At 42.9% G+C, this 288358-nt stretch overlaps 4 long non-coding RNA genes and 2 pseudogenes across 5 annotated transcripts; all 6 read left to right on the plus strand.

Moving 5' to 3' along the window:
- The first annotated feature begins 45131 nt into the window (after window positions 1-45131).
- LOC137218231 (uncharacterized) lies at window positions 45132-88028 on the plus strand. Of its 2 annotated transcripts, XR_010940549.1 has the most exons (3): window positions 45132-45318; window positions 65334-65470; window positions 84647-88028. It is a non-coding gene; the product is annotated as an uncharacterized lncRNA (long non-coding RNA). The 2 variants fall into 2 exon arrangements; XR_010940548.1 differs by lacking the exons at window positions 65334-65470; window positions 84647-88028 and adding an exon at window positions 46058-46538.
- LOC137218225 (NOP protein chaperone 1 pseudogene) lies at window positions 67827-69266 on the plus strand (annotated as a pseudogene).
- A 2968-nt stretch (window positions 88029-90996) lies between the features above and the next one.
- On the plus strand, window positions 90997-238536 carry LOC137218234 (uncharacterized). Its single transcript, XR_010940554.1, has 4 exons — window positions 90997-94215; window positions 95028-95114; window positions 234030-234164; window positions 236935-238536. It is a non-coding gene; the product is annotated as an uncharacterized lncRNA (long non-coding RNA).
- On the plus strand, window positions 95130-98676 carry LOC137218237 (uncharacterized). The gene is made up of 2 exons (XR_010940559.1): window positions 95130-95512; window positions 98213-98676. It is a non-coding gene; the product is annotated as an uncharacterized lncRNA (long non-coding RNA).
- Window positions 201872-213114, plus strand: LOC137218236 (uncharacterized). Its single transcript, XR_010940558.1, has 3 exons — window positions 201872-204610; window positions 210763-211220; window positions 212874-213114. It is a non-coding gene; the product is annotated as an uncharacterized lncRNA (long non-coding RNA).
- On the plus strand, window positions 206981-207831 carry LOC137218224 (NOP protein chaperone 1 pseudogene; annotated as a pseudogene).
- Window positions 238537-288358: the final 49822 nt, after the last annotated feature.

Consider the following 288358-nt stretch of genomic DNA (forward strand, 5'->3'; position numbering starts at 1 on the left):
CAGCAGAGCGAGAAGTGTAAGCACACCTGCCCCTCAACCTTAGCCCAGAGCCCAGGGCGGCACCTCTGGCTGCTCCAGCAGGCAAAGAGCTAGCCGGGAGCAGAGAAAGGGGGTGGGGCCAGATGGCAGGAAACCATACATCTCCTAAACAACAGGGGTCTGTAGGCAGACAAAGAAAAGCAGGAACTTCTGGACATACAGAAAACCATACATTTTGGGGTGAAAAGTGTCCTGGAGGCAAAGGAAGGTGGGAAAACTGGAATCTCAGGCCTCTAAATGTAACATTTTGCTCATTATGCCCTCATTACAATAAAATTAGCTTTGGAGATGAGAAGTTCCCATCATGCACCAGGGCCGGGAAACTTCCCACCAAAGCTAAATAAGGAGGAAACTCCCTTCTCCCCTCAGAAAGATGGAGCTGGGGTGAAAATCAGGAAGTGCGACCCCAAGCTCCAACCTCCCCAATCAATACTCCACCCCTTCAATTTCACGCCCCGTCCCGTCCCGTGTAAGCAGCCTGTCCAAGAGGCTCAGCGCCGCTGCTCACCCCCGTCGGCCCTCTGTGCCCCAGAAGTCCTCGCTGTGCCTTCTCCTTCTCCCTGTTGTCTCTGAATTCTTCCTGCGACAAGATGAGAACCTCCGGTGGTGAGAAGGCGGCTGTGGATCCACCGGCTCTTCCTGCAGCTGGGCCGGCGGGTCTGGGAGGAGCCCCTCGGTGCGTTCGGAGCCCAGGGCTCCCGGCCGTGGCCTCTCTACTCCGCTCCCCGGGCTTCCGGGCGGGGTAAGCGCTTCAGGTACTAGGAGCTCCGTTGCAGGGGCCCGGCCGGGAGCTGGAGAAGCGGCGGGAAAGGAGGGCCCGGCTCCCTGTCCGGAGCTTCCCGGAGGCCTCTGCCCACAGGCAGGGTGGCAGTGGTGGGGAGCGGGCGGGCGGCACCGCGCTCCTCGTCGAAGGCCTTCCGGCCCCAGGCTCGTCCCTCACGGGATCAAACCCGTACCAGCTTCCTGTACTCGGACCGTTGCTGAGCTGGGCTCCTCTTCCACCCTCTGGCCACTCGCTCCCCCCTGGGCCTCCGCCTCCGCCTCCGCTCCTGAGGGAACTCGGAGCCCTGAGATGGGCCAGAGGAGAGAGGGGCTCAGTGTCCGCTGTCCCAGCAGCTCCTACTTTCCCAAGAGGGGTCTCTTCAGTGGCAGGGGTCCGTCCAGGAGCTGATGGGGCCAGGCACCAGAAGTGAGGTGCTGTCCTCCCACATCCTGCAGGGTGAATCCAAGTCCCCCTAAAACAGAGTTCCCTCACTGAGTTTACAGATGATCTCTCTATCCAAAACTTTCTTCCTTTTCTTTGTCACCTCTGACCTCAATCCTGTGCTAACTGAACACTCATCAAGCAGAGTCAGGTGACTACACTTCTGTTGTGAACATCATCAGTGTACCAGTTGCTGTTGTAGATGTCATCTTTCACTCCAAACTCAGGTTGTTTCTCCAGGGCAAGATGAGCTCAAAGACCCCTGAGCCGGGGAACACCTGGCCTGAGAATCATAAACCAGAGACACCCTGACTTCTGAAGTTATGATGAACAAATGTCACATATAGTATGGGATTAACAGTTACACAATTCTGTTCATAAAAAAGGTAACAAACAAGGATTTACTGCATAGCACAGGAAACTATATTCAATATATTGTAATAACATATAATGGAAAATAATATATATATATATATATATATATATATATATATATATATATATATATATATATATATATATATATATATAACTGAATCAATTTGGTATACACCAGAAAGTAACACAATATTGTATCAATAAGTCAACTATACTTCGATTTGTTAAAAAAGGAAAAAAAAAAGAGTCACAGACATGTCAAATGATGATGATTAATGGCAGCCTCTTTTTTCTTCCCTTTAAAAAAGCCGCTAACTCAAAAGCCAAATTGGAGTGTATCTGTGGCTTGTCTCCCACTCCCTTGCTTGGAGATCTCTAAATAAACCCTTACTTTGATTACAACACCTGCTGTCACAGTTGGGCTTTCTGCACCTCAGTCACATGATCACTTACTCCATAAGAAGAGGACCTCAGGTTGGCAGTTCCAGGGCATGGAGTGTCATCGACGGAGATGGTCTCTGAAGGGTGCAGGTCTGGGGACCTCCCGACTCATAGTCATGTCCCCAGGGTCTCCATGATGTTTGAACTGCTGTCCCCACCCCCAGCAGGGCGGCGCAATGGGCTTCGGAGCGCCTGGGAGGAGCAGAGAGCTGTCGAGGCCCTCCTTGCTGTGCCCAGAGCATGTCCCTGTCCCCCGCCTTTGTAGCAGCCTCCGTGCACTAAATGAAAGCGGGCTTTAGTATCTGTAACTCATATTTTAGCTGTTCATTATATTCTGAAATGTTATAAAGAAACTCTTTAATTCTGCTGTCAATATAAATATTCACTAAATCAATGTATACTAGGAATAGAAAATAATTTTATTTGAACCAAACTGAGGTCTATAGCTGAGGAGAGATACATTCTAGAAGGACCTGAAATGTGTTCAGTCAGACAAGATTGGGGAGGCTTATAAAGGCAAAAACCTCAAAATGACATAAGTTGATTGTCAAGAATTATATGTATATATATATATATATATATATATATATATATATATGTATGTATTTTGATGTGATGTTAAATGGATTTGTTTCTTTCATTTCGCTTTCTGACCTTTCATTGTTAGTGTATAGTGTATAGAAACGCAGATTTCCATGTTTCAATTTTGTATCCTGCAAATTTACAGAATTCATTGATGAGCTCTAGTGGTTTTCTTGTAGCGTCTTTAGGCTTTTCTAGGAATAAACCTACCTAAGGACCCAAAAGCCCTGTACTCCAAAAACTATAAGACAGTGATGAAAGAAATCGAAGGTGACACAAACAGATGGAAAGATATACCATGGTCTTCGATTGGAAGAATCAACGTTGTTAAAATGACTATACTACCCAAGGCAATCTACAGCTTCAATACAATCCCTATCAAGTTATCAGTGGCATTTTTCACAGAACTAGAGCAAAAAATCTTAAAATTTGTATAGAAATAGAAAAGACCCTGAATAGTGAAAGCAATCTTGAGAAAGAAAAACAGAGCTCGAGGAATCAGGCTCCTTGACTTCACTGTATGCTACAATCATCAAAACAGTATGGTACTGGCACAAAAACAGAAATAGAGAACAGTGGAACAGGCTAGAAAGCCCAGAAATAAACCCACCCACCTATGGTCAATTAATCTATGACAAAGGAGGCAAGATTATAAGATGAAGGAAAGACAGTCTCTTCAATAAATTGGTACTTAGAGAACTGAATAGCTACATGTAAAAAAATATGAAATTACAATGTTCTCTAACACCATACACAAAAATAAACTAAAAATGGATTAAAGACCTAAATGTAAGATTGGATACTATAAAACTCTTAGAGGAAAATATAGACAGAACACTCTGACATAAATCAAAGCAATATCTTTTACTATCCATCTCCTAGTGTAATAGAAATAAAAACAAAAATAAACAAAAGGGAGCTAATTAAACAGAAAAGCTTGTGCACAGCAAAGGAAACCATAAACAAAATGAAAAGACAACCCACAGAATGGGAGAAAATATTTGCAAATGATGTAACTGACTAGGGATTAGCCTCCAAAATTTATAAACAGCTCATACGGCTCAATATCAAAAAAAAACAAACCACCTAATGAAAAGATGGGCAGAACACCTAAATAGACATTTCTCCAAAGAAGACATACAGGTGACAAAGAGACACCTGAAAAGATGTTCAACATGGTTAATTATTAGTGAAATGTAAATCAAAACTGCAATGAGACATCACCTCACACCAGTCAGAATGGCCAGCATCAAAATATGTTCAAACAATAAATACAGGAGACTGTGTGAAGAAAAGGGAATCCTCCTACACTCTTGGTGGGAATGTAAATTGGTACAGCCAAAAATGATACAAATAAATGTATTTACAAAACAGAAACAGACTCACAAACTTAGAAAATGAACTTATGGTTACCAGAGGGGAAGGGTTGGGGGGTACAGATTGGGAAGTTGGGATAGATACATACACACTGTTATATTTAAAAAGATCACCAACAAGGACCTACTGCATAGCACAGGGAACTCTGCTCAATATTCTGTAATAAGCTAAATGGGGAAAGAAATGTGAAAAAAATAGATACATGTATATGCATAACAGAATCACTTTGCTGTCCATCTGAAAGTAATACAATATTTTTAATCAACTATAAGGCAATATAAAATAAAAATTTATGAAAACGATTATAACTGGAGCTGGCAAGAGGTAAGGGTGCCTATTAAGAAAGGATTGATTGGTGTTTGAAATTGTTACATAGTTACAAGGGGAGACCTGGAGACATTAAAGTTGCACGTGGCAGCTGCCAGCAGATACAGTTTTGAGAATGGCTGTTGATGTCCTTGAGTCTGATACTGTAACAGGGAAGAACAACCTGACTTCATATTAGATCTGTTTTTTTTTTTTTTTTTTACTTTAAACTATATAACCTATTGTTTTTGCTTCAAGTTAAAAAAGTTGCCTATAGCCTGAAATATACAGGATAGCCCATCTCAATGCTCTGACCTTTAAGAGTATAACACTTTCCCATTCATAAAAAGATAAAAAGTTGCAGAACAGAGAATAACATTTCTTTTGTTGGAGGTTTACAAGAACATCGTGACCTGACCTTCGTGGACAAAGGATTCCTGCGCCAACAACCAACCTCACCCCTCCTTAAGCTTGCCCTTACACATGCTTAACTGAAACCCTTCAGGGAGTTTGGAGTGTTTTGAGCATGAGCCCTCCCATTCTCCTTTGCATGGCTCTGCAATAAACCCTGGTCTCACTCTGCATCAGGCACATGAACTTGTGTTCGCTAACAATACAGGTCAGAAAACTCAAGTTTTCACTAATAAAAGAATGTGTTTGAAACGTTGTCTACAGTGGCCGCCCGGTCCATTTCGAAAGCCTAAACCATAGTTGTTCCATTTGATTTTTAAATGCATTTTTATCTTTAATGCTTAATAGCAGATGTGCAGTGCATGTTGAATAGGCTACAAACAGGCTTTTTAGGATAGAATAAAGTTCAAGTCATGTATAAGCCAGAATGACTCCCCCATACCTTAATATATGAAAATTTCATCCATCAGTGTAAAACAATTTTTTTCAAGTTGTGCAGAAAGGGTAGTTTGGTCAACAGAATAATGGCTCCTCAGAAAGCCTATGGTCTAATTCCCCAACATACAAATATATTACCTCACACAGCTAAAGGAACTTGTGTGGGTGTGATTAAGTTAAGAATCTTGACTTGGAGAGGGTCTCCTGGATAAGTTTTGTGGGTGCAAAGCAATCACAAAGGTCTTCAGCTATGAAAGAGGAAGGACAGAGAGTCACAGCCAGAGAAGGAGGTGTGAGGACTGGGGCAGAGGTGGAAGTGCTGTGATTGCCGGCGGGGCCAGAAAGCGAGGAAATCATGTGGCCTCTACAAGCCGGTGAAGGCAGGGAACAGACACTGCAACAGATCCTCCAGAAGGAAGAGACCTGCTGACACTTTAAAGCTAGCACAGTCAGATCTATTTTGGATTGCTAACCTCCAGAAATGTAAGAGAAGGAACTTTTGGTAATTTGTTACATCAACAACAGAAAACTAATACAGGTATTTAAGTGTATCATTTTTATTTTTATAATTTTATTTATTTATTTATTTATTTATTTATTTATTTATTTATTTATTTATTTATTTATTTATTTTACTTTTGGTTGTGCCGGGTCTTCGTTGCTGCATGCGGGCTTCTCATTGCGGTGGCTTCTCTTGCTACGGAGCACAGATTATAGGCGCATGGGCTTCAGTAGTTGTGTCACGCGGGCTTTGTTGCTCTGTGGCATGTGAGATCTTCTCGGACAAGGGCTCGAGCCCATGTCCCCTTCATTGGCAGGTGGATTCTTAACCACTGCACCACCAGGGAAGCCCTAAGTGGATCTTTTTAAAAACAATGTATAACTCTGTTAGCGGAATGTCCTTGTATCTGGGTGTTAGAATGAGGAAGTGTCCCGCTGATAATGTTGCTCAGGAAATCAATGTAGGAGCCACCCTCCTAAGAGGGAGGGGGAGATGTGGGCAGATGTTGTGGATCCTCCTGATGGCAGGGGGCCTGTGAGAAGAGGAAGTTCAAGGGGCCAAACAGGGAGGGACTGTGGGCCTTGCTTAGAGCCTCTGTGGGCATCTCTGCTGAAAAACGAGGCCTTCCTGAGGTCTGTGCATTCGCACCTTAACCAGCAGCTGAGAACAGCCCCCAGAAGCTGATGGGTGAATAGAAGTGAACCAGGACTTCCCTGGTGGCCCAGTGGTTGGGAGTCCACCTGCCAGTGCAGGGGACGTGGGTTCGATCCCTGGTCCGGGAGGATCTCACATGCTGAAGAGCAGCTGAGCCCGTGAGCCACAGCTGTGGAGACCGGTGCACCTAGAGCCAGAGCACCGCAACGGGAGAAGCTGCTGCAGTGAGAGGCACACGTGCTGCAGAGAGGACCCAATGCAGACAAAAAAAAAAAAAAAAAAAAAAAAAAAAAAAATATATATATATATATATATAGAGAGAGAGAGAGAGAGAGAGAGAGAGAGAGAACCATGGGAATTAGCTAATTAACTAATTAATTATTAAAATGTTTCAGTTTTGTTTCTTCCTCTTCCTCATTACACTTGATAGAAAGTGACAGCTGTGTTTTATTTAATGCTATAACAATCTTTTATATATATATTTTATTATTATTATTTATTTTCTTATTTATTTTATTTTTGGCTGCATTGGGTCTTTGTTGTGGTACGCGGGCTTCTCATTGAGGCGGCTTCTCCTGTTGCAGAGCAAGGGCTCTAGGCTCTCACGCTTCAGCACTTGTGGCTCACGAGCTCAGTAGTTATGGTGCACGGGCTCAGTAGGTGTGGTCCACGGGCTTAGTTGCTCCACGGCACATGGGATCTTCCCAGACCAGAGCTGGATCCCATGTCCCCTGCATTGGCAGGCAGATTCTTAACCACTGAGCCACCAAGGAAGCCCTATATATTCTTTTCTTTTTCAAAAGATTAAGCAAAATATGTGGGAGACTTTTCACAGTTCCTACCCCAAACCTGAATTAAAGGTGCTTGTGTGAGTTGTGGCTCATCCATTTAGACATGAGGATGCTGCTAGGAAATGCACAAGCTGGTCCTGAATTACACAAACATTCCCGCCCTAGCTCTACCCCTTCCTATTTGTGTGACGTTGGACAGGCCACCTAACCAACTCTAGCCTCACTTTCCTTACTTCTAAAGCAGAGATGACCATACTACTATGTCATAGAGCTGTTTGGAGAGTTACATGAGATGATGTATTTATTAGCACTTATCTAAGATCATGCGGCAAACACAGTAACCCCAATGAATGATTGGAGATAATTGTGTCAATTGTCTAAATAGGCCCCAGGGTGGTCACTCTTAGTGCTGGATTCTGGTCCTGCTTTGGACCCTTTTCATCTCTCACGGTCTGTTTCTACCTCTCCATCCCCCTCGATCCACAATGGCCTAATGACTTCCAGCTGAAACTCTGTGTTCCCTTGTCTGTGGTTAGAGTGGTGGGTGGGAAGCAGCCTTCTGTGCCCACCTGAGCCCTTACATGCAAGATCTTGTTTAATTCGCTTAACATAATTGGTAATATTTTTATTATTTTCATATTTAATGAACGTGTTTTGTTGGGCAGAATATCTTGGTAAATTTTCCATGTTTACTAGAAAAAAATATTTTATTCTGCAATTATTAAGTGGAAAACTATAAATGTTCATTACTTCAAGATGAATAGTGTCACTCAGATCTTCTATATACTTACTGATTTCTTTTTTTCCTCTCGTCTAGATGCTATAACAACAAAGTTGAATTTTCATTATATATTTTCATTTTTTCAACCTCTTTGTGCACCATACACTTTTCTATTCTATCTTACAAGTTGACTGAAAGTATATAACTTCATTTATAGGATGTCACAGGCAATTATAAATTATGCTCATTAAAGTAGAATGAATATATTAAAAAGATAAACCAGTTTATTAACTGATTTATTAACAATTTTATTAACTAATTTATAATGTGGTTATTATTTGTCGTTTTAACATTAAAAACCCTAATTCTCTTCTGGGTGTCATTATTTATAAATGAGGGTAACCCAAGCCTTTATAAGAAGTTTATGAGATTTCTCTTCCTCATCTTGTCAATCAATGTTCCCAAGGAGAATTTTCAATTACTATAAAGAAAGAACAGAACATCAATTAGTGGCCAACTTCTGTTTTCCATTCAAAATATTGCTTGTACTTCAATCATAAATATTGACAATATTTACTTTGGTTGTTTCCTTTTGATTATTGATATACCTGAAAATTATATTGAGGGGTGACAGAACTCCTTATGTTTGAGATTTTTAGAAGTCTAAGGATAATACAAAAAAGTTAAAACTTACACTTTCACTGTGTTCCTCTGTTCATAGCCTGTGTGCCTGTAGGCACCAATATCCTCACACAGTGCTTGCATGTCTTTTCTTTAATCCCTTCAACTGACATCAATTTATAATCCAAACATTGTCAGAAAACAGTCATTAAATATAAATGAATAAATAAATAAATAACAGCTGTCAGACACTGAGGTGGAGGGAGGATCTGCACAGCTGTCACCTCATAGGCCAGAGAGGATTTCTGAGCTTCATCTTCAGGTAATTAGCCTCCCTTCCCCATGAGAAGGTGTCGGTAAGGTCCCCTCTAGGGAATGAGATCAGTGTGAGACTTGTAGAATGTGCAGGTGATGAGCAGGATAAAGAGTATTCCAGGCAGAAACGACAGGAGCAGGAGTTGGAAAGAGGCCGGTGTGTTCTAGGGTCTGAGAGGAGGTTGGCATCATCAGATGCAGGGAGAGATGGGGAGAGAGTCACAATGTGCGCGGCAGAGATGAGCAGGAGCCCCATGGGGCGGGGTGTTATCAAGGATCTGTGGATAATGGGTCCTCTGATTTTCATGATATTATTCTCATGTGTCTGTTTGAATGCTTATTTTCTATTGCTAAAAAAGAGAGACAGAGAAACAAAATTAAGGAAAAGAATATGGAAGATATATCTGCCCATACGCAAGAACACACAACACTCCGAGCCTGAAACCTGGGGGGTTGGTGAAAGAGCGAATCAGAAAATGAGAACCTTGCCCTCCCAGCATGCAGAAAAAGCAGCTAGTAAGACACCACAAATAGCCTCAATTCAACTAGTATTTAAGATCTTATCTGGGCAGGTCCCACGTTAGACACGGAGTGGCATTCCGAGTAGAGTGGCCACAATCCTGGTCTCTGGTAGAAATTGGGAGGGGACACCAGGGGAGGAACCTAGCAGAGGATGAGAGGAGAGAGAAGTAAGAGAAAACCTTCGGAATCTAGCATTGTTGTTGGAATGCAGATGCTCAAATACAGTAAAGTCTGAAGAAAGGATGCTTGGTGGGGACCAGGGAGGTGTGTGGACCTGTGCGTTTATGTTTAGGAGATGGGAACGTGCAGAGCACAGGTGAGAAATGTAGTTTCTAAAATTGAGATCCTCTGCACTTTTCTTACCCTGTGGCCCCCAAGCTTAGTGATAATTGTCTTTGTCTTCCCATTAGAATCACCAAGGGAGACGAAAAACATACGTCACAGAGGACTCCACCTCACAGACATAGAATGTAGAGCAGAATCTGCGGCAGTGGGACTGGATGGCCACATATGTAAAAATTTGCCTGAGATTTTTAAATTGCACGTCGAGCTGAGAACCACAGCCCTTGCCTGTGCATTGGAAGAAAGTCTAAATTGGTGGAGCTTAAATACTAAGTACTTTTTTAGATGTTCTAATTTCTCCCAAAATTTTAATAAAGAGACTCAAAATATACATTGTTGTCACTAACTGAAAGAACACCTTGGAGACTCAGGCTAAAAGTAGAAAGATCAGTTTGCATGTTTTAATGCCAATTGTATGAGAAAAAAACAACTTTAATAAATATATTTATTTTTGATGCATTAATTGAATTACCCAGAGGAAATGTGTAAAACTAGACAAATTTTATTCAAAAATATTTTGTTTATGATTGTAATCTGAAGATTGTCTGGGCCTTACCTCTGCAATAATAAAGTAATAAAAAACTAAGTTTTTATTGATCCTCCCAGCTCTCAAGTGCACTGGCCATGCCCAGCAGAGGCTCTCAGCTCTCATGGTGCGTGGGTCCTTACCCTCGCCAGCATCCCTTAGGATTCTCGGAGATGGGCTCTTACACCACACCTTAACCACTTTCATTGTCTACCCACGACCTGCTCTGACTTGACTGTCCCTCCAGCCTTGGTCGATGCTCGTTTCCGCTTTGTCAGCGCCATGCTTCTCCCGTCCGGAGCAATCTTCCAGGGAGCCCTTGCCTGGGGGCTGAACTCTGCCCTGACACTTGAGGTCCCCTCTCCTTTCCGGACATTGTTCTCACTGCTCCTGTCACGCTGCTCCAGACCCACCTCCCCAGCAATTCCTCCTGCTGCCTCACGTGCCTCTGGGGCTGGTGAGCCTGTCACACAGGGAGGCTGCTCAGAGCTGCTGGTTCAGCTCCTGCTGCTTCGTTTACCACCGACATCATCTATATCTGGAACTCCAGTTTCTGCACTGACCACACGGGCCACCGCGTCCTCTAAATCGCTCCCTAGTTTCTTCCCGGCTCTTATTTGAACATCACGCTCACTTCCACATTGTCACTAGGTCCACGATGTTTCTCTGTGTCGTGTCTCACAAAATGACAAGGCTCCAGGACTTTCCTTTTCCTGCTGAACTAAAAATATTTCCCCTTGCCTTTTTTTGCCTTTATTAGAGGGTCCCCTGGCATTACTGATAGCTTTATTCCCACTTCACATTTAGATTGTTTGGGTCAGCCTCATGTCAATTAACTGCCATCAGGTTTGTCTAGAGCCACTGAACACCTCTGGGCTTTGGCCTTGTTCCCAGGACTGTTCCATGAAATCGCACTCATTTCCTATGGGGGACTCTATCAGAGTCTCAGCAACCATGCTTCTTTTGTTCAGTTCCTGTCTACAGAGTCATCAACTATGCAAGGACAGTCTGAATCCTCATTGTGGACACAGGGCTAGGATGTGGCGTTTAGGCAAAACTTAATTCAGAGCCGCCATTCACCCCACTTGAGAGCCCCTGTCCCCTGGAAAGCGTTCTGCTACATCTATAGTAACTAGCTTTGAATTATTTTACTTTGCCTTTTTTTATCCCTAAAATCATTTCACAATTTATAATGCTTGGGACATTATTTATTTAGAATATCTTTTAATTTCAAAGTGAAATTAGATCAACATCTTCACTTTATGGTTTGGGGAAAAAAAATCTGAATTCCACGGAGGTTAAGTTTCAATTCAAGTAATTTTTGCCTGAGCATAAGCAAGAATTTTATGTTGGTCACTGATAAATTCTAAGGTCAATATAATATAAAATGGTTTTGATTCTGAAGGAATTCACACCCTAGTAGGGGAAAGACAAATACCAGTAACACAATGTAGAATAGGCTATGAAATGAAGCACAGAGGACAGTGATTAATTTTGTCAAGGGTCAAGGGAGGTGATGAAAGTGTTGGAAGAAGTGATAGTTTTTTAAAAAAAGAAGTTATAGTTTAATTGAGACTTGATGAGTAAGGGACACTGTAGAGGAATGGAGGGAGTGTGAAAAGCAGAATGAATCTCTTGAGAAGAGAGTCATTGTGGAAAGAATTCTGCACAATGGAATAATTGGTCACAGTGAGTCCCCGGGTAAGCAGGGTGGTCATGAGAAGCCTGAGAGACAGGGAGCCCTAGACAGCCAACGAGCATCAGACTGTTCTCTGGGCCTCAGTGTCTGCAATAGGGGGGCAGTATGGTCAACCTCGTGGTTCAGAAGAGCAGCCTCATAACCATGTGAGGGGTATATTGAATCAGGATAGAGAGGAAGAAAGCAGAGTGGTTATGAGTGTGTTGGAATATTATTAGGAAAAATAATGCAGTTTTGCAGGAGGGAATTAAATGATATTTTGAAGGAAAAATTCTTAAGAATTATCTGTGGTCCTAGAATCCAGGTCTGAAACTATCTCTCCAAAATTCCACCATTTTGCCTCTTCCTAATGTTTTTTTTTTTCTATAATGATAGTGGTCTGTGTGTGTAGAGAAATTACCCTTCTAGGCCACATGGTAAATATCTCATATCCATGATCTCCTCTAATCTTCTCTATAGCCCTGTGGATTAGGTCATACCACCATTGCTTTAAAATGAGGAAATTCAGACTTTGAGAGGTTAAGTTAATGTGTCCTGTGTCACAGAAGAAGAGAAAGTCAGAGCTGGGGGCGACGAGATAGCCTACAATAACCTGGGTAGCTACTATTATTATGTAACAAACAATATAAGTGAAGTAAAACTACCTCAAAAATGATATTCTTATATACCTTACAGCTCTGCCTTGGTAAAACCCTGCCACTCAAGCAAAATATACAGCTTTATTTATCAAAAATGTCCAGTGTGGACAATAAATATTGACTTTCTTGTTTACGCATCTGGTAAGTGACCATTCACCAGCTCTGCGAGTGGTCTTTCATGGTCCCTTTGCACAGATGACTTGCCCCAGGAGCATGTAAAGATTTCCAACAAAAGGGATTTCGCTCACTGACCCTCCTGCCCTCAGGAGGGTTTGGGTCATTCTCCAGGTCCTCTTTCTCTACTTCCATGCCATCTCCTTAACCCACTTCCTCTGATTCCAGTGATGCAGGTTGGTGCATGATCCAGTATTTCTTATCTTCATCTCTCAGCTGAACTGGCCTTAGAAATTCCTCTTCCTGTTTGTGCATATGGTGAAGTTCCAACCCAGATAACATGAGGAACGCAAAGATGATACATATCCATGTGCCCACAAAGAGCTTGCAGTACAGTGGGGACGAGAGCCACGTGGCTGCTAACATTGCAGAGTCAAGAGACTTCCTATCACAGGAGGCTTATAAGTAAAGGTGTAAATATACACAAAACCGACCGTTGTTAATTCCCCTTCAGAACAAATTTGGTTATGAATAGATTAAAACATGATTGTTTACTCTAGAGCAGAAAAATCCATGTGTGTGAAACTACATCATTTATATTATTATATCACTACGGCTCCTGCTAGGAGAGAGCCTGAAGCAGGAAATCTATGGCAGAACAATGGAAAGGGTGATCACGATTAATGAGTCTAGTTTTGCTTCAGCCCATTTTTAGGCTCAGCAATAAATTTTGCTTTGGGGATGTGTGTGATATCCAGGGATGTGTAAAATAATTTTTCATATTCTCTTACTTCCAACAAATAATCAGTATTCAAGAAAGGGAAGAACTCGAAATTTTAAATCTATGATTCAGACACTTGCCATTACCATGAATTCCAGGGAAACGTCCACCCTGGTAGAATCTGCCTAATTGAGCAGAAAAGCTACAAGGCTCCTGTCTCCTCTCTGCCTTCAAGTCTGTGTGAAATATCAAGTGAACTGTCCATGGGTACCTTTATATTATGCTCACCTTAGATCGTGTCCCCATATGTCCCAGTGCTCTGAGGCAAGGAGTGCAGAGAGATGAATCTAGGGAAGCAATCGAGTCTCCCCTCAGCCACCAGGATGACCTAGGCTGTCCACACAATCACACCTGTCCTCTGCCCCTCGAACATCTGGCCAGGAGTTTTAGGTGCAGGGATCCTGTTCATCATGTCAGCCCTGAGTGACACCAAAGATCAGGGAAAACAAAAGACTGAAAGGGAAGCAATCCAAGTGAGGGGAATCACACCATGATGAGCTTATTACAGTTTGTCTTCACTTGCTAGAAAAGGATTAAAACTGAGCCCTGTGTGGTTAACAGAAACTGGCGCCCAGCAGATTTCTTGATCTTGTGTCACCCCTCTGCTTGTAGCCTGCCTTCACTGAGCAAGCTCACTTTAACTATTTTGTGGCAATTTGCATACCCTCCAAGATGCACACCGAGATGAAAGATGTGGCCCCAGTTATTTTCAGGAACTTGGAGTCAGCTTTGTCTAACTCAAGTTTGAGCTGGATAAGACTTGTTGGGACCACTGCCCCCAAACCTGGGCATGTGCAGGTGTCCCATGAATGACCGTTTCAGGTCAGAGGACGAGAAATTCCACCCTCAGACCATGCTAAGTGCCTCCACATTTGAACGTACCTCCCACAAGGAAGCACGTTGCTCAGATATATCTCTGCAGAACACTAATTACCTCACTTTTCCCTACTTCCAGTCGCCTTTCTCCAGGCCTAAGGCCACCCAGGTCCTTTATCCCGCAAATATCTCAAGTCCCTGGCCTTCAAGGAGGGGGATCTGAGACTTGTTCTCTCGTTGTCTCTCTTGGCTGGCTTGTGAACAAAGCCTTTCATTGCTGCAAATATCAGTGTCTCATGCTTTGCTTTGCTGTGCATCAGATGCACAGACATTTTTTGGTAAAGGAACAAGAGTGTTCTTGTCTTGATTTTGATCAAAACATCTTTAATCTGGGAGTGGATTGGAAAGGGGTACCACTTAACTTCCCTTTTGGATTAAGCTGTACCACTGATGTAGATTTACTTTGAAGAAGTCTGAAATTCTGTATATGAAGATGTATAGTGGCTAGTTATTAGAATCACTCCATATTACATTTTTTTAAATCCAAAAGGGAAGCATGTACCCTCCCAGTGTCTATGCACAAACAGTGCACTTCCCTGCTCAACATCCGGAGCCCCCAGCAGATCTGAGTGTCAGGTAGAGACCGGAAGGAAAGGAAGCCAGTGTGCTGGGTGCTGATGGTGGTTATTGACAGACACCATCAGAGGGCTTCCCACTCAGCAGCTGTAGGCTGTCATGAGTGGGAAATAGTGAGAAGAGGTCTCTTATGTGATGGTCAGAGAATTAACCATGAGAGAGTGAGAAAAAGTGACATTTGCAGGTCTGAGCATGAGCTGTGAAAGCGCCAAAAGGAAAGTGCTTGGAAAGGGCCATGCGACAAGGGACAGTCTCAGAGCAGCAGCAATGGTGCAGAAGCAGGAGGTCCCTCTGAAAGAGGTGATCTTTGGAGGCTTGTGGTAAAACACCGTATGCTGCGAAATATTAGGCTTGTGGAAACCAGTATAGTAAAAAGGAATCAGAAGACATATTAGGAAGAAAAATGATCTGTACTGCGTAGCTGCACCTAACCATGGCAGCCATACAGGCCACTCTCTAAATAACAATTGAAGTCACCACCCACATGCCTCTTACCACCTCCTCACTTATAAATGCCAAGATATGAGGGTGGGTGAAGCTGGGTTTAAAGTCAGGGGAGCAGCCCTAATATATCAGGCATCCAAGTGGCTAATACAGGCTTCTGAAAGAGTCTGAAATATCTGGTTTCTTTCCTGGATCTGTACATAAATGATACTTCTGTTAGAGTTGCCCTTGAACTTGTCTTTCACATGTCCACTCACCCATCCATAAACTACAGTTCACACTATCTCTCAGGCCAGCAATGGCAATCAAAATGGAACCTATTCACAAAGTCCTCGGAGGTTCATGGTGTTGGAACAAAAAGACCCACGTGGTCATCCACTCTCATGATTCCATTCCTGCTCTTCCTGTTGCCGTTACCTGGGTCACACACGAGCCAGACCACCAGCCATAACGTGCACATGTGGGATGGAGGTCACTTTCAGTTCATGGAAGCTACATATTTAATGGTGGTTATAACAGGTATTCCAAATGTCATCTCAGGCACTGGCCTAGTTTGATTTCTTTTTTCAGAAAGTGGAGCATGGACCAACTGTACCTACCCCACTTATCCCTGTTTTTCTTTAATCTCCATATTTCTGTTTAACAAAAACTAAAATCTAAAGAAAGAAGTTAAGATAGAGTACAGTACAGAGAAGCGACACCAAAGTACTGTGTCACAGGATGTACGTATTTGCACTTGGATGAGTGTCACCACTGTCCTCTCTCAGCCAAAGACAGGCACTGGGGGCTCTTCCTTCATTAACCTGATGCCTCCTGAGTGTCAAGTGTCCCCCTGCCTGTTTGCAGGCACATTGCATGTGTTGTGCCGGGTTAATAAGGGATTGTCCACACAGGGCGATCCCCACAGGCTCAGCAGCAACTCAAGCACAAACCTGGACCCCAAGTGACTCATATCTGGGGCTCTTTCTCAGACCCAACAACCCAGACACTCCCGTTTAGTTTAAAGACTAAACATAAAAATTATTTTCATGACATCCTTCCCGAGTAAACTTGTGAGCCCATCCAGATGCATTCTGTCCCTTAGGTGACCCTCTCCCCGTCCCAAAGGGTGTGGAATAGAATCATTTCTTCATTCCCCGCCTATCCCCAGTTTTCTTAGTTTCCCAGAAGGGTCTGCTTCTTCCCAGCACAGACCAGCCCTCTCCCCAGTCTCCATAAGAGGGCTCAGGCCTCAGCCATCAGTTCAGGCAGAATGTCCCTCCTGCAGAAGCACCACAGGTGACCTGACAGGATTAGGACATGAGCAGCTGCCACTAATGCTGGGAGAAACCCGTGGAACCCCTCCCCGGCTACACCTACTGCCAAGCCTCGCTACCCCAACAGTCTTTATCCTGAAGCCCGACGTCTGTGCACAGCAGCTGCCTGGAAGGGAAGAGGTGCCCAGAGGGGAGCAGAGCCCTATCCTGTCCCAGCAGCTCTCACTTCTCTCTTTCACTTCCCACCGTCAGCCATGGACTCTATTTCCTGTCTTCATATGGATCCCATGCCCTCCTTCAGAGAGTCCTTCTGCTGAGTGCCCAGCCGCCATTGAGCCTCACCTGCCACAGTGGACTTCCCGTCCCCTCAGAAAACAGATTCTGTTCTTTAAAACAATTTGAGTTCAAAAAAATTGTTAATGACATTTTATTCCAGTTTTTTCCTTCTTCTTCCATCTTGTGTCTGACTTTGCAAACCACTGGAATGTTTATAACACTCCAGGTCACTGAAAAGGGAGAATTTTCAGTTAGGGTTCAAAGAGGATCAGGGAAGGGATGGTCAGGGCTTCTGCTGGATGGTCCAGGAGACACGAGCAGAGAAGTTACCCAGCACCACCGGAAACCTCAAAGACCAGGACAGCCAATGTGCCCCTGAGCAATGGTGGCCGGTGCTCAGTCATTGGCAGCAGAGGGTCTACGGGTCTCAGTGGGGTTTCCTGATGCCCACACCCTGCTGATGAGGGATGATTTCTCGCCACGACGATTCTCATCCCCCATCAGTAAACCAGCCAGGTCCCCTCATCCCTGAAACCACAAACCCTCCAAGAGCAGCCCTCTGTCCACCCTATTTTCCTCTCTCAGCCAGAATGAATCTTGTCTCCTCTCCTGAGACAGGGTGCTCTGTGTCATTCTCCTCCTCTTTCCTCCTATTGCTGGGCAGGTTATCACTGTGCTGCTCTTCTATCAGAGTGTCCTCATTCTTATTTTCTAGGGCCTTGTCTTCATTCAGTGAATTTCACCTCTTCCAAATGAAAGGGATTACTTTTCAAAACAACTATTTCCAGTCTGGACTTAAATAGCTTACTTTGAAAATATAAAAGCGGAACATCGGACCATTCTTTCTCTTTGCATTCTTGTGATAAAAACCTAATCATTTTTGAGGCAACATGGGTACCTCTTACTAACTAAAGAGAGGGTTATATTGAAGAAAATAATAAAAGGAAAAATAGAGAAAATTATTTCATGATATCTCTCTATGTCTGTTTAAAATCTAATATACAAAAAATCAAAGGAGTCCCCACAAAGGGTAATCTCCAAATGCAGCATTTTACTTTGGGAGAATAGGATCAAACGCTCTAGGAAGTTTCCAGTGTGCAGCTCTTTGTAACTCATGCATTAAGCCAACAATGCAGGTAAACATGGTAATTCAGAAATGAGTAATAACTAAAGCTTGCTCCGATACTGTCAGCAAGGCAGACTTTTTGTATCGTGTGATGTTTGACTGAGTTCCTATAATCCTAAGTGTTATGGAGCTAGACACTATCAACCTTCCATTTTTCCTGGATGTAATACTGAAACCATGTCCCTTTCTGGGTTAACAGAAAGTAGTGACTAAGAGAAATCCTTGAGCTTGTGTTACAGAACAACGGATAAGGGAATAGCGTGTTGAAGAACTGCCTCTGCTGATTGAACACACTTTAGTTGTATTTTCCCTGTCTCTCTTTAATTCCATACACTCCAAGCTTCACGTAACCTAGGTAATATACAACAAAACACTTTAACCACCGCTGTAGATAACGCCTCCAACTATGGGTCATTATAGTAACTGGGAGGTTTAAGTTGTTTTCCAGGAATTTCGAGTTGGTTCCTGTTCAGTGCAATCCAAAATAGATTGGTTGGGACCCACCACCCCTACAACTGGGTCTGCCCAGGGGTCTGATGAGTGACCATTTGATGTCAGAGGGCCTAAACCTCCAATCTCAGATTATGCTGACTGCCTCCATTTATGAACATGCATCTCATAGAAGCCTGTGATCCAGATATACCTGGGGAGAACACTGATGACCTCACATTTTCCCCACCGCCAATCACCTTTCCTCATGCCTAAAGTCGCCCTGCTTCTTTATCCTGTAAATATCCTGAGCCCTCACCTTCGGGGAGGTGGATCTGAGATTTGTTCTCCTATCTCCTCACTTGGCTGCTTCATGAATAAACCCTTCCCTGCTGCAAACTTGGCGTCTCAGTGTTTGGCTTGCTGTGCGTCAGGCAAGTGAACCTGGTTCGGCAACAATATCTATTTTAAAATTTCAGATTTAGGGCTTCCCTTGTGGCGCAATGGTTGAGAGTCCACCTGCAGATGCAGGGGACGCGGGCTCGTACTCTGGTCCAGGAAGATCCCACATGGCACGGAGCGGCTGGGCCCGTGAGCCATGGCCGCTGAGCCTGCGCCTCCGGAGACTGTAGTCCGCAACGGGAGAGGTCACAGCAGTGAGAGGCCCGTGTACCGCAAAATAAATAAATAAAATAAAATAAAATAAAATTCAGATTTATTGAGGTGGAATTGACATAAAATTGACATAAAATTGTAAGATATTCAAACTGTAAGATATTCAAACTGTAAGATATTCGAACTGTACTTTAGACAAACTGTATTTATCTAAAATATGTATAAATGTGAAAAGATGTCCCCCCCCGCCTAGTGAATTAACACATCCGTCGCCTCACATATTTATTTTTGTGTGTGTGTCAGAGAACATTTAGGTTTCAACCTCTTGCAAATTTCACTTCCAAAAACAGTGTTATTGACCATAGTCACCGTGGTTTACATTAGATCCTCAGACGTTAGCCATCTTATGGTTGAATTCTTGTTCCCTTTTACCACTCCCTCCCTCTTTACCCTAACCTGGAAACCACCATTCTTTTCTCTATTTCTATGAGTTTGGCTTCTCATGGTTGTAATATCTGAGGGATGTAAGCAAATACAAAGTTGCTTTCACAAGGTCATCCCTTCAATTGTGCATTATCTTCCATGTTATGTAAAAACATCCTCAACCAACAATGGATCAGGTCATGTCCTGAGAGCACTTACAGAGTGGAAAGCATTACTTTGGGAATTGATCAAGGGATTAATCAGTTTCACAATTTAGAGCAACCTAATTTGACATCACACAAAAATGGATTTATTTATTGTTAGAAGGTTGATGTTAAACCAAACCCATACAACTGGTGTATAAACCTAGTCACCAAGGGAAATCAGATATTTACAGGTACAGATGGGATACAATTTTTCAGGATAACATGGGTGTCTTTTGAGACTGTGATCAAAAAGACTAGCCTCCAGCCATGACCCTTCTGGTATAAACAGCCAAAGCAGCCCATCACCATGGTAATAAACATTCCAAATACGGCAACTATAGATGAAAGAAGGCTCTGATGACAAGATTTATTTTTAAGTATAGAACTACAAGAACAGTGATGCCAGAGCTGTGGTTTTATTTCGCTGTGTTTGTTTTCAGTTATGTGGCTGAGATATAATAAGAAAACTTGTATAGAATCAATCTTTAATAAATCAGGCAGGCTTGTTTAATCTTCTCATCTCTTGATCATTAGGACAAGACCAAAGTGAAAATCCTGCACATGGTGAAGTATATGGAACACTTAATAATCAATTCATCACAGAAGAAAACATTTTAAACCAGGAAGCACAAATGTGCAAAATCAACAATAGTAAGCAGATTTAGCTAAGGATGAGACTACCAAGGATTCACCATCAGTAAGTGGATGAGCTTTTTATTCTGATCTCTCTGGTGAGAATATGGATTCCTCCTGCAAATGTCTGGCAGTTGTGCAAGAGGTGGGCTCAACCTAGGCATGTCACTCACGCTGCTAAATGGGTAGAGATGAGCAATTTCAGAGAGCTTATGGATGGAAGTAGGGACACTTCACTGCAATGAGAAGAGAGAGAGAGTATGTGTATCAATTATGTGACTTATAGGTCAACCAGGAAGAGATTTTTTGTCTCCCAGAAATGGAAGCTTGAACCATCCAATTAGGAATCTCCTGATCAGCACTAGTTAGGTCATCTGCCCAAAAGGCCCCTCCCATCCACTACAAGAAAGGAACCTTGCAATTAGGAACCACCTAGCTGCCTAGTGTAACTTTCTTGTCTCTGCTCCCTTCCACCTGTAAAACCTCTTGTCTTCTTTAGCTCTTGGAACTCCTTTTTGTCTGCTAGACCGGATGGTGCCAGATTCAAGAATCACTGAATAAAGACAATAGGATGTTTAACATTTGCTCTGTTGAATTTTGTTTTTTAACCCTTTGAAAAGTTGTCAACTGATTTGCCAAGATATAGAGCATCAAATTACATAAGTATAAGTATGTGTAAGAAAAGATCTGTAAAATAGCTACATGTTAAGGGTAAATTGATCCGCTGAAGCACGTTTTCATCAATGAAGGGTCAGCATAGGTCCTGGGAAGAAACGGAGTGTGAAATTTGGCCTCGTGGGGAATGATGACAAAGACACAGGAAGCAGAGAGAAAAGCAACCCTGTGTTGACCGCAAATTCCCAGAACAGTGTCCTGCTTGAAACAAAGAGGCTTTTATTTGGGGTTTGTTAGGACTGCAGCCCAGAAGACACACATCCAAGGAACACTTGAACTGTGTTCCCGCAGACTACAGAATGGGGAAAGTGTATAAATCCAAAATCCTGCAAGGTTACATAAATGCTTTGTCCAGAAGTAGGACTGAAGTTGCCAAGAATTAAGAGGCTTGTTAAGCAAGGATTGGTTTGGGTTCAAAATAAATATATAGTTTTGAAGGAGGGTAATTTTGAAATTCCAGGGTTGCAACTGGCAGCTGCTGGCAGACATTGTTTGGAAAATGGATAGTGGTGGCCTTGAGTTTGATACACCTCCAAAAATTCAAGTTCTCAGTGATGCAGGGATGTATGTAAAGCCACATCGACAATGGCCACTCAACTCTATATGGATGCCTGAAGCATAGTTACTCTATTCTGATTTTTAAATGGTCTTAGGCATGTCATTAACTACAAGTAAGCACTGAAACCCCCCTGTTTACAAGACAGCTAGCATGCATCTGTGTTCATCTTCGTCAGGTGTTCCTCTGGTAGATGACTGCCATTTCACTCTGGCCACAACTGGAAACAAAACTCAACACTGAAGAGAGAACAACATTGACAACGTCTGAAAGAGGGAAGGAGAGGGGAACTAGGCAAGACCAAGAGTGCAGGCCAAGATGGAGAAAAATGAAGACCCAGTGAAGCTACTGTTGTAGGTATTCTTCCCGTGAGATAAAGAAAATCCATCTCTGTACCCAGTCTAGTCATCAGGATGCCCTTTGTAAAGTGTCTCTAATTTCACACTGGAAATATAAAATCCATAATAAGATGACACTGTAAGCCTACCATGGCCAAGACACTGTGGACTTTTACAGGCAATTTCTTATTTAATCATCAAGACAATATTATCATGTCAATTTTACACATAAGGGCACTGAGGCGTGGGTGTGTGTGTGTGTGAGAGACATGCCCTGAGTCACAGCTCCCACGAGGCAGAGCTGAGAGACACCCCAGGTCTGTCTGTAATTTTATGATGAGTTATCAGGTGGAGCACGAGTTCAGTCAAAACTTAGGTCTTTATACAAAAAAAGTCAAAAAACAAAGTAAAAGTAAGTATTTATGTGAGATTTTTGAAGCAATGGCATTAGTTGCGGATTTCATTCACAAGGGCTGTAGTATTACTAAGTCATATGCTGTCCTGCTGCACAAGTGCTTTCCCCTTCGTGACTGGTGGGCGGCAGGCGGGCTGAGGCTGCAGCGTCCCCTGCGGGACCCTGGCCTGACCTCTGCTGTCCGAGGGCCCCTCTCCCGTCCTCTCCACTTCTCACCTCTTCTGCTGTGACTCCTTCAACCACCCCATCCCCAGGTGGTCTGTACTCCGCCCCTTCTGCCTGTTGCTTCTCTTTCTTCACTTGCTTTCCTCTTGCGGTGCCATCGCTGCCTTTGGTCCCCACTCGAGACCCAGTTTTCAAATTTTCTTTCTATCTGCGCTGAAGGCTGTTCTTCTCCTGGGGTCTGGTCTTCTCTTGGCATCCTGGGCCTCTAGGGAACCAATTCTCACTAAGGGAACACAGCAGGAGGCTGTGACCTGATATTCATTTACCAGACCCTTCATCATGGTGAAAAGCAGAAGTAGCCATTACTAGACTTTGTTTAGCAGTAGCTCTAAACCTATTACACCAGCTTCCTACCAGGCCAAGATGAGGTCAGAAGAAATTGATTCCATCACCCCTTTGCACTCATTTGTTCATTATTCAATATTTACTGAGGACTGACCATTCTTATAACTAAGAATACCAAATCAAACCAAACCAACCAACAAACAAACACCCTTCCATCCCAAATTTTCTCTGTAACAAACTCATCCTTTCATGGTGTGATAGAAAGTAAAGGACCATCACAATGCAGTGGAGGTCCTTGCTTTGTGTAGGAGTCACAAGGACGTTCCAGTTTTTCCCTGAAAAACAGGAAGGTTCCCCATCAGGTAGGGGATGGGGTAACCTGAAGGGCAGAGCTTGTGAAAATGAACCAGGATTCTGGCGTCCTCTCCTCCTCATGCACATGCACACGCTCTGACCACACCGGCCACCGCACCATCTTAGAAACCTCTGAGCACCCTCTGTCGCAGAGAATTTTCCATTTTCTTCTGTGGCTTGATGAAACTTGCTACTACTCCAGCAATAAATGGCTCTTTCCTTCTCTGTCTTCATAGCCTTTACTCAAATGTCCCCTCTTTAGAGAAAGATTCCACACCACCCATGGAAAATATCAGTCCCATTCTCTCTGTCCCCTTGTCCTGTTCTACCTTTTCTTGTAGCTCCTACAGCCTCCAGAGATGGGATCTTAATCCCAAGTGCGGGCTGTAGGTGAAGGGAGATGGGAAGAGAGGGTGGGGTGGCATCTTCTCCCCACAGGCTTCGTTGCAGGATGAGCTACTTTCCTTCAGAAACAATGCAGACATATCAACTCCAGGTAAATTGAAATTCAAAGTGAAAGACAAAAACCAAAATCTTTAGGCACCTACATAAGGAATATTCTTATGATATCAGGGAAATGAAGAACTTCTTAAAAATTCACACAAAGTGGAAGACATTAAAGAAGAAGATTGATAAATACTATCATGTTATGATTAAGAACTGATCATTAAAATGCAACATAAAAAGAAGGAAGACATGAGTTAAGTGACAGGTGCAATCATTATAAACAACTTTTAGAAATCAACAATAAATGATGTCAAAAAGACATTGACAGGAATTTCAGAGAAGGTAAAATATGGATGTCCAGTGAAGATTTTCAGAGATGGTCACTCTCATTGGTAATAAATTAAATGCATACTAAAATCACAGTTAAACACTTTTCCACATTCCACAGTTGGGCAAAGGTTTATAAATGGCAATAACAACATTGTCTCACATGTGGCATAACAGGAAGTGTCATTCTAGTTTAATAGGAATATCAGCTGTGATTATATTGTACAGCTAGTTGAGTACATTTCTGAAGTCTTATCAATTGTTACCCAAGACACACAGCAGACACATGTGAACCAGTTCCATAATAGTAATATTAGGAAATATTCAAATATTCATTCCAAATAGATTAGATAGATTTTGGTATATTTAAAGTATAGACTATTAAATAACAGAAATAAATCACGTGCATGCAGCAACATGGATAAATCTCAGAAAACAACACTGGAAACAAAATAAAAATTACTTTCCAAACAGATAATCACTGTGATTTTACTTATATAAAGGACCAAAGGAGGAAAAGCCAAAGAGTTGTTTAGGAATTCATATGCATGTGAGTCTCTCTAATGAAAGCCAGGGAATGTCAGAGAGTTGAGAGGCACAGAAGAATTAGAATGTTTTATTTTTTATAAGTGGGTGGGGAGACTATGAGTACTTTTTACTATACATTATATTACTTATGCAGTTTCTTTACATATTTCTCAATAAATAATATATCACATGACAAAATAAATTACAAGTGGCATTTATATACAAAATTTGATATAGTAAACTCCAAGAAGAAAATAAAAATATTTCTATGATCTTGAGGCAAGGAAGACATTTATAAACTGTTATGAACTGAACTGTGTCCCCCAAATTCATAGGTTGAAGCTCTAACACCCAGTATGTCAGAATGTGGATGGACTTGCAGATGGGCCTTTAAAGAGGTGAACCAATTAAAATAAGGCTGTTAGGGTGACCCTAATCCAATCTGTCTCCGTCCCTGGTCCCTGTAAGAAGAGGAAATTCGTCCCAACAAAGGACACAGGGCTGTGTGCACCACAGGAAAACAATGTGAGGACACACTGCGGAGGCCACCATCTGCAAAGCTAGAGGAGAGGACTCAGGAGAAACCACAACGCATGACATTTTGACCTTGGACATCCAGCCTCCAGAACTTTGAGGAAATATATTTCTGTTCTTTAAGGGCCTCCACCCCCAGCAGGCTGTGGTACCTGATATGGCAACTGCAAGAAAATGATACATAAGCATTATCCTGATTGCCAAACTATGTAGAAACACCTTAAAGGGTTTTACTACACAACATTGTTCAAGTCTTATAGGTCAAGAAATAAGAGGAGAACTACAAAGTCAAAATGTTATTTATAACATGGTTAACGGATGTCTGATAGTCCTGATAAATAATTCCTACAAATATATAATGGTATAAACATTGTAGGAGAAAAATTGGCAAGATACATAAGTGGGAAAATTCAAATGAAGAAATACAAAAGGTTACTAGAAAACAGGAAAGGAAAACAACCTATCTGTATAAATTTAGACTGAAATATTTTCCTTTCTCTGAAGAGAAAAGAATCTTTTTATATAATATCTTACCCGCTAACAAAGATTCTAGCTTTCATCCATTACGATCTGCATCTCTTCGATTTTTTTCTGCTTGGCCCTTTTGCAGTATATGCAAATCAAAAGCCTTTAAAATGGTTTCTGTTTGACATAGAAATTTCTGTGCTCATTTCTGGGAAATTATAACAAACACATAATTAGGTATAATATTTTAACTATCAGAATGCTTACTCTAAAATGAGAAATAATCTTAAATGCTGAACAATAAGAATTTTCGTGAAGCAAATCTAGTAACTTCTATATCAGGCAAATATTTAAAATGGAAAGAAAATGGAAAATGAGAGATCCTCTCTTACAGGTAGATTTTTTGGGTTGTGAGTTACAGGTGAATTTAAATAGCTCGTTTCGTGATTCTCAATATTTTTAAAGGTTGCTACAATAAATATAAAGTATTTTGGTAATAAGAGAAATCTGTTACCAGAATTTGAAGACTACTTCAAAAGAAACACCAGTACAATCACTGAGCTCTGAGTAGCACAGGAGGTGAATTTCCTGTGGTTGTGAGGGCCCAGGAATCACACTTGCCTGGAGTTAAATCTTGGTCACTCACTCATTCACTCTGTGATCCTGGCCAAGTTAGTAGAGCACCAAATTTCAGTTCTGTGTTCTCGAAAATCAGGAGAATATTTGTGTTGCCTCAGTGCTTTGTTATGGGGATTAAATAAGATCCTGAAATTAAGGGTTCAGGTAGGCACAGAAGAAGGGTGCTTCCTGCCCACCCTCCAACCACATACAAGGGAAAGTGGAGTTTCAGCTGGAAGTCATTATGTCCGTGAGGATCAAGGGGGATGGAGAAGTAGAAACAAGTCAGGAGCAAGGAGAAGGGTCCAAAGCAGGACCAGAATCCAATGCTAAGACTGACCACCCTTTGGCCCATTTAGACAAGTAACATATTTATCTCAAATCATTCATAGGGCTTATCGGGGATTGCTACAAGCCCTGAGATATGTGCTAATACACACATTACTTCATGTAATTCTCCACACAGCTATATGACGTGATAGTATTGTCATCACTGCTTTAGAAGTAAGGACAGTAAGCCATCGTCCCTGCTTCCATATGGACACCGGTGCTCAGCTTCTGGTTAGGTGCAGATGCAGAGACCTCAGGAAAGCCTCTCCGCATCTCCCTGTCCCACTCAGAGGCCCTCAGACCTCTTCAGTCAGGTGCTGGGCACACAGCTGCTCCCCTTGGTGCCCTGAGGCTCCCCTGGCCATGATCCACTCTTTCCTCACAGTAGAGGGACTTCTGAAATGATTTTCTTGAGGACACATTTTCAGTGTCACCCCTCCTCATTCAAACCGGCAATACAAGGAAATTTCACTAACCAGTGTTATAATAAACCTGCTTAAAAAAAAAAAAGATACACTTCCCTACCTGTATTTGTTTCTTATTGCTGATATAACAAATTACACAAGTACCTTCTCTTACAGTCCTGGAATCAGATGTCCAAAATGGGTGTCACTGTGCGGACATCAGGTGTGAACGGTGCTGTGTTCCTTCTGGAGGCTCTGGGGGAATGTCTGTTCCTTCACCAGGTTCTAGAAGCCGCCACACTCCTTGCTTGTGGCCCCAGCACCCACTTCACTCCTGCCTCAGTCACGTCCTCCCATCTCCTGCACCTGTGACCCTCTTAACTCTCTCTTTCACTTCCGGGGACCTATGTGATCACAGTGCACCCAAACAAATAACCCAGGAGGTTCTCCGCAGCTCAAGATGCTTAACTTAACCACCCTACACAAGTCCCTTTTGCCAGGTGACTTTACATCTTCATACTGGGGATTAGGGCCTGGACAACTTGAGGGGCCATGTTTCTGTTGGCCACACTACCCTTCTTCATCACTTGAAAGAACATTATTTTACATAATTGAAAATTTTCTTCACAACATTTTAGAATACAACTAAGTACTAAAATATGAGTTACAGATAATCAAACAATGAGGGTAATCAGCGTGGGTCATAATAGATGGATACAGAATAATGCTTTGTTAGTTTATCACCAGCAAGAAGCAAGGCGTGCACACTATACGGGTGACAGCCTGTTAGGGCAGCTTCGTGGAGGACGAGGTGGTGGAGGCCAGGTGGGGTGTGCACAGCCATGGGTGAGCCAGGAGTGGACCCTGGGAAACACAGGTACAGAATCCAATGCACAGCTAGGCCCGCTGGGAAGTTTAGGCAGGAGGAACCCAAGATATTGGGGTGGGGGCTGGGTGGGCAGGGTGCAGCTGTGGGTGTGGGTGCCCCTGAGATGCTGACGCTGCTCACTTCAGTTTTTTGCGCAAGTAACCCACCCTCTTTAAAACCTAGTCTCACCCTGGTGTCCTGATGTAGAGTCCATTCAACACAAAACACAACGCAACATAGTATTTGGACCACAGAGTGACTTCCCGACCATTGAGCTCAAGGAGAAGTACAGGAAAAAACAAAGGCCTTGAGTGAAGAACGGTGAACCCACTTTGATTTGAGGGCACACAGGGTGGAACAAGGGCAGAGAGCAGGGACGCGCTCCTGGCAGGTGCCCATGGCCTAGAGCATGTGTCCCCAGGTGGCCTTCACTTCTCAGACCAGAATTCACCCAGACCCTCCGGAGCTCACGTCTCTGCCCCGACGGTTGGCGGAGAGCGCGGGGGACCTCCTTCCAAAAGCATCTCAGGACCCGAGCATGGGGTCTGGTGGGGTACCTGGAATGGGAGTCCGTGCCCCCCGAGTTTGGGGGAGGAAGGAAGGATGAGAGGGAGGGCTCCACGCTCTGGGGCCACGGGGCGGACAGTTTGACTGCTTCCTCGGGCGGAGAAACAGTCGGTGTCGCGCGGGGTCCCTTCAACGCCCCACAAGCTCCGACCCAGAGGGGTCGGTGCCTGGCTGCGCTGTCCCCACATGTCCAGGTCCGGGGGCGTAAGGGGACCCTGGGGTGCAGCCGCGAGTCTGGAAGCCCCGGGACCTGCCCTTCGGAGACTCCGCGGACACCTGACACCAGGCGCCCTGGAGTTGCCTCCCCGGGTCCCCTGCGCGGAGGCCAGCGAGGCCAGCGAATCACATCCAAGGCCCCAAACCCACGGTAGATCCCCGTCCCGGGAAGGCGCGGCCTCAGCCGGGTCAGAAGGAGCTGCTTCCCGAGCTCTTACCGCGCTCCTTCCATGACCTGCCGGCCCAGCGACAGCACGAGCCTTTGATCCCGGCCTCCCGTCTAAGTCTGGGGGCGCAGGGACGCTGCCACTTCCCGCTCCACCTGCCTGCGGACCAGTTGCCCAGGGAGCAGGAGGATGGGACGATCTGGCCCCTCCGCTGTCTGGGGCACCAAGTCCACGCCGCATCCCGCGTGTCCCTTCTCTGACCTTTGTCTCTGGTGTGAACGGGCCCAGGTTTCCATCCTGGTAATAACGGTTCTATAAAATTATTTTGTAGAAGGCGTTCGGTCCCCTGCCAAAACAAGGCGGTTCATGAATCGAAATGCCAGTCATCCTTAAGCTTTGGCTGTTAGTCTCAAGAGCTGGTCACAGCCTCAACCACCTTTGGGTGCACAGAGCGCAAAACAGCTGCCACGCTCCACTGGCCATTAGCCGTCAGAGAAGCAGGACTCAGTGGCCGGACTCCACGTCCAGGGGTGGGGCGGGAAAGGCAGCTTTATGTCCCTCTGGGAGACACTGTACGTACTGGTGACTTGACGGATGAGGAACTGTACCCAGCAAGTAGCTACTGCTCGGAACTATTGGGGGCTCTGCATGCAGCAGGCCATGGGGCACAGGGACAGGAGAGTTTCACTCACTGCCGGTGGCTGGGTATGCCGAGATGAGGAGGCCATGCATGGGGGGCTGGGGCATCTTCAGGAGGATTCGATGGGGAGCCTTTGGTAATTTGGTATTTGTTTTGTTTTAATATTTTTTGGCCTGTGTCAAATGCAATCAGTTTATTTTGGAATGTTGACCTCTAAAAATTGTCAGTTCCACTGTGGCTCTATAGATCAGGTCATGGCATCCTGCATCCCGTTCGCCAAATTCTGCCCAAGCCTGTGCTGATAGAACCTGCAAGTTAAGAAATGTTTTTATAACTTAAATGTTAAGATATTAAAACAAAAAATTGTGAGACATGAGAATTATATGACCGTCAAATTTCAGTTTCTATAAATAAATAAAGTTTTTTTGGAGCACAGCCACGCTCACTCATTTACCTTATATCTGTGACTGCTTTCCTGCTGCAATAACAGAATTGAGTAGATGCAACACAGGTCATGTGACAAAGCCTAAAAGATTTACTATCTGCCCTTTAGAACATTGTGCCAGACCTGGGTTAGGAAAGTAGTATTTTTTAACACTACATGTTGGAGTTTTACCTAAAGAGCCCATAAACGTAGGAAATTTTGCCATGTGAAATAAACCTTTTTTTTTGGTAAATATAAAACTGGTTATATTATTCTCAGTAATCTTGGTTAGAATAAACACTAAGACACAAAAGGTACAATTTTTACTGCTCTGTGGAGGGAATCCACTTGCTGCTTTCCCTGATCCAAGAATAAAATCACAAACCCCTTTTACTGAAATAGAGCTTCCATCTGGATGAGCTTCAACTATAAAAACTACCAGGTATTTTCTGAGTATCAAAAACGGGGCATCAAAACCCACAAATCTATTTAGTTTGAACTTTAGTTTGGAGACATCTCTTTGGACTGTGGCAGTGTTTGCCAGAGTTCATTGAATATGTACATATTTTAAAAGAATAAGGGGGAGGATTCAAGATGGCAGTGTGGGAAGATGCAGAGTTAGTGTCTCCCCACAACTAAGGTGACTTCCAGCCGCTGGTGGGGAACTCAGAACCCCAAGGAGACGAGAGGAACCCCAGAGTGAACTGGTAGGACATACAGGAACTTAAGGGGGAGGAGAAGTGTAAGCCAGATAAGATCGGTGCCCCTGAGGATGGGGATATCAGGAGAGGCAGGTGGGAGGGACTCTCCGGGAAAAGCAAGAGAGGAGTGGAGGGCGATCACCTGACCCACTTGGGCAAGAGAGCTTGCTGAGCTCCTAAGCCTGTTTCCCCCCTTCCAAAGCCCCATCCAGGCTGTATGGGTCCTGGGGGCATAAGAGGGAGGCCAGGGATATCAGGAGAGGTAGGCCGTAGGTGCCCTCCAGGAATGGGGGAGGAGAGGTGAGGAGAGGATGGCGTTTGCCCTACCCAATCGAGCACTGGAAGCCTGATGGACCCCCAGGTGAGGTCCCCTGACCTCTGAGAGTAGGGATGGGAAGCACGAGTGGGTCCCTTCCATTCCTTCAGTGTAAGCCCCAGCATATTTATATTAAAAAAATCTTCCAACAAGCAAAAGTCAAGGACCAGCTGGCTTCACAGGGAAATTCTATCAAATTCTATTGAATTCTATCGAATACTATTTAAAGGAGAGCTAACACCGATCTTTCTCAAACTCTTCCAAAAAATTGCAGAGGGAGAAACACTCCCAAATTCACTGTATGAAGCCACCATCACCCTGATACCAAACAAAACCAGAAAAGATATCACAAAGAAAGAAAATACAGGGCAATATCACTGATGAACATAGATGCAAAAATCCTCAACAAAATACTAGCATACAGAATCCAACAGCATGTTAAAAGGATCAGACACCATGATCAAGTGGGATTTGTCCCAGGGATTCTTCAATATACGCAAATAAAACAATCTGATACACCACATTAAGAAATTAAGGAATAAATACCATACAATCATCTCAATCGATGCAGAAAAAGCTTTTGAAAAAATTCAAAACTGATTTATGATAAAAACTCTCCAGGAAATGAGCATAGAGGGAAGCTACCTCACCATAATAAAGGCCATATATGACAAACCCACCACAAGCCTCATACTCAATGGTGAAATACTGAAAGCATTTCTACCAGGATCAGGAATAAGACAAGGATGTCCACTCTCACCACTCTTATTCAACATAGTTTTGGGAGTCCTAACTATGGCAATGAGAGAAGAAAAAGAAATAAAATGAATCCAAATTGGAAAAGAAGAAGTAGAATTTTCACTATTTGCCTATAACATGATACTACACATAGAAAATCCTAAAGATGTCACCAGAAAACTACTAGAACTAATCATTGTATTTGGTATGGTTGCAGGATACAAAATTAATGCACAGAAATCTCTGGCAATCCTATACATCAACAACAAAAAATCAGAAATGAAAATTCAGGAAACACTCCCATTTACCATTGCAACAAAAAGAATAAAATACCTAGGAATAAACCTGCCTAAGAAGGTGAAAGACTTGTACTCAGAAAACTATAAAACACTGATGAAAGAAATCAAAGGTGACATAAACAGATGGAAAATATACCATATTATTGGATTGGAAGAATCAATACTGTGAAAATGACTATACTACCCAAAGCAATGTACAGATTCAATGCAATCCCTATCAAAGTACCAATGGCATTCTTCACAGAATTAGAACAAAAAAAATTGCAATTCGTATAGAAAGAAAAAAAGACCCTGAATAGCCAAAGCAATCTTGAGAAAGAAAAACAGAGCTGGAGGAATCATGCTCCCTGACCTCAAACTATACCACAAAGCTACAATAATCAAGACAGTATGGTATTTGCACAAAAACAGAAATATAGATCCATGGTACAGGATGGTACAGATACCCACAAACATATGGGCACCTAATTTATGACAAAGGGAGCAAGAACATACAATGGGGAAAAGACAGCCTCTTCAATAATTGGTGCTGGGAAAACTAGACAGGCAAATGTAAAAGAATGAAATTAGAATACTCCCTAACAACATACACAAAAATAAACTCCAAATGGTTTAAAGACTTAAAAATGTAAGACCAGACACTATAAAACACTTAGAGGAAAATGTAGGAAAAACACTCTTTGACATAAACCACAGCAACATCTTTTTTGACCCACCTACTAGAGTAACAGAAATAAAAACAAAAATAAACAAATCGGATTTAATTAAACTTAAAACTTTTGCACAGCAAATGAAACCATAAACAAGACAAAAAGACAATCCGCAGAATGGGAGAAAATATTTGCAAATGAAGCAACAGACAAAGGGTTAGTCTCCAAAATATACAAACAGCTCATGGAGCTCAATATCAAAAAAAGCAAACAATGCAATTAAAAAATGGGCAGAAGACCTAAACAGACATTTCACCAAGGAAGACATACAGATGGCCAAGAGGCAAATGAAAAGATGTTCAACATCACAAATTATTAGAGAAATGCAAATCAAAACTACAATGAGGTATCACCTTATGCCAATCAGAATGGCCATTATCAAAAAAGCTAGAAACAATAAATTCTGGAAAGGGTGTGGTGAAAAGGGAACCCTCCCACACTGTTGGTGGGAATGTAAATTGATACAACCACTATGGAAAACAGTATAGAGGTTCCTTAAAAAAATAAAAATAGAACTACCATATGATCCAGCAATCCCACTACTGAACATATACCCTGAGAAAACCATAATTCAAAAAGAGACATGCACCACAATGTTAATTGCAGCGATATTTACAATAGCCAGGACATGTAAGCAATCTAAATGTCCATCGACAGATGAGTGGATATGGCAGATGTGGCATATATATACAATGGAATATTACTCAGCCATAAAAAGAAATGAAATTGAGTTATTTGTAGTGAGGTGGATGCACATAGTCTGTCATATAGACTGAAGTAAGTCAGAGAGAGGAAAAAAAATACCGTATGCTAACGCATATATATGGAATCTGAAAAAACAAAAAAGGTACTGATGAACATAGTTGCAGGGCATGAATAAATAGGTAGATATAGAGAATGGACTTGATGACACAGGCTGGGGGGCAAAGTGAACGTAGCATCGACGTATTTACACTACCAAATGTAAAACAGTTGGCTGGTGGGATGCAGCAGCATAGCACACGGAGATCGGCTAGATGTTTGTGATGACCTAGAGGGGTGGGATAGGGAGGATGGGAGGGAGCCTCAAGAGGGAGGGGAAATGGGGATATGTGTATGCATATGGCTGACTCGCTTTGTTGTGCAACAGAAACTAGCACAGTATTGCGAAGTAAGTATACTCTAATAAAGATGTATTTTTTTAAAAAAGATATGACTTTAAGTGTGATCACAGATTTAATTTTCCAGGTATACTGAAAAAAACCTGAGTAGTGAAATTGCACTAAGGATGACAATAGCAACGAACTTCATTTTTATTTTATCTGCACATTGCACAAGAACTCTTAACCCTGTACATCACTGCTTTTTAGAAGAGAAATTTCTTTCATTATAGGATCCTTTTTTTAAAATAAATAAATTTATTTATATTTTTTAGAAAAGAATACTTTATTGATAGAAAACTATCAGGAGTTAATGAGTTCTAATTTACACTTGGGAGTAAAGCAAACTCTAAAAATGGTCACATTGATGAAATAATGAATACATAATTTAATATGCTACTGAAAACTTAAGAAAAATAACCAAAGTCTAGAACTACATAATTTTCGGTTATTAAATACAAAAGCATTTTCATGCAACTTCCAGAGATTCTTGCATGTCGTATAACATTTCTTTCTTAAAAGTGCATTCTTGCATAATAATAACAGAAACAAAATACATTTTGTTTTTTTATTATGTATTTATCAATACATTTCATTTCAAATTTATCAATAATGTATATAGCTTATAGCACATTTCAGGATATGTCTATATGACAATACTGTGTTATTTGGAGTGTTTTGGATTCTCTAAAATTAAGCTAAGAGAAAATTAGGAGCCCAAAATAATGATTTAAATAGAGATCCTCTTGTACAGTATTCTTGAAAATGGTGCCCCATGGATGTTCAAATAAAATGGCAGATAAATGAATTTTAAGGCACATGTGCAGCAGATTTTCTATTCTAATAAAAGCCATTATTGATTTTCAAAACTTTATTTTCGAATCCAAACAATTAATTTTAAAAAATACTTATTTCATGATCCAGTAAACAGGAAACCTGGCTCTTAGGAAAAGAAATCTAGCTTTACTCTTTCTAAATCTTGCAGTGCAACTTTACAGAAGTTCAGAATATTAGACAATATTTTTAATAACCCAGCCTTTCTGAAAATATACAGCCTAGTCAAGGATCCAGAACTGACAATGTTTTAAATGTCAACTTTATTTTTTAAAGTGCCAACTTTTCTTTGTAAACTAGTAGCAAAATTTTGGAATTATACAATGGGCAAACCCTTATTTACATTTAGTTTTTAATATCAGTAGTTTTATTTTGCAGGGTAATTTAATTTACTGTATTAAGAAGAAGAAGTCTATGAAAGTAAGGCCATAGTATTATTTACCCTTCAGTCCTCATACCAGTTCAAATTCTGAAATATTGGGGTTCTCAGAAAATAGTTGTTAATAAATGAAAATTTGATTAAGGAATGAATAAGGTGATTTAGATGATCTTTCTCCTGAATGACACATTTATGTGGTTGATTCCAGAGTCACATTTTCCCGTAGGATCACATGGATGCTATAGTCTCTCCTGTGTGTTTGTGTGTGTATGCCTTAATTTTTATTTTTAGCACCAGTGGAAGTCCTACAACTTGCTATTTCCATTGAACAGTCCATCATCAACACCTTTCCAAGTCAACACCTTTACACCTATAGATTTACTTCATTTAAAAATATCAAAAACTAAATACAAATTAATAATATTGCATTGTGTAGACATACTAGAATTTCCTTACCTGATCCCTCTTAATGGCTATGTTTACTGAATGTTCCGTTTTTATATTAAATATTTCTGATATCAGTAATCTTATTACACATGTATTTGCACAAATGTTGCTCACACACCGGTTTCTTATCATTGGACTTTTCTTGTGGAATATGTAAAGATGAATTTGTGGTCAAGTTTATCATTCATTTCTTGGATGATTTTTGCACTTCTAAAAAACATGCAAAAAAAAATGCTTTACAAGGACTCCATTTTGAAACCACAGAATAAAAATCATTCATACATGTTTTCTACGTGTACTTTCATGGCTTCAGTTTTAGAGTCCACGCAGCCCAAGTCCCCGCAAAATCCCTAAGTGCTCCCAGGAGCAGGGACCCGCCCGAGCGCTGTGGGCCGCTAGTACGCCCGCCCGGCCGGGAATCGCGTGGGGAGCGCTTCTCCGCGGCAGCCTCCCGGCGACCTCTTCCCAGTCCCCCGCCCTCTTCTTCTGTGGCCGGGGTCGCTTCCCGCGGTACTGATACAGGAGCTAGCGCCGAGACGGACGCCCCGGGACGAAATCGGGCATTTGGGCGGCCCGCGCTGTACCCTCGCCGGCCGGCAATCGGGATCCATGCCTCAGACTTTCCCGGACGCTTTGCGACCGTCCCTTCCATCCGGAGCTTCAGTGCCCATTGCGAGGGCTGGGACTCAGCCGCCGTGCCCGAGGCAGAGTTCCGGGAGACCGGCGACGCTGGCGGCGACTGTTTCGGTGGCGCCGGGAGGTGGGCAGTTCATGTTGTCGCCAGAGATTGGCCGAGCAGGTCTATAGCTTCTGAGGCTGGCGCTGAGCTCTGGGAAGGTTTGGGTATACTGGATGGGTCGACCAGCACGCCGTGGTTCCCCTCGGGTAACGGGGACCACGGGGCTGTTTTGTGTGAACAGGAGAGTGTGTCCGTGCCTGGCCTCCTCCTCCGTGTGTCCCGTTGGTCGTACATTCTCATATTTTCCAACTCTCCTGGAGGTTGGGAGCAACACGGATGTACGCAGACATCACAAACCCTAACCCTAACCCTAACCCTAACCCTAACCCTAACCCTCACCCTCCCTTTTTGACCTTCAATGAGCCTTTCTGCATGTGTGTATTTGGGAAGGTTTCCTTGACTTCGAGAATGAGGAATATGTGCTCTTTTATCTCTTATCTGGGCAGGGCCCAGCCTCCTCTCTCACTCCTGATATTTTGGAGTATCTGTCCACAGGGCAGAAACTCCAGCTGTTCACCCTGGGACCCATCTATCCCCTGCCTCATAGGGATGATGCAGGGGTTTAGACCACAGACTTCAATCCTAAAATCTCTTACATTGGAAGTGGCAGTTCCAGGACTCTGGAGAGCTACTCTGCTGGACCTCCAATGGCAGACCCTGGCCACTTTCATACAGTGCTTCACCACCCAGGCCCTCTCCTGGGCCATCATGCCCAGATCTCCGAGGCAGGTGGTGATGACGCACTTGGCCACACTGTTGAACTGGGTGACAGTGGCATGGATGGTTGGTGCCATGTGCTCATTTCCAAATGTGTTTTCTGGGACCAGATGGAGCCCAGGCACTGAGCGGGAGCCACCTTCTTGAACACGTCCTGGGGAGCAGGGGGAACGTCACATGGGTCTGCCACACACCATCTTTGCATACCAGACAGGGGCGTCACTGACAGTGGGAGCTCAGAAGTGGAGGATGTAGCCCAGCCTGCCCATCTCCACTAACTGCCAGCTCCACAAGGCAGCTCAATTCTGCCCAAACCAAGGGAGCATCTTCCACCCACCCCGGTCACCCTTCTGCTCTAATTCCTTGTTCAAATGCACATTCCTCTGTACAGCTACAACCAGGGGCTTTGTCTGTTTCTGTCCCTTGAGGTTAAGTGCACTTCAGGTGTGTAATAGGTGTTGAGGCTGCTGAGTCTCTGGGAAGATTGGGGGCTGACCCGGGTACCTGGCTGCACACAGTGAGCTCTCCTCCCCCAAGCAATGGACCAGGCTCTGCCTGATGTTCTGCCTGTTCTACCTCTTTTAATCTGCACAGCCACTGTGTGGGAAGTCCTCTCATCGTCCATCTCTACTGATCTCAGGTGGAAAGTGAATTTGCCCAGGTTACGTGGTTGATAAGTGGTGGAGCTGGGGATCTGCACCCTGATCATAGGAGTCCAGACCATGGAAAGGCAGGTGTGGGGCCCCAGGCCCACCATGAGCGCCCACCTACTCCGCACGCCCATCAGAGCCAATGGTCCTGGTGCAGCTGTCTCTAGCACTGCGTTGACCCATCTTCTGACCCTTCAGCAAGCAAGAACCTTGGAGCTGGCACTAGAGCAGGATAAAGAGAAAGGTTCACCCACGTAACTGACTCCCTGTGCCTTCCCCCAAACAGAAACATCTACTGTCTTTAAAAGGAATACCCAGCCCCTAAACCCTAACGCAGAGAATCTTCCCTGCCTGCAGTCCCTCTTACCCTCTGGCTTTGTCTCTGTGGACTCTAAAATCTCCTTCTGGACCAGGAAAATGGGGCATTGTGTTTCATGTCTGAGGCAGGCAAACTGACCTGCATATAGGCCAACTTTAGCCTAAAAAAGGGGCAGAGCAGGGGCTGCCAGGTGAGCTGCAGGTACTAACACAACCAGGTGCCTAAGATGAGAGACAGAGCGTGGGGGGTCACGTGTGGAACAGAGCCGGATGCCTGCCTCACTCAATGCTGTGCAACGGAAGCACCCTCCTTTGGCTCTTGGACCCAGATGATGGCCTCAGCCCACTTCCAACCCCACTGTGGTTATCCTTGTACTGGAAGGCCTGAGCCCGACAGAGATTGTGTGAGTCTGGTCTTCTTACTGACACTCTTCTCTCCAAGGTCATGGGCACAGCATACTCCACCCTTCATGCACATGAGCATCAGGACTGAGCTTGAGAGAGCTTTGTGAACATGTTGCTCACCTCACCTCTTCTGGTCCCCAGTTATGTGTGCCAGAGGAGGTAGATGTAGGGAGGGCAGGTGGCGTGAGATGGGGCTATGGAGGGGATGAATCTCTCGGGGACCAACTCAACCCCTCTGATTCCCAGGGAGGTTGGGACCCTATCCACAGCTTTCTGACTCATTTGCTTCTTTGGGGTAAACCTCCAGACATAAGCATTCCTATGGGAACTGAAAGGTGTGTGAGCTCCAGTGTTCTGCCTGTCCTTGCCTAGCACAGCCTCCAGACTCCCACTCTGTGCTGAGGCCTAGCACAGTGGTATTTGGGTCGACAGAGGAGCCTGTGAGTCCAAGACCACTCAGAGTTTTAGTTGGTCCTGTGGTTCATATTTGTGTTGTAATATGGGAGGAGCACCCATATCCAGAGGCAGCCATGAGGGCATCACTTCTAATGCAGTCTGGACATGACTACTTAAGATGTCTAGAGAGATGATCTGAAACTCAGTTTATAATTTAGCCCCAGGGATTGTGTCTGTTTTATTCTTTAAATTTAGTGTCTAGGAAAATGCCTGCATGTACTGGGTACTTAATCTATATTGCTGAATGAGTGAATGCCAACCAGAACCATCCCAGGTATCTGGGTGGACCTTGAGCTCCTCTGCCTGCTACCAGAAATTCCTAATCTGTCCACACCAAGGACTAGGTCCAGAACAAGATGGATGCAAACACAAAGTTTCTTTGCAAATAGGAAATCAGGGTGATTTTCATGTGCTTTTCCAAACTCACAAAGACCACAGGCCGGTGCTGGATGAGGCAGAGAGTTTCTTCACTGGGGAGAGAGAAATATATATGTGAAGACACACAGCATGGCCAGCAGCCTTCTCTTCAGAGCCAGCCACCAGGCAAGCATCTACCGTGACTTGCTACAGTAACACTAGGAGGTTCATACTTTTATCCACGTACTTGTGAGAAGAGCAAAGTGAAGCTCAGAGAGGTGCGGTGACATTCCAAAGACACACAGAAAAAGGTGGGGCACTCCCCACCATGCTGTGGCTGGGGCAGCCCTCACCTATGAAACTGATCATGCAGGACCTGCTGGGCAGTAGTGAAGGCCTGATTGGAGTACAGGAACAGCGTGGTGTAGGTGATGTTTCTACCTGGGAAAACTGGCACCAGGGAATCTCTCTGATTCTTCCTTGTGCCTGTTTTGAGGGGCAGCATTATTCAGGCATCTTCTGGGGACAGGGTTGTCTCTTTTCACACCGTGTAGACAAGGAAGGACATATACACAATGGCAACACCATAAATCACCAGTAGGATCAGGATCTGGAGTTCAGACCAGAAACTCCTAGTATCTCACGAACTGGTGCAAGAGGAGGACCTGAGTGTCCACCCCGAAAATGTTTCTATGTTTAAAAGTACAATTTAAGCAGAGGGGGGTAATAGACCGTTGACGCCTTCAAAGCATTCTGTTATCTGAGGAACACCAGCACCTCCCTGTTTTAAGTGCATCATCCCATTTAGTCATCAGTAAACACCACTGTAGACATGAGAAAATAGACGGTTGGGAATTACAAACAAGTACTCAAGATCATGCAGGTCAAACAGGGAACTGCCCAAAGCACGGGCTGCATGACATTCCCTCTAAGCTGCCTGAGGCTTGGTCTGCTCTTCATGTGGAGCAGAAGGCCCTGGAAAACCACATTCCTCAGAGGACCCCAGGCACTTACCAGATTCATGTTTGGGTTCTAGGCCAACTCTGATCACCTGTAAGTCTTGGGATTTGAGACTCCTCTGCAGCTGTTCTGACTGAAGACCAGAATTTGATGTTGTTGGCGGCCTGCCCCTTGCCTCGAAACGTGGAAGAGTTGAACCCATTGACCAGCTCCACAAAGATCTCTGGATGGAACTGTGCAAAGAACTGTCTGGTAGGTGGGCCAGGAGTGATCAGGAGTCTACCTGAACATTGCCACAGCGAGAGTCCCCATGAGAATTTCTATTCCTCAGTTCAGGAACAGAGAGGCATCTGTCAAATCCCCCAGTCCCCCAGCCAGGGGAGAGAGCAGATGAAAGCTCTAGGGATCAGGTTTAACATGTGTGCAGATGATCTTGGTCTCGAGCCCTCACCTCTCATCAGGCCAGCCACGAACTGGGGTTTGGGCATGACAGACCCCCCAGGCTGCTGACACCTGACAACCTGCTCCTGCCCTGGAAGGATGTACCCCTCATCCCCTGGCCCCACCACACCCTTCACACACAAACAATGCTGGACTGCCCTCTGTTACCTTTCAGTGCCTCCTGCCAAATGGCCAGCGGTATCGGTGATGAGGGCTGAGCAATGTCCACAGCAACCAAAAAGTCCCTCAGCCCAGAGCCTCTGAAAAGTGGGGAACAACAGGAGAATAGATTATTCTCTTGAGAGTCTCCCGTCAAGTGAGCTCTTGGGGGGCTCTCCCTATAATGTGGTTGCCTTGTTACCAGTGTTTAAGTTCTGTTGGGACCTCTCACCAAGGAAGTGAGGTCACTTATTCAAGATTTTATTACCTGGGATCCTCCTTTCAATCAAATCTACCCAAATCCGCTTCTATGCTGTTAACTGCTCCACCCCCCCATGTCATCCTCTTTTTTGTACACAATGAGGTGACACAACCCTGGCCACAGCTGTCTGGAAATGTAACTAGGGTCCTAAATTTCAGGAGATAGAACTGAAAGCAGTCCCTTTTCTCACCAGTTCTGTGTCCTGGAAAACACCCTGCTCCTCTCAGCTGTTCCTCAGTCTTCCAACCTGCACAGTGGAGATAGGGCTAGAATGTCCTTTCTCGGAGCATCACCATGTGCATTGAGATAATATCTATAACAGCTGTGGCTAGTGTCACGTGTGTCTAAGGCACAAAGGAGAGACTGGAAAATTACAAGAAGGGGTGGGACACAGCATAAAATAACTCAAAAGACGTCTGAGTCTCAGGAAGGTGATATTGGAACTGTCACTTCCCCTTTTGGCCTCATTTTTAGGTCAGCAGCATGAGGGAGTTGAAATTAATGGAAATTCACACATTGTCACCCTTTGGAGTAAAACTGTTGAGTTTCCTGTTATAACTTGAATGAGACTCAAGTGACTCAAATTGGCCTGTGTGGTGGGCAGCCTCCACATGGCACCCAGTGACCCCTTCTTTGCTATACATACCCCTGTGTAACTACTAAGTGGTTAGCAAATACCCCAATCAGTAGATTTTAGCCGAAGTGATGGAATGTGATGCGTACGCTTTAATTTCAAAAATCGCTCACCTTCCTTTTATTCCCTCTCTAATTTTCCACTTCTCTCTCTCTTATCCGTGAATTGAGGAATCAAGCATAGATGTTTTGAGCTGTCATATAAAGAGCCTCACAAAGGAGAGAATCGAGGCATTGCCCAAGTCAACACATAGAACGGAACTCAAACTCCAAATCCAACCTGCATCCTGAAACCTGTGAGTAAAGTTGGGACCAAATCCTCTGTCACTTGAGTCTCAGTTGAGGCTGCAGCCCCAGCCTGTGAGACACCTTGATGCAGAGGAGTCCATTAAGCTCTGCCCGTATTTATTACCCACAAAAATTGCGAGCTATTAAATATATGTAATTTTAAATGCAAGGTTTGGGGTAAATTTTAGAAAGAAACAGAAACCTAACAGTCTAGCAGACCCCAGGATATGGCCCTGACTTCCTGACTCCCCCTAACCCCCGCAGTTTTTTCTCCAGTTCTACTCATCACTTTCTAACATCTCTGGTCCACTCACCTCTGCCTACAGGTTTCTGCAGCAGTGGTGACTTCTCCCTGACATGCTGCTCCCAGATGTGTGAGGGTTGGTTTGCTGTTGTCATTCTGGTCCCCGTAACTGTCACTCCAGTGAGGCCTCTGAGACCCTCCTACCCAGGGACTCCCCAAACCTCCCTCAGAGCACAGTCTTCATTTCCAGTCTCACATTGGCTCTTTTCTTTCATATGTCTTGCTCCTGTACTTTTGGCCATCTCTGCTCCAGGCTGTGACCTCCTGGAAACTAGGGAACTCTTGGTCACTTTGTGCCCCACACAAGGACACCTGGCAGAGAAGGAGTGCATGGTGCATAGTTGCTGAAGGAATATGTGTGACTATCTTGGCGCCCTCCTCCTTTTTAAGCAGTTGGACTGTGGAGGTGAATGCTACTGACAAGAGTTTAAAGTTGTATGTGTAACAGGGGGGACCACAAAGCCCTCTATGTGGCCCTCAGTGGGCATCAGTGATGCAAAAGCCCGTCTGCTCCTAGGTGACCAGCACTACAACTGTGGTCCTGGGCCTGTACACCCCTCAAAAACTGGTACCTTTATTTGGGTGTCCTCAACACAGAAGCTCTTCAGAGTCACAGGGGCATAGAGTAGAACATACAGGCTCCAGGGCAGTGCAGTGAAAGTGGCCCCAGAAGCTTCCTTTTCCCCACCGTTTTGTCCATCACTGTGGTGTCTCTTTGCTCGTCAGGGATGACTTCAGCCAAAACAATGATATCCCCCCATCCAAATGAGGACCACGAGGCCCCAACTAAGACTGGTCTTCTTCCTAGAACCCTGTCTCTGGGTCTGAGGCTGTGCCTCCTTGTGCTCACAAGGCCTCGTTTCCCAGCTAATCCCTCCTCTGCAGGACCTCCGTGAAGTGGAAAGCATTTTGCCAAACTCTCAGAACACAGTGGTCAGTGGTGGAGAACCAAGTTTCTCAGCAGTCTTTCCAAGCATGCAGAACACTTGCAATCCGCCACGGCAAGCACACAATTTGTAGAGAAAGAAAGCCCTTCTCCCCTGCAGCACTGTCTACACTGGGGAATGGGGTGTGTGCTCAGCCGGGTTCTAGAAGATCAGAATGGTGGACTGTAAGACCCCAGGCCCTGTCCGCTGGAGAACACTAGGGAGATGGCCCACGCCCAGGCAGGACTATGGGAACTTGGAGAATCCCCCTCATTCTTTCGACCTCTGGACACACTGCCAGAGGGGTGGACGCCCCTGATCCATGGCAGAGCTGTCTCCAACATTTTCTTGCTCTCTTCAACACTTACATATTGTTTTCTCTTCCTTAACCACCCTCGCATCATCCCCAGATGTTAACCCTATTTCTATTTGTACATATATATGTCTGCATGGAGATGCGGAGAGAGTAATGGCCCAAACTGAGCCGAGTTGGCAGGAATTCACCAGGATCTTAAGGGCTCTTTTTCAAACCAAGCATGATGGGAGGGACTGAGTATTGGCTTAGGGAGCTGGATTCCTCACTTTTATTCCGGTCTCTGCTCACATATGGTGTCCTAGACAAGTCCCTGACTCTTTCTGGGCTTCGGTTTTCAAATTATATAAAGAGGGTTTCGATGCAGAGATGCATAGGCACGTGCACAGCCAGACAGGTCCTCAGGCTCCAGCAACAGTACATGGGTTGTTGGCGTGAGTGAGCTCAGGCAGGCACAGGTACACAGGCCTCCTAACATGGGCAGATGCAGGCGGACATGTAGCAGGAGTGACCAGAATACCTGTCTATGTCCTAGCACAAGCAAGAGACAGGGCGCCTGTACCCCACCTCCCTGCACCAGCATGAACACTGGAAGAAGGGCTCTCCTCAAAGGTGAGCTCTGTCTGATGCCCCCACCTGCTGTGTCTAAAAGGTCCACATTCTCTGGAGCCCTAAGCACAAATATCATTCACAGTGGAGTGGTTCCCAGCCAGTAAATTGGGGATGGAAGTGATATTTTCTTTGTAGAGGCTCAGGCCCTGGAAACACGCTCCCTGATTTGCCATACATTTTCCCTTTACAACTGAGTGGAATAAACCCAAGGAACATACCCGTAGTTGAAAGCACATGTTGTTGTTGGACAATCCACAAATCGAAGGTTGCTGGGTCCCTGAATCTCTTATTGGAAGAAAATCAACAAGCAGAATCATTTGCTATTTCAAAGCCTTTGTTGAGCTGTTATATGATGTGAGTGTAAGTTTATGAAAGGTTCAAACAACTGATATTTTCATGTATATCTGTTAAGCAGCTAATTTTAAAGTCTGTAACAAAAGTATGTTCTGAAGAAATTTTTAAAGGAAAAATTACTTTCCAAAGTCTGAAAACAGAAAATCCCACGTGAAGTTCTGAAAGGATAAGTTTTAAAATGTAATTCATGAGTTTGTTTATTTAAGGAACTGATTTTGAATTTTGTAAATTATTTTGGATATTAGAAATGTGTATCTTAAATACATTATCATTTTGTTTTCTGATATTTTATATTTAACGTATTTTACATTACTTTCTTGTGCATAAAAATATAATTGAATAAAGGTGGTCATAAGCAGAATGTTTTTTCTTGTTTCCTTATTTTTTGAGGATTTGCTAAATGAGGGAAAACACAGTTTGATTCCCTCCCTGACAAGCTCCAAGGTATGTCAGCTGTATTCCACTGCTTCAGATAGCTAACGATTTCTTGGAATTAACTGTGGACTCCTATTCTCAAATGAGGAAAAGTTCATAGATTTTCTACTCTCATCTTCTGTTTCAGTTATTTGTGATTGTGATCAACCCTGTATATTACTATAGAGAATTTTATTCCAAGCAGAGCAGCTGTCCTCTGTGTCTAACAGGTTGAAGATCCAGTGGAGAATCTGATGGTGGAAATTGGTGGCTCTTTTCTAGGGACCTGAAATGGATACTGTCATTGTAGTATAGAATAGAGGTTATTATCATTTTTGGGGGGATGACCTAAAAACCAGATGACATGACTCCAAAGAGTGGGGCACATCCCAGGCAAGAGAGAGGGCATGGCTGGATCAGAGCATCACCAGTGCCATCAGCAGAGAGGCTGGGGCACTGAGATTTTGAGTAACTTAGCATCCTGGCTGGGAGGGGCCCCATGTTCTCCAATTATTTTGAGCATCCTACACTTCCCCCAAGGGCCTGCAGGGGGGGCATGAAGCCACTATTTCACAGGCGATGGGGCGCATGCTCAACTGCACCCGGACTTGAGGGGCGGTCTTCCCTGAGGACGGAGTGGAGGCGCCATGGCGGTTGCGGCCCCGCGTGTGGGGCTGGCTGGTCTGCGGGAGGAAAACGTTCCCCGCCCGTGCCCCGGCCGGTGCAAAGGGGCTGTGCCCGTTCCTCGACGCTCCGCGTCTTCTTTCCGGCCGCCCCTCGCGGTGTATCCCCACCTTCTCAGGTAACGTTCGATGTCGCTTGTTGTCCCTCGGATCCGGTCTCCGAGGGGCCGGCGGCGTGGAGGCTGTTCCCGGCGGGGCGTCTGTTCCGGACGCGGGGCGGTTGGCGGGAGGAGCTCCGCCCAAGGCGTGTCCTCGCGGGCGGCGCGGCTGAGCCCCGGACCCTCGGGCCGCGGGGAAGGAGCTGGGGCGCCGGCGACCAGGAGAGTTCACCCTCGCGGACAGACTCTGCTGCGTTTCCTCAGACGCCCCCGGATGGTTGTAAAAATGTCCCTATTTTTTAGCGGCCAAGAGAAATGTTTCCGCCCCTTGTTCTCAACCGCACGGAATTATCCACTTATTCCTTTGTTCAAAGACCTTAACTAACAGACTATACACGGATGATGTGCAGGTAACGTGGATCTAATTGAAAACGTATTGAAAGAGTAAAAAATCAGGGCTTCCCTGGTGGCGCGGTGGTTGAGAGTCCGCCTGCCGACGCAGGGGACACGGGTTCGTGCCCCAGTCCGGGAAGATCCCACATGCCGCGGAGCGGCTGGGCCCGTGAGCCATGGCCCTAAACCTGCGCGTCCGGAGCCTGTGCTCCGCAACGGGAGAGGCCACAAACGTGAGAGTCCCGCGTAGCGCGAAAAAAAAAAAAAAAAGTAAAAACAACAGTGTAGTAAAACACACTATGTTAAGTTTTATAGTTTAAACATGGCAGAATCAGAATTTATTGTATTTTACTTTTCCGTCTTAAAGGAATAAAATTATTTGGAGCGTATTGTCACCTATGGATCGGCACTTGCCGTCTACCTCGACAAGGATTAAATCAGGTGCTGGTGCAGCTGCTGCAGCCGCTGACCTTCAACACCCCCTGAAAGGAGTTCAGGGTGGAGAGCGGAAATGACGTGCTCTGTGCTCGGGGGAAGCTGGCAGGACAGCTCTTCAGAGAGTTAGATACTTTCAGGAGCTGATTTTATGAGCCCAGTTCTTGTATCTCCTCGTGTCTAGAGAAGCATGAAATCCTTCATGGTGACGTCACTAGCCGGAGCCTGCATGAGATGAGCAGAAACCTTCTGCAAAAATTATATGTGCTCGATTGCGTGTACTCCCCCTTCACCAAAATTACATATACACAGACCTTCCCCCTGCCTCTTTGGAACAGTTTCTTGGAGCTATCTGAGATTCTGTCTCCCAGGATATAGTCTTTATTTTTCCCCCAATAAAACTTAACTCACAAGTTTCATGTTGTGCTATTTTCTTTACGTCACCAATATTTATTATTTATTTATTTTTACAAATAATTCTTTTTAAAATTTATTTAACTTATTTTATTTTTGAGTGCATTGGGTCTTCGTTGTTGCATGGGCTTTCTCTAGTTGTGGCGAGCGGAGGCCACTCTTTGTTGTGGCGCGCGGCTTCTCATTGCGGTGGCTTCTCTTGTTGCAGAGCACAGACTCTAGGTGCGTGGGCTTCAATAGTTGTGGCTCGCAGGCTCTAGAGCGCAGGCTCAGTAGTTGTGGCTCACGGACATAGTTGTTCCGCTGTATGTAGGATCTACCCTGACCCGGGCTCAAACCCGTGTCCTCTGCATTGGGGGGTGGATTCTTAACCACTGCACCACCAGGGAAGCCCCACAATGAGCAATATTTAAGATGTAGTTCTTAGCTTTTTTCTCATTTTCAAGTCAAAATATTGTTGTGTTTGTAATTTTCTCATAATACAGTGACAGTCTTAAATATTTATACACATAAGCTCATTGAAAAATCTTCTGCAATATTCCAATGTGACTAGTATTATTAAAAGTCATAATATTCATGTCAATACCAAATTTTTATAAGAATGTAATTTAAAAAATCGTGAATCACTTTTAGAAGTTCCAGGCACAGTGACGATTTTTAAAATACCAACCATTGCATACTTCATAAGATCATTTAAGATGAAATATATTAAAACTTAAAACTTCAACAGAATACTTAAAAGGTAAGACAGGGGCTGCTTTTTGTAAATTAAATACATTCATAGCAAATAAATTTTCTGCTAATAGAGAATATGAAGGTTTTTAGCTTAATGTTGTATAGCTCCATTCAAAAGATGAAATTAGGATATCTATAATCTTATTTATTTTCAGCCTCTTTACCATAAGAATTGATATTTCTATCTGTAGAATCTTCGTAGCTTATTCATTTACTTTTTATTTTGGTTTATTTTCTACAACAGAAAGAGTATTCCTATGTCTTGTTAAAGTTTTTATTCTCCTAACCTAGTTCAAGGTTACTTTCTGACATTGGTTGTAAACAAGGGGAGAGGCCTTATAATAAGCATGCGATTTTTCCTATAGTCAAGATGTTTTTCTTGGACGACTTTCTTTACAATTTCCACTTTGCTCACAATATTATCCCATTGTGACAACTGCATAAAAATTTGTAATCTATTTATACCTAGATGCTTCTTATTTCACCACAGTGTATTTGCTAATATGATTTTACATTCAATATTAATATAACTTAGTTGCTTTTATTCATATATGCTAACATGTTTTATATAGGTGCACACATATATGAATATTTGCTACATGCCATTCATTTGCATAGAATGATAGCTGATTGTATCTGATCTTTCTGACTGACAATTGGATAGACTTATGTGTGTTTAAAGTACTACTTAGAACAGACATTAAATATCACATCGTCTCATTATACAGTATTTTAAAGGTCATATGTTAAATTGTGGGAGCAGAAATTTTGTCCATTAAGGTTAAGAAATGATCAGGTCACAATTTTGGCATCGTCATACTCAGTGGAGGAACATGGCTTCTACGTCTTCGTACATGTGCCACAGTTACACCTGTATAATATCTGTGAGCATGAGCATTTTTATGTCAACATTATCTTTTCCCAATATACTCGTAATTAGCTGAGGTATATCATATCTAGTTTTTCCTTTTACTTCAGTACAATCAATAAAGCTTTCTTTTGCAGTGATGGCATTTTTTTCTTTTTTAACATGAAGGTACATTGTCATCTGACATATTTGTACATGATGGGCTACTGCTCGTGTACAAAGCAAAGTACTTTCATTTCATATTTTCATCTGTATTCCAGATCTAACCTGATTTCTTAGGAGCATTAGATACTTTTTTAAACTGTATTAAACACATAAGAACAGATCACTTTTTATCTTTACCTACCTCATGAGCTAAATGGATATAGACATTATAATAACATGTAAGTCTGACAAAATTGGGAAGCATTCCAGGGTTTGAGCTTCAAGTAATTTTATGTAATTTCTAAGAGGTAATTTATTTCTGGCACATTATATGACAACATCTACAATCACTTACAAGTTTGTGTGCTATTTGGGCTTTCTGATATTGTCACTTTCAGCTATCCCCTAGGAACTGAGTTTGAATTTCTTTTTTTTCTTTTTGCGGTACGCGGGCCTCCCACTGCTGTGGCCTCTCCCGTTGCGGAGCACAGCCTCCGGAAGAGCATGCTCAGCGGCCATGGCTCTCGGGTCCAGCCGCTCCGTGGCATGTGGGATCCTCCCGGACCGGGGCACGAACACGCGTCCCCTGCATCGGCAGGCAGACTCCCAACCACTGTGCCACAAGGGAAGCCCTGAATATTTTAAAAAACACTTCTGATTAGAAAATATCAGGATGAAACATTGAATTTTTGTGGTCACAACTCAGTTCTCATTATTCTAATGTAATATTTGAGTTGGCACATAATTTGATTTTTTGTTCCATTAGTATGAAATGTAAGCATGGAAACAAAATTTTTTAAAAGCATTCTTGGAATAAATGAACCAGTCACAATGAATTATTAGTTATTTTATTTTTATTTTATAAATGGGCTGTTTGAATATGTTCAGCCATGAAGTGACATGTAGACTCACTTCTGAGTCCTGACAGACATCTCTGGTGAGTGACTTCTTAGAAAGTGACTCAGGATACAGCCATACCAGTAAAATGACAGCAGCCAAAAGAAAAAAAAACTCCCAAATAACATAATATATAATAAATGATTATACACATGTGCATTCTTAATTTAACATAAAATATGTAAAATTGGTGTTATTGGAAATTTTCTACTATCATGGGTAATTTCCTACTCTGTGTTATAAATTCTATTTAACAAGATGAAACAGTACAACTAGGTGACGGGAAATTAATAGTAATTACTGGTAGGACAATTTAAAAATAATATGTGTTAGAAAAAAATAAAAATTTGTTTAATACATTTTCATTTAAAAATTGTTTCAGATTTATAGAAAATTTGCAAGAATAGTGCAGGATTTCACAAGTAGCCCAGACTCAGTTTCCTCTCTTATTACACTTTCATGTCATTAGGGTACATTTTTACAATTAATGAACTAGTGTTGACACCTGATTATTAACTATAACCCACACTTTTTTCAAATTTTCGTAGACTTACCTTTTTCTCTTCTAGGATTGCATTCAGGATATCTCACCCTCATTCCATTTAGCTGCCATTTCTCTTTAGGACACTGTTAGTTGTTATAGTTTCTGAGACATTTCTTGCTTTTGATGACCTTGACAGTCTCGAATTGGGATTTACCTGTTGTTTCCCTCGTGATTAGCCTGGGGTTATGTGTTTCACTTCATATCAAGGGCACATGCTCTGCAGATGACTTACTACTGTTGATGTTGCCCTTGATCACCTGGCTGAGGTAGAGTTTGTCAAGTTCCTCACTGTAACATCAATCTTTACTCCCTTCCATTCAGTGTGTACCGTTTGGAAGGATGTCACTCCGTGCAGGACACATTTAGGGAGTTGGGAAGTTATGCTCCACCTTTCTGATAGTTAAACATCTGTATCTATTATTTGGGATTTTGCCTGAGCGATTCCTACACTCCCATATTTATGTATCTGTTTTTTCCAGAAAAAATAGCCAGTAAGTTTATGAAATGATGCTCCATCTCAGAAGGATCAGAGAGATGCTGGGTCCAAACACCTGTGCCTTGAATACTGTCCAGCACATAGTCTTGCTCAGTAAATACCTGTGAATAAGACTTAAAAGATATGAGGGAGGGCATACATAGTGTGCATAGGTGGCAAAAGCAGATTCCAGGCAGAGGGGAAAGCAAGGTAAAATGCTGTAAAGAAGGAACATGGCTGGCTTGTTTGAGGAAAGTTGGGAATGCTGGGTGGTTGAAGTTAAGTGAGCAAGGGATAGAGCCCTTGGTGTTGTCAACAGATTGTCGGCCATTTAAAGGGCATTGGCTTTTACTCTGTGTGAAATAAAGGACCAGTGAATGGTTGTAAGCAGAGGAGGGCTATCATCTGACTTCCTCTGGCTGCTGTCCTACCAACTGACTGAAGGGGCAAAAGCAGAATTGGGGCGCCAATTAGGAGACTGCTGTAGTAACCAAGGTGGGAGCTCAGGCACGTTGTTAGCCCTGGTGATGGGGACCAGTGGTCAGATTTTCGTTGTGGTTTTGCAGGTAGACCTGGGGCCAGCTACATGGATATGACACAAGGTTCTTCACTCAGAAATGCCCATGTTCTTGTATCCATCTTGAAATTCTTTTTTTTTTCTCCTCCAGACTTATTGAGACATAATTGATATACAGCACTGTATAAGTTTAAGATGTACAGTGTGATGATTTGATACAGATATATAGTGTGAAATGATTACCACAATAAGGATTCTTCCATAAACTCACATCATTAACTTTTTTGTGTGGTAAAATTTTTGAGATCTACTCCCTTAGCAACTTTCAAATATATAATACAGCATTGTTAGTTATGGCCACCATAATGTATGTTAAAGTTCCCAGAACTTACTCATCTTAAAACTGAAAGTTTATACTCTTTGATGCAACGTATGATTTGCAGATATTCTCTCCTAATCTCTATGTAGACTATATATATATATATATATATATATATATATATATATAAAGCTTTTTAGTTTGATATAATCCCATCTGTTGGTTTTTACTTTTCTGGCTTATGCTTTTGGGATCATATCCCAAAATTATTGCCCAAACCAGTGTTAAGTAGATTCTTCTTTGTGTTTTCTTTTGGACTTTTATAGTGTCTGGTCTTATGTTTCAGTCTTCAAATTAATATTTGTGAGTGGTATAAGATACGTGTCCAGTTTCATTTTTCTGTATGTGGTTTTCCAGTTTTCCCAACAGAATTTGGTGAAGACACTATCCTTTCCCCATTCAAAATTGCATTAAAACGAATAAATATTTAGAAATAAACTTAACGAAGGAAATGAGAAATTTGTCCTTTGAAAACTACAAGACTTTGATCAAAAAAAATTGAAGAAGACAAAACAAGTGGAAAGATATACAGTACTGTGTTCTGTGATCAGAAGAATTATTGTTGTTAAAATGTCCATACTACCCAAAGGCTTCTATAGGTTTGACGCAATCTCTATCAGAATTCCAACAGCATCGTTTACAGATATAGAGAAATCAATTTTAATATTTTGTACGTGACTGCAGAGACCGCAAATAACCAGAGCAATCCTGAGAAAGAACAAATTGGGAGTCATCACACTTCCTGATTTAAAATTATATTACAGGGGCTTCCTTGGTGGTGCAGTGGTTAGGAATCCGCCTGCCAATACAGGGGACACAATTTCAAGCCCTGGTCTGGGAGGATCCCACATACCACGGAGCAACTAAGCCAGTGCACCACAATTACTGAGACTGTGCTCTAGACACCACGAACCACAACTACTTAACCCACGTGCCACAACTACTGAAGCCCACGTGCCTAAACCACATGCTCTGCAACAAGAGAAGCCACAACAATGAGAAGCCCGTACACCACACAGAAGAGTAGTACCCGCTCGCTGAAACTAGAGAAAGCCCACGCGCAACAACAAAGACCCAGTACAACCAAAAATAAGTGAATAAATAAATAAATTTATTTTAAACAAAAAGAAACAATATTACAATCCTTTAGTTACACGACACTATGATATTGGCACTAAAATACACACATAGACTAAAGGAACAGAATAGAGAGCCCAGAAGTAAACCCCAGTGTATAAGTAAATAATATTTGAGATGGCAATAAAGCACACTCACTGGGCAGGATAGTCTCTTCAACAAATGGTACTGGGAAAACTGGATACTACTTATAATTTTGGGGGGAACCTCCATACTGTTTTTCATAGTGGCTGTTTTAATTTACATCTCTACCAACAATGCACAAGGATTTTCTTTCCTCCATGTTCTTTCAAACACTTGTAATCTGTTGTGTTTTGGCTGTAGGCATTCTAACAAGAGTGAGATGATCTCGTGATTTTGATTTTCATTTCCCTGATGATTAAAGACATTGAACACTTTTTCATATATCTGTTGGACATTTGTATGTCTTCTTTGGAAAATATATCTATTCAGATCCTTTCTCCATTTTTAACCAGTTGTTTTTTGTTTTGTTTTGCTTTTGTGTGTGGTTTTATTTTTTTCTGTGCAGAAGGTTTTTTAGGTTTTCTTAGTCCCAGTCTATTTTTGCTTTTGCTTTGTTGCCTGTCCTTTGGGGTCATAACCAGAAAATCACTATTCCCAAGACCAAGGTCAAGGAGATTTTCCCCCAGGAATTTTTTAGGTGTTTTATGGTTTCAAGTCATACATGTTTGTCTTTAATCTCTTTTGAGTTAATTTTTGTGAGTAGTGTGAGATAGGGGTCCAATTGAATTCTTTTACATTCATTAGACTGTACCAGTTTACATTTCCACCAAATATGCACACAAGTTGCCTTTTCTTCACATTCTCACAAACATTTGTTTTTTCTTCTCATTTTTAGAATAGCCATTCTAACAGGTGTGAGCTGATGTATCATTGTGGTTTTGATGATTATTGATGTTGAGCATCTGTTCATGTACCTGTTGGCCATCTGTATGTCTTTTTTGGGGAAAAATGTCTTTTCAAGTCCTTTAGCCCATTTTTTATTTAATTTTTGGCTGCTATTATTTTATGTTACTTCTTATATATTTTGAATATTAGCCCCTTATCAAAAAAATGGTTTGCACATATGTTCTCCAGTTCTATAGATGCTTTTTAGTTTGCTGATTGTTCATTTTGCTATGCAAAGTTTTTCGTTTGTTTGTTTGCTGTTCCACTTTTTTTTTTTTTTTGCTTTTGTGGCTCCCATATTTGGTATTATATCCGAAAAATATTTGCCAAAACTATATTGAGGAACTTGTTCTTTATGCTTTCTTCAAGTAGTTTTACAGCTTTAGGTCTTATATTTAAGCCTTCAGTCCAATTTGAGTTAATTTTTGTGAGTGGTACAAGAAAGGGGTCCAATTGTATTCTTCTGTAGGTTGTTATCCAGTTTATTTCCAACACCATTTATCGAAGAGACTGTATTTCCCCTACTGCATCTCCTTGGCTCCCTTGTCAAATATTTGTTAACAGTAAATGACTGGTTTTATTTCAGTGCTCTTGATTCTGTTTCATTGGATTAAGTCTCTATTTTTTGCCAGAATCTATTGTTTTGATTACTATAGCTTTGTAATAAAGTTTGAAGTTAGGAATTGTGATGCCATTAGATTTGTTCTTCTTTGACCAGGTTGATTTGGCTATTAGTGGTGTTTTGTGGTTCCATACAAATTTTAGGGTTGTTTTCTCTTTCTGTGAAAAAATCATTGGAATATTGATAGAGATTGCACTGAATGTATAGACAGCTTTGGGTAGTATAGATATTTTTACAATATTCTTCTGTTTCATAACCATGGAAATGTTCTTCATTTATTTGTATCTTCAGTTTTTTCACCAGTGTTTTGTCATTTTCAGTGTATGGATATTTTACTTACTTGGTTTAATTTATTCCTAAATGTTTTATTTATTTCTGAAGCCATTTTAAATATGATTGCTTTTTACATTTCTTTTTCAAATTGTTGTTAGTATATAGAAGTACAATTGCTCTTCACATGTTGATTTTGTATCTTGCAACTTGACTGAATTTGTCTATAATTAGTAATAAATTTTTTTGGAATCTTTGGGATTTTCTCTATATAAGATTATATTAAATGCAAACAGAAATAGCTTTACTTCATCCTTTTCAATTTGTATTTCTTTTATTTAGTTTTCTTGCCTAACCGCTCTGGCTATGACTTCCAGTATTATGCTGAAAAGGAGTGGTGAGAGTGCACAAAACTTATTTTGTTTATATTTTTAGCAGAAAACCTTTCAAGCTTTCACCATTGATTTTAATGTCTGCTGTGAATTTGTTCAATATGACTTTTATTGTGTTGAGGTACGTTCTACGTATAGCAATTTGTTGAGTATTTTTTATCATGGAAGGTTCTTTAATTATTTCATATTCTCTTTCTGTATCTATTGAGATAACCATCTGATTTTCATATTTCATTCTCAATGTGGTGCATCACATGTTTGAATTACATAGGTTGAATTACCCTTGCATTCTGGGGATAAATTCCACTTGATCATGGTGTATGATCCTTTCAATATACTGTTGAATTTTGTTTGCTAGTATTTCACTGAGAATTTTTGCATCTATATTAGTAATATTTGACAGTTTTTTTTTCTTGTAATGTTCTTATCTAGCTTTGGTATCAGGATAATGCTGGACTCATCAAACGAGTTTGGGAATGTACCTCAAAGTTTTTTTTAGAAAACTTTGACATGGAGTTGTTTTAATTCGATTTAAATGTTTGGTTGAATTTCCCAATGGAAATTGGAAAATTTCCATCTGGTCCTAGCCTGTTCTTTTGTTTGTTTGTTTGTTTGTTTTTTGTAAATCTTTTATTACTGATACAATCTTTTCACTCATCATTGGTCTGTTTGGTTTGTCTATTTCCTCATGATTCAGTTTTGGTATTTTTTATGTTGCTAGGAATTCATTTCTTCTAGGGTATCAAACTTGACGGTATATATGTGTTGATGGTCACCTCTCATGAGCTGTGGTATTTTTGTTGCATCAGTTGTAATGTCTCCTTTTTCATTTCTGATTTTATTTGAGTATTCTCTTTTATTCTTCATTAGTATAGCTAAAAGGTTAATTTTGTTTTCATTTCAAAAACCACCTCTTGCATTGATGTTTTCTATTGTTTGCATGGTCTCTGTTTTATTTCTGTTCTCATATTATTTCATTGCTCTGCTACTTGTGAGCTTAGTGGTTTTTCCTTTGTTTGCTAGTCCCATGAGAAGTAAGGTTGTTTACTTGTGATCTTTCTTTTTCTTATTGTAGGCATTTGTTTCAATAAACTCTCTTATTACTGTTTTTCTTGCAGCCCATAAGTTTTAGCAAGTTGTGTTTCAATTTCCTTTTAAGATTGTTTTTAAATTTCAAAGACATTATCGTAAAGCTGTTGTAATTTTCCCTCCAGTTTTATTGAGATATAATTGAACACAGTACTATTTAAGTTGAAAATGCACATTATAATGATTTCACTTCCATATATTGTGAAATTGTTATTGCAGTAAGATTAGTTAACATACATCATCTTATATAGATGCAAAAAAAGAAAAATAAGGAAAATATATTTTCCTGTGATGAGAACTGTTAAGATCTACTTGCTTAACAGCTTTCAAATATACCATATGGCAGTGTTAACTCTATTCATCATGTTGTATATAATATTCTCAATACTTATTTATCCTATAACTGCAAGTTGGTACTTTTGGACTTCATCAAATTCTGCCTCTTCTCACCTCCCTCCTCTGGTAACCAAAAATCTGATATTTTTCTATGAGTTTTGTGTGTGTGTGTGTGTGTGTGTGTGTTTTTCACATATAAGCTTGGTCTGACTTCTCTCACTTAAGATAACGCCCTCAAGGTCCATCCATATTGTCACCAATGGCAAGATTTCCTTCTTTCTTATGGCTGAATGTTACTCCATTTTCTAAATATACCACAAGGTTTTATATCCACTCATTTGTTGATAGACACACGTTTTTCCAATGTCTTGGCTATTGTAAACACTGTTGCTATGAACATGGAAGTGCAGATATCTCTTCAACATAGTGTTTTTAATTCTTTCAATATATTCCTATAGATGAAAATGCTGGACCATATGGTAGTCATATTAAATTTTGAGGGCCTCCTCTAGTGTTTTCCATAGAGGCTGAACTAATTTATAAGACAACCAAAAGCACACAAATCATCCATTTTCTCCACATCTTTGCTAGCATTTGCTAGCAGATATCTTGTCTCTTTGATGAATTCCATTCTAACAATCCTGAGGTGATATCTCATTGTGGTTTAGATTTAATTTCCCTGATGTGTAATGACGTTGAACACATTTTCATGTATTTGTTGTACATTCACATATCTTCTTTGAAAAAATGTCCGTTGGGGTCTTTGCAACAGGTTTTAATTGGCTTAATTTATTTTGTGCTACTGAGTTCTATGATGTATTTTGGATATCAACCCCTTATTTGGTGTAAGGTTTGCAAATATTATTTTTGATTACATAGGCTCTTTTCGTTATTTATTTATTTTATCTTGTTTTGTAGCAGATTTTTAGTTTGATATTGTTCCACGTGTTAGTTTTTTAAATTGTTGCTTGTGCTTAAGGTATCATCAAAAATAATATTAAAGACCTGTGTTAAAAAGATTTTTACTGTTTTCCTCCAGGAAGAAAAGCCTCCCGTCTTACAGTTGTCTTTACCTTATCTTATTTCTATTTAATTGTCATGAGTGGTGTTAGACAGGAGTCTAGTTTTATTCTTTTGCATATAACTATGCAGTTTTTCAAGCACTGTTTAATGAAGAGACTGTCTCTCCACCGAGTGTTCCTGACTGTCTTATCAAATATTAGTTGACCTTATATGCATGGGTTTATATCTGGATTCTCAGTTCTATTCCATTGTTGTGTATGCCTTTCTACATGACAGTACCATACTATTTACATTACTATAGCTTTATAATACAGTTTGATATCATGCAATGTGATACCTCCAGGTTTGCTGTTCTTTTTCATGGTCACATTGCATATGCAAGTTCTTTTGTGATTCCTCATATATTTCTCTGTTGTTTTTTTCTACTTTAAAAAATGCTATTGGATTTTGATAGGAATTGCATTATATCCATAGATGGCTTTGGGTGGTATGGACATTTTAAAAATATTAATTCTTCCAATCATGAACAAGGGATAACTTTACGTTTATTTCTGTCTTTTCCAAATTTTTTCATCAGTGTATTGTAGCTTGTATTGTAGATATCTTTCATCTCCTTAGATAAATTTATTCCTTATTGTTTTATTAGTTTGGATGCTCTTATAAATAGAATGGTTTCCTTTTTTCAGATCATTGTTAGTATATAGAAATATGACTGATTTTTGCATTTTATGTTTTTATTCTGCAACTTTACTGATTATGTTGATTAGTTTTAACAGGTTTTTGGTGAAGTTTTTCAGAGTTTCTATATATAAAATCATGTTATCTTAATATAGACACATTTTTACCTCTTAATTTCCAATTTTGATGCCTTTTATTTCTCTTCCTTGACTGATTGCCCTGGCTAGGACTTCCATTTCTATGCTGAATGAGTGGTGAGAGTGGACTCCCTTGTTTTGTTTCTGATATTAGAGAAAAAGTTTCACACTTTCACTCTTGAGTGTGCTTTGAACTGTGACCTTGTCATATTTGGCCTTTTAAAAAAATTATTTACTTTTGGCTGCATTGGGTTTTTGTTGCTGCATGCAGGCTTTCTCTAGTTGCAGTAGGTGGTGGCTACTCTTCGTTGTGGTGTGTGGGTTTCTCATTGCAGTGGCTTCTCTTGTTGCAGAGCATGCGCTCTAGGCATATGGGCTTCAGTAGTTGTGGCAAACAGCCTCAGTAGTTGTGGTTCACGGGCTCTAGAGCACAGGCTTAGTAGTTGTGGTGCATGGGCTTAGTTGCTCCTAGGCATGTGGGATCTTCCCGGACCAGGGATTGAACCCACGTCCCCTGCATTTCCTGGCAGATTCTTAACCACTGCACCACCAGGGAAGTCCCGATATTTAGCCTTTATTATGTTGAGTTACATTCATTTTATACCTAACTTAACAAATGCTTTTTCTGTGCCTATTGATATTATATTTTCCCTTTGTTCTATTAATATGATGCATCCCATTTATTTGATTTGCTAGTATTTATTCAGAATTTTTAAACCTATATTCATCAGTGTTATTGGCCTGTAATTGGCAGTGTCCATTTCAGATTATTATATCAAAGTAATGTTGGCCTCATAAAATGAGTGGGAGATTTCCCTCCTCATCCATTTTTTTTCTTTCTTTTTTGAAGACTTTTAGGATTGGCATTAATGCATTAAATATTTGGTAAAATTTACCAGTGAAGCCATTTGATCTTGAGTTTTTCTTCATTTGAAGAGTTTTGATTACTGATTTAATTTCCATACTATTAATTGCTTCATTTAGATTTTCTCTTTCTTCCTAATTCACTTTTGGTAGGTTGTATGTTTCTAAGATTTTTTCCCATTTATCTAGGTTTCCCAGTTTGTTAGCATGTAGTTGTTCAAAGTAACATGTTATCCTTCTTATCGCTGTAGTAGAGTTGTAATGTCTTCTCTTTTATTTAAAATTTTGTTGATTTGGGTCTTCTCTCCTTTTCCTTGGTTAGTCTAGCAAAAGGTTCAAAATTTTATCTTTTAATGAACCAACTCTTAGTATCACTTATCTTTTCTGTTGTTTTCCTCTTCTCTATGACATTGATTTCTGCTGTAATCTTTATAATTTTCTTGCTTCGCTAATTTTGGGCTCAGTTTGTTGTTTGTCCAGGTCCTTGAACAGAAGAGTTAGGTTTTTGATTCGAGATATTTCTTAATTCGTAAGGTAGGCATTTGTTGCAATAAACCTCTCTCTTAACGCTCCTTTAGCTGCATCCCATAGCTTTTAGTATACTGTGTTTCCATTTCAGTTTGTCTCAAAATGCTGTCTTATTTCTTCTTAAATTTATTCTTTGATAAATTAGTTGGTCAGGAGAGTGTTGATCAATTTTTTTGTATTCATTAGTGTTCCAGTTTTCATCCTGTTATTGATTTCTAGTTTAATAATATGCTCAGACAACATACTTGGTATAATTTAAGTCTTCCTGAGTTTACTAAGATTTGATATGTGGTCGATCATGTGATCTTTTCTAGAAAATATTTTTTCTGCACTTGAGAAGACTGTGTATTCAGCCTATGTTGGATAGAATGCTCTGTATATGACTCTTAGGATCATTTGGCCTTTAGTGTTGTTCACATCAATTGATTTTTTTTTGTTTAATTGAAATATAGTTGAGTTACAATGTTGTATTAATTTTTGCTGTATAGCAAAGTGTCTCAGTTATACACATATATACATCTGTTTTATATTCTTTTCCATTATGGTTGATCTCAGGATATTGAATATCCTGTTCCCTGTGCTATACAGTAGGACATTGATTTTTATCCATTCTATATGCAATAGTTTGCAGCTACTATCCCCAAACTCTCAGTCCATCCTTCCCCAACCCCCTCCCACTTGGTAACCACAAGTCTGTTCTCTATGTCTGTGAGTCTGTTTTGTGTCGTAGATAGGTTCATTTGTGTCATATTTTAGATTTCACATATAAGTAATACCATATAGCATTTGTCTTTCTCTTTATGGCTTACTTCACTTAGTATGCTAATCTCTAGTTGCATCCATGTTTCTGCAAATGGCATTATTTCATTCTTTTATGGCTGAGTAATATTCCATTGTATATATGTACCACATCTTCTGTATCCATTCATCTGTTGATGGACATTTAAGTTGCTTCCATGTCTTAGCTATTAGAAACAGTGTTTCTATGAACATTGGGGTGCATGTATCTTTTCGAATTATGGTTCTCTCTGGATATATGCCCAGGAGTGGGATTGCAGGATCATATGGCAACTCTATTTTTAGGAACCTCCATACTGTTCTCCATAGTGGCTGTGTCATTTTATATTCCCACCAACAGTGTAGGAGGGTTCCCTTTTCTCCACACACCCTCCTGCGTTTGTTATTTGCAGAGTTTTGATGATGGCCATTCTGACTGGTGTGAGGTGGTACCTCATTGTAGTTTTAATTTGCATTTCTCTAATAATTAGTGATGATGGGCAACCTTTCGTGTGCCTATTGGCCATCTGTATGCCTTCTTGGGAGAAATGTCTGTTTCAGTCTTCTGCCCATTTTTTGATTGGTTTGTTCAGTTTTTTGTTATTGAGTTGTATGAGCTGTTTGTATATTTTGGAAATTAAGCCCTTGTTTGTCGCATCATTTGGAAATATTTTCTCCTAGTCAGTATGTTGTCTTTTCATTTTGTTTATGGTTTCTTTTGCTGTGAGTAAAGTTATAAGTTTGAGTGGGTCCCATTTGTTTATTTTTGCTTTTATTTCTATTGCCTTGGGAGACTGACCTAAGAAAACACTGGTACACTTTATATCAGAGAATGTTTTGCCTATGTTCCCTTTTAGGAGTTTTATGGTGTTATGTGTTATATTTAAGCCTTTAAGCCATTTTGAGTTTATTTTTGTGTATGGTGGGAGAGTGTTCTAACTTTATTGATTTGCATGAACCAACTTTTCCAACACCTCTTGCTGAAGAGACTGTCTTTTCCCCCATTGTCTATACTTCATCAGAGATGAATTGACCACGGGTCTGTGGGTTTATTTCTGGGCTCTTTATTCTGTTCCATTGACCCATATGTCTGTTTTTGTTCCAATACCAGGCTATTTTGATTAGCATTGTAGCATTGTCTGAAGTCTGGGAAGGTTATGCCTCCTGCTTTGTGCTTTTTCCTCAGGATTGCTTTGGCAATTCTGGGTCTTTTATGGTTCCATATACATTTTAGGTTTATTTGTTCTAGTTCTGTGAAAAAATGTCATGTGTAATTTGATAGTGATCACATTAAACCTGTAGACTGCTTTGGGTAGTATGGACACTGTCATTTTAAACAGCTGCAGCCTGTTCTCACTGTCAGTGGAACCAGCTCCCCTCTGGAAGCAGGTGTCCATGCAGGGCTCTTAGAAATAAGACAGACAACACCACCTACGTGGACTCTTCATACACACCACTGACCACTGCACCTTTGTTTTCTAGAAGTAACCTCCTTAATCAAGTGGGTGGCATCTGGGGATGTGGCAGCCATCATCCTCCAGGAAGAGTCGGTGCCCCTCCTACCACTGAGGAATGAGTGGTCCTGTGTCTCATTCACACCAAGTGTTCAAGCTTCAGGAGTTTGGGGAGCTTTTGTTTTGCTGCTTTAGTGGATGAGAAATGACACGTAACCCATTGTCTTCTTTTCACTTCTCTTCTGATGAGTGAGGCTGGACTTTCATCACTTTCCGTTATTTCCAGAATGCAGCCACTTTTCCCAGTTCTGGGGGAGACCACTGAACATGCCTTCCTGGGTGTTCCCAGCCACAGACTGTGATCCACATGCAGCGAGGAAACTCTTTGTGCAAGTACTAAGTAGCTAGTGACTGGCTTCTGACCAACAGAATATAGCAAATCAGGGGAGGTCAGTGTTAAGATTCATTGACAGAACCTCTGTCACTTACATCTCACTTGCTGCATCCTGTGTTCTTTCTCTGTTTCTGTCTGTCTCTCTCTCTTATCCCTGGACCTGGGGAAACCTGCATGGGTGTTACTATCTGCCATATGGAGAGGCCCACATAGGAGAGAACACAGGGAAGTCCCAGGCCTCCAGACAGAGGCACTAGGCTCTCAGCTCAGACTGCATCCTGCCAGTACCCATCTCAGTGAGTCTGGGAGCAAATCCTCCCCTGTAGAGCGACAGCTGAGACCTCAGCCTCAGCTTCATAGAGACCTTGTGTCGAGGGCACCCAGCTAAGTGCTCTGGGAGCTCAGGAGTAACTAGGTGTATGTATTTTGTATGTTGGGAAACCCTCCATAGTGATCTGCAGTAAATCAGACAATCTTTAGCATAGAGCAGGTCTACTCAATGTTATGTAGAAACAACCACAAGATAATGCATATTAATAAAGGTAATAAAATGGACTAAAAACAATAATAGTGAGAATTATGATGATATTACCATTACTACTGTTAAAGAGAAAAGTAAACATAGAAAGATTGCAGATTTGCGTACAGACTCCTCTAAGTGAATTTCAGGGTACCTATATCAGATGTCCTCTGGGATATTTTAGAGTCAGAATGCTAGGTTTGCACAAAGAAATTTGTTCTGAGAGGAGAAAACAAGCAGGTGATCCTGGGTCAGCAGGGAGGATGATATATTGGCACAAACAGTGCAGGGGCTCCCTGGGAGACTTAGAAAAAGAAATGGTTACTTGAGCAGGCACGTCCCCATCTCTATGTCTGCCAGTGCTGCACCAGCTTTTCCTGGACCCCTGAGTGAATTTGAAACATGTCCCCAGGTTCAGGCATGCCAAAGATACTCTCCTTACTCCTCACTTGTCACAATGTCAGCCCCTTTGCTGACTTTTCTAATTTGGAGGACTGGACTCCAGGAGCGACACCTTCTCCAGCCTTCCCAGGAGACATGATAGTCGTTCCTGGCACAGAGTTGAGGTGGAAAATCCTGTGCTGAGTCTGGCAGGACAAGGGTGTTTTCCAGGGCTCTTGCACTGGCACCACTTTCTGGTCACTTAAGAGGACTTAAACATTGTTCTAGAGGCTCAAGAAAGTCAAGTGTCCTCCCTGGGGTTCACTTACCAGTAACAGCTGTCTCTTCCTCCACTGGGTATGTCTGAATATGTCAGGAGGCTCTCTGACCCACAAGTACCCATAAGTACAGCAGGAACCAGGAAGCACCATGTGTATGTAAGTCTGTTGAAAACCCTCCTCAATACTCTTCAGTAAATTAGATACATTCATGAGCAGAGAAACTTAAGAAATGCAATAACAACAATAGTGATAAATAATAATATCAATAGTGATTACAATCTTAAAGATATTAGTTGTACTACTACCAATCATAATACTAATAAACTTAAGGGCTGAAGGATTATAGACTTCCCTAATTGAATGACAAGTTTCCTGGGGTATTTTGGAGTCAGAGTCCTAGGTTAGCAGCCAAAGTTGTAGGTTTGCATAGTGAAGGTATAAATAGAGCAAAACTAAACAGCAGCAGGTAAAAGAAATCCATGGGAGGGCGTGGGCTGACTTAAGTCTCATATTCCAAGCCCAGAGGAGAGAACTATGTAGAAGAGAAAAGATGATCCTGGGCTTTCCCGACACATGGAGCCAGCAAATCTCATGAGTTCTGACGACTGGTGTCTGCAGCTCTAACCCGGGAAAGAAAAGCAGGACTCCAGGTACACGTTCAATACGTGAAAAAAGCAGGTAAAATGTACATGGAGCTTCAGCTCTATCTCTACTCCCACTGCCTGTCAGTTGACAAAGTGGCAGATCAGGGCTATTGATTGCCTTTTGGTGAACCTACAAACTTACTTGGAATTGGGAGGAGAATATTACTTATGAATTTGCACGAAAAATTTTTATAATAACCTATCTGGAAGTTGGATTACCACTATCTTGGGAAATTGATAGGTTATTTTACACAACACCTCATACGTTTCCTTTAGTAACATTTGTTCACAGTATATATATTTCTGAATATGTATGAAAGGCACATGTCATATCAGCACAGAGAAGCCATTGACGGGGCTTTAGAGATCAGTGACGTTTGAGGACGTGTTTGTAGAACTCACTCATAAAGAGTAGGAACTGCTGGACATATTGCAGACAAAGATGTACACAGATGTGATCCTGGAGGACGCCCGTTGTTTCATCTTCTGGGTGCGTCTCTCAATATTTATTTACTTCTTTATGCATGTCTTATTGAGAAAGGCGCTGCAGCTTCCACATATGCTGCTGCACTCTTGCCCTTGACTCATGCTTCTGTAGCACTTAGAGTAACCTGGAACGAATGTGTTCCTTTACTTATCACAGCACATTTGTCCCTGCATGGAGATACAGTCTCCATTACCACAATCGCACGTACTCCTTACTAGTCTGCCACCAACACGCAGAATAATGCTGGACACAGATATGGGCTATTTTATCTAACAGACAAGTGACTTTATGTTGCTAAGTAATTCTTCTGCTCGGGGGACTACTATGAGGTTTGAACACAGCAAAAAACACATAACAGCTTGTATCCCCCTTTCTACATGAACTCCAAGTAATAATCTCATGGGTTTTATGTTTATTGGATTCTGTTAGAAAACAGTGTTAACCATATTATGAAAACGTTGCTTCCTTCCTGGCTGAGACATCTAGGCAGCCTGCAGCCTGTCTTTCTTCTTGGACAAGAACAGCAGCAACCAGAGACTTTTACTGTCTTTGAGTGAAGTGTCGGGTGACAACCTTCAGTGTTTCCCCCCTTCAGGGTGCTCGAACCTGGGCTGCCATTGATGCCCCCACACTTGAGCCTTGGCATGTTGTCCTGCGCTTGCATTGCATGCACGTGTTCTCAGCACAGAACTTTAAATCCATCTAGCATTTCCCACATGTATCAGGGCATCCGCTCTGCAAAACAGATATAATTTCCCAGTTGGAGCAAGAAGAGTAGGTGTGGAGGGAAGAGGAGGGTTTCCCCAGGCTGGGGTCCAAGTCAGCTCCAGACACATGTGCTCTGTGTGGGGAGGGAGCAGGACACTTGGAATGTCAACTGGAGGTTGGCTCGACTAAAGGATATTTTTAGAAATGTATGTGAAGCCATTGAGTCAAATTATCCAGATTCTGTCATTATGCATCACACATCAATTTCTCTTCACGTTTCCCCCTGTACTTTTCACCTCAGAGAAGCAAAATTCCTGTCCACGTGGGAGTTAAAATTTCATGTTTTTGTCTTTGCCACGGTCTCTTTAATAATTTTTCCTCTCATATTCCCTGTAGCGTCTGAATTTATTTTATTTTTCTTTTACCTAAACACTGAACATCTATTAACATTTTTCTAAACCATGTTTCTATTCACTGGTGTATTCCTCAAATTCATGTTGTTTCCCCATGTAATGTACTTTTCAACAATTTAATCCCCAAATGTCACATGTGTCGTTTCTTATTTATTTATTTAATTTAATTATTATTTTTGTCTAATTTCAAGCAAAAACTGTGACCATGAAAAGCAAGAAATGATATCCAGGCAAGTTATTTTCCTGGTGGAACAATGTAGCTGTAAGAAAATAGTAAATTTCTTCAGGTGTGAACCCTGGTCATCCACATGTGAAACCTGGGAATGAGGTAAGTTAGGAATTCAGCAGACTCATAGAACTCAGTTACAGTGCAGTGTAAACACTAGACCAGCATAAAGTGTTCACTTTATGGATTAAATTAGACTGAATTTTGATGATAGCTAGTAGAAATGCTACAAAGGGGGGATGTCCATTGCAGAAGATTTACATACTATGTGTATGTAACTGACATGGAGATCATTTTAACTGGAGAATATCATTCAATAGACTTACATACACATGAGTTTTCACAGCATAGAACACACTTTTACTGTAATGAATGAAGGAGAGCCCTGAGGGATTTTTAATTCCTTAGTCAACATTGAATTCTCACACTGGATCTATCAATGCTAAAATCAAACTGAAAACCTGAGTTCATATCAAAATTCTCAGACATGGAAAAATGCTTATCAAGAATGTTTTACCACACATTTCAGCTATAAATTCATAATTTTGGCTAATAACCTCTTATTTTATAAATAAGTAGAATAAAAATATAGATTTGTTAAGTAATCTTAGAATGATAAATACAAAATTTTGAAACAATAAGTACTTTTGTAAATAGGTTAGCATTAAGAAATATATATAAACAAAGTTATATGTGACAATTATTATGATCCACTTAATTGTGATTGTCAGTAAGATTATCAGTTGCTTTCTCATCAGAAATTTTGCAGGCCAGAAGAGAGTGAAATGATATGCTTAAAGCATGGCTGGAACTACCTACCAACAATTCTATATCTTACAATATTATTCTTCAAAAATGAGGAAAATGAGAGACAGTCTCAGACAAAAGCTGAAGGAGTTCAGTACCATAATACCGATCTTTCAAGAAATGCTAAAGTGAGTACTTCAAGTTCAAATGAAAGGACACCAGTAACTTGAGGCCATATGAAAATATATATGTCTCTGATAAAGGTAAATAAATGGACAAATAGAGAAAACACTATAATTTTGACTTTTGGCTATACTTTTTATCATTCTAGGATATTTTTTAAACCAAAATATTAAAATAATTATCAATTTATTGCTATTGCATGATTGTTTCCCCCAAAATTCATATGTTAAAAATACAACCTCCAAATGTGTTGGTATTAGGATATAGGGTCTTTGGGGGGTGCTTAGGTTATGAGGGCAGAGCCACCATGAATATAATGTGTGTGCTTTTATTTTAAAATATGTATTTATTTACTTATTTGGCTACATTCGCTCTTAGTTGCAGCATGTGGGATCTTTGTTGTGACGCACAGGCTTCATATCTAGCTGTGATATGGGGGCTCAGTAGTTGCAGCACACAGGCTCTCTAGTTGTGGCAGACAGGCTGTAGAGCCAGCATACAGGCTCAATAGTTGTGGTGCATGGGCTTAGTTGCCCATTGGCATGTGTGATCTTAGTTCTCTGACCAAAGTTCGAACTCATGTCCCCTGCATTGGAAGATGGATTCTTAACCACTGGCCTATCAGGGAAGTCTCTTGTGTGCTTTTAAAAGAGACCTCAGAGAGCTCTCTAGCCCCTTCCTCCAGGTGATGATATAATGAAAAGTCTATGACTCAGAAAAAGACCTTTACCTAACCACCTTGATCTCACACTTCAGCCTCCAGAACCATGAGAAATAAACTTCTGTTTATAAGCTACCCAAGCTGTGGCATTTTGTCATAGTATCCCCAAATAACGAATTCGTACATCTACATTAACAGAAAACAATGTATACATATGTGACTTGTGACATTAATAACATGTAATTAATGTGTAATGTAATTGGAGATGTAATAGAGATTTTGCATGTGATTAAAATGTTGATATCAGTTTAAGCTAGTTTGATAGGATTTTATATGTAACCTCCATGGTATCCACAAATTGATTATCTATGGAATATACACAGAAGGAAATTAAAAGTAAGTCAAGTCAGTGGACTACCCTGGTGGTCCAGTGGCGAAGACTCCGCGCTGTCAATGCAGAGGGCCTGGGCTCAATCCCTGGTCAGGGAACTAAATCCCACATGCCACAACTAAGAGTTTGCATGCTGCAAAGAAGATCAAAGGTCCCCCATGCCACAACTAAGACGTGGCACAGCCAAAGAAATTAATTTTGAAAATGAGTACAAAAAGTAAGAACAAAGGACGTCAGTATGTGAGAAAATGTGGGACAGAAAAGCTATATGACATTACAGAAAACAAATTGGCAATTAAATGTCATTCCATATCAGTAATTTATATATATATATATATATATATATATATATATATATATATATATATATATATATATATATATATATGTCTTAAACTCATCAGTTAAAAAACAGAGATGTCCCCAGCCTTTTTCTGGCATCTGGGCCTGGAGGGGCTGCTCTGAAGACAGGCGAGCAGCAGGGAGGCCCACGGCAAATCCCAGCCCGTTGCGAGCTGTTCGTCATTTTCCCGGGACAGCTCCAGGGTCTTGGTGTCCAGAGAGCTGCTGATGGAGGGCAGGGGCGGCCGCGGAGGTATATGGGACAGGTTGCTCATCAACTCCAAGCGTAATTCCAGAAAGAATTCCACTCTTCAAACAGTTCGGATAGAGAGGAGTCCCCTATTGGACCAGGTACAGAGCTTTCTCCCACAGATGGCTCAGGCAAACAAAAAACTAAGGAAAGGAATATCAACTGCACCACCTGGTCATTTCAATATTGAAAATATTGACACTCTTGGAAAAGTTATGCAAATGTATATGATCTTGTTTGAGATGAATCAGTCTGATTCAAAAGAAGATGACAGTTCACAAGAGAATTCACAAGACAGTTCAGAGGACAGTTCAGAATTTGAGGATGAAGATGATAGCACCTCTTCTGAAGGTGAAGTCACCATCGATACAATTAAGCTTCCTCATTCAAAAGATGGAAAAGGCAAAATAGAGGTTCTGGACCGTCCTGCCAGTGAAAAAAAGAAAACAGGGACATAAACAATCTGAGAAACAGGTGATAGTTCCCGCTAATTCTGTGGAAAAGAATGTGGCTTGCTGGTTATTTTGCATTTCGGATACCTATGGTGTTTGTTTGCAAAAATGAATGTATTTTGCTTCTTGGAGAAACAGAAGCTAGCTTTTAAAGAGTTGGAAGAGATAGCATTTGGGGACTCTTCTAAGAGCAGACTGTTTTTGATCTCATGCTAAAGAGGTTTAGTTTAGAAAGCTTAACTTTATGTATGGTGATGAGTGAATTTGTTGGCATCCTCTTTCATCAGCATAGACTTCAGAAATCTCAAACTTATTTTAAAGTAAAAATACAAGTTACCCATTTGTTTTTGTTTTAAATTGGCCTCTTGGGGCTTCCCTGGTGGTGCAGTGGTTGAGAGTCCGCCTGCCAATGCAGGGGACACGGGTTCATGCTCCGGTCCAGGAGGATCCCATATGCACGGAGCGGCTGGGCCCGTGAGCCATGGCCGCTGAGCCTGCGCATCCGGAGCCTGTGCTCCGCAACGGGAGAGGCCACAGCAGTGAGAGGCCCGCGTACTGAAAAAACAAAACAAAACAAAAACTTAGGTTGGGTTTCTTTTTAGGTTATTATAAAGTCATATTTATTTTTTACCATCAAAATGGGTTCATTGAGGGAGAACTTTTTTTTTTAAACATCTTTATTGGAGTATAGTTTCTTCACAATGTTGTGTTGGTTTCTGGTCTGTAACAGAGTGAATCAGCTATATGTATACATGTGTGCCCATGTCCCCTCCCTCTTGCGTCTCCCTTCCACCCTCCCTATCCCACCCCAAGGAAAAACTTTTTTACAAAGAAAAGAATTATATTTAGATGCCCTCAGACATATCTACTTTTTTTTTTTTTTTTTTTTGCGGTACGCGGGCCTCTCACTGCTGTGGCCTCTCCCGTTGCGGAGCACAGGCTCCGGACGCGCAGGCTCAGCAGCCATGGCCCACAGGCCCAGCCGCTCCGCGGCATGTGGGATCCTCCCGGACCAGGGCACGAACCCGTGTCCCCTGCATCGGCAGGCGGACTCTCAATCACTGCGCCACCAGGGAAGCCCAGACATATCTACTTTAATTAAAAAAAAACAAATCCTTTCCACTTTGAGCTGGAAAACTGGTGCTCTGTGGTTTAATCGCTGTCAGTGACTCTGTAGCCTCTCAATGCATGTAAAATTTGCTGGCTGGAAAATTTTGTGTTTTTTTTGGTTTTCTTTTTCTCATAAAGGAATTTTTTGTTTGTTTCAGCTAATACAATTATTCCTTCCAGTTGCCCAAAGTTTTGAAACCTATTAATTGTAGAGAATAGGAACACCCCAGGAAAATAGGGCACAGTACATAAAGAGGTAGTAACAGGTTTTCCCTTTCAAACGGCAAAATGATCCTGCATTGGAGTTGCCTTTCTGCCACATTCTTGATCTTATTTAACTTGTTTGGGACCTCATCTGCCATGGGCCTGGCTTTGCTCAGGATATAGACCTGAGAGTTTAAAGGACTGTCTCCAAGTGAATTGAGCTCATGAGACTTTGTTGCCTAATATTTTAGGGGTTTGTTTTAATTATTTTTTCCTACTCCTCTCATTAGCTTATAACATCTTGTAAATACTCTGAAGATAATTCTCCAAGTTCCTTCTGGTATTTTTCATTGGGAATTGGAAATCGGCTGTGCACTCAAAGTATGCAGAAGTGAACAGATCTGGAAACGAGACTTCTCAGCTGCAAAGGGTATACTTTGTAGCACCAAACACAGCTGTGATGGATTATTGGTGTGACTATTTAAGGATTGTCTTCTACCAGATAATATTCGTGCCACATTGTGGGAAGAGTTGTATTTGTCTGGTTCACTCCTTAGCTTGGTGCATGGTACACAGTAGGCACTGAATGATGTCAATAAATGAATTTACAGGTATATTGAGGATGTACAGGGCATTTTAAGCCATGCTATCCATGCAGATATGAAAGTGTAACTTCACTGGAAATACAAAGCCAAGTAGAAATAGTCTGATGGTCAGTGAAAGAGACTAGTCAGTCTAGAATACATACTAGTGTGTAGAATTATATTTCTCTCCTGCTATGGCCTTCTCATATAATACGCCTACGTAGTCTATACAGTTAAAGAAGTCAACTAAATTCAGTTCCTCTGGACATTCTTATGACATAGGAGGAAAAGGAAAAACAAAAATTTAATATGTGATAGGGATGTCGTTTTAAGTGTAAAATGGTTGAATTATTTAATATACAGAGTCAGGGGTGGCTGTTTTTAAACCAATTTGGATATTAAGATAAATTATGTAGGTCTTAAAGATTTAAATATAAAGAAATAAAATTATGTTTCATACTAAAATATAGGTGAATATTTAATAACATTAAAAAAACAAAGATGGACAAGCTAGACATAAAAATGGTCAAACTATATGTTGTCTACAAGAGCCTCACTCAGAAGTAAGGACATTCATATGCTGAAAGTGAAAATATTGGAAGAGATATTGCATGAGAACACTAAGCAAAAAGAGGAGTGGCTTTTCTGCTTCTGCAGCTGAGGATGTGGCCCCTACATTTCAGGGAGTAACCAGAGGCAGGGAGCAGGGGCAGGGGCTGGGGCACCCCTCCCACCCTCTGCACCCTGAGCCAGGGAAGTCAGAGGGACTTGGTTCCCCTCCCGAGTTCCATTCTTCCTCCAATGAGAATCGTGCTGATCAATAAGGACCAGGCTATAGAGCTGATTCACTTTGTTATAAAAGCAGAAATTAACACACCAGTGTAAAGCAATAATACTCCAATAAAGATGTTAAAAATAAAAATAAAGACCTGGGGAAAAGAGATGGTCCCCGTGAAGAATGCCTATGTCCTAAGTTTATCTGCTGTCGGATTGGCTTGAGAGAGGGCAGGAGTTACATGATGTGTTCTCTCCCTTCAAATCCATTAACTTTTTCTTTCTTGATGTATGCACACACCCACACACACAAAACGAGTATAAAGCCCATATATATAGAATGCTAAAGGGTTGGTCTATGAGCTTGAAAAGAGGGAAATAGAACACTTGAGGCCGACTGCAGCAATGTGTTTGTGTCTGTGCATGTGCATTACTAGGTGGAGGGTCCACAGTATCCATCAGATACTTAAGGGAGAACATATCTCCCAAGTGTTCTGGATTTTGTAAATTATCATAGGACAAGAGTCTTCAAGAAAAAGCAGGTAGCTCTCTCACACACCACTCATTAAAGTAACAAATATTTATTGAGAGTCTCCAGGATTCCAGCATGTGGAATTTTCTGGAGACTAAGAGGTGGAACGTAAAACATAACCACCTTCACCAAGTTTATAGCTCAGTGGAGGCAATAAGAATTAATATCTCACAGTTTTTCTATTTAAGTATGACTCAGGGTTTAAGGTAATTTTTCTGCATCGTGTCCACAGTGTCCCAGGACTGACACCTTCCTCAAGCTCAGCACCTAGAACACAGATCTGATTGAGCTAAACTGGTGATGCACCTGCTTCCCAGCAAGGCTGTGGCCTCTAATGGCTGTCTCCTGCTCCTGTGTCCGTGGCCTGATCAGGATATGGGAGACACTTAGGCTGATTCCTCAGTGTGTTGTGTACTTCCAAGGCCGAAACTTGCTGAGCAGAACATAACTTCTTTACTTTTGTGAACATCTGGCCTCCAAAAGGCAGAAATATTTAGTGACAATGTACTGAGGACATAATTCCTTATTCATTCCCTGACCTCCACTCTCTGTCACAGAGACATGCAAAACCACGGAATCAGGCTTATGGGTCATGACTTGGCTGTGTCAAGAAGTTCTAGGCCATGTGGGAAGACTCCTCTCTCCTCTGAGATTTCTGCTTCAACCAACGGGGAGCAGCTTCCCTTAAGGTCTGAACTGAAACCCTATAAGTTCACATATTGAAGTCCAGACTCTTGTATCTCAGAATGTGACTGCATTTGGGAATAGGGCCTTAGGAGAGATGATGAAGTTAAAATGGGTCACAAGGGTGAGCCCTAACCCAGAGCTGTGCCCCTATGAGAAGATTAAGACACAGCCATGCACACTCAGCTCATAGAGTTAAGTCCATCTGAGGATGCAGCAAGAATGCAGCCACCTGCAAGCAAGGGAGAGAGGCCTCAGAAGAAACTGAACCTGTAGACACCTTGATCTTGAACTCAAAGCCTCCAGAGCTGTGAGAAAATTAAGCCTCCCAGTCTGCACTATCTTGTTCTGGCAACCCTAGGAAAACCCTAATACAGCTTTATTTCTCCTCTATCTTGCAAATAAAACTTATGAAAATAGCACCAAAAAACACAGTGTATAAACTATTTGAAAGAAAAACGCAGGGGAGCCACTGCACGGGCTGATGAACTACACATCCGTTGATTCCCCTGGTTTTCTTTGTCTGCTTCCAAAGTAAGGGAAAATAGTCAAAATCACCATGGAAGGCTTGAGTAGACACTTTAGAGAAGGCATAGCTCCATGGTGAAACAAACTTGACATGTACTCAGTTGGTAGAAATAGTAAATGCATTTTAATCCTTGGAGGTTTAAAAAATTCATTTTCTTGGCTTTCTAGAGAGGTTGTAATACATGTACATGGTTGAAGGTCCTGAAAATTGCATTACATTGTGCCCTGCACCGCCTCCCCCTCTTTGCCCAGGAGCCCCTGCCCTCCACAGGTAGCCATGCATCTGGTTTCCCACTGCAAACTTCCAGAGTGTCTTTATGTGCATACAAGCAAATATGAATATACATTTCTCCTTGGCACCCTAATTAAAAACACAAATAGTAGAACACTAGGCACGGTGTTGTTATAGCTTGCTTTTATTCATTTGACAGTATCTTGCAAATTATCCTCTATCAAGACATCGTTTCCTGCACGACAGTGCACTGAATGGATGACATACTATAATGCACTTTGCCAATCCACGTTGGGATGCACGCTGATATTCAATAATCTGTTTATATTACAAACAATGCAGCAATGCATAATTCTGCTGCTAGCAAATGTGTAAGGTATGTTTCTAAAGGATTTATAAACTGCAGTGTTTTTAACAGAGCATTTGATAAGATACTCTGTTGCTGAATCCTTCTGTGGAGACTAGCAATGAGCCTTTCTCTTTCTGTAAACTGCAACTTATCAGATCTATCCCCCCACATATCTTTAAGAATGCTTTCCAGCCTCTTGTACCATTCAGAAACCCTCCATAATCTGCTCAGCACCTCTCTTTATTCTCACACACGTTACAACCTTACCTGGCACAGCCTTAGCTGGCACATACCTGCTGTCTCCACCTTGCTCTCTGCCCATTTAGCAGGATTTAGAAATACTGAAAACCCCTCTTTGATCATCCCGAATTAGTCAGCTTCTGTGTGACTCAACTTTACTGTTTTATCACTAATTACAAACAATGGTAATTACAATGCTGTTGAGTAACAATAGTAATTTTCAGTTCTGTAGATCTCGGAATTTCTCACTTCACCAGTGTCTACACTAGTGGATCTCAAAACAAATTCTCAAGTCACTGAAATTGTTTCTTGCCACGACAACGCTGTATGGTCATCTAGTTTTCCTTGCAGCAGCAGACGCCAGGTAACAACCAAATGGAGGAAAAACCACCGGGATAGATCTGGATGGCACGGAAGAGAAGATGCGCCTCCACCCGTCCGAACTCATCCCCTCTGGCCCACCACAGGTCCCATTTCTCTCTCCGGGTTGTCTCCTCGTCCACACGCGCGTTCAGAGGCAATTCCGGTACGAGATTCTCACGAGGAGCCTCTGACAACCGCGCCCACGCAGGACCGCGCATCGCCTCATGCCTCCTCACGACCATCACCAGACGCCCCAGGCACCTTCCCATTTCCCCATTTGTTAGGCTTCTCCAACCACGAAGCCACAGGCGGAACCGTGGCTGCGCCTGGAGCGCCCTCCCCTCTCGCCGCGACTGTCCTTGCTTTCACCTGTGGTGAGAGGACCTGATGCACACAAGCGCTTCGCCGACGAGGCCAACAGAAGTGGGGACGCCGGGCGCTCCCCCGTAGACGCAGCTCGGCTTGCAGGGGAATACCGTCTGCGGAGCCCCATGACCGCTTCTTGCGGTTTTCGGAGAAAGTGGCCGCAGGGGAGGAGCTCCACCACGGCGACGGCACCGGGACGCACCGTTTTCCCAAGGCGGCCAAGAAGCAGCACTGGGCGTCCTATTGGACGGGGCGTGGCGGTCCCGTGGGAAGGAGGACGTGAAGGCCGAGGTCGAACTTCCAGTGCCTCCTCCTTACGCCATTCGGGTCCTACACACTGCGGAGAAAAACATATTTGGGAAAAAGGGCGAACGGGATCAAGAGAGAAGGCCGGGGGAAACTTGGCGGCGTCCACGTCCGTAGGAGACTTAGAATCACTCTCAGGCGACACTTTGAAAGCGGAAGTACGACCACCGGGCCACACGGACGACTCCGGCGATGGATACCCCCTCTTGACCACGTGCTTCAATGTGGGCGTTTCACGCGCAAGGGACACAAGGGAGTGCCGGTCGAACCGCCCAAACCCACCACTCAAGAACTTCTAGGGAGCACAGCGCCGTCCTCACACTACGAATGTCTGCACCTCCAAATCCCGCGAGAGCAGCAAGCGCCCATGCGCCGGAGACCGGGACCCAAGCGCGCCATCCAACATGCTCATCGGGCCCTCCAGCAGCCTCAGCGCCCGTGCCCGGTGCGTTCACCACGTCCGGAGTGGGACGCTGGTGGACCGAAGTGGTAGAAAATGAACGCTCCTAAAGGGACTCAGAAGGACGGACCATCAAGACTCAGGCGCTCCGGAGGGCTCGCAAGACCTCTCCCTACACAACGCGGCGGGCGGCACAGGTAGAGTCGAGTCCGCTTAATTCTCGTGGCTGGAGGAGCACGGGCGGTTGCTGGTCGACCAAGCTAGGCAACCCTCACAGCCCACTAGGGAGCGAGACAACGATCACACCCTCATAAACCTACACACCCAATCTCCAGCGAACGCAGGAGGAGCCCATGCCCCGGGACCACCGGGACAGTCGCCACACGCATAGACGGGCTCCCGGAACGCTGCCTCGCGCCCGGCGTCCGAATGTCAGCCCTCGCGAAGATCGCCGAAGCTCCGGAGACAAGGGACGATATAAAAGCGGCCGCCAGGTGGCGCCCGACCACCGGCTCGAACGTCCCCGGGCCGGATCGCCGAAAGGCGAGGGTGCAGTGCCGGCCGCCCAAAAGCCCGAGCTCGTCTCGGGGAGTCCGCCTCGGAGCTAGCGCCCGGCTCGGCACCACACGGCGCGACCCCGGCAGCAGACGGGAGACGAGGAGCTGGGAGGATGGTGCCGGGAGGCTGCCGCGAAGGAGACGCGCTCTTCACGCTATTCCTGGGCCGCCGGCCGCTGTAAACAAGGAAAATTCTGCAGGGGGATGGACTGCGTGAACTGTAAGCTGAAACCATGAACGTACCAATAGAAAACACGGACGACATTTTATTCTGTAATTGCAGAGTGGAGATGTTACTAAAACATCAAAAGCAGGGCCCAGAAGCCATAAAGGAAACGATTGATAACTTGACCACCTAATTGATCTTTACATATTCCACAAGCAAAGTCAAATGACAAGAAGTGGGTAGGTGGGAATATTTGTGCAAATACATGTGTACTAAGAATATTGATATCAGTATTACTTAAGAACAGAACATTTAGAAAACAGCCAATGAGAGGGACCAGGTAAGTAAATTTCAAGTACACTCAGACAATACAGTAATATCACTTTGTGCTTTGGTTTATTGATTTTTTTTTAAATGAGCTGGATGTATAGGTATTGACTTGGAAAAAATGTTGATGACCAGCTGTTTAATGAAAATAGCGAGTTTATATATATCTTTTGAAAAGAGTAAATGGAAAAGTAGAGGATTGGAATAGGTAAAGCAACTTTGCAAAACAAGAGTAAATTCCTCCTTACAGCCTGGAGTCACGAACCAGAAGGATGAGTGTGTCAGAAACAAATATGAGCCACACTTCCTGCTTTTCTGCCCCCTCCTTCTGCAGTCCTGGGACAGGCAGCTGGCATCTCAGCCCCTCAATGTCTCTCCTCCACCCACACCCAGAGCTACCTACAGGCAAGAAGAACTTACACTCTGCAGGCCTGGCCTCCCTATGTCCTCAGCCTCTTTCCTCATATCAGGAACTCTTAGTAATTCACTTGGTTTGCCCAGTCGTCCATGCCAAGGGTTGCTGGTCCCAACCTACACCTGTGCAGCCTTTCTCTCCAAAAGCTTTGAGCTGATTTCCCAAGGGAAGGACATTCCCCTGACATAGCAGGTATGAGCCAAGAGGACAACTGGAAGTTCGCGCCTGGATCCATCATACAAATTTTGTGTGCACTCAACTCCCAAAGACACAAGAGCGACGGAGGGTCCACTGTATTGTTAGCGCAACATGGCCATTGCTTTCTTAAAACACGCAGGCTCAATCAGCAAGTCCAGCTGTGGCACCAAGAAAAAAGAAACGCACACGCACACACACATATCGGCAGGTAATCTGTACTCCTGCCAGGTCAGAGAGTGGTGGGAGCAGAAAAGAAATCATTGTTGCCACTTCTTGGGTCCCCTGTGCTGACAAACCCTGGTGGCTGTATTGATGTTACTGGTGGGGAGTGAGGGCTTCGAGCTCCCTAATCTGTCATTTGCTGTCCAGTGCCCTACATTTCATTCTGTCTATCATACACTTTCTCCTCAATACACACTTACAATAAAGAAAATAATCTGCATATGTTACATTCAATTTTCAAGTTTGAGCAAAGGTGAAGAACACATAGGGAGTGACCTCCCTGGTGGCACAGTGGTTGAGAGTCCACCTGCCAATGCAGGAAACATGGGTTTGATCTCTGGTCTGGGAGGATCCCACGTGCCGCGGAATGGCCAAGCCCGTGAGCCACAACTACTGAGCATGCGCGCCTGGAGCCCGTGCTCAGCAATAAGAGAAGACACGGCAATGAGGAATCCGTGCCCCTCAAAGAAGAGTAGCCCCCACTCACTGCAAGTAGAGAAAGCCCGTGCTCAGCAACAAAGACCCAACACAGCCAAAAATAAATAATAAATAAATAAATAGGAAACTCTTTAAAAAGAAAAGTAGACATAGGATAATTGAATTATTGTGAAGGAAGGAAATTTTATTTATCTTCTTTCGTAGACTTAAAAATGTTCAAATATAGTCTATAAAAAGCTTAATATTTAAAAAATTAGAAATAGTAAACAATTCCTCATTACTCTTTATTGTCCAGCATCCACCTCCACCCCAGCACCTTTCATATCTGCTCCACCCCCCACTCCCCCACCCCCACCCTTGGTCTGCAAACTTGTTTCTCTCATTACTATCACCTGTGTTCACCACACACCTAAGGCTGTTGTCATTCACATAGTAATTAGGGAATTTTTCTTTACTGAGCCTAAGGGCTGTATTTATTGTTTTTAGTGAAAATCTCTCCCATGTGTTCTGTGAAGTCACAGCCTTAATGGAGTCTGGAACAAGTGGGTGTGAATGACGGAAGGAGATTATTTCCACATCAGTCTCCCTAACAGGGTGGTGAACATAACTGGCATTAGTATTTCATGGGTGCACTTAGAAGATCCAGGCCAAAAGGAGAAACCTGACCATTTAGCAAAAGTGGGACCAATTCAAGAATAAAAATAAGTCTCTTCTCACCTGTTGTTTCATTGTAAGGAACTCAGCCAACACTTGTCCGCCTCTGCATACTTATGCAGGGTCAGATGAAAAACTGAGCAGGTAAAGATGAGGAAAGGGAAAGCAACCAAGAGAATCCAGGCATTTAAAGCATTGTTAGGCATTCCAGGCATGAATCCCCAGCCACTCACCTGGGAATGAGCTCTACCACCTAACCCCCAGGCATGTGTAGATATGGTGAACCTCCCTCTCTCCAGGGTCAACAATAAGGCAGTGTAGGCTACTGCACATAATCAAGACAGTAATATTTTCATTTACACATAAAACATGAAAATTCTTGGGTGTTGTACTTTTATTAGAGCTACTTTTTCAGAGTTATTTCATTAATGTTCAGTTCCTAGGAGTTACACCAAACTGCAGGAAACCCGCAAAATGATCAGTTGGGGAATGTTGACTCCACAGAAAGAACACCACTCTCAAATGTTTCATGAAATAATTCTTGATCAAACGCACCAGGATTTTTTCTCCAACACCGGCCCCAGTGCTTCAGAGGCCCCACCCTCCCTGCTGTGCCCTCTCCCCACACCCCGGATGCCCTTGCCCTCAGTCACCTTGGTTCCTCCCCATGTGGGAATCAGGCAACATGAGAGCCTCAACACTATTGCTGCCCTACATGGCCTTGGACCATGTGGCCAGGCCACTTTGGATCTACTTCATGGTGGGGAAAACAATCCAGGGACTCATGTCTTGTTGGAAGTTCTTGTCACACAAATCAGGGCTAAAAACCCCTTGCACAGGAAAGCAGCAGGAGTACGTACATCATAAGCCCACTGTTGGGTACCACAATCCACACAGGGCAGACACGCTCATCAAATATAGAGTGAAGTTTAATTTGGGGTGAAATTTAGTCGACACCTTCAGATACATTAGTGAAAGAGTAGGTGGAGTTCTGTCCTACTAAATGTCATGGGGAGAAACATTCTTCACTTCATAATTTTTCTATAGGAAAGTATGTGTCAACTGTCAAGTGCTACCTAAGTCAATGTTAATCATTAACTACTGCATAGACAAATACTGATAATGTGTCAGGAAGAGGGGTGGATCACAACCCTTTGATCCTGAGATCCTGAAAAGAGAAAACATTCCTTTTGAGACCCTGTGATTGAGATTTACCTACGTTTGCTCATTTATCTTTCGTACAACCCTGTTACTTATAGATTAGTTACCTTTTAACAAGTAACATAAGCTAGGTTCTGAAATTTTGCTTATGTGAGAAGATCATGCAGCTAGAAAATGACAGAGCTAGAATTCAAACGTAGCTCAGGCTGTTTCTGAATCTCAAATTCCTAAATATGCTGGTGTTGAGGTGTGGATCCCAGATTCAAATTTCACCTGGATATGTCACCTATCAAATCAGTGGTTGGAATCCTCCCTGTTATCATAACACTTCCCCTCCAGTCTGTTCACACAATGACTACCGTGCTTAGGTTCTCCCAACACAGGAATCCTCCAGTGCATTGACCCAGCCTCCCGATCATTCCCATATCTCCTGAGTTTTATGGAACAATTCTCAGGTCCCTCTGACCTCTCAGCACAGCTGATGATCAAGACCCCAATGAGAGATGACAAAAAACTCCTCTTCCTATGGCTGCATCTATCATACGTATCTCCCAATGAGTTTTATAAATATCTGCATCCGACCAGGACGTGATCATAAACCATTCTCCCATGCTTTGCACGCACTTCGAATGTTCCCCTTGTTTTTTTGAATCCCTGAAATTCTCACCTTCCCTCACTTTCAACAGTGTGCTCACCTCCTACCATACAGATGAGGTAGAATATTCGAAGAAATGTGTCAGCTCACTGACACATGAAGTCATGAAGTCAACACCTATTCCTGAATCTTCACCCATTGGCGATGCCGCTCCTGTTTAAACTGAAAGTCATTTCTACTCCTGGATAAGCCCATTTTTCTCAAATGTATCCCCTTCCCTCCTGCTCTCTGGAGGATATTTTATTATTAATTGTAAACTGAAGCTCTTCTACCAGCTAACACCCATCTCTTCCCAGTCCATTCCCTTTCATCTTTTTCAGTTTCTTCATTCTTTTTTTGTTTTTGTTTTTGTTTTTTTTGCGGTACACGGGCCTCTAACTGCTGTGGCCTCTCCCGTTGCGGAGCACAGGCTCCGGATGCGCAGGCTCAGTGGCCATGGCTCACGGGCCCAGCCGCTCCGCGGCATGTGGGATCTTCTCGGACCGGGGCACGAACCTGTGTCCCCTGCATCAGCAGGCGGACTCTCAACCACTGAGCCACCAGGGAAGCCCCTCAGTTTCTTCATTCTTGAAACAAAATCTCTGAACCAATTTATCTCTACTTCCTGCCCAATGAATTTCCTCTTTCCAAAGTAAACTGAAAGAGCAGTACAGGATTAGTGACAATCTCTGGGCGCCCCTCCCACAGTTTGATTTACTAGGGTTGATCTCCCTGTTACTGTTGACTTGCGTATACATAAACCTTTATAACATTATAGTTATCTCTCCGTGATTAAATCCAATGAATGTTTCTCAGTATTTTACTTGAACCCAAGCAGAATTAGACTATGACCTCCGTCAGGAAATTTATATTTCCAAGGTCCTCTGACATCACAAACTCCCCACTGCCTTTAAACTAGTCAGTTCCTGCCAGTGTACTGTGCACCGTTCTCCTCAAACAATACTATTTCAACATCTCAAGACTCCATTGTAACCCTCTTCTCTCTTTTTACTATATACACCATCTTCGAAAACTGTTATAATTATTCAGTCTATGGCTGTTACCACTATGATAATAATGCGTAAAAACGAATGCTAGATTTCATTTATGAGGTCTCATCCATAATTGCATGGGAAGCAGACACCTACAATGAAATGTATATCAGACAGAAGCCAGGACTTCCTCCCCAAATAGAAACTATTACTCCTCTCTTCTGCAGTTTCAGATAGCGGCTCCACTAATTATTTGGGGCTCAGTCATTGACACAACGTCCCAGAACAACACAAACAGAACCAAGCATCGATTTTATCTCTACAATGAGCGCTCTCGTCTCTGTTCATCTCCTCCCTGATATACACATATATAGTTCCAGCTACACTTATACTGCTTCACTTTCAGGTTAAATGTCAGTGCCTCAGAGATTCCTTCTTTAAATTACTAGCTAAGTAACTCTCCTCTCTCTGTTGTCTTGAATAGAACGTACAGGCAACACACGTAATATTTCGCGATATCTCTACTCATCTTTATTTTTTCTTTTCTTTTTTTCCTGTTTTCCTCTCTGCACCAATTGCAGAAAAGTAAACCGTAGAGTCATAAAGCAAGTTTCTCTTGACTATTACATAAGGATTGTAAATGCACAGAAATTCCATGTACACAGTAACCTAATCTACTCTCAGATGGCCTGTGACCAATGTTCTTTAATCAAATTAAATAACTATCTTTAAATTAATAATTCTTTGAATAATAAATGACTTTGATTCGTCCTGGGGAAAATTTTATTTAGTAATCACCAGAAACAAAATGTGTGGGAAAACTGTGTTTGTGTCTTTACTTAAGTATGCAACAACCACACTCCTGAGTTCAAAGTTTTAGTCTCTTTCTATAGAATCAGGCATAGAATTGTCTGTGGGCTCCTGTTAATAGATCTGATAACCTCATATATTTTATAATCATAAAGAACTCCTTTAATCTGGACGCCAATCAGGATAAATCTAATCAAGGAACGACTTCCCTAACACAAACTTTTCCTTCTCAACACGTTAACCACTTAGATACATGTAAGGAAAGTATAAGAGATTCCTTTAATTTGCTAATTTTCTAAAAACCTCCAAAACCAGTCTTGATGCCTTGGCCGGAGGTCTCACTGTTTTGTGAATTGTGGCCAGTTCTGGGAAGAGAATTGCAGCTGGAGGATTAGTCTTTATATAAATATGTTTAACCTACAAACAGCCCATCAGGCTGTGGGTTTTGTGTGGCTTTATATAAGGACTGGTGTTGTTTGATGATATCAAACATTCAAGGAAGATATTTTTAGGGTTTTATAGCATTTGTATTTTAATACCAAGGTAAATAATAATTAAATTATAATCAATTACATGAAGTTTCCAGGGAGGCAGGAGAGAAAAAAATACAATTGGAGATATTGAGCTTGGCCAAGGAAGAGATGATTCTTCAATTTTTACTATGGGCTTGGGAATAAACCGTGAGGAATATTTGTAGATTTTGTGACAGTGAGCTGAAGAATTTCCTCAAATTATCTGATTAATGTGTCTAGTAGAAGGTGGTCCCTTTTGTGGAAAGTGGCGAAAGTACTGAGAACGATTAAAAGTAAAAAGATATGGAGAATGTCTGAAATATTTGTGAGGCATAGAATAAGACTTAATCATCTAGATATAGTACAATGGCCAGCGATATTTGAAAGATGTTGGGAGATTTGTGAACCCTACCAGATTTAATATCCTAGTTAGATTCAGTCATGGAAGAAGCAGGTACTTGGAGCCCTCCAAGATTGGAATCTTGACCAGCAACTGTGATGAATTTGGAAGGAATATGGAAAGAGGAATATGGAAATTGTTGGTCTTCATAACTATATGTTGAAATTACTTGATTTGATTAATTTGGAATAAAAATGAAGACGGTTGGCACACATGTTAGGAGAGTGGGGTCAGTGCACTGGAGGTTCTCCTAGCATTTGTGGCGAGGGAGGAAACTGACTAATAACTTGGAATATCATGGGTTAATTACCTTTAAAAACTCTTTGATTTTTATTTCCTAATAAATAAATTTGGGATACTAATATTTCCCTTATGAGAAGCAGTAGCCAAAGCCTTCTTAGTTTGACCGTGGGAAACAAGATTACTCCTCTTTTCTCATAGGCCAGTTCACATTTGTAGGTGGGGTGGTTGTTCACTCCCAGGTAAAGATTTATGGGTTCATGAGTCTTAGGTCTGAAAACTCTAGATAGGATTCAAGTCTCATGTCTTTCTTCTCTTTCCTTGGATTTTCCTGCTTAGAGTAAACAGTGTCTCTGAGAGAGAATACTAGCAGCTGAGTTCTTGGCAATGTGTCTCCAGGTGAGTGGGGACTTGCTGTTTCTCCTGCTTTGGTAACTCTCTTTCTGGTGGATAAAAAGGTGTCACCACTTGGACTGAGTGCTCTAAGTGTATCCTGGTGCGAGTCAAGGCTCTGAGCACTAGTCCTGTCATCTGGCATCTCTGTGAGTATTGTGGAGTAGAGCAAGGGCTAATACAGCAACCATCTCCTTTCCAACATTTATACCGACGTGCTCCAGACTCCATGAAGGCTGTGATGGTAAAGTGGGCACATGAGAGGTTGTATTTCCCTCTGCTCAGCCATGGGTTTGACGGGGGTGTGACTCACTCCATAAGCGAGTCTGCGATGCAGTGAGCTCTGTCATGTGATGGACACAAGTGGAAGGATGAGCAAGAGCAGAAGTTCAGGGTCTGGAAGGGGAGGAGGTGTGTGGACAGGTGAGATTTATACATCCAGGGTCAGAGATGCTAGCTAGAGGGCTGTTCTGGGCTGAGGGGGCAGGAGAAAGAGAAGAAGCCCTTCAGTAAGACTGGCCCAGAGAGGACAGTGGAGCCAAGTTTGCTTTTTTTCTTTGTTTTTCCAATTTTTAATCTGTTTTCTGAGAATACAATTGACTATTTTGAAAACTCTAAAAAGTCACAACAAAATATGCCCTTTCATTCTTGTTCCAAACCAGCCATTTTCCCCCTGTTTAGGAACCTTTGTTCAGAAACTGGAAGCACTATACAGAAAGCATTTTTTCCTTAATTGGTGCATTGAGTAGGATATAGTAGGTAGAGGAACACTTAGAAAACTGTGGCCATATGTGAAGCCCTGGAGGGGCCTGAACCATCGAGAGTCTCCGATTAGTCTCTGAGCAGGGAAGACAGGAGGAAGCTACAGGAGAGACCATGATAGTCAAAGTGGTGAGGTCCCAGGAAACGAGGAGGGAAAGAGGGACCTCAACCCACAGGAAAGGTCAGTTGGGGATCATCTTACAGTTTGGCAACCCCGGGACCGCTGGCTTGAAAAGTTGAGCCCGTCTGTCCTCATATCTGGTGATGAATGCATGGTCTGTGTCGAGGTTAGGTAGGCAGCAACTGCAGACCCCAAGTTGTATATACAGTCTGTTCACTCACACAAAATTGTGGACATTGCATCAAGGCTCTCTGACTTTTTAATGACTCATTCACCTGTAGCTTTTATTTATTGGGTTTTGTTATGTTCAAACGTGTCATGTCAGCTCATTTAATCACTCAACTCTCTTGAAAGGTTATTAAAGTATTTCCCACATGAGAACAGTAAGGTTTGTATTGGGGAATACTTTGCCTGTAGTCACTGCTGATAAGTGGCGGAACATGTAAATTGCCTGTCTTGTGCTAAGTCTGTAGATTTAACTGAAAGTAGTGGGGAGCAGGGATATTTATGAATTCCCAAGTACACATTTTTTAATTGCCAGTCAGCTCATAATTAACATTCTTTTGTGGACTGTGCAGGTTATTTCATACCACCCCTCATGTGATGCTCCTTTACCATGAAAGTCACTCTGTATTCAGAGTGTGCCCATCTCTGTGATGCACATGAAAGGCATATGCCAAGTCAGCCCAGAAGAACATTGGATTTGATGTCAAACAGGTTTGAGCTTTTGATACACACAGCTGCCTTTTCTCAGTGCTGTCACCTCGACCATCACCTCTGAACATTTGGGGAAAGTGGGCAGCCTGAACCAGAATGTCCTGCATGTTTTTAGGAATCAGTGACTTTCAAGACATGTGACTGTGAACTTCATCCAGAACTGGGATAATGTCAATTGCAGGTTTCTTTGAGTGAAATGTCTCTGGAATCTTGTTGAAGTAAATGTGGAAAACTCCCTCCGATGGTGTCACAATTCTGTGAACGTATCAATCTTATTAATCTAACCTTCTGCATATTCCTTGGCCTTAGAGGAAAGGATGGCTCTGTGGCTACTGGTGCTAAACGTCAACGCAGCACCCATTGTTTCAGTCCCTCCCTTTTGGTGCTTTTCCTCATCTTTATCTCGCCAACATCCCACCCATTTTATTTTTCATTTGTTTTACCCTTCAAGATATATTCTAATTGTCAATATCCTATAATATGTTTCCAATTTCTTATATATTGCTCCATTTCATACTTTTTCTCTGTGTTAAAGATCAACATTTTAAAAATGTTCACAGACAGTAGCTTCAGGAAGAAGCCATTTATCTGAAGGCCAATAGTAAGTTTATGGGGATAAACCCCACTGTCCACATTAGAGACATGATATAAGGGTAAGAGGAATTCAGCTCAACCATCTGACTGAAAGTGGACTTTAACGCTGGCCCGGCAGAGGCTTTTGAATAGTTTGCATTTGGAACCATTTCCCCCCCCAAAAAAAACTGTACCTTGAGTTTCAAAAGGGCAGTTGCTTAAATGTAGCTCGTGTATATAGTGTTTGAAAAATAAAGAAGACCGAAAACTTAATCAGAAAACGATGGCAGTGAGAGGCTACAAAATAGAAAAATCTATGTGAATTCAGCAACGTGAGACTCTATGTGAATATCAGTAACATGGTGGGGTGGGTAGTTAGTGGAGACCATCACTGAGGGAGCAGACTAGAATTCATGTGTAGAGAACTAAAGAAATGAATTTTATGTGAGCAAACTTTTAACAGTCTTTCCTTTCCTTATCAATAGCAGAGACTTCACACTGGAGAAGAGCCCACTGAATGTAACAAATATGAGGAGATTTCACAAAGAACTCAACTATCACGCCATATGAGTGACCTCTCACAGGACAGAAACCCTATGCTTGCAATCAATTTGGAAGCGCCTTCAGCCTTTATTCATCATTGAACTAACATAAGATAATTTATACTGGAGTGAAACCATGCAGGTCTCATCAATGTGGGAAGGTTTGTAGACAATGCTGTAACCTTAGATGACATGAGAAAACTCACCCTGTAGTGAACCCCTATATATGTTATAAACGTGGCAGATAGTTTAGCTGGAGCCTTATATTTAAATACACCAAAAACTCACACTAGAGAGAACGCTTAATGTGATAAATGTGGGACAGACTTCAGCAGAATCTTAACTTTTATTCACACTGATGAACTCACAAGGTGAAGGCCTCTGTCTCAAAACACTGTCAAATCTGGTGCCTCAATTATTCTATTCTATTTATTTTTTCTATTAATGTGCCTCTTATGACTTAAAATTGAATTACAAATACACTAAATTTTTCACAAGAGTCCTAGTCCTAGAGAATTTGTGGACCCGGCCATGAAAATTCCAAGAATTCAGTCAGGTAGGGATTTATTCCTGCAACAGAATTTTTTATCCAAAATGTTTTTCCCCCACCTAGAACAGATAGATATGTCAGAATGAAGAAGGTGGAAGATCATTCCAGAAACACAATATTGTAAAGCAACTATACCCCCAATAAATAAAATAAGGTAAGATAAAATAAGATAAATCATTGCAGACATGGAGAGCTCCATTTTCAGATTTGGAGAAGGTAGGGGCTTCCTGATAAGGTCTGGCTCCTCTTCAGATACATTGCTTTTACTTTGTTGGCCTAAAAACATTCATTATAACCCTAAAGTCCACGGATGTCTAATGGGTGAAAGCATGGTATTGTAGGGGTCTATAAAACATGGGATGTTGCCTGCAACATTTGTGTGTCTGTGCTCCTGTCTGTGTACATGCACACACACACACACAAACGTACAAGCAAGGGAGAGAGCATATAGCATCCATTTGAACCTAAAGAGAAAATGTGAGTCTGGAATCAATGGTATAAATGTGTCATCAGGAGAGAGAGCATCCAAGATACCTTAGTCATTAATTTATCAAATTTTCAATTATTAACAAATATTTACTGAAAGCTTCCAGGATTTCAGAACTTGGCTTGTTATGAGGACTAAATTGTAAATAATACAATGTTCCTATCTTCGTAGAACTCTACATTCTAACGCAGTCAATTCAAATACACTGCAATATAAAATTTCTGATTTTGAAAATCAAACATACATAAGGGTTTACAAATTGTGTAACTAAAAAATGTTTGCTCCCAATTTACAAAGAAAAGTTGCCACTTTATAAAATAAAATTGAGATTTATAACGGTGTCATGATAGAACTTTGGAAGGCCAAACATTGTCAAAAAGACTGGGCTTTAAAAAAATATTTTACAAAATTCTGAACCTTTGAAAAGCTATTCTGCAAGATTTGGGAAGATTAAAGATAGATTTCCATTTCTAACAGCCAAGATAATTGTTCAAAATATTATGAAAGAAGTATTTTAAATTAACTGTTCAATTACAAAATACACTTTTGAAAATCAATAAAGGTATTTATTAGAATAAAAAAACTGCTGCACATGCCCACTAAAATTCCATTTAGCATCCATTTTAATTGAGATTCAATGCGGCATCATTTTATTTATTCATTTATCTTCTTCCAGTTTTACTGAGATATTACTGACATAGAGCACAGAGCAACTTTACAGTGTATAATGATTTGACTTACATATGTTACGAAATGATTATCACACTAAATTTAGTGAACATTCATCATCTCATATAGATACAAAATTAGCGAAATAGAAAAATGTGTTTTTCTTGTGATGGGAACAGTTATAATTTATTCTCTTAACCAGTTTTATGTGTAGGAGACAGAAGTATTTATTATCTTTATCATGTGCTATATTGCATCCCTGGTACTTCATCTCTCTTTCGGCTGGACGCTTGCAGTTTGGGCCACCTTCATCCAGTTCCACCCTTTCCCACGCCCTGCCTCTGTGGACCACAAATTGGACTGTTATTGGATGAGTTTGTTTGCTTGTTGGTTGGCTGTTGAAATATAACTGATCTACAACACTATGTTACTTCTTGTTACACAACAGAGTAATTTGGAATGACTATACATTTCAAAATGAGCACCGGGTCCTCTGCTTGGGGAAGGGCCAGGGCACCGGCGCGTCTGAGGCCCTGGGCCCCGCCGCCAAGCTCAGGGACAGGCCCCTGTCTGCGGAGGACAAGGCAGCCTCCGGGTGCCAGAGGATATGCTGGGATCGCACCCCTTCTCTCCGTCCTCCGACCCCAAGTTCCCTCGGCGACGGGAGAGACAGCGGGCTGGGATGTGCGCCTAGGGAGGGAAGCAGGTGCGGTTCCGGCCACGGGAGGCTGATCTCGGCCGGTGAGAAGCCCTCTGCCGGGCCGAGGACCCGCTCTACCGCCCGTGGTGCTCCCATGACTGCCGCTTCCCCTGAGCGCAGAGGAGCGGGACAATCTCCTGGGCCTGCAGGCCGTTACGTTCCTCTCCTCGCCGCCTCCAGGTCTCCCGCCACGCATCCAGCACCTGCGACGTCAGCGAGGGGGGCGGGAGCTCGTGCGGGGATGGACCCAGCCGCAATCGCCGCCCCAGCCCGGAGCTCTGTCGTGTGCTCTGCCCGACCCGCGGTCGCTCCTTCCCGGACCTGCAGGCCGAGCTGACACTGACGCCAGAGGCGCCGTCGGGTTTTCCTGGCCCGTCCCGGGACACCGGGCCGCTTCTACTTCTGGCTCCACGTGCTTCCCGGTCTGTAGCTTAAGAGCCGAAGGACGCAGCGCCGGGTCGCTTCTCTGGCTGCACGTTGCGCGCAGGGTCAGCATTGGAACAACAGCGCGGGGGTCAACTACACAGTGCACCCCGCGTGCTACTTGTTTGATCTTTTTCTCTGGTGTGAAAGGGCCCAGATTTCCCATCCTGGGCAACAGAAATGTTCTTTATAAATGTTTTGTAGAAGATATTCTGTCCCCTACCAAAATAATATATTTGGTGGCTTGAACTGTCAGAGTCATCCGCTGGTGTTGGCCGTGAGGTTGAAAAGCAGGTCACTGCCGCAACCACTTTTGGGTGCACAGAACCCACAACAGCTGTCAGACTCTGGCCATTAGCCCTCAGAGAAGGTGGACCCGTAGCGGCTGGACTCCAAGCCAGGGGTGGGGCTGGAAAGGCGGCTTTCTGTCCCTCTGGGAGCCACAGAAGTTAGTGGTGAATTGATGAATGAGGATCTGTGCCCAGCAAATAACTATTGCTCGGAACTCTTTGGTCCCATGCATGCGGCCGGACAGAGAGCACAGGGTCAGGACAGTCTCACTCACTGCTGGTAGATGGTGACGCCAACAGGAGGGGACGATACATGAGCAGGGGGGGCACCCTGGGGGAAGAATAAGTCCCCTCCCATCTTGGGCAGATTTTGGTAACTTATTTTTTGTTTTGATTGTAGTTTTCATATTTTCTGGGGGAGGGCTAGTACAATCAATTCGTTTTGAAATGCTGGTCTCCAAGGAGGGATGTTTGCACTGTAACTCGAGAGAACAGGCCATTGCATCCTACATCCCATCGGCCAAATTCCACACCCAGCTTATGCTGGTAGGAACTGCAAGCTAAGAGTGGTTTTTATATATTTAAATGGCTGAAAATAATTCATAAAAACATTATTTGCAACCCACAAAAATTATATAGCATTCAAATTTCCTTGTCGATAAATAATGTTTTATTGAAACACATTTATACTCCTTTATTTACGTGTTACTGTAGCTGCTTTTTGGCTACAATGACTGAGCTGAGTAGAAATAACAGACATCCTATGACGAATCTAAAATATTTACTCTCTGGTCCTTTACACAAGTTTGCCAACCCCTGCTCCAGAAAAGCGGGGAAAAAATGTTTTTTGAAACTCATATGCTGGGATTTATACTTTTAAAACAGTTAAACTTTTAGCGAATTTTCTCCCTGGAAACAAACTTTAGGTAGATGTAAATATGTTAAATTACTCTCAGTAATCTCAGTTAGAATAAACACTAATTCACAATTATTCCTGTACTGAGGAAGGGAATCCACCTGCAGATATTTTTATTTTCATCTCAGAAATAATCACAAATTTGTGTAACTAAAACCTAACACCCACACAAATTAACATCAACTGCATAAACTGTTAGATATTTCTGAGCCTCAAAATAGAACATTGTAAGCCATAAAAGTATTTACTTTAAATTTTGGTTTGGCGACATCTCTTGCCTGTGGCAGTGTTTACCAAAGTTAATTGATCACGGAGAATTTCATCAAGAATCATTTTCTAATAGAAAACTATCAAGAGTAAATGCACTATAATTCACACTGGAGTAAAATAAACCAGAAAACAATCACATTGATGAAACAATGAATATGTAATTTACATAAGAATATAAAAATGTATAACAACAAAAAAATCACTTCTTACCTTATTTTCTGTTATTAAATATAAAAACAGATTATGCAACTTCCAGGTATTCTTGCATCTGGTAAGCCATTTCTTTCTTAAAATGGCATTATTGCGTAATGAAACATATAGGTAAATGCATTTTTAGATTTTTATTTTGTATTTAGGAATACATTTAAGTTCAAATTTACCATTAGTGTATATAATCGCATTGGGACTATATACACTACAGAACACACTGGGAAATTCTAGATTTTATGATAATAATGTGTTATTTTGGATTGCTTTGGGTTTTCAAAAAAATTAGAAAGAAATTAAGAGTCCAATATAAAGAGCAAGATAGAAATCCTCTTGTCTGTTATCCTTTAAAATGGTATCCGGTTGAATATTGAATAAAATGGATAATGAAAGGAATTTTAACAGGCACGTACAGGGAATTTTTATCCTTATAAAAATCATTACTGATTTTCAAACGTATAGTTTTGAATTGTAACAATTTAAAAAATACTTATTTTGGAATATAGAGAAGAGCAAACCTGGATCTTAAGACAGGAAATCTAGCTTTGCTCTCCTCAATTCACGTAGAGATGGTTTTCCAAAATTGAGAATTTTGTAAAATATTTTTACTGACCAGTCTTTCTAAAAATATATAACTTTTCAAAGTTCCAGAATTGAGACTGTTTTAAATGTCAATTTTATTTTATGAAGTGCCAACTTTTTATTGTAGACCAGTAGTGATATTTTGTGACTATACAATGTATGAACATGTCTTTTTTTTAACGTCAGAAATTTCATTTGGCAAATGATTCTTATTACCTGCATTAGAATATAAAGTTCTATGAAGAGAAAGGCGTTCTGCTATTTACAGTTTAATCATCATAACAATCCAGGTTCTGAAATGTTGGAAGTTCTCTTTAAATATTTAATAATTGAAAAGTTTATAAATGAACGAACAGGGTGATTTAGCTTATTTTTCTCCTGCATGAATCCTTTATGCTAATAATTCCTAAATGGCATTTTCCCTTTTGATCAGATGGTTGTTACAGTGTCACTCCCTTGCATGGGTGTGTGTGTGTGTGCACTCAGATGCACGTACACACAGTAATGTTGCAGCTAACATGATGGGTTTTTTAAAGGAATTTTTTAAAGTATTTTTTTCATTTTAAAAGATTTTTATTTTTATTTAAAGACCATTTTAAAAGATTTTTATTCAATTTTTTACAATATTGTTACTGTTTTATGTTTTGGTTTTTTGGCTGCAAGGCATGTGAGATCTTAACTCCCCGACCAGGGATCGAACCCACACTCCCTGCATTGGAAGGTGAAGTCTTAACCTCTGGAATACTAGGAAAGTCCCCATGATGGGCTTTATAGGCCCTAGAATACCATTTCTCAACCCATTAGACTTCAATGGACCTCAGGGTTATAACGAATGTTTTGGCCAACAAAGAAAAAGAAATTGAACTGAAAAAGGTCCAGAACTCATCATGCAGCCTCTACGCTCTCTCTAGCTAGCCTTCTTGAAGGTTTAATTGACAAAATAGACATTGTCTCTATGGTGATCTTTCTCCCGGAACTTTTTTTAATACCATTTTTCTACATCAAAGAGTAAAGCTTTAAAGGTAGACTTACCAATGGCTCTGTGAGGGATCTCCTTTGTGTTTACATGATTTAGTATATGCACCACTCATTGTTCTAATACATTTTTAAAGTAGAACTCTTTTCATGTCTGCAAAGATCTTTCACAGATCTTTCTCAGTCCTGAAGATATCTATCTGTTCTTCTTGGACAAAACAAACAAAGAAACCCTTGGCTACAAAATGCTATGTAGGGATTAAACCACCATCTGACTCTGAATTCTTGAGTTCTTCCTGTCCATGTACCCACAGTTATTCACCTTTCTTTAAATATAATTAATGTATACATTTTTTAAAGTCATACGAGAAATAGTAAGTGAACGTTAAGTAATAGAATTAATTGAAGCAGCAGAGGTTAATCACAAAGTATGTGTGTATTTATTCTAGAAGCCATTCGTCCGGAATGTGTATACAGATATTTGGACCCTAATGTACGAGTTAACACACACCATACTATGTTTTACATTTTCAGTTAAGATTCATCGTTGTTTCCTGATTGATCCCAGTCTTTGTAATTATGATTATAATTTTATAAAGTCAGAAAGTGTCTAACTGATCAACAGTGACAGAGTATTAACAGAAAATGCGTTCATTCTTACTTATCACAATATTTCATGATTTTGAATGACACATACCCACTCAGTAGTGTTTATGTATTTGCAAATCCTGATCTACTGAAGCAGGTTTGTTTCGTTTCTTCTTACTTGATACTGAATATTGCTTGCAGCACTTCTCAAGACCTTTCACCATCTATATATTTATATTGTATATTTAATAATAAGACAATTGCTGAAGGACTGAATTATTGGCTCAATTGCATGCTAACACATTCTTTATAGACTATTTTCCCAGTATGAGTTTTCTGATGAATAGCAAGTGAAAGATTTTCCACATTGTCTTTAGAATTGGCATCTCCTCAGTGTGAGCACTTTCTTGTTCAGTCAGGAATAAGGAATCACTGAATAATGTCTTTCCTTCATTACACTGAGACTATTTTTTCAGTGTGAACCCTCTCATGTCTAAAGACTCCATGACTAATGGAACTCTAGCATTCATTTCATCGGATTTCTTCTACAGCAGTGATTAGATGGTTTACCCCAAGAGGGCTCTCCTCGTAGTAAACCTTGGGATGTCTTCTCTACTGTGTCAGGGATGCAGCCCACTCTGAGTTCTCTGTGTATTCTGAGGCTGGAGCTCCAACTGAAGGCTCTTCCACCATGATTACAGGGTCAGGGTTTCTCTCCACATGACTTTCCTGTGGTTTAAAAGGGATAATTTCTGGCTGAAGGCTCAATATCACTGATTACAAACACAGGGTGTCTACTCGGTATGAATTCTCTGGTGTTTATAAAAGTGGGAGCTCTGGGTAAAGGCTGCACCACATGGATTCCAGACATAGGGTGGCTCTCCTGTGAGTTTTCTAGTGTGTATAAGCGTGAGAGCTGCGTTTAAAGGCTTTTCCACATTCATTGTATTTGTAGGCTTTCTCATTAGTGTGAATTCTCCCCCATGACTAAGGTTATGGCTATGACTAAGTGTTTTCTCACATAAATGATATTCCTTGTGGTTTCTCTCCTGTGTGAATGTGCTCATGTTATTGAAGCGTTGGATGGTCACTGAAAGCTCTTCCACAGTCATTCCAAACATAGGGCTTCTCTCCCGTGTGAGTTTATTGGTGTGAATAAAAGTCAGCTCTGTCTCTGCATTACCTTGATAAGGTTCGTCTTCTCCAGTGTGAGCTGTTGGTGTATAAATGCGAGGCTTCAGCTGAATTATTTCCCACGTTCAGCACATTTGCAAGAGTCACTCCAGAGTGCACTCTCTCATGTTGTCTAAGGTTGGAGGGTGACTAAAAACCTTCCACATTCTGAGATCTGCATGGTTTCCCTCTAGTATAATTAGCTTATGTTAATTCAGTGACGAATAACGGCTGAAGTCTCTTCCATTCGGGCTGAAAGTGTAACACACGTGGAGTTAATGTTGTTGTATGTGACATGTCCTCATATTCATTGCATTCAGTGGGCTCTTCTGCAGCATGAAATCCCTGCTATTGACAAGGAAAGAGAGGCTGTTAAAAATTACTCACATAATAATCATTCAGTCATTTCTCTACATGTGACTTCTAGGCGGCTTCCTCAGTGATGGTCTTCATTGAAAATCTCCCCATGTTAGTTACATTCACAGGTAATGTTACTTTGCTGAATTCACACAGATTTTCTATCTGGTAAACCCTCACTTGTCATAGCTTTCTGATTAAGATTTAGGTCTTCTTTATGTTTCAAACACTATATCCATGAGGTATGTTTAATCAATTACCTTTTCATTGAAGCCCAGGTTAGTGTTTGACATGTAATGTCAAAAGACATGGGTCCTCAGATTGTTCCATCCTCCATTAAATTGATAGAAAATCTCCTGGCCACATGTCCAAGGACATGGAGGGCAGAGCTAGGGTTGAGTCTCTGATGTTGCTGATTTCCACATGGGGAGGAACCAAGGTGACTGAGGGCAAGGGTATCCAATGTGGTGGGGGGGCGCAACAGGGAAGGTGGGGCGCTAAAGTCCTGGAATGGGTTTTGGAGAACAAATGACGGTGCCTTTCACCAAGAATTATTAAATGAGAACTTTGCAAGAGGTGTCCTTGATGTGGAGACAGGACTCTCCAGGAGATCATGTAAGGGTTACCTGGGAATAAGTGTTAATCCTAGGAACTGAATATTAATAAAATAATAAGTGAACAGTAAGTGGAATCAAAGTATAACACCCCATAATTTGCATTGTTTTCTGCAAAATGGGGATATTATATCCTCTCCACACGCCGAGTAGCCAATGCAGCCCTGTTCTTGACCATGGGAGGAAAAAGCGTTCCTTCTGTCTGCGCATGCCTGTGGGTAAGGTGGGAGGGGTCACTCCCAACTGAGTGGTTGGGGATTGATGCCTGATATATCTAACAATACTCTGAAAGGCTGGGTTCTCATGGCTGCTTTCTCTTTCCTCAGATTTATCTGCTTGATTTCCGGATTGTCCCTGCATAAGGATGCAGAGGAGGGCAGATGGTGGCAGAGTTCCCGATAATGAAACAACAGGTGAGTAGAAAACTTACTTTGATTCCTGTATTTATCCATCTTTTGCCAAATGGTCAGGTTCCTACTTTGGGTCCGGGTCTTCTAAGTGCACCCAGGAAATATTAACGCCAGTTATGTTCACCACCCTGTTAGGGATATGGCAGGTCAGGGACCAATGTAGAAACACTCTCTTTCCCAACATTTACTTTCACTTGCTCCAGCCTCCATTAAGGCTGTGACCACACAGAAGACAGGAGAGGTTTTTTCCTTCTCTTTTTTGAAACGTCATCCCTTGGGTTCAGTGGCCTCCTTCATCATGTTACTGGCTGCAGTGGACTTAGGAATGCGGTGAACACAGGGGATAGAGAATGACTCAGAACAGAAATCTCTAGGCCAGTGGGGAGCAGACGTTTCATCAGGTGAGTCCTATGTTATAGGTGCTGGGGTGAGTGGGGTTTGGTGAGAGACAGCAATAAAGGATCATTTATTTTTTCTAATTTTAAAAAGATTAACCTTTTACAGACTACTCATTAACATTTTGATAGCTTCAAAAAGATAAAGGTAAGTTCCTTAGCAAAATTATTCACATAACTCTGTTCCTTTGTGTTCTTAACCTTCATTCAAATTAGAAAGTTGAATTCAATGCCTGCAGATTCTTATTTTCTTAATTATGACTGTGTATGGACGAGAAGGGGCATAGTACACAAAACGAAGTGTAGAGCACTGGACAGCAAATGACAGTCTGTGGAGCTCCAAGACCTCACTCCCACACAGATCCATCAGTAAAACAACCAGGATCTGCCTGAATGAGCTGGGATTCTAGCCCAGGGAACCCCAGAAGTGGGAACAATGGGCTTTCTGATCCCACCATTGCCAGCCCTGGTAAGTTTTCCTATTAGACCCGGGGATGTGTGTGTGTGTGTGTGCTTGTGTGTGTGCGTGTGTGTGTGTGTTTCTTCTTCAGGACACCCCTGGACTTGCCGAGTGTGCATCACTGTTTCATGAAAGCTATGCTCATGTGGTGCTAAAGTTATAAGACCCTCTCAGTCTTGTATCTTCCTGCGTTGGATACATAAAATTTCTCTCATAGGTCCAGATGCAAATGTTCAGTTGTCTCCTTGGCTCCTACCTGCAATGGCATGGGGCTGTCTTCCTTGGGAAAGCAGCTCTAGGTTCATGGAGAGAAGAGCTGCACAGGTGTAGTGTGGGCAGAGATAATTGGAGCAACCAAGTGAATTGCTAAGATCTCCTGATAAGGAGGTAAGAGGCTGGGCACTAAGGGAACGCAAGTCTTCAGAGTCAGAGTTCTGACTGCAGAATTCTCCACATTAGCGTGAGGAGCGCATCTCCTTCGCGGCATCCTCCTGCCCAAATCTTCCCAGCCCCGTCCGCTGCTGGGGGCCGGTAGCTCCTAGGCGGACGGGCCGAGACGAACTCTAGCGTTTGGGCGGTCGGAGCTGATCCGTCGCCGTCCAGCGATCAAAATCCATCGCGCTGACGTTCAAGCCCGTTGTCGGGAGCCATCTGGCGGCCGCTTTTATATTGTCCCTTCCCTCCTGAGCTTTGGCGACCTTCGCGAGGGATGTGACTCGCCCTCCAGGCGCGGGCCAGAGCTCCGGGAGGCCGGCGACGCTGGCGGCGACCATGCCGGTGCTGCGGAGTGGTGGGCGCCTTCTGTTCTCACCAGAGATTGAATGTGGAGAGATGTATGTTGTGGGGCCGAGGCTGAGCTCTCTTGCAGGTTGTGGATGAGGTCTGCGCCGGTCGACCAGCATTCCCTGGTGCCCCTTGGCCCGCGGAGACCTCACGTCCTGTTACGTGTGGCCAGGAGAGGTTGTCTGTGAACAGCGTCGTACACCGTGTGTCACGATTCGTCGGTGCCTCCTCGCTGACTTGGGGGCCCAGGTCCATACTGTTGCAGCCTTGGCGTTGGGGCTGCTCAACAGGGGCCACTTCAGTTTCTCCGGGTTCCACGCGATGCGGTCACGGGGGCGGGTATCGCCCTGAGGCAGGGGCATGGGATGCTTGTCAACAGACGGGATCCACCCGGCAGATTGAACCAACGTCTACGCGGGGAGCTCCCTTCCCCACTCTTTGGTCGCCTCGTCAGCGTGGCGCTTGCGTTTCCAACCTGTTCAGGTCCCCTCACCGCGGACTGTCGAGGGCAAGCGTGTAGGGCGCTCATGGAGGGCCGGCAGTTCTTCCTAGGCTTCCGTGGTCGTTGGTAGTAGCCGTTTCTCTTTGTGAAACAGGGCCCGCCCGGGGCATCCGTGATGGTCGGGAGGAAATACGAGCCAGGCCGCGGTCCTGGGTCGGCGCGGTTGTCGGTAGCTTCTCTGAAGAAGCTCTGCAGACAGTAAACGACCTATAGACGAGCGGGCGCAGGGGAGGACCTCCCAGGGCGAGAAATGAGACCGATGGTGGCCTGGGTCGAGGACGGGTGTCAGGGTCGTGGTGGTGCGCCTTCGCCCGTGTGCGATCTGGATACTTCCTGTTGAAGTTCACAGCAGTTGCACGTCACTTGACGTCTGCAGCGGCAAGGTCGACCAGATGGCCAGATTTCGGTATTGGGGCAAGAAGAAACTTTAATGAATTGAAATTCTTTTTGTTGTGAGATTCATTACAATGTGAACATTAGTGAAATAAGAAATCCTAAGATTTACAGTAAACCCACATTACTGTAATAATTACTATCGTTTGCAGCTTTTTTCACAAAGTGTTTATGAAATTTAAAATATATTTAGTACATTTTTTTGCGATACAAGTCTGCTAATGAGAAAAATGGAATTCTTTGGCAAGGGGGATGCCATTTAACTTATTACAGATTCCTATCATCAAAATTTCAATTGTTAATGCTGACTTATAAGGAGATTTTGCATGGTTTATGTATTTCATATTTGAAAATTCTTTTCACACAGATATGTACTACCAAATACTGCAGTTCATGAGTGTGTGATTTTAATTGACCATATTCATTGTCTGGAAGGAATTTATAAAATTCTGTTTGATTCTTCTATTGATATTTGCCTTTTAGTATGTCATTATATTGTCCATTAGTCATTGACAATTCTGTCTGCAGTTAATTTTAAAAACATTGATTCAAGTTTCTCTATCCACAGAGTATCTGATTGCTTGAAGATAATGAAGGAGGGTTTTGGGATGCAGAATTTTCTAAAACCACCTGGAAGCCTGGGAACCTCTCCCTCCAACCACAAGGCCCTGCCCCACACCCTGCAGCAGCCAATGTGGAAAATCACACTCCAACCACCGCAACAATAGGCCCCAAGTGTCAGGACTTGGACAGTGACTCACAGCTTCGCCATTTTCATTCCTTTCCATGTAGAATCAAATGCAGGGAAAGCCAAATATGTTCCCTTAAGTAATCACTTAGGACGACCCTCTTCCTATCAACTTGTCTCCAGCCTCCTCACATCACAAGCTCTGGGGAGCACATGCCTTCCTTTTTTTGGTCACCAGAAAGTGTCCCCACTCTTATGTGCCCTGAGTCTCAGCCTGATGTGAGTGGTGGTGGCTGACTCCTGTGCTCTATAGACAAGTTCTGAGTAAATAGTGCTTGTTCTCATTTGGGGTGTGTGTGTGTCTTTTTTCATATCTACAGAGCTTAGGATGGCAGGAAGCAAATAAAACTCATGATAATGTTTCCCATGTTATTTTAAAAATCACATTTATTAATCACCATTTTTTAAGTTGAGACATAATTCACATACTATAAAATTCACCCTTTGAAAAGTGTAGAATTTAGTGACTTATAATCTATTCCCAAAGTTGTGCAACCATCAGCACTAATACCAGAACATTTAATCACCTCAAAAAGAAACCCCATCCCTATTAATCTCTTCTATTCCACCTATGCTCAGGCCGTGGCCACCACAAATCTGCTTTCTGTCTCTACGGATATGCCTATTCTCAATATTTCATGTGACTGGAATCATACAATATGTGCCTTTTATGTCTGGCTTCTTATACTGAATATCATGCTTTTGAGGCTCATGCTTTAGAATGTATCAGTAATGTATTCCTTTGTTTGGCCTAAGAATTTTTCTTTTTAAGCCATAAGGTTTTACGTACATTCACATGCCACCAGGGTTTTTGGAGTTTTTTTTTTTTTGTAAAATATATATTTTCAATTTTTTTTAATTTATTAATTTATTTTTGGCTGCATTGGGTCTTCGTGGATGCGCGAGGGGTTTCTTTGTTGGTTGCGGTGAGCGGGGGCTACTCTTCATTGCCGTGCGCGGACCTCTCATTGCGGTGGCCTCTCTCGTCGCGGAGCACCGGCTCTAGAGTGCAGGCTCAGTAGTTGTGGCACACGGGCCTAGCTGCTCCGCAGCATGTGGGATCTTCCTGAACCAGGGATCGAACCCGTGTCCCCTGCATTGGCAGGCGGATTGCTAACCACTGCGCCACCAGGGAAGCCCCATATTTTCAATTTTAACCATTTAAAGTCTACAGTTGACTAACATTAAGTACTGCTTCCCTGCCTGGTCCCAACATACCCCCACTCACCTGGAGCTTCCAGTAGGCCCAGAGGACACAAGCCCAGCCATGCTGCCCTTCCTTGGAAACACCAACGTCATCCATCATAACCATGACCCCACTATTAGTGACCCTCATTGTAGCAAAAAGAACCCCGGACATGGATAGACTCTAGTGAAGAGGGCAGCTGCCACCAGGCAAGTTGTTGTGCTTGGGACAAGGAAGCAGTGCCCTGCGACCTGCATTTCACCCTGGGACCCCATGAAGTACAGTGCTGGTCTCCTGAGGGCATATTCTGCTGAGGTCCCTGCCACGCCCCTATGGAGGAGAACCAGTGAACCCTTAGGGACATCTCTTGTCATTCTTTTCTGCCTTCCTTCCTTTCTTTCTCTTTTTCTTTTTCCACCCGGAAGAGGTAAAGCTTGACAAGAAAATAGTAAATGACTTTCTAGACCATCCATATTTCAGGGCTGTCTCATGGACCTGTCCTTATTTTCTCAATAAAAACCCTTTAAGGAACTAAGATGTGCTATGTGTTCCATGCACGCTCACCTGTGTGCCTTCCCCTCACAGTCCTTCATCTTCCCTTCCCTCTTCCAACACTTCACTCCACTGTGGGGGCTTATACAAGGGCAAAGATTGCTGTGAGTTCCAGCATAGTGTCTGCCTCACCCCCTTCATGACTGTCTTGCTGACTCAATAGCCTTTGTTCTGGCTGCTCGGGAACCCTTGTCTGTCCTCTGCTCAGGGACACTGCTCATCGTTAGCAACACCCAACTGTATTCCCCACTGTTCAGGCCCTGGGAAATCGGCTGTCCTGACCTGGGACAGCTTTAAATATATGAAATTGCTACCTTCCACCTCTGGTGTCAGAAGACTGGGTGTGTGGCCCAAGGCTCTCGGAAGTGTTTTGCATCCTCCCAGAATCTCCTCTCACCTCCCTAAGAAACTCTACTACAAGGATACCTCCAACCAACACCCTCCATTAGGTGCTGAGCTGTCAATATTTCCAGCCCAGAAAGACCACAGCCTGTGCTTTGCAACAGGGAAAACCCTCCCCTCTACCTCCAGTCCATCCAAGTGTCCCCACCGTTCCTCAGCTCGCACAGCCCACAGACGGTTTCTGAGTCTGTACAGCAGGCGAAGTCCCATAGGTGTCAGGTCCTGAGTCTCTTCCAGCTACCATGTTCCACTCAAACCTACATGAAGAGTCCACGGTCCTCTGGGAGTGCAAGGGCCCCTCCCATGTGCCTCTTCTGGCACTGTTGCTGGATCTCCTTCCTCCTTAAGTCAGGGGAAAGAGCTTGGTTTCTCTGGGCCTGTGAGTGGGGAAGTGTAGGAGGAGAGGAGCGGCCTAGAGTCCAGCCTATTCTGCATCCTGTGGGCCCATGACTCTGGTGGGTGGAAGCAGAGGGGGTAATGGGACAGCGAGGCTCTTGGTCTGCTTAGTCGCTCGGGATTTAGGGCACATTCAAGTGGAGGCTGAACCTAGTGGAGCATGTTGGTCAACAAGCAATTTCTGCATGTGTAGGAGCTGAACCAGTTCACCAAGCTCTCTCAAAATTAATAAACACTCTTACTTCTGGCAACAGGGGAAGGGCAGATGATGTTCCAGTAAACTCCTCTTTAACCTCCTGGGAACATTCTGACAGGGTCTTTGAATATAGAACAAATGTCTGCTTTGGTTAAGAAGACATTGGGTGATTTGAAGGTACATTCTGGTAATGTAGAAAACTACAGTACTTCAAAATTAAAATCCTATTTTATGATTTAGAATCTACTGTACTTAGATGACTGATTGTTTAATGAAAATTGTTTAATGAAGGCATTGGTAAAAATAAAAGCTGAGAGCTACAGAGGTTTTTTTGTTTTTTGTTTGTTTGTTTGTTTTTGTTTTTTTTTTTTGCATTACCTGGACCTCTCACTTTTGGGGCCTCTCCGGTTGCGGAGCACAGGCTCCGGAGCTGCAGGCTCAGCGGCCATGGCTTACGGGCCCAGCCGCTCTGCGGCATGTGGGATCTTCCCGGACCGGAGCACAAACCCGTATCCTCTGCATCGGCAGGCAGATTCTCAACCACTGCGTCCCCAGGGAAGCATGAGAGCTAAAGAGTTTTAACATTACTTTCTATTTTCATAAATTTTACATTATAGTCTAAAACTGTGGCATGCTTACCTATTTGTCCATCTATCTCTCCTTCTCCCTCTCTCCGTAGTGTTAAGATGTTCGTCACTATTTGGTAGGTGCCAATTCTTCTGCAACACGCACACTGCATTGTGTAGGAGAAGTGGTAACGTTTGTTCACAGGAGTGTAAGTGAGGAGGTGATGCGCGGGCGGGCTGGGCCACTGCAATGTGGTGAAAGAAGGACAGGCATTGTCCACGGGGGTTGGCCCCTGGACCCTAGGCTCCTGCTTTTATCCAGACATCTGGGGCACCCTGATTCACTCTTGACCTAGTAAACAAGGAGCCTAGAATATCTCTGTGAGCAGCCCTGGCCAGGAGCCCTTCACATACTTCTCTCCATTTACATCGTGGGCATGGAGTTCTCTCAAAGATCTTCAAAGTTCTCAGTTCTTCTGATTTCTATAGTCTTCGCTTTTCTTCATGCCAAGGATGTCACTAAGTAAATCAGCCTATGTATGATTAATATGAACATATAGTGTTGATATATTAAAATAATATTAGTATATCATATTTAACATTTTATTTACATTATATGTACATTTATTTATATAGTATTATTTTATTATAATAAATTAAATTAATAAATATAAATAAGCTATTAATATGAATATATATTACACCTGTGACCCAGGATTTGCCTCCTGGGTGCTCAGCTCTTCCCACTGAGCCAGACTGTTTGCCTGAAAAAATGAAGACTTCAGGGCAAAGGGAAATGTGAGGGGGAGGTGGGCAGAGAAGACCCAACCTGCAGTCACAGTGAAGAATGAGGTGTGTTCTCAAGACCAGCTTGAAGCACACATTCGTAGTGAGGGGAGTGGATGCAAACACTGTTGCCCGCCCCGTGCGCCCCGTCTGGAGTGGAGAGGGGAGGAAGCGTCCTCCAGGTATTTCTTCACCGGCTCCTCCCACCTGACCCCCTCTCCTCCCCAGTCTCTACTGTGACACTTGTTTTTTGACACCTGGAGGTGAATTTAACCCTCCCCCACTGTTCTCCTCCCTCCTGTCTCTCTTTTCTTTCCCTTCATTGAGGCTCTCAGGCTTGCTATCAGGTTGACTGGGGGCCACAGCCAGTCGTAAGCACCTTCTCTGCAGCCAGTGAGCTGGCCTTGCCCCATCTTCCTCCTTTTAGAGCTGTGATAACTGGGTACCTGCTGTCACTAGAGACTTTCCCTGCTGTTATTCTCCCCTCGCCAGGTGGTCGGATGCGCAGGACAACTAAAGGCGACTCTGACTTTCCCCGGGTGTGCATGGTAGCACCTATTGTAGTTTGCTAAGGCTAGCCACCTAAGCACAGGCTGTGCGTTGTTTTAAGATATAGCCCAAAAATACAATAAGAAAAAAACTCCCCTGATAAGGTTGGCGTGACTAAATATATTCAGAACTTCATTGAGCCTATTCTCATACACTCAATTTACTACGGCTTTAGAGGTTTCTAATTTCTAGTCAGATTTGCAAAGATTGGTCACTGGGAAATTTATTAGCTGTCATTGTATTCCAGATGGCAGAGTAAACAGGGACTAAAGGTAGAAACACCTGCAAAATACCTAATATGGTCAAAATTGTCCGACTACTTTTAAAATGTTATTGATTAACCATCCAGACAAATGAGAAATGCCAGGGAAAAGTCAAATAGAGACATGTATTCATTCAGCCAAAAAGATGAACGAAGTGAGAGGTGAGGTGAGGAAGCTGGCCCAGTGTGGGCGGTGGGACCAGGCAGCTGTGGCGGCAGCTCTACCACGTCCTTCACGGGGCTGCTCTCTCAGCCCCCCAGACGGGCAGCTTTTCTTGGTAAACTCAGTGTAAGGATATCAGCCATTCATCAGGCACTTCTTTGGCTTCACACGTGAGCAGGACCCTTGTAGCTGCAAGGTTTACAAATTAGATCCTCTGCAATGGCTAGTCTGTGTTCTGTGCTCTCCTCAACTGAGGCTGCTTCTGGTGTCTATCACAGAACCTATAACACGTCCTGAGTGTCCAGGCTTACAGCGGTGCTGCTTGAGACTGGGCTGTGACATTTCCGTGTCTGGCATGTAGCAGGCATTGAATGAATATTTATTGGGGACAAGGAGGCTAAACTGCACAAGCATCTACTCCTAAGCTGCTTCACACAGCTTGTGACTGCAGCTGAGCTCCAGAGACCTCACTGCCTGTGGTGGGGGCTAAAGCTCTCACAGCTTGTTTCATCTGCATGTTGCTTTCCCCCTGATAATATGATCCTTTTAGCTTCTCCTCCTAGAGTTTTGCATAGACCAGGTGAGAAAGACCAAAGTTGTTCCAGTCTTGTGTCAGGCTTTTAAAGCTCAACTACACTGAAAGCTCATGAGAGGTACAGTATCCCGTGCGGGTGACTTTCAACAAGAGTTGTCACAGTGGCACTAACCTCAACAAGTCTATTCACTTTTTGTATAGAGGTTTTAGTCCAATACTCTGCTCAAAAAGTTCAGAAGGCACATTTTGTGATATTTAAGCCCTTTGCTCTTGCTCTAGGGAAAGATTTCTCAACCTGGGGATTAACGGCATTCTGAGCTGGATAACTTTTCGCTGTGGGAGATGTCCTGTGAGTTCTGTGATGTTGAGCAGCAGCCCTGGCCTCTACCCACTAGCATCTCCTCAGGCGTGACAACCCAGAATGTCTCCAGTTACATCCACTAGTCCTCTGGGGATAGGGGATTGAGGAAAAATTCCTCAGCTGAAAATTTTTTCTCAAGTGGCACCAGTAGATTGCAAGGAGAAGCAAAACGACAACAACAAAAACAACAACAACAAATGACTCACCAACTTGCCCAGTGATGGAATTATGACAAACTAAAGAATAGGCTTTCCTTGTGTAGTATCTTCAGGCTATTTTTGGATACTTCTGTGCAGAGCTGACTCGAAGTCCTCCATCCCTTAGTGGTATTTGGCCCAAGGCCCCAAGATGTCTTTACCTAAAGTGTGTTTAATGTCACATTTGTTTAATATATTCCCCCAGATGTGCCCCTCTGTGTGCCTGTCTCAACAGCGTGTATCTACTTAGATTACACAATGTGAGAAAATAGAATCCTCATTATTTCAATAGCCTCCAGGGTAACAACGCACAATGAACTTAAACTAATTTTACTGATAATAGTGAGACTTTGCTACCAGAATATGTAGTAAATATTAGGAAACAATCTATTTTACAGTAATAATTCAAAATGAAGTTAAAGAAATTTAATCATCATGACTGTTTACCACCAGAATCAGGTAGTGTAGCATGTTAGGTGGTGCAGCAGGGTGAAGATGACAAGACAAATATCTCTAACGTGTTCCCCACTTACTCATCTCTAATATATGGGGCACCACTCAGGGTGCACACGGATGTGCCACCCACACCTCTGGCCCAGAAAACACTCACTGCCCAGCTGCTGGAGTGCCATCAACAGGCAACTTCCAGCCAAGATCCCCTCAGGCAGCCTCAACCATGCATGGGACCCTCTCAGGGCTGCCACACTCAATGGTCAAGTGCAAAGGGGCACTTACAACACCTGTGATGGCCACATATGCTTCAGAGCCCCCATGGGCTGAGCCAAGGCTTCCTCGGGGCCGGACACCTGCTCAACTATGCCATCTGGCCAATCCTGCTCCCTCTCTGCCCTGTCACAGAGGTTGACACCTAAGTTGCACTCTGCTTGCCAAAATCCATGTTAACATTCCCTTCCAGAGAAACTGACTTGTGACGGGGGGAAAGCAGTGATGAGGGGGAATTGGGAGCTAGACTGCTCCACAGTTGGAAGTAACAAGGACCCCTCCACGGGCTAGGTGGGGCACCCATAGTGTCTGGAATAGGCGATGGTCCAGGTGTAAAAACTCTCACAGGTGACAGGGTAGTAATTGCTAGTCACCATCGAAACAAGAAGAGGAGCTTCTGGGTAGAAAGAAAGCAGAAAAAGCTGAACCCCCCACCCAGACCGAGGATTTTGATAAAGATATTTTCACATATTGAGGTATGGGGACGTCGTCTGGCTTATACAGGAGTTAACTTGAGTGTTATGCATACTAGAATAGCCTGCGTGTGGCCTATCAAACATACATTGTGCTTCTGCTTTAATTATTAAAGAAAAGAGTGCATTGACCAGAAGTAAAGAATGTCCATGTTAAAAATAAAGATGAAATGCCTCCTTTCCTGGGATGCCAATGCTGAAGCTCCTTCAATAATAAGCCTCATTTCCCAGGTGCCAAGGCCATGCTGACTTGCTGTGTATGAGCTGATCTGTTTTTTGTTTGTTTGTTTGTTTTGTGTTTGCCTTTTTCCCTGAAACCTTAAAGGAATGTATCCCTCACTTTTTTAATGTTCTTTGTTCAGAAAATATATAAAATTGTACTGAAAACTATGCTTACCTGGGACAGTTCTTCAGAGCTATCTGAGGGGTTGTCTTCCAGGCTATAGTCCACAGTTTGGCTCAAATCAGATGCTTGTCTATTCCTATTATAGATTGCTTATTGATTATTTTCATCAACAATTTATTAGTTAAAGTAGCCAGGCTCCAAGTCCCAGACGAGGTTAGTCAGCCACTCACCAGAGGTCTGCTAGCCCGTGGGACGTTAGCGCCGTGAGAGGGACCCTAACTTGGTACTGGAATTCAGGAGGATGCCCCTGAGCGTTGAAGCCCACACTCTTCTGATCCCTGTGTGCCTGCAGAAATGGCCAACCGTCCCTGTGTAGACCAGGTGCCGCCCCTCCATCCGGTTCTTGCAACAAGAATGAGTGCTTGGTCCCTTCTTACTGCTCAACTTCCACCCTTTCAGCTACCAGCCCTAGGGAGAAATTGGTAACCCCAAAGAACACCCCAAATTGCCTCAGTGCTCATATGAATAGTCGGAGGAAGTAGTTGAAGGAGCAGAAGGAGTGAGATTTCCCCAGAGCTGGAAAAGTGAGGCCAGATGTGTCACCTGTGAGTAACGACCCCAGCTGCCACCATCCCTTTTGCCTTCCAGGTGTAGGGGGTCTGCGGGATCCTTGCTAAGTCTATTTTTCGCCATTCCCGGCCCTTCCCTATCATCACCCCTTCACCTTGAAACATGTTCAAGAAATTTGATTAAAAAGAAAATGTGTTCAGCTACATCCAGTGGAAAACCTGCTATTATGGGTATTAAGAACAAGTAGAACCATTCCCAGGCATTGAACCATGGCTTCACCTAATCGTGCCTAAGAAGGAACCAGTTAAAAGAGTGGTATGCTATGAACAGAAAGAAATCTTTCCAGTGACTGGAGAGTTATTCTATTTAGAAAAAGAGAGGGTCTTTTTATCCAACCCCAAGGTTATTCCACACAGAAAAAGATAAAAAAAGACGCTTTTTCCACACCAACAGGTGGATAAAGGAGCCATCAAATTTGTACTCAAAGGAGTTGATATCACGTGTCTACACTTAGCTTCTCGAGGAGCTAAGCTTTGCTCTGCTGCAGCAGATAGGATTGTTGCAATTGAGGCAGAAGGAAAACAGCTTGCTCTGGGTGCTGCAGTCGTGAAGATGTCTGCAGATGATGCTGAGAAAGTCAACACAGCAACTGGCATTGAAACATGTATTATATAAAAGGTGGGCTGTGGCACGTAAAAGCATATAAGTAAGTCTCAGATGGAATGCACTTGGGCTCCACATGGATGTGGTGCAATATCTGTGTTTGTGTGTGTGTGTGACAGCATGACTACAATGCCCCTGTGATTATGCTGAATAAATTCTACACATGCAGAAAAGAGAACCCAACAAACAAACAACTGTTGCCGCCTTGCTCGGAAAGAGTGCAGACCAGCTGCCTCTGTGTCCTCTCCTGGCCATCAGGCTATAACTCTCCCAAAAGAGCTTCATGACCCAGCCAGTGTGCTGGTGGGGCTGCGAGAAGACAAATGGGACTGAATTCTCAGTGTGTCACCTGAGGTGCCCTCATGTGAGCGTCTGGACAGGACCGAGCATGTAAGAGTCAAGTGTAGGGGCACTGAACTGGCTGGAGGATTTTCCTCTCGACATCCCTGCGGAGTCAGAGCCCCTCTCAGCCCTTCATGTTGGAGAAGGGAGACGATGAGATGCCTCAGCCCCTACACACGGACAGGCAGCTCCCGGCTCCTGCGGACTTCCAAAGCCTCATGCTATGAACTAACTTGTAATAACTTTGTTTTTGTCATTAATGTACTAGATATTTTTAGTAGCATTAATCTGAAAACAGGTTATTACCACCGATGTCAGTAATGGAATTAGCTGCGCTAGAGATAACCTACAGTTTAACCTAAAGTTTACAATGAAGTTTTCGCCACAAAGTTTTAAGGAATTCAAGACGAAACTAGAATAAGACAAGACACCACAGAAACTGCTTGGTTTCTGGGCTTTATATTCACTTTAAAGAAAATTATCTCTGAAAACTTAGAAACGTTTAATTATGCATATTGTTATTAGCATGAAGGTGAGAGATAGAAATGAAATATGAACCTGGATACGCTTATAGCAGTATTATGTGGTTCTGTGGAAAGCTTTCTGCAGTGTTCTCAAATAGCAATGGAAAACCCCAAAGCAGGAAATGGTGACACATCAAAGTCATGCTGTTACCTGACAAAAGCAAGCTGCAAGGCAACACACAGTATTTAAGACAAGTAAAAATGAAACTTTATTATCTGTGAGTAAATAAAAGTATATTTGAAAAAAATTTTTTTAAGTTGTCAGAATACATACAAATGAACCATGGATACCTTGATACGTATGAACGAGAAATTGTACTTTTCCTCTGAAGTATTCAGGGGTTTTTTTGTGTGTACTTGAAACTCAGGATGAACTTGAACAAGAGTGTACACTGTTTGTATTTAAAAACACGCGCACACACGCACAATTTTACATGTGATAACAGAAATGTTTTGTCATACAGCCTAGAGTCAAGTCAAATAGTAAGTTACGTGGAAGAGAATGGTTTTTTTTTCATTGATAAGTTTTTTTTGTTGTTGTTGTTTTTATTTTTTTTTAATTTATTTATTTATTTTTGGCTGTGTTGGGTCTTCGTTTCTGTGCGAGGGCTTTCTCTAGTTGTGGCAAGTGGGGGCCACTCTTCATCGCGGTGCGCGGGCCTCTCACTATCGCAGCCTCCCCTGCTGCGGAGCGCAGGCTCCAGACGCGCAGGCTCAGTACTTGTGGCTCACGGGCCTAGTTGCTCCGCGGCATGTGGGATCCTCCCAGACCAGGGCTCGAACCCGTGTCCCCTGCATTAGCAGGCAGATTCTCAACCACTGCGCCACCAGGGAAGCCCGAGAATGGGTTTTTATTTAAGGATTAGAGACAGAACACACTCGAAGAACAAATAATAAAACCCTAACGGCACAGTAGTCACTAGAACATTCCTTGAGCACTCGCTGGGTTTAAGCCAGCTTGGAAATCAGTTATTTGTCTAAACTAAGTGAGAATTTATGCCTGGTTCCTAGAAAGCATATGTTTTAATTAACTTGGCTGCCAGTATCTCTCCAGGGAAGAAAATATACATTTTATTTTCAAACCTCGTCTGGGCCTGTTCTATCATGGATTGGTCCATTAAAAACAAAACACCCAAATCAATATTTTAAAATACTATTTTTGCTTACCTGAAATCTTCCTCCTTTTTAGAGCTTTTTCTTTTTCTGTCATCTGTTCAACACAGTGTAAAGTAAATACAGTCGAGTCCACAGCAGGGGCCGCTACTCAGGAGGCTCGGGGCTTCGGACATCACTAGGAGTTGAAATGGCAAAGAGCATGTTTGATGCAGAGCCCTAAAGGCATTTTGGTACTGGATAATCTGCATCTACAGAAAGCACATGATAGCCTGATACTGTTTCCTACATCTGCCACAATTTAAAATAATTTTCTAATGTTTTATTTTCTGTAACCTGAGATTGGGAATGTTGGGGAGAGGGTATAAATATAACTATTTATGTAACTCATTCTAAATAGAGTATAATTAGAAAGTATAATTAGACTTGAGTCTAATTCCCCTTCATATCCTAGTTTCTGTGGCTCTCAGTAGATAAGGCTCAGGTTCCAAACCCAGCTCATTTCTACAGACTGGACAGTAGGTGGCACCATCAGCCAGTTTAAAAAACAGTTCACTGGTTTGGTTTGTTGTTAACCAGTTTACCACACTTGAGCAGGAACCTAAATAGTTTTGTGCATAAGTGCATTAAGTCCTGGCCATTGTCACGGGAGAATAATCCTAGAAGAGCACAAAGCCATTTAAATAGATCTGTATGAAGTATTTACAAATAACCACAGGAAGAGACTTTGCCTCTCTGTAGATCGAGATTATCCAATAATTAAATGCGTTTAGGGTTTGTGTCATAAATACTCGTTGCCACTTTAATTTCTGGTAATGAGAAAAGTCTGCCTGTGACCATCCCTAAACTAGTTTGTCCTTTGACCCTGGCCAGACACATAGACTTTATATATTTAGGTTTTCTTGTCTGGGGGAACAAAAAAACTTGACCTAGCTGCTCACAAGTGGAAAACAAAGTATTAGACCTTAAAATGTTCCAGTAGAGTGCAGATCAAACACTCCCAATTCTAGACACTTCATAGAATGTTTTTAAACCTTTTCAGCCACCACTTGCTCTTGACTCAGAAAGCTTACTTTACTTGGTACTGTTCACAATGGAAATGTGTTGAAATCACTGCAGCTATGTTCTACTCCAGTGCACAAGGATCTCTACAGACTAGGAACAGTGCTAAAATATTCTGAAAGGGTAAATCCAGGGCATTTAATTTTATTTGAATAAAAACCTGTGCACAAACACATTTTATACATGACTTCAGGGAGGCCACAGGCTCCCTGGGCTCCCTAAGCCCCTCAGATTAAGATCTCCTGACCTGGGAGTGAAAGAAAACAAACGCACCCCTACCACCTTCCCCATTCAGACCTCTGGTCCCACCCCAGCCACACCCTTGGGAAGGCAGGTCGGCACTCAGCACACGTACTGTCCCAGCTGCAAGGCAGTCAGACGTGTTATACGAAGCAGATCCACCACAGAACACCTCTACTTCCTACATCCTCCTGGCCCAGAGGAGATTTAGAAAAAGCATGGAGGAGAACATCAACTCAGCAGAGCAGTCTCGAAGCACAAGGGAGTGCAGAAACAGGAAGCACAAATAAGCCCAGGGAATGACTGACTTCTGACGGTTTTGTTGATAACAGATCTGGGTGAAGTTTCCCTGCTCCCTGCTGATGGCATCTCTGTATCTGCAGGCACTTTCTCTTTGCCTCGCAGTGAAATGCAACTGCTTGTCAGAAGGCCGATCTCTTCTGTCATCCATAGGTCGCCTTCTCGCGGCTGTCACCCCTGTAACCCTGGACTGTATGCTGATTGTTCCATTGGTTGTTAACACTTCTATAAATGGAGATCTAACTGCCAAGTGTTCAAAATCCCAGTGGTCTGTCAGGTCCCACAACGAATTCACTCCCCAGAGTCATGTCTGAAGTAGGTAAAAATGCCACAAACTCAGGATTGAAGATATTACTGTGGGAACATGAAACAAATTTAGAACCTTAGAAAGTCTAAATGTAAAGGTATTTGTTTTCCTTTAAAGTCTGATAAGAAAATGACCCTCTTGCTTATCTTGTCTAAAGAATAAAGATGGACAGGTACTTACTGAAGATAAGCTACATATTTGAGATTGAAGAATGGAATTAAAAGAGAATTGTCTCATGCAGAATAACTACTCGGGTTTGAGAATTTGAGAGGAAAAAGAAATGGATTCAAGAAAAGATCTTATTATTAGAGCTGAGACCATAAGCGATTTAGTCAAATTTCTTTTTCTGAAGGCCAGATCGCCTTGTACACACTTGTACAGACACAAGGCTGCAACTTTCTTCTCCACTGATCTACAGAGGGGTCCACAGCCACCACTCCAGACCACCGCATTGTGCAGCACTCAAGATGCGCAGGACTCTCTCCTATGTATCCCTGGGGAGCGACTCCCAAATGGTCCATCCACTGGGCCGAGCTCTACATGCTTTTAAACACCCTTTAAACCTCTGAAGAGAGCTCTCCTCTCTTCCACATGAAATATCCCCTCACATCTCCTCACTGTTTACATGGCTGCTGGTTTTACAATCAGGCTTAAGATATGGTCTCCTGACTAATATTTCTTATTATAATAAAGGCAACGGTTTTATACAATATCTTACTGGCATTATTAATATGTCAGATGCAGAGAAAGAATTCAAGTATTAAGGCAAATAATTGTCCTCCTAGCCTTATGAATTATCTAAGTATTGTCTCAACTGATAATGAATGTACAGAGTCTTTTCATAGGGAAAAATGGGGAAAAAGGTAAGAAAATTAGATCAAGCTTAACTCATAAAATTAGCAGCGGTAGATGTTCTTTGAAAGGAAGAACACAAAGGATTATGAATCAGAAAACTGTTTCCAAAGTGAAAGAAAAGAAGCAAAAGCCACCAGAAAATTCTCATGAGTAGACATTTTAGGGAAGCCAGATAATCTTTCTGGAAAAACAAATTGGACTTTCATTCAGTTGGTAGAAATCGTGCTATAACTTTTAATCTTTAGAGATTTAAAAAGAATTTAATGTCCACATTTATGAGAAGTTGATAATATGTGTAGAAGGTTCAAGAACCTATAAATATTAAATACTTTATGTTGTATTCTGTCACCCGCCCTTGCCCAGGACCCCTGTCTTCAAAGTTAGCCACTGTGGTTGATTTTCCAGGTATCATTCCAGAGTGTCTTTTTATGGGTATACAAGAAAATGTGAATATATATTTTCCTTCACTCCACATTTTAATACATAAGTAGTTGTATAATGTTTCATTACATCTTCCTTATATTCAGTTGAAAAATATCTGGGGGAAAAAACTTCTATCAGGACGTTGTTTCCTACAAAGCAGTCCACTGAGTGGATGATGTACTATAATGCATGTTGCCAGTCCATATTGGGATAAACACTAATATTCAACCATCTTTTGACATTACAAACAATGCTGCAATGCATAACTTTGGCTTATGTTATTCTACTGCTAAAATCTGTATAGGATAGTTTCTAAAGGATTTGTAGCCTAAAGTATTTCTAACTGAAATAACATTTGATAAGATGTTACCAGTAAGATAGCAGGTACTGAGTTTTTCTGAGGAACCTAGAAGTGGTCATTTCTCTTTATTTTATTATAAATTCAACCTCTCCTCTACCAGATTTCTCCCCGATCTGTGTTTGAAAACATTTTCCAACCTCTTCTACCCTTGTGACTTCTCTATAATCTGTTCCTCTTCTTAGCAGTGTCATTCATTCTCATGCCCACCACAGCCTGACATGGTCTCTAACTGCTGTCTGCTCGTCTCTCTTTGTCCATCATTGCTCAACCCACTCCACTGGAGAAACACTCAACATGGCCAGACATCTTGTTGAGTATGAAAAAATGGATCATGGATGATTCTGACTCACTGAGCCTGGATGAGAGGAGACATCCAGAGGGGACTTTAAAGTAGCTGGGGAAGGTTTCATCCATGGTCATCATTCAGGGGAAGGTGCTACTGAGACTTTACATAGGAGCAGGAGAAGACAGATTTAGATGCAAGTACTTTCAGTGGCCCAGAAATTACAGGTGAACTGAGAGGAAGGGACTCCAAGGGAAGAGCAAGGGAGAGAACACAGTGAGTTGGGAGGTCCAGGGGGCGATAATTTGAGGGGCAGGGCATCCAAAAGGAAGGAGCTACCCAGAGAGAGAACTCCACCACTGCCTGATTATCCCTCTGAGTCTCTGTCGAGTACTAATCTGAGCACACACAGGTGAAATTTCGCAAGGCTGGGAAGGAACAGTTTCTGCAGAAAGAACAATTACTGGAGAACTGTACATTAAATAATTTCCAAAGTTCATGTATGGCTGAGAATCCTCACCAGCCAGAGTGAAGAAACCTCCTTGAATACATGGGGCATTCAATTAAGACACCAGAAATTGTGCATATTAGAAGTGGAACTAATCACAAGCCCTAGCATAAAGGATACTCTAGGATACTCTAGAACTGCACTAACAAACCTTAAAAATGAGACTTCAAAGGGTCTAAGTGATATGCAAGTAATCGTTTCCTACCAGAAAAAAAAAATTTAAATTAACACTTTAAAAAACATAGAAAAAAGCCCCACTTCTATCACCCAGGAAACTCCAAGGGATTTAGGGGCATTGTGTGAGACCCCAGGTCAGATACACACACACACACACACACACACACACACACACACATATATATACTGCAACTACATTAGAATGTTCAAGAAATTGACTACTTTCTGGAAAAATATGAATTCTCAAGACCAATATTTAAAACAACTAAAACAAAAGAAAAATAAGCTAGAAAGCACATAAAATAAAGTTTTTCAACAATTACTTCTGAAAATCTTGTATGGGTTATACAAGTAAAAAAAAAAACAGCTGACTACAAAAGTAACAAATAATTTCAGAGAATCAAGAATAGAAGAATAGAGGAAATCTGTATTTTGTGAAAATAATTTAACCCTGATATCAGACATAAATGGTGTAAAACAAAACCACACACCAATTTTATGTGTTGGTGGGAATGTACATTGATACAGGCACTATGAAAAACAATATGGCCATTCCTTAAAAATCTAAAAATAGAACTATCATATGACCCAGAAATCCCACTACTGGGCGTGTACCCTGGGAAAACCATAATTCAAAAAGACACATGCACCCCAATGCTCATTGCAGCACTATTTACTATAGAAAGGGCATGGAAGCAACCTAAGTCTCCATCAACAGATGGATGGATAAAGAAGATGTAGTACATATATAAATGAATATTATTCAGCCAGTAAAAGGAATGAAATTGGCTCATTTGTGGAGACGTGGATGTACCTGTCATACAGACAGTGAAGTAAGTTAGAAAGAGAAAAACAAATATCATATATTAATGGATATATGTGGAATCTATAAAAATGGTACAGATGAACCTATTTCCAAAGCAGAAGTAGAGACACAGACATAGAGAACAGATGTATGGACACCAAGGGGGGAAAAGGGATGTGGGATGAATTGGGAGATTGGGATTGACATATATACACTACTATGTATAAAATAGATAACTAATGAGAACCTGCTGTATAGCACAGGGAACTCTACTCAATGCACTGTGGAGACCTAAATGAAAAGGAAATCCAAAAAAGAGGGGATATATGCATACATATAGCTGATTCACTTTGCAGTACAGCAGAAACTAACACAACATTGTAAAGCAACTATACCCCAATTTTTAAAATCCTATCTTATTAAAATACTAATTAATATATGAATTGTTGAATGCTAAAGGACATTTTCAGAAATTATGAGATTTCCCAATAGTTAATGAAACGGCACTGAAAATCCTTAAAAATATAACAGTTCAATGGACAAGAATCATAAAGTGCACAGAACAGCTGACTTTCTACTTTTAAGATATAGAAAACAGGGCTTCCCTGGTGACGCAGTAGTTGAGAGTCCGCCTGCCGATGCAGGGGACACGGGTTCGTGCCCCGGTCTGGGAAGATCCCACATGCCGCGGAGCGGCTGGGCCCGTGAGCCATGGCCGCTGAGCCTGCGCGTCCGGAGCCTGTGCTCCGCAACGGGAGAGGCCACGACAGTGAGAGGCCCGCGTATCGCAAAAAAAAAAAAAAAAAAAAAAAAGATATAGAAAACATATGTATAAATCTCTTTCATAAAAAAGCAACTAAAATTTAAAATAAACGTATTTTAAAGGAATATAGAGAATGAATAAGTAGAAAAAAATCAAATTTACAAAATACCATTTAAAAAGACCAAAAAAAAAGAGAAAATACCATGATTCTGTAGAGCACCAAATATTACAGAGAGATCTACCTTTCTCGATTTTAATTCTAATAAACTTCCAATCAAAATCCTAGTATGTTGTTAAGAAAGTGATTAAGGTTTAGTTGAAAGTCAAGCTAGAATTTTTTTTGAAGAGAATGAGTGAAATGTGCCTTACTAATTATATATAAAGCTAAATTAAGAGTGTGGTTCTAATACAGAAAATGGTAAACTACTGTCGACTTTTAAAAAAATGCACAACGTGAGAGTTGCAAGTTAAGATTTATTTGGGACAAAATGAGGAGTATAGCCCAGGAGACTGCATTTCAGAGAGCTCTGAGAAACTACTCCAAAGAGGCAGGGGGGAAGATCAGTATATATGTGATTTTGGTGAATGGGGAGTATATGCAATCGAGAGCATATATTTTTTTGCAGAATGTTTCTGTTAGTCTCGTGAAGGTTGCTGCTAGTCTTGAGAGCAGACCTCACCATGAAAGATCTTAGTGTTTTTCTAGATATGAGGGGATACAAGAATTGGGCTCATAAAATCTTCTCCTGAAAGTATGTAACTCTCTGAAGAGTTGTCCTGCCAGTTTCCCCCGAGCACAGAGTGCCTCATTTCTGCTCTCCACCCGGAACTCCTTTCAGGGAGTGTTGAAGGTCAGCGGCTGCAGCAGCTGCACCAGCACATGATTTAATCCTTGAGGAGGTAGATGACAAGTGCCAATTCGTAGCTGAAACTAGCGTTACCCTAAATGTAGATTCTAGGATGAGAGCCTATATGATAAAGGTATTACAGTGAATAGAAGCCATTATGGAGCATACAATAAGTGGTGATGAAAAACTGGGTAGTTAGTTTTCTTTAAAAAGTATTTACATCTTCACTCAAAACATAAAAAATAAATTTGATATACATTCAAACAGAGTTTTATTTAAAAAAATATATAGATGTATATGGCTTCTAGATGGGAAAATCTCAAACGTATAAAGGATAAAGAAAAATTACATAAAAATGGGAAACTTCAAGAGGTTAATATTTGTATAAGTTAATATTTTTAACTATTTTTTCAAAATAAACTATTAGTTTTAAAATATTAAAACATTAATGCAAATTGATTTAAACAGAAAGAATAAAGCAGATCTAAAACACACACACGAATGATGTGCACAGAAAATTCCTTTGATTAAATAAAAATACCAACATAAAACGTTGATCTCACAAGTGAAAAATAATACAATCTTTTCTACCTTTAGGAAAACTTTCAAAACATGGCACAATTAAATCAAAAGTGGTGAACAGCCACATACGTAAATTGGTACATTTCTAGAAAGCAGTTTTTAAAGAGGTGATAATAAACCTCTTGTAATTCCATCCTTAGAATTCTACTACTAACGGGGGAAAAATGATATGGCAACGTGTTTGTACATAGAAAAGGTATTCAAATAGTTTACTTTTAAGAGGGAAAAATTGTGAAGAGCCCTAAATCTAGACTCTAACTAGCAAGGAAATGGTTAAACTATATTGCCCAAGTTCCTGACATAACATTATTCAGGCATTATCATAATGTCTATGAAGATACTTAAATACAGGTCAATAAATGTATCACAGCAGCTACTATTTACATTATGTGTTACATATGTTGAACCCTTAACTTTGGGAATCTAATTTAAATCCTTAGAGCAGGCCTGGAAGATGGGTTGTGTCATCTGCAAATCAGATGCCCCATCTTGCATTCTTTCAATGCATTGCTCGAAAAATTATATATTACATTACATTATATATATATGGAGAGAGGGGGAAATCAACAATATTTACATGTGAGTTTATGAGGAGTGTAAATATATAAAACTCTTACTAGCTCTTTCTTTGCGATAGAGATGTGCATAATTCTTATTTTCTTGGTACTTTATAAATTTTGACCACACATTACTCGCATAATCAGGGTAAAAACCAATTTAAAAATGCTGAAGCATCCAAAATATAGATGAAAATTTCTGGGATATTATTTTTAATTAGGTAAAGATTTATTGATATTTCTTGAAGTGCATTTAGTTTAGAGTTGTTTAATCAATGTAAGTTGAAGATGTTGTTAAGACAGTGTGGGGCCCCACCACAAGAAAAGTTGAAAAACTGGCTTTAACCATCTCAGATAGTCAGAGTCATTATTTTTCTAAATCTAAAGTTAGACAGCACAGACTATGGTGCCTATGGAAATACTAACCCTGCTTTATGGATTTTCATATTTCAAAATGTTGTTCTCCACACCTATTGAAGCTCATACTACATTAGCCTTATATTATAATATTCTATATTTAACTATACAAAAGCCTAAAGATTTTTGGTTGCATAATCTGAGAACTGAATTCATTAAGAGAAAATGACTCAACGGAACATGGAAGCCAAGGTAAGTTTTAAACCTTAGTACTCCTATTTTCCATAATGTGTTACATTAATTATTTAAAAATAATTGTTTAAATCCCGTTTCTTCAATTCCTTCAACCTGCAGTTCGTGATCCTTAGGGAGCCCCAGATTAAAGGTCATATATGCTCCTTCATAGCCATCAGGAGAAAGATATTAATACATTGTCAGAGTTGCAATAAGTGTTGCTCTAACATGCCTGACATACAGGGAACAATTTGAACATATTCTGAATCTCACTTGTGTTCACATGTAATTTTGTCCAGAGAAACAGTTGGTGAATGAATGCACAGCTGCACCCAGAGGAGCCTAGGCAGGTGGAAAAACACAAAACACACACTTGCACACACCTCAAACAGCTACCCCACTCACATCAGACGTTACAGCTTTTTATGGGATTTCAAATCACCCTTCTCTCACTGCTTCACAATCACCCACAAGCTGCAACCCTTCTACCACCCAGATTAACCAGCAAACTGCAGGCCCTTTTCAAGTTAAAGTGCCATATTTGTTGTGGGTGAATATTTAACCATTTAGCACATATAATTACACTACCATTTTTGTTAGGGTTTGTCTTAGTTTGGGCTGCTGTAACAAATATACCACAGACTGTGTGGTTTTGACACAAAGATTTGTTTCTCACAGTTCTGGAGGCTGGGAGTCCAAGATCAAGGTGGCAGCACTTGTCTGGTGAGAGCTGTTTCCTGGAGAGGTATTCTCTGGGTGAAAAGCAGAGAAAGCAAGCTCTCGGGTGTCTTTTTATAAGGGCACTAATCCCATTGATGACAGCTCCACTCTCCTGACTCAATTACTTCCTGAACTAACATCACATAACTTCCAAATAACATCACATTGGGAATTGGTCTTCAAAATAGTAATTTTCAGGGGACAGAAATATTCAGTCCCTAGCAGGCCCTTATTTTTTAATGTACCAATGACAGTTTTTGAGTATTGGGCCCTAAACCCATTTCCCCACAAGCCCTGTGGTTTTGGGTTTTTTTGTTGTTGTTTTTCATTTTACAATAGATTTTTTTCAGCTTTATTGTGGTATAATCAAGAAACCTTCATACTCTTTTCCAGAGTGGCTGCACCAATTTACATCCCACCTACAAGTGCACGAGGATTTCTTTTCTCCACATCTTAGCTAACACTCATTCTTTTGTGCTTTTTTTTTTTTTTTGTAGTACGCAGGCCTCTCACTGTTGTGGCCTCTCCTGTTGCGGAGCACAGGCTTCGGACGCGCAGGCTCAGCGGCCATGGCTCATGGGCCCAGCTGCTCTGCGGCATGTGGGATCTTCCCGGACCGGGACACGAACCCGTCTCCCCTGCATCGGCAGGCGGACTCTCAACCACTACGCCACTAGGGAAGCCCTCTTTTGTGCTTTTGAGGGCAGCCATCCTAACGGGTGTGAGGTGATATCTCACTGTGGCTTTGATTTTTATTTCCCTGGTGATTACTGATGTTGAACATCTTTTCATGTATTGTTGCCCATTTGCATGTCTTCTTTGGAAAAATATCTATCCAGTTCTTCTCATTTTTTAACTAAATTGTTTTTGTTATTGTTGTTTTGCTATTGACTTGTGTGGGTTTTTATACAATAGGCATATTAACCCCTTATTAGATATTTGCAAATACTTTCTCCCATTACATAGTGTGCCTTTTCACTTTGTTGATGGTTTCCCTTGCAGTGTAGAAACCTTTTAATTATATGTACTCCCACCTGTTTATTTTGGCTTTTGTTTTCTTTGTTTTTGGTGTCAAATCCAAAAAAAAAAAAAATTGCAAAGACCGGTGTGAAGGAGCCAGTCCCCTATATATTCTTGTAGGAGTTTTATGGTTCCAGATGTTAAATGTTTCTTTAATGCACTTTCAGTTGATTTTTATAAGTGGGACAACATGCACATCCAGTTTTATACATTTGCATGTGGCTGCCAGTTTTTCAAACACAATTTATTGAAGAGACTATCCTTTCTACATTGAGTATTCTTGGCCTTTTTGTCAGACATTAGTTGCCTGTACATGCAGGGATTTATTTTAGAGCTCTCCATTCTGTTCCTTTGGTCTGTGTGTCTATGTTGATGCAAGTATTATACTGTTTTGATGACTATAGCTTTGCATTGTAATTTGAAAGCAAGAAGTGTGATTCCTCCAACTTTGTTCTTTTTTCTCAGGATTACTTTAGGTATTCAGAGTTCTCTGTAGTTCCACACAAATCTTAAGATTGTTTTTTCTATTTTTGTGAATAATGTCATTGGAAATTTGATACATTACATTAATTATTTTTATTTCATTAAATCTGTGTGTAGATTGCCTTGGGGAGAATGGAAATTTTGCCAACATTAATTCTTCCAATGTATGAACATGGAATATCTTTCCAGTTATTTGGTAAACACTTGTACCTAAATCTTTGTCAGCATCTCTGATTATTATCTTTATATGAATTCCCAGAAGTAAAATTACTAGCTCAAACACCATAAATATTTTACAATTTTTAATGCATATTACCAAATGATGCTCCAGAAAAAAGTAGTACCATCTACATTTTTCCAATCCAGCATCTAAGAGTGCTGGTCTCTCTGCATCCTCACCACGTTTACATTTGCATTTTTTTCTGACACCTTGCTAGTTAGATATACCAAAAAAAAAAAAAGTTACTTTCATATCTCGATCAAGTGTTTATGGAGATTCTGACTAATGAAAATTCTAAGAGAAAGTCTAAGGAGGATAATTTTACGTGTTTAGATATAATTATTGTAGCTGTTTCTTCCCTACAAAATTATTTTGAGGATTGAATACAGGAGTGTGTCTGTGTTTATTTTCCTCCTGGGGTTTGAAGCCTCTGCCTGTCACCCTGTTGCTCCCACTTTGTACTTTACTATTGTTCTGCCACTACCCTGCCCTGTCACCTCCCCTAGCCAGAGACAATGTTAGTAACGGAGTTCCACCAGCAATTTGCCAATGAGCCTAATGAAAAGCACCCACAGGCTGATGATTTTCAGCTGGGTCCTGAGCTATGATTGAATGTGATTTGTCTGGAAAAACTCTCATAAAACTCGAACTCTGTTAGGGAGGGGGTGGGTGATGAGAGAAAACATTGAAACCTGTGGGGGCGGGGGGCAGAGACAACCATTTGGCTCCCAACACCCTGGCCCACTTCTCTCTTAGAGCAACTGAACATTCGATATTTAACTAAGTGCAGGGCTGCCCGAGACTACAGACGTTCCCGGCCTCCTGTGCAGCTGGGTTGTTTGTGAGACTAAGCTCTCCCTCCGAGACTGAAGGAAAGAAATTTGTGCAACTTCTAGGATATTTCCTACATAGGACAGGCAGGCCTTACTTTCTCCTTCTCCCTCTGTCCTACTTCACACTGAAACTGTAGCTCCATCCTGCCCCACGTCCACCCCGGAGGAGGCCAACTCCCCTAGGATGACAGAGCAACAGGGATGACAGAGAAGCTTCCTGAAGTAGCCTTGCGAGAGCAGCACAGGACTGCCTGCCTCCAGATCAGAATGTGAGAGAGATGCAAACTTCTATTTGGGTTAATTACGTGCAGGGAGGGCGGGGGTCGGTGTGTTGCAGCAACTGAACTCTAACCAATACAGGAATCGTGGAAGGGGCTCCTCTCTGCACTTGCCATGGGTCAGGCTGCTCCAAGGACTACAGCTGTCTGATACTTTCATCTCTCTGTTTCATGGGGGGGGGGGGGAAGCCAAGCTCAGCAACAATCCAGTATCCTTTCCCGGTGCTTCTCTGGAAATCTAATGGGTGAAGATGGATGCTCCCAACAAAAGGAATCTGGAGCTAATATTTTCCGGGGATACGGTCTTGTTCTTCCCACCACAGCGTGAACCCCGGCTCTCTCCTAAACACGTAGCTTGTTTTGAAATGTGCTGTGCTGTTTCCCTGATGATACGTGCAGATTCTAAGTAAATAACTCAGGGCACAGACCATCTTACGTCTGTTGTCACTTGAATGTTGCTGGAAAGATAAGTTTAGAACTAACCCCTCTGCTAAACCAATACATTTAAAAGCTTAATTTGGAAAAACAAAAGTTTCCAATTGCGTCATCCACCCACAAAGCGGAACTCAACTCAAGCGTTGTCCTGAGCTCCCCATTCAAGTGCAGGTGTATGGGAATTCCCAGGTGTCTTTTCTTGTCCATGTAACTTCTCATGTACTCTCCAGCCTTATGGACCCACAATTTTATGTTGAAAAGACAGCCTAATATATAATAAAATATTAAAGTTATTGAGAACATTATAAAAAGTTCCATAGTTCATTTGTTCTTTATTTGTTCATGCTTAATTATGTACAGAGTGTCTTTTCTTTCGGGACTGGTTTAAAATATAGTTGATTAATAGGGAATATGAGGTAAGGTAAGGTCAACGGATCACTAGACGACTGTCTCTAAAAAGATGGTTGGTTACTTGCAGCTCCCAAGTGGAGGGGGCAGGCCGCACATTGGTCAGCAGGCAGAGGGAGGGAGGGGAATTCGTGACAAGTGCTATTTCTGTGATTCCCCAGGAAGGAACAGGGAGGATGGCGAGTAGATTCAGGACTGAGTAGGCTGTAGGATGTCAGGGGCTGTCCCTGGTGTCTGGGTGTTGAGGGAAGGGAGACAGTGGCCCCCAGTGTGAGAGCCACAGAGGAGGTGGATGGTGAGGGCTCTGGATGGATCGGTTTGTATTTCAAAAGCAGGCCTGGGAGCAGTTCTGAATCCAGGGAGGCTGGAGAGTAGGGACCCAGGGGCCGAGGCAAGGGGACCCGGGCTTGGCACTGGCTTGTCTAGAACAAGGCGAGCCCAGCATGTTCATGTGAGGAGATGTTAAAGCGTCAGGTTTACAGAACATAGACACTTGGTCCACACTAGGGAGCAGCTTAAACGTCCCGTCCTCAGAGACACGTCCCCTGCTTGTGCATCTGCAGTGTCAGCCTCCCCCGCCCATGTGTCCCAGTCATCACCCACCTCATTGCTGCGCAGCACCCAGGGCCGGCCCTGTCAGCACCCACTGTGGCTGCCTCACCCGGAGGAACTCTCCTCACGGGGTCCCAGTCCTATGAGCTCCTCTGCCACCGCTGTCCCCTTTCCCTGCCACCCCAGCCCCTCCCCCGCCCTGCTCTCCTGCTTCCCCTGAGACCTGCTCTTCCCTGCACAGCGCCAACCCTTCTACACGCTGTTCTGCTTACTGTCTGTCCCCCTCCGCAGCGTCAGCTCCATGGGAGCAGCAGCAGGGTTGTTTCTTTTTAAATTGTTCTTGTTTTTGCATATTTTATTCTCTGCGAGGCCTACAGCCCAGATCAGTGTGGAGCCCGAGGTAGAGACTCCATAAGCACTGAATGAGCGCCTGGTATCATAGCCCGGAACGCGCCTTTTTGTGATTTCCTTGTTGAGAGAGTCTGTCTTCTCGGGACTGCGAATCCCTTCCCCCAGCACAGGCCTGGCACATAGCAGATGTTGGATCAGCATTTTGACGAATGAATATGCCACTCACTGTGCCTAACACAAGGACTCAACAATGATAAACCTTGCTGCTGCCCTCAGGGGACAGTTAAAATCAAGACAACAGCCCCAAAGGAGTTGCTTAGTAAGAACAATGTCATCAAACTGCGACTTAAATGCAGTTTCGGCTCCTCCAGAAATGGAACCGTAATCCAGAGGGTCAGGAATCCTGTGATCAGCACTAGCTAAGCCATCTGCCTGGGAGACCGCTGCCATCCGCTAATGCAAAGAAACCTTGCAATAACCCACACGAAGCTTTGCCCAGAACAGCTTCCTTGTTTCAGCTCCCTTCTGCCTATAAGCGTCTTTCATTTTGTGCAACTCCTCAGAGCTTCTTTCTATCTGCTAAATTGGATCCTGCCTGATTCATAAATCTTCAAATAAAGCCAGTGATTTTAAAATTTTACTCAGTAGAATTTTATTTTACTTTTTTTTTTTAATGGAACTTATAGTTGATTTTCAGGTTATATTTTGCTTCAAGGGATTGTCCTAGAAATAGTCGGGTTTATTACTGCTACATAACAAACTATTACAAAACTTAGTGGTTTGAAATATAATTTATTATTATCACTGCTAGTTCTGTGGGCTGTCTGTGTTTAATTGCATGCTTCTTGCTTAGAGCTCCTCGTGGTGCTGCAGTTGGAGGGCAGATGAGGCGGTGTCACAGAGAGGCTCCAGCAGACCCCTCACAGGGCTGGCTGGGGGTCACCTGTGCTGGGGGCCAGAGTGTGCACGTGACCTCCGCACGTGGCTTGGTTTCCTCGCAGCAGAGCCTGTGTTTCCATGGACCACATTGTATGAGCAGCAGTCTGATTAAAGAAAGGGTCAGTGGTCAGATCTCTTATAAGGCCGGTTAAGGACTGGCCCAAAGTCACCTCTGCAGCTCTCTACGGGTCAAAGCATTCATAGGTCAGATGTAGGAGTTTGGAGAAACAGACCGCTTGTCTCCTCGAGGTGGGGTGCCTTGTTTTTTATAAGGAAGGAAGGAATTGAAGGTGGCTGCCTTTTTAGATAAACCACCACGAAGATTCTGTGACGAATGCTACAACTGAGCAACAGATGTCAGGGCCCAATACAGTCTCGCTGCTCTCTCGGAGTCCAGAAGGTGAAGCACATGAAAAAAGATAATTCCAGAACCTTCCATGAAGGAGGAAATTGTGTGGGAGTTGTCCTCAATATAAACAATTAGAAACTGCAAAACACATAGAACAACTTTTTTTGGTCATTGGACAATAGCAAGCAGAGGAGAATGACGCTGGTAGGGACCAACCAGGGACAAGATTGCTGCTTCCTTGGCCTGTATTCCTAAGGGCCTTGCGAGTCTAAGCAAGATCCGAGCTTTGTCTAATACACTAGAGCATCTCTGTGACGTTCAGAGTGAGGGGACGGGTGGGTAGGAGTTAGCACAATCAGGGCTCAGGTTTGCAGCGTTCATAATCTGAGAGCACAGAAAGATAGGAGGCTCCTATCGGTCCCAGAAGACGCCCACAGGTTTCTATCCACACACGAGGACCATTTACTCATCACATGAGGTTTGGGTCCTTGGATGAGCCCCAGCCCCTAACACCTAGTGGGGTCTCATTTGCTGAATGAAGATGCAGAAACTCTCTTGAGATGTAAGATGTGAGGAATGGGTGGGGCTTGGATGGACTCAGGTTGGAGGAAACAGCTTTTTAAGTTTTACAGAGGGGAATGAGGTCTTTCGGGTTGGAAATCCTGCTACCACAGCCCAGCCTCCATCAAGTGGAAGGTATTGGTCACAGGTGTACTGAACACGGCATTTCTTACATCAATGGGAGGAGAGATTGGGAGGAGGTGAAATGCCCCTGAGACGCTTGGACCTGACACCCACCCATGTGACCTCAGCTCTGGGAAGTAGCAGCATAGCATATCTAGGGCTGTCCCCAAATCAGGACAGCAGCGGCTTTCCCTGGGTTTAGTTTTGCATCTTTACAATAACCATGAGAAATTTCCAGAAGAACAAGATACGAAGACCTTGAGCAGATTGTCCTTCTGAACACTTCATTCTCAATCAAGGGCAATTCTCTATGACCCGCAGCTATCCCCGCTATACATTCAGTGCTCCCTCACCCAGCACATGGCACACATTCACTGAGGCCCTACTGTGTGCTGACCTGGTCCAGACACCAGACGACAGCAGTGGGTGAAACAGGTGGAGGGAGATCCCAATTCACATGCAGGTGACAGACTCATGGGGAAAACAGATTAAAAAATAGAGGTACACAATATCAGGAGGTGATATGTACCATAAAGAAAAGGAAAGTAAACCTTTGAATGTATCTGAAGAAGTTTAGGGAGCAAACATGTAGAGTACACAGTGTTCTAGGCTGTGAGAATAGCAAATGCAAAGGCCCTGAAGTCACCATGGGCTGCATGTTTGAGAGACTTAGCTTTTAGCTGGAATACTTGTCTTGTGCTCAGTCTGTTTTGCTTTTATTTGTAAGCCTTGGTTTCATTTTCCTAGCTCATGAGCTTGAGTTTGATCACACCAACAGGTAAATTCAATTCCAGTGATCAGCAAATTCTACTCCAGAGTTTCAAAATGGAAACATGTGAACTTGGGCCCAGCACTCTGTTAGCAGCTAGCAGGCTGTGGACTGAACCCCCATGATGACTGCAGTTAACAAACTTCCCCAGTGTCCTCAGGCCCCTTCCGCTCCACTTTCTCGCCATCTCATCTGGGTCAAGGCTCTGATCCTGCCCCTCTGCCACACCCTCGTTTTCTATGCGTAGCTCACCTGTCATCCCCGCCCGAAATTCCCACAGGCTTCTCAAAGTCCTAGGTCCCAAACTGAGTTCATCCCTTGTCTCCTCTTGTGGAATCACTATCAGTGAGGGAACCCCTTGATGGCCCCACCCTCAAGCTCTAAGACACGACCTCTTCCCCCTCCCCCACTCCCTTGCATCCCACCCCATGATCCCATTGATGCAGGACTCCCTGTCATTTTCTCCTTCCACCTTTCTATCTTGAGCTGCCCACCACCCTCTCACTCGTCAATAGATCCCTTTGAAATGAGCACAATTACACATGGAATCACTGATGACACACAGGAAGGTGTTGCTGGGAATTACAGACAGTATCCCATAGCAGAGGACAGACAAGGGCTCCCTAAGAAGGCAGAACACAGGGCATCATGGTGTCAAGACAGGGATAAAGGGAGTGCCATAAAGGCACTCCCTTTATGCATGCCATAAAGGGAGTGAGGCAGGCATCACACTGTAGCCTTTCCCCACTGATCCCCCACTGTTTCATGTTTCCAAATTTTGCACATCCTCAGTGGGCCAGGCCTCCTTGTCTGTGTTACGGGGATGGCATGCATTAGTGTATCTATCCACTCATTTATTTATCTTGTACTTGGGTCCTGCTCAATGCCAGTCTTTGGCTAGATGAGAACTCATTCTTGAAGAGCCTCTTCAGATGTCACCTTCTCCACGAAGCCCTTCTTGATCTACACACCTACTCTTGCTTGCCTCTGGCCTCATCTGGGACCCCACCGACCCCAGTGGTGGGATCATTCTTTGAGAAACTCTCCAGCCTGTGAGCTCTGTGAACACACTGGGCCAGAGAGAGAAACATCTTGAAAAACTGTGATGACTAAGTAACTGAATAGATAAAAGGATTAAACACAGGCCATGTGTAGAATAAGTTCACCAAAGTTTAATTCTTTCTTCCTCCTCCTTCCCTCCTTCCAGGACTAGGAGCTCAACGGAACTTATTTCACCCTTACCTCATGTAGAACTTCAATGGCCTGGAAGATTTTCATATTTTGTGTACTTTAACACTTTGAAAACATTTCATGGCTGTACTAATCAAAATTGAGAAAATTATACCTTGAGGGGCAGGCATCCTCCTGTGGTGTCTGAGTCAAACAGGACGATATAATAATATAGGATATTGAGGAGGACTTGGCTTGGGCACCCCGGGCAGCAGCAAGTAGGGAAACAGAAGCAGAGGGGGGGAAGTTTCCACCCCGTCCCCACCGTGACACACCTGTCCCTCTTTGTACTGAACTAGACTGATTGTGATTACCTGGAGGTGGACGTGTCTCCTGGCAGATGATGTCACCTTAGGGGACAGCATTAGAAGTCACTAAGTTTCAGTTCTAAGCTCTCATCCTGACCTACGACAAGTCTTCAGTGCCTTGGATCCCCTGTTTTTAATATTAAGGAATGTGATAGCGAGGCTACGTACATGAGCGTCCAGAGATGGTGGAGGCTGGGTGCCTGGCGTTGGTCACTGGGGGATGCTTCCATCCTGTTAGTGTTTCCCCTGGCATTCCAGTCTGGAATATGGCTGTGTGGGTGGAATATCCAGAGGGACCCATGAAGGCATCAGAGAGACACTGCCAGTCAGTGTCAGGGCAGCATTGAATTACAGAAGACTGGGCTTTCCTCCAGTCACTTCCTGCTGCCCAGGCCCTCTTACCACTGGCCACATACCCTTACTGAAAACAATCTCCTGGGAACTCAAAGTCACAGCCGGGTGACCTGGCCACCAGATGGCTGAGGATGTGTCAGGAGCAGTTTGCCACAGGAGTCTGGGGCCACAGGGCTCTGACATGGGCTGAGGAGTGCAGATGGCATGGCAGGGCTGCACAGCATGGGGTATTGGTTGCATGGTCTGGGCTGCCATCATCCAGGTCCGCATCACCATGAAGTCAACTGCCAGCTTCTGAGCTCAGAAGCTGAGCAGGGTTGAGGCTGGCTAGTACTTGGTGGTGAGACCGACTGGGATGCCCGGTGCTGTAGGCTTTGCCACTTGTCTCTCCTTTCATCTCTCTCTCCCTTTGCCACTGCTGCCCCCCTCCCCTTGAACAGGTGGTCACCTCTTTGGCCGCTGGGTGGTGGCACAAATTGGTGGAGTCTTGGAAAGGGTGTGTGCAGAGTTCTGAGAAAGGGCAACATGGCTGGGCTGGTGTCCTCTGTGCTTGCTGGCAGCTCTGGGTTGGTGGGGCAATTTTGGGCCCTGGAACTGTCTGCATAAAATGGTTACAATAGCAATTTTGGTACTCTATTTTCCACATTAAAAAAAATGGTAGCACGTGTGTGTGTGTGTATATATATTTTTTTCTTTTTGCTGCACTGCACAGCTTATAGGATTTTAGTTCCCCCACCAGCGATCGAACCTGGGTCCTTGAAAGAGAGAGGGTGGTGGAGTCCTAACCACTGGACCGCCAGGGAATTTCCTGTGTGTGTATCTTAAGGACTTACAAAGGAAAGTTCTGGGCCAAAGAGAGGAATTAATCACATGATAAAACATGGATGAGCCTCAAATACATGACACTGTATAAGAAGCCAGACACAAAGGCCACAGTTGTATAAATCCATGTACTTCAAATATACAGAAAAAGCAAGTCCACAGGGATGAAAAGCACACAGTTAGTTGCCTACGGCTGTGGGGAAGGGGAGTAGGAAGTGACTGTTTAAGGGGTCCTAGGTGTCTTTGTAGGGAGATAAAATATTCTGGATCAGATAGTGATGATGGTTGCACAACTTTGTAAACAGACAATAAATCACTAAACTCTAGAGTGTTCAAAGGGCATTTTATGGTATATGATTTCTATCTCAACTTAAAAACCGGTGAGTAATAAATAATACGTTTTTGGAAAATAATGGGAAACACATATTATCCTCATTGCTTGATTTGGTTCCCACTCTAAGCTCTGTACAAATGAACAAAGACCCCCACACACACTCCCAAAATGAGACAAGCCCTATTTACTCAGAATTCGTCTATAGAGCACAGGAGTCAGCCACCACCAGTCACATTCGGCTGAGACTCAGGGAAGGCATAGGGATGAGGATGGCTTCTGGGGGAAAAAAAGGGAGGCATGTCCTGATCACAGCTTGTCAAGTGGGGAAGTTGGAGGCGGACTGATAGGAGAATGGGCGTCCCACATGTTTACTTAGGGGACCATATTGATATATTTCTTTCCCCCATTTGGTTCTAAATGGAAAGGATGAAAAATGAGGAAGCTGTGAGTCACTGACTAAACACTGACCCTTGAGGCCTATTGTTGCCGAGGTTGAGGTCTGGTTTTCCACATTGGTTGTTGCAGGGTGTGGCATAGGGCCTTGTGGCTCGAGGGAGAGGTTCCCCGACTTCCAGGAAGATTTAGAAAATTCTGCATTCCAAAATCCCTCTTTCATCTTCAGTCACATACTGTGCATACAGAAACTTGAATCACAGTTTTCAAAATTAACTGCAAAAAATAAATAAATAAATAAACAAAATTAACTGCAAACAAGGGTAATAATTACTGTAATTTTGAGTAACACTGACAATGGTAATTTTCATTACTATAAATCTCAGGATTTCTCATTTAACTAATGTCCACATTATAGTGAATCGAGCTTGTAACAGAAAAATATCATTACTTTCTTTTTTTTATGCCCAATATCGCCGTCGGACCATCTGGTCGACCTCACCTCAGCAGCCACCTGGTGAAGCGTCACTAGTGCTAATCTCATCCAGAGGGATCCTTGTGGCACACCGACGCAAGCGCACCTTGACACTCCGGCTCCACCCAGTCCACCATCCGTACCATTTCTCAACACGGGGCAAATAGAAAAGGGGACGTCGGGCCCTCCCCGCGTACACGCAGCTGGAACTGCGGGAAATCTGGGGTGCGGAGCCCCGTGGCCGCTTTGCGTGGAACCTGGAGAAATGAAAGTGGCCACCGGGGAACAGCACCACTTCCGCGACGGCACTTGGACGGACCCGGACCCCAAGGAGGCGAGGACGTACCGCCGGGCAGCCTCTGGGACGGAGCGTCGCGACTCCGTGGAAAGGAGGATGGGGAGCCCCGGGGTCGCCCTCTCAATGTCCCCTCCTTTCGGCCACCAGGGTCGATCCCTACTAGGGGAGAAACGTAAACATTTGGGGGTTAGGGCGATCGGGATCCACGGTGGGGCCGTTGAAAACTGGGCGATGTCTGCGTACATCCGTGTTGTTCCCAACCTCCAGGTGAGTTGGAAAATATGAGAAAGTACGACCACCGTGACACACGGAGGACGACGCCGGACACGGACACCCTCTCCTGGTCACACACAACTATCTGGGCTGTCCTTGCGGCCCGAGGGGCACCACGGCGTGCTGGTCGACCCATCCAGTATGCCCAACACTTTACAAACCCTACCGCCAGCCTTAGAAGCTATAGACCTGCTCGGCCAATCTCCGGCGGCAACATGAACGGTCCACGCCCCGGCGCCACCGGAACAGGCGCCGCAAGCGTCGCCGGCCTCCCGGAACTCTGCCTCGTGCCCGGCGGCTGAGTCTCAGCCCTCGCGAAGGTCACTGAAGCTCCGGATGGAAGGGACGGTCTCCAAGCGGCCGCCAGTTGGCGCCCGACAAGCGGCGGGAAAGCCCGAGGGACGGATCCCGATTGCCGGCCAGCGAGGGTACAGCGCGGGCCGCCCAAACGCCCGAGTTCGTCCCGCGGCTTCCGCCCCGGAGCTAGCTCCTTTATAACTACCGCGGGAAGCGACCCCGGCAACAGAAAGAGGGCGGGGTACTGGGAAGACGTGGCCGGAAGGCTGCCGCGGAGAAGCGCTCCCCACGCGATTCCCGGCGGGGCGGGCGTACTAGCGGCCCACAGCGCTCGGGCGGGTCCCTGCTCCTGGGAGCACTTAGGGATTTTGCAGGGACTTGGGTTCCGTGGACTGTAAAACTGAAACCATAAAAGTACACGTAGAAAACTTGTATGAATGATTTTTATTATGTGGGATATAAAATGGAGTCCTTGTAAAGAATCTTTTTTTTAAAGTCCAGAAACCATCAAAGTAATGAAACATAAACTTGACCACAAATTCATCTTTATATATTCATTTTTACCTATTCCACAAGCAAAGTCCAATGATAAGAAACGGGTGTGTGAGGAACATTTGTGCAAATACATGTGTAATAAGATTACTGATATCAGAATTACTTAATATAAAAACAGAACATTCAGAAAACTTAGCCATTAAGGGGGAAAATTAAAAAAATTTTCTACTAGTTTACAAAGAAAATTTGGCACTTTATAAAATAATGTTGACATTTCAAACATTGTCAATTCCGGATACTTGATTAGGCTGTGTGTTTTAAGAAAGGCTGGATTGGGCTTCCCTGGTGGCGCAGTGGTTGAGAGTCCACCTGCCGATGCAGGGGACACGGGTTCGTGCCCCGATCCGGGAAGATCCCACATGCCACGGAGTGACTGGGCCCGTGAGCCATGGCCGCTGAGCCTGCGCGTCCGGAGCCTGTGCTCCGCAACGGGAGAGGCCACAACAGTGAGAGGCCCGCGGAACGCAAAAAAAAAAAAAAAAAAGGCTGGATTATTAAAAATACTGTCTAAAATTCCGAACTTTTGTAGAATTGTTCAGCAGGATTTACGAAGAGTAAAGAAAGATTTATTTTCCTAAGAGCCAGGTTTCCTGTTCACTGTATCATGAAATAAGTATTTAAAAAATTAATTGTTTGGGTTCAAAAGTAAACTTTTGAAAATCAATAATGGTTTTTATTAGAATAGAAAATCTGCTGCACATGTGCCTTAACATTCCATTTATCTGCCATTTTATTTGAACATCCATGGGGTATGATTTTCAAGAACACTGTACAAGAGGATCTCTATTTTAATCATTATTTTGGGCTCCTAATTTTCTCTTAACTTAATTTTAGATAAGCCAAAACACCCCAAATAAAACACTCTTGCCATATAGAGATTTCCTGAAATGTGCTATAAGCTATATACATTATTGATAAATTTGAAATGAAATGTATTGATAAATACATAAGAAAAAACCAAAATGTATTTTGTTTGTTTTATTATTATGCAAGAATGCACTTTTAAGAAAGAAATGTTCTACCAGATGCAAGAATCTCTGGAAGTTGCATGAAAATATTTTGTATTTAATAACAGAAAATTGTGTACTTCTAGACGTTGGTTATTTTTGTTAAGTTTTCAGAAGCATATTAAATTATGTATTCATTATTTCATCATTGTGACCATTTTTAGAGTTTGCTTCACTCCCAAGTGTAAATTAGAACTCATTAACTCCTGATAGTTTTCTATCAATAAATTATTCTTTTTCTAAAAATAAATAAATTTATTTATTTTTTAAAAAAGGATCCTATAATGAAAGAAGCTTCTCTTTTAAAAGGCAGTGATGGACAGGGGTAAGAGTTCTTGTGCAATGTGCAGATAAAATAAAAATGAAGTTGGTTGCTATCGTCATCCTTAGTGCAATTTCACTACTCTGTTTTTTTCAGTATCCTGGAAAATTAAATCTGTGATCACTCTTAAAGTCATATCATTTTTTAAAATACATCTTTATTAGAGTATACTTACTTCACATTACTGTGCTAGTTTCTGTTGCACAAAAAAGCGAATCAGGCATATGCATACACATATCCCCATTTCCCCTCCCTCTTAACCCTTCCTCCCACCCTCCCTATTCCACCCCTCTAGGTCAGCACAAAGCATCGAGCTTTACATTCGGTAGTGTAAATACATCAATGCTACGTTCTCTTCGCCCCCTACCCCATGTCATCAAGTCCATTCTCTATGTCTACTTATTTATTCCAGCCCTGCAACTATGTTCATCAGTACCTTTTTTGTTTTTTCAGATTCCATATATATGCGTTAGCATATGGTATTTTTTTCCCTCTTTCTGACTTACTTTAGTCTGTATGACAGACTCTATATCCATCCACCTCATTACAAATAACTCAATTTTGTTTCTTTTTATGGCTGAGTAATATTCCATTGTATATATGGGCCACATCTGCCATATCCACTCATCTGTCGATGGACATTTAGGTTGCTTCCATGTCCTGGCTATTGTAAATAGCGCTGCAACGAACATTGTTGTGCATGTCTCTTTTTGAATTATGGTTTTCTCAGGGTATATGTCCAGTAGTGGGATTGCTGGGTCATATGGTAGTTCTATTTTTATTTTTTTAAGGAACCTCTATACTGTTTTCCATAGTGGTTGTATCAATTTACATTCCCACCAACAGTGTGGGAGGGTTCCCTTTTCACCACACCCTTTCCAGAATTTATTGATTCTAGATTTTTTTATCATGGCCATTCTGATTGGCATGAGGTGATACCTCATTGTAGTTTTGATTTGCATTTCTCGAATACTTAATGATGTTGAACATCTTTTCACATACCTCTTGGCCATCTGTATGTCTTCCTTGGTGAAATGTCTATTTAGGAGTTCCACCCATTTTTTAATTGCATCGTTTGTTTTTTTGATATTGAGGTCCATGAGCTCTTTGTATATTTTGGAGATTAATCCTTTGTCTGTTGCTTCATTTGCAAATATTTTCTCCCATTCTAAGGATTGTCTTTTTGTCTTGTGTATGGTTTCGTTTGCTGTGCAAAACTTTTAAGTTTAATTAAGTCGTATTTGTTTATTTTTGGTTTTATTTCTGTTACTCTAGGAGGTGGGTCAAAAAAGATCTTGCTGTGGTTTATGTCAAAGAGTGTTTTCCTCTAAAAGTTTTGTACTGTGTGGTCTTACATTTAAGTCTTTAAACCATTTGGAGTTTATTTTTGTGTATGTTGTTAGGGAGTGTTCCAATTTCATTCCTTTACATGTAGCTGTGCAGTTTCCCCAGCATCAATTATTGAAGAGGCTGTCTTTTCCCCATTGTATGTTCTTGCCTCCTTTGTCATAAATTAGGTGCCCATATGTGTGTGGGTACCTGTACCATCCTGTACCATTCATCTATATTTCTGTTTTTGTGCAAGTACCATAGTGTCTTGATTATTGTAGCTTGTGGTATAGTTTGAGGTTAGGGAGCATGATTTCTCCAGCTCCGTTTTTCTTTCTCAAGATTGCTTTGGATATTCGGGATCTTTTGTGTTTCCATAAGAATTGCAAGGTTTTTTGTCCTAATTCTGTGAAGGACGCCATGGTAGTTTGATAGGGATTGCATTGAATCTGTACATTGCTTTGGGTAGTATAGTCATTTTCACAATAATGATTCTTCCAATCCAAGAATATGGTATATCTCTCCATCTGCTTATGTCATTTTGATATCTTTCATCAGTGTTTTATAGTTTTCTGAGTACAAGTTTTTCACCTTCTTAGGCAGGTTCATTCCTAGGTAATTTATTCTTTTTGTTGCAATGGTAAATGGGAGTGTTTCCTTAATTTCTCTTTCTGATTTTTCATTTTTGGTGTATAGGAATGCCAGTGATTTCTGTGCATTACTTTTGTATCCTGCAACCTTACCAAATACAATGATTAGTTCTAAAAGTTTTCTGGTGACATCTTTAGGATTTTCTATGTATAGTATCATGTCATAGGCAAATAGTTACAATTTGACTTCTTATTTTCCTATTTGGATTCATTTTATTTCTTTTTCTTCTCTGATTGCCATGGCTAGGACTTCCAAAACTATGTTGAATAAGAGTGGCGGGAGTGGATATCCTTGTCTTTTTCCTAATCCTAGTGGAAATGCTTTCAGTTTTTCACCACTGAGTATGAGGCATGTGGTAGGTTTGTCATATATTGCCTTTATTATGTTGAGGTAGGTTCCATCTATACTCATTTTCTGGAGAGTTTTTATCATAAATCAGTGTTGAATTTTGTGAAAACCTTTTTCTGCATCAATTGAGAAGATCATATGGGTTTTATTCCTGAATTTTTTAATGTGGTGTATCACATTGATCGATTTGCATATATTGAAGAATCCTTGCATCCCTGGGACAAATCCCACTTGATCATGGTGTATGATCCTTTTAATGTGCTGTTGGATTCTGTTTGCTAGCAGTTTGTTGAGGATTTTTGCATCTATGTTCATCAGTGATATTGCCCTGTAGTTTTCTTTCTTTGTGATATCTTTTTCTGGTTTTGTTTTGTATCAGGGTGATTGTGGCTTCATAGAATGAACTTGGGAGTGTTTCTGCCTCTGAAATTTTTTGGAAGCGCTTGAGAATTATTGGTGTTAGCTCTTCCCTAATGTTTGATAGAATTCGCCTGTGAAGCTAGCTGGTCCTGGGTTTTTGTTTGTTGGAAGATTTTATATTACGGTTTCAATTTCATTACTTGTGATACATCTGTTTATATTTTCTAATTCTTCCTGGTTCAGTCTTCGAAAATTGTACCTTTACAAGAATTTGTCCATTTCTTCATGGTTTCCCATGTTATTGGCATATACTTGATTGTAGTAGTCTGTTATAATCCTTTATATTTCTTTTTTTAAATTTATTTATTTATTTATTTTGGCTGTGTTGCGTTTTCATTTCTGTGTGAGGTCTTTCTCTAGTTGTGGGGAGCGGGGGCCACTCTTCATCACAGTGCGTGGGCCACTCACTGTCGTGGCCTCTCTTGTTGCAGAGCAGAGGCTCCAGACGTGCAGGCACAGTAGCTGTGGCTCTCATGCCCAGTTGCTCTGGGGCATGTGGGATCCTCCCAGACCAGCGCGAGAACTCGTGTCCCCTGCATTGGCAGCCAGATTATCAACCACTGCACCACCAGGGAAGCCCAATCCTTTGTAGTTCTGCAGTGTCAGTTGTGATTTCTCCTTTTTCATTTCAAATTTTATGATTTGTATCCTCTCCCTTTTTTCTTGATGAGTCTGTCTAAGGGTTTATGAATTTTGTTTATCTTCTTAAAGAAGCAGCTATTAGTTTTATTGATCTTTGCTATTGTTTTCTTCATTTCTATTTCATTTATTTCTGCTCTGACATTTATGATTTCTTTCCTTCTACTGATTTTGGGTTTTCTTTGTTCTTTTTTCTCTAACTGTTTTAAGTGTACAGTTAGCTTGTTTATTTGAGATTTTTCTTGTTTCTTGTGGTGAGATTCAATGGCTATAAATTTCCCTCATAGAACAGATTTTGCTGCGTCCCATAGGTTTTGGGTCAGTGTGTTTTCACTGTCATGTTTTTCTCTGTATTTTATAATTTCTTGTTTAATTTCTTCAGTGATCTCTTGGTTATTTAGTGGTGCACTGTTTAGCCTCCATGTATGTGTGTTTCTTACAGTATTTTTCTTGTAGTTGAATTCCAATCTCATAGCAGAGTGGTCAGAAAAGATGCTTGATATGATTTCAATTTTTGTAAATTTTCCGAGGCTTGATTTGTGACCCAAGATGTGATGTATCCTGGAGAATGTTCTGTGTGCACTTGAGAAGAAAGTGTATTCTGCCACTTTTGGGTGGCATGTGCTATCAATATCAATTAGGTCTATCTGGTCTATTGTGTCATTTAAAGCTTGTATTTCATTATTTATCTTCTGTTTGGATGATCTCTCCATTGGTGTAAGTGTGGTGTTACAGTCCCCTACTATTATTATGTTATTATTGTGTTACTGTCGATTTCTCCTTTCATGGTTGTTAACATTTGCTTTATGTATTGAGGTGCTCCTATGTTGGGTGCATAAACATTTATAATTGTTATATCTTCTTCTTGGATTGCTATTTTGGTCATTGTATGGTGCCCCTCCTTATCTCTTGTAATAGTCTTTATTTTAAAGTGTATTTTATCTGTTACAGGTATTGCTACTCGAGGTTTTTTTTTTTTAAATTTCGATTTGCATGAAATATCTTTTTCCATCCCTTCACTTTCAGTCTGTATGTGTCCCTAGGTCAGAAGTGGATTTCTTGTAGACAGCATATATATGGGTCTTGTTTGTGTATCCATTCATCCAGTCTGTGTCTTTTGGTTGGGGCATTTAATCCATTTACATTCAAGGTTATTATTGATATGTATGTTCCTATTACAATTTTCTTAATTGTTTTGAGTTTGTTTTTGTAGGTCTTTTTCTTCTCTTGTGTTCCCAGCTTAGGGAAGTTTCTTTAGCATTTGTTGTAAAGCTGGTTTGGTGGTGCTGAATTCCGTTAACTTTTATTTGTCTGAAAAGTTTTTGACATCTCCATTGAATCTGAATGAGATCCTTGCTGGGTAGAGTAATTTTGGTTGTAGGTTTTTCTCTTTCATCACTTTAACTATAACCTGCCACTGCCTTCTGGCCTGTTGAGTTTCCACTGAAAAATCAGCTGATAACCTTATGGGGATTCCTTTGTATGTTACTTTTGTTTTTCCCTTGCTGTTTTTAATATTTTTTCTTTGAATTTAATTTTTGTTAGTTTGATTAATATGTGTCTTGGTTTGTTTTTCCTTGGGTTTATCCTATATGGAACTGTCTGTGCTTCCTGCACTTGGGTGACTATTTCCCTTGCTACATGAGGAAGTTTTCCACTATAATCTCTTCAAATATTTCCTCAGACACTGTCTTTTTCTCTTCTTCTTCTGAGATGCCTATTATACAAATGTTGGTGAATTAGTGATATCCCAGAAGTCTCTGAGATTGTCTTCAATTCTTTTGAGTCTTTTTTCTTTATTCTGCTCCTGAGCAGTTCTTTCCAACATTTATCTTCCACCTCACTTATTCTTTCTTCTGATTCTGTTATTCTGTTATTGATGCTTTCTAGTGTATTTTTTATTTCAGTTATTGTGTTGCTCATCTCTGTTTGTTTGTTCTTTAGTTCTTCTAGATGTTTGTTAAACATTTTTTGTATTTTCTCAATCGATGTCTCCATTCTATTTCCAATATTCTGGATCATCCTTACTATCATTACTCTGAATTATTTTTCAGGTAGGTTGCTTATTTCCTCTTCATTTATTTGGCCTTGTAGGTCTTTATCTTCCTCCTTCAACTATGACATAGCTTTTTGCTGTGTCATTTTTTTCCCTATGATTCGGATTGTGTTCCTGTTATACTGGTTGTTTGGCCTGAGGCTTCCAACCCCGGAGTTTGTAGGCTCTTGGCTAGAGCTTTGTCTTGCTGCTGAGACGAGGAGCTCTATGAGACCTCACTCTGATGAATATTCTCTGGGGTCTGATGTTCTCTGTTAGTCTAGTGCTTTGGACTTGGATCTCCCAGTGCAGGATTTTCCACCCAAACGCAAGATCGAGAATCAAGATCCTGTAGGCCACGTGGGGCAGAAAAAAAAAAAAAAAAGAGACTGAGAGAGAGAAAACAACTATAACAAAGTAAAATTAAAATTAGACTAGGAAATTAACAGATATGTTAGAAAGAATATAAAATTAAACATATAGATGAATCAACAAATGGAAGGTACAACAGTACCACAATAGTAAAAAAGAGGAGGGGGAAAAGCAAAAAAAAAGGTCGGGGTGGAGGGAGAGGACTTGGCTATGGAGAGCGGGAGCTAAGCAATGGTGAGGTTTGGGCAGTGGGTGGCGCCAATGCTCAGGACCCACAGGCTGGAAAGGGCCCTGGGGGCTGTGGGGAGTGGGGCTTAGGCTCAAGAAACAGAAAGGGCCCACGCGTGCCCCCATCCCTGGTCTCAGAGGGCAGAGGACCTCACCTGGCAGCCCTTCAGGCTTCCTGGGCTCCAGTGGGTAGAGCAAACGTCCTCCTCTCCTCGCCTCTCCTCCTCGTCCTGTAAGGCCCTTTCCACCTATCTCTCCTAATCACCCTGGCCTCCTTCCTATGCCCCCAGGGCCCATCTGGCCTGCATGGGGCTTTGGAAGGGGGGAAGAGTCTTAGGAGCTCAGCAAGCTCTCCGGCCTAAGTGGGTCAGGCGATCGCCCTCCGCTCCTTTCCGCTCCTTTCCTACTCTTCCCGGAGAGTCCCTCCCACCTGCCTCTCCTGGCCTCCCGTGCCTCAGGGACGCAGATCTTGTCTGGTTTACACTTCTCCTCCCCCTTCAGTCCCCATATGTCCTACCAGTTCACTCTGGGGTTCCTCCCATCTGCTTGGGGTTCAGAGTCCCCCACCAGCGGCCGGCATGTGCCCTAGTTGTGGGGACACACTAACTCCGCATCTTCCCACACTGCCATTTTGAATACTCCCCCTATTCTTTAAAAAACTTGACATATTCAATGAACTCTGGCAAACACTTTCACAGTCAAAAGAGTTGTCTCCAAACCAAAGTTCAAACTAAATAGTTTTATGGTTTATGATGCCCCATTTTGATACTTAGAAATTACCTGGTACTTTTTATAGTTGAAACTCATGCAGATGGGAGCTGTATTTCAGTAACAGGAAATTGTGAATTTTTTCTTAGATGAGAGAAGGCAGCAGGTGGATTCCCTCCCCAGAGCAGTAACAATTGTACCTTTTGTGTCTTAGTGTTTATTCTAACCAAGATTACTGAGAGTAATGTAACCAGTTTTATATTTACCAAAGAAAGCATTATTTCACATGGCAAAATTTCCTAAGTTTACTTGTTCTTTAGGTAAAACTCCAACATGTAGTGTTAAAAAATAATACTTTCCTAACCCATATCTGGCATAATGTTCTAAAGGGCAGATAGTAAATCTTTTAGGCTTTGTCACATGACCTGTGTTGCAACTAGTCAACACTGTTATCATATCAGGAAAGCAGCTTCAGATAAAAGGTAAATGAATGAGCATGGCTGTGCTCCAATAAAAGTTTATTTATTTATAGAATCTGAAATTTGACAGTCATAGAATTCTTACGTCTCACAAATATTTTTTTTAATATCTTAACAATTAAAATTATAAAAACAATTTTTAACTTACAGGTCCTACCAGCACAGGTTTGGGCAGAATTTGGTGCATGGGATGCAGGATGCCATGGCCTGATCTATAGAGCCACAGTGGAGCCAACACTTTTTAGAGATCAACATTCCAATATAAACTGATTGCATTACACACATGCCAGAAAATATTAAAACCAAACAAATACCAAATTACCAAAGACTCCCCATCAAGTCCTCCCCCAAGAGGCCCCAGCCCCCCATGCACGGCCTCCTCATCTTGGCATCCCCAGCCACCGGCAGTGAGTGAAACCTGTCCTTTCCCTGTGCCCCATGGCATGCCGCGTGCAGGACCCTCATTAGTTCTGAGCAGCAGCTACTTGCTGGGTACATATCCACATCCGTCAAGTCACCAGTACCTACAGTGTCTCCCAGAGGGTCATAAAGCTGCCTTTCCAACCCCACCCCTGGACGTGGAGTCCGGCCACTGAGTCCTGCTTCTCTGACGGCTAATGGCCAGTGGAGCGTGGCAGCTGTTTTGCGCTCTGTGCACCCAAAGGTGGTTGAGGCTGTGACCAGATCTTGAGACTCACAGCCAAAGCTTAAGGATGACTGGCATTTCGATTCATGAACCGTCTTGTTTTGGCAGGGGACCGAACGCCTTCTACAAAATACTTTTATAGAACCGTTATTACCAGGATGGAAACCTGGGACTGTTCACACCAGAGACAAGGATCAAGGAAGGGACGCGCGGGGTGCGGCGTGGACTTGGTGCCGCGGCAGCGGCCCTGCGAGCAGCACACAGACAGCGGAGGGGCCGGAGCGTCCCGTCCGCCTGCTCCCTGGGCGCCAGGTCCGCAGGCAGGCGGAGCAGGAAGTGGCATCGTCCCAGAACCCCCAGATTTAGACGGGAGGCCGGGCTCAAATGTTCGGGCTCTCACTGAGCCGGCATGTCCTGGGAAGGAGCGCGGGAGGAGCAGGGGAAGCAGGGGACCTACCGCGGGTTCGGGACCTCGCACGTGCTTCGCTGGCCTCGCCGCCCTCCGCGAAGGGGACATGGGAAGGCAGCTCCAGGACGCGCGGTGTCAGGTGTCTGCGGAGTTTCCGAAGGGCAGACCCCTGCGCTTCCAGACTCGCGGCTGTCCCCCAGGGTCCCCTGATGCCCCCGACTCTGGACATGCGGGTACAGCACAGGCAGGCTCCGACTCCTCTGTGTCTGAGCTGCTTGGTCGTTGAAGTTACCCCGTGCGATGCCGGCTTTTTCTCCGCCCGAAGAAGCAGTCAAGCTGCCTGCCCCGTGGCCCCGGAGCGTGGAGTCCTCCCTCTCGTCTTTCTTTCCTTCCCCAACCTCGGGGCACCCGGACTCCCGTCCTAGAAACCCGACATGACCCTGTGCACGGGCCCTGAGACACTTCTGAAAGGAGGCGGCCCGCACTGTCCACCACTCGCAGGGGCGGCGATGTGACTGCCGGAGGGTCTGGGCAAGTTCTGGTCTGAGAAGTGGAGACCACCTGGGGACACCTGCTCCAGGCCATGGGCACCTGCCAGGAGCGCGTCCTTGCTCTCTGCCCTTGTTCCACCCTGTGTGCCCTCAAATCAAAGTGAGGTTCACCTTTCTTCACTCAAGACCTTTGCTTTTCCCTGTGCTTCTCCTTGACCTCAATGGTCGGGAAGTCACTCTGTTGTCCGAACACTCTGCTGCGTTGTGTTTTGTGTTGAATGGACTCTACATCGGGACACCAGGGTGAGACTAGGTGTTAAGGTGGGCGGGGTACTTGCGCAAATAACTGAAGTGAGCAGTATCAGCATCTCAGGGGCACACACACCCACAGCTGCACCCTGCCCACCCAGCCGCCACCCTAATGTCTTGGGCTCCTCCTGCCTACACCCCGCAGCAGGCCTAGCTGTGCATTGCATTCTGTACCTGTGTTTCCCGGGGACCCTCCTCGCTCATCCCTGGCTGTGCACACACCACCTGACCTCCCCACCTCGTCCTCCACGAAGCTGCCCTGACAGGCTGTCACCATATAGTGTGCACGCCTTGCTTCTTGAAGGTGATAAACTAACAAAGCATTATTCTGTATCCATCTATTATGACCCACTCTGATTACCCCCATTGTTTGATTATCTGTAACTCATATTTTAGTACTTAGTTGTATTATAAAGTGTTGTGAAGAAAATTTTCAATTATGTAAAATAATGTCCTTTCAAATGATGCAGAAGGGAGAGTGGCCAGCAGAAACATGACCCCTCAAGTTGTCCAGGCCCTAATCCCCAGTATGAATATGTAAAGTCACCTGGCAAAAAGGACTTGTGTAGGATGATTAAGTTAAGCATCTTGAGTTGGGGAGAGCATTCTGGGTTATTTGCGGTGGTGCACTGGGATCACATAGATCCTCGGAAGTGAAAGAGAGAGTTAAGAGTGTCACAGGTGCAGGAGATGGGAGGACGTGACTGAGGCGGGAGTGCAGTGCGTCCTAGGGCCACAAGCAAGGAGTGTGGCGGCTTCTAGAAGCTGGTGAAGGAACAGACCTTCCCCCAGAGCCTCCAGAAGGAACACAGCGCCGTTCACACCTGATGTCCGCACAGTGAGACCCATTTTGCACTTCTTACTCCAGGACTGTAAGAGAAGGAACCTGTGTTATTTGTTATATCAACAATAAGAAAAAAATACAGGTAGGGAAATGTAACTTTTCTTATTTTTTTAAGCAGGTTTATTTTAACACTGGTAAGTGAAATTACGTTGTATCGTGAGTTAGAATGAAGAGGGGTGACACAAAATGTTTCCTCAAAAAAATCATTTCAGAGCCCCTCTCCTGTGAAGAAAGAGCGGATCAGGAGCAGGGGAGACTCAGGGCACCAAAGGGAGCAACTGTGTAGCCAGCACCTGACTGAGGAGGTCTGAGGGCCTATGAGTGGGAGAGGGATATGCAGAGAGGCTTTCCTGAGGTCTCTGCATCTGCACCTAACCAGCAGCTGAGCGCCGGGCATTCATGTGGAAACAGGGACGCTGCCTCACTGTCCTTACTTCTAAAGCAGAGATGACAATACTATCACGTCATAGAGTTGTGTGGAGAATTACATGAAGTAATGCGTGTATTAGCACATATCTCAGGGCACGGAGCAATCCCCGATAAACCGTACGAATGACTTCAGATAATTATGTGCTACTTGTCTAAATGGGCCACAGGGTGGTCAGTCTTTGCGTTCGATTCTGGCACTGCTTTGGACCCTTCTCCTCGCTCCTGACTTGTTTCTACTTCTCCATTCCCCTTGATCCACACGGACATAATGACTTCCAGCTGAAACTCCACTTTCCTTTGTATGTGGTTGGAGGGTGGGCAGGAAGCAGCCTTCTTCTGTGCCCACGTGAACCCTTAATTTCAGGATCTTATTTAATCCTCGTAACAATTCACTGAGGCAACACAAATATTCTCCTGATGTTCGAGAACACAGAACTGAAATTTGGTGCTTTAGTAACTTGGCCAAGATCTCAGAGTGAATGAGTGAGTGACCAAGATTTAAATCCATGCAAGTCTGATTCGTAGGCCCTCACAAGCACAGGAAGTTCACCTCCTGTGCTACTCAGAGCTCAGTGATTGTACTGGTGTTTCTTTTGAAGTAGTCTTCAAATTCTGGTCACGGAATTCTCTTATTACCAAAACCCTTTATATTTATTGTATAAGCTTTAAAAATATTGAGAATCACGAAACGAGATATTTAAATTCACCTGTAACTCATAACCCAAACAATCTACCTGTAAAAGAGGATCTCTCTTTTTCCATTTCCTTTCCATTTTAAATATTTTCCTGATATAGAAGTTACTAGATTTGTTTCACCAAAATTCTTATTGTTGAACATTTAAGATTATTTCTCATTTTAGACTAAGTGTTCTGATAGTTAAAATATTATACCTAATTATGTATCTGATATAATTTCCCACAAATGACAATAGAAATTTCTATGTCAAACAGAATCCATTTTAAAGCCTTTTGATTTGCATATACTGCAAAAGGGCCAAGCAGAAAAAAATTGAAGAGATGCAGACCTTAATGGATGAAAGCTAGAGTCTTTGTTAGTGGGTAAGATATTATATAAACAGATTTTTCTCTTCAGAGAAAGGAAAATATTTCAGTCTAAATTTATACAGATAGGTTGTTTTCCTTTCCTGTTTTCTAGTAACACTTTGTATTTCTTCATTTGAATTTTCCCACTTATATATCCTGCCAATTTTTCTGCTACAATGTTTATACTATTATATATTTGTAGGAATTATTTATCAGGAATATCAGACTTCCGTGAAACATAAATAACATTTTGACTTTGTAGTTCAAAGTCAAACTTTGTAGTTCAAACAAACTTTGTTAGTTTGGTTTGGTTTGGTATTCTTAGTGATAAGAACGGTCAGTCCTCAGTAAATATTGAGTAATGAACAAATGAGTTCAAAGGGGTGATGGCCACAATTTCTTCTGACCTCACCTTGGCCCGGGAGGAAGCCAGTGTAGTACGTTTAGAGCTGCTGCTAAACAGCCTCTAGAAATGGCTACTTCTGCTTTTTGCCATGACGAAGGTTTTGGGGAATGAATCTCAGGCCACAACCTCCTGCCGTGTTCCCTTAGTGAGGATTGGTGACTTGCAGCCCTCTGTCTGTCTCTGCTTTCCCAGCAGGTGCTGATGGCTACAGGCGCGGTGGGCTGTGACCTCCTGCCAGGTTCGGCTCTCCTGTGTCCCTGGCTGGCTGTACCGGATTCACAGGAGCCCACCTGCTGGAGGGGACAAAGATCTGAAACCATTACCTGCTGGGGGTTCAAATTCGGGACGCTGGATGATTTGCATTTGATTCAGTCAACAAGGGTGTCAGTCTGTCCCTGAACAGAGGGCTGGCCAGGCTACGCTGTCACCTTTCCCTCACAGTCAGCCTCCTGTCGTTCCACCTTGACTCTGCCTGTTCCCTTGCCTCATGGGGACGTCCTACATGTCACAGCCACTGCTGTTCCTCGGCCGATATCAGGAAGTAGATAAGTTCTTCCTGAACTGAACATCCCTGAGGACGTGAGTTATGTGTCCAGCCCTGACCTCAAGGCCACAGTGATGAACAGTGACCTGGTCAACATGGCCATATTGTCAGGGTGGGCACAAGGGGCAAAAGTCCTTGTGAGCAGGGAAGTCACACAGAACACGACCTGAGGATGAGGATGGAGTGAGGTTCCCTAGAGGCCAAGGATGCAGAGAGTAGACCAGACCCCAGGAGAAGCAGAGCCTTCAGAGCAGATGGAGAGAAAATGTGAAAACTGGGTCATGAATGGGAACCCAAAGCAGCGACGGCACCGCAAGAGGAAAGCGAGTTGAGAAAGAGAAGAAACATGCAGAAGGGGCGGAGTACAGAGCAACTGGGTGGGGGGAGGTGGAAGGAGTCACATCAGAAGAGGAGAGAAGTGGAGGGGACGGGAGAGGGGCCCCCGGACGGCAGAGGTCAGGCCAGGGTCCCGCAGAGGACTCCGCAGCCGCAGCCCGCCTGCCACCCGCCAGTCACGGAGGGGAAAGCACCTGTGCAGCAGGACATCGTATAACTTAGTAATACTACAGCCCTGGTTAATGAAATCCTCAACTAATGCCATTGCTTCAAAAATCTCACATAAATACTTACTTTTACTTTTGTTTTGCTTTTTTTTTTTTGTATAAAGACCTGAGCTTTGACTGAACTCCTGCTCCACATGATAACTCAGCTTATAATTACAGACAGACCTGGGGTGCCTCTCAGCTCTGCCTCGTGGGAGCTGTGACTCAGGGCATGTCCCTCACACCCCACCCCCCTCAAGCCTCAGTGCCCTTATGTGTAAAATGGACATGATAAGATTGTGTTGATCATTAAATAAAAAATTTCCTGTAAAATTCCACAGTGTCTTGGCCATGATAGGCATACAGTGTCATCTTATTATGGATTTTATATTTCCAGTGTGAAATTAGAGACACTTTACAAAGGGCATCCTGATGACTGGACTGGGTAGAGAGATGGATATTCTTTACCTCACGGGATGAAGCCCTACAACAGTTAGCTTCACTGGGTCTTCATTCTTCTCCATCTTGGCCTGCACTCTTGGTCCTGCCTAGTTCCCCTCTCCTTCCCTCTTTCAGATGTTGTCTATGTTGGTCTCTCTCCAGTGTTGAGTTTTGTCTCCAGTTTTGGCCAGAGTGAAATGGCAGTCATCCACCAGGGGAACACCTGACGAAGATGAACACAGATGGGTGCTAGCTGTCTTGCAAACAGGGAGGTTTCAGAGCTCATTTGTGGTTGATGACATGTCTAAGACCATTTAAAAACCAAAATGGAGTAACTATGCTTCAGGCATCCATATAGAGTCGAGTGGCCATTGTCGATGTGGCTTTACATACATCCCTGCATCACCGAGAACTTGAATTTTGGGGGCTGTATCAAACTCAAGGACACCACTAGCCATTTTCCAAGCAATGTCTGCCAACAGCTGCCAGTTGCAGCCATGGAATTTCAACATCACCGTCCTTCAAAACTATACATTTATTTTGAACCCAAACCAATCCTTGCTTAACAAGCCTCTTACTTCCTACCAACTTCAATCCTACTTCTTGTCAAACAATTTACGTAACATCGCAATTTTTTGGCTTTATACACTTTCCCCATTTTGTAGTCTGTGAGAACACAGTTCAAGTGCTTCTTGGATGTGTGTCTTCTGGGCTGCAGTCATAACAAACCCCAAATAAAAGCCTTTGTTTCAAACATGGCACTGTTCTGGGAATTTGCTGTCAACACAGGGTTGCTTTTCTCTCTGCTTCCTGTGTCTTTGTCATCATTCTCCACGAGACCAAAGTTCACACTCCGTTTCTTCCCAGGACCTCTGCTGGCCCTTCATTGATGAAAAAGTGCCTCAGCTGATCAATTTACCCTTAACATGTAGCTATTTTACAGATCTTTTCTTACACATATTGATACTTATGTAACTTGATGCTGTATATCTTGGCAAATCAGTAGACAATTTTTCAAAGTGTGAAAAAATAAAATTCAACTGAGTAAATGTTAAACATCCTATTGGCTTTATTCAGTGATTCTTGAATCTGGCACCATCCAGTCTAGCAGACAGAAAAGAGCTCCAAGAGCTAAAGAAGGCAAGAGGTTTTACAGGTGGAAGGGAGCAGAGGCAAGAGAGTTACGATAGGCAGCAGGCTCGTTGCTAATTGCAAGGTTCCTTTCCTTTAGGGGATGGGAGGAGCCTTGCGGACAGATAACCTAAGTAGTCCTGATCAGGAGATTCCTAATTGAATGGTTCAAGATTCCATTTCTGGGAGATAAAAAATCTCTTCCTGGTTGACCTATAAGTCACGTAATTGATACACATACTCACTCTCTCTCACTTCTCACTGTAGAGCAGTGCCCCTGCTTCCATCCATAAGCTCTCTGAAATTGCTGATCTCTACCCATTCGGCAGCATGAGTGACATGCCTAGGTTGAGCCCACCTCTTACACAACAGCCAGATATTTGGAGGAGGAATCATATTCTCACCGGAGAGAGCAGAATAAAAAGCTCATGCACTTACTGATGGTGAATGCTTCATTTCAAACAAAGCCATCCTTGGCTACAATTGCTTACTATTGTTGATCTTGCACATTTGTGCTTCCTGGTTTAAAGTGTTTTCTTCTGTGATGAATTGATTATTAAGTGTTCCATATACTTCACCGTGTGCAGGAATTTCACTTTGGTCTTGTCCTAATGACCAAGGGATGAGAAGATTAAACAAGCCTGCCTGATTTATTAAAGATTGATTCTATACAAGATTTCCCATTAAATCTCAGCCACATAACTAAAAGTAAACACGGTGAAATAAAACCGCAGCTCTGGCATCACTGTTCTGTGTAGTTCTATACTTTAAAAATATGGCTTCCCTGGTGGGGCAGTGGTTGAGAGTCCGCCTGCCGATGCAGGGGATACGGGTTCATGTCCCGGTCCTACGGGAAGATCCCACATGCCGCAGAGCGGCTGGGCCCATGAGCCATGGCCACTGAGCCTGCGTGTCCGGAGCCTGTGCTCCGCAATGGGAGAGGCCACAACAGTGAGAGGCCCGCGTACATCAAAGAATAAATAAATAAATAAATAAATAAATAAATAAATAATAGATCTTGTCATCAGAGCTTCCTTTCATCCATAGTTGCCGTAATTGGCATGTTTATTCCCATGGTGATGAGCTGCTTTTGCTGTTTATACCAGAAGGGTCATGGCTGGAGGCTAATCTTTTTCGGCACAGGCTTGAAAGAAGCCCATGTTATCCTCCAAAAGTATATCCCATCTATCCCTAGAAATATCTAATTTCCATTGGTGACTAGTTTTACATACACCAGTTGTATGGCTTTGGTTTAACATCAACCTTCTAACAATAAATAAATCCATTTTTGTGTGATGTCAAATTAGGTTGCTCTAAGTCGTGAAACTGATTAATCCCATGATGAATTCCCAAAGCAATGCTTTCCACACTGTAAGTCCTCTCGGGACATGACCTGATCCATTTTTGGTTGAGAGTTGCTTTACATAACATGGAAGATAACACACAATTGGAGGGATGACCTTGAGAAAGAAACTTTGTATTTGCTTACATCCCTCAGATATTACAGCCATGAGAAACTAAACTCAGAGAAATAGAGAAAAGAATGGTGGTTTCCAGGTTGGGGTAAAGAGGGAGGGGTTGGGAAAAGGGAACAGGCATTCAACTATGAGATGGATAAGGTCTGAGGATCTAATGTAAACGATGGTGACTATGGTTGATAACGCTGTTTTTGTAACTGAAATTTGCTAAAAGGGTGAAACCTAAATGTTCTCTGACACACACACAATGATAAATATGTGAGGAGATGGATGTGTTAATTCACTAGGCGGTGGGCATCTTTTCACATTTATACATATTCCAGATCAACATGATGTACACTTTGAATATCTTACAATTTTATGACAATTCTACCTAAATTTAAATCTGAAATTTTAAAACAGATATTGTTGCCGAACCAGGTTCACTTGCCTGATGCACAGCAAGCCAAACACTGAGACGCCAAGTTTGCAGCAGGGAAGGGTTTATTCATGAAGCAGCCAAGTGAGGAGACAGGAGAAGAAATCTCAGATCCACCTCCCTGAAGGTGAGGGCTCAGGATATTTACAAGAAAAAGTAGCAGGGCGACCTTAGGCATGAGGAAAGGTGATTGGCGGTAGGGGAAAGGTGAGGTTATCAGTGTTGTTCCCAGGTGTATCTGGATCACAGGCTTCTATGAGATGCATGTTCATAGACGGAGGCACTCAACATGTTCTGAGATTGGAACATGCCCCTCTGACATCAAATGGTCATTCATCAGACCCCTGGGCAGACCCAGTTGTAGGGGTGGTGGGTCTGAGCCAGTCTTAGTTAGATGGAACCGATCAGGAACCAACTCGAAGTTCCTTTAAAACTACTTAAACCTCCCTGTTACTATAGTGACCCATAGTCGGAGGCGTTATCTACAGGGATGGTTAAAGTGTTTTGTTATATATTACCTAGGTTACGTGAAGCTTGGAGTGTATGGAATTAAAGAGAGACAAGGAAAATATAACTAAAGTGAGTTCAATCAGCAGAGGCAGGTTTTCAACACGCTATTCCCTTATCTGTTGCTCTGTAACACAAGCTCAAAGATTTCTCTTAGTCACTACTTTCTGTTAACCCGGGAAGGGACATGGTTTCAGTATTACATCCATGAAAAATGGAAGGTTGATAGTGTCTAGCTCCATAACACTTAGGATTATAGGAAATGAGTCAAACATCACACGATCCAAAAGGTCCCCCTGGGTGACAGTATCTGAGCAAGGCTTATTTATTACTCATTTCTGAATTACCATGTTTACTGGCATTGGTGGCTTAGTGCATGATTTACAAAGAGCTGCACACTGGAAACCTTCTACAGTGTTCGATCCTATTGTCCCAAAGTAAAATGCTGCATTTGGAGATTACCCTTCGTGGGGACTCCTTTGATTTTTTATATATTAGATTGTAATGAGACATAGGGGGATATCATGGAATAATTTTGTATATATATATTTATGATTTTCTTCAATATGACCCTTTCTCTAGTTAGTAAGAGACATGTATGTTACCTCAAAAAGGATTAGGTTTTTATCACAAGAATGCAAAGAGAAAGAATGGTCCGATGTTCTCCTTTTATATTTTCAAAATAAACTGTTTAAGTCCAGACGGGAAATAGTTGTTTTCAAAGCTATCCCTTTCATTTGCAAGAGGTGAAATTCACTGAATGAAGACAAGGTCCTAGAAAATAAGAATGAGGACACTCTGATAGAAGAGCAGCACAGTGATAACCTGCCCAGCAATAGGAGGAAAGAGGAGGAGAATGACACAGACCACCCTGCCCAGGAGAGGAGACAAGATTCATTCTGGCTGAGAGAGGAGAAGAGGGTGGACAGAGGGCTGTTCTTGGAGGGTTTGCGGCTTCATGGATGAGGGGACATGGCTGGGTTTACTGATGAGGGATGAGAATCATCGTGGAGAGACATTATCCCTCATCAGCAGGGTGTGGGCATCAGGAAACCTCACTGAGACCCATAGACCCTCTGCAGCCAATGAGTGAGCACCGGCCACCATTGCTCAGGGGCACATTGGCTGTCCTGGTCTTTGAGGTTTCCGGTGGCCCTGGGTAACTGTTGTGCTCGTGTATCCTGGACCATCCAGCCGAAGCCCTGATCATCCTTTCCCTGATCCTCTCTGAACTCTAACTGAAAATTCTCCCTTTTCAGTGAGCAGGGGTGTTGGTAACATTCCAATAGTTTGCAAAGTCAGACACAAAATAGAAGAAGAAGGACAAAAAAAGGAATAAAGCATCATTACCAATTTTTTTGAACTCAAAAATTTTTAAAGAACAGAAACTGTTTTCTGAGGGGACAGGAAGCACAGCAGTGGTAGGTGAGGTCCAATGGCGGCTGGGGACTCAGCAGAAGGACTCTCTGAAGGAGGTCCTGGGATCCTATGAAGGCTGGAAAGAGAGTCCATGGCTGACGGTGGGAAGTGACAGCAAGAAATGGGAGCTGCTGGGACAGGATGGGGATCTGCTGCCCTGGGGGCACCTCTTCCCTTCCACGAGCTGCTGCACACAGACGTCAGGCTTCAGGATAATGACTCTCGGGCGAGCGAGACTTGGCAGGAGGTGTAGCCGGGGAAGGCGGCCACGGGTTTCTGCCCACATTAGTGGCAGCTGCTCGTGACCTGGGGCTGCCGGGTAACCTGCAGTGCTTCTGCTGGAAGGACGTTCTGCTTGAACTGATGGCTGATGACTGAGCTCTCTTATGGAGACAGGGCAGAGGGCTGGTCTCTGCTGGGATAAAGCAGATCCTTCTGGGAAACTAAGAAAATTTGGGGCAGGCGGGGCGTGAAGGAAAGATCCTATGCCACACCCTTTAAGGGGGAAAGGGTCACCGAAAGGAGAGAATGCATTTGGATGGGCTAACAAGTTTATTCGGGAAGGATGTCATAGGAACAATTTTTATGTGTAGTCTGTAAACTAAACGGGGGCTTCTGGGTTATCGGGCCTGAGATGGAGCCCCAGATATGAGTCACGTGGAGTCCAGGTTTGTGCTTGAGATGCTGTTAAGCCGGTGGGGACAGCCCTGTGTGAACAATCCCTTATTAACCCGGCAGAACACCTGCAATGTGCCTGCAAACAGGCGGGGAACACTTGACACTCAGGAGGCATCAGGTTATTGAAGGAAGAGACCCCGTTGCTTGTCTTTGGCTGAGAGAGGACAGTGGTGACACTCATCCAAGGGCTGAAGATGAAAACCTGCGACACTGGAAAGGATACATTGTCCTTTGGTGTCGCTTTACTGTGCTCAACTCTACCGTAACTGCTTGCTTTAGATTCCATACTTGTAAAAAAAAATATGGAGAATGAGAGAAAATCAGGGATAACTGGGGTGGGTACTCTTGGTGCTTGCTCCACTTCCTTTATGAAAAAATAAAGTAGGCCAGTGCTTGAGATGACATATGGAATGCCTGATATAATCACCGTTAAATATCTAGTGTCCATGCGCTGAAAGTGACTTCCACCCCATGTGTGCTCGGTAAGACAAGTGACCTGCTCCTGTGTGATGCAGGTCACGGCAGTGGGAAGGGCAGGAATGGAATCATGAGGGTGGATGAGCAGGTAGGATTTCTTATTTCAACTCCGTGAGCCTCTGAAGAATTTGTGGGTGGGTCACACTAAAAGTGTCAGTGCTGGCCCGAGAGGTGGTGTGAACTGTACTTTATGGACACTTAACTGAAGATCTGAAAGACAAGTTTAAGATCAACCCTATGCAGAAGTATCATTCATCTACAGATCCAGGAAAGAAACCAGAGATTTTTGGGTTTTCCAGAAGGCTACATTAGCCACTTCAGTGCCTGATATGTTGGCACTGACCCCTGCACCTTAAACCCAGCCTCACCCACCAAATGTCATGGTGTTTAGAAATGAGAAGGTGGTGAGAGCATGTGGGTGGTGACTTGGATTCTTATTTAGAGAGTGCCCTAGATGGCTGCCATGGTTGTGTGCAGCTACACAGTACAGATTCTTTTTGTTCCTGATATGTCCTCTGATTCCTTTTACTATATCAGGTTCCACAAGTTCATCTTTAGCAGCATCCTATGCTTCTATCACAAGCCCCCAACGATCATCTCCTTTAAAGAGGCCGCCTCCTTCTCCATCATGCTGCTAGCCTGGGACTTCCCACTGTCTCATAGCCCTTTCCAAGCCCTTTCTTTTTGACATTCTCACAGCTAATGCTCTGACAACAAATGTTACTTTTTCTCACTATTTCCCACTCATGTCAACCTACAGGTCCTGGGTGTGGATCCCCCATTATGGTGTCTGTCTATAACCACCACCAGGACCCAGCACACTGTCCTCCTTTCCTTCTGGTCTCTGCCTGACACTCAGCTCTGCTGGGGGCTCCCAGGCTGACTCTTACATGGATGTCGAGCAGGACAGTGCACTGTTTTTGCATGGACTCTGGGAGGGTATGTGCTTCCTTTTTGGATTTTTAAAACTTGTAATATGGAGAGATTCTAACTGAACTTGCCACTATACATCTTCATTTACAGAATTCCAGACTTCTTCAATGTAAACCAACATCAGTGACCCAGCCTAATCCAACAGAGAAGTTAAGAGCCACCCCTGCTCCACTCCGCTCCCAGGTAAGAAGAGCTTTGGTCAGCCTCAAGACAAGAAACATGGGTGCTCCTGCTACTGAACCAGGTTCTTGTGTCCTATGCAAAGAAAGCCGAAAACGTGAGACACTGAGGTGCGGCAAAGAAAGGCTTTATTCACAAGGCATCCAAGAGAGAAGAAAGGAGAACAAGTCTCAGATCCCCCTCCCCAAAGGCCAGGGGCTTGAGACATTTGAGAGATAAAGAAGCTGGGTGGCCTTAGGCCTGGGAAAAGGTGACTAGAATTAGGGAAAGGTGAGCTAATTGGTGTTCTGCAGAGGCGTATGAGTAATGTGCTTCTTCGTGGGATGTAGGCTCTAAAGTGGAGGCACTTAGCATGGTCTGAGGGTGGAAATTCTGGTCCTCAGACCTGAAATGGTCATTCATGGGACAGCTGCACACGCCCAGGTTTGGGGGCAGTGTTCCAAACAAGTCTTAGCCAGCTCAAGCTTGAATTAGACGCAGCTGACTCCAAGTTCCTGAAAAGAACTTGGGTGAAACCTTATTGTTTAGTCAACACAATGCTTGGAGGACATGCAACAAAACAATTAAAGTGAGCTTGCTCACCGAAGGCGGGCTACAAGCAGTGAGGTGTTTAACGAGCTTTAAGACAAGCTCAAGAATTCTGTTAGTCACCAGATTCTGTTAACCGCATGCGGTAGAGTTAACTCCTTTTATAGCAAATGAAGCCAAACTGTAATAAGTTCATCATGGGTGTGATTCCCCTCACTTGGAGTGCTTCCTTTTCAGTCTTTTGTTTTCCCTGGTCTTTGGTGACAATCAGGGCTGACATGCTTAGCACGGTCCTTGCACCAAAGAATCCTGGCCAGATTGTTAGAGGGACCAGAAGAGACATGTGATTGTGTGGACAGCCTAGGCCATCCCAGTGGCTCAGGGAAGACTGTGTTTCCTTCTCTAGCTTCATCTCTGTGCACTTTTTGCCTCAGAACACTGGGACATACGGGGACACGATCTAAGGTGAGCATAAAGTAAAGGGGCTGAGGGAGAGTTCACTTGACCTTTCATGCAGACCTTATGGCAGAGAGGAGACAGGAGCCTTGTAGCTTTTCCTCTCAGTTAGGCAGATTCTCCCAGGGCAGGTATTTCCCTGGAATTCGTGGTAATGGCAAGTGTCCGAATCATGGATTTAGAATTTCAGTTGTTCCCCTTCTTGAATACAGATAATTGGTTGTAAGTAGGAGAATAAGAAAAAATATTTTATATATCCCTGGACATCACACAGATCCCAAAAGCAAAACTTATTGCTGAGCCTGAAAATGGACTGAAGCGAAACTAGACTCATTAACTGTGATCACCCTTTCCATTGCTCTGCCATAGATTTCCTGCTTCAGGCTTCTCTCCTAGCAGGAGCAGTAGTGATATAAAAATCTAAATGTTTTAGTTTCACACACATGGATTTTTCTGCTCTAGAATATACAATCATGTTTTAATCTATTCATAACCAAATTTGTTCTGAAGGGGAATTAACATGAATCGGTTTTGTGTATATTTACACCTTTACTTATAAGCCTGTGTCTTAGTGTCAAGAGACACTAAGACTCTTGACTTTGCAATGTTAGCGGCTCAGGAGGGACGTGGCTCATGACCCCACCGCACTGCAAGGTCTTTGCGGGCACATGGATATGTGTCATCTTGCATCCCTCATGGCATCTGGGTTGGGAGTTGACAATATACACAAACAGGGAGAGGAGGAGTTTCTAGGGCCAGTTCAGCTGAGAGTTCCCAAAAATGCACCAAGTCAAGGGGAGAACAAGCACCAACAGTAGTGTTGAGGTCAAGAGCAAGAAATACTGGGTAAGGTACCAAACGGCATCTCCTTGATGAGGGTAAGTGGCTTGTGAAGATGGCATAGAAGTTAGAGAAATAGGATCAGGAGAATTAAAAAAAAAGATTCAAGGAGACGTCAGGAGGGTCAGTGAGCAAAATCCCATTTCTTGGCAAACTTTGCATGCTGTTGGAACATGTGATCTGCTGAAAGGGGCCATGAGAGACCACAGGGAGTGCTGGTGAGTTTCTGACCTCTAATGTATACTTTCCAGATGGATTAACAGGAGAATCTATAAACATTGTCTACATTTGACATTTTGATAAATAGAACTATAGTATTTGCTGAGGCGGCAGGTGTTACCACGACAGAGATGTAAGTTATATAAGAATATCTTATTTCTTGGGGTGTTTTCACTACACTTATATTATTAGTTACATAATAATCACAGCTCCCCTGGGTTTTGTTCTGTGATAGGCGATTTGACCACCCCAGTTCTGATACTCCTTTTCTCTGTGACACAGGACATATTAACTTAACTTCTCTAAGCCTGGATTTTCTCATTTGTAATACATTGATGATAGCACCTAATCAACAGGGCTATACAAAAGGTTAGAGGAGAGCATAGATAGGAGATATTTAGCATATGGCCTAGAAGAGTAATTTCTCAATACATATGGACCACAATCTCTGTAGACAAATGATTCGGAGGAGACGAATCGTGGAACTTTGGAGAGATAGTCTCAGACCTGGATTCTAGGACCACAGACAATGTTACGAATTCTACCTTCAAAATACTTCAAAATACTTAATTCCCTCATTCAGAACTGCATTATTTTTTGTTAACATATTTATTTATTTAGTTTTGGCTGTGTTGGGTCTTCGGTTCTGTGTGCGGGCTTTCTCTAGTTCCGGCGAGCAGGGACTACTCTTCGTTGTGGTGTGCACGCTTCTCATTGCAGTGACTTCTATTGTTGCTGAGCACAGGCTCTAGGCGCTTGCACTCAGCAGTTGTGGCACGTGGGCTCAGGAGTTGTGGCTCACAGGCTCTAGAGTGCAGGCTCAGTCACTGTGGCGCACGGGCTTAGTTGCTCCACAGCATGTAGGATCTTCCCGGACCAGGGCTCGAACCCCTGTCCCCTGCATTTGCAGGCGGATTCTTAACCACTGCACCACCAGGGAAGTCCAGAGGTGCATTATTTTTCCCAATAATACTCCAATACATGCTCTCTTCCTCTCTATCCTGATTCAGTCTACCCCTCACACAGCTATGGACTTCAGTGTGTTTGTTTTTTTTTTTTTCCCAATTATAAAATGATAATGTTGATTTACTTCCTCTTTGAAATTTAAAATTATCCTAAAATAAATAAAATCCCAAGCAATATAATTTATTAAATGACTTTAGTGTTTAAAAAAAGAAAAGAGAAAATAAAATAACTCAAGCCAGCTACTCTTCATGTAGCAGGATGCTCCCCGGGTGCAGTGGCTTTCAGGTGGGGTTGGCCAGCGGCTCTGACGGAGGTGTTGACAGCAGTCCCCACCCAACATCCTAGACCTGTTTCCACAGTGAGGATTCATACTGCCCTTGTGTAATTGATGACTTTGCAGACAGAAAGTGAACAAAAGGGGAAGCATGGTTGGAGAATCTCAGAGAGAGTCCCCGTAGGAAATATGTGTGACCTCATGAGACAGTCCTGGGAACAAGGCCCATAATCAGAGGGGTTCAGTTGTTCTAGACAAACCTGGTGGCTCTTACTTGACATGACCCTGACCCAAACAATCCAAATGCCAAGTGGGAATAAAGCTATGAGTAATACCAGTGAACCGTCTAATAAATACATATAGGGTAAGAGAATCATATTTTCAGTTCAGCAGGAAAAAGGAAGTCCTGGGAACTTTTCATTTTGTGAGGCACAATACAGCAGAACATCGTGGACCGAGTGACAATGTGGAAGTGAGCGTGATGTTCAAATAAGAGCCGGGAAGAAACTAGGGAGTGATTTAGAGGCCGCGGTGGCCCGTGTGGTCAGTGCAGAAACTGGAGTTACAGATATAGATGATGTCGGTGGTAAATGAAGCAGCAGGAACTGAACCCGTAGCTCTGAGCAGCCTCCCTGTGTGACAGGCTCACCAGCCCCAGAGGCACGTGAGGCAGCAGGAGGAATTGCTGGGGAGGGGGGCCTGGAACAGCGTGACAGGAGCAGTGAGAAGCATGTCTGGAGGGGAGAGGGGCCTCACGTGTCAGGGCAGAGTTCAGCCCCCAGGCAGGGGCTCCCTGGAAGATTGCTCCAGGCGGGAGCAGCATGGCTCTGGCCAAGGAGAAATGAACATCGACTAAGGATGGAGGGACAATCAAGTCATAGTAGGTCATGCGTAGACAATGAAAGCTGTTAAGGTGTTGTGTAACAGCCCGTCTCCGAGAATCCTAAGGGATGCTGTCGAGGGTAAGTCCCCATGGACCATGAGAGCTGAGAGCCTCTGCTGGGCATGGCCAGTGCACTTGAGAGCTGGTAGGATCAGTACAAACTTACTTTATTATTACTTCATTATTGCAGAGGTAAGGCCCAGACAACCTTCAGATTACGTTCATAAACTAAAGTATTTCTGTGTAAAATTTGTGTACATTTTACATATTTTTTTCTGGGTAAGTAAATGCAGTAATATATCAAGATTAACAATACTTATATGTTTGAGGTTTTGTGTTTTTTTTTTTTTTTTTTGTCTGTTTGTTTGGTTTAGATTTTTTTTTCTAATTCAATTGGCACTAAAACACCCAAACTGAGTCTCTTAGTCTCCAAGGTGATTATTCAGTTGGTGACTCCAATTAGTATTTTGAGACTCTTTTTGAAATTCTAAAAAAAATAGGAATATCCCCGAAAAGTAATATTTAAAATTTTCATCAATTTAGACTTTCCTACTAAGTAGAGGTGAGGCCTGTGATCCTCAACTCTGGCTGCAATATAAAAGACTCAGGTAAATGTTTAAATATCCTGCCATCCGGCTGCCCCACTGCTGCACACTCTGCCCTAATTGTTCTCGTGATGTGGAGTCCTCTGTGACAGAAGTTTTGAATCTCCCAGTGTGATTCTAACAGGAATACAAAGATAATTATCAGTAAGCTAATGGGCAAGAAGTTAAGAAAAGTACAACGGATCTCAACTTTATAAAGTACATCTGTCATCTCTGCTCTGCCCCTTCTCTTCTCCAAAACATAAACACACAGGTGCACACACCTCCCCGGTCCGCACCAAGAATCCATCCTCCAGGCTTTACTGTATTTGAGCGTCTGCATTCCAACAGCAATGCTAGATTCCAAGGGTTTTCTCTTACTTCTCTCTCCCCTCATCCTCTGCTAGGCTCCTCCCGTGGTGCCCCCTCCCGATTTCTACCAGAGCCCAAGGCTGTGGTCACTCTACTCAGTACCCCACTCCGTGTCTAACATGGGACCTGCCCAGACAAAATCTTAAACATTAGCTGAATTGAGGTAATGAAGTTGCTATTTGTGGTGTCTTACTAGCTGCTTTTTCTGCATGCTGGGAGGGCAAGGTTTTGTTCTCATTTTCTGGGTCACTGTTTCACCAAAACCCCAGGTTTCACGCTCCGAGTGTTGTGCTGTCTCGTGCGTACGTGCAGTTGTATCTTCCATATTCTTTTTCCTAATTGTGTTTCTCTCTCGCTCGCTCGCTTTTAGCCATAGAAAAGAAGCTTTCAAACAGACACATGAGGATAATATGAAAATGAGGGGGCGCATTATCCACAGATCCTTGATAACACCCCGCCCCCTGGGGATCCTGCCCGTTTCTGCCGCCCCCCTTGTGACCCTCTCCCCATCGCTCCCTGCATCTGATGATACCAATCTCCTCTCAGACCCTAGAACACACCGGGCTCTTTCCAACTCCTGCTCCTGTCCTTTCTGCCTGGAATACTCTTCATCTTGCTCATCACCTGCACATCCTACAAGTCTCACACTCATCTCATCCCCTCAAGGGGACCTTCCAGACACCTTCTCCTGGGGAAGGGAGGATAATTACCTGAAGAAGAAGCTCAGAAATCCTCTCTGGCCTGTGAGGTGACAGCTGTGCAGACCCTCCCTCCACCCCAGTGTCTGACAGCTGTTATTTATTGATATATATTTTTTCTCACAATGTTTAGATTATAAATTGATCTTAGTTGAAGGGATTAAAGAAAAGACATGTGGACATTGTGTGAGAATATTTGTGCCTACAGACACAGACGCTATGAACACATGAACCGAGTAAAAGTGTAAGTTTTAATTTTTTTGTATTATCCTTAGACTTCTAAAAATCTCAAACATAAGGAGCTCTGTTACCCCTCAATATAATCTTCAGGTATATCAATAATCAAAGGGAAACAACCAAAGTAAATGTTGTCAATATTTATGATTGAAGTAAAAGCAATATTTTGAATGGAAAACAGAAGTTGGCCACTAATCGATGTTCTGTTCTTTCTTTATGATAATTGAAAATTCTCCTTGGCAACATTGATTGACAAGATGAGGAAGTTACATTTCATAAACTTCTTATAAAGTCTTGGGTTATCCTCATTTATAAATAATGACACTCAGAAGAGAATTCGGGTTTTTAATGTTAAAAGGTTAAATAATAATCACATTATGAATTAATTAATAAACTGGTTAATAAATCAGTTAATAAACTGGTTTATCTTTTTAATGTATTCATTCTACTTTAATGAGCATAATTTATACTTTATAATTGCCTGTGGCATCCTATAAGTGAATTTATATACTTTTGGTAAACTTATTAGATGGAATAGAAAAGTGTATGGTGCACAAAGAGGTTGAATAAATGAAAATATATAATTAAAATCATCTTTGTCGTTATAGCATCTAGACCAGAGAAAGAAAAAGAAATCAGTAAGTATATAGAAGATTTGAATGACACTACTCACCTTGAAGTAATGAACATTTATAGAGTTCTCCACCTAATCATTGCAGAATAAAATAATATTTTTTCTAGTAAATATGGAAAATTTACCAAGATATTCTGCCCAGAAGACAGGCTCATTAAATATGAAAATAATCAAAGTATTACAAATTATGTTAAGAGAATTAAACAAGATCTTGCATGTAAGGGCTCAGGTGGGCACAGAAGGCTGCTTCCCACCCACCACTCTAACCACAGACAAGGGAACACAGAGTTTCAGCTGGAAGTCATTAGGCCATTGTGGATCGAGGGGGATGGAGAGGTAGAAACAGACCGTGAGAGAGGAAAAGGGTCCAAAGCAGGACCAGAATCCAGCACTAAGAGTGACCACCCTGGGGCCTATTTAGACAATTGACACAATTATCTCCAATCATTCATTGGGATTACAGTGTTTGCTGCATGGTCTTAGAGAAGTGCTAGTAAATACATCATCTCATGTAACTCTCCAAACAGCTCTATGACATAGTTGTATGGTCATCTCTGCTTTAGAAGTAAGGAAAGTGAGGCTAGAGTTGGTTAGGTGGCCTGTCCAACATCACACAAATAGGAAGGGGTAGAGCTAGGATGGGAATGTTTGTGTAATTCAGGACCAGCTTGTGCATTTCCTAGCAGCATCCTCATGTCTAAATGGATGAGCCGCACCTCACACAAGCTCCTTTAATTCAGGATTGGGAAATGAACTGTGAAAAGTCTCCCACATATTTTGCATAATCTTTTGAAAAATAAAAGGACATATAGGACTTCCCTGGTGGCTCAGTGGTGAAGAATCCACCTGCCAACGCAGAGGACACGGGTTCCAACTCTGGTCTGGGAAGATCCCATGTGCTGCGGAGCAACTAAGCCCGTGGGCCACACCTACTGAGCCCGCAAGCCACAATTACTGGGCTTGCGAGCCACAACTGCTGAAGCGCGAGAGCCTAGGGCCCTTGCTCTGCAACAAGAGAAGCCGCCTCAATGAGAAGCCCGTGTACCACAACAAAGACTCAACGCAGCCAAAAATAAAATAAATAAGAAAATTAATAATAATAAAACATATATATATAAAAGATTGTTAAAGCATTAAATAAAACACAGCTGTCACTTTCTATCAAGTGTAGTGAGGAAGAGAAAGAAACAAAACTGAAACATTTTAATAATTAATTAGTTAATTAACTAACTCCCATTGTTCACTTTTTTGTTGTTGGCTTCCTTAGATCCTCGTGTGCCTCTCACTGCGGCGGCTTCTCCTGTTGCGGACCTCTGGCTCTAGGCGCGAGGGTCTCCGCAGCTGTGCCTCGCGGGCTCAGCTGCTCCTCAGCATGTGAGATCCTCCCAGGCCAGGGATCGAACCCACGTCCCCTGCACTGGCAAGTGGACTCCCAACCACTGGGCCACCAGGGAAGTCCTGGTTCACTTCTATTCTCCACCCCTCAACTTCTGATGGTTGTGCTCAGCTGCTGGTTAAGGTGCGAATGCACAGACCTTAGGAAGGCCTCCTTCTTCAGCAGAGATGCCCGCAGACGCTCTAAGCAAGGCTCACAGTGCCTCTCTGCTTGGCCCCCTGAACCTCCTCTCCTCACAACACCCCTGCTGTCAGGAGGATCCGCAGCATCTGCCCACATCTCCCCCTCCCTCTTAGGAGAGTGGCTTCTACATTGATTTCCTGAGCAACATTATCAGCGGGACCCTTCCGCCTTCTAACTCTCAAATACAAGGACATTCCACAAACAGTGTTATACCTTGCTTTTAAAAAGATCCACCTAGGGCTTCCCTGGTGGCACAGTGGTTAATCATCCACCTGCTAATGAAGGGGACATGAGTTTGAGCCCTGGTCTGAGAAGATCCCACATGCCAAAGAGCAACAAAGCCCACGCGCCACAACTACTGAAGCCCATGTGCCTATAACCCGTTTTCCATAACAAGAGAACCAACCCAATGAGAAACCCGCACACAGCAATGAAGAGCCGGCACATCATAAATAAATAAATTTATAAAAATAAAAATATACACTTAAATACCTGTATTAGTTTTCTGTTGTTGATGTAACAAATTACCAAAAGTTCCTTCTCTTACAGTTCTGGAGGTCAGAAATCCAAAATGGATCTGACTGTGCGAGCTTAAAGTGTCATCAGGTCTGTTCCTTCTGGAGGATCTGTTGCAGGGTCTGTTCCCTGCCTTCACCAGTCTGTAGAGGCCACATGATTTCCTCGCTTTCTGGCCCCGCCGGCAATCACATCACTCCCACCTCTGCCCCAGTCCTCACACCTCCTTCTCTGGCTGTGACTCTCTGTCCTTCCTCTTTCATAGCTGAAGACCTTTGTGATTGCTTTGCACCCACAAAACTTATCCAGGAGACCCTCTCCAAGTCAAGATTCTTAATTTAATCTCACCCACACAAGTTCCTTTAGCTACATGAGGTAATATATTTGTGTGTTGGGGAATTAGGCCATAGGCTTTCTGAAGAGCCATTATTCTGTTGACCAAACTACCCTTTCTGCACAACTTGAAAAAACTTTGTTTTACACTGATGGAAGAAATTTTCACATATTAAGGTGTGGGGAAGTCATTCTGGCAGACACATGACTTGAATTTTAGGCTATCCCAAAGAGCCTGTTTGTAGCCTATTCAACATGCACTGCACATCTGCTATTAACCATTAAAGAAAAAATGCATTTAAAAGTAAAATGGAGCAACTATGGTTTAGGCTTTCGAAATGAACTGGGTGACCACTATAGACAAGGTTTCAAACACATTCTTTTATTAGTGAAAACTTGAGTTTTCTGACCTGTATTGTTAGCGAACACAAGTTCATGTGCCTGATGCAGAGTGAGACCAAGGTTTATTGCAGAGCCATGAAAAGGAGATTGGGAGGTTCATGCTCAAAACACTCCAAACTCCCTGAAGGGCTTCAGTTAAGCATGTGTAAGGGCAAGCTTAAGGAGGGGTGAGGTTGGTTGTTGACGCAGGAATCCTTTGTCCACGAAGGTCAGGTCACTGTTCCTGTAAACCTCCAACAAAAGAAATGTTATTCTCTGTTCTGCAACTTTTTATCTTTATATGAATGGCAAAGTGTTTTACTCTTAAATGTCAGAGCATTGAGAATGGGCTATCCTGTATATTTCAGGCTATAGGCAACATTTTTAACTTGAAGCAAAAACAATAGGTTATATAGGTTAAAGTAAAAAAACAAACAAAAAACAAAAAGATCTAATATGAAGTCAGATTGTTCTTCCCAGTTACAGTATCAGACTCAAGGACACCAAGAGCCATTCTCAAAACAGTATCTGCTGGCAGCTGCCACCTGCAACTTCAAGGTCTCCAGGTCTCCCCTTGTAACTATGCAACAATTTCAAACACCAACCAATCCTTTCTTAATAGTCACCCTTACCTCTTGCCAGCTCCAATTATAATTGTTTTCTTAAATTTTTATTTTATATTGGCTTATAGTTGATTAAAAATGTTGTATTAGTTTCAGATGGACAGCAAAGTGATTCTGTTATACATATACATGTATGTATTTTTTTCAAATCTCTTTCCCCATTTAGCTTATTACAGAATATTGGGCAGAGTTCCCTGTGTTATACAGTAGGTCCTGGTTGGTTATCTTTTTAAATATAGCAGTGTGTATGTGTCTATCCCAACTTCCCAATCTGTACCCCTCAACCCTTCTCCTCTGGTAACCATAAGTTTATTTTCTAAGTTTGTGTGTTTGTTTCTGTTTTGTAAATAAGTTTATTTGTATCACTTTTGGCTGTACCAATTTACATTCCCACCAACAGTGTAGGAGGATTCCCTTTTCTTCACACAGTCTCCAGTATTTATTGTTTTTTCATGCTGGTCATTCTGACTGGTGTGAGGTGATGTCTGATTGCAGTTTTGATTTACATTTTGCTAATAATTAGCCATGTTGAGCATCTTTTCATGTGTCTCTTTGCCGTCTGTATGTCTTCTTTAGAGAAATGTCTATTTAGGTGTTCTGCCCATCTTTTCATTGGGTGGTATGTTTTTTGGATATTGAGCCGTATGAGCTGTTTATAAATTTTGGAGGCTAAACCCTAGTCAGTTGCATCATTTGCAAATATTTTCTCCCATTCTGTGGGTTATCTTTTCATTTTGTTTATGGTTTTCTTTGCTGTGCAAAAGCTTTTCCGTTTAATTAGTTCCATTTTGTTTACTTTTGTTTTTATTTCCATTACACTAGGAGATGGATAGTAAAAGATATTGCTTTGATTTATGTCAAAGAGTGTTCTGTCTATATTTAGTGTATAGTGTATATAGTGTCCTCTAAGAGTTTTATAGTATCCAATCTTACATTTAGGTCTTTAATCCATTTTTAGTTTATTTTTGTGTATGGTGTTAAAGAACGTTCTAATTTCATATTTTTTTACATGTAGCTATTCAGTTCTCCCAGCACCAGTTTATTGAAGAGACTGTCTGTCCTTCATCGTATAGTCTTGCCTCCTTGGTCATAGATTAATTGACCATAGGTGGGTGGGTTTATTTCTGGGCTTTCTATCCTGTTCCATTGATCTATATGTCTGTTTTTGTGCCAGTACCATACTGTTTTCATCACTGTAGCTTTGTAGTATAGAGTGAAGTCAAGGAGCCTGATTCCTTGAGCTCTGTTTTTCTTTCTCAAGATTGCTTTTGCTATTCAGGGTCTTTTCTATTTCCATACAAATTTTAAGATTTTTGTTCTAGTTCTGTGAAAAATGCCACGGATAACTTGATAGGGATTGTATTGAAGCTGTAGATTGCCTTGGGTAGTATAGTCATTTTACCAATGTTGATTCTTCCAATCCAAGAACATGGTATATCTTTCCATCTGTTTGTGTCACCTTCGATTTCTTTCATCACTGTCTTATAGTTTTTGGAGTACAGGACTTTTGTCTCCTTAGGTAGGTTTATTCCTAGAAAATCCTAAAGATGCTACAAGAAAACTACTAGAGCTCATCAATGAATTCTGTAAATTTGCAGGATACAAAATTGAAACATGGAGATCTGCGTTTCTATACACTATACACTAACAATGAAAGGTCAGAAAGCGAAATGAAAGAAACAAATCCATTTACCATTACATCAAAATATGTATACATATAATTCTTGACAATCAACTTATGTCATTTTGAGGTTTTTGCCTTTATAAGTCTCCCCAATCTTGTAGTCTGGCTGAACACATTTCAGGTTCTTCTAGAATGTATCTCTCCTGAGCTATAGACCTCATTTTGGTTCAAGTAAAATTCTTTTCTATTCCTACTATAGATTGATTTAGAGAATATTTATATTGACAACACAATTAAAGAGTTTCTTTTTAACATTTCAGAATATAATGAAAAGCTAAAATATGAGTTACAGATACTAAAGCCCACTTTCATTTAGTGCACTGAGGCTGCTACAAGGGAAGGGGACAGGGACATTCTCTGGGCCCAGCAAGGAGGGCCTCAACAGCTCTCTGCTCCTCCCAGGCGCTCCGAAGCCCACTGCGCCCCCCCTCGTGGGGGTGGGGACAGCAGCTCAAGCATCATGGAGACCCTGGGGATATGACTATGAGTTGGGTACCCGGACCTGCACCCTTCAGAGACCATCTCCGTCGATGACATTCCAAGCTCTGGAACTGCCAACCTGAGGTCCTCTTTTTATGGAGCAAGGGCTCATGTGACTGAGGTGCAGAAAGCCCAACTGACAGCAGGTGTTTTAATCAAAGTAAGGGTTTATTTACAGATCTCCAAGCAAGGGAGTGGGAGACAAGCCACAGTTACACTCCAATTTGGCTTTTGAGTTAGCGACCTTTTTAAAGGGAAGAAAAAAGAGGCTGCCATTAATCATCATCATTTGACATGTCTGTGACTCTTTCTTTTCCTTATTTAACAAATAGAAGTATAGTTGACTTATTGATACAATATTGTGTTACTTTCTGGTGTATACCAAAGTGATTCAGTTTTATATATATATATATATATATAATTTTCCATTATAGGTTATTACAAGATATTGAATATAGTTTCCTGTGCTATACAGTAAATCCTGGTTAGTTACCTTTTTTATGAACAGAATTGTGTAACTCTTAATCCCATACTGTATGTGACATTTGTTCATCATAACTTCAGAAGTCAGGCTGTCTCTGGTTTAAGATTCTCAGGCCAGGTGTTCCCCGGCTCAGGGGTCTTTGAGCTCATCTTGCCCTGGAGAAACAACCTGAGTTTAGAGTGAACGATGACATCTACAACAGCAACTGGTACACTGATGATGTTCACAACAGAAGTGTAGTCACCTGACTCTGCTTGTTCAGTTAGCACAGGATTGAGGTCAGAGGTGACAAAGAAAAGGAAGAAAGTTTTGGATAGAGAGATCATCTGTAAACTCAGTGAGGGAACTCTGTTTTAGGGGGACTTGGATTCACCCTGCAGGACGTGGGAGGACAGCACCTCACTCCTGGTGCCCAGTCCCATCAGCCCCTGGACGGACCCCTGCACCTTAAGAGGCCCCTCTGGGGAAAGGAGGAGCTGCTGGGACAGCGGCCCCTGAGCCCCTCTCTCTTCTGGCCCATCTCAGGGCTCCGAGTTCCCGGAGGAGCAGAGGCGGAGGCCCAGGTGGGAGCGAGTGGCCCGCAGGGGAAAGAGGAGCCCAGCTCTGCAGCGGCCCGAGTGCAGGAAGCCGGGGTGGTTCTGGTCCCGTTGGGGAAGAGCCTCGGTTCGGAAGGCCTTCTGCGAGGAGCGCGGTGCCGCCCGCTAGCTCCCCACCTCTGCCGCCTTCCCTGTGGGCGGAGGCCTCTGGGCGGCTCGGGACAGGTTGGCGAGGCCTCCTTTCCCGCCGCTCCTCCAGCTCCAGGCCGGGGCCCTGCAGCGGAGCTCTTTGTAGCTGAAGCGCTTGCCCCGCCCGGAAGCCCGGGGAGCGGAGCAGAAAGGCCATGGCCGGGAGCCCTGGTCTCTGCCCGCACCGAGGGGCTCCTCCCAGACCCGCCGGCCAAGCTGCAGGAAGAGCTGGTGGATCCACAGCCGCGTCCTCACCAGAGAGGAGGTTCTCATCTTGTCGCAGGAAAAATTCAGAGACAACAGGGAGAAGGAGAAGGCACAGCGAGGATTTCTAGGGCACAGAGAGCCGACGGGGGTGAGCAGCGGCGCCGAGCCCCTTGGACAGGCTGTTTACATGGGACGTTAAAATGAGGGGGCGGAGTATTCATTGGGGAGGGTGGGACTTGTGGGTCGCACTCCCTGATTTTCACCCAGCTCCACCTTTCTGAGGTGAGGTGGGAGTTTCCTCCTTATTTAGCCTTAGTGGGAAGTGTCCCCGCCCCAGTGCATGATGGGAACTTCTCATCTGCAACGCTAATTTTATTGTAATGAGGGCATAATGAGCAAAAGTTTACATTTAGAGGCCTGAGATTCCCGGTTTCCCACATTCCCTTGCCTCCAGGAGACTTGTCATTCCAAAATGTATCATTTTCTATCCGCCCAGAAGTTCCTGCTTTTCTTTGTCTGCCTACAGACCCCCGTTGTTTACAACATGTATGGTTTCCTGCTATCTGACCCCACCCCCTTTCTCTGCTCCCGGCTAGCTCTTTTCCTGCTGGAGCAGCCAGAGGTGCCGCCCTGGGCTCTGGGCTGGTTGGGGGACAGGTGTGCTTACACTTCTCACTCTGCTGGCTTCCAGGATGGGGCCAGAGAACTGGAGCGGGATGCGCTGTGTCCCTGTGCTGTCTGTCCTGAGCCCAGGGCTGGCACTGGACAACAAGGCAGGAGCCAACTACACGTGCCCAGGCAGGCCCCTTCTTTAATCCTTCATCTCTGGTGTGAAAGAGCCCAGATTTCCCATCCTGGGCAAAAATTATTCTTTAAAAATATTTTGCAGAATGCCTTCTGTTCTCTGCCAATATAAGATGTCGGTTGAGTTAACATTACCAGAGTCATCTTTAGGGATTGTCTGTGAGTAGCAAGGGCGGCTCATAGCCCCAAACCCTTTAGGCGCAGAACATAGCTGTTCGACTCCCCTGGGTCATTAGCTGTCAGAGAAGCTGGAGCCTTACTTGCAGGACTCCAAGTGAAACTGCAGAACGTGTTTCAGGCCTTAGTAGAGCATAGGTTATGCACATCTCTTGTGCAATCTGTTTGTTTTAGAATGCTCGTCTCTAAGAAGCGTCCCTTCCACTGTGGCTCTATAGATCAGGCCATAAAATCCTACAACCCATGGGCCAAATTCTGCCCCCAACCTGTGCTGTACAACCTGCAAGCTAAAAATGATTTTTGTATTTTTAAATGTTGAAAAAACTTTAAATATTTTGCAACATATGAGAATTATATGACATTCGCATTTTAGTGTCTATAAATAATGTTTCATTGGAGCACAGCTCCTTTGTTTACATTTTATCTGTGGCTGCTTTCCTGCTACAATGGCAGACTTGATGGATAAAGCAGAGATCATATGGCAAAGTTTAAGTTATTCATTCTTTGGCCCTTTAGAAAAGTCTGCCAGCTCCTTCTCTAGAAAAGTAGTATTTTCTTACCACTATATGCTGAGGGTTACACTTAATAAGCACGTAAACTTTTGGTGAATTTTGCCCCTTGAAATAAGCCTTAGGTAGCTGTAAAACTGATGACATTACTCTCAGATATCTCATAATAAACCTAGCCACCAAATGTGCAGTTATTATTATGCTGAGAAGGAATTCATGTGGTGACTTCCTTCATCCAAGAAATCACCACAAATTAGCATAACTGGAATACAGCTCCCATCTGAATTAGAATCAACTGCAGAAACTGCCACATATTTCCAATCCTACAAATGGGGCAGAGTAAACCATAAAACTAGTTTGACCTTTGCATTAGAGACATCCCTTTTAACCGTAGCAGTGTTTGCCAAAGTTTATTGAACATGAAAATCAAAAAACAATAATAATTTATTGATAGAAAACTATCAGAATTTAATAAGTTCCATTTACACTCAGAGGAAAGAAAGCTACAAAAATGGTCACATTGATGACACAATTACTATATAATTTATATATGCTTATGAAAATTTTATAAAAGCAAAAATAACTAATTAGAATCATACTATTTTTTGTCATTAAATAAAAAGCATTTTCATGCAACTTCCTGGTATACTCTTGCATCTGTTGCACGATTTCTTTCTTAAAATGCATTCCTGCATAATGAGAACACATAGATAAAGACAGTTTGTAGTTTTCTTTTGTATTTATAAGTACATTTTAATTGAAATTTATCAATAGTGTATATAGCCTATAATACATTCTGGGAAATGCTGATTTATCTGGTAAAAACGAGTTATTTTGAATTGTTTTGAATTATCTAAAATTAAATTAGAATAAAATTAGGACCCCAATAAAATAATCAAAATAGATATCATTTTGTCTAATATCATTTAAAATGGAAACACATTAAATTTCAAATTAAATAGTTGGTAAAAGGAATTTTAAGAGGCTTGTAGAGAAAATTTTCTATTCTTATAACAGCTACTGATTTTCAAAAACATAATTTAGAATTCAAACAATTAAATTTAAAAGTAGTTATTTTACAATGTATTTAAGAGCAAACCTTGCTCTTAGGAAAGGAATTCTAGCTTTCCTCTCCTTGCATCTTGCAGAATAGCTTTCCAAGGATTCAAAATTCTGTAAAATATTTGTAATAACCCAATCATTCTGAAAATATATAATCTTTCAGAGTCCTATAATTGACAATGTTATAAACATGGATTTTATTTTATCAAGGGCAAATTATCATTGTAGACTAGTTGCAAATATCTTATAATTGTACAATATATGAACACTTGTCAGAAACCTGGAGGGTAGACATACACATGGATCTCTGGGGGGCTGGGCGTTGTCTCTCTGTAAATGATTGTACACGCCCCTGGTGTTTGAACACATTCTGAAAGTGGGATTCGGACCATGTCTGCAATCATCTTCCACCTTCATACATAGTCATGGAGATATTGACAGGTTTTTGGTGGAAAAACAAAAGAAAACAAAGCAAACCCTTAGCTACAAAGTCTAAGGTAAATGATGAACCTATACCTGCCTCTGAATTCTTGGAATGTTCCTGTCCAGGTACACACAGTTCTTCAGGAATAGCACTCTTGTTAAGATTAAATTAATTCTCTTTTCAGTTATGAGGAAAATATTAAATGAAATTTAACAGCAATAGAATTAATCGAAGAATCAGAGTTTAATCACAAATCATGTGTTTATGCTAGTGGCCATTCATCCTTGACATGTGCATACGTATTTGAACACTAATATAACAGTTAACCTCATTTGTGTTCTACTATTTAGTTACCATTCAAAGTTAGTTCCTGATTAACCCTAGTGTTTCTAAGTATATTTACAACTTCATAAAGACAGAAAGTCACTAAACACAGATAATAAAGACAGAATTGATCACTAATCGCTGATCAATAATGACTGTATTGAAGGAAAACTGGCCCATTCTTATTGAGCACAAGGTTTCATGGTTTTGAAAACACACGCTCTTACATTTAGGTCTTTAATCCATTTTTAGTTTATTTTTGTGTATGGTGTGAAAGAACGTACCATGTCTGCAATCGTCTTACATATGTCCAAGCACTGACCCACTGAACTGCGGATGCTTTATTTCTTGCTGCTTGTTATCAAAGTTTGCATTCAACATTTCTCCAGATACTTCACCATCTACACATTTCTGCTGTCTATTTGTAATACACTTTCCCACAGTTGATATGGTAGAGAATATTTTTTCCTGGATCTCAGCACTCATGTTTTTGTGTAGTCATTAGCAGTTGTTTCTGTTCTGAAATGTGCAGTGAGCATCTCTGGATTGGCCGGAGGTGACCAGCTGAGAGACTATAGCAGCTCATTTAACTCCTCCGTCACTGAGAGGCCTGGACGAATGGGACTTTATGGTCCCTTGAGTTCATTCTTCAGCACATTTCCTGAGAATTGTACACACTGGGGACACATTATGAACAAGACACAAGGGACCCTGCTCTCACGTTGCTGGGCAGAGTACACAGACTCCTGTAAATGAAAGTCTAAGAAAAATAACTTTGAACAGCTCTATCAAGACAACAAAGGTGGCAATGACTGAAGGCCAGAGCGCCCGGGCCGCTGCTGCGGGGACAGCAGGCCAGTCTCACCAGAGCGGGGCACTCTCTGTTGCTGACTCAGCCTCTTTCATTACAGATGGCATTTGAGATGTGACAGGAAAAGAAAACTCTAATGTGCAATGGGCTGGGGAGTGTCCAGTGTTAGACGAGGGGGGCCCTGAGTCTTTACTGAGGAGATAATATCTGAGCCTCCCTCCAGGTGAGTGGAAGCCACCAGCCCTTTGAAGGTCTAGGGCAAGGGCACCCTAGGCAGAGGGAAGAGCAAGGTCAGAAAGTTGGAGATGGGTCCAAAGCCGGATGGAGAGAAGACAATGGCTCCATTGTCCTGAGTAAGGGGCATAAATGATGGGATGGGGGTGGAATGAGAGGGATGGGCCGAGTCAGGGCCTGGCTCAGGCTGGGAGTCTGTGTTCTGAGATTTGCTGCTGATGTGAACGCTCCCCTATGTTCCTAGTGCACATTATATGTCCTGGGCCCACACAGGGGGAAGACCGAGGGTCCAGAAATCATACTGGGCTGGATGCACTAGGCGAGGCACCAGCAAGATCACAGGGTCTGAAATCAACAGGGGCTTTCGTGACATCAGTGAGCCAATTTCTAACACAGGAGACTGAAGGCCAAGTTCAGCAGTCTTGCTCAGCATGAACAAAAATGAATTCATTTATGAATTTGCAGAACCATTGTCTCAAAGAAAAACTTCATGTTTCTGAAGGTCACATAGAAAGGGTACAAGGGAACCAGACCTTAGAATTCCTACTTCTGTGTAAGACAGTCACCAGGAAATTGCTTGGACATTTTAGGGAATGTGTAGTTTTAAAACAAAGAAAGAAAAGACGGAAAAGTAAGAAGAGTTCAGGGGTGAAGGGGCTCATTCTAAGCCAGCAGGCTGTGTCTGGTGGTAGGCAGCCGCTCAGAGCTGCAAACTCCTTGCCCTGTTGCCAGGATCATTCATATTGTGCTTTATCTGCACACTTACAAACACAATTCAGCTGAAGTAACTCTTACTGACTCAGCTATCTCCCACTTGACGTTCTCAGCTCAAGGGCATGTGGAGTCTGCAAGAACCGCCTCCTCCAGAGAAGGCCCAGGGTCTCCACCTGACACATGTGTCCCCTGTCCCATCATTTCACCAGTGTCATGTGGCCTCCTTGCTTGCCTCTGCACATCATGTTCCTGACGGGATTCCTTTTAAGGCAGGGGAATCATTCTTTTCAGCCATCACCTCAGCATCAATGTCCTCTCACCTGCAATTTTACTCCTATATTCTTTGAAAGAACATTTCAACAAATTCTCGATTTGAACAGGTATGTTTTGTATTTATTGATTTTTATGCATCCTTCAGTGTATCCTATGCTCTGTCTTCTGCCCTTGGCCTGTCGTGAAACACCTGTCTGAGTTTATCAATGACATCTAATCTCCCTTCCTGTTACCTCTTTTCAATTCTTCTCCACCCTTCTGTGACACAGGTCACTACAGTCACATGCTCATTGCCATGACATTCTGTCCTTCCTTTGGGATGCTTATTATGCCTTCCTGCTTCTCTGATGCATCGTGGTCCGGTGTGTGCTCTGCCCATCACTCCCAGCAGCCTCCCCCCTCGCTCTTCCCTTTGGAGCCCCTGCCTCCCAGTTCAACCGTCATTACTGGGCACCAGCTCCCAGTAATTTGCAACCTGACTTACCCTGTCCCCGCATCTGGGCTCTGTAGCATGTTTCCCTGAATAATTACCATGCATGAAACCTCATTCCTCTCCTTCTTCTTCTCCTCAGCTACAATCCCTGTGGATGCCCCATCTCTCCTGGGCTCCAGGGCTCCATGGTTCAGAATCATCCATGATCCATTTCTCTCTACACCGGAGGTTATCTGGCCATGTGGAGTCCAGCTCTAATGGAGTGAGATGAGCAATGATGGGCAGAGGGCAAGGTAGAGACAGGAGGTATGTACCAGGTCAGGCTGTGAGTGGGTGAGAACAAAGGGCAGCGTTCAGAAGAAGAGTGGATTATGGAGGTTTTCTGAAGGTAGAACAGATTGGAGAATATATTTAGACACAGGTGGAGAAGAGGTCTGATAGGTTACAGTTTAAAGAAAGTGGAATTCTCATTGCTAGTTTCCTCAGAAGGACTCAGCTACTCACCATCTTTACATAGTAACATCTTATCAACTGTTTTTTCAGTTAGAGAAAGTCCAGGTTACACATCCCTTGGAAACTTATTCTATAAATTTTCTAGCAGTGAAAAATAATAGGCCAAGGTTATGCATGGCGACACTGTTTGGAATACCAAAAGATCAGTAAATATTGGCGTTTATTCCCATGTGGATTGGTGAAGTGAGCTGGTGCTGTTCTTTGTGTTTTGTCTAAATCTCCTTCTGAGCCATCGCACAAAGCCCAGCAGAATGTGTGAAGCAGAGGTGCGGTGTGACACGTCTTCTCCTGTTACCGAACACACGTTCCTGTGCTCGATGCCCAGTGCGGCCAAGCAAGTGGAATGTCAGTGTTTGGAGCAGAGAAAGGTGTATTGCACGGCCACGCAAGGAGATGGGTGGCTTGTGCCCAACAAAAGCCCAAACTCCCCAAAGGCTTTCAGCAAAGCATTTTGAAAGGCCAGGTGAGGGGGTCGAGTTTGGTTGTTGCAAACTTCTTGGCGCAGGAAAATCCTTTGTCCACGAAGGTGTCACGGTGTTCCTGTAAACCTCCAACAAAGAAATGTTGTCTGTTCTGCAACTTTTATCTCTAGATGGATGAAAAGTGTTATCCCCTTAAGGGTTAGAGCTTGAGAATGAGCTATGCTGCCTATTTTAGGCTAGAGGCAACATTCTTAACTCAAAGCGAAGGCAATAGAACACAGAGGTTAAAGTAACAAAACATCCACTGTGGAATGAAATTCGTTCTTCCCTATGATGACACTCCTTACAATGTGTCTGATCGCCATGCAGCTGGGAGAGTGTGTGACCGAACGTCCAACTTCCTTCCCACCAGTGTGGCTGTGATGGGACCAGAGGCCTGAATGGGGAGGTAAGTAGGGACACCTTAGTCTTCTGTTACCTCCCAGCCAAGGAGCTCTTAATCTGCGGGGATTAGGGAGCCCAGGGAGCCTGGGCCCTCCCTGAAAGCACGTATAAAATGTGTTTGTGCACAGGCTTTTGTTCATATAAGATTAAATGCTCTGGGTGCAGTCTCTCCAGAATATTTTATCAACATTTCTAGTCTTTAGTTATTTTTGTGAATTGTACCAGGACACACAGCTACAGTAATTTCAACACATATTAATTGTTAACTGTACCGAATAAATGTAAGCTTTCGAGGATTAGGGGAGACGAGTCGTTGAAAAGGTATAAAAACATTCTGTGAAGTACATCGAATTGAGAGCATTCGAGCCTGCACTATGAGTGTTACCAAATATTTTAATAAATAGTAGTTGTTTCCCACTTGTTAGCTGCTAGTTTAAGTCTTTTGTTTGTTTCTCTTTTAGTTTCTTTTTCTACATAAGAAAACAGAACTTATCAAGTCTGTCTGTCTGAACAGGATCACAGGAGAAAAATTTCAGGGCTGGTCTCAAGTATATTTTTAGATGGCAGGGCCTGTTTCTGTGGTAAATTGTAAATATTTCATAGACATGATTTTAGATGGCTTTGTGCTCTTCAAAAACTATCCCTCCAAGCTAATGTGCTTGTACTTAATGCACTAATACATAAAAATATTTATGCTTCCGTGGCAAGTGTGGCCAGCTGTTTAAAAACCAAACAAATAAAACAGTAGGGAACTGAATGATTTGTTTGTTTGATTTTTGGTTTTTTTAATGGACTAAACTTGCCACTTGCTGTTCAATCCGTAGAAATGTCCAGTGTATATAGTCTGAACCTTGTCTACTGAGAGCGAGAGTATCTAGGATATCAAGGTAAGTTAGAGTCACATGTCTCTCTAATTATACTCTATTTACACTGAGTTATGTAGTTATATTTATACTCTGTCCCCAGAATGCCAACTCTCTGGTTGCAAAAAATAAGAAATTTGCAAATTATTTAAAATTGTGGGTGATGTAGAAAACAATATAAGGCCATCCCTTGCTTTCTGTAGATCCAGATTATCCAGAAATAAAATGCCTTTAGGGACCCAGAGCAGAAATGCTCCTTGGCTCTCTCACTCTTGGTCAGCACCGAAGCCCAGGGCACCCTGAGCTGCTGCTGCCAGCACGGATGCCTGGCTGCTCAGCGCCGCGCGGGCTTTGCCTGCTGCCCACTCGGCCTCCTTTATTTTATATGGCATTGGACACATGGCAGAAAAAGAGAAATCTCTAAATTGGCAGAAGCCACCAGGTATGCTAAAACGGTGCTTTTTAATATTGGTTTGGGTTGTTTGTTTTTCATGTAGCTCTCCCTGACAGAACAGGCCCAAAAGAGTTTTGAGACTAAAATGTACCTTTTCTTCCACTGACAGACCGTAGTAGCCAAACTAATAAACTCATCCGTCTTTTCTATGAGTCTGACATAAATTCTGACTTGCTTTGGGCAACTAACTGATTTCCAGGCTGACTTAAGCCCAGCGAGTGCTCAAGAAATGTTCTAGTGACTAGAGTAGAAAACAGTGTGCAGCCAGGGTTTCATTAATTGTGCTTCGTGTGTGTTCTGTTTTTAATCCTTACATTAAGATGCAATCTCTGCCACAGAATAAACCTTCCTGTTGCTTGACTCCAAAATGTATTGGCTAGGCTTTACAACAAGCTAGTTTTATAATGCCACAGGCACAGTTACTGTTGTTGTGTTTTAATACAAGCAGTGCACATTTTAGTTCAAATTTACCCTACTTTAGGGAAATAATTCCCCTGTGGTCCCGTGGTTAGGACTCGTACTTTCACTGCCAAGGGCGCTGGGGGAGTAAGACCCCAGCGTATAGCCATGTTGCAGGGCCCAAAAACCCCCCCCAAAATAACCAAACACATTTCCCTTTCATCCCTGTCAAGGTGTGTGATGTTTATTTGTATAATTTCCCCAAACTTTAAATATTTTTTTTTCAAATCTACATTTACACACAAATAACGTAGATTCATTTTCAGTTCTGTTAAATAAATAATTCCTGTTTCTTTGCAACTTGCTGTTCTCATGTAACAGTAAGACTTTGAAATACCACCATTTCCTTTTTTTTTTTCTTTTGGTTTTTCCATTGCTGTATAATAACTGTGCCAAAAAGCTTTCCAGAATCAGGTAACACTGTTGTAAGCATATCCAGTTTCATATTTTATTTCTATCCCTCACTTATTATGCTGATCACTATGTAAATAATTGTGTCTAATTTTTTGTGTATAAATTTTATTTAAAGTTAATAAAGCCCAGTCAACAAGCATATTTTGTGGTGCCTTTACAGAGCCTAGTCTTGTTTCAAATTCCTTACAACTTTCAGGCAAAAACTTCACTGTAAAATTTAGGTTGAACTTTAGGCTGTATCTGGTGCACCTAATTCTGTTATTAAACTTGGTGGTGATGGGCGTTCCCTGGTGGCCTAGGGGTTAGGATTCCGGGCTTTCACTGTGGTGACTGGGTTCTACACCTTGTTGGGATCCCAAAAGCCATGCAGCGCAGGCAAAAATAAAATTTTTGTGGTGATAACCAGTTTTCAGATGAATTAAATAAAAATATCCAGCACATTAATGATAAAACACAGTATTAAAAGTGAGTTCATAACATGGGGCTTTTGCAGACGGAGGACCAGTGGCTGCTGCTCTGTGTCTGAGAATAAGGAGCCTCCCCTCCCACAAGAAAGAGACATCTTCTACCTGACACCACGAAGGGGTGACAGGGGCTGTGGCTCAGCAGGGATGAGGGGAGAGAACTAAGTCAGCCAGTAAACGCGCCCCTGAACCTGACCCCTTGCCCGCTCAATCCTGTTCCAGACGCTCACGGGCAGGACGACCTCAGCTGACATGGGCCCTGAACTGGCTCTTAAAGCTTCACACCGTTGTTGCTTCATCTTCCCAAACAATCCCCAAACCGTAAGGGATTTTCTAACTTTAGGACAATGCCTGTAAATTAGTAAATGTTTTCCCAAAGATTGGAGAGATTTTTTATTTAGTTTGAATACATGTCTTTTAGAACAAATTTTATGGCCAATATCCTCTTTTTCCTTTGCTGCCATCCCCAACACAGCTTTTAAATCTGTTCACAAATAATTCACAGGAAACTGAGGTTGGCATTGAAAACGTTATGTTGTGCACATTTGGGGGCTTGTGCGTTTTTATTGTAGGTTTTACAATACATTGGCTTTGGTCACCGGGTTCCTGAGAGGTTGGGCCCAGGCCTGAAGGCAGCTCCCAGACCCCAGCCCTGGATGCATCATGCTTTGAGATGCAGACCATGTGGCTCAGCCTCTGTAGCCTGGGGAAAATTCTACTACACAGAACAGTATTTCTAGGAAGGCTTGCTGTTGCTGTTATTTTAAACAAAACTTTTCTCTGAGGTTTGTTTTGGCCCCTCTGGGTTCACGCATTACAATGGCCAGTTCAAGTGCTCTGAGAGGGAAGAGGATCCTCATTCCAGAATGTACTGGTTAATTCATACCCTCCCAGACATAGCCACTCGTGAAGTTGTTCCAGGCAAAAATGAAAGCAAAATAACATTTTAGAAAACAAAATCTGGTTCCAAAAATTTTTTTCAGCCTGGTAAAATCCAAGGTTTGATTTTCAATAACTATTCTAGAAGCAGATTTTTTTTTCTTGAATACAAACACATAAGCTGAGAGGGTGGGACACTGCTACACGGAGTTGATTTCTTTTACTCTTACTTTATAGAACTGTTTTATTATGTCACTGATTTTGGCCACTCTCCCTGTGCTCTCAAGAATTTGTTGGCACAGGAACAATCTCTGCTTTGCACCTGTTCACCTGAGCCCATATCTGAGGAGGCACTTTTTTTATATATATACAGCAGGTTCTTCTTAGTTACCTATTTTATACATATTAGTGTATATATATGTCAATCCCAATCTCCCAGTTCATCCCATCACCATCACCTCAGTCCTGCTTTCCCCCCTTTGTGTCCATACATTTGTTCTTACATCTGTGTCTCTATTTCTGCCTTGCAAACTGGTTCATCTGTACCATTTTTCTAGATTCCACATATATGCATTAATATACAATGTTTGTTTTTCTCTTTCTGACTTACTTGAGTCTGTATGACAGTTTCTAGATCCATCCACATCTCTACAAATGACCCAGTTTCGTTCCTTTTTATGGCTGAGTAATACTCCATTGTATATATGTACCACACCTTCTTTATCCATTCGTCTGTTGATGGGCATTTAGTTTGCTTCCATGACCTGGCTATTGTCAATAGTGCTGCATTGAACTTTGAGGGGCATGCTGAGGAGACATCTTTTGAAAACACCTCCTCTATAGCATGGAGAAAATTCAGAAGTTATATTTTCAAAAGTTCAGTAACTGAGCATAGAAATTATATTTTCATCATGTGTTACTGACTCCTGATCCTTGAAACGTGGCAGAACTGAAGTAGCTTCATTGAGGTCATCTCCTCTTATTTCAAGACCCTGTTTAGAAGGTGTCTGACTCTGTATCAGTAAACCCCAGTGTGGTCTTTCTATCAATCCTCTGGCTCCCTCACTGAAAAGTCTTAATGCAACTCACTCATATATATGAGATAATTTTCATCGTGAAAACCTTGAACCTTGAGGGGGCCCTGTGGTGGGGACATCATTGAGAACAGTAGTTGGAGCTGTCCCATCACTGTGACCTTCCGGCACCTGGACTGCCACCCAGGCTGGGCACTATGTGTTCTCCTCCTGGCCCACGAGGGCGTTCTTGTTGCATCCCAAATCCCTCTCACATTGTCTCTCCCACTCCCACCCATCACAAGTTAGTTTCTCTGAAAGCAGAGGTTGGTATGGATCTGGACAAGCAGGACTGTGTATTAAATGTCAGCCTTTGTGGCAGGCAGGGAGGAAACAGGATCAGGCAGACGGCAAATTTGAGCTGTGATGCAGCCATGGTGAAGGCTTGCCCAGACCCCCGGGGTGGGAGGTGGGCCTCTGAAGCATATGTGACCCTCACAGTTGTTCCGGGACCCGCACTGCACTTGGCCAGCCTGAGTGCAGTGGAGGACCAGCAGGTGAGAACCCACATGCGGCAGGCGCTGGGGCTCCTCCAGCCACCACGATCCACCAGTCTGAGTGACACAGGCTCTAATTCGTACACCTTCCAGCTCTCAGGGTTCTGCTCATATGAGTTGCTAAAGAAGTGGCCAGTGATCAGCTGATCACCCTACCCTGAGTTTACCTACATCAGTTGCCTGTCTGGGAGCTGAAAGACCAGCCCGGGGTGGATGCGGCAGAGCTGCCGCCACAGCTGCCTCCATAACATCTGAACTGCCTGGTCCCACCACTCACCCTGGGCCAGCTTCCTCACCTCACCTCTTACCATCACCACTTCGCTTAACAAAATTAGGTCTCTATTTGAATTTCTTCTGGCGTTTCTCATCGGTCTGGAAGATTATACACTAACATTTATAAAGCACTTGGACAGCTTTGACTAAATTATGTTATGTTTGTTTACATTTAGCCCCTGTTCAGTCTGCCATCTTGAAACCAAATGGCAACTACTACATTTCCCAATCTCCAATGTTTGAAAATCTGAGTAAAAATTGGAAACCTCTCATTGTAAACATATAGAAGATTGAGTGTATGGGAATATGTGCACCCAAATTATGTACATATTTAGTCCTGTTAATTGATTTTTTTGCAGGCTATGACTTAAACCAACTCATTGCCTATACTTAAGTGAGAAACGATTAACATCCTCCAGTAAGTGCCAGCACCCACACTCGGGGCAAGCCAGAAGTGCCCTTAGCTGTCCTGCACATCCGACCATCTGGAGGGGAGGAAACTGAGAGCAGGGAAGGAGAAGAAATCCCTGGAGGAAGCTTCCTCACCCCCACTCCAGACGGGGCGCACGGGGTGGGAGAGCAGTTTGGCATGCACTCCCCTCACTAAGACTGTGCGGTTCATGCTGGTCTTCAGAGCTCACTTCGTGCTTCACTTGAGGGATTCCGTTGTGGAGGCTTCACTGTGATTGCAGGTTGGGTCTTCTCTGCCCGCCTCCCCCACACATTTCACTTTGCCCTCAAGACTTCATTTTTACAGGCAAACAGTGTGTCTCAGTGGGCAGAGCTGAGCACGCAGTAGGCAAAGGCTTGACTCTCAGATGTAATATATATTCATATTATTATGTTAACTCATTTATATTGATTAATTTACTTTATTACAACTATATAAACATAATATATAAATAATATATAATATAGCAATACTATAATAATACTTATATTCCAGTAATATATGTTAATATTGAAAATGTATAGGCTAATTTAGTTAGTGACATCACTGGCAAGAAGACTAATGAAGACGAAATAAATCAGAAGAGGCCAGAACTTTGAAGATCTTTGAGGGAACGCCTTGCCCATGATGTAAGTGGAGAGAAGTATATGGAAGGTGTTGGCTAGGGCTGCCTGCACTGCTCCTTTTGACCCCTGTTGCTGGGTCAAGAGTGAACCAGGGCACCCCAAGTGTGTGGGCAAAGAAGGAGCCCAGAGACCAGGGCAAATCCACCCTGGCCTAGTGCCTTCCTTCTTTCACCACATCGCAGTGCCCCAGTCCGCGCGCGCCTCAGCTCCTCATTTACACTCTTGTGAACAAATGTTGTCACTTCTCCTACACAATGAAGTGTACATGGTGCAGGAGAAATGGCACCTACCACATGGTGACACACATCTTAAAGCTGGGGAGAGGGAGAGGGGGAGAGGGAGAGGGGGAGAGAGAGAGAGAGAGAGAGAGAGAAAAAGAGAGAGAGAGAGAAACACCAGTTTTATACTATAATATAAAATATAGGAAAATACAAATTGATGTTAAAACTGTTTATAACAACTTAGCCTTTATTTTCATCTATGCCAGCACTATACATTTTAGTAGTCATCTAAGTAATCTGGTTCTAAAATCATAACGTAGGCTTTAAATTTTGAAATAATACAGTTTTCTACGTTACCAAAAATGTACTTTAGAAGCCAGTATTCAAATCCTCCAGTGTCTTCTTAGCCCAAGCAGACCTTTTTAGCATCTTCAGAGACCCTATCAGAATGTGCCCTGGAGGTTAGGGGGAGTTTCCTGGATCACAGTCAGCCCTTCCCCTGTTGCCGATCAATGTGGGTGTTTATTGTAACTGGTTGCGAGAGAGCTATGTGAGTGGCTCTGGCACCTACACACGCAGGAGCACTTTGTCACCATCAACATCTTTGGCAGGTGCAGCTGCAGCTTGTAAGCAGCCTTAGATCCCGGCCACCAAGCAGGCCAAGCCGCCCCACTGTCCCTCTTACACCGCTGGTAACCCTCACCGGGATCAGAGTGCACTGAGCCCTCTTGTCCCCTCCTACCCTTCCCCACTCAGAGCCACGGCCAGTGTCCTGGTTCTGGTTCTGGTTTGGGGAGGAAGAAGTACAGGCCCAGCCCTGGAGAAGTCCGCAGGGGGGACCCTATCTGCTCACACAGCCTGTGGACTTGTCATGGAGGTTCGGGTGCATCGTGATGGCTGGAGGAGCCTCAGCGCCTGCCATGTGCAGGTTCTCACCTGCTGAACAAAAACTCAGAATCCCTCCAGGTGTGGGTGTAGCCGAGGGGAAGGTGAGACTCAGATTGTACAACGGTGGAGGAGAGGGTTTTCTATGTTCCACAGCACAGACAAAACATTTTCTCAGCTAGAAATATTGATGGCTGAGCACTGGCCCCACCAAGTGGAGGGATTGGTGGATGTCCTGAGCCGGGGTTTCTCAGGGAAATGCGAGGAGATGTTGGGAGGACGGGAGATGCCGGTGAGAGCCTGGGACCTGACGTCCACCCGTATGATCTCAGCACGGGAGGTGCGGGTTATAAATAGGATTTTCCCCAAGTCAGAGCAGCTGCTTTCCCTGGGTCTGATGTTGACTCTTTATTATAATAGTGAGATACATGCAGAACAAGAGACCAAGACCTGCAGCCGAGTGTCCTCTAAACCCTTCATTCTCCATCTGGCATAAGCTCTCTGATACCGAGCTGTCTCCCACTGAGTTCCAGGCCTGTTCCACACACTGAGGTGCAGCAGTGGGTGATGAAAAAGGAGGGAGTCCCCATTCTCATGCAGGCGACAGAATTGTGGGGGAGACAGAAAAGAATAAAATGGACACAACGTCCGATGGTGATATGTATCTTGGGGAGAAATAGTCAGGAAGGAAGGTTGAGCAAATTTCTGAGTGTGTTCAGTGAACAATGGAGAGAGCAGAGTGTTCCACGCTGAGAGATCAGCAAGTGCAAAGGCCCTGAGGCCACAGTGGGCTGCATGTTGAGAGTCTTAGTTACTAGTGTGGATTCTTAGATTTCTCTTGAGTCTGCATTTTGCTTTTATTTGTATTCTTCCTTTCACTTTCTTAGCTCATTAACATAAAAGCCTCACCACCAATCTGTTGAATTCAGCATATTCTATTCCAGTGACTCAACGTGAAAACTTTGGTGACTTTGGGTCAACTCAGTGCATGTCTATTGAGTGGCCTCCCTGGACCCAGCACTCTGTGAGGAGCTAGCAGGCTGTGGAATTTACTTGAGGGGTCTCCACCTTGATGACCCCAGTTCATGAACTTCCTCTGTGTCCTCAGTCTCCTTCCACTCCACCTCCTCCCATCTCATCTGGGTCATGAGTTCTGGTCATGACACTCTCTCACACTTTCATCTTCTATGTCCAGCTCCTTCCAGAGGTCTCTGCCCAAAGGTCCTCCAAGCTTCTCAAAGTCAGTGCAGCCCAAACTGAGTTGCATTTTTTTTCTTGGAAGTCCCTTTGGTAAGAAAGCCACTAATGCGCCCCCCCAAGCTCCAGAAATGGCTGTTGCCTCACCCCACCCCAGCAGCCCACACCATGATCCCACTGCTGCAGGACTCCCCACCATCCTCTCTTTCCTTTCAGTCCTGGGATGCACACCAAACTTTCCCTCATCGCAAAGGCCGTTCATGTGGCAGACAAATACACATGTGTCACCACATGTGGTCATTGCTGGTAAAGAGCTACAGGATCCCAGAGCAGAGGACAGACATATCTCCCTGAGCAGGTAGAGCACAGCTCACTGCGGCAGCAAAGCCCATATAGGGAGTGAGGCAGGCATCATGCTGCAGCATCTCCCCACTCTTCCCCCAGTGCACCCTGTGTTCCCAAGCCACCATCTTGGTGGGATGCCGTCCTTCTGTGGTGTTAGGGGCATGCCCTTGTATTCCTTCATTCCCTTATTCATTCATCTTGTGTGTTTCCTGCTCAGTGCCACTTTGGCGAGAGGAGAACTCATCCTTCGAGTCCCAGCTCAGATGTTGCCTCATCCATGAAGACATGCTGATGGCCACCCATTCTTGCTGACTTTGGCCCCATGTGCAACACCCCAGGGCTGTGATCATGCTTTGATTACCTCTCCAGCCTGTGAACTCTGTGAGGACACTGGGCGAGACTCAGAGAGGAGCTCGTAAATGTGTGGTGATGACTAAATGACTGAACAGTGAAAGGATTAAACACAGGCCATGTGTAAGTCAAGTTCACCGAAGGTCAGTTTCCTCCTCCTCCTCCTCCTCCTCCTCCCTCATTCAAGGACCAGGAGGCCGAGGGGCATTACTCACCTTCACCTCCTCTGCCACTTCAGTAGTCTGGAGGTCTGTTATCTTTCATTTCAATTTGTTTACACTTTGAAGACATTTCATGGCTGTACCTCTCAGTATTGAAAAGCTTAAAGGCAGGAGTCCTTCTGTGGTTCCTGAGCCAGGAGAAGATATTATGGGAGCACATGGGGTTGAGGAGGACGTGGCCCGGTGTCTGGACCCCTGGGCAGTGAGAAGTGGGGAAGCAGAAACAGAGGAAGTTTCCACCCCTCCCCCACCAGGACACATTCCTCCCTCTTTGCCTTTAACCAACCTGATTACGATTACCTGGGGTTCAGTGTTTCTCCTTGGTAGATTTACCGGCCACCAGACCTCATTTCTCAGCTTTCTGCATGGCCTACTTCAAGTCAATAGTGCCTTTGGAACCTCTGTTCCTAACTCTAAGTAAATCTGACAGTTATGCTGGCTGAGGTGGAGCCTGGATGAGTTCCTGGCATCTCACTGTAAGATGCTCAACTCTTGCTGTCCCCTGTCACTGCTGTCCCCGTAACCCCAGCTTGCAATATGATGATGGAATGTTTTCATAGAGGAATGAAAGAGTGAGTAGGAGAAGGGCAGGTGGCGTCAGGGCGGCACTGAAATACAGGGGACAGGACTTGGCTATTGGCTGGTCCTGACCTTTTGCAACTGGCCACACACCCTGAGTGTGCACAGTCTCCTGGGAAATCAAAAGTCCCAGCCTGAGCGTGTGGTCCACAGAGGGCTGAAGGATGTGACAGAAGCGGCCCACTCACAGGAGCCTGGGGAGCCCAGGGCTCAGAGCACACTGGGGAGTGGAGCCTCACTGGCAGTGTGCCCCCCTGGATGCCATCATCGTACAGCACACCACTCTGAGGATAAGTGGGCTGTACTTGATTGGGAGACCGTGGGTTCCGGGGGATCACGCTTTTGCCACCTCTGTCTCCTTTCGTCTCTCTGTCCATTTTCCACCACTACCCCACTCCCTGCACAGGTGTTGTCTTCTTTGGCCGCCAGCACGAGGCACCCATTGGTGGAGTCCTGGTCGGGGTGGGTGATTTGTGGGGTTGTCAGAAAATACAACAGGACTGCGCACATGCCCATGGGGCTTGGGGGAAGCTGTAGGATGGTGGAGCAAGTTGAGAATCTGCAGGAAAATATGACATAATACCGTGGAGCTGTGTGCAAAAAATGGTTATGATGGAATTTATATATTCTGTATGTTTCACATTTTAAAAAATTATAGAAAGTGTCTGTGTACGTGTGTATATCTTAATGATCTAGAATGACAAATTCTTATTTCTTATTTATTTATTTATTTTTGGCTGCGTTGGCTCTTCATGGCTGTGTGCGAGCTTTCTCTAATTGCAGCGAGCGGGGGCTACTCTTCATTGTGATGCGTGGGCTTCTCATTGCGTTGTCTTCTGTTGTTCCAGCGCATGGGCTCTAGGCTTGCAGGCTTCGGTAGTTGTGGTTTGCAGGTCATAGAGTACAGGCTCAGTAATCGTGGTGCATGTGCCCTCAGCACCATGTGAGATCTTCCCGAACCAGGGCTCGAACATGGGTCCTCTGCATTGGCAGGCGGATTCTTAACAACTGCTCCACCAGGGAAGCCCTAGAATGGCAAATTCTTAAGTGAAACAGACGAATGAACCACAGGCTGAAACGTGGATGAGACGCCACAACATGACACTAAGTGTGAGAAGCCAGACAGAGATGTCCAGAATTGTGCAATTCCAATTGCTTGAAATATACAGAACAGGCAAATCCATAGACAAAAAGCACACAGGGGGTTGCTGAAGGCTAATGGGGAAGAGTGAGGTGTGGAAGTGGCTGTATAGTGAGGTCTGGATTTCTTTCTGAGGTGATGGAATGTTCTCAATTAGTACTGATGATGGTTGTACAACTTTCTATGTCAACTCTAAATCACTGAATTGTACACTTATGAAAGGGTGAATTTTATGATATGTGTATGTATCTCACTTTAAAAATCATCATGAGTAAATGTGATTTTTATAAGAGAACGTCAAAAAAACATATAATCCTGAGTTGTTTGTTTATTGGTTGGTTCTCATTCTCACTCTACTAAGCTCTGTAGACATGACGAAAGACCTCCCAAGCGAGACAAGCACTATTTGTTCACAGCCGGCGCTACAGACTGAGAGGCACAGACACCGCCTCTCACGTTACACTGACCCAAGCACACGCAGAAGTGCTTTCTGGTGGCAAAAAAGAAAATTGTGATGTGAGGAAGCTGGAGGCAGCGGACAAGAAGAGGGGAAGCCCGCATGACTGCCTAGGGCAACATATTTGGCTTTCCTACATTCTGCTCTGAATGCAAAGGATGAATACTGAGGAAGTTTTCAGTTGCTGAGCAAGCACTGACACTTGGGGTCTCTTGCTGCACAAATTTGTGTCTGGCTTTCCAGATTGCGTCCTGCGGGGGGTGGGGCAGGACTTCATGATTAGAGGGATGAGTTCCCTGACTCCCAGGCGTAGATAGAAAATTCTGTATTCTGGAAACCCTCTTTCAACATCTTCAAATACTCTTGGGATAAAGAATCTTTAGTCAGTGTTTTCAAAATTAACTGCAAACAGTGGTAAGAATTACACTAGTGTTGAGTAACGAAAACAATGGTAATTTTCATTACCAAAATCTCAGGATTTCTTATTTCATGAATGCCCACATTGTGATGAGTCTACTGTGAGTCTTACACTGAAAGAAAAAAAAAAAACCACATTAATCCAATGTATATTTTTCTCATCCCCAATATCGTTGCCAAGCCATCTGGTCGACCTTGCTCCAGGAGCCCCCCAGGTGAAGCTCCACTGGTGCGAATCTCAGCGGGACGAACCCGGGTTGTGCAAGGGCGCAGGCGTACAGCCGCCGCCCTAACTCCTGGGGTCGACCCAGGCCGCCATTCGTCGCGTTGCTCGGTCCGGTGTGAGCCACCGCGGGTCCAGAGACCGTTCCTAGGATCCAGAGAGAGGGCTTATTCCGTGGGGGAGCCTCAGACCACCGCTTCCAAACAGGATTGCGCACGGGCTCGTGGCTCCTCCGGACTATCTGCGGACGGCCCAGGCCGCACCCTGTTTTCCAAACGTTTGTTACGGGCTCCGACCACCGAGACACAAGTGGGACGGCCGCCGCCTGGAGCGTCCTCCCCGCTTGCCCGCGATACTCCGTGTCGAACCCCGCGGTGAGGGGACCTGCGTGTGCTGTCGACACACAAGCGCTGCGCCGAGAACAGGTGACGAGAACATTGTATATGCAGCCTGACCTGAAGGGTATCCCATGTACGGAGCCCCGTGACCGCTTCACGTGGAACCTGGAGAAACGAAGGTGGTCGCCGGGGAGCAGCTCCACTGCCGCGACGGCACCTGGACGGACCCGGGTCCCCAAGGCGGCGAGGACGCACGGCCAGACGGCCTGTGGGTCGGGCGTCATGGTCCCACGGGCAGGAGGAAGAGGAGGCCCGCTGTCGCCCTCCCAGTGCTCCTTGTTTCTCCATCCGGGCCGGCTCCACTCCGGCGAGAGACATAAAAAGTTGGTGAATAAGTTCGGGATCCAGCGGAGAGACCGAGGAAAGCCAAACGCCGTCCGAGTACATCTGTGTCGTTCCGCACCTTCGGATGACTCGGAAAAATTGAGAAAGTACGACCACCAGGACGTGGAGGACGACGTCGGGCACGGACACCGTGTCCTATAACCACGCTCAGTCTTGCGGGTGGAGGGGTACCAGGGCGTGCTGGTAGACCCACCAGGACCACCCCAATCACAGCCACGAAGCGCAAGGCCGGCCTCACACCACATGAATCTTCTCGGCCAATCTCCGGCTACAGCAGGAAGCGCCCACGCCTCGGCGCCACCGGGACAGTCGCCGCCAGCATTAGCGCCTCCCGGAACTTTGCCTTGCGCCTGGCGGCCGAGTCACAGCCCTCGCGAAAGTCGCCGAAGTTACGGAGGGAAGGGACGATCTCAAAGCGGCCGCTATGTAGCGCCCGGCAAACGACTACAACGGAACCGGGAAGGATCCCGATCGCCGGCCGGCGAGGGTGCAGCGCGGGCCGCCCAAACGCCCGAGCTCGTCCCGGGGCGTCCGCCTCGGAGCTAGCCCCCGGCTCGGTACGACGCGGCCCGACCCCGGCAGCAGACAGAAAGGGGGAGGGAGCTGGGAACATGTCGCCGGGTGGTTGCAGCGAAGGATCCCCGAGCACACGGGCGGGTCCCTGCTCCTGGGGCGGACTTAGAGATATTGCGGCGACTCGGGCTGTGTGGAGTGAAAAACTGAAACGATGAATGTACTCGGTGAAAACATGTATGAATAATTTTTATTTGTGATTTCATAGTGGAGTCCTTGTGAAACATTTCTTTAAAAAGTCCAGAAGCCATCAAAGAAATGAATGGTAAACTTGACCACAAATTGATCTTTACATATTCCACAAGCAAAGTCAAATAACAAACTGCTGTGTGGGGAACATCTCTGCAAATTACATGTGTAATAAGAATATTGATATCAGCTTTACTTAATATAAAAACAGAGTATTTCAAAAACATAGACATAAAGAGAATTTAGGTAAATAAATTCTGGTTAGTGCATCCCCACAATGCATTATTATCAATTGGTGTTTGGGTTACTGATAGTTTTTAAATGACGTAGATCTATAGGTACTGACTTAGAAAGATGTTGATAATGAACTATTCAATGAAAATAGCCATTTGTAGAACTTCCAGGGTAGTTAAAAAATAATAATAATAAAGAAAAGAAAAGCCAGCACCAACAACAGGATATGCATTTACCTTTTAAAGAATCTGAGTTGGAAAGGCAAAGGAATTAGAATAGCTAAAACAACTCTGAAAAACAAGAATCAAGTCTTCCTTATAGCCTGGTGTCTGGAGCCAGAAAGATGAGTGTCTTCAGAAACAAAGATGGGCCGCACCTCCTGCTTTTCTGCCCCATACTACTACAGCTCCCAGGCAGGAGCTGGCATCCCAGCCCGTAAATGTCTCTGCTCCACCCAGGCCCAGATGCAAGTGGGGACCTTGTGTAAACTCGACTCTGCAGACCTGGCCTCCTCAGCCTGTTCCCTCATCCTGGGAGACCCTAGACATTCACTCAGGCGCCCCAGTCATCCCCACCAGTGGCTGCTGGCTGGATTCTCAATGGTTTTAGCTCTTCACTTCATGAGCCATGAGTTGCTTTCCCAAGGGAAAGAATTCCCCTTACACAACAGATGTGAACCAAGGGGACAACTGAACTTTGCACCTGGACTCATCATACACACTTTGTCTTCACATCTGGTGATGAACACTGATGAGAGTGGAGATGATACAGGCAACACCTCCTGACCCCAAGTTTACTATAAAACTTGTCCAGTCATGCAGAGGGGTGCACATTGCCTCAAGGCTCTCTGACTTTTCAATGACAATATTCCTGAACAAATAATAAATAACATATAATAATATATATCTTTTATTTATTGGCTTTTGTTATGTGAGAAGCACTTACCTATTAGATCATGTAATCACTCAACTCTCTCAAGAGGTTATGAAACTTATTCACACCTGAAAATTATGAAGTTCAAAATGGGAAATAATTTACCCACAATCAAAGCTGATTAGTGGCAGAAGATGGATATTTCTCGCCTTGTGTTGTCTGTAGATTTAATAAAAATTGGTGGAACACAGGGTTTATTTATTAATTCCCAAGTACAAATATTATAATTGCTAGCCCGGAACTCAGAACTTACATTCTGTCATAGAATGTGCTGGTTATTTCACACCACTTATGTGATATTCCTTAATCATGAAAACTATTGTGTATTCAGAGTGTGCACATCTCTGTGATGCTTTTGAAAGACATATGCCAAGTCAGCCCAGAGAAATATTGGACTTGGCCTCAAGAAGGGTTTGAGCTTTTGATACACACAGCTGCCTTATCCCAGTGCAGTCACCCTCAACCATCACCTCTGGATACTCTTGGGCATGGAGAAGCCTGAACCAGAAAGTCCAGCATGTTTTTAGGAATTAGCCACCTTCAAATTGTGGCTATAATCTTCATCAAAAAAGGGAGACCTGGGCTTCCATGGTGACTCAGTAGTTGACAGTGCCCCTGCCGATGCAGGGGACATGGCTTTGTGCCCCGGTCTGGGAAGATCCCAGATGCCGTGGAGTGCCTGGGCCCGTGAGACATGGCCGCCGAGGCTGCGCGTCCGGAGCCTGTGCTCCACAACGGGAGAGGTCACAACAGTGAGAGGACCACATACCGCAAAAAAAAAAAAAAAATAGGGAGGCCTGTTAGAGCCATTTCAGAGGACCCTGCACAGGGATGTGATGATGGAGAACAACAGTCATCTGTTCTCTGTGGATGACACTGTCAGCATTTATTTATTTAATAAAAAGTCATCCAGAGTAGCTTCCCCAGAGTTTACTCCCCTCCCCACCCTGACACATATACACTCATAAAGCACTTACTAAAACCTGGACGAAATGATCTTGTACATTTGTTTACTTCATCTTTGCCATTTCAAATGATAGTAGACTTTCCGATAACTGTAGTATGCCTTTCTTGCGGCTCCATATCTAACACTCACACCAGTGCTGGGCGCTCACTGCATGGAGGCCTTAAATGGATAAATAAATGCATTAAATATTTTCCAAAAACCATTCTGCTGTGCAAACTCCGGTGGAGTTTAACCCTACAAAGTTACACAGAACAGATATTGTCCCTTTAAAATTCAAGTCATAGGGTTGGCATTCAGTTATAATATTGGATTTTTTTTTTTTTGAAAATAAAGTTTAAGCCACTATAGAACAATTGATTCACACTGGTCAGAGGAAAGTGAGAAAAAATGATCCTGCAGTCTGTCAAAGTCCTGGGACCTACACATCAACAGACAGTTCCTTAACATCTGAAGCAATGGTCAGCGTCCTTCTGTTCTGGGGAAGGGCTGGTGGTGCTGCCAGAGCTCAGGACGCCCTTCCCTGTGCTGCTCTTTCCTGTTGGCCTTGCTTCTCCTCCTGATGTGAACCTGAAGACCACACGCAGATCCCAAATCAGAACTCCAAATCCATATACATTTTTCCACAAATGGTTTTTGCCTCTACAAGTAGATGTGATTTCCCAGCCGTAATCAGGAGAAGAGGTGTAGAGGAAGAAAGAGGATTCCCAGAGTCCCAGCTCTAGGTGGGCTCCAGGCTCTTGAGATTCCATGTGGAGAGGGCCTGGTCAGTGAGAGAACTGGACCTGTAATGTCAACTGCAGATTTCCTTGAAGAAGAAGTCTTCTCACACCTTGTAAGGCCAATGCAGAAATACCACTCCAATGGTGTCCTAATTCTTTGAGCACATTAATCTCTATTCATCTAACTTTATGTACATTCCTTGGCTTCTGAGAAAGTGCTCTTTCTGTTACTATTATTCATGTAGCAACTTTTGTTTCAGTCTCTCCCTTTTGTTGATTTACTGTGTCTTAATCTCCCTGACATCCCACCTTCACTTTATTTTTCAGTCATTTTACTCTTAAAAATAGTATACATCATCAATGTTCTATATCATGTATCTAATTGTTGCTATATTCCTCCATTTCACATCTTTTCTCTGTGTTAAAGCCAATACTTGACACATACTTACATTAGCCTTGTGAGCATTTGCAAAATTCTCCTTCCCCTAAGTCACTGTAGCTATTTCTTTTCTCTTTTTCTCAGACATGGAAGGTGACCTTAAAAAACATGAAGTGATACCAACACAGCATGCGTTCAGGAAGGACCCATTTATCTGCAGGTCAATGGTATGTTTCTTGGGGATGAACTCAGTCGTCACATAAGAGACCTGGTAATGGGATAAAATAGGAGTTCATGACAATCTGCTGATGGATAAAACGCCTAAGCATAAATTCTGTCCCAGTAGAATATTTGGAATACTTTAAATTTTGGAATAACATTTCCCTGAAGACAAACTGGAACTTCAGTTTCAATAAAAGTGGAATTGCCTCAACATAGCTCATGTATATAACGTGTGAAAAATAAAGAAGACTTAAAATTTAATCAGAAAGTTATGCAGGCGAGAGGCTACAAAATAGAAAATCAGTGTGAATTCACCAAGTAACACTGCATGTGAATAGAACGAACATGGGCAGTTTATTTTAAAAGAAGACTACCAGTGAGAGAGAAGACTAGAGCCAGTACGTAGAGAAATGAGTACATGGACGTGCGTGAACATCTGTAACAGCCTCTCCTTTCCTTGCACATAGCAGAGTCTTCACTCTGGAGGAGAGTCCATGGAATGTAATGCATGTGAGGAGATTTCACACGCAACAACGTGAATTTCACAGGTATTAACTCAAACAGGAGAGAATCCCTATAAATGCTATGAATGTGGGAAAGAATTTAACTAGAGCCTTCACCTTTATATACACCAAAAATTCACACAGGAGAAAAATCCTCAACTTGTCACTAATCTGGAAGAGTCTTTGGCCAATATTCCTTTTTTAAGTATCAATAACATAAGGTGAATTATACTGCAGAGAAACCATATAGATCCTATCAATGTGGGAAAGCTTTAGTCAATGCTCTAAACTTAGATGGCATGAGAGAACTCACCCTGGAGGGACCCCTATAAATGTTATGACAGTGAGAAATAGCTCAGCTGGAGTTTTGCCTTTACACACATGAAAAATCACACTGGAGAGAAACCCTAAAAACGAAGTGAATGTGGAAGACCCTTCATCAGAGGCCAACTTTCATTCACATATATGAGCTCAAATAGCAGAGAAGTTCTATGTCAGGAATAAATCTGGAAGAGCTTTCAGTTGAAACTTGGTTACTTCAAAGTCGTGGACTCATTCACGCTGGAGAGGAAACTTTGTGAGTGTCATCTATGTGGGGAAACATAAGACAAAGCCATGACCTTAGACATCATGTGAGAAGTCACATTGGGAAGAAGCCCTATAAATATAATAAATGTGGAAGAACTCTTAGATGCTGCTCTCACATTTATATGTACCAGAGAACTCAAGAAGAGATACTCTATATCTGCAATCAATGAGGTAGAGCCTTCAGCTAGAATTTCTCTTTCTTAAACCACCGGGACACTCAAGTGAAGAGAAACCCTACACCTGTACTCATGGTGGAAGAGCCTTCAGTAGGAGCTCCAGTCTCAGCACACACAGAGGACTCAGAGTCAGCATTAATTCAACTAATCCTGTTACTTCAATTTTTAATGTATTATTTCTCTCATAAATTAAAAGAAAATTATAAATTAATTTACTCTTTTACAAGGCTGCTACTCCTGGAGAACTGTATGTACCTGGACAGAAAAATTCCAAGAACTCAGAGTCAGGCAGTGGTTTATCCCCATATTAGAATTTTGGAGCCAAAGGATTTTTCTCACAAGAAGGGCAGATACCTATCTCGGTACTGAGAAACTGGCAGATCATTGCAGACATGGAGCAATCCATTTCCAGATTGTTTTAGAACAGCAGGCTTGAATGTACTAATTCATGGAAACATAAAGCACCGTTCCCAGGATATAGAGAGAGAGCTTATTCCATGGGGGAGCCTCAGACAACTGCTTCCAACCAGGATTGTGCCCGGACTCAGGGCTCCTTCCGACCACCAGCGGATGGCCCAGGCCGCACCCCGTTTCCCACACGTTTGTTAGGGACTCTGACCACCGAGACCCAGGTGGGACGGTCGTGGCTCCTGGAGAGTCCTCCCCGCTCGCCCGCGACACTCCGTGTCGTCCCCCGCGGTGAGGGGACCTGCGTGTGGTGTCAACACACAAGCACTGCGTCGAGGCAAAAAGGAGACAGGACGCTGGTTGCTGCCAGTGTAGACGCAGCCAGAATGCAGGGGAATCCCATCCACGGAGATCTGTGACTGTTTCCTGTGGAACATGCAGAAAAGAAAGTGGCCCCCGGTGAGCAGCCCCAGTGCCACGACAGCACCTGTACGGACCCAGGCTCCCAAAGCAGCGAGGACGCACCGTTGGATGGCCTGTGGGTCGGGGCATCATCATCCCGTGGGCAGGAGGAAGGGAAGGCCCGCGGTGGCCCTCCCAGCGCCTCCTTGTTTTGCCATCCGGCCCGGGCTCCACTCCAGCGAGAGACGTAAAAAATTGGTGAATAAGTTCGGGATACAGTGCGGAGGCCAGGGAAGGCCAAGCGCCGTCCGAGTACATCCGTGTCGTTCCCCACCTCCCGATGACTTGGAAAAACTGAGAAAGTACGACCACTAATATACTGTTGAATTCTTTTTGCTAGTATTTCACTGAAAATTTTTGCATCTATATCAGTAATACTTGACAGTTTTTTTTTTTTCTTGTAGTGTCCTTAACTAGCTTTGGTATCAGGATAATGCTGGACTCATTAAATGAGTTTGAGAATGTACCTCAAAGTTTTTTAGAAAAGTTTGACATGGATTTGTTTTAATTCGATTTAAATGTTTGGTTGAATTTCCCAATGAAACCATCTGGTCCTAGCCTTTTTTTTTGGAAATTTTTTATTACTGATACAATCTTTTCACTCATCGTTGGTCTGTTAGGCTTGTCTATTTCCTCATGATTCAGTTTTGGTAGTTTTTCTGTTGCTAGGAATTCTTTTCTTCTAGGGTATCAAACTTGATGGTATATATGTGTTGATGGTCACCTCTCATGAGCTGTGGTATTTTTGTTGCATCAGTTGTAATGTCTCCTTTTTCATTTCTGATTTTATTTGAGTATTCTCTTTTATTCTTCATTAGTATAGCTAAAAGGTTAATTTTGTTTTCATTTCAAAAACCACCCTTGCATTGATGTTTTCTATTGTTTGCATGGTCTCTGTTTTATTTCTATTCTCATATTTCTTATTTCATTGCTCTGCTACTTGTGAGCTTAGTGGTTTGTTCCTTTGTTTGCTAGTCCCCTGAGAAGTAAATTTGTTTATTTGTGATCTTTCTTTTTTCATATTGTAGGCATTTGTTGCAATAAACTCTCTTATTACTGTTTTTCTTGCAGCCCATAAGTTTTAGCAACTTGTGTTTCCATTTGCTTTTAAAAAATTTTTTTAATTTAAAAGGCATTATTGTAAAGCTGTTGTAATTTCCCCCCAGTTTTATTGAGATATAATTGAACACAGTACTATTTAAGTTGAAAATGTACATTATAATGATTTCACTTCCATATATTGTGAAATTGTTATTACAGTAAGATTAGTTAACATACATCATCTTATATAGATGCAAGAAAAGAAAGAAAAGGAAAATATATTCTCCTGTGATGAGAGCTCTTAAGATCTACTTGCTGAACATCTTTCAAATATACCATATGGCAGTGTTAACTCTATTCATCATGTTGTATATAACGTTCTCAATACTTACTTACCCTATAACTGCAAGTTGGTACTTTTGGACTTCATCAAATTCTGCCTCTTCCCACTTCCCTCCTCTGGTAACCAAAAATCTGATCTTTTTCTATGAGTGTTTTGTTGTTTTATTTTTTTTTTCCCACATGTAAGCTTGGTCTGACTTCTCTCACTTAGTATAACGCCCTCAAGGTCCATCCATATTGTCACCAATGGCGGGATTTCCTTCTTTCTTATGGCTGAATATTACTCCTTTTTCTAAATATATCACAAGGTTTATATCCACTCATCTGTTGATAGACACACGTTTTTTCCATGTCTTGGCTATTGTAAACACTGCTGCTATGAACATGGAGGTGCAGATATCTCTTCAACATAGTGTTTGTAATTCTTTTAATATATTCCCATAGTTTAAAATGCTGGACCATATGGTAGCCCTATTAAATTTTGAGGGCCTTCTCTAGTGTTTTCCATAGAGGCTGAACCAATTTATAAGACAACCAAAAGCACACAAATCATCCATTTTCTCCACATCTTTGCTAGCATTTGCTAGCAGATCTCTTGTCTCTTTGATGAATTCCATTCTAACAGTCCTGAGGTGATATCTCATTGTGGTTTTTATATAATTTCCCTGATGTGTAGTGACGTTGAACACATTTTCATGTATTTGTTGTACATTCACATATCTTCTTTGGAAAAATGTCTGTTGGGGTCTTTGGCACAGATTTTAATTGGCTTAATTATTTTGTGCTACTGAGTTCTATGATGTATTTTGGATATCAACTCCTTATTTGTTGTAAGGTTTGCAAATATTATTTTTGATTACATAGGCTCTTTTCATCTTGTTGATGATTTATTTTGCTGTGTAGCAGACTTTTAGTTTGATATAGTTCCACTTGTTAATTTTTTAAATTGTTGCTTGTGCTTAAGGTATCATCAAAAATAATATTTAAGACCATGTTAAAAATTTTTTTATTGTTTTCTTCGAGGAGTTTTATGGCCTCCCGTCTTTACCTTATCTTATTTCTATTTAATTGTCATGAGTGGTGTTAGACAGGAGTCTAGCTTTATTCTTTTGCATGTAACTATGCAGTTTTCCAAGCACTGTTTAATGAAGAGATTGTCTCTCCACCGAGTGTTCCTGACTGTCTTATCAAATATTAGTTCACCTTATATGTATGGGTTTATATCTGGATTCTCAGTTCTATTCCATTGTTGTGTATGCCTTTTTACATGACAATACCATACTATTTACATTACTATAGTTTATAATACAGTTCGATAACATGGAATGTGATACCTCCAGGTTTGTTGTTCTTTCTCATGATCGCATCGCATAGACAAGTTCTTTTTTGATTCCTCATACATTTCTCTGTTGTTTTATTCTACTTTAAAAAATGCCATTGGATTTTGATAGGAATTGCATTAAATCCATAGATGGCTTTAGGTGGTGTGGACATTTTAAAAATATTAATTCGTCCAATCATGAACAAGGGATAACTTTACGTTTATTTCTGTCTTTTGCAATTTTTTTCATCAGTGTATTGTAGCTTGTATTGTAGATCTCTTTCAACTCCTTAGATAAATTTATTCCTTATTATTTTATTAGTTTGGATGCTCTTATAAATAGAATGGTTTTCTTTTTTCAGATCATTGTTAGTATATAGAAATATGACTGATTTTTGCATTTTAAGTTTTTATTCTGCAACTTTACTGATTATGTTGATTAGTTTTAATAGATTTTTGGTGAAGTTTTTCAGTTTCTATATATAAAATCATGTTATCTTAAAATAGACACATTTTTACTTCTTAATTTCCAATTTTGATGCCTTTTATTTCTCTTCCTTGACTGATTGCCCTGGCTAGGACTTCCATTACTATGCTGAATGAGTGGTGAGAGTGGACTCCCTTGTCTTGTTTCTGATATTAGACAAAAAGTTTCACACTTTCATTTTTGAGTGTGCTTTGAACTGTGACCTTGTCATATTTGGCCTTTTTTTAAAAAAAATATTTACTTTTTGCTGCATTGGGTTCTTGTTTCTGCATGCGGGCTTTCTCTAGTTGCAGTGAGTGGCAGCTACTCTTCATTGTGGTGCATGGGCTTCTCATTGCAGTGGCTTCCCTTGTTGCAGAGCATGGGCTCTAGACATGTGGGCTTCAGTAGTTGTGGCACACAGGCTCAGTATTTGTGGCTCACGGGCTCTAGAGTGCAGGCTTAATAGTTGTGGCGCATGGGCTTAGTTGCTCCTTAGCATGTGAAATCTTCCCGGACCAGGGCTTGAACCCATGTCCCCTGCATTGGCTGGCAGATTCTTAACCACTGCGCCACCAGGGAAGTCCCGATATTTAGCCTTTATTATGTTGAGTTACATTCATTTTATACCTAACTTAACAAATGCTTTTTCTGTGCCTATTGATATTATATTTTTCCTTTGTTCTATTAATATGATGCATCATATTTATTTGATTTGCTAGTCTTTATTCAAAATTTTTAAACCTATATTCATCAGTGTTATTGGCCTGTAATTGGCAGTGTTCATTTCAGATTATTATATCAAAGTAATGCTGGCCTCGTAAATTGAGCTTGGGAGTTTTCTCTCCTTATCCGTTTTTTCTCTTTCTTTTTTGAAGACTTTTAGGTTTGGCATTAATGCATTAAATATTTGGTAAAATTTACCAGTGAGGCCATTTGATCTTGAGTTTTTCTTCATTTGAAGAGTTTTCATTACTGATTTAATTTCCATACTACTAATTGCTTCATTTAGATTTTCTCTTTCTTCCTAATTCACTTTTGATGGGTTGTATCTTTCTAAGAATTTTTTTCATTTATCTAGGTTGCCCAGTTTGTTAGCATGTAGTAGTTCAAAGTAACATGTTATCCTTCTTATCTCTGTAGTGGTGTTGTAATGTCTTCTCTTTTATTTATAATTTTGTTGATTTGGGTCTTCTCTCCTTTTCCTTGGTTAATCTAGCTAAAGGTTCAAAATTTTATCTTTTAATGAACCAACTCTTAGCATCACTGTTCTTTTCTATTGTTTTCCTCTTCTCTATCACACTGATTTCTTCTGTAATCTTTATAATTTTCTTGCTTCTGCTAATTTTGGGCTCAGTTTTGTCTTTTTCCACGTCCTTGAACAGAAGAGTTAGGTTTTTTATTTGAGATATTTCTTAATTCGGAAGGTAAGCATTTGTTGCAATAAACCTCCCTCTTAACACTCCTTTGGCTGCATCCCATAGCTTTTAGTACACTGTGTTTCCATTTCAGTTTGTCTCCAAATACTGTGTTATTTCTTCTTAAATTTATTCTTTGATAAATTAGTTGGTCAGGAGAGTGTTGATTAATTTTTTGTATTAGTTAGAGTTCCAGTTTTCCTCCTGTTATTGATTTCTAGTTTAATAATATTTTCAGATAATATACTTGGTATAAATTAAGTCTTCCTGAATTTATTAAGATTTGATATGTGGTCTGTCATATGGTCTTTGCTAGAAATTATTTTTTCTGCACTTGAGAAGACTGTGTATTCAGCGTATGTTGGATAGAATGCTCTGTATATGACTCTTAGGATCATTTGGCCTTTAATGTTCTTCAGATAAACTGATTCTTTTTTCTTTAATTGAAATATAGTTGAGTTACAATGTCGTATTAATTTTTGCCGTATAGCAATGTGTCTCAGTTATACACTTATATACATCTGTTTTATATTCTTTTCCATTATGGTTGATCTCAGGATATTGAATATCCTGTTCCCTGTGCTATACAGTAGTACATTGTTTTTTATCCATTCTATATGTAAGAGTTTGCAGCTACTAACCCCAAACTCTCAGTCCATCCTTCCCCAACTCCCTCCCCCTTGGTAACCACAAGTCTGTTCTCTATGTCTGTGAGTTAGTTTTGTTTCGTAGATAGGTTCATTTGTGTCATATTTTAGATTTCACATATAAGTAATACCATATAGCATTTGTCTTTATCTTTATGGCTTACTTCACTTAGTATGTTAATCTCTAGTTGCATCCATGTTGCTGCAAAAGGCATTATTTCATTCTTTTTACGGCTGAGTAATATTCCATTGTATATTTGTACCACATCTTCTGTATCCATTCATCTGTTAATGGATATTTAAGTTGCTTGCTTGTCTTAGCTATTAGAAACAGTGCTTTTATGAACATTGGGGTGCATGTATCTTTTCGAATTATGGTTTTCTCCAGATATATGCCCAAGAGTGGGATTGCAGGATCATAAGGCAACTCTATTTATAGGAACCTCCATACTGTTCTCCACAGTGGTTGTGTCAATTTATATTCCCACCAACAGTGTAGGAGGGTTCCTTTTCTCCACACGCCCTCCTGTGTTTCTTATTTGCAGACATTTTAATGCTGGCCATTCTGCCTGGTGTGAGGTGGTACCTCATTGTAGTTTTAATTTGCATTTCTCTAATAATTAATGATGATGGGCAACCTTTCGTGTGCCTATTGGCCATCTGAATGTCTTCTTGAGAGAAATGTCTGTTTCAGTCTTCTGCCCATTTTTGATTTGTTTTTTCGGTTTTTTGTTGTTGAGTTGTATGAGCTTTTTGTATATTTTGGAAATTAAGCCCTTGTTGGTCACATCATTTGGAAATATTTTCTCCTAGTCTGTATGTTGTCTTTTCATTTTGTTTATTGTTTCTTTTGCTGTAAGAAAACTTATAAGTTTGAGTGGGTCCCGTTTGTTTATTTTTGCTTTTATTTCTATTGCCCTGGGAGACTGACCTAAGAAAACACTGGTACAATTTATGACAGAGAATGTTTGGCTATGTTCCCTTTTAGGAGTTTTATGGTGTTATGTGTTATATTTAAGCCTTTAAGCCATTGTGAGTTTATTTTTGTGTATGGTGGGAGAGTGTTCTAATTTAATTGATTTGCATGAACCAACTTCTCCAACACCTCTTGCTGAAGAGACCATCTTTTCCCCCATTCTCTATTCTTCATCAGAGATGAATTGACCATGGTTCTGTGGGTTTATTTCTGGGCTCTCTATTCTGTTCCATTGATCCATATGTCTGTTTTTGTTCCAATACCAGGCTGTGTTGATTAGCATTGTAGCATTGTCTGAAGACTGGGAGGGTTATGCCTCCTGCTTTGTTCTTTTTCCTCAGGATTGCTATGGCAATTCTGGGTCTTTTATGGTTCCATATACATTTTAGGTTTATTTGTTCTAGTTTTGTGAAAAAATGTCATGTGTAATTTGATAGTGATCACATTAAACCTGTAGACTGCTTTGGGTAGTATGGGCATTGTCATTTTAAAAAGCTGCAGCCTGTTCTCACTGTCAGTAGAACCAGCTCCCCTCTGGAAGCAGGTGTCCATGCAAGGCTCTTAGAAATAAGACAGACAACACTACCCACGTGGACTCTTCGTTCACACCTCTGACCACTGTGCCTTTGCTTTCTAGAAGTAACCTCCTTAATCAACTGGGTGGCATCTGGGGATGAGGCAGCCATTATCCTCCTGGAAGAGTCGGTACCCCTCCTACCACTGAGGAATGAGTGGTCCTGTGCCTCATTCACACCAAGGGTTTCAGTTTCAGGAGTTTGGGGAGCTTTTGTTTTGCTGCTTTAGTGGATGAGAAATGACACGTAACCCATTGGCTTCTTTTCACTTCACTTCTGATGATTGAGGCTGGACTTTCGTCACTTTCAGTTATATCCAGAATGCAGCCACTTTTCCCAGTTCTGGGGGAGACCACTGAACATGCCTTCCTGGGTGTTCCCAGCCAGAGACTGTGGTCCACATGCAGCGAGGAAACTCTTTGTGCAAGTACTAAGTAGCTAGTGACTGGCTTCTGACCAACAGAATGTAGCAAATCAGGGGAGGTCAGTGTTAAGATTCATTGACAGAACCTCTGTCACTTACATCTCACTTGCTGCATCCTGTGTTCTCTCTCTGTTTCTGTCTGTCTCTCTCTCCTATCCTTGGACCTGGGGAAGCCTGCATGGGTGTTACTAGCTGCCATATGGAGAGGCCCACGTAGGAGAGAACACAGGGAAGTCCCAGACCTCCAGGCAGAGGCACTCGGCTCTCAGCTCAGACTGCATCCTGCCAGTACCCATCTCAGTGAGTCTGGGAAAAAGTCCTCCCCTGTGGAGCGACAGCTGAGACCTCAGCCCCAGCTTCATAGAGACCTTGAGTCGAGAGCACCCAGCTAAGTGCTGTGGGAGCTCAGGAGTAACTAGGTGTACGTATTTTGTATGTTGGGAAACCCTCCATAATGATCTGCAGTAAATCAGACAATCTTTAGCATAGAGCAGGTCTACTCAATGTTATGTAGAAACAACCACAAAGATAATGCATATTAATAAAGGTAATAAAATGGACTAAAAACAATAATAGTGAGAATTATGATGATATTACCATTACTACTGTTAAAGAGAAAAGTAAACTTAGAAAGATGGCAGATTTGCGTACAGACTCCTCTAAGTAAATTTCAGGGTACCTATATCAGATGTCCTCTGGGATATTGTAGAGTCAGAATGCTAGGTTTGCACAAAGAAATTTGTTCTGAGAGGAGAAAACAAGCAGGTGATCCTGGGTCAGCAGGGAGGATGATATATTGGCACAAACAGTGCAGGGGCTCCCTGGGGGACTTAGAAAAAGAAATGGTTACTTGAACAGGCACATCACCATCTCTATGTCTGCCAGTGCTGCATCAGCTTTTCCTGGACCCCTGAGTGAATTTAAAACATGTCCCCAGGTTCAGGCATGTCAAGGATACTCCCCTTACTTCTCACTTGTCACAATGTCAGCTCCTGGGCTGACTTTTCTAATTTGGAGGACTGGACTCCAGGTGTGACACCTTCTCCAGTCTTCCCAGGAGACATGATATTAGTTCCTGGCACAGAGTTGAGGTGGAAAATCCTGTGCTGAGTCTGGCAGGACAAGGGTGTCTTCCAGGGCTCTTGCACTGGCACCACTTTCTGGTCACTTAAGAGGACTTAAACATTGTTCTAGAGGCTCAATAAAGTCAAGAGTGTCCTCCCTGGGGTTCACTTACCAGTAACAGCTGTCTCTTCCTCCACTGGGTAAGTCTGAGTATCTCAGGAGGCTCTCTGACCCACAAGTACCCATAAGTACAGCAGGAACCAGGAAGCACCATGTGTATGTAAGTCTGTTGAAAACCCTCCACAATACTCTTCAGTAAATTAGATACATTCATGAGCAGAGAAACTTAAGAAATGCAATAACAACAATAGTGATAAATAATAATATCAATAGTGATTACAATCATAAAGATATTAATTGTACTACTACCAATCATAATACTAATAAACTTAAGGACTGAGGGATTATAGACTTCCCTAATTGAATGACAAGTTTCCTGGGGTATTTTGGAGTCAGAGTCCTAGGTTAGCAGCCAAAGTTGTAGGTTTGCATAGTGAAGGTATAAATAGAGCAAAACTAAACAGCAGCAGGTAAAAGAAATCCATGGGAGGGCGTGGGTTGACTTAAGTCTCATATTGCAAGCCCAGAGGAGAGAACTATGTAGAAGAGCAAAGTTGATCCTGGGCTTTCCTGACACATGGAGCCAGCAAATCTCATGAGTTCTGACGACTGGTGTCTGCAGCTCTAACCTGGGAAAGAAAAGCAGGACTCCAGATACACGTTCAATATGTGAAAAAAACACGTAAAATGTACATGGAGCTTTAGCTCTATCTCTATCCCCACTGCCTGTCAGTTGACAAAGTGGCAGATCAGGGCTATTGATTGCCTTTTGATGCACCTACAGACTTACTTGGAATTGGGAGGAGAATATTACTTATGAATTTGCATGTAAAATTTTTATAATAACCCATCTGGAAGTTGAATTACCACTTTCTTGGGAAATTGATAGGTTATTTTACACAACACCTCATATGTTTCCTTTAGTAACATTTCTTCACAGTATATATATTTCTGAATATGTATGAACGGCACATGCCATATCAGCCCAGAGAAGCCATTGACGGGGCTTTAGAGATCAGTGACCTTTGAGAACGTGTTTGTAGAACTCACTCATAAAGAGTAGGAACTGATGGACATATTGCAGAGAAAGATGTACACAGATGTGATGCTGGAGGACGCCCGTTGTCTCATCTTCTGAGTGCGTCTCTCAATATTTATTTACTTCCTTATGCATGTCTTATTGAGATAGGCTCTGCAGCTTCCACATGTGCTGCTGCACTCTTGTCCCTGACTCATGCTTCTGCAGCACTTAGAGCAACCTGCAATGAATGTGTTCCTTTAATTATCACAGCACATTTGTCCCTGCATGGAGATAAAGTCTCCATTACCACAATCTCACGTATACCTTACTAGTCTGCAACCAACACGCAGAATAATACTGGACACAGATGAGGGCTATTTTATCTAACAGACAAGTGACTTTATGTTGCTAAGTAATTCTTCTGCTCGGGTGACTACTATGAGGTTTGAACACAGCAAAAAACACATGACAGCTTGTATCCCCCTTTCTACATGAACTCCAAGTAATAATCTCATGGGTCTTATGTTTATTGGATTGTGTTAGAAAACAGTGTTAACCACATTATGAAAACGTTGCTTCCTTCCTGGCTGAGACGTCTAGGCAGCCTGCAGACTGTCTTTCCTCTTGGGCAAGAAGAGAAGCAACCAGAGACTTTTACTGTCTTTGAGTGAAGTGTCGGGTGACAACCTTCAGTGTTTCCCCCCTTCAGGGTGCTCGAACTTGGGCTGCCATTGATGCCCCCACACTTGAGCCTTGACATTTGTCCTGTGCTTGCATGCACTGTTCTCAGCACAGAACTTTAAATCCATCTAGCATTTCCCACATGTATCAGGGCATCCGCTCTGCAAAACAGATATAATTTCCCAGTTGGAGCAAGAAGAGTAGGTGTGGAGGGAAGAGGAGGGTTTCCCCAGGCTGGGGTCCAAGTCAGCTCCAGACACATGTGCTCTGTGTGGGGAGAGAGCAGGACACTTGGAATGTCAACTGGAGGTTGGCTCGACTAAAGGATATTTTTAGAAATGTATGTGAAGCCATTGGGTCAAATTATCCAGATTCTGTCATTATGCATCACACATCAATTTCTCTTCACGTTTCCCCCTGTACTTTTCACCTCAGAGAAGCAAAATTCCTGTCCACGTGGGAGTTAAAATTTCATGTTTTTGTCTTTGCCACGGTCTCTTTAATAATTTTTCCTCTCATATTCCCTGTAGCGTCTGAATTTATTTTATTTTTCTTTTACCTAAACACTGAACATCTTATTAACATTTTTCTAAACCATGTTTCTATTCACTGGTATATTCCTCAAATTCATGTTCTTTCCCCATGTAATGTACTTTTCAACAATTTAATCCCCCTAATGTCACATGTGTCGTTTCTTATTTATTTATTTAATTTAATTATTATTTTTGTCTTATTTCAAGCAAATACTGTGACCATTAAAATCAAGAAATGATATCCAGGCAAGTTATTTTCCTGGTGGAACAATGTAGCTGTAAGAAAATAGTAAATTTCTTCAGGTGTGAACCCTGGTCATCCACATGTGAAACCTGGGAATGAGGTAAGTTAGGAATTCAGCAGACTCATAGAACTCAGTTACAGTGCAGTGTAAACACTAGACCAGCATAAAGTGTTCACTTTATGGACTAAATTAGACTGAATTTTGATGATAGCTAGTAGAAATGCTACAAAGGGGGGAAATCCATGCAGAAGATTTACATACTATGTGTATGTAACTGATATGGAGATCATTTTAACTGGAGAATATCATTCAATAGACTTACATACACATGATTTTTCACAGCATAGGAAACACTTTTACTGTAATGAATGAAGGAGAGCCCTGAGGGATTTTTAATTCCTTAGTCAACATTGAATCCTCACACTGGATCTATCAATGCTAAAATCAAACTGAAAAGCCGGAGTTCATATCAAAATTCTCAGACATGGAAAAACGCTTATCAAGAATGTTTTACCACACATTTCATCTATGAATTCATAATTTTGGCTAATAACCTCTTATTCTATAAATAAGTAGAATAAAAATATAGATTTGTTAAGTAATCTTAGAATGATAAATACAAAATTTTGAAACAATAAGTACTTTTGTAAATAGGTTAGCATTAAGAAATATATATAAACAAAGTTATATGTGACAATTATTATGATCCACTTAATTGTGATTGTCAGTAAGATTATCAGTTGCTTTCTCATCAGAAATTTTGCAGGCCAGAAGAGAGTGAAATGATATGCTTAAAGCATGGCTGGAACTACCTACCAACAATTCTATATCTTACAATATTATTCTTCAAAAATGAGGAACATGAGAGACAGTCTCAGACAAAAGCTGAAGGAGTTCAGTACCATAATATCTATCCTTCAAGAAATGCTAAAGGGAGTACTTCAAGTTCAAATGAAAGGACACCAGTAACTTGAGGCCATATGAAAATATATATGTCTCTTATAAAGGTAAATAAATGGACAAATAGAGAAAACACTATAATTTTGACTTGTAGCTACACTTTTTATTATTCTAGGATATTTTTTTAAACCAAAATATTAAAATAATTATAAATGTATTGCTATTGCGTGACTGTTTCTCCCAAAATTCATATGTCAGAAATACAACCTCCAAATGTGTTGGTATTAGGATGTAGGGTCTTTGGGGGGTGCTTAGGTTATGAGGACAGAGCCACCATGAATATAATGTGTGTGCTTTTATTTATTATAAAATATGTATTTATTTACTTATCTGGCTACATTCGCTCTTAGTTGCAGCACGTGGGATCTTTGTTGTGACGCACAGGCTTCATATCTAGCTGTGATATGGGGGCTCGGTAGTTGCAGCACACAGGCTCTCTAGTTGTGGCAGACAGGCTGTAGAGCCAGCATACAGGCTCAATAGTTGTGGTGCATGGGCTTAGTTGCCCTTTGGCATGTGTGATCTTAGTTCTCTGACCAAAGATCGAACTCATGTCCCCTGCCTTGGAAGACGGATTCTTAACCACTGGCCTACGAGGGAAGTCTCTTGTGTGCTTTTAAAAGAGACCTCAGAGAGCTCTCTAGTCCCTTCCTCCAGGTGATGATATAATGAAAAGTCTATGACTCAGAAAAAGACCTTTACCTAACCACCTTGATCTCACACTTCAGCCTCCAGAACCATGAGAAATAAACTTCTGTTTATAAGCTACCCAAGCTGTGGCATTTTGTTATAGCATCCCCAAATAACGAATTCGTACATCTACATTAACAGAAAACAATGTATAAATATGTGACTTGTGACATTACTAACATGTAATTAATGTGTAAATATGTGATTTGTGACATTAATAACATGTAATTAATGTGTAATGTAATTGGAGATGTAATAGAGATTTTGTGTGTGATTAAAATTATGTTGATATCAGTTTAAGCTAGTTTGATAGGATTTTATATGTAACCTCCATGGTATCCACAAATTGATTATCTATAGAATATACACAGAAGGAAATTAAAAGTAAGTCAAGTCAGTGGACTTCCCTGGTGGTCCAGTGGCGAAGACTCCACGCTCTCAATGCAGAGGGCCTGGGCTCAATCCCTGGTCAGGGAACTAGATCCCACGTGCCACAACTAAGAGTTCGCATGCTGCAAAGAAGGTCAAAGGTCCCCCATGCCACAACTAAGACCTGGCACAGCCAAAGAAATTAATTTTGAAAATGAGTACAAAAAGTAAGAAAAAAGGATGTCAGTATGTGAGAAAATGTGGGACAGAAAAGCTATATGACATTACAGAAAACAAATTGGCAAGTAAATGTCATTCCATATCAGTAATTTATATATATATATATATATATATATATATGGCTTAAACTCATCAGTTAAAAAACAAAGATGTCCCCAGCCTTTTTCCGGCATCTGGGCCTGGAGGGGCTGCTCTAAAGACGGGCGAGCAGCAGGGAGGCCCACGGCAAATCCCAGCCCGATGCGAGCTGTTCATCGTTTTCCCGGGACAGCTCCAGGGTCTTGGTGTCCAGAGAGCTGCTGATGGAGGGCAGGGGCGGCCGCAGAGGTATATGGGACAGGTTGCTCATCAACTCCAAGTGTAATTCCAGAAAGAATTCCACTCTTCAAACAGTTAGGATAGAGAGGAGTCCCCTATTGGACCAAGTACAGAGCTTTCTCCCACAGATGGCTCAGGCAAATGAAAAGCTAAGGAAAGAAATGGCAGCTGCACCACCTGGTCATTTCAATATTGAAAATATTGACACACTTGGAAAAGTTACTCAAATGGATATGACCTTGTTTGAGATGAATCAGTCTGATTCAAAAGAAGATGACAGTTCACAAGAGAATTCACAAGACAGTTCAGAGGACAGTTCAGAATTTGAGGATGAAGATGATAGCACCTCTTCTGAAGGTGAAGTCACCATTGATACAATTAAGCTTCCTCATTCAGAAAATGGAAAAGGCAAAATAGAGGTTCTGGACCGTCCTGCCAGTGAAAAAAAAGAAAACAGGGACATAAACAATCTGAGAAACAGGTGATAGTTCCCGCTAATTCTGTGGAAAAGAATGTGGCTTGCTGGTTATTTTGCATTTCAGATACCTATAGTGTTTGTTTGCAAAAATGAATGTATTTTGCTTCTTGGAGAAACAGAAGCTAGCTTTTAAAGAGTTGGAAGAGATAGTATTTGGTGAATCTTCTAAGAGTAGACTGTTTTTGATCTCACACTAAAGAGATTTAGTTTAGAAACCTTAACTTTATGTATGGTGATGAGTGAATTTGTTGGCATCCTCTTTCATCAGCATAGACTTCAGAAATCTCAAACTTATTTTAAAGTAAAAATACAAGTTACCCATTTGTTTTTGTTTTAAATAGGCCTCTTGGGGCTTCCCTGGTGGTGCAGTGGTTGAGAGTCCGCCTGCCACTGCAGGGGACACAGGTTCATGCTCCGGTCCAGGAGGATCCCATATGCACGCAGCGGCTGGGCCCGTGAGCCATGGCCGCTGAGCCTGCGCATCCGGAGCCTGTGCTCCACAACAGGAGAGGCCACAGCAGTGAGAGGCCCGCGTACTGAAAAAACAAAAGAAACAAAAACTTAGGTTGGGTTTCTTTTTAGGTTATTATAAAGTCATATTTATTTGTTACCATCAAAATGGGTTCAGTGAGGGAGAATTTTTTTTTTAAACATCTTTATTGGAGTATAGTTTCTACATAATGTGTTGGTTTCTGCTCTGTAACAAAGTGAATCAGCTATATGTATACATGTGTGCCCATGTTCCCTCCCTCTTGCGTCTCCCTTCCACCCTCCCCATCCCACCCCGAGGGAGAAATTTTTTACAAAGAAAAGAATTACTTATATTTAGATGCGCTCAGACATATCTACTTTAATTAAAAAATACAAATCCTTTCCACTTTGAGCTGGAAAACTGGTGCTCTGTGGTTTAATCACCGTCAGTGACTCTGTAGCCTCTCAATGCATGTAAAATTTGCTGGTTGGAAAATTTTGTGTTTTTTTTGGTTTTCTTTTTCTCATAAAGGAATTTTTTGTTTGTTTCAGCTATTAAAATTATTCCTTCCAGTTGCCCACAGTTTTGAAACCTATTAATTGTAGAGAATAGGAACACCCCAGGAAAACAGGTCACAGTACATAAAGAGGTAGTAACAGGTTTTCCCTTTCAAAAGGCAAAATGATCCTGCATTGGAGTTGCCTTTCTGCCACATTCTTGATCTTATTTAACTTGTTTGGGACCTCATCTGTCATGGGCCTGGCTTTGCTCAGGATATAGACCTGAGCATTTAAAGGACTGTCTCCAAGTGCATTGAGCTTCTGAGACTTGGTTGCCTAATATTTTAGGGGTTTGTTTTAATTATTTTTTCCTACTCCTCTCATTAGCTTATAACATCTTGTAAATACTCTGAAGATAATTCTCCAAGTTCCTTCTGGTATTTTCCATTGGGAATTGGAAATCGGCTGTGCACTCAAAGTATGCAGAAGTGAACAGATCTGGAAACGAGACTTCTCAGCTGCAAAGGGTATACTTTGTAGCACCAAACACAGCTGTGATGGATTATTGGTGTGAATATTTAAGGATTGGCTTCTACCAGATAATATTCATGCCACATTGTGGGAAGAGTTGTATTTGTCTGGTTCACTCCTTAGCTTGGTGCATGTACACAGTAGGCACTGAATGATGTCGATAAATGAATTTACAGGTATATTGAGGATGTACAGGGCATTTTAAGCCATGCTATCCATGCGGATATGAAAGTGTAACTTCACTGGAAATACAAAGCCAAGTAGAAATAATCTGATGGTCAGTGAAAGAGACTAGTCAGTCTAGAATACATATTAGTGTGTAGAATTATATTTCTCTCCTGCTATGGCCTTCTCATATAATACGACTAGGTATTCTATACAGTTAAAGAAGTCAACTAAATTCAGTTCCTCTGGACATTCTTATGACATAGGAGGAAAAGGAAAAACAAAAATTTAATATGTGATAGGGATGTCGTTTTAAGTAAGTGTAAAATGGTTGAATTATTTAATATACAGAGTCAGGGGTGGCTGTTTTTAAACAAATTTGGATACTAAGATAAATTATGTAGGTCTTAAAGACTTAAATATAAAGAAAGAAAATTATGTTTCATACTAAAATAGAGGTGACTATTTAATAACATTAAAAAAACAAAGATGGACAAGATAGACATAAAAAGGGTCCAACTATATGTTGTCTACAAGAGACTCACTCAGAAGTAAGGACATTCATATGCTGAAAGTGAAAATATTGGAAGAGATATTGCATGAGAACACTAAGCAAAGAGAAGAGGAGTGGCTCTTCTGCTTCTGCAGCTGAGGCTGTGGCCCCTACTTTTCAGGGAGTAAACAGAGGCAGGGGCAGGGGCTGGGGCGCCCCTCCCACTCTCTGCACCCTGAGCCAGGGAAGTCAGAGGGACTTGGTCCCCCTCCCGAGTTCCATTCTTCCTCCAATGAGAATGGTGCTAATCAGTAAGGACCAGGCTATAGAGCTGATTCACTGTTATAAAAGCAGAAATTAATACACCAGTGTAAAGCAATTATACTCCAATAAAGATGTTAAAAATAAAGAAAAATAAATAAAGACCTGGGGAAAAGAGATGGTCCCCGTGGAGAATGCCTATGTCCTAAGTTTATCTGCTGTCAGATTGGCTTGAGAGAGGGCAGGAGTTACATGATGTGTTCTCTCCCTTTAAATCCATTAACTTTTTCTTTCTTGATGTATGCACACACCCACACACACAAAACGAGTATAAAGCCCATATATATAGAAGGCTAAAGGGTTGGTCTATGAGCTTGAAAACAGGGAAATAGAACACTTGAGGTCGACTGCAGCAATGTGTTTGTGTCTGTGCATGTGCATTACTAGGTGGAGGGTCCACAGTATCCATCAGATACTTAAGGGAGAACATATCTCCCAAGTGTTCTGGATTTTGTAAATTATCATAGGACAAGAGTCTTCAAGAAAAATCAGGTAGCTCTCTCACACACCACTCATTAAAGTAACAAATATTTATTGAGAGTCTCCAGGATTCCAGCATGTGGAATTTTCTGGAGACTAAGAGGTGAAACGTATAACATAACCACCTTCACCAAGTTTATAGCTCAGTGGAGGCAATAAGAATTAATATCTCACAGTTTTTCTATTTAAGTAGGACTCAGGGTTTAAGGTAATTTTTCTGCATCGTGTCCACAGTGTCCCAGGACTGACGCCCTCCTGAAGCTCAGCACCTAGAACACAGATCTGATTGAGCTAAACTGGTGATGCACCTGCTTCCCAACGAGGCTGTGGCCTCTAATGGCTGTCTCCCGCTCCTGTGTCCATGGCCTGATCAGGATATGGGAGACACTTAGGCTGATTCCTCAGTGCGTTGTGTACTTCCAAGGCCAAGAACTTGCTGAGCAAAACATAACTTCTTTACTTTTGTGAACACCTGGCCTCCAAAAGGCAGAAATATTTAGTGACAATGTACTGAGGACATAATTCCTTAGTCATACCCTGACCTAAACTCTCTGTCACAGAGACATGCAAAACCACAGAATCAGGCTTATGGGTCATGACTTGGCTGTGTCAAGAAGTTCTAGACCGTGTGGGAAGACTCCTCTCTCCTCTGAGATTTCTGCTTCAACCAACAGGGAGCAGCTTCCCTTAAGGTCTGAACGGAAACCTTGCAAGTTCACATATTGAAGTCCAGACCCTTGTACCTCAGAATGTGACTGTATTTGGGATAGGGCCTTAGGAGAGATGATGAAGTTAAAATGGGTCACAAGGGTGAGCCCTAACCCAGAGCTGTGCCCCCTATGAGAAGATTAGGACACAGCCATGCACACTCAGCTTATAGAGTTAAGTCCATCTGAGGATGCAGCAAGAATGCAGCCACCTGCGAGCAAGGGAGAGAGGCCTCAGAAGAAACTGAACCTGTAGACACCTTGATCTCGAACTCAAAGCCTCCAGAGCTGTGAGAAAATTAAGTCTCCCAGTTTGCACTATCTTCTTCTGGCAACACTAGCAAAACCCTAATACAGCTTATTTATCCTCTATCCTCTTTCTTGCAAATAAAACTTATGAAAATAGCACCAGAAAACACAGTGTATAAAGTATTTGAAAGAAAAACGCCAGGGAGCCACTGCAGGGGCTGATGAACTACACATCCGTTGATTCCCCTGGTTTTCTTTGTCTGCTACCAAAGTAAGGGAAAATAGTCAAAATCACCATGGAAGACTTGAGTAGACATTTTAGAGAAGGCATAGCTCCATGGTGAAACAAACTTGACATGTACTCAGTTGGTAGAAATAGTAAATGCATTTTAATCCTTGGAGGTTTAAAAAATTCAATTTCTTGGATTTCTAGAGAGGTTGTAGTACATGTACATGTTTGAAGGTCCTGAAAATTGCATTACATTGTGCCCCACACCGCCTCCCCCTCTTTGCCCAGGAGCCCCTGCCCTCCACAGGTAGCCGTGTATCTGGTTTCCCACAGCAAACTTCCAGAGTGTCTTTATGTGCATACAAGCAAATATGAATATACATTTCTCCTTGGCACCCTAATTAAAAACAAATAGAATACTAGGCACGGTGCTGTTATATCTTGCTTTTATTCATTTGACAGTATCTTGCAAATTATCCTCTATCAAGACATCGTTTCCTGCATGACAGTGCACTGAATGGATGACGTACTATAATGCACTTTGCCAATCCACGTTGGGATGCACGCTGATATTCAATAATCCGTTTATATTACAAACAATGCAGCAATGCATAATTCTGCTGCTAGCAAATGTGCAGGGTATGTTTCTAAAGGATTTATTACCTGGAGGGTTTTTAACTGAGAGCATTTGATAAGATACTCTGTTGCTGAATCCTTCTGTGGAGACTAGCAATGAGCCTTTCTCTTTCTGTATACTGCAACTTATCAGATCTGCCCCCCCACATATCTTTAAGAATGCTTTCCAGCCTCTTGTACCATTCAGAAACCCTCCATAATCTGCTCAGCACCTCTCTTTATTCTCACACCCGTCACAGCCTTACCTGGCACATACCTGCTGTCTCCACCTTGCCCTCTGCCCATTGAGCAGGACTTCGAAATACTGAAAACCCCTCTTTGATCATCTCCAATTAATCAGCTACTGTGTGACTCAACTTTACTCAGTTTTATCACTAATTACAAACAATGGTAATTACAATACAGTTGAGTAACGACAATAGTAATTTTCGGTTCTGTAGATCTCAGAATTTCTCACTTCACCAGTGTCTACACTAGTGGATCTCAAAACAAATTCTCAAGTCACTGAAATTGTTTCTTGCCAGGACAATGCTGTATGGTCATCTAGTCGTCCTTGCAGCAGCGGACGCCAGGTAACAACCAAATGGAGGAAAAACCACCGGGATACATCTGGATGGCACGGAAGAGAAGGTGCGCCTCCACCCATCCGAACTCATCCCCTCTGGCCCACCACAGGTCCCATTTCTCTCCCCGGGTTGTCTCCTCGTCCACACGCGCGTTCAGAGGCCATTCCGGTACGAGATTCTCACGAGGAGCCTCTGACAACCGCGCCAACCCAGGACCGCGCATCGCCTCGTGCCTGTTCACGACAATCACCAGACGCCCCAAGCTCCTCCCCATTTCCCCATTTGTTAGGCTTCTCCAACCACCAAGCCACAGGCGGAACCCTGGCTGCGCCTGTAGCACCCTCCTCTCTCGCCTGCGACTGTCCTTGTTTTCACCTGTGGTGAGAGAACCTGGTCCACACAATCGCTTCGCCGACGAGGCCAGCAGAAGTGGGGACGCCGGGCGCTCCCCCGTAGACGCAGCTCGGCCTGCAGGGGAACACCGTCTGCGGAGCCCCATGACAGCTTCTCGCGGATTTCGGAGAAAGTAACCGCAGGGGAGGAGCTCCACCACGGCGACGGGACCGGGACGCACTGTTTTCCCAAGGCGGCCAAGAAGCAGCACCGGGCGTCCTATTGGATGGGGCGTGGCGGTCCCGTGGGAAGGAGGACGTGAAGGCCAGGGTCGCACTTCCAGTGCCTCCTCGTTACGCCATTCGGGCCCTACCCACTGCGGAGAAAAACATATTTGGGAATAAGGGCGAAAGGGATCAAGAGAAAAGGCCGGCGGAAACTTGTCGGCGTCCACGTCCGTAGGAGACTTTGAACCACTCTCAGGCGACACTTGGAAAGCGGAAGTACGACCAACGGGCCACACGGACGACTTCGTGGATGGATACCCTCTCTTGACCACATGCTTCAATGTGGGCGTTTCACGCGCAAGAGACACAAGGGAGTGCCGGTCGAAACGAGCAGACCCACCATTCAACGACTTCTAGGGAGCGCAGCGCCGGCCTCACACTACACATGTCTGCCCGTCCAAATCCCGCGAGAGCAGCATGCGCCCATGCCCCGGAGACCGGGACCCAAGCGCGACAGCCAACAAGCACATCGGGCCCTCCAACGGCCTCAACGCCCGTGCCCGGTGCGTTCCCGACGTCCGGAGTGGGACGCTGGTGGACCGAAGTGGTAGAAAATGAACGCTCCTAAAGTGACTCAGAAGGACGGACCATCGAGCCTCAGGCGCTCCGGAGGGCTCGCAAGAACCTTTCCCTACACAACGCGGCGGGCGGCCCAGGTAGGGTCGAGTCCGCTCAGTTCCCGTGGCCAGAGGGGCACGGGCGGTTGCTGGTCGACCAAGCCAGGCAGCCCTCACACCACACTAGGGAGCGAGGCAAGGCTCACATCCTCGTAAACCTACACACCCAATCTCCAGCGAACGCAGGAGGAGCCCATGCCCCGGGACCACCGGGACAGTCGCCACACGTATAGCCGGGCTCCCGGAACGCTGCCTCGCGCCCGGCGTCCGAATGTCAGCTCTCGCGAAGATCGCCGAAGCTCCGGAGACAAGGGACGATATAAAAGCGGCCGCCAGGTGGCGCCCGACCACCGGCTCGAACGTCCCCGGGCCGGATCCCGATCGCCGAAAGGCAAGGGTGCAGTGCCGGCCGCCCAAACGCCCGAGCTCGTCTCGGGGAGTCCGCCTCGGAGCTAGCGCCCGGCTCGGCACGACACGGCGCGACCCCGGCAGCAGACGGGAGACGAGGAGCTGGGAGGATGGTGCCGGGAGGCTGCCGCGAAGGAGACGCGCTCTTCACGCTATTCTTGGGCCGCCGGCCGCTGTAAACAAGGAAAATTCTGCAGGGGGATGGACTGCGTGAACTGTAAGCTGAAACCATGAACGTACCAATAGAAAACACGGACGACATTTTATTCTGTAATTGCAGAGTGGAGATGTTACTAAAACATCAAAAGCAGGGCCCAGAAGCCGTAAAGGAAACGATTGATAACTTGACCACCTAATTGATCTTTACATATTCCACAAGCAAAGTCAAATGACAAGAAGTGGGTAGGTGGGAACATTTGTGCAAATACATGTGTACTAAGAATATTGATATCAGTATTACTTAAGAACAGAACATTTAGAAAACAGCCAATGAGAGGGACCAGGTAAGTAAATTTCAAGTACACTCAGACAATACAGTAATATCACTTTGTGCTTTGGTTTATTGATTTTTTTTTAAATGAGCTGGATGTATAGGTATTGACTTGGAAAAAATGTTGATGACCAGCTGTTTAATGAAAATAGGGAGTTTATATATATCTTTTGAAAAGAGTAAATGGAAAAGTAGAGGATTGGAATAGGTAAAGCAACTTTGCAAAACGAGTAAATTCCTCCTTACAGCCTGGAGTCAAGAACCAGAACGATGAGTGTGTCAGAAACAAACATGAGCCACACTTCCTGCTTTTCTGCCCCCTCCTTCTGCAGTCCTGGGACAGGCAGCTGGCATCTCAGCCCCTCAATGTCTCTCCTCCACCCACACCCAGAGCTACCTACAGGCAAGAAGAACTTTCACTCTGCAGGCCTGGCCTCCCTATGTCCTCAGCCTGTTTCTTCATATCAGGAACCCTTAGCAATTCACTTGGTTTGCCCAGTCGTCCATGCCGAGGGTTGCTGGCCCCAACCTACACCTGTGCAGCCTTTCTGTCCAAAAGCTCTGAGCTGATTTCCCAAGGGAAGAACATTCCCCTGACATAGCAGGTATGAGCCAAGAGGACAACTGGAAGTTCGCGTCTGGATCCATCATACAAATTTTGTGTGCACTCAACTCCCAAAGACACAAGAGCGACGGAGGGGCCACTGTATTGGTAGCGCAACATGGCCATTGCTTTCTAAAAACACGCAGGCTGAATCAGCAAGTCCAGCTGTGGCACCAAGAAAAAAGAAACGCACACACACATATCGGCAGGTAATCCATACTCCTGCCAGGTCTGAGAGTGGTGGGAGCAGAAAAGAGATCATTGTTGCCACTTCTTGGGTCCCCTGTGCTGACAAACCCTGGTGGCTGTATTGATGTTACTGGCGGGGAGTGAGGGCTTCGAGCTCCCTAATCTGTCATTTCCTGTCCAGTGCCTTACATTTCATTCTATCATACACTTTCTCCTCAATACACAGTTACAATTAAGAAAAGAATAATCTGCATATGTTACATTCAATTTTCAAGTTTGAACAAAGGTGAAGAACACATAGGGAGGGACTTCCCTGGTGGCGCAGTGGTTGAGAGTCCACCTGCCAATGCAGGAAACATGGGTTTGATCTCTGGTCTGGGAGGATCCCACGTGCCGCGGAACGGCCAAGCCCGTGAGCCACAACTACTGAGCATGCGCGCCTGGAGCCCGTGCTCAGCAATAAGAGAAGACATGGCAATGAGGAATCTGTGCCCCTCAACGAAGAGTAGCCCCTACTAGCAGCAAGTAGAGAAAGTCCGTGCTCAGCAACAAAGACCCAACACAGCCAAAAATAATAAATAAATAAATAAATAGGAAACTCTTTAAAAAGAAAAGTACACATAGGATAATTGAGTTATTGTGAAGGAAGGAAATTTTATTTATCATCTTTTGTAGACTTAAAAATGTTCAAATATAGTCTATAAAAAGTTTAATATTTTAAAAATTAGAAATAGTAAATAATTCCTCATTACTCTTTATTGTCCAGCATCCACCTCCACCCCAGCACCTTTCACATCTGCTCCACCCCCCACCCCCCCACCACCACCCCGGGTCTGCAAACTTGTTTCTCTCATTACTATCACCTGTGTTCATCATACACCTAAGGCTGTTGTAGTCATTCACATGGTAATTAGGGAATTTTTCTTTACTGAGGCTAAGGGCTGTATTTATTGTTTTTAGTGAAAATCTCTCCCATGTGTTCTGTGAAGTCACAGCACTAATGGAGTCTGGAACAAGTGGGTGTGAATGACGGAAGGAGATTATTTCCACATCAGTCTCCCTAACAGGGTGGTGAACATAACTGGCATTAGTATTTCATGGGTGTACTTAGAAGATCCAGGCCAAAAGGAGAAACCTGACCATTTGGCAAAAGACGGACCAATTCAAGAATAAAAATAAGTCTCTTCTCACATGTTGTTTCATTGTAAGGAACTCAGCCAACACTTGTCCGCCTCTGCATACTTATGCAGGGTCAGATGAAAAACTGAGCAGGTAAAGATGAGGAAAGGGAAAGCAACCAAGAGAATCCAGGCATTTAAAGCATTGTTAGGCATTCCAGGCATGAATCCCCAGCCACTCACCTGGGAATGAGCTCTACCACCTAACCCCTGAGCATGTGTAGATATGGTGAACCCCCTCTCTCCAGGGTCAACAATAAGGCAGTGTAGGCTACTGCACATAATCAAGACAGTAATATTTTCATTTACACATAAAACGTGAAAATCCTTGGGTGTTGTACTTTTATTAGAGCTACTTTTTCAGAGTTATTTCATTAATGTTCATTTCCTAGGAGTTACACCAAACTGCAGGAAACCCGCACAATGATCAGTTGGGGAATGTTGACTCCACAGAAAGAACACCACTCTCAAATGTTTCATGAAATAATTCTTGATCAAACGCACCAGGATTTTTTCTCCAACACCCGCCCCAGTGCTTCAGAGGCCCCACCCTCCCTGCTGTGCCCTCTCCCCACACCCCGGATGCCCTTGCCCTCAGTCACCTTGGTTCCTCCCCATGTGGGAATCAAGCAACATGAGGGCCTCAACCCTATTGCTGCCCTCCATGGCCTTGGACCATGTGGCCAGGCCACTTTGGATCTACTTCATGGTGGGGAAAACAATCCAGGGACTCATGTCTTGTTGGAAGGTCTTGTCACACAAATCAGGGCTAAAAACCCCTTGCACAGGAAAGCAGCAGGAGTACGTACATCATAAGCCCACTGTTGGGTACCACAATCCACACAGGGCAGACACGCTCATCAAATATAGAGTGAAGTTTAATTTGGGGTGAAATTTAGTCGACACCTTCAGATACATTAGCGAAAGAGTAGGTGGAGTTCTGTCCTACTAAATGTCATGGGGAGAAACATTCTTCACTTCATAATATTTCTATAGGAAAGTATGTGTCAACTGTCAAGTGCTACCCAAGTCAATGTTAATCATTAACTACTGCATAGACAAATACTGATAATGTGTCAGGAAGAGGGGTGGATCACAGCCCTTTGATCCTGAGATTCTGAAAAGAGAAAACATTCCTTTTGAGACCCTGTGATTGAGATTTACCTACGTTTGCTCATTTATCTTTAGTACAACCCTGTTACTTATAGATTAGTTACCTTTTAACAAGTAACATAAGCTAGGTTCTGAAATTTTGCTTATGTGAGAAGATCATGCAGCTAGAAAATTACAGAGCTAGAATTCAAACGTAGCTCAGGCTGTTTCTGAATCTCAAATTCCTAAATATGCTGGTGTTGAGGTGTGGATCCCAGATTCAAATTTCACCTGGATATGTCGCCTATCAAATCAGTGGCTGGAATCCTCCCTGTTATCATAACACTTCCCCTCCAGTCTGTTCACACAATGACTACCGTGCTTAGGTTCTCCCAACACAGGAATCCTCCAGTGCATTGACCCAGCCTCCCGATCATTCCCATGTCTCCTGAGTTTTATGGAACAATTCTCAGGTCCCTCTGACCTCTCAGCACAGCTGATGATCAAGACCCCAATGAGAGATGACAAAAAACTCCTCTTCCTATGGCTGCATCTATCATACGTATCTCCCAATGAGTTTTATAAATATCTGCATCCTACCAGGACATGATCATAAACCATTCTCCCATGTTTTGCACACACTTCGAATGTTCCCCTTGTTTCTTTGAATCCCTGAAATTCTCACCTTCCCTCACTTTCAACAGTGTGTTCACCTCCTACCATGCAGATGAAGTAGAATATTCGAAGAAATGTGTCAGCTCACTGTCATGAAGTCAACACCTATTCCTGAATCTTCACCCATTGGCGATGCCGCTCCTGTTTAAACTGAAAGTCATTTCTATGCCTGGATAAACGCATTTTTCTCAAATGTATCCCCTTCCCTCCTACTCTCTGGAGGATATTTTATTATTAATTGTAAACTGAAGCTCTTCTACCAGCGAACACCCCTCTCTTCCCAGTCCATTCCCTTTCATCTTTTTCAGTTTCTTCATTCTTGAAACAAAATCTCTGAACCAATTTTTCTCTAGTTCCTGCCCAATGAATTTCCTCTTTCCAAAGTAAACTGAAAGAGTAGTGCAGGATTAGTGAGAATCTCTGGGCGCCCCTCCCACAGTTTTATTTACTAGGGGTGATCTCCCTGTTACTGTTGACTTGCGTATACATAAACCTTTATAACATTATAGTTATCTCTCCGTGATTAAATCCAATGAATGTTTCTCGTATTTTACTTGGATCCAAGCAGAATTGGACTATGACCTCCGTCAGGAAATTTATATTTCCAAGGTCCTCTGACATCACAAACTCCCCACTGCCTTTAAACTAGTCAGTTCCTGCCAGTGTACTGTGTGCAGTTCTCCTCAAACAATACTATTTCAACATCTCAAGATTCCATTATAGCCCTCTTCTCTCTTTTTACTATATACACCATCTTCGAAAACTGTTATAATTATTCAGTCTTCTCCTGTTACCACTATGATAATAATGCGTAAAAACGAATACTAGATTTCTTTTCTGAGGTCTCATCCATAACTGCATGGGAAGCAGACACCTACAATGAAATGTATATCAGACAGAAGCCAGGAACTTCCTCCCCAAATAAAAACTACTCCTCCTCTCGTCTGCAGTTTCAGATAGCAGCTCCACTAATTTTGGGGCTCAGTCATCGACATAACGTCCCAGAACCACACAAACAGAACCAAGCATCGATTTTATCTCTACAATGAGTGCTCTCGTCTCTGTTCATCTCCTCCCTGATATACACATACATAGTTCCAGTTACACTTATACCGCTTCACTTTCAGGTTAAATGTCAGTGCCTCAGAGATTCCTTCTTTAAATTACTAGCTAAGTAACTCTCCTCTCTCTGTTGTCTTGAATAGAACCTACAGGCAACACCCATAATATTTCACGATATCTCTACTCATCATTTTTTTTTCTTTTCTTTTTTTCCTGTTTTCCTCTCTGGACAAATTGCAGAAAAGTAAACTGTAGAGTCATAAAGGAAGTTTCTCTTGACTATTACATAAGGATTGTAAATGCACAGAGATTCCATGTACACAGTAACCTAATCTACTCTCAGATGGCCTGTGACCAATGTTCTTTAATCAAATTAAATAACTATCTTTAAATTAATAATTCTTTGAATAATAAATGACTTTGATTCCTCCTGGGGAAAATTTTATTTAGTAATCACCAGAAACAAAATGTGTGGGAAAACTGTGTTTGTGTCTTTACTTAAGTATGCAACTACCACACTCCTGAGTTCAAAGTTTTAGTCTCTTTCTATAGAATCAGGCAGAGAATTGTCTGTGGGCTCCTGTTAATAGATCTGATAACCTCATATATTGTATAATCATAAAGAAAGAACTCCTTTAATCTGGATGTCAATCAGGATAAATCTAATCAAGGAACAACTTCCCTAACACAAACTTTTCCTTCTCAACACGTTAACCACTTAGATACATGTAAGGAAATTATAAGAGATTCCTTTAATTTGCTAATATTCTAAAAACCTCCGAAAGCAGTCTTGATGCCTTGGCCGGAGGTCTCACTGTTTTGTGAATTGTGGCCAGTTCTGGGAAGAGAATTGCAGCTGGAGGATTAGTCTTTATAAATATGTTTAACCTACAAATAGCCCATCAAGCTGTGGGTTTTGTGTGGCTTTATATAAGGACTGGTGTTGTTTGATTATATCAAACATTGAAGGAAGATATTTTTAGGGTTTTAGAGCATCTGTATTTTAATACCAAGGTAAATAATAATTAAATTATAATCAATTACATGAAGTTTCCAGGGAGGCAGGAGAGAAAAGAATACAATTGGAGAAATTGTACTTGGCCAAGGAAGAGATGATTCTTCAATTCTTACTATGGGCTTGGGACTAAACCGTGAGGAATATTTGTAGATTTTGTGACAGTGAGCTGAAGAATTTCCTCAAATTATCTGAATAATCTGTCTAGTAGAAGGTGGTCCCTTTTGTGGAAAGTGACGAAAGTACTGAGAATATTAAAAATCAAAAGATATGGAGAAGGTCTGAAATATTTGTGAGGCATAGAATAAGACTGAATCATCTAGATATAGTACAATGTCCAGGGATATTTGAAAGATGTTGGGAGATTTGCAAACCCCACCAGATTTAATATCCTAGTTAGATTCAGTCATGGAAGAAGCAGGTACTTGGAGCCCTCCAAGATTGGAATCTTGACCAGCAACTGTGATGAATTTGGAAGGAATATGGAAAGAGGAATATGGAAATTGTTGGTCTTCAAACTATATGTTGAAATTACTTGATTTGATTAATTTGGAATAAAAATGAAGACGGTTGGCACACATGTTAGGAGAGTGGGGTCAGTGCACTGGAGGTTCTCCTAGCATTTGTGGCGAGGGAGGAAACTGACTAATAACTTGGAATATCATGGGTTAATTACCTTTAAAAACTCTTTGATTTTTATTTCCTAATAAATAAATTTGGGGAACTAATATTTCCCTTATGAGAAGCAGTAGCCAAAGTCTTCTTAGTTTGACCGTGGGAAACAAGATTACTCCTCTTTTCTCATAGGCCAGTTCACATTTGCAGGTGGGGTGGTTGTTCACTCCCAGGTAAAGGCTTATGGCTTCATGACTGTTAGGTCTGAAAACTCTAGATAGGATTCAAGTCTCATGGCTTTCTTCTCTTTCCTTGGATTTTCCTGCTTGGAGTAAACAGTGTCTCTGAGAGAGAATACTAGCAGCTGAGTTCTTGGCAATGTGTCCCCAGGTGAGTGGGGACTTGCTCTTTCTCCTGAAGTGGTAACTCTCTTTCCGGTGGATAGAAAGGTGTCACCACTTGCACTGAGTGCTTTAAGTGTATCCTGGTGGGAGTCAAGGCTCTGCGCACTAGTCCTGTCGTCTGGCATCTCTGTGAGGATCGTGGAGTAGGGCAAGGGCTAATACAGCAACCGTCTCCTTTCCAACATTTATAGTGACGTGCTCCAGACTCCATGAAGTCTGTGTTGGAAAGAGGGCACATGAGAGGTTGTATTTCTCTCCACTCAGTCATGGGTTTGACGGGGGTGTGACTCACTCCATAAGCGACTCTGCAATGCAGTGAGCTCTGTCATGTGATGGACACAAGTGGAGGGAAGAGCAAGAGCAGAAGTTCAAGGTCTGGAAGGGGAGGAGGTGTGTGCACAGGTGAGATGAATACGTCCAGGGTCAGAGATGCTGGCTAGATGGATATGCAGGGCTGAGGGGGCAGGGGAAAGAGAAGAAGCCCTTCAGCAGGACTGGCCCAGAGAGGACAGTGGAGCCAATTTTGCTTTTTCTTTCTTTGTTTTTCCAATTTTTAATCTATTTTCTGAGAATACAATTGACTATTTTGAGAACTCTAAAAAGTCACAACAAAATATGCCCTTTCATTCTTGTTCCAAACCAGCCATTTCCCCCCTGTTTAGGTACCTTTGTTCAGAAACTGGAAGCACTTTACAGAAAGCATTTTTTCCTTAATTGGTACATTGAGTAGGATATAGTAGGTAGAGGAACACTTAGAAAACTGTGGCGATATGTGAAGCCCTGGAGAGGCCTGAACCATTGAGAGTCTCTGATTAGTCTCTGAGCAGGGAAGACAGGAGGAAGCTACAGGAGAGACCATGATAGTCAAAGTGGTGAGGTCCCAGGAAACGAGGAGGGAAAGAGGGACCTCAACCCACAGGAAAGGTCAGTTGGGGATCATCTTACAGTTTGGCAACCCCGGAACCTCTGGCTTGTAAAGTTGAGCCCGTCTGTCCTCATATCTGGTGATGAATGCATGCTCTGTGTTGAGGTTAGGTAGGCAGCAACTGCGGACCCCAAGTTGTATATACAGTCTGTTCACTTACACAAAATGGTGGACATTGCATCAATGCTCTCTGACTTTTTAGTGACTAATTCACCTGTAGCTTTTATTTATTGGGTTTTGTTATGTTCAAACATGTCATGTCAGCTCATTTAATCACTCAACTCTCTTGAGAAGTTATTAAGGTATTTCCCACATGAGAACAGTGAGGTTTGTATTGGGGAATACTTTGCCTGTAGTCACTGCTGATAAGTGGCGGAACATGTATATTGCCTGTCTTGTGCTAAGTCTGTAGATTTAACTGAAAGTAGTGGGGAGCAGGGATACTTATGAATTCCCAAGTACACATTTTTTAATTGCCAGTCAGCTCACAATTAACATTCTATTGTGGACTGTGCAGGTTATTTCACACCACCCCTCATGTGATGCTCCTTTGCCATGAAAGTCACTCTGTATTCAGAGTGTGCCCATCTCTGTGATGCACCTGAAAGGCATACGCCAAGTCAGCCCAGAGGAACATTGGGTTTGACGTCAAACAGGTTTGAGCTTTTGATACACACAGCTGCCTTTTCTCAGTACTGTCACCCTCGACCATCACCTCTGAACATTTGGAGAAATGAGGCAGCCTGAACCAGAATGTCCTGCATGTTTTTAGGAATCAGTGACTTTCAAGACATGTGACTGTGAACTTCATCCAGAACTGGGGTAATGTCAATTGCAGGTTTCTTTGAGTGAAATGTCTCTGGAATCTTGTTGAAGTCAATGTGGAAAAATCCCTCCGATGGTGTCACAATTCTGTGAACGTATCAATCTTATTAATCTAACCTTCTGCATATTCCTTGGCCTTAGAGGAAAGGATGGCTCTGTGGCTACTGGTGCTAAATGTCAACGCAGCACCCATTGTTTCAGTCCCTCCCTTTCGGTGCTTTTCCTCATCTTTATCTCACCAACATCCCACCCATTTTATTTTTCGTTTGTTTTACCCTTCAAGATATATTCTAATTGTCAATATCCTATAATATATTTCCAATTTCTTATATATTGCTCCATTTCATACTTTTTCTCTGTGTTAAAGATCAACATTTTAAAAATGTTCACAGACAGTAGCTTCAGGAAGAAGCCATTTATCTGAAGGTCAATAGTAAGTTTATAGGGATAAACCCCACTGTCCACATTAGAGACATGATCTTAGGGTAAGAGGAATTCAGCCGAACCACCTGACTGAAAGTGGACTTAAACGCTGACCCGGCAGAGGCTTTTGAATAGTTTTCATTTGGAACTATTTTTCCCCCAAAACAAACTGTACCTTGAGTTTCAAAAGGGCAGTTGCTTAAATGTAGCTCAGGTATATAGTGTTTGAAAAATAAAGAAGACCGAAAACTTAATCAGAAAACGATGGCAGTGAGAGGCTACAAGTTAGAAAAATCTATATGAATTCAGCAAAGTGAGACTCTATGTGAATATAAGTAACATGGTGGGGTTGGTAGTTAGTGGAGACCATCACTGAGGGAGCAGCCTAGAATTCATGTGTAGAGAAGTATAGAAATGAATTTTATGTGAGCAAACTTTTAACAGTCTTTCCTTTCTTTATCAATAGCAGATAGTTCACACTGGAGAAGAGCCCACTGAATGTAACAAATATGCGGAGATTTCACATAGAATTCAACTATCACACCACATGAGTGACCTCTCACAGGACAGAAACCCTATGCTTGCAATCAATTTGGAAGAGCCTTCAGCCTTTATTCATCATTGAATTAACATAAGATAATTTAGACTGGAGTGAAATACTGCAGGTCTCATCAATGTGGGAAGTCTTGTAGACAAAGCTGTAACCTTAGATGACATGAGAAAACTCACCCTGTAGTGAACCCCTATATATGTTATAAACGTGGCGGATAGTTTAGCTGGAGTCTCATATTTAAATACACCAGAAACTCACACTGAAGAGAACGCTTAATGTGATAAGTGTGGGACACACTTCAGCAGAGCCTTAAATTTTATTCACACTGATGAATGCACAAGGTGAGAATGCCTCTGTCTCAAAACACTGTAAAATCTGGTGCTTCAATTATTCTATTCCATTTATATTTTCTACTAATGTGCCTCTCATGATGTAAAATTGAATTACAAATAAATTTAATTTTTCACAAGTGTCCTAGTCCTAGAGAATTTGTGGACACGGCCATGAAATTTCCAAGAATTCAGTCAGGCAGGGGTTTATTCCTGCAACAGTATTTTTTATCCAAAATGTTTTTTCCCCCACTTAGAACAGATAGATATGTCAGAATCAAGAAGGTGAGAGATCATTCCAGAAACACAATATTGTAAAACAACTATACCCTCAATAAATAAAATAAGGTAAGATAAAATAAAATAAATCATTGCAGACATGGAGAGGTCAATTTTCAGATTTGGAGAGTGTAGGGGCTTCCTGATAAGGTCGGGCTCCTCTTCAGATACATTGCTTTTACTTTGTTCGTCTAAAAACATTCATTATAACCCTAGAGTCCACGGATGTCTAATGGGTGAAAACATGGTATTGTAGGGGGCTATAAAGCATGGGATGTTGCCTGCAACATTTGTGTGTCTGTGCTCCTGTCTGTGTACATGCACACGCACACACACAAACGTGCAAGCAAGGGAGAGAGCATATAGCATCCATCTGATCCTAAAGAGAAAATGTGAGTCTGGAATCAATGGTATAAATGTGTCATCAGGAGAGAAAGCATCAATTTTTCAATTTTTAACATTATTGTCAATTATTAACAAATATTTACTGAAAGCTTCCAGGATTTCAGAACTTGGCTTGTTATGAGGACTAAATTGTAAATAATACAATGTTCCTATCTTCGTAGAACTCTACATTCTAACGCAGTCAATTCAAATACACTGCAATATAAAATTTCTGATATTGAAAATCAAACATACATAAGGGTTTGCAAATTGTGTAACTACAAAATGTTTGCTACTATTTACAAAGAAAGGTTGCCACTTTAAAAAATAAAATTGAGATTATAACAGTGTCATGATAGAACTTTGGAAGGTCAAAAATTGTCAAAAAGACTGGGCTTTAAACAAATATTTTACAAAATTCTGAACCTTTGAAAAGCTATTCTGCAAGATTTGGGAAGAATAAAGATAGATTTCCATTTCTAACAACCAAGATAATTGTTCAAAATATTATGAAGTAAGTATTTAGATTAACTGTTCATTTTCAACAGTTAATTTAAATTAACTTTTGAAAATCAAAAATGTTTTTTATTAGAATACAAAAACTGCTGCACATGCCCACTAAAATTCCATTTAGCATCCATTTTAATTGAGATTCAATGGGGCACCATTTTATTTATTCATTTATCTTCTTCCAGTTTTACTGAGATATTACTGACATAGAGCACAGAGTAACTTTACAGTGCATAATGATTTGACTTACATATGTTATGAAATGATTATCACACTAAATTTAGTGAACATTCATCATCTCATATAGATACAAAATTAGCGAAATAGAAAAATGTGTTCTTCTTGTAATGGGAACACTTATAATTTATTCTCTTAACCAGTTTTATATGTAGGAGACAGAAGTATTTATTATCTCTATCATGTGCTATATTGCATCCCTGGTACTTCATCTATTTTTCGGCTGGACGCTTGAAGTTTGGGCCACCTTCATCCAGTCCCTCCCCTTCCCACGCCCTGCCTCTGTGGACCACAAATTGGACTGTTATTGGATGAGTTTGTTTGCTTGTTAGTTGGCTGTTGAAATATAACTGATCTACAACACTATGTTACTTCTTGTTTCACAACAGAGTAATTTGGAATTACTATACATTTCAAAATAAGCACCGGGTCCTCTGCTTGGGGAAGGGCCAGGGCACCGGCGCGTCTGAGGCCCTGGGCCCCGCCGCCAAGCTCAGGGACAGGCGCCTGTCTGTGGAGGACGAGGCAGCCTCCGGGTGCCAGAGGATATGCTGGGATCGCGCCCTTTCTCTCCGTCCTCCGACCCTAAGTTCCCTCGGCGACGGGAGAGACAGCGGGCTGGGATGTGCGCCTAGGGAGCGAAGCAGGTGCGGTTCCGGCCACGGGGGCTCATCTCGGCCGGTGAGAAGCCCTCTGCCGGGCAGAGGACCCGCTCTATCGCCCGTGGTGCTCCCATGACTGCCGCTTACCCTGAGCGCAGAGGAGCGGGACAGTCTCCTGGGCCTGCAGGCCGCCACGCCCCTCTCCTCGCCGCCTCCAGGTCTCCCGCCACGCATCCAGCACCTGCGACGTCAGCGAGGGGGGCGGGAGATCGTGCGGGGATGGACCCAGCTGCAATCGCCGCCCCATCCCGGAGCGCTGTCGTGTGCTCCGCCCTACACACGGTCGCTCCTTCCCGGACCTGCCGGCTGAGCTGCAGGCGGAGCCGTGGAGACACTGATGCCAGAGGCGCCCTCGGGTTTTCCTGGCCGGCCCCGGGATACCGGGCCGCTTCGACTTCTGGCTCCACGTGCTTCCCGGTCTGTAGCTTAATAGCCGAAGGACGCAGCGCCGGGCCGCTTCGCTGGCTGCACGTTGCGCGCAGGGTCGGCACTGGAACAACAGCGCGGGGGTCAACTACACAGAGCACCCCGCGTGCTACTTCTTTGATCTTTGTCTCTGGTGTGACAGGGCCCAGATCTCCCATCCTGGGCAACAGAAATGTTCTTTATAAATGTTTTGTAGAAGATGTTCTGTCCCCTACCAAAATAAGACATTTGGTGACTTGAACTGTCAGAGTCATCCACTGGTGTTGGCCGTGAGGTTGAAAAGCAGGTCACTGCCACAACCACATTTGGGTGCACAGAACCCACAACAGATGTCAGACTCTGGCCATTAGCCCTCAGAGAAGGTGGACCCGTAGCGGCTGGACTCCAAGCCAGGGGTGGGGCTGGAAAGGCGGCTTTCTGTCCCTCTGGGAGCCACAGAAGTTAGTGGTGAATTGATGGATGAGGATCTGTGCCTAGCAAATAACTATTGCTCGGAACTCTTTGGTTCCATGTATGCGGCCAGACAGAGAGCACAGGGTCAGGACAGTCTCACTCACAGCTGGTGGCTGGGGACGCCAAGAGGAGGGGACCATACATGAGCAGGGGTGGCACCCTGGGGGAGTAATAAGTCCCCTCCCATCTTGGGTAGATTTTGGTAACTTGTTTTTTGTTTTGATTGTAGTTTTCATCTTTTGTGGCGGAGGGCTAGTACAATCAATTCGTTTTGAAATGCTGGTCTCCAAGGAGGGATGTTTGCACTGTAATTCGAGAGAACAGGCCATTGCATCCTACATCCCATCGGCCAAAGTCCACACCCAGCTTGTGCTGGTAGGAACTGCAAGCTAAGAGTGGTTTTTATATATATAAATGGCTGAAAATAATTCATAAAAACATTATTTGCAACCCACAAAAATTATATAGCATTCAAATTTCCTTGTCAATAAATAATGTTTTATTGAAACACAGTTATACTCCTTTATTTACGTTTTACTGTAGCTGCTTTTTGGCTACAATGACTGAGATGAGTAGAAATAACAGACATCCTATGACGAATCTAAAATATTTACTCTCTGGTCCTTTACACAAGTTTGCCAACCCCTGCTCTAGAAAAGCGGGAAAAAAATTTTTTTCAAACTCATATGCTCGGATTTATACTTTTAAAACAGTTAAACTTTTAGCGAATTTTCTCCCTGGAAACAAACTTTAGGTAGATGTAAATATGTTAAATTACTCTCAGTAATCTCAGAATAAACACTAATTCACAATTATTCCTGCACTGAGGAAGGGAATCCACCTGCAGATATTTTTATTTTCATCTCAGAAATAATCACAAATTAGTGTAACTAAAACCTAACACCCACACAAATTAGCATCAACTGCATAAACTGCTAGATATTTCTGAGCCTCAAAATAGGACATTGTAAGCCATAAAAGTATTTACTTTAAATTTTGGTTTGGCGACATCTCTTGCCTGTGGCAGTGTTTACCAAAGTTAATTGATCACAGAGAATTTCATCAAGAATCATTTTCTAATAGAAAACTATCAAGAGTTAATGCACTATAATTCACACTGGAGTAAAATAAACCAGAAAACACTCACATTGATGAAACAATGAATATGTAATTTACATAAGAATATAAAAATGTATAACAACAAAAAAAATCACATTACCTTATTTTCTGTTATTAAATATAAAAACATATTATGCAACTTCCAGGTATTCTTGCATCTGGTAAGCCATTTCTTTCTTAAAAGGGCATTATTGCATAATGAAACATATAGGTAAATGCATTTTTAGATTTTTATTTTGTATTTAGGAATACATTTAACTTCAAATTTACCAATAGTGTATATAATCGCATTGGGACTATATACACTACAGAACACACTGGGAAATTCTAGATTTTATGATAATAATGTGTTATTTTGGATTGCTTTGGGTTATCAAAAAAATTAGAAAGAAATTAAGAGCCCAATATAAAGAGCAAGATAGCAATCCTCTTGTCTGTTAACGTTTAAAATGGTATCCGGTTGAATTTTGAATAAAATGGATAATGAAAGGAATTTTAACAGGCACGTACAGGGAATTTTTATCCTTATAAAAATCGTTACTGATTTTCGAACATATAGTTTTGAATTCTAAAAATTGAAAAAATACTTATTTTGGAATATAGAGAAGAGTAAACCTGGTTCTTAAGACAGGAAACCTAGCTTTGCTCTCCCCAATTCACGTAGAGAAGGTTTTCCAAAATGAAGAATTTTGTAAAATATTTTTACTGACCAGTATTTCTAAAAATGTATAACTTTACAAAGTTCCAGAATTGAGACTGTTTTAAATGTCAATTTTATTTTATGAAGTGCCAACTTTTTATTGTAGACCAGTAGTGATATTTTGTGACTATACAATGCATGAACATGTCTTTTTTTAAATGTCAGAAATTTTGTTTTGCAATTTATTCTTATTGCCTGCATTAGAATATAGAGTTCTATGAAGAGAAAGGCCTTCTGCTATTTACAGTTTAATCATCATAACAATCCAGGTTCTGAAATGTTGGAAGTTCTCTTTAAATATTTAATAATTGAAAAGTTTATAAATGAACGAACAGGGTGATTTAGCTTATTTTTCCCCTGCATGAATCCTTTATGCTAATAATTCCTAAATGGCATTTTCCCTTTTGATCAGATGGTTGTTACAGTGTCACTCCCTTGCATGGGTGTGTGTGTGTGCACTCAGATGCACATACACACAGTAATGTTGCAGGTAACATCATGGGTTTTTTAAAGGAATTTTTTTATGATTTTTTTTCATGTGGACCATTTTAAAAGATTTTTATACAATTTGTTACAATATTGTTACCGTTTTATGTTTTGGTTTTTTGGCTGCGAGCCATGTGAGATCTTTGCTCCCCAACCAGAGATCGAACCCGCACTCCCTGCATTGGAAGTTGAAGTCTTAACCTCTGGAATGCTAGGAAAGTCCCCATGATGGGCTTTATAGGCCCTAGAATACCATTTCTCAACCCATTAGACTTCAATGGACCTCAGGGCTATAACGAATGTTTTGGCCAACAAAGAAAAAGAAATGGAACTGAAAAAGGTCCAGAACTCATCATGCAGCCTGTACGCTCTCCCTAGCTAGCCTTCTTGAAGGTTTAATTGATAAAATAGATGTTGTCTCTATGGTGATCTTTCTCCCGGAACATTTTTTAGTACAATTTTTCTACATCAAAGAGTAAAGCTTTAAAGGTAGACTTATCAATGGCTCTGTGAAGGATCTCCTTTGTGTTTACATGATTTAGTATATGCACCCCTCAATGTTCTAATACATTCTTAAAGTAGAACTCTTTTTATGTCTGCAAAGATCTTTCACCTTCTCGGTCCTGAAGATATCTATCTGTTCTTCTTGGACAAAACAAAGAAACCCTTGGCTACAAAATGCTATGTAGGGATTAAACCACCATCTGACTCTGAATTTTTGAGTTCTTCCTGTCCATGTACCCACAATTTTTCACCTTTCTTTAAATATAATTAATGTATACATTGTTTTAAGTCATACGAGAAATAGTAAATGAACGTTAAGTAATAGAATTAATTGAAGCAGCAGAGGTTAATCACAAAGTATGTGTGTATTTATTCTTGAAGCCATTCATCCGGAATGCATATAAGGATATTTGGACCCTAATGTACGAGTTAACACACATCATACTATGTTTTACATTTTCAGTTAACATTCATCGTTGTTTCCTGATTGATCCCAGTCTTTGTAATTATGATTATAATTTTATAAAGTCAGAAAGTGTCTAACTGATCAACAGTGACAGAGTATTAACAGAAAATGGATTCATTCATACTTATCACAATATTTCATGATTTTGAATGACACATACACACTCAGTAGCACTTATGTATTTGCAAATTCTGATCTACTGAAGCAGGTTTGCTTCGTTTCTTCTTACTTGATACTGAATATTGCTTTCAGCACTTCTCAAACCCCTTCATCATCTACATCTTTATACTGTATATTTAATAATAAGACAATTGCTGAAGGACTGAATTATTGACTCAATTGCATGCTAACACATTCTTTATAGACTATTTTCCCAGTATGAGTTTTCTGATGAATAGCAAGTGAAAGATTTTCCACATTGTCTTTAGAACTGACATCTCCTCAGTGTGAGCACTTTCTTGTTCAGTCAGGAATGAGGAATCACTGAATAATGTCCTTCCTTCATTACACTGAGACTATTTTTTCAGTGTGAACCCTCTCATGTCTGATGACTCCATGACTAATGGAACTCTAGCATTCATTTCATCGGATTTCTTCTACAGCAGTGATTAGATTGTTTACCCCTAGAGGGCTCTCCTCGTAGTAAACCTTGGGATGTCTTCTCTACTGTGTCAGGGATGCAGTCCACTCTGAGTTCTCTGTGTATTCTGAAGCTGGAGCTCCAACTGAAGGCTCTTCCACCATGATTACAGGGTCAGGGTTTCTCTCCACATGACTTTCCTGGTGGTTGAAAAGGGATAATTTCTGGCTGAAGGCTCAATATCCTTGATTACAGACACAGGGTTTCTACTCAGTATGAATTCGCTGGTGTTGATAAAAGTGGGAGCTCTGGGTAAAGGCTGCACCACATGGATTCCAGACATAGGGTGGCTCTCCTGTGAGTTTTCCAGTGCGTATAAGCATGAGAGCTGTGTTAAAGGCTTTTCCACATTCATTGCATTTGTAGGCTTTCTCATTAGTGTGAATTCTCCCCCATGACTAAGGTTATGGCTTTGACTAAGTGTTTTCTCACATAAATGATATTCCTTGTGGTTTCTCTCCTGTGTGAATGTGCTCATGTTATTGAAGCGTTGGATGGTCACTGTAAGCTCTTCCACAGTCATTCCAAACATAGGGCTTCTCTCCCGTGTGAGGCTATTGGTGTGAATAAAAGTCAGCTCTCTCGCTGCATTACCTTTATAAGGTTCGTCTTCTCCAGTGTGAGCTGTTGGTGTATAAATGCGAGGCTTCAGCTGAATTATTTCCCACGTTCAGGACATTTGCAAGAGTCACTCCAGGGTGCACTCTCTCATGTTGTCTAAGGTTGGAGGGTGACTAAAAACCTTCCACATTCTGAGATCTGCATGGTTTCCCTCTAGTATAATTAGCTTATGTTAATTCAGTGGTGAATAACGGCTGAAGTCTCTCCCATTCGGGCTGAAAGTGTAACACACGTGGAGTTAAGGTTGTTGTATGTGACATGTCCTCATATTCATTGCATTCAGTGGGCTCTTCTCCAGCATGAAATCCCTGCTATTGACAAGGAAAGAGAGGCGTTAAAAATTGCTCACATAATAATCATTCTGTCATTTCTCTACATGTGACTTCTAGGCGGCTTCCTCAGTGATGGTCTTCATTGAAAATCTCCCCATGTTAGTTACATTCACAGCTCATGTTACTTTTCTGAATTCACACAGAATTTCTATCTGGTAAACCCTCACTGGTCATAGCTTTCTGATTAAGTTTTAGATCATCTTTATGTTTCAAACACTATATCCATGAGCTATGTTTAATCAATTACCTTTTCATTGAAGCCCAGGTTAGTGTTTGACATGTAATGTCAAAAGACATGGGTCCTCAGATTGTTCCATCCTCCATTAAATTGATAGAAAATCTCCTGGCCACATGTCCAAGGACATGGAGGGCAGAGCTAGGGTTGAGGCTCTGATGTTACTGATTCCCACATGGGGAGGAACCAAGGTGACTAAGGGCAAGGGCATCCGTGGTGGCGGTGGGTGCAACAGGGGTGCTAAAGACCTGTAATGGGTGTTGGAGAACAAATGACGGTGCCTTTCACCAAGAATTATTAAATAAGAATATTGCGAGAGGTGTCCTTGCTGTGGAGACAGGACTCTCTAGGAGACCATGATAAGGGTTACCTGGGAATTAGTGTTAATCCTAGGAACTGAATATTAATAAACTAATAACTCTGAACAGTAAGTCGAATCAAAGTATAACACCCCATAACTTGCATTATTTTCTGCAAAATGGGGATATTATATTCTCCCTACATGCCGAGTAGCCAATGCAGCCTTGTTCTTGACCATGGGAGGAAAAAGCGTTCCTTCTGTCTGCGCATGCCTGTGGGTAAGGTGGCAGGGGTCACTCCCAGCTGAGTGGTTGGGGATTGATGCCTGATATATCTAACAATACTCTGAAAGGCTGGGTTCTCATGGCTGTTTTCTCTTTCTTCAGATTTATCTGCGTGATGTCCCGATTGTCCCTGCATAAGGATGCAGAGGAGTGCAGATGGTGGCAGAGTTCCTGATAATGAAACCACAGGTGAGAAAAAAAAATTATTTTGATTCCTGAATTGATCCATCTTTTGCCAAGTGGTCAGGTTTCTACTTTGGGTCCAGATCTCCTAAGTGCACCCAGGAAATATTAACGTCAGTTATGTTCACCACCCTTTTAGGGATATGGCAGGTCAGGAACCAATGCAGAAACACTCTCTTTCCCAACATTTACTTTCACTTGCTCCAGTCTCATTAAGGCTGTGACCTCACAGAAGACGGGAGAGGTTTTTACCTTCTCTTTTTTTAAAGGTCATCCGTTGGGCTCAGTGACCTCCTTCATCATGTTACTGGCTGCAGTGGACTTAGGAACGCGTTGAACACAGGGGATAGAGAATGACTCAGAACAGAAATCTCTACGTCAGTCGGGAGCAGGCGTTTCATCAGGTGAGTCCTGTGTTATAGGTGCTGGGGTGAATGGAGGCTTGGTGAGAGATAGCAATAAAGAATCAATTCTTTTTCCTAATTTTAAAATGTTTAACTTTCTACAGACTACTCATAAACATTTTGATAGTTTTATAAAGATAAATGTAAGTTCCTTAGCAAAGTTATTCACATAACTCTGTTCCTTTGTGTTGTTAACCTTCATTCAAATTAGAAAGTTGAATGCAATGTCTGCAGATTCTTATTTTCTTAATTGTGACTGTGTATGGAGGAGAAGGGGCATAGTACATAGAACAAAGTGTAGAGCACTGGACAGCAAATGACAGTCTGGGGAGCTCCAAGACCTCACTCCCACACAGATACATCAGTAAAACAACCAGGATCTGCCTGAATGAGCTGGGATTCTAGCCCAGGGGACCCCAGAGGTGGGAACTATGGGCTTTCTGCTCCCACCATTGCCAGCCCTGGTAAGTGTTCCTATTAGACCCAGGGATATGTGTGTGTGTGTGTGTGCGTGTGTGTGTGCGTGTGTGTGTGTGTGCGTGTGTTTGTTTGTTTCTTCTTCCTGACACCCCTGGACTTGCCGAGTGTGCATCACTGTTTCATGAAAACTATTCTCATGTGGTGCTAAAGGTATAAGACCCTCTCAGTCTTGTATCTTCCTGCATTGGATACATAAAATTTATGTAATAGGTCCAGCTGCAAATGTTCAGTTTTCTCCTTGGCTCCTACCTGCAATGGCATGGGAATGTCTTCTTTGGGAAAGCAGCTCTAGACTCATGGAGAGAAGAGCTGCACAGGTGTAGGGTGGGCAGAGATAATTGGAGCAACCAAGTGAATTGCTAAGGTCTCCTGTTAAGGAGGTAACAGGCTGGGCACAAAGGGAACCCAAGTCTTCCGAGTCAGGGTTCTGACTGCAGAATTCTCCACATTAGCGTGAGGAGCGCATCTCCTTCGCGGCAGCCTCCTGCCCAAATCTTCCCAGCCACGCCCGCTGCTTAGGTCGCGTTGTGCCAGGCGAGCCTAACCGACAGGTAGCTCCTAGGCGGACGGCCCGGGACGATCTCGAGCGTTTGGGCGGTCGGAGCTGATCCCTCGCCGCCCAGCGATCAGAATCCATCACGCTGACGTACGAGCCCCTTGTCGGGAGCCACCTGGCGGACGCTTTTATGTTGTCCCTTCCCTCCTGAGCTTTGGCGACCTTCGCGAGGGATGTGACTCGCCCGCCAGGCGCAGGCCAGAGTTCCGGAAGGCCGGCGACGCAGGCGGCGACCATCCCGGGGGTGCGGAGTGGTGGGCGCGTCCTGTCTTATAGGAGATTGAATGTGGAGAGAAGTGTGCTGTGGGGCCAACACTGAGCTCCCTCGAAGTTTTAGGGGGAGGTCTGCGCCGGTCGACCAGCACTCCCTGATGCCCCTTGGCCCGCCGAGACCTCCTACCCTTCTACGCGGAACCGGGAGAGGATGTCCGTGCCCGACGTCGTACTCCGTGTGGAACGATCCGTCGCTGCGTCCTCGCCGCCTTGGGGGCCCGGCTACAGCCCTGTGCTGTCGAGGCGGTGGAGCTGCTCAACGGCTCCACTTCACTTTCTCCGGGCCACAGGAGAGGCGGTCACGGGGGCGGTTCTTGCACCGAGGAAGGGGCACGGGATGCGGCTCAACAGACGGGAGCCACCCGCCAGATTGAACCGACGTCTACGCAGGGACCTCCCGTCCCCACTCCTTGGTCGCCTCGTCAGCGTGGCGCTTGCCTTTCCAACCTGTTCAAGTCCCCTCACCGCCGACTGTCGAGGGCAAGCGTGTAGGGCGCTCATGGAGGGGCGGCAGTTCCTCCTAGGCTTCGGTGGTCGGAAGTCGTAGTCATTTCTATTTGGGAAACAGAGACTGGCCGGGGCATCCGTGATGGTCGGGAGGAGACACGAGCCTGGCCGCGGTCCTGGGTGGGCATTGTTGTCGGGAGCTTCTCTGAAGAAGCTCTGCAGACAGTGAACGGCCTACAGACGCGCGGGCAGAGGGGAGGACCCCCCAGGACAACAAATGGGACCGATGGTGTCCTGGGTCGAGAACGGGTGTCATCGGTGTGGCGGTGCGCCTTCGCCCGTGTGCGATCTGGATACTTCCTGTTGTGGTTAACAGCAGTTGCACGTCGCTTGGCGTCTGCAGCGGCAAGGTCGACCAGATGGCCAGATTTCGGTATTGGGGCAAGAAAAAATATTGAATGAATTGAAACTCTTTTTGTTGTGAGATTCACTACAATGTGAACATTAGTGAAATAAGAAATCCTAAGATTTACAGTAAATTCACATTACTGTAATAGTTACTATCGTTTGCAGTTTTTTTCCACAAAATGTTTATCTATGAAATTTAAAATATATTTAGTACAATTTTTTGTGATACAAGTCTGCTAATGAGAAAAATGTAATTCTTTTGCAAGGGGGATGCCATTTAGCTTATTACAGGTTCCTATCATCAAAATTTCAGTTGTTAATGCTGACTTATAAGGAGATTTTGCCTGGTTTACATATTTCATATTTGAAAATTCTTTTCACACAAGTATGTACTACCAAATACTGAAGTTCAGGAGTGTGTGATTTTAATTGAACATATTCATTTCTTGGAAGGAACTTAAAAAATTCTGTTTGATTCTTCTATTGATATTTGCCTTTTAGTATGTCATTATATTGTACATTATATATATAGTCATATATATAGTCATTTATTATTCTGTTTGCAGTTAATTTTAAAAACATTGATTCAAGTTTCTCTATCCACAGAGTATCTGATTGCTTGTAGATGATGAAGGAGGGTTTTGGGATGCAGAATTTTCTAAATCCATCTGGAAGCCTGGGAAACTCTCCCTCCAGCCACAAGGCCCTGCCCCACACACTGCAGCAACCAGTCTGGAAAACCAGACTCCAACCTCTGCAGCAATAGGACCCAAGGGTCAGGACTTGGTCAGTGACTCACAGCTTCGAAATTTTCAGTCCTTTCCATGTAGAACCAAATGTGGGGAAGGCCAAATATGTTCCCCTAAGTAATCACGTAAGACGTCCCTCTTCCTATCAGCTTCTCTCAAGCCTCCCTGCATCACAAGCTCTCGGGAGGACATGGCTTCCTATTTTTGCCACCAGAAAGTGTCCCCACTCTTATGTGTGCCCTGAGTCTCAGCCTGATTTGAGTGGTGGTGGCTGACTCTCATGCTCTATAGACAAGTTCTGAGTAAATAGTGCTTGTTCTCATTTGGGGGGGGGTTGTCTTTTTTCATATCTACAGAGCTTAGGATGGCAGGAAGCAAATAAAACTCATGATAATGTTTCCCATGTTATTTTAAAAATCACATTTATTAATCACCATTTTTTAAGTTGAGACATAATTCATATACCATAAAATTCACCCTTTGAAAAGTGTAGAATTTAGTGATTGATAATCTATTCACAAAGTTGTGCAACCATCGGCACTAATACCAGAACATTTAATCACCTCAAAAAGAAACCCCATCCCCATTAGTCTCTTCTATTCCACCTATGCTCAGGCGTGGCCACCACAAATGTGCTTTTGTCTCCACGGATATGCCTATTCTCAATATTTCATGTGACTGGAATCATACAATATGTGCCCTTTATGTCTGGCTTCTTAAACTGAATATCATGCTTTTGAGGCTCATGCTTTAGAATGTATCAGTATTGTACTCCTTCGTTTGGCCTAAGAATTTTTCTTTTTAAGCCATAAGGTTTTACGGACATTCACATGCCACCAGGGTTTTTGGAGGTTTTTTTTTTTTTTTTTTTTGTAAAATATATATTTTCAATTTTAGCCATTTAAAGTCTACAGTTGACTAACATTAAGTACTGCTTCCCTGCCTGGCCCCAACATACCCCCACTCACCTGGAGCTTCCAGTAGGCCCAGAGGACACAAGCCCAGCCATGCTGCCCTTCCTTGGAAACCCCAACGTCATCCATCATGACCATGATCCCACTATTAGTGCCCCTCACTCTAACAAAAAGAACCCCGGACATGGATAGACTCTAGTGAAGAGGGCAGCTGCCACCAGGCAGTTCTTGTGCTTGGGACAAGGAAGCAGTGCCCTGGGACCTGCAGTCACCCTGGGGTCACATGAGGTACAGTGCTGGTCTCCTGAGGGCATATTCTGCTGAGGTCACGGCCAGGCCCCTATGGAGGAGAACCAGTGAACACTTAGGGACATCTCTTGTCATTCTTTTCTTCCTTCCTTCCTTTCTTTCTCTTTTTCTTTTTCCACCCGGAAGAGGTAAAGCTTGACAAGAAAAAAGTAAATGACTTCCTAGACCATCCATATTTCAGGGCTACCTCATGGACCTGTCCTTATTTTCTCAATAAAAACCCTTTAAGGAACTAAGATGTGCTACCTGTTCCATGCACGTTCACCTGTGTGTCTGCCCCGCACAGTCCTCCATCTTCCCTTCCCTCTTCCAACACTTCACTCTTCCTGTGGGGGCTTATACAATGGCAAAGATTGCTGTGAGTTCCAGCATAGTGTCTGCCTCACCCCCTTCATGACTGTCTTGCTGACTCAATAGCCTTTTTTCTGGCTGCTCGGGAACCCTTGTCTGTCCTCTTCTCAGGGACACTGCTCATCGTTAACAACACCCAACTGTATTCCCCACTGTTCAGGCCCTGGGAAATCGGCTGTCCTGACCTGGGACAGCTTTAAATATAAGAAATTGCTACCTTCCACCGCTGGGGTCAGAAGGCTGGTGTGTGTGGCCCAAGGCTCTCGGAGGTGTTTTGCATCCTCCCAGAATCTCCTCTCACCTCCCTAAGAAACTCTACTACCAGGAGACCTCCAACCAACACCCTCCATTAGGTGCTGAGCTGTCAATATTTCCAGCCCAGAAAGACCACAGCCTGTGCTTTGCAACAGGGAAAACCCTCCCCTCTACTTCCAGTCCATCCAAGTGCCCCCACCATTCCTCAGCTTGCACAGCCCACAGACGGTTTCTGAGTCTGTATAGCAGGTGAAGTCCCATAGGTGTCAGGTCCTGAGTCTCTTCCAGCTACCATGTTCCACCCAAACCTACATGATGAGTTCACGGTTCTCTGGTAGTGCAGGGGCCCCTCCCATGTGCCTCTTCTGGCACTGTTGCTGGATCTCCTTCCTCCTTAAGTCAGGGGAAAGAGCTTGGTTTCTCTGGGCCTGTGAGTGGGGAAGTGTAGGAGGAGACGAGCGGCCTAGAGTCCAGTCTATTCTGCATCCCGTGGGTCCATGACTCTGGTGGGTGGAAGCAGAGGGGGTAATGGGACAGCGAGGCTCTTGGTCTGCTTAGTGGCTTGGGATTTAGGGCACATTCAAGTGGAGGCTGAACCTAGTGGAGCATGTTGGTCAGCAAGCAATTTCTGCATGTGTAGGAACTGAACCAGTTCACCAAGCTCTCTCAAAACTAATAAACACTCTTACTTCTGGCAACAGGGGAAGGGCAGATGATGTTCCAGGAAACTCCTCTTTAACCTCCTGGGAACATTCTGACAGGGTCTTTGAATATACAACAAATGTCTGCTTTGGTTAAGAAGACATTGGTGATTTGAAGGTACATTCTGGTAATGTAGAAAACGAAAGTACTTCAAAATTAAAATCTTATTTTATGATTTAGAATCTACTGTACTCAGATGACTGATAAATTGTTTAATGAAGGCATTGGTAAAAGTAAAAGCTGAGAGCTACAGAGTTGTTTTTGTTTGTTTTTGGGTTTTTTTTTACATTACCTGGGCCGCTCACGTTTGGGGCCTCTCCGGTTGCGGAGCACAGGCTCCGGGGCTGCAGGCTCAGCGGCCATGGCTCACGGGCCCAGCCGCTGTGCGGCATGTGGGATCTTCCGGACCGGAGCACAAACCCGTATCCCCTGCATCGGCAGGCAGACTCTCAACCACTGCGTCCCCAGGGAAGCATGAGAGCTAAAGAGTTTTAACATTACTTTCTATTTTCATAAATTTTACATTATAGTCTAAAACTGTGGCATGCTTACCTATTTGTCCATCTATCCCTCCTTCTCCCTCTCTCCGTAGTGTTAAGATGTTCGTCACTATTTGGTAGGTGCCAATTCTTCTGCAACACGCACACTTCATTGTGTAGGAGAAGTGGTAACGTTTGTTCACAGGAGTGTAAGTGAGGAGGTGATGCGCGGGCGGGCTGGGCCACTGCAATGTGGTGAAAGAAGGACAGGCATGGTCCACGGGGGCTGGCCCCTGGACCCTAGGCTCCTGCTTTTATCCAGACATCTGGGGCGCCCTGATTCACTCTTGACCCAGTAAACAAGGAGCCTAGAATATCTCTGTGAGCAGCCCTGGCCAGGAGCCCTTCACATACTTCTCTCCATTTACATCGTGGGCATGGAGTTCTCTCAAACATCTTCAAAGTTCTCAGTTCTTCTGATTTCTATAGTCTTCGCTTTTCTTCATGCCAAGGATGTCACTAAATAAATTAGCTTCTGTATGATTAATATGAACATATAGTGTTGATATATTAAAATAATATTTGTATATCATATTTAACATTTTATTTACATTATATGTACATTTATTTATATAGTATTATTTTATTATAATAAATTAAATTAATAAATATAAATAAGCTATTAATATGAATATATATTACACCTGCGACTCAGGATTTGCCTCCTGGGTGCTCAGCTCTTCCCACTGAGCCAGACTGTTTGCCTGAAAAAATGAAGACTTCAGGGCAAAGGGAAATGTGAGGGGGAGGTGGGCAGAGAAGACCCAACCTGCAGTCACAGTGAAGAATGAGGTGTGTTCTCAAGACCAGCTTGAAGCGCACATTCTTAGTGAGGGGAGTGGATGCAAACACTGTCGCCCGCCCCGTGCGCCCCGTCTGGAGTGGAGAGGGGAGGAAGCCTCCTCCAGGTATTTCTTCACTGGCTCCTCCCACCTGACCCCCTCTCCTCCCCAGTCTCTGCTGTGACACTTGTTTTTTGACACCTGGAGGTGAACTTAACCCTCCCCCACTGTTCTCCTCCCTCCTGTCTCTCTTTTCTTTCCCTTCATTGAGGCTCTCAGGCCTGCTATCAGGTTGGCTGGGGGCCACAGCCAGTCATACGCACCTTCCCTGCAGCCAGTGAGCTGGCCTTGCCCCATCTTCCTCCTTTTAGAGCTGTGATAACTGGGTACCTGCTGTCACTGGAGACTTTCCCTGCTGTTATTCTCCCCTCGCCAGGTGGTCGGATGTGCAGAAAACTAAAGGCGACTCTGACTTTCCCCGGGTGTGCATGGTCGCACCTATTGTAGTTTGCTAAGGCTAGCCACCTAAGCACAGGCTGTGCGTTGTTTTAAGATATAGCCCAAAAATACAATAAGAAAAAAACTCCCCTGATAAGGTTGGCGTGACTAAATATATTCAGAACTTCATTGAGCCTATTCTCATACACTCAATTTACTACGGCTTTAGAGGTTTCTAATTTCTACTCAGATTTGCAAAGATTGGTCACTGGGAAATTTATCAGCTGTCACTGTATTCCAGATGGCAGAGTAAACAGGGACTAAAGGTAGAAACACCTGCAAAATACCTAATATGGTCAAAATTGTCCGACTACTTTTAAAATGTTATTGATTAACCAACCAGACAAATGAGAAATGTCAGAGAAAAGTCAAATAGAGACATGTATTCATTCAGCCAAAAAGATGAACGAAGTGAGAGGTGAGGTGAGGAAGCTGGCCCAGTGTGGGCGGTGGGACCAGGCAGCTGTGGCGGCAGCTCTACCACGTCCTTCACGGGGCTGCTCTCTCAGCCCCCCAGACGGGCAGCTTTTCTTGGTAAACTCAGTGTAAGGATATCAGCCGTTCATCAGGCACTTCTTTGGCTTCACATGTGAGCAGGACCCTTGTAGCTGCAAGGTTTACAAATTAGATCCTCTGCAGTGGCTAGTCTGTGTTCTGTGCTCTCCTCAACTGAGGCTGCTTCTGGTGTCTATCACAGAACCTATAACACGTCCTGAGTGTCCAGGCTTACAGCGGTGCTGCTTGAGACTGGGCTGTGACATTTCCGTGTCTGGCATGTAGCAGACATTGAATGAATATTTATTGGGGACAAGGAGGCTAAACTGCACAAGCATCTACTCCTAAGCTGCTTCACACAGCTTGTGACTACAGCTGAGCTCCAGAGACCTCACTGCCTGTGGTGGGGGCTAAAGCTCTCACAGCTTGTTTCATCTGCATGTTGCTTTCCCCCTGATAATATGATCCTTTTAGCTTCTCCTCCTAGAGTTTTGCATAGACCAAGTGAGAAAGATCAAAGTTGTTCCAGTCTTGTGGCAGGCTTTTAAAGCTCAACTACACTGAAAACTCATGAGAGGTACAGTATCACGTGGGGGTGACTTTCCACAAGAGTTGTCACAGTGGCACTAACCTCAACAAGTCTATTCACTTTTTGTATAGAGGTTTTAGTCCAATACTCTGCTCAAAAAGTTCAGAAGGTACATTTTGTGATATTTAAGCCTTTGCTCTTGCTCTAGGGCAAGATTCCTCAACCTGGGGATTAACGACATTCTGAGCTGGATAACTTTTCGCTGTGGGAGATGTCCTGTGAGTTCTGTGATGTTGAGCAGCAGACCTGGCCTCTACCCACTAGCATCTCCTCAGGCGTGACAACCCAGAATGTCTCCGGTTACATCCACTAGTCCTCTGGGGATAGGGGATTGAGGAAAAATTCCTCCAGCTGAAAATTTTTTCTCAAGTGGCACCAGTAGATTGCAAGGAGAACCAAAACGACAACAACAAAAACAACAACAACAAATGACTCACCAAGACTTGCCCAGTGATGGAATTATGACAAACTAAAGAATAGGCTTTCGTTGTGTAGTATCTTCAGGCTATTTTTGGATACTTCTGTGCAGAGCTGACTCGAAGTCCTCCATCCCTTAGTGGTATTTGGCCCAAGGCCCCAAGATGTCTTTACCTAAAGTGTGTTTAATGTCACATTTGTTTAATATATTCCCCCAGATGTGCCCCTCTGTGTGCCTGCCTCAACAGCGTTTATCTACTTAGATTACACAATGTGAGAAAATAGAATCCTCATTATTTCAATAGCCTCCAGGGTAACAACGCACAATGAACCTAAACTAATTTTACTGATAATAGTGAGACTTTGCTACCAGAATATGTAGTAAATATTAGGAAACAATCTATTTTACAGTAATAATTCAAAATGAAGTTAAAGAAATTTAATCATCATGACTGTTTACCACCAGAATCAGGTAGTGTAGCATGTTAGGTGGTGCAACAGGGTGAAGATGACAAGACAAATATCTCTAATGTGTTCCCCACTTACTCATCTCTAATATATGGGGCACCACTCAGGGTGCACACGGATGTGCCACCCACACCTCTGGCCCAGAAAACACTCACTGCCCAGCTGCTGGAGTGCCATCAACAGGCAACTTCCAGCCAAGATCCCCTCAGGCAGCCTCAACCATGCATGGGACCCTCTCAGGGCTGCCACACTCAATGGTCAAGTGCAAAGGGGCACTTACAACACCTGTGATGGCCACATATGCTTCAGAGCCCCCATGGGCTGAGCCAAGGCTTCCTCGGGGCCGGACACCTGCTCAACTATGCCATCTGGCCAATCCTGCTCCCTCTCTGCCCTGTCACAGAGGTTGACACCTAAGTTGCACTCTGCTTGCCAAAATCCATGTTAACATTCCCTTCCAGAGAAACTGACTTGTGACGGGGGGAAAGCAGTGATGAGGGGGAATTGGGAGCTAGACTGCTCCACAGTTGGAAGTAACAAGGACCCCTCCACGGGCTAGGTGGGGCACCCATAGTGTCTGGAATAGGCGATGGTCCAGGTGTGCAAACTCTCACAGGTGACAGGGTACTAATTGCTAGTCACCATCGAAACAAGAAGAGGAGCTTCTGGGTAGAAAGAAAGCAGAAAAAGCTGAACCCCCCACCCAGACCGAGGATTTTGATAAAGATATTTTCACATATTGAGGTATGGGGACGTCGTCTGGCTTATACAGGAGTTAACTTGAGTGTTATGCATACTAGAATAGCCTGCGTGTGGCCTATCAAACATACATTGTGCTTCTGCTTTAATTATTAAAGAAAAGAGTGCATTGACCAGAAGTAAAGAATGTCCATGTTAAAAATAAAGATGAAATGCCTCCTTTCCTGGGATGCCAATGCTGAAGCTCCTTCAATAATAAGCCTCATTTCCCAGGTGCCAAGGCCATGCTGACTTGCTGTGTATGAGCTGATCTGTTTTTTGTTTGTTTGTTTGTTTTGTGTTTGCCTTTTTCCCTGAAACCTTAAAGGAATGTATCCCTCACTTTTTTAATGTTCTTTGTTCAGAAAATATATAAAATTGTACTGAAAACTATGCTTACCTGGGACAGTTCTTCAGAGCTATCTGAGGGGTTGTCTTCCAGGCTATAGTCCACAGTTTGGCTCAAGTCAGATGCTTGTCTATTCCTATTATAGATTGCTGATTGATTATTTTCATCAACAATTTATTAGTTAAAGTAGCCAGGCTCCAAGTCCCAGACGAGGTTAGTCAGCCACTCACCAGAGGTCTGCTAGCCCGTGGGACGTTAGCGCCGTGAGAGGGACCCTAACTTGGTAGTGGAATTCAGGAGGATGCCCCTGAGCGTTGAAGCCCACACTCTTCTGATCCCTGTGAGCCTGCAGAAATGGCCAACCGTCCCTGTGTAGACCAGGTGCCGCCCCTCCATCCTGTTCTTGCAACAAGAATGAGTGCTTGGTCCCTTCGTACTGCTCAACTTCCACCCTTTCAGCTACCAGCCCTAGGGAGAAATTGGTAACCCCAAAGAACACCCCAAATTGCCTCAGTGCTCATATGAATAGTCGGAGGAAGTAGTTGAAGGAGCAGAAGGAGTGAGATTTCCCCAGAGCTGGAAAAGTGCGGCCAGATGCGTCACCTGTGAGTAACGACCCCAGCTGCCACCATCCCTTTTGCCTTCCAGGTGTAGGGGGTCTGCGGGATCCTTGCTAAGTCTATTTTTCGCCATTCCCGGCCCTTCCCTATCATCACCCCTTCACCTTGAAACATGTTCAAGAAATTTGATTAAAAAGAAAATGTGTTCAGCTACATCCAGTGGAAAACCTGCTATTATGGGTATTAAGAACAAGTAGAACCATTCCCAGGCATGGTTGAACCATGAACCATGGCTTCATCCAATCGTGCCTAAGAAGGAACCAGTTAAAAGAGTGGTATGCTATGAACAGAAAGAAATCTTTACAGTGACTGGAGAGTTATTCTATTTAGAAAAAGAGAAGGTCTTTTTATCCAACCCCAAGGTTATTCCACACAGAAAGAGAGAAAAAAAGACCCTTTTCCCACACCAACAGGTGGATAAAGGAGCCATCAAATTTGTACTCAAAGGAGTTGATATCACGTGTCTACACTTAGCTTCTCGAGGAGCTAAGCTTTGCTCTGCTGCAGCAGATAGGATTGTTGCAATTGAGGCAGAAGGAAAACAGCTTGCTCTGGGTGTTGCAGTCGTGAAGATGTCTGCAGATGATGCTGAGAAAGTCAACACAGCAACTGGCATTGAAACATGTATTATATAAAAGGTGGGCTGTGGCACGTAAAAGCATATAAGTAAGTCTCAGATGGAATGCACTTGGGCTCCACATGGATGTGGTGCAATATCTGTGTTTGTGTGTGTGTGTGACAGCATGACTACAAGGCCCCTGTGATTATGCTGAATAAATTCTACACATGCAGAAAAGAGAACCCAACAAACAAACAACTGTTGCCGCCTTGCTCGGAAAGAGTGCAGACCAGCTGCCCCTGTGTCCTCTCCTGGCCATCAGGCTATAACTCTCCCAAAAGAGCTTCATGACCCAGCCAGTGTGCTGGTGGGGCTGCGAGAAGACAAATGGGACTGAATTCTCAGTGTGTCACCTGAGGTGCCCTCATGTGAGCGTCTGGACAGGACCGAGCATGGAAGAGTCAAGTGTAGAGGCACTGAACTGGCTGGAGGGTTTTCCTCTCGACATCCCTGCGGAGTGAGAGCCCCCCTCAGCCCTTCATGTTGGAGAAGGGAGACGATGAGACGCCTCAGCCCCTACACACGGACAGGCAGCTCCCTGCTCCTGCGGACTTCCAAAGCCTCATGCTATGAACTGACTTGTAATAACTTTGTTTTTGTCATTAATGTACTAGATATTTTTAGTAGCATTAATCTGAAAAGGGGTTATTACCACCGATGTCAGTAATGGAATTAGCTGCGCTAGAGATAACGTACAGATAACCTACAGTTTAACCTAAAGTTTACAACGAAGTTTTCGCCTCAAAGTTTTAAGGAATTCAAGACGAAACTAGAATAAGACAAGACACCACAGAAACTGCTTGGTGACTGGGCTTTATATTCACTTTAAAGAAAATTATCTCTGAAAACTTAGAAACGTTTAATTATGCATATTGTTATTAGCATGAAGGTGAGAGATAGAAATGAAATATGAACCTGGATACGCTTATAGCAGTATTATGTGGTTCTGTGGAAAGCTTTCTGCAGTGTTCTCAAATAGCAGTGGAAAACCCCAAAGCAGGAAATGGTGACACCTCAAAGTCATGCTGTTACCTGACAAAAGCAAGCTGCAAGGCAACACACAGTATTTAAGACAAGTAAAAATGAAACTATTATCTGTGAGTAAATAAAAGTATATTTGAAAAAAATTTTTTTAAGTTGTCAGAATACATACAAATGAACCATGGATACCTTGATACGTATGAACGAGAAATTGTACTTTTACTCTGAAGTATTCAGGGGTTTTTTTGTGTGTACTTGGAACTCAGGATGAACTTGAACAAGAGTGTACACTGTTTGTATTTAAAAACACGCGCACACACGCACAATTTTACATGTGATAACAGAAATGTTTTGTCATACAGCCTAGAGTCAAGTCAAATAGTAAGTTACGTGGAAGAGAATGGTTTTTTTTTTCCATTGATAAGTTTTTTGTTGTTGTTGTTGTTTTTATTTTTTTTTAATTTATTTATTTATTTTTGGCTGTGTTGGGTCTTCGTTTCTGTGCGAGGGCTTTCTCTAGTTGTGGCAAGTGGGGGCCACTCTTCATCGCGGTGCGCGGGCCTCTCACTATCGCAGCCTCCCCTGCTGCGGAGCACAGGCTCCAGACGCCCAGGCTCAGTACTTGTGGCTCACGGGCCTAGTTGCTCTGCGGCATGTGGGATCCTCCCAGACCAGGGCTCGAACCCGTGTCCCCTGCATTAGCAGGCAGATTCTCAACCACTGCGCCACCAGGGAAGCCCGAGAATGGGTTTTTATTTAAGGATTAGAGACAGAACACACTCGAAGAACAAATAATAAAACCCTAACGGCACAGTAGTCACTAGAACATTCCTTGAGCACTCGCTGGGTTTAAGCCAGCTTGGAAATCAGTTATTTGTCTAAACTAAGTGAGAATTTATGCCTGGTTCCTAGAAAGCATATGTTTTAATTAACTTGGCTGCCAGTATCTCTCCAGGGAAGAAAATATACATTTTATTTTCAAACCTCGTCTGGGCCTGTTCTATCATGGATTGGTCCATTAAAAACAAAACACCCAAATCAATATTTTAAAATACTATTTTTGCTTACCTGAAATCTTCCTCCTTTTTAGAGCTTTTTCTTTTTCTGTCATCTGTTCAACACAGTGTAAAGTAAATACAGTCGAGTCCACAGCAGGGGCCGCTACTCAGGGGGCTCGGGGCTTCGGACATCACTAGGAGCTGAAATGGCAAAGAGCATGTTTGATGCAGAGCCCTAAAGGCATTTTGGTACTGGATAATCTGCATCTACAGAAAGCACATGATAGCCTGATACTGTTTCCTACATCTGCCACAATTTAAAATAATTTTCTAATGTTTTATTTTCTGTAACCTGAGATTGGGAATGTTGGGGAGAGGGTATAAATATAACTATTTATGTAACTCATTCTAAATAGAGTATAATTAGAAAGTATAATTAGACTTGAGTCTAATTCCCCTTCATATCCTAGTTTCTGTGGCTCTCAGTAGATAAGGCTCAGGTTCCAGTCCCAGCTCATTTCTACAGACTGGACAGTAGGTGGCACCATCAGCCAGTTTAAAAAACAGTTCACTGGTTTGGTTTGTTGTTAACCAGTTTACCACACTTGAGCAGGAACCTAAATAGTTTTGTGCATAAGTGCATTAAGTCCTGGCCATTGTCACGGGAGAATAATCCTAGAAGAGCACAAAGCCATTTAAATAGATCTGTATGAAGTATTTACAAATAACCACAGGAAGAGACTTTGCCTCTCTGTAGATCGAGATTATCCAATAATTAAATGCGTTTAGGGTTTGTGTCATAAATACTCTTTGTCACTTTAATTTCTGGTAATGAGAAAAGTCTGCCTGTGACAATCCCTAAACTAGTTTGTCCTTTGACCCTGGCCAGACACATAGACTTTATATATTTAGGTTTTCTTGTCTGGGGGAACAAAAAAACTTGACCTAGCTGCTCACAAGTGGAAAACAAAGTATTAGACCTTAAAATGTTCCAGTAGAGTGCAGATCAAACACTCCCAATTCTAGACACTTCATAGGATGTTTTTAAACCTTTTCAGCCACCACTCGCTCTTGACTCAGAAAGCTTACTTTACTAGGTACTGTTCACAACGGAAATGTGTTGAAATCACTGCAGCTATGTTCTACTCCAGTGCACAAGGATCTCTACAGACTAGGAACAGTGCTAAAATATTCTGAAAGGGTAAATCCAGGGCATTTAATTTTATTTGAATAAAAACCTGTGCACAAACACATTTTATACATGACTTCAGGGAGGCCACAGGCTCCCTGGGCTCCCTAAGCCCCTCAGATTAAGATCTCCTGACCTGGGAGTGAAAGAAAACAAACGCACCCCTACCACCTTCCCCATTCAGACCTCTGGTCCCACCCCAGCCACACCCTTGGGAAGGCAGGTCGGCACTCAGCACACGTACTGTCCCAGCTGCAAGGCAGTCAGACGTGTTATACGAAGCAGATCCACCACAGAACACCTCTACTTCCTACATCCTCCTGGCCCAGAGGAGATTTAGAAAAAGCATGGAGGAGAACATCAACTCAGCAGAGCAGTCTCGAAGCACAAGGGAGTGCAGAAACAGGAAGCACAAATAAGCCCAGGGAATGACTGACTTCTGACGGTTTTGTTGATAACAGATCTGGGTGAAGTTTCCCTGCTCCCTGCTGATGGCATCTCTGTATCTGCAGGCACTTTCTCTTTGCCTCGCAGTGAAATGCAACTGCTTGTCAGAAGGCCGATCTCTTCTGTCATCCATAGGTCGCCTTCTCGCGGCTGTCACGCCTGTAACCCTGGACTGTATGCTGATTGTTCCATTGGTTGTTAACACTTCTATAAATGGAGATCTAACTGCCAAGTGTTCAAAATCCCAGTGGTCTGTCAGGTCCCACAACGAATTCACTCCCCAGAGTCATGTCTGAAGTAGGTAAAAATGCCACAAACTCAGGATTGAAGATATTACTGTGGGAACATGAAACAAATTTAGAACCTTAGAAAGTCTAAATGTAAAGGTATTTGTTTTCCTTTAAAGTCTGATAAGAAAATGACCCTCTTGCTTATCTTGTCTAAAGAATAAAGATGGACAGGTACTTACTGAAGATAAGCTACATATTTGAGATTGAAGAATGGAATTAAAAGAGAATTGTCTCATGCAGAATAACTACTCGGGTTTGAGAATTTGAGAGGAAAAAGAAATGGATTCAAGAAAAGATCTTATTATTAGAGCTGAGACCATATGCGATTTAGTCAAATTTCTTTTTCTGAAGGCCAGATCGCCTTGTACAGACTTGTACAGACACAAGGCTGCAACTTTCTTCTCTACTGATCTACAGAGGGGTCCACAGCCACCACTCCAGACCACCGCATTGTGCAGCACTCAAGATGCGCAGGACTCTCTCCTATGTATCCCTGGGGAGCGACTCCCAAATGGTCCATCCACTGGGCCGAGCTCTACATGCTTTTAAACACCCTTTAAACCTCTGAAGAGAGCTCTCCTCTCTTCCACATGAAATATCCCCTCACATCTCCTCACTGTTAACATGGCTGCTGGTTTTACAATCAGGCTTAAGATATGGTCTCCTGACTAATATTTCTTATTATAATAAAGGCAACGGTTTTATACAATATCTTACTGGCATTATTAATATGTCAGATGCAGAGAAAGAATTCAAGTATTAAGGCAAATAATTGTCCTCTTAGCCTTATGAATTATCTAAGTATTGTCTCAACTGATAATGAATGTACAGAGTCTTTTCATAGGGAAAAATGGGGAAAAAGGTAAGAAAATTAGATCAAGCTTAACTCATAAAATTAGCAGCGGTAGATGTTCTTTGAAAGGAAGAACACAAAGGATTATGAATCAGAAAACTGCTTCCAAAGTGAAAGAAAAGAAGCAAAAGCCACCAGAAAATTCTCATGAGTAGACATTTTAGGGAAGCCGGATAATCTTTCTGGAAAAACAAATTGGACTTTCATACAGTTGGTAGAAATCGTGCTATAACTTTTAATCTTTAGAGATTTAAAAAGAATTTAATGTCCACATTTATGAGAAGTTGATAATATGTGTAGAAGGTTCAAGAACCTATAAATATTAAATACTTTATGTTGTATTCTGTCACCCGCCCTTGCCCAGGACCCCTGTCTTTAAAGTTAGCCACTGTGGTTGATTTTTCAGGTATCATTCCAGAGTGTCTTTTTATGGGTATACAAGAAAATGTGAATATATATTTTCCTTCACTCCACATTTTAATACATAAGTAGTTGTATAATGTTTCATTACATCTTCCTTATATTCAGTTGAAAAATATCTGGGGGAAAAAACTTCTATCAGGACGTTGTTTCCTACAAAGCAGTCCACTGAGTGGATGATGTACTATAATGCATGTTGCCAGTCCATATTGGGATAAACACTAATATTCAACCATCTTTTGACATTACAAACAATGCTGCAATGCATAACTTTGGCTTATGTTATTCTACTGCTAAAACCTGTATAGGATAGTTTCTAAAGGATTTGTAGCCTAAAGTATTTCTAACTGAAATAACATTTGATAAGATGTTACCAGTAAGATAGCAGGTACTGAGTTTTTCTGAGGTATCTAGAAGTGGTCATTTCTCTTTATTTTATTATAAATTCAACCTCTCCTCTACCAGATTTCTCCCCGATCTGTGTTTGAAAACATTTTCCAACCTCTTCTACCCTTGTGACTTCTCTATAATCTGTTCCTCTTCTTAGCAGTGTCATTCATTCTCATGCCCACCACAGCCTGACATGGTCTCTAACTGCTGTCTGCTCGTCTCTCTTTGTCCATCATTGCTCAACCCACTCCACTGGAGAAACACTCAACATGGCCAGACATCTTGTTGAGTATGAAAAAATGGATCATGGATGATTCTGACTCACTGAGCCTGGATGAGAGGAGACATCCAGAGGGGACTTTAAAGTAGCTGGGGAAGGTTTCATCCATGGTCATCATTCAGGGGAAGATGCTACTGAGACTTTACATAGGAGCAGGAGAAGACAGATTTAGATGCAAGTACTTTCAGTGGCCCAGAAATTACAGGTGAACTGAGAGGAAGGGACTCCAAGGGAAGAGCAAGGGAGAGAACACAGTGAGTTGGGAGGTCCAGGGGGCGATAATTTGAGGGGCAGGGCATCCAAAAGGAAGGAGCTACCCAGAGAGAGAACTCCACCACTGCCTGATTATCCCTCTGAGTCTCTGTCGAGTACTAATCTGAGCACACACAGGTGAAATTTCACAAGGCTGGGAAGGAACAGTTTCTGCAGAAAGAACAATTACTGGAGAACTGTACATTAAATAATTTCCAAAGTTCATGTATGGCTGAGAATCCTCACCAGCCAGAGTGAAGAAACCTCCTTGAATACATGGGGCATTCAATTAAGACACCAGAAATTGTGCATATTAGAAGTGGAACTAATCACAAACCCTAGCATAAAGGATACTCTAGGATACTCTAGAACTGCACTAACAAACCTTAAAAATGAGACTTCAAAGGGTCTAAGTGATATGCAAGTAATCGTTTCCTACCAGAAAAAAAAATTTAAATTAACACTTTAAAAAACATAGAAAAAAGCCCCACTTCTATCACCCAGGAAACTCCAAGGGATTTAGGGGCATTGTGTGAGACCCCAGGTCAGATACACACACACACACACACACACACACACACACACACACACACATATATATATACTGCAACTACATTAGAATGTTCAAGAAATTGACTACTTTCTGGAAAAATATGAATTCTCAAGACCAATATTTAAAACAACTAAAACAAAAGAAAAATAAGCTAGAAAGCACATAAAATAAAGTTTTTCAACAATTACTTCTGAAAATCTTGTATGGGTTATACAAGTTAAAAAAAAAACAGCTGACTACAAAAGTAACAAATAGTTTCAGAGAATCAAGAATAGAAGAATAGAGGAAATCTGTATTTTGTGAAAATAATTTAACCCTGATATCAGACATAAATGGTGTAAAACAAAACCACACACCAATTTTATGTGTTGGTGGGAATGTACATTGATACAGGCACTATGAAAAACAATATGGCCATTCCTTAAAAATCTAAAAATAGAACTATCATATGACCCAGAAATCCCACTACTGGGCGTGTACCCTGGGAAAACCATAATTCAAAAAGACACATGCACCCCAATGCTCATTGCAGCACTATTTACTATAGAAAGGGCATGGAAGCAACCTAAGTCTCCATCAACAGATGGATGGATAAAGAAGATGTAGTACATATATAAATGAATATTATTCAGCCAGTAAAAGGAATGAAATTGGCTCATTTGTGGAGACGTGGATGTACCTGTCATACAGACAGTGAAGTAAGTTAGAAAGAGAAAAACAAATATCATATATTAATGGATATATGTGGAATCTATAAAAATGGTACAGATGAACCTATTTCCAAAGCAGAAGTAGAGACACAGACATAGAGAACAGATGTATGGACACCAAGGGGGGAAAAGGGAGGTGGGATGAATTGGGAGATTGGGATTGACATATATACACTACTATGTATAAAATAGATAACTAATGAGAACCTGCTATATAGCACAGGGAACTCTACTCAATGCACTGTGGAGACCTAAATGAAAAGGAAATCCAAAAAAGAGGGGATATATGCATACATATAGCTGATTCACTTTGCAGTACAGCAGAAACTAACACAACATTGTAAAGCAACTATACCCCAATTTTTAAAATCCTATCTTATTAAAATACTAATTAATATATGAATTGTTGAATGCTAAAGGACATTTTCAGAAATTATGAGATTTCCCAATAGTTAATGAAACGGCACTGAAAATCCTTAAAAATATAACAGTTCAATGGACAAGAATCATAAAGTGCACAGAACAGCTGACTTTCTACTTTTAAGATATAGAAAACAGGGCTTCCCTGGTGGCGCAGTAGTTGAGAGTCCGCCTGCCGATGCAGGGGACACGGGTTCGTGCCCCGGTCTGGAAAGATCCCACATGCCGCGGAGCGGCTGGGCCCGTGAGCCATGGCCGCTGAGCCTGCGCGTCCGGAGCCTGTGCTCCGCAACGGGAGAGGCCACGACAGTGAGAGGCCCGCGTATCGCAAAAAAAAAAAAAAAAAAGATATAGAAAACATATGTATAAATCTCTTTCATAAAAAAGCAACTAAAATTTAAAATAAACGTATTTTAAAGGAATATAGAGAATGAATAAGTAGAAAAAAATCAAATTTACAAAATACCATTTAAAAAGACCAAAAAAAAAAGAGAAAATACCATGATTCTGTAGAGCACCGAATATTACAGAGAGATCTACCTTTCTCGATTTTAATTCTAATAAACTTCCAATCAAAATCCTAGTATGTTGTTAAGAAAGTGATTAAGGTTTAGTTGAAAGTCAAGCTAGAATTTTTTTTGAAGAGAATGAGTGAAATGTGCCTTACTAATTATATATAAAGCTAAATTAAGAGTGTGGTTCTAATACAGAAAATGGTAAACTACTGTCGACTTTTAAAAAAATGCACAACGTGAGAGTTGCAAGTTAAGATTTATTTGGGACAAAATGAGGAGTATAGCCCAGGAGACTGCATTTCAGAGAGCTCTGAGAAACTACTCCAAAGAGGCAGGGGGGAAGATCAGTATATATGTGATTTTGGTGAATGGGAGTATATGCAATCGAGAGCATATATTTTTTTGCAGAATGTTTCTGTTAGTCTCGTGAAGGTTGCTGCTAGTCTTGAGAGCAGACCTCACCATGAAAGATCTTAGTGTTTTTCTAGATATGAGGGGATACAAGAATTGGGCTCATAAAATCTTCTCCTGAAAGTATGTAACTCTCTGAAGAGTTGTCCTGCCAGTTTCCCCCGAGCACAGAGTGCCTCATTTCTGCTCTCCACCCGGAACTCCTTTCAGGGAGTGTTGAAGGTCAGCGGCTGCAGCAGCTGCACCAGCACATGATTTAATCCTTGAGGAGGTAGATGACAAGTGCCAATTCGTAGCTGAAACTAGCGTTACCCTAAATGTAGATTCTAGGATGAGAGCCTATATGATAAAGGTATTACAGTCAATAGAAGCCATTATGGAGCATACAATAAGTGGTGATGAAAAACTGGGTAGTTAGTTTTCTTTAAAAAGTATTTACATCTTCACTCAAAACATAAAAAATAAATTTGATATACATTCAAACAGAGTTTTATTTAAAAAAATATATAGATGTATATGGCTTCTAGATGGGAAAATCTCAAACGTATAAAGGATAAAGAAAAATTACATAAAAATGGGAAACTTCAAGAGGTTAATATTTGTATAAGTTAATATTTTTAACTATTTTTTCAAAATAAACTATTAGTTTTAAAATATTAAAACATTAATGCAAATTGATTTAAACAGAAAGAATAAAGCAGATCTAAAACACACACACGAATGATGTGCACAGAAAATTCCTTTGATTAAATAAAAATACCAACATAAAACGTTGATCTCACAAGTGAAAAATAATACAATCTTTTCTACCTTTAGGAAAACTTTCAAAACATGGCACAATTAAATCAAAAGTGGTGAACAGCCACATACGTAAATTGGTACATTTCTAGAAAGCAGTTTTTAAAGAGGTGATAATAAACCTCTTGTAATTCCATCCTTAGAATTCTACTACTAACGGGGGAAAAATGATATGGCAACGTGTTTGTACATAGAAAAGGTATTCAAATAGTTTACTTTTAAGAGGGAAAATTTGTGAAGAGCCCTAAATCTAGACTCTAACTAGCAAGGAAATGGTTAAACTATATTGCCCAAGTTCCTGACATAACATTATTCAGGCATTATCATAATGTCTATGAAGATACTTAAATACAGGTCAATAAATGTATCACAGCAGCTACTATTTACATTATGTGTTACATATGTTGAACCCTTAACTTTGGGAATCTAATTTAAATCCTTAGAGCAGGCCTGGAAGATGGGTTGTGTCATCTGCAAATCAGATGCCCCATCTTGCATTCTTTCAATGCATTGCTCGAAAAATTATATATTACATTACATTATATATATATGGAGAGAGGGGGAAATCAACAATATTTACATGTGAGTTTATGAGGAGTGTAAATATATAAAACTCTTACTAGCTCTTTCTTTGCGATAGAGATGTGCATAATTCTTATTTTCTTGGTACTTTATAAATTTTGACCACACATTACTCGCATAATCAGGGTAAAAACCAATTTAAAAATGCTGAAGCATCCAAAATATAGATGAAAATTTCTGGGATATTATTTTTAATTAGGTAAAGATTTATTGATATTTCTTGAAGTGCATTTAGTTTAGAGTTGTTTAATCAATGTAAGTTGAAGATGTTGTTAAGACAGTGTGGGGCCCCACCACAAGAAAAGTTGAAAAACTGGCTTTAACCATCTCAGATAGTCAGAGTCATTATTTTTCTAAATCTAAAGTTAGACAGCACAGACTATGGTGCCTATGGAAATACTAACCCTGCTTTATGGATTTTCATATTTCAAAATGTTGTTCTCCACACCTATTGAAGCTCATACTACATTAGCCTTATATTATAATATTCTATATTTAACTATACAAAAGTCTAAAGATTTTTGGTTGCATAATCTGAGAACTGAATTCATTAAGAGAAAATGACTCAACGGAACATGGAAGCCAAGGTAAGTTTTAAACCTTAGTACTCCTATTTTCCATAATGTGTTACATTAATTATTTAAAAATAATTGTTTAAATCCCGTTTCTTCAATTCCTTCAACCTGCAGTTCGTGATCCTTAGGGAGCCCCAGATTAAAGGTCATATATGCTCCTTCATAGCCATCAGGAGAAAGATATTAATACATTGTCAGAGTTGCAATAAGTGTTGCTCTAACATGCCTGACATACAGGGAACAATTTGAACATATTCTGAATCTCACTTGTGTTCACATGTAATTTTGTCCAGAGAAACAGTTGGTGAATGAATGCACAGCTGCACCCAGAGGAGCCTAGGCAGGTGGAAAAACACAAAACACACACTTGCACACACCTCAAACAGCTACCCCACTCACATCAGACGTTACAGCTTTTTATGGGATTTCAAATCACCCTTCTCTCACTGCTTCACAATCACCCACAAGCTGCAACCCTTCTACCACCCAGATTAACCAGCAAACTGCAGGCCCTTTTCAAGTTAAAGTGCCATATTTGTTGTGGGTGAATATTTAACCATTTAGCACATATAATTACACTACCATTTTTGTTAGGGTTTGTCTTAGTTTGGGCTGCTGTAACAAATATACCACAGACTGTGTGGTTTTGACACAAAGATTTGTTTCTCACAGTTCTGGAGGCTGGGAGTCCAAGATCAAGGTGGCAGCACTTGTCTGGTGAGAGCTGTTTCCTGGAGAGGTATTCTCTGGGTGAAAAGCAGAGAAAGCAAGCTCTCGGGTGTCTTTTTATAAGGGCACTAATCCCATTGATGACAGCTCCACTCTCCTGACTCAATTACTTCCTGAACTAACATCACATAACTTCCAAATAACATCACATTGGGAATTGGTCTTCAAAATAGTAATTTTCAGGGGACAGAAATATTCAGTCCCTAGCAGGCCCTTATTTTTTAATGTACCAATGACAGTTTTTGAGTATTGGGCCCTAAACCCATTTCCCCACAAGCCCTGTGGTTTTGGGTTTTTTTGTTGTTGTTTTTCATTTTACAATAGATTTTTTTCAGCTTTATTGTGGTATAATCAAGAAACCTTCATACTCTTTTCCAGAGTGGCTGCACAAATTTACATCCCACCTACAAGTGCACGAGGATTTCTTTTCTCCACATCTTAGCTAACACTCATTCTTTTGTGCTTTTTTTTTTTTTTTGTAGTACGCAGGCCTCTCACTGTTGTGGCCTCTCCTGTTGCGGAGCACAGGTTCGGACGCGCAGGCTCAGCGGCCATGGCTCATGGGCCCAGCTGCTCTGCGGCATGTGGGATCTTCCCGGACCGGGACACGAACCCGTCTCCCCTGCATCGGCAGGCGGACTCTCAACCACTACGCCACTAGGGAAGCCCTCTTTTGTGCTTTTGAGGGCAGCCATCCTAACGGGTGTGAGGTGATATCTCACTGTGGCTTTGATTTTTATTTCCCTGGTGATTACTGATGTTGAACATCTTTTCATGTATTGTTGCCCATTTGCATGTCTTCTTTGGAAAAATATCTATTCAGTTCTTCTGCTCATTTTTTAACTAAATTGTTTTTGTTATTGTTGTTTTGCTATTGACTTGTGTGGGTTTTTATACAATAGGCATATTAACCCCTTATTAGATATTTGCAAATACTTTCTCCCATTACATAGTGTGCCTTTTCACTTTGTTGATGGTTTCCCTTGCAGTGTAGAAACCTTTTAATTATATGTACTCCCACCTGTTTATTTTGGCTTTTGTTTTCTTTGTTTTTGGTGTCAAATCCAAAAAAAAAAAAAATTGCAAAGACCGGTGTGAAGGAGCCAGTCCCCTATATATTCTTGTAGGAGTTTTATGGTTCCAGATGTTAAATGTTTCTTTAATGCAATTTCAGTTGATTTTTATAAGTGGGACAACATGCACATCCAGTTTTATACATTTGCATGTGGCTGCCAGTTTTTCAAACACAATTTATTGAAGAGACTATCCTTTCTCCATTGAGTATTCTTGGCCTTTTTGTCAGACATTAGTTGCCTGTACATGCAGGGATTTATTTTAGAGCTCTCCATTCTGTTCCTTTGGTCTGTGTGTCTATGTTGATGCAAGTATTATACTGTTTTGATGACTATAGCTTTGCATTGTAATTTGAAAGCAAGAAGTGTGATTCCTCCAACTTTGTTCTTTTTTCTCAGGATTACTTTAGGTATTCAGAGTTCTCTGTAGTTCCACACAAATCTTAAGATTGTTTTTTCTATTTTTGTGAATAATGTCATTGGAAATTTGATACATTACATTAATTATTTTTATTTCATTAAATCTGTGTGTAGATTGCCTTGGGGAGAATGGAAATTTTGCCAACATTAATTCTTCCAATGTATGAACATGGAATATCTTTCCAGTTATTTGGTAAACACTTGTACCTAAATCTTTGTCAGCATCTCTGATTATTATCTTTATATGAATTCCCAGAAGTAAAATTACTAGCTCAAACACCATAAATATTTTACAATTTTTAATGCATATTACCAAATGATGCTCCAGAAAAAAGTAGTACCATCTACATTTTTCCAATCCAGCATCTAAGAGTGCTGGTCTCTCTGCATCCTCACCACGTTTACATTTGCATTTTTTTCTGACACCTTGCTAGTTAGATATACCAAAAAAAAAAAAAAAGTTACTTTCATATCTCGATCAAGTGTTTATGGAGATTCTGACTAATGAAAATTCTAAGAGAAATTCTAAGGAGGATAATTTTACGTGTTTAGATATAATTATTGTAGCTGTTTCTTCCCTACAAAATTATTTTGAGGATTGAATACAGGAGTGTGTCTGTCTTTATTTTCCTCCTGGGGTTTGAAGCCTCTGCCTGTCACCCTGTTGCTCCCACTTTGTACTTTACTATTGTTCTGCCACTACCCTGCCCTGTCGCCTCCCCTAGCCAGAGACAATGTTAGTAACGGAGTTCCCCCAGCAATTTGCCAGTGAGCCTAATGAAAAGCACCCACAGGCTGATGATTTTCAGCTGGGTCCTGAGCTATGATTGAATGTGATTTGTCTGGAAAAACTCTCATAAAACTCGAACTCTGTTAGGGAGGGGGTGGGTGATGAGAGAAAACATTGAAACCTGTGGGGGCGGGGGGCAGAGACAACCATTTGGCTCCCAACACCCTGGCCCACTTCTCTCTTAGAGCAACTGAACATTCGATATTTAACTAAGTGCAGGGCTGCCCGAGACTACAGACGTTCCCGGCCTCCTGTGCTGCTGGGTTGTTTGTGAGACTAAGCTCTCCCTCCGAGACTGAAGGAAAGAAATTTGTGCAACTTCTAGGATATTTCCTACATAGGACAGGCAGGCCTTACTTTCTCCTTCTCCCTCTGTCCTACTTCACACTGAAACTGTAGCTCCATCCTGCCCCACGTCCACCCCGGAGGAGGCCAACTCCCCTAGGATGACAGAGCAACAGGGATGACAGAGAAGCTTCCTGAAGTAGCCTTGCGAGAGCAGCACAGGACTGCCTGCCTCCAGATCAGAATGTGAGAGAGATGCAAACTTCTATTTGGGTTAATTACGTGCAGGGAGGGCGGGGGTCGGTGTGTTGCAGCAACTGAACTCTAACCAATACAGGAATCGTGGAAGGGGCTCCTCTCTGCACTTGCCATGGGTCAGGCTGCTCCAAGGACTACAGCTGTCTGATACTTTCATCTCTCTGTTTCATGGGGGGGGGGGGGAAGCCAAGCTCAGCAACAATCCAGTATCCTTTCCCGGTGCTTCTCTGGAAATCTAATGGGTGAAGATGGATGCTCCCAACAAAAGGAATCTGGAGCTAATATTTTCTGGGAATACGGTCTTGTTCTTCCCACCACAGCGTGAACCCCGGCTCTCTCCTAAACACGTAGCTTGTTTTGAAATGTGCTGTGCTGTTTCCCTGATGATACGTGCAGATTCTAAGTAAATAACTCAGGGCACAGACCATCTTACGTCTGTTGTCACTTGAATGTTGCTGGAAAGATGAGTTTAGAACTAACTCCTCTGCTAAACCAATACATTTAAAAGCTTAATTTGGAAAAACAAAAGTTTCCAATTGCGTCATCCACCCACAAAGCGGAACTCAACTCAAGCGTTGTCCTGAGCTCCCCATTCAAGTGCAGGTGTATGGGAATTCCCAGGTGTCTTTTCTTGTCCATGTAACTTCTCATGTACTCTCCAGCCTTATGGACCCACAATTTTATGTTGAAAAGACAGCCTAATATATAATAAAATATTAAAGTTATTGAGAACATTATAAAAAGTTCCATAGTTCATTTGTTCTTTATTTGTTCATGCTTAATTATGTACAGAGTGTCTTTTCTTTCGGGACTGGTTTAAAATATAGTTGATTAATAGGGAATATGAGGTAAGGTAAGGTCAACGGATCACTAGACGACTGTCTCTAAAAAGATGGTTGGTTACTTGCAGCTCCCAAGTGGAGGGGGCAGGCCGCACATTGGTCAGCAGGCAGAGGGAGGGAGGGGAATTCGTGACAAGTGCTATTTCTGTGATTCCCCAGGAAGGAACAGGGAGGATGGCGAGTAGATTCAGGACTGAGTAGGCTGTAGGATGTCAGGGGCTGTCCCTGGTGTCTGGGTGTTGAGGGAAGGGAGACAGTGGCCCCCAGTGTGAGAGCCACAGAAGAGGTGGATGGTGAGGGCTCTGGATGGATCGGTTTGTATTTCAAAAGCAGGCCTGGGAGCAGTTCTGAATCCAGGGAGGCTGGAGAGTAGGGACCCAGGGGCCGAGGCAAGGGGACCCGGGCTTGGCACTGGCTTGTCTAGAACAAGGCGAGCCCAGCATGTTCATGTGAGGAGATGTTAAAGCGTCAGGTTTACAGAACATAGACACTTGGTCCACACTAGGGAGCAGCTTAAACGTCCCGTCCTCAGAGACACGTCCCCTGCCTGTGCATCTGCAGTGTCAGCCTCCCCCGCCCATGTGTCCCAGTCATCACCCACCTCATTGCTGCGCAGCACCCAGGGCCGGCCCTGTCAGCACCCACTGTGGCTGCCTCACCCGGAGGAACTCTCCTCACGGGGTCCCAGTCCTATGAGCTCCTCTGCCACCGCTGTCCCCTTTCCCTGCCACCCCAGCCCCTCCCCCGCCCTGCTCTCCTGCTTCCCCTGAGACCTGCTCTTCCCTGCACAGCGCCAACCCTTCTACACGCTGTTCTGCTTACTGTCTGTCCCCCTCCGCAGCGTCAGCTCCATGGGAGCAGCAGCAGGGTTGTTTCTTTTTAAATTGTTCTTGTTTTTGTATATTTTATTCTCTGCGAGGCCTACAGCCCAGATCAGTGTGGAGCCCGAGGTAGAGACTCCATAAGCACTGAATGAGCGGCTGGTATCATAGCCCGGAACGCGCCTTTTTGTGATTTCCTTGTTGAGAGAGTCTGTCTTCTCGGGACTGCGAATCCCTTCCCCCAGCACAGGCCTGGCACATAGCAGATGTTGGATCAGCATTTTGACGAATGAATATGCCACTCACTGTGCCTAACACAAGGACTCAACAATGATAAACCTTGCTGCTGCCCTCAGGGGACAGTTAAAATCAAGACAACAGCCCCAAAGGAGTTGCTTAGTAAGAACAATGTCATCAAACTGCGACTTAAATGCAGTTTCGGCTCCTCCAGAAATGGAACCGTAATCCAGAGGGTCAGGAATCCTGTGATCAGCACTAGCTAAGCCATCTGCCTGGGAGACCGCTGCCATCCGCTAATGCAAAGAAACCTTGCAATAACCCACACGAAGCTTTGCCCAGAACAGCTTCCTTGTTTCAGCTCCCTTCTGCCTATAAGCGTCTTTCATTTTGTGCAACTCCTCAGAGCTTCTTTCTATCTGCTAAATTGGATCCTGCCTGATTCATAAATCTTCAAATAAAGCCAGTGATTTTAAAATTTTACTCAGTAGAATTTTATTTTACTTTTTTTTTTTAATGGAACTTATAGTTGATTTTCAGGTTATATTTTGCTTCAAGGGATTGTCCTAGAAATAGTCGGGTTTATTACTGCTACCTAACAAACTATTACAAAACTTAGTGGTTTGAAATATAATTTATTATTATCACTGCTAGTTCTGTGGGCTGTCTGTGTTTAATTGCATGCTTCTTGCTTAGAGCTCCTCGTGGTGCTGCAGTTGGAGGGCAGATGAGGCGGTGTCACAGAGAGGCTCCAGCAGACCCCTCACAGGGCTGGCTGGGGGTCACCTGTGCTGGGGGCCAGAGTGTGCACGTGACCTCCGCACGTGGCTTGGTTTCCTCGCAGCAGAGCCTGTGTTTCCATGGACCACATTGTATGAGCAGCAGTCTGATTAAAGAAAGGGTCAGTGGTCAGATCTCTTATAAGGCCGGTTAAGGACTGGCCCAAAGTCACCTCTGCAGCTCTCTACGGGTCAAAGCATTCACAGGTCAGATGTAGGAGTTTGGAGAAACAGACCGCTTGTCTCCTCGAGGTGGGGTGCCTTGTTTTTTATAAGGAAGGAAGGAATTGAAGGTGGCTGCCTTTTTAGATAAACCACCACGAAGATTCTGTGATGAATGCTACAACTGAGCAACAGATGTCAGGGCCCAATACAGTCTCGCTGCTCTCTCGGAGTCCAGAAGGTGAAGCACATGAAAAAAGATAATTCCAGAACCTTCCATGAAGGAGGAAATTGTGTGGGAGTTGTCCTCAATATAAACAATTAGAAACTGCAAAACACATAGAACAACTTTTTTTGGTCATTGGACAATAGCAAGCAGAGGAGAATGACGCTGGTAGGGACCAACCAGGGACAAGATTGCTGCTTCCTTGGCCTGTATTCCTAAGGGCCTTGCGAGTCTAAGCAGGATCTGAGCTTTGTCTAATACACTAGAGCATCTCTGTGACGTTCAGAGTGAGGGGACGGGTGGGTAGGAGTTAGCACAATCAGGGCTCAGGTTTGCAGCGTTCATAATCTGAGAGCACAGAAAGATAGGAGGCTCCTATCGGTCCCAGAAGACGCCCACAGGTTTCTATCCACACACGAGGACCATTTACTCATCACATGAGGTTTGGGTCCTTGGATGAGCCCCAGCCCCTAACACCTAGTGGGGTCTCATTTGCTGAATGAAGATGCAGAAACTCTCTTGAGATGTAGGATGTGAGGAATGGGTGGGGCTTGGATGGACTCAGGTTGGAGGAAACAGCTTTTTAAGTTTTACAGAGGGGAATGAGGTCTTTCAGGTTGGAAATCCTGCTACCACAGCCCAGCCTCCATCAAGTGGAAGGTATTGGTCACAGGTGTACTGAACACGGCATTTCTTACATCAATGGGAGGAGAGATTGGGAGGAGGTGAAATGCCCCTGAGACGCTTGGACCTGACACCCACCCATGTGACCTCAGCTCTGGGAAGTAGCAGCATAGCATATCTAGGGCTGTCCCCAAATCAGGACAGCAGCGGCTTTCCCTGGGTTTAGTTTTGCATCTTTACAATAACCATGAGAAATTTCCAGAAGAACAAGATACGAAGACCTTGAGCAGATTGTCCTTCTGAACACTTCATTCTCAATCAAGGGCAATTCTCTATGACCCGCAGCTATCCCCGCTATACATTCAGTGCTCCCTCACCCAGCACATGGCACACATTCACTGAGGCCCTACTGTGTGCTGACCTGGTCCAGACACCAGACGACAGCAGTGGGTGAAACAGGTGGAGGGAGATCCCAATTCACATGCAGGTGACAGACTCATGGGGAAAACAGATTAAAAAATAGAGGTACACAATATCAGGAGGTGATATGTACCATAAAGAAAAGGAAAGTAAACCTTTGAATGTATCTGAAGAAGTTTAGGGAGCAAACATGTAGAGTACACAGTGTTCTAGGCTGTGAGAATAGCAAATGCAAAGGCCCTGAAGTCACCATGGGCTGCATGTTTGAGAGACTTAGCTTTTAGCTGGAATACTTGTCTTGTGCTCAGTCTGTTTTGCTTTTATTTGTAAGCCTTGGTTTCATTTTCCTAGCTCATGAGCTTGAGTTTGATCACACCAACAGGTAAATTCAATTCCAGTGATCAGCAAATTCTACTCCAGAGTTTCAAAATGGAAACATGTGAACTTGGGCCCAGCACTCTGTTAGCAGCTAGCAGGCTGTGGACTGAACCCCCATGATGACTGCAGTTAACAAACTTCCCCAGTGTCCTCAGGCCCCTTCCGCTCCACTTTCTCGCCATCTCATCTGGGTCAAAGCTCTGAACCTGCCCCTCTGCCACACCCTCGTTTTCTATGCGTAGCTCACCTGTCATCCCCGCCCGAAATTCCCACAGGCTTCTCAAAGTCCTAGGTCCCAAACTGAGTTCATCCCTTGTCTCCTCTTGTGGAATCACTATCAGTGAGGGAACCCCTTGATGGCCCCACCCTCAAGCTCTAAGACACGACCTCTGCCCCCTCCCCCACTCCCTTGCATCCCACCCCATGATCCCATTGATGCAGGACTCCCTGTCATTTTCTCCTTCCACCTTTCTATCTTGAGCTGCCCACCACCCTCTCACTCGTCAATAGATCCCTTTGAAATGAGCACAATTACACATGGAATCACTGATGACACACAGGAAGGTGTTGCTGGGAATTACAGACAGTATCCCATAGCAGAGGACAGACAAGGGCTCCCTAAGAAGGCAGAACACAGGGCATCATGGTGTCAAGACACCCATAAAGGGAGTGAGGCAGGCATCACACTGTAGCCTTTCCCCACTGATCCCCCACTGTTTCATGTTTCCAAATTTTGCACATCCTCAGTGGGCCAGGCCTCCTTGTCTGTGTTAGGGGGATGGCATGCATTAGTGTATCTATCCACTCATTTATTTATCTTGTACTTGGGTCCTGCTCAATGCCAGTCTTTGGCTAGATGAGAACTCATTCTTGAAGAGCCTCTTCAGATGTCACCTTCTCCACGAAGCCCTTCTTGATCTACACACCTTCTCCTGCTTGCCTCTGGCCTCATCTGGGACCCCACGACCCCCAGTGTTGTGATCATTCTTTGAGAAACTCTCCAGCCTGTGAGCTCTGTGAACACGCTGGGCCAGAGAGAGAAACATCTTGAAAAACTGTGATGACTAAGTAACTGAATAGATAAAAGGATTAAACACAGGCCATGTGTAGAGTAAGTTCACCAAAGTTTAATTCGTTCTTCCTCCTCCTTCCCTCCTTCCAGGACTAGGAGCTCAACGGAACTTATTTCACCGTTACCTCATGTAGAACTTCAATGGCCTGGGAGATTTTTATATTTTGTGTACTTTAACACTTTGAAAACATTTCATGGCTGTACTAATCAAAAATGAGAAAATTATACCTTGAGGGGCAGGCATCCTCCTGTGGTGTCTGAGTCAAAACAGGACGATATAATAATATAGGATATTGAGGAGGACTTGGCTTGGGCCCCCCGGGCAGCAGCAAGTAGGGAAACAGAAGCAGAGGGGGGGAAGTTTCCACCCCGTCCCCACCGTGACACACCTGTCCCTCTTTGTACTGAACTAGACTGATTGTGATTACCTGGAGGTGGACGTGTCTCCTGGCAGATGACGTCACCTTAGGGGACAGCATTAGAAGTCACTAAGCTTCAGTTCTAAGCTCTCATCCTGACCTACGACAAGTCTTCAGTGCCTTGGATCCCCTGTTTTTAATATTAAGGAATGTGATAGCGAGGCTACGTACATGAGTGTCCAGAGATGGTGGAGGCTGGGTGCCTGGCGTTGGTCACTGGGGGATGCTTCCATCCTGTTAGTGTTTCCCCTGGCATTCCAGCCTGGAATATGGCTGTGTGGGTGGAATATCCAGAGGGACCCATGAAGGCATCAGAGAGACACTGCCAGTCAGTGTCAGGGCAGCATTGAATTACAGAAGACTGGGCTTTCCTCCAGTCACTTCCTGCTGCCCAGGCCCTCTTACCACTGGCCACATACCCTTACTGAAAACAATCTCCTGGGAACTCAAAGTCACAGCCGGGTGACCTGGCCACCAGATGGCTGAGGATGTGTCAGGAGAAGTTTGCCACAGGAGTCTGGGTCCACAGGGCTCTGACATGGGCTGAAGAGTGCAGATGGCATGGCAGGGCTGCACAGCATGGGGCATTGGGTGTCTGGTCTGGGCTGCCATCATCCAGGTCCGCATCACCATGAAGTCAACTGCCAGCTTCTGAGCTCAGAAGCTGAGCAGGGTTGAGGCTGGCTAGTACTTGGTGGTGAGACCGACTGGGATGCCCGGTGCTGTAGGCTTTGCCACTTGTCTCTCCTTTCATCTCTCTCTCCCTTTGCCACTGCTGCCCCCCTCCCCTTGAACAGGTGGTCACCTCTTTGGCCGCTGGGTGGTGGCACAAATTGGTGGAGTCTTGGAAAGGGTGTGTGCAGAGTTCTGAGAAAGGGCAACATGGCTGGGCTGGTGTCCTCTGTGCTTGCTGGCAGCTCTGGGTTGGTGGGGCAATTTTGGGCCCTGGAACTGTCTGCATAAAATGGTTACAATAGCAATTTTGGTACTCTATTTTCCACATTAAAAAAAAATGGTAGCACGTGTGTGTGTGTGTATATATATTTTTTTCTTTTTGCTGCACTGCGCAGCTTATAGGATTTTAGTTCCCCCACCAGCGATCGAACCTGGGTCCTTGAAAGAGAGAGGGTGGTGGAGTCCTAACCACTGGACCGCCAGGGAATTTCCTGTGTGTGTATCTTAAGGACTTACAAAGGAAAGTTCTGGGCCAAAGAGAGGAATTAATCACATGATAAAACATGGATGAGCCTCAAATACATGACACTGTATAAGAAGCCAGACACAAAGGCCACAGTTGTATAAATCCATGTACTTCAAATATACAGAAAAAGCAAGTCCACAGGGATGAAAAGCACACAGTTAGTTGCCTACGGCTGTGGGGAAGGGGAGTAGGAAGTGACTGTTTAAGGGGTCCTAGGTGTCTTTGTAGGGAGATAAAATATTCTGGATCAGATAGTGATGATGGTTGCACAACTTTGTAAACAGACAATAAATCACTAAACTCTAGAGTGTTCAAAGGGCATTTTATGGTATATGATTTCTATCTCAACTTAAAAACCGGTGAGTAATAAATAATACGTTTTTGGAAAATAATGGGAAACACATATTATCCTCATTGCTTGATTTGGTTCCCACTCTAAGCTCTGTACAAATGAACAAAGACCCCCCCACACACTCCCAAAATGAGACAAGCCCTATTTACTCAGAATTCGTCTATAGAGCACAGGAGTCAGCCACCACCAGTCACATTCGGCTGAGACTCAGGGAAGGCATAGGGATGGGGATGGCTTCTGGGGGAAAAAAAGGGAGGCATGTCCTGATCACAGCTTGTCAAGTGGGGAAGTTGGAGGTGGACTGATAGGAGAATGGGCGTCCCACATGTTTACTTAGGGGACCATATTAATATATTTCTTTCCCCCATTTGGTTCTAAATGGAAAGGATGAAAAATGAGGAAGCTGTGAGTCACTGACTAAACACTGACCCTTGAGGCCTATTGTTGCCGAGGTTGAGGTCTGGTTTTCCACATTGGTTGTTGCAGGGTGTGGCATAGGGCCTTGTGGCTCGAGGGAGAGGTTCCCCGACTTCCAGGAAGATTTAGAAAATTCTGCATTCCAAAATCCCTCTTTCATCTTCAGTCACATACTGTGCATACAGAAACTTGAATCACAGTTTTCAAAATTAACTGCAAAAAATAAATAAATAAATAAACAAAATTAACTGCAAACAAGGGTAATAATTACTGTAATTTTGAGTAACACTGACAATGGTAATTTTCATTACTATAAATCTCAGGATTTCTCATTTAACTAATGTCCACATTATAGTGAATCGAGCTTGTAACAGAAAAATATCATTACTTTCTTTTTTTTATGCCCAATATCGCCGTCGGACCATCTGGTCGACCTCACCTCAGCAGCCACCTGGTGAAGCGTCACTAGTGCTAATCTCATCCAGAGGGATCCTTGTGGCACACCGACGAAAGCGCACCTTGACACTCCGGCTCCACCCAGTCCACCATCCGTACCATTTCTCAACACGGGGCAAATAGAAAAGGGGACGTCGGGCCCTCCCCGCGTACACGCAGCTGGAACTGCGGGAAATCTGGTGTGCGGAGCCCCGTGGCCGCTTTGCGTGGAACCTGGAGAAATGAAAGTGGCCACCGGGGAACAGCACCACTTCCGCGACGGCACTTGGACGGACCCGGACCCCAAGGAGGCGAGGACGTACCGCCGGGCAGCCTCTGGGACGGAGCGTCGCGACTCCGTGGAAAGGAGGATGGGGAGCCCCGGGGTCGCCCTCTCAATGTCCCCTCCTTTCGGCCACCAGGGTCGATCCCTACTAGGGGAGAAACGTAAACATTTGGGGGTTAGGGCGATCGGGATCCACGGTGGGGCCGCTGAAAACTGGGCGATGTCTGCGTACATCCGTGTTGTTCCCAACCTCCAGGCGAGTTGGAAAATATGAGAAAGTACGACCACCGGGACACACGGAGGACGACGCCGGACACGGACACCCTCTCCTGGTCACACACAACTATCTGGGCTGTCCTTGCGGCCCGAGGGGCACCACGGCGTGCTGGTCGACCCATCCAGTATGCCGAACACTTTACAAACCCTACCGCCAACCTTAGAAGCTATAGACCTGCTCGGCCAATCTCCGGCGGCAACATGAACGGTCCACGCCCCGGCGCCACCGGAACAGGCGCCGCAAGCGTCGCCGGCCTCCCGGAACTCTGCCTCGTGCCCGGCGGCTGAGTCTCAGCCCTCGCGAAGGTCACTGAAGCTCCGGATGGAAGGGACGGTCTCCAAGCTGCCGCCAGTTGGCGCCCGACAAGCGGCGGGAAAGCCCGAGGGACGGATCCCGATTGCCGGCCAGCGAGGGTACAGCGCGGGCCGCCCAAACGCCCGAGTTCGTCCCGCGGCTTCCGCCCCGGAGCTAGCTCCTGTATCACTACCGCGGGAAGCGACCCCGGCAACAGAAAGAGGGCGGGGTACTGGGAAGACGTGGCCGGGAGGCTGCCGCGGAGAAGCGCTCCCCACGCGATTCCCGGCGGGGCGGGCGTACTAGCGGCCCACAGCGCTCGGGCGGGTCCCTGCTCCTGGGAGCACTTAGGGATTTTGCAGGGACTTGGGTTCCGTGGACTGTAAAACTGAAACCATAAAAGTACACGTAGAAAACTTGTATGAATGATTTTTATTATGTGGGATATAAAATGGAGTCCTTGTAAAGAATCTTTTTTTTAAAGTCCAGAAACCATCAAAGTAATGAAACATAAACTTGACCACAAATTCATCTTTATATATTCATTTTTACCTATTCCACAAGCAAAGTCCAATGATAAGAAACCGGTTGTGAGGAACATTTGTGCAAATACATGTGTAATAAGATTACTGATATCAGAATTACTTAATATAAAAACAGAACATTCAGAAAACTTAGCCATTAAGGGGGAAAATTAAAAAAATTTTCTACTAGTTTACAAAGAAAATTTGGCACTTTATAAAATAATGTTGACATTTCAAACATTGTCAATTCCGGATACTTGATTAGGCTGTGTGTTTTAAGAAAGGCTGGATTGGGCTTCCCTGGTGGCGCAGTGGTTGAGAGTCCACCTGCCGATGCAGGGGACACGGGTTCGTGCCCCGATCCGGGAAGATCCCACATGTCACGGAGTGGCTGGGCCCGTGAGCCATGGCCGCTGAGCCTGCGCGTCCGGAGCCTGTGCTCCGCAACGGGAGAGGCCACAACAGTCAGAGGCCCGCGGAACGCAAAAAAAAAAAAAAAGAAAAAAGAAAAAAAAAGGCTGGATTATTAAAAATACTGTCTAAAATTCCGAACTTTTGTAAAATTGTTCAGCAAGATTTACGAAGAGTAAAGCAAGATTTATTTTCCTAAGAGCCAGGTTTCCTGTTCACTGTATCATGAAATAAGTATTTAAAAAATTAATTGTTTGGGTTCAAAAGTAAACTTTTGAAAATCAATAATGGTTTTTATTAGAATAGAAAATCTGCTGCACATGTGCCTTAACATTCCATTTATCTGCCATTTTATTTGAACATCCATGGGGTATGATTTTCAAGAACACTGTACAAGAGGATCTCTATTTTAATCATTATTTTGGGCTCCTAATTTTCTCTTAACTTAATTTTAGATAAGCCAAAACACCCCAGATGACACACTCTTGCCATATAGACATTTCCTGAAATGTGCTATAAGCTATATACATTATTGATAAATTTGAAATGAAATGTATTGATAAATACATAAGAAAAAAACAAAATGTATTTTGTTTGTTTTATTATTATGCAAGAATGCACTTTTAAGAAAGAAATGTTCTACCAGATGCAAGAATCTCTGGAAGTTGCATGAAAATATTTTGTATTTAATAACCGAAAATTGTGTACTTCTAGACGTTGGTTATTTTTGTTAAGTTTTCAGAAGCATATTAAATTATGTATTCATTATTTCATCATTGTGACCATTTTTAGAGTTTGCTTCACTCCCAAGTGTAAATTAGAACTCATTAACTCCTGATAGTTTTCTATCAATAAATTATTCTTTTTCTAAAAATAAATAAATTTATTTATTTTTTAAAAAAGGATCCTATAATAAAAGAAGCTTCTCTTTTAAAAGGCAGTGATGGACAGGGGTAAGAGTTCTTGTGCAATGTGCAGATAAAATAAAAATGAAGTTGGTTGCTATCGTCATCCTTAGTGCAATTTCACTACTCTGTTTTTTTCAGTATCCTGGAAAATTAAATCTGTGATCACTCTTAAAGTCATATCATTTTTTAAAATACATCTTTATTAGAGTATACTTACTTCACATTACTGTGCTAGTTTCTGTTGTACAAAAAAGCGAGTCAGCCATATGCATACACATATCCCCATTTCCCCTCCCTCTTAAGCCTTCCTCCCACCCTCCCTATCCCACCCCTCTAGGTCAGCACAAAGCATCGAGCTTTACATTCGGTAGTGTAAATACATCAATGCTACGTTCTCTTCGCCCCCTACCCTATGTCATCAAGTCCATTCTCTATGTCTACTTATTTATTCCAGCCCTGCAACTATGTTCATCAGTACCTTTTTTGTTTTTTCAGATTCCATATATATGCGTTAGCATATGGTATTTTTTTCCCTCTTTCTGACTTACTTTAGTCTGTATGACAGACTCTATATCCATCCACCTCATTACAAACAACTCAATTTTGTTTCTTTTTATGGCTGAGTAATATTCCATTGTATATATGGGCCACATCTGCCATATCCACTCATCTGTCGATGGACATTTAGGTTGCTTCCATGTCCTGGCTATTGTAAATAGCGCTGCAACGAACATTGTTGTGCATGTCTCTTTTTGAATTATGGTTTTCTCAGGGTATATGTCCAGTAGTGGGATTGCTGGGTCATATGGTAGTTCTATTTTTATTTTTTTAAGGAACTTCTATACTGTTTTCCATAGTGGTTGTATCAATTTACATTCCCACCAACAGTGTGGGAGGGTTCCCTTTTCACCACACCCTTTCCAGAATTTATTGATTCTAGATTTTTTGATCATGGCCATTCTGATTGGCATGAGGTGATACCTCATTGTAGTTTTGATTTGCATTTCTCGAATACTTAATGATGTTGAACATCTTTTCACATGCCTCTTGGCCATCTGTATGTCTTCCTTGGTGAAATGTCTATTTAGGAGTTCCACCCATTTTTTAATTGCATCGTTTGTTTTTTTGATATTGAGGTCCATGAGCTCTTTGTATATTTTGGAGATTAATCCTTTGTCTGTTGCTTCATTTGCAAATATTTTCTCCCATTCTAAGGATTGTCTTTTTGTCTTGTGTATGGTTTCGTTTGCTGTGCAAAACTTTTAAGTTTAATTAAGTCGTATTTGTTTATTTTTGGTTTTATTTCTGTTACTCTAGGAGGTGGGTCAAAAAAGATCTTGCTGTGGTTTATGTCAAAGAGTGTTTTCCTCTAAAAGTTTTGTACTGTGTGGTCTTACATTTAAGTCTTTAAACCATTTAGAGTTTATTTTTGTGTATGTTGTTAGGGAGTGTTCCAATTTCATTCCTTTACATGTAGCTGTGCAGTTTCCCCAGCATCAATTATTGAAGAGGCTGTCTTTTCCCCATTGTATGTTCTTGCCTCCTTTGTCATAAATTAGGTGCCCATATGTGTGTGGGTACCTGTACTATCCTGTACCATTCATCTATATTTCTGTTTTTGTGCAAGTACCATACTGTTTTGATTATTGTAGCTTGTGGTATAGTTTGAGGTTAGGGAGCATGATTTCTCCAGCTCCGTTTTTCTTTCTCAAGATTGCTTTGGATATTCGGGATCTTTTGTGTTTCCATAAGAATTGCAAGGTTTTTTGTCCTAATTCTGTGAAGGACGCCATGGTAGTTTGATAGGGATTGCATTGAATCTGTACATTGCTTTGGGTAGTATAGTCATTTTCACAATAATGATTCTTCCAATCCAAGAATATGGTATATCTCTCCATCTGCTTATGTCATTTTGATATCTTTCATCAGTGTTTTATAGTTTTCTGAGTACAAGTCTTTCACCTTCTTAGGCAGGTTCATTCCTAGGTAATTTATTCTTTTTGTTGCAATGGTAAATGGGAGTGTTTCCTTAATTTCTCTTTCTGATTTTTCATTTTTGGTGTATAGGAATGCCAGTGATTTCGGTGCATTACTTTTGTATCCTGCAACCTTACCAAATACAATGATTAGTTCTAAAAGTTTTCTGGTGACATCTTTAGGATTTTCTATGTATAGTATCATGTCATAGGCAAATAGTTACAATTTGACTTCTTATTTTCCTATTTGGATTCATTTTATTTCTTTTTCTTCTCTGATTGCCATGGCTAGGACTTCCAAAACTATGTTGAATAAGAGTGGCGGGAGTGGATATCCTTGTCTTTTTCCTAATCCTAGTGGAAATGCTTTCAGTTTTTCACCACTGAGTATGAGGCATGTGGTAGGTTTGTCATATATTGCCTTTATTATGTTGAGGTAGGTTCCATCTATACTCATTTTCTGGAGAGTTTTTATCATAAATCAGTGTTGAATTTTGTGAAAACCTTTTTCTGCATCAATTGAGAAGATCATATGGGTTTTATTCCTGAATTTTTTAATGTGGTGTATCACATTGATCGATTTGCATATATTGAAGAATCCTTGCATCCCTGGGACAAATCCCACTTGATCATGGTGTATGATCCTTTTAATGTGCTGTTGGATTCTGTTTGCTAGCAGTTTGTTGAGGATTTTTGCATCTATGTTCATCAGTGATATTGCCCTGTAGTTTTCTTTCTTTGTGATATCTTTTTCTGGTTTTGTTTTGTATCAGGGTGATTGTGGCTTCATAGAATGAACTTGGGAGTGTTTCTGCTTCTGAAATTTTTTGGAAGCGCTTGAGAATTATTGGTGTTAGCTCTTCCCTAATGTTTGATAGAATTCGCCTGTGAAGCTAGCTGGTCCTGGGTTTTTGTTTGTTGGAAGATTTTATATTACGGTTTCAATTTCATTACTTGTGATACATCTGTTTATATTTTCTAATTCTTCCTGGTTCAGTCTTCGAAAATTGTACCTTTACAAGAATTTGTCCATTTCTTCATGGTTTCCCATGTTATTGGCATATACTTGATTGTAGTAGTCTGTTATAATCCTTTATATTTCTTTTTTTAAATTTATTTATTTATTTATTTTGGCTGTGTTGCGTTTTCATTTCTGTGTGAGGTCTTTCTCTAGTTGCGGGGAGCGGGGGCCACTCTTCATCGCAGTGCGTGGGCCACTCACTGTCGTGGCCTCTCTTGTTGCAGAGCAGAGACTCCAGACGTGCAGGCACAGTAGCTGTGGCTCTCATGCCCAGTTGCTCTGGGGCATGTGGGATCCTCCCAGACCAGCGCGAGAACTCGTGTCCCCTGCATTGGCAGCCAGATTATCAACCACTGCACCACCAGGGAAGCCCAATCCTTTGTAGTTCTGCAGTGTCAGTTGTGATTTCTCCTTTTTCATTTCAAATTTTATGATTTGTATCCTCTCCCTTTTTTCTTGATGAGTCTGTCTAAGGGTTTATGAATTTTGTTTATCTTCTTAAAGAAGCAGCTATTAGTTTTATTGATCTTTGCTATTGTTTTCTTCATTTCTATTTCATTTATTTCTGCTCTGATATTTATGATTTCTTTCCTTCTACTGATTTTGGGTTTTCTTTGTTCTTTTTTCTCTGTTTTAAGTGTACAGTTAGCTTGTTTATTTGAGATTTTTCTTGTTTCTTGTGGTGAGATTCAATGGCTATAAATTTCCCTCATAGAACAGATTTTGCTGCGTCCCATAGGTTTTGGGTCAGTGTGTTTTCACTGTCATGTTTTTCTCTGTATTTTATAATTTCTTGTTTAATTTCTTCAGTGATCTCTTGGTTATTTAGTGGTGCACTGTTTAGCCTCCATGTATGTGTGTTTCTTACAGTATTTTTCTTGTAGTTGAATTCCAATCTCATAGCAGAGTGGTCAGAAAAGATGCTTGATATGATTTCAATTTTTGTAAATTTTCCAAGGCTTGATTTGTGACCCAAGATGTGATGTATCCTGGAGAATGTTCTGTGTGCACTTGAGAAGAAAGTGTATTCTGCCACTTTTGGGTGGCATGTGCTATCAATATCAATTAGGTCTATCTGGTCTATTGTGTCATTTAAAGCTTGTATTTCATTATTTATCTTCTGTTTGGATGATCTCTCCATTGGTGTAAGTGTGGTGTTACAGTCCCTTACTATTATTATGTTATTATTGTGTTACTGTCGATTTCTCCTTTCATGGTTGTTAACATTTGCTTTATGTATTGAGGTGCTCCTATGTTGGGTGCATAAACATTTATAATTGTTATATCTTCTTCTTGGATTGCTATTTTGGTCATTGTATGGTGCCCCTCCTTATCTCTTGTAATAGTCTTTATTTTAAAGTGTATTTTATCTGTTACAGGTATTGCTACTCGAGGTTTTTTTTTTAAAATTTCGATTTGCATGAAATATCTTTTTCCATCCCTTCACTTTCAGTCTGTATGTGTCCCTAGGTCAGAAGTGGATTTCTTGTAGACAGCATATATATGGGTCTTGTTTGTGTATCCATTCATCCAGTCTGTGTCTTTTGGTTGGGGCATTTAATCCATTTACATTCAAGGTTATTATTGATATGTATGTTCCTATTACAATTTTCTTAATTGTTTTGAGTTTGTTTTTGTAGGTCTTTTTCTTCTCTTGTGTTCCCAGCTTAGGGAAGTTTCTTTAGCATTTGTTGTAAAGCTGGTTTGGTGGTGCTGAATTCCGTTAACTTTTATTTGTCTGAAAAGTTTTTGACATCTCCATTGAATCTGAATGAGATCCTTGCTGGGTAGAGTAATTTTGGTTGTAGGTTTTTCTCTTTCATCACTTTAACTATAATCTGCCACTGCCTTCTGGCCTGTTGAGTTTCCACTGAAAAATCAGCTGATAACCTTATGGGGATTCTTTTGTATGTTACTTTTGTTTTTCCCTTGCTGTTTTTAATATTTTTTCTTTGAATTTAATTTTTGTTAGTTTGATTAATATGTGTCTTGGTTTGTTTTTCCTTGGGTTTATCCTATATGGAACTGTCTGTGCTTCCTGCACTTGGGTGACTATTTCCCTTGCTATATGAGGAAGTTTTCCACTATAATCTCTTCAAATATTTCCTCAGACACTGTCTTTTTCTCTTCTTCTTCTGAGATGCCTATTATACAAATGTTGGTGAATTAGTGATATCCCAGAAGTCTCTGAGATTGTCTTCAATTCTTTTGAGTCTTTTTTCTTTTTTCTGCTCCTGAGCAGTTCTTTCCAACATTTTTCTTCCACCTCACTTATTCTTTCTTCTGATTCTGTTATTCTGTTATTGATGCTTTCTAGTGTATTTTTTATTTCAGTTATTGTGTTGCTCATCTCTGTTTGTTTGTTCTTTAGTTCTTCTAGATGTTTGTTAAACATTTTTTGTATTTCTCAATCCATGTCTCCATTCTATTTCCAATATTCTGGATCATCCTTACTATCATTACTCTGAATTATTTTTCAGGTAGGTTGCTTATTTCCTCTTCATTTATTTGGCCTTGTAGGTCTTTATCTTCCTCCTTCAACTATGACATAGATTTTTGCTGTGTCATTTTTTTCCCTATGATTCGGATTGTGTTCCTGTTATACTGGTTCTTTGGCCTGAGGCTTCCAACCCCGGAGTTTGTAGGCTCTTGGCTAAAGCTTTGTCTTGCTGCTGAGACGAGGAGCTCTATGAGACCTCACTCTGATGAATATTCTCTGGGGTCTGATGTTCTCTGTTAGTGTAGTGCTTTGGACTTCGATCTCCCAGTGCAGGATTTTCCACCCAAACCCAGGGTCGAGAATCAAGATCCTGTAAGCCACGTGGGGCAGAAAAAAAAAAAAAAGAGACTGAGAGAGAGAAAACAACTATAACAAAGTAAAATTAAAATTAGACTAGGAAATTAACAGATATGTTAGAAAGAATATAAAATTAAACATATAGATGAATCAACAAATGGAAGGTACAAAAGTACCACAATAGTAAAAAAGAGGAGGGGGAAAGGCAAAAAAAAAAAGGTCGGGGTGGAGGGGGAGGACTTGGCTATGGAGAGTGGGAGCTAAGCAATGGTGAGGTTTGGGCAGTGGGTGGCGCCAATGCTCAGGACCCACAGGCTGGAAAGGGCCCTGGGGGCTGTGGGGAGTGGGGCTTAGGCTCAAGAAACAGAAAGGTCCCACGCGTGCCCCCATCCCTGGTCTCAGAGGGCAGAGGACCTCACCTGGCAGCCCTTCAGGCTTCCTGGGCTCCAGTGGGTAGAGCAAACGTCCTTCTCTCCTCGCCTCTCCTCCTCGTACCGTAAGGCCCTTTCCACCTATCTCTCCTAATCACCCTGGCCTCCTTCCTATGCCCCCAGGGCCCATCTGGCCTGCATGGGGCTTTGGAAGGGGGGAAGAGGCTTAGGAGCTCAGCAAGCTCTCCGGCCTATGTGGGTCAGGCGATCGCCCTCCGCTCCTTTCCGCTCCTTTCCTACTCTTCCCGGAGAGTCCCTCCCACCTGCCTCTCCTGGCCTCCCGTGCCTCAGGGACGCAGATCTTGTCTGGTTTACACTTCTCCTCCCCCTTCAGTCCCCATATGTCCTACCAGTTCACTCTGGGGTTCCTCCCATCTGCTTGGGGTTCAGAGTCCCCCACCAGCGGCCGGCATGTGCCCTAGTTGTGGGGACACACTAACTCCGCATCTTCCCACACTGCCATCTTGAATACTCCCCCTATTCTTTAAAAAACTTTACATATTCAATGAACTCTGGCAAACACTTTCACAGTCAAAAGAGTTGTCTCCAAACCAAAGTTCAAACTAAATAGTTTTATGGTTTATGATGCCCCGTTTTGATACTCAGAAATTACCTGGTACTTTTTATAGTTGAAACTCATGCAAATGGGAGCTGTATTTCAGTAACAGGAAATTGTGAATTTTTTCTTAGATGAGAGAAGGCAGCAGGTGGATTCCCTCCCCAGAGCAGTAACAATTGTACCTTTTGTGTCTTAGTGTTTATTCTAACCAAGATTACTGAGAGTAATGTAACCAGTTTTATATTTACCAAAGAAAGCATTATTTCACATGGCAAAATTTCCTAAGTTTACTTGTTCTTTAGGTAAAACTCCAACATGTAGTGTTAAAAAATAATACTTTCTTAACCCATATCTGGCATAATGTTCTAAAGGGCAGATAGTAAATCTTTTAGGCTTTGTCACATGACCTGTGTTGCATCTACTCAACACTGTTATCGTATCAGGAAAGCAGCTGCAGATAAAAGGTAAATGAATGAACATGGCTGTGCTCCAATAAAAGTTTATTTATTTATAGAAACTGAAATTTGACAGTCATAGAATTCTCACGTCTCACAAATTTTTTTTTTAATATCTTAACAATTAAATTTATAAAAACCATTCTTAACTTACAGGTCCTACCAGCACAGGTTTGGGCAGAATTTGGCGCACGGGATGCAGGATGCCATGGCCTGATCTATAGAGCCACAGTGGAGCCGACACTTTTTAGAGATCAACATTCCAATATAAACTGATTGCATTACACACATGCCAGAAAATATTAAAACCAAACAAATACCAAATTACCAAATGCTCCCCATCAAGTCCTCCCCCAAGGTGCCCCAGCCCCCCATGCACGGCCTCCTCATCTTGGCATCCCCAGCCACCGGCAGTGAGTGAAACCTGTCCTTTCCCTGTGCCCCATGTCCTGCCGCGTGCAGGGCCCCCATTAGTTCTGAGCAGCAGCTACTTGCTGGGTACATATCCACATCCGTCAAGTCACCAGTACCTACAGTGTCTCCCAGAGGGTCATAAAGCTGCCTTTCCAACCCCACCCCTGGACGTGGAGTCCGGCCACTGAGTCCTGCTTCTCTGACGGCTAATGGCCAGCGGAGCGTGGCAGCTGTTTTGCGCTCTGTGCACCCAAAGGTGGTTGAGACTGTGACCAGATCTTGAGACTCACAGCCAAAGCTTAAGGATGACTGGCATTTCTATTCATGAACCACCTTGTTTTAGCAGGGGACCGAACGCCTTCTACAATATAATTTTATATAACCGTTATTACCAGGATGGAAGCCTGGGGCTGTTCACACCAGAGATAAGGATCAAGGAAGGGACGCGCGGGGTGCGGCGTGGACTTGGTGCCGCAGCAGCGGCCCTGCGCGTAGCACGCAGACAGCGGAGGGGCCGGAGCGTCCTGTCCGCCTACTCCCTGGGCGCCAGGTCCGCAGGCAGGCGGAGCAGGAAGTGGCATCGTCCCTGCGCCCCCAGACTTACACGGGAGGTTGGGCTCAAATGCTCGGGCTGCCGCTGGGCCGGCATGTCCTGGGAAGGAGCGCGGGAGGAGCAGGGAAAGCAGGGGACCTACCGCGGGTTCGGGACCTCGCACGTGCTTCGCCGGCCTCGCAGCCCTCCGCGAAGGGGACACGGGGAGGCAGCTCCAGGGCGCGTGGTGTCAGGTGTCTGCGGAGTTTCCGAAGGGCAGATCCCTGCTCTTCCAGAATCGCGGCTGTGCCCCCAAGGTCCCCTGATGCCCCCGACCCTGGACATGCGGGTACAGCACAGCCGGGCTCCGACTCCTCTGTGTCTGAGCTGCTCGATCGTTGAAGGTACCCTGCGCGACGCCGGCTGTTTCTCCGCCCGAAGAAGCAGTCAAGCTGCCCGCCCTGTGGCCCTGGAGCGCGGAGTCCTCCCTCTCGTCCTTCTTTCCTTCCCCAACCTCGGGGCACCCGGACTCCCATCCTAGGAACCCGACCGGACCCAGTGCGCGGGCCCTGAAACACTTCTGAAAGGAGGCGGCCTGCGCTATCCGACACCCGCAGGGGCGGTGACGTGACCGCCAGAGGGTCTGGGCAAGTTCTGGGCTGAGAAGTGGAGGCCACCTGCGGACACCTGCTCCAGGCCATGGGCACCTGCCAGGAGCGCGTCCTTGCTCTCTGCCCTTGTTCCACCCTGTGTGCCCTCAAATCAAAGTGGGGTTCACCTTTCTTCACTCAAGGCCTTTGCTTTTCCCTGTGCTTCTCCTTGACCACAATGGTCGGGAAGTCACTCTGGGGTCCAAACACTCTGCTGCGTTGTGTTTTGTGTTGAATGGACTCTACATCGGGACACCAGGATGAGACCCGGTGTTAAGGTGGGCGGGGTACTTGCGCAAATAACTGAAGTGAGCAGCGTCAGCATCTCAGGGGCAACCACACCCACAGCTGCACCCTGCCCACCCAACCGCCACCCTAATGTCTTGGGCTCCTCCTGCCTAAACCCCGCAGCAGGCCTAGCTGTGCATTGCATTCTGTGCCTGTGTTTCCCGGGGACCCTCCTGGCTCATCCCTGGCTGTGCACACGCCACCTGGTCTCCCCATCTCGTCCTCCACGAAGCTGCCCTGACAGGCTGTCACCATATAGTGTGCACGCCTTGCTTCTTGCTGGTGATAAACTAACAAAGCATTATTCTGTATCCATCTATTATGATCCACGCTGATTACCCCCATTGTTTGATTATCTGTAACTCATATTATAGTACTTAGTTGTATTCTAAAGTATTGTGAAGAAAGTTTTCAATTATGTAAAATAATGTCCTTTCAAATGACGCAGAAGGGAGGGTGGCCAGCAGAAACATGGATCCTCAAGTTGTCCAGGCCCCAATCCCCAGTATGAAGATGTAAAGTCACCTGGCAAAAGGGACTTGTGTAGGGTGATTAAGTTAAGCATCTTGAGTTGGGGAGAGCATTCTGGGTTATTTGCGGTGGTGCACTGTGATCACATAGATCCTTGGAAGTGAAAGAGAGAGTTAAGAGGGTCACAGGTGCAGGAGATGGGAGGACGTGACAGAGGCGGGAGTGCAGTGCGTCCTGGGGCCACAAGCAAGGAGTGTGGCAGCTTCTAGAAGCTGGTGAAGGAACAGACCTTCCCCCAGAGCCTCCAGAAGGAACACAGCGCCGTTCACACCTGATGTCCGCACAGTGAGACCCATTTTGGACTTCTGACTCCAGGACTGTAAGAGAAGGAACCTGTGTTATTTGTTATATCAGCAATAGGAAAAAAATACAGGTAGGGAAATGTATCTTTTTGCTCTTTTTAAGTAGGTTTATTATAACACTGGTAAGTGAAATTACCTTGTATCGCGAGTTAGAATGAAGAGGGGTGACACTGATAATGTTTCCTCAAAAAAATCATTTTAGAAACCCCTCTCCTGCGAAGAAAGAGCGGATCAGGAGCAGGGGAGACTCAGGGCACCAGGGGGAGCAACTGTGTGCCCAGCACCTGACTGAGGAGTTCTGTGGGCCTCTGAGTGGGACAGGAAGATGCTGAGAGGCTTTGCTGAGGTCTCTGTGTCTGCACCTAACCAGGAGCTGAGCGCTGGGCGTTCATGTGGAAGCAGGGACGCTGCCTCACTGTCCTTACTTCTAAAGCAGAGATGACAATACTATCACGTCATAGAGTTATGTGGAGAATTACATGAAGTAATGTGTGTATTAGCACATATCTCAGGGCACGGAGCAATCCCCGATAAACCATATGAATGACTTCAGATAATTATGTGTTACTTGTCTAAATGGGCCACAGGGTGGTCAGTCTTTGCTTTGGATTCTGGCACTGCTTTGGACCCTTCTCCTCGTTCCTGACTTGTTTCTACTTCTCCATCCCCCTTGATCCACACGGACATAATGACTTCCAGCTGAAACTCCACTTTCCCTTGTATGTGGTTGGAAGGTGGGCAGGAAGCAGCCTTCTTCTGTGCCCACCTGAACCCTTAATTTCAGGATCTTATTTAATTCTCGTAACAAATCACTGAGGCAACACAAATATTCTCCTGATATTCGAGAACACAGAACTGAAATTTGGTGCTTTAGTAACTTGGCCAAATCTCAGAGTGAATGAGTGAGTGACCAAGATTTAAATCCATGCAAGTCTGATTCCTGGGCCCTCACAACCACAGGAAGTTCACCTCCTGTGCTACTCAGAGCTCAGTGACTGTACTGGTGTTTCTTTTGAAGTAGTCTTCAAATTCTGGTCACGGAATTCTCTTATTACCAAAACCCTTTATATTTATTGTAGCAAGCTTTAAAAATATTGAGAATCACGAAACGAGATATTTAAATTCACCTGTAACTCACAACCCAAAAAATCTACCTGTAAGAGAGGATCTCTCTTTTTCCATTTCCTTTCCATTTTAAATATTTTCCTGATATAGAAGTTACTAGATTTGTTTCACCAAAATTCTTACTGTTGAACATTTAAGATTATTTCTCATTTTAGATTAGGTGTTCTGATAGTTAAAATATTATACCTAATTATGTATCTAATTTCCCACAAATGAAAACAGAAATTTCTATGTCAAACAGAATCCATTTTAAAGGCTTTTGATTTGCATATACTGCAAAAGGGCCAAGCAGAAAAAATTGAAGAGATGCAGATCTTAATGGGTGAAAGCTAGAGTCTTTGTTAGTGGGTAAGATATTATATAAACAGATTTTTCTCTTCAGAGAAAGGAAAATATTTCAGTCTAAATTTATACAGATAGGTTGTTTTCCTTTCCTGTTTTCTAGTAACACTTTGTATTTCTTCATTTGAATTTTCCCACTTACATATCCTGCCAATTTTTCTGCTACAATGTTTATACTATTATATATTTGTAGGAATTATTTATCAGGAATATCAGACTTCCGTGAAACATGTTATAAATAACATTTTGACTTTGTAGTTCAAAGTCAAACTTTGTAGTTCAAACAAACTTTGTTAGTTTGGTTTGGTTTGGTATTCTTAGTGATAAGAACGGTCAGTCCTCAGTAAATATTGAGTAATGAACAAATGAGTGCAAAGGGGTGATGGCCACAATTTCTTCTGACCTCACCTTGGCCCGGTAGGAAGCCAGTGTATACGTTTAGAGCTGCTGCTAAACAGCCTCTAGAAATGGCTACTTCTGCTTTTTGCCATGACGAAGATTTTGGGGAATGAATCTCAGGCCACAACCTCCTGCCGTGTTCCCTTAGTGAGGATTGGTGACTTGCAGCCCTCTGTCTGTCTCTGCTTCCCCAGCAGGTGCTTATGGCTACAGGCGTGGTGGGCTGTGACCTCCTGCCAGGTTCGGCTCTCCTGTGTCCCTGGCTGGCTGTACCAGACTCACAGGAACCCACCTGCTGGAGGGGACAAAGATCTGAAACCATTACCTGCTGGGGGTTCAAATTCGGGACGCTGGTTGATTTGCATTTGCTTCAGTCAACAAGGGTGTCAGCCTGTCCCTGAACAGAGGGCTGGCCAGGCTACGCTGTCACCTTCACCTCACAGTCAGCCTCCTGTCGTTCCACCTTGACTCTGCCTGTTCCCTTGCCTTATGGAGACGTCCTACATGTCACAGCCACTGCTGTTCCTCGGCCGATATCAGGAAGTAGATAAGTTCTTCCTGCACTGAACATCCCTGAGGACGTGAGTTATGTGTCCAGCCCTGACCTCAAGGCCACAGTGATGAACAGTGACCTGGTCAACATGGCCATATTGTCAGGGTGGGCACAAGGGGCAAAAGTCCTTGTGACCAGGGAAGTCACACAGAACACGACCTGAGGATGAGGATGGAGTGAGGTTCCCTAGAGGCCAAGGATGCAGAGAGTAGACCAGACCCCAGGAGAAGCAGAGCCTTCAAAGAAGATGGAGAGAAAATGTGAAAACTGGGTCATGAATGGGAACCCAAAGCAGCGACGGCACCGCAAGAGGAAACCGAGTTGAGAAAGAGAAGAGACATGCAGAAGGAGCGGAATACAGAGCACCTGGGGGGGGGGGGGAGGTGGAAGGAGTCACGTCAGAAGAGGAGAGAAGTGGAGGGGATGGGAGAGGGGCCCCCGGACGGCAGAGGTCAGGCCAGGGTCCCGCAGAGGACTCTGCAGCCGCAGCCCACCTGCTGCCCACCAGTCACGGAGGGGAAAGCACCTGTGCAGCAGGACATCGTATAACTTAGTAATACTACAGCCCTGGTTAATGAAATCCTCAACTAATGCCATTGCTTCAAAAACTGACATAAATACTTACTTTTACTTTTGGTTTAGTTTTTTTTTTTTTTTTTTTGTATAAAGACCTGAGCTTTGACTGAACTCCTGCTCCACATGATAACTCAGCTTATAATTACAGACAGACCTGGGGTGCCTCTCAGCTCTGCCTCGTGGGAGCTGTGACTCAGGGCATGTCCCTCACACCCCACCCCCCTCAAGCCTCAGTGCCCTTATGTGTAAAATGGACATGATAAGATTGTGTTGATGATTAAATAAAAAATTTCCTGTAAAATTCCACAGTGTCTTGGCCATGATAGGCATACAGTGTCATCTTATTATGGATTTTATGTTTCCAGTGTGAAATTAGAGACACTTTACAAAGGGCATCCTGATGACTGGACTGGGTAGAGAGATGGATATTCTTTACCTCAAGGGATGAAGCCCTACAACAGTTAGCTTCACTGGGTCTTCATTCTTCTCCATCTTGGCCTGCACTCTTGGTCCTGCCTAGTTCCCCTCTCCTTCCCTCTTTCAGATGTTGTCTATGTTGGTCTCTCTCCAGTGTTGAGTTTTGTCTCCAGTTGTGGCCAGAGTGAAATGGCAGTCATCCACCAGGGGAACACCTGACCAAGATGAAAGTAGATGGGTGCTAGCTGTCTTGCAAACAGGGAGGTTTCAGAGCGCATTTGTGGTTGATGACATGTCTAAGACCATTTAAAAACCAAAATGGGGTAACTATGCTTCAGGCATCCATATAGAGTCGAGTGGCCATGGTCGATGTGGCTTTACATACATCCCTGCATCACCGAGAACTTGAATTTTGGGGGCTGTATCAAACTCAAGGACACCACTAGCCATTTTCCAAGCAATGTCTGCCAACAGCTGCCTGTTGCAACCCTAGAATTTCAACATCACCCTCCTTCAAAACTATACATTTATTTTGAACCCAAACCAATCCTTGCTTAACAAGCCTCTTACTTCCTACCAACTTCAATCCTACTTCTTGTCAAACAATTTACGTAACATCGCAATTTTTTGGCTTTATACACTTTCCCCATTTTGTAGTCTGTGAGAACACAGTTCAAGTGCTTCTTGGATGTGTGTCTTCTGGGCTGCAGTCATAACAAACCCCAAATAAAAGCCTTTGTTTCAAACATGGCACTGTTCTGGGAATTTGCTGTCAACACAGGGTTGCTTTTCTCTCTGCTTCCCGTGTCTTTGTCATCATTCTCCATGAGACCAAAGTTCACACTCCGTTTCTTCCCAGGACTTCTGCTGACCCTTCATTGATGAAAAAGTGCCTCAGCTGATCAATTTACCCTTAACATGTAGCTATTTTACAGATCTTTTCTTACACATATTGATACTTATGTAACTTGACGCTCTATATATTGGCAAATCAGTAGACAATTTTTCAAAGTGTGAAAAAACAAAATTCAACTGAGTAAATGTTAAACATCCTATTGGCTCCATTCAGTGATTCTTGAATCTGGCACCATCTGGTCTAGCAGACAGAAATGAGCTCCAAGAGCTAAAGAAGGCAAGAGGTTTTACAGGTGGAAGGGAGCAGAGGCAAGAGAGTTACGATAGGCAGCAGGCTCATTGCTAATTGCAAGGTTCCTTTCCTTTAGGAGATGGAAGGGGCCTTGCGGGCAGATAACCTGATTAGTCCTGATCAGGAGATTCCTAATTGGATGGTTCAAGATTCCATTTCTGGGAGATAAAAAATCTCTTCCTGGTTGACCTATAAGTCACGTAATTGATACACATACTCTCTCTCTCTCTTCTCATTGTAGAGCAGTGCCCCTGCTTCCATCCATAAGCTCTCTGAAATTGCTGATCTCTACCCATTCAGCAGCGTGAGTGACATGCCTAGGTTGAGCCCACCTCTTGCACAACAGCCAGATATTTGGAGGAGGAATCATATTCTCACCGGAGAGAGCAGAATAAAAAGCTCATCCTCTTACTGATGGTGAATGCTTCATCTCAAACAAAGCTATCCTTGGCTACAACTGTTTACTATTGTTGATCTTGCACATTTGTGCTTCCTGGTTTAAAGTGTTTTCTTCTGTGATGAATTGATTATTAAGTGTTCCATATACTTCACCGTGTGCAGGAATTTCACTTTGGTCTTGTCCTAATGACCAAGGGATGAGAAGATTAAACAAGCCTGCCTGATTTATTAAAGATTGATTCTATACAAGATTTCCCATTAAATCTCAGCCACATAACTAAAAGTAAACACGGTGAAATAAAACCGCAGCTCTGGCATCACTGTTCTGTGTAGTTCTATACTTTAAAAATATGGCTTCCCTGGTGGCGCAGTGGTTGAGAGTCCGCCTGCCGATGCAGGGGATACGGGTTCATGTCCCGGTCCTACGGGAAGATCCCACATGCCGCAGAGCGGCTGGGCCCATGAGCCATGGCCACTGAGCCTGCGTGTCCGGAGCCTGTGCTCCGCAATGGGAGAGGCCACAACAGTGAGAGGCCCGCGTACATCAAAGAATAAATAAATAAATAAATAAATAAATAAATAAATAAATAAATAATAGATCTTGTCATCAGAGCTTCCTTTCATCCATAGTTGCCGTAATTGGCATGTTTATTACCATGGTGATGGGCTGCTTTTGTTGTTTATACCAGAAGGGTCATGGCTGGAGGCTAATCTTTTTCGGCACAGGCTCGAAAGAAGCCCATGTTATCCTCCAAAAGTATATCCCATCTATCCCTAGAAATATCTAATTTCCATTGGTGACTAGTTTTACATACACCAGTTGTATGGCTTTGGTTTAACATCAACCTTCTAACAATAAATAAATCCATTTTTGTGTGATGTCAAATTAGGTTGCTCTAAGTCGTGAAACTGATTAATCCCATGATGAATTCCCAAAGCAATGCTTTCCACACTGTAAGTCCTCTCGGGACATGACCTGATCCATTTTTGGTTGAGAGTTGCTTTACATAACATGGAAGATAACACACAATTGGAGGGATGACCTTGAGAAAGAAACTTTGTATTTGCTTACATCCCTCAGATATTACAGCCATGAGAAACTAAACTCAGAGAAATAGAGAAAAGAATGGTGGTTTCCAGGTTGGGGTAAAGAGGGAGGGGTTGGGAAAAGGGAACAGGCATTCAACTATGAGATGGATAAGGTCTGAGGATCTAATGTAAACGATGGTGACTATGGTTGATAACGCTGTTTTTGTAACTGAAATTTGCTAAGAGGGTGAAACCTAAATGTTCTCTGACACACACACAATGATAAATATGTGAGGAGACGGGTGTGTTAATTCACTAGGCGGTGGACATCTTTTCACATTTATACATATTCCAGATCAACATGATGTACACTTTGAATATCTTACAATTTTATGACAATTCTACCTAAATTTAAACCTGAAATTTTAAAACAGATATTGTTGCCGAACCAGGTTCACTTGCCTGATGCACAGCAAGCCAAACACTGAGACGCCAAGTTTGCAGCAGGGAAGGGTTTATTCATGAAGCAGCCAAGTGAGGAGACAGGAGAAGAAATCTCAGATCCACCTCCCCGAAGGTGAGGGCTCAGGATATTTACAAGAAAAAGTAGCAGGGCGACCTTAGGCATGAGGAAAGGTGATTGGTGGTGGGGGAAAGGTGAGGTTATCAGTGTTGTTCCCAGGTGTATCTGGATCACAGGCTTCTATGAGATGCATGTTCATAGATGGAGGCACTCAACATGTTCTGAGATTGGAACATGCCCCTCTGACATCAAATGGTCATTCATCAGACCCCTGGGCAGACCCAGTTGTAGGGGTGGTGGGTCTGAGCCAGTCTTAGTTAGATGGAACCGATCAGGAACCAACTCGAAGTTCCTTTAAAACTACTTAAACCTCCCTGTTACTATAGTGACCCATAGTCGGAGGCGTTATCTACAGGGATGGTTAAAGTGTTTTGTTATATATTACCTAGGTTACGTGAAGCTTGGAGTGTATGGAATTAAAGAGAGACAAGGAAAATATAACTAAAGTGAGTTCAATCAGCAGAGGCAGGTTTTCAACATGCTATTCCCTTATCTGTTGCTCTGTAACACAAGCTCAAAGATTTCTCTTAGTCACTACTTTCTGTTAACCCGGGAAGGGACATGGTTTCAGTATTACATCCATGAAAAATGGAAGGTTGATAGTGTCTAGCTCCATAACACTTAGGATTATCAGAAATGAGTCAAACATCACACGATCCAAAAGGTCCCCCTGGCTGACAGTATCTGAGCAAGGCTTATTTATTACTCATTTCTGAATTACCATGTTTACTGGCATTGGTGGCTTAGTGCATGATTTACAAAGAGCTGCACACTGGAAACCTTCTAGAGTGTTCGATCCTATTGTC

Source organism: Pseudorca crassidens, unplaced genomic scaffold (assembly GCF_039906515.1).
Source record: "Pseudorca crassidens isolate mPseCra1 unplaced genomic scaffold, mPseCra1.hap1 Scaffold_64, whole genome shotgun sequence".
Taxonomy (NCBI): domain Eukaryota; kingdom Metazoa; phylum Chordata; class Mammalia; order Artiodactyla; family Delphinidae; genus Pseudorca; species Pseudorca crassidens.